Source organism: Podarcis cretensis, assembly GCF_951804945.1.
Source record: "Podarcis cretensis genome assembly, chromosome: 3".
Classification (NCBI taxonomy): Eukaryota; Metazoa; Chordata; class Lepidosauria; order Squamata; family Lacertidae; genus Podarcis; species Podarcis cretensis.
The window spans coordinates 103,475,799-103,749,275 of record NC_137172.1 but is presented as its reverse complement, the minus strand read 5'-3'; the positions used below and the strand labels follow the sequence as shown (position 1 = coordinate 103,749,275).

Below are 273,477 nucleotides of genomic sequence, written 5' to 3'. Positions count from 1 at the left end.
GGTTGAGATCAGGTGAGACCCAATGCATATCCGCCAACATTTCTCCGATGAAAATAGGGATGTCCTAAGGAAAAGTGAGGGACGCGGATGGCACTGTGGGTTAAACCACAGAGCCTAGGACTTGCCGATCAGAAGGTCAGCGGTTCGAATCCCCGCAACGGGGTGATCTCCCGTTGCTCAGTCCCTGCTCCTGCCAACCTAGCAGTTCAAAAGCACATCAGAGTGCAAATAGATAAATAGGTACTGCTCCTGCAGGAAGGTAAACGGCGTTTTCGTGCACTGCTCTGGTTCGCCAGAAGCAGCTTAGTCATGCTGGCCACATGACCTGGAAGCTGTATGCCGGCTCCCTCAGACAAGAAAGCGAGATGAGCGCCGCAACCCCAGAGTCGGCCACTACTGGACCTAAAGGTCAGCAGTCCCTTTACCTTTACCTTAGGAAAAGTGGGGCATTCTGGGTTCAAATCAGAAACCGGGGCGGCTTCTGTAAATCCGGGATGCTCCCTGCAAAATAGGGGCAAATACCACCTGTGCCTTGCTGAACAAGTTCAGTACAGTGGTACCTCGGGTTACAGACGCTTCAGGTTAGCAGACTCTGCTAGCCCAGAAATAGTACCTTGGGTTAAGAACTTTGCTTCAGGGTGAAAACAGAAATAGTGCGGCGGCGGCGTGGTGGCATCGGGAGGCCCCATTAGCTAAAGTGGTACCTCAGGTTAAGAACAGTTTCAGGTTAAGAACGGACCTCCAGAGCGAATTAAGTTCTTAACCCGAGGTACCACTGTATATCAATTCCACAGCACGTCTCCATATCTGGTCAGTGGTGAGAAGGACTGTTGCCAAGCCTAGGCTAATCCAGTGTGGTATAATGGTTAGAGTGCTGGGCTAGGACCTGGGAGACCAGGCTTCAGATCTCCACTCAGCCACGAAGCACACTGGGGGACCTTGGGCCAAACACTGTCTCCCAGCTTTACCTACCTCACAAGGTTCTTGTGAGGACAGCATGAGGAGAGGGAGAGCCAGATATGCTGCCTTGATTGGAGAAAAAGTGGTGGGATATAAAAATAAAAAATAGATAATGTTCCACCTATGAATAAGGACCTGTAGATTCTATGCAGTCTAACACTCTGTGAAAAAAAATTATGTGTGTGTGTGTTTTATGGATATGCTCATGAAACTGCCAAAATAGATTCCCAAATATAAGTTCCATCTTAGCCTTCTCCGATAAATCAGCTGATTAATGCCGATGAATAGACACATGCATCATCAAGCTGCATACCAATTAAAGCTTGCACCCCTATTATTATTATTTCCCCCTAGAGTCTGGACCATATAGCATAGGGTATATTTGCAGGCCTTGGGTGCAAATGCTTTAAAATAACTGGAACAGTCAATTAATCTTTCTTCCAAAGAAAAACATTGTTCTTTTTCTTTTCTTTGTTTCTGCTCGGCAGTCCATTTTTAAATTATGTTCCCAATTTCTTTGTATTCCTACTACCACCAGTAACTCTAAAAGGATTAGAGAATAATTGTATAATAATTGTACAATAAAATTATACAAGTTGGTGGAGGGAGAAAGTAGATGCAGAGAAGTTTTCCTCTCTCTCTCACAATAACAGAAGCTGGTATCATCAAATAAAGCTGACTGATGGGATATTCGGGACTGGCAAACAGAAATGATTCTTCACACAATACATCATTAAGCCAAGGAATACACTTATCACAATGGCCCCAAGCTTAGATGTGGCTAGACACATTCGTGGAGACTACTAGTTATATGCTGCTTCTCGGCCATCTTCTTTGGCGATCACTCATAGCCGAGTGAGATTGGCTTCCATGGATATGGTCTTAACAGTCTGTCCGCAATACTCTGGTTTCTCTTCAGATCGTATAAATCTTTCGCCCTTTTAACAGTCTGTCCGCAAGTGACAGTAGAGTAGGGTTACCAGACGTCCCTGGTTCCCAGGAACAGTCTCCGGATTTGCAAATCTGTCCCCGGACAAATTCCGTGCCCAGAATGTCCCCAGATTTGCAAATCTGTCCCTGGAAAATGTGGCAGCAGCAGCCTTGGCAGCCTGGAGCCAGCCTGGTAGTGCAGTTGGCTGTGGCTGGCTTCAGGAGCTGCTCGCTGCCTGCTGCTGTGGCGCAGGAAAAATGGCAGGTGCCACAGCAGCAGGCAGCGAGCAGCTCCTGAAGCCAGCCACAGCCAACTGCACTACCAGGCTGGCCCCTCCTGGGCTACAGCAGCCCTCCCGTGACTCCAGAGCGTCCCCTGATCTGTCAAAAGGAAGGGGGAAGGGGGAAGGAGATGGGGGAAGGCTTGGGAATCAAGGGCGGGTGGTGCGCGGTTGCCTAGTTTTCAAAAGAACTCTGCGCATTTATGTTTCGCAGGGTGCGAAAGAAGGGCTTTGCACCTCTATACAATATGCATGTGTGCTTGGGCCCAGGGTCTTTTGCCTCACCATCCCCACTACTGACTCCCTGTTGCTACTCAGCTTCAAAAAAAAAAAAGAAAAAGAAAAAAGAAAGGGTCGCCAGATTCACTGAAAAAAATCTGGTAACCATACCGTGGAGGCCAATTCCTGATCTGCACATCCTTCCGCAGTGGGGAAATCCAGGACAACTGTGTATGTGGCAAGGGGGTGGGAGGTTTGATGAGGAAAATAAGGTTTTGAGAACAGTCAGGCTGTTCTGTAACCACAAGGATATTTCTTATATTGAAAACGCATTGTACTATTAGATAAGGAAGTGTGTTCTTTCTTTCCCTATACGCCTTTGCCTTTGCTTGTTTGAGAGAACAATAGGGTAAAGGTAAAGGACCCCTGGACAGTTAAGTCCAGTCAAATTCCAGGCTGAGGGAGCTGGCGTTTGTCCACAGACAGCTTGAGGGAAGCCACAGTGCACAGAAACGCTGTTTACCTTCCCACCACAGCCACACCTATTTATCTACTTGCACTGGTGTGCTTTCGAACTGCTAGGTTGGCAGGAGCTGGGACAGAGCAACGGGAGCTCATTTCGTCATGGGGATTCGAACCGCCGACCTTCTGATCAGCAAGCCCAAGAGGCTCGGTGGTTTAGTCCACAGCGCCACCTGCATCCCTTTTTAGAACAGTAGTTTCTCTCTGTATGCTTGTAATGAAGGAGGCTCAGGTAGTTCTGAGACAAACACAATCCTATGGGGTATTTTCCCACAACAATCCACAACTATTGCTCATGTAATGCTACCCATTTTGGTGGCATGCAAGAGCATTCGAACTGTGTTGTCAGAGCAAACCAGATGTTCCTTTTCTCCTGTATCCTGAATTCAGTGGTTAGCCAGAAGCCCCTAAGAAACACAGAACTCCTGCTGGGTGGGCCAAGCATCACATCAGTTATTAGGAGCTATCTTGCCAACAACAGTAATTCTGGTAGCAAATGTTGACATAGTGGTAAATATTTCACTAGTGAACCTCCTGCAATTGGGGGACCAGAAGCAGAAGCCAGGCAAAAGTACAAAGAGTAGAGCCAACGTTTAAAAACCTCTTATTTATTTTTTTAATGAGCCATCTGAAGCCATTTGTACTCAGCTGAGAAAATATTTGTCAAGATCAGTCCCTGTTATTTGTTTTGTGTGCATATGACAATTCCTTTGTTCTGAAATGTTTCAGCAGAGGCTGAGAATTTTAAGCGTTATTTAAATCCTACCTGGTATTTTTATGTAATTATGCCTGGAAAAATATATATATATATATATATATATATATATATATATATATATATATTACTGATGGAACAAAGTTAGCATTTCTTCTAAAAGAGTGTGTAAATACAATGTACTCCTAAAATACCCCCCCCCCAAGTCTTGGGGATCACTTTCTAAAAGTATTCAAATTGGTTGTCTTTAACAAACAAACAAAGAAAGGAAGGAAGGAAAAAGTACCTAGATGTGTTTTAGTTATAAACACTGCAAAAATATATAGAATTGCATACAGCGTTTGCCATACTCAGAGCAGACTTATTCAAATTAATGGACATGTCTAACTTAGGTCCATTATTTTAATGTCCTACTATGAGATGAAATTAGTTGGGCACAATTCATAAGATGCCCAAGCAGTTCATAATTTATTGTTACAGGGAAATGCAAAATTAGAATTGAAAAAGAGAACAAACTAGGCGCAACCAAATGAGCCAACACAGTAATATGTCAGTGATCATTATAATACTGAAAGTAATTTAAAGAATAAGAAATAAGGAAATGATTAACTAACTCATCCATTCAGTACTTCTGCACTGCCATTGTACCTTCTAGGTCAATACTGTAGAGTGTTCCTGTTGTCTGGTTGAACATTTTCATGTTTAAATGTCTTACTGAACCCATTTCACCTTATCTAGTATTAGAAGAATACTAGTATGGATGAATTCAGACTCCTTATTTCAAGATTTTAAACAATGAGTGTGTGTAGATGCATTCAGCAAAGTCTACAATTGGCAGTAAACCCAACTGGGGCCAGTATAAAATCAGTGCCATGCATGGAAGTCTTGCTGGGAAAGAAAGCAAAACAATCTTTATCTGGGAGCTACATGTGTATGCTAAGGACAGAACTATCCCATGATGAAACATAATATGTTCTAGCCATAATTTCAGCCACAAAAGTTATAGTTAAGAATAGAGGTATAATTAGCATGTTGTGTTTGCAATGCCAAAGTTAATACTTTGTCAGTGTTTCCATTATAAGCACTAATTTGAGGCTCTGCAGATTTCTAACTTTGGTCCATTACTTTCAGTGAGTCTACTTTGAGTATAACATAGATGGAAATCCTCTTTCTCATAATGTGGATCCATTGTTTTAGGTCTCACCCTCTGGAGAAGCAGCAAATAAATTTGGTCACCATTATTATTATTATTATTATTATTATTATTATTATTATTATTTCTTCTATACTGCCCTATACCTGCAGGTCTCAGGGCAGAAACATATCAGAATATAAAACCACAGAATACATAATCAAAATAAAAACAACCCAATAACCCCCCAACACATTTTAAAAGGGCATTACCTATATGACTGCCCTTTATAAATAATAAAACTATTATTAAAGTGAACATCATATTTGCCTCCTGTATTTCTGTGAGTTTCCAGTGCAGCGCAATATGGGTTACTAATAAAATACCTTGCATCTCCCTCTCTCCCCCACCCCCCAAAAAAAGATTTCTTGAATATTTCCGAATTATCCTTGTAATCCAGGTCTTAGACTTTAGTTAAATGTTCTGGGCTAAGATCAGAAAGAGACAAAGAATTTTTAAATAATAAGATAAAGGTAAATCTATTTGTACTTAGGAGCTGCTTTTTGAAATATGATGCCAGTCTTTTATCCATGAGACTAAACAAATCTTATTAACAGGGACACGAAGATGTGAAGGTGTTACTCTGGTCAAAGAAAGGAGGCTCTGTTATTCCTTGGATTACATAAGACTGAACTTTAAGGAGAAAACAAATAATTTTGCATCCCAGTGTTGTTGCAAACATCCTTTCAGAACAAAGAGATGAAGTACAATCCACAAATCAGTCTTAGTGCGTCACGCATGTGTGAAGTCACGTGCGCAACACGCAATGCAGTTCCAGTGGCCGACTCCTCCAGAGCCCTCAGCCTCCTGTGTCACACACGCATTGTCACACATGTGTGTGACGTGTGAGAGGTTACACACACACACAAAATGTGCACCTCCTTGCCTACAACAGTGCTAGTCAGGTGTTTGTGTGGGAATGTTGAGGATAGTAGGAGAGCATATATTGATTAAATAGTATCCTTCCTCACTCATGCTAGTGAGCTAATAGCAGAGCACATTCCCAGAAGCAAGTTGATGGATTCATTGGAACCATATAAATTGAGTAATCCAGTCTGGCTTGTCCATATTGTATTGTTCCCGGTAAATTTCCCCTTTAGTAAGGTAAAGGGACCCCTGACCATTAGGTCCAGTCGTGGCCGACTCTGGGGTTGCGGCGCTCATCTCACTTTATTGGCCAAGGGAGCCTGCGTACAGCTTCCGGTTCATGTGGCCAGCATGACTATGCTGCTTCTGGCGAACCAGAGCAGTGCACGGAAACGCCATTTACCTTCCCGCCGGAGCGGTACCTATTTATCTACTTGCACTTTGATGTGCTTCCGAACTGCTAGGTTGGCAGGAGCAGGGACTGAGCAATGGGAGCTCAGCCCGTCGCGGGAATTCGAACCGCCGACCTTCTAATCGGCAAGTCCTAGGCTCTGTGGTTTAACCCACAACGCCACCCACATCCCAAATTTCCCCTTTAGTTTCCTCTTAAAAACAGTAACGACACGACAGTCTTCCTTTAGAAAGTAATGATAAGGTTTACTTACATTCAGTTCACAGTATGATCCTGAAGACAGGCTTTTGATTTTAGTTACAGCTGCAGAGAAAAGTGTGAGTTCATCCTCTTGTGACGGATGAGCCCATGTGCTGCTGGCTAAGAGCCAGCACACAGGAAAAGGCATCAAGATAGTCAAGAGAGTGAGAGAGTCAAGAGGAAGAGGAAGATGGCTGCGTGACTAGCCCCTTTATAGGGTCTGCCAGGGTCATGCCCATCTATCTAGTCACATGCAGGGGGAGGATGCTCCAGACCAGATTTGACAGGAAGTCCTCCTGGCTGGAGCAACATTCCCTTGCCTGTCCACTCTGGGCAAACAGGAAATGTTGTATTTGACTGCTTATGTGATGTCACATCGCACAGTTTAAGAGTAGCAAATGGAATTAGTCCCTGGCTAAGGGTGACCCCCCCCCCCCTTCATGGATCACTGCCCTGTCGTGGCGAAGGGTCTTGAATAACTCAGAGAAGCTATGAGCTATGCCATGCAGGGCCACCCAAGATGGACAGGTCATAGCTGAGAGTTTAGACTACAGCCGTACCTTGGGTTAAGTACTTAATTGGTTCCGGAGGTCCGTTCTGAACCTGAAACTGTTTTTAACCTGAAGCACCACTTTAGCTAATGGGGCCTCCCGCTGCCGCCGCACCGTCGGAGCACGATTTCTGTTCTCATCCTGAAGCAAAGTTCTTAACCTGAGGTACTATTTCTGGGTTAGCGGAGTCTGTAACCTGAAGCGTATGTACCCTGAAGCGTATGTAACCCAAGGTACCACTGTAAATGTGATCCACCTGGAGAAGGAACTGGCAAACCACTCCAGTATTTTGCCAGGAAAGCTCCAAGGACATAAAAAAAGGAGAAGTTTTGAGAAGAAAGTGAGAGTTTCCAAGGCATGCTTTGGTTCATGGGGTCATGGAGAGTCAAACATGATTAAGACGGCTAAACAACAAAAACAAAGGGTGACCTTCTGTTAGGGATGCTGTCATTTCATCCTGCATTGCAAATCCTCCACTGAGCACAGGATTTCATAGAATAGAGTTGGAAGAGACCCCAAGGGTCATTGAATCCAACCCACTCAAATGCAGGAATCTTTTGCCCAACGTGGGGCTCAGATCCATGACCCTGAGATCAAGAGTCACACACTCTACCAACTGTTGAACTAAACGACCTCCAGTGTCCGTTCCAACTCTTATGAACCTGTGATCATGCTTGCCATGGTGGCAGCCTAGGGCTTCATCAATAAAACTGATCATAATGATTCCTAGGATACCTTACAGAATCCAGTTAATGTGTTCCATGCATTGTTAGGATCGGTTGTGCATTTCATGGCAGAAAGAGAGTCACCGCAGGATGGCTGATGGAAACGTTGCCCTTCTGAAAGAACTATAAGCACTGCTGACAGAATTGCTATAAGTCATGTCTTAGCCAAACAAATCTGGTCGACAAATCCGTTCTCATAATCTGGTTTATCGCAAAGTGAAATTAGTCTCTCTTGTAACAGGCAAATCCCTGACCAATAATTTGAGCATCTCCTACTGAAAGGATATGCTTGCATTTAATCCAGTTGCTCAAAGTTTGTTTTTCAGTCGGAAGGCTCAAAAGTTCATGCATTATAAAAAGAAGGATGGACATTCCTCGCGCGGAGTGCAGTGGTTGTTATCCTGTGTTGCCATGATGTATTTACTGAGAAAATCTTTGCAAATAAGCCACAGCCCTCAACCCCTGAACCCTTCTAAACCAGCCAATTCCCATGGGGAGTTCAGGAGTTTTTATAGACAGATACTGTTTTCTCATGAGAATTTTGCTGGAGTTCATCGACTCAGAATTGAAATCAGAGGAGATTTATGAGGTTGTACTGCAACTATCATGTCTTTCTTTCCAATACGTGAAGAATGCATAGAATGAAGCATGTCTCAGCTATGGAATCAAGATGGAAAATAATAAGAGCTTGATTCGCAGAGGCTGCAGCCTCAAACACACTTCTAAGTTCCAGGGTGCTCAGTTTTTGTGCAAACAGATACTTTTTCCTCATTAGTCTGCAGAGAGACCTGGAAAAGAAAACAAATGTTAAGTAGGTAAGAAAAGCTGTTTAATGCATCAAATCTTCCCTTGTTTTCAGCAGCAGGAGGGGGTGGGAGGGAAGTAGTTTCCCTATCCCAACTACTGTTAATTCCCTTGGCTATTTCTCCGACATTCCCGTTTTACAGTTCAAGTTTAAATCTGGAACAGTGTTTGCTTTTTGAGAGACAGTTGGTGCTTTTCATGTCATGTATTTCAGCTGGAATTTGGCCCAAGCCAAATATCGTGGCTTGAGCGAGTGAGCGGCAGCGGAAGTGGTCTAAGGAGGAAGGGCTGCATCTGGAGACCTTCCAGCTTTCCAGTACAGTTATACACTTAAGATTAGGGCAATGGTCTAAACAAAAGAGAAAGGAAAAGAGTTCTCATCATCCGCTGATCTGATTTATTAATATAATCCTTGGCACAAAAATGGGAACTTGAAAAATAATCCCTCTTAACATTCTAAAACCAAATCCTAAAGCTTTTAACTGTCCTAAAATGGATGCCCCTTCCTTGACAATAGTTTTTTTTTTGGGGGGGGGGGCAACGGGGACGGATGCTTATCACCAGAAAACCTGCATCCAATTATTAGCTTTTTTTCAAGTTCTTGCCCGAACACAGGGACATTTAGAATGGCTGCCTATCTTCTCCAGGACTTCAGAACAGACTTTAATTCTAGTATTACACTGTAGAGCAGGTGTAGTTAAGCCTCAGACTGGGGGTTCAAACTGTCCATGCAAAGCATTTTTTTTCTTGCCCCCACCTCAGATTTTGGTGTCAGTGGCATTCTGTCTGTCTGTCTGTCTGTCTGTCTGTCTGTCTGTCTGTCTATCTATCTCAACAGTGCTGAGTCAGGAGAAGCCCAGTACTCTGATGGGGGTGCAAACCATTCTCTTCCCAGTAAATAGATCAATCATTTGATGAGTGGTGAGGGGGGGGGGATAAGTATTATAGTTACTAATATTGCACATTTGCACCCTGGGTTTGGGTCATCCACCGCAGGCTTTTTTTTATGCAGTTGTGGCATCAGAACAGGACTTTAGGACAGAACTCAGCAGAATGAAAAGGAAGCCCCGCCCCCCCCCACTTCAAGGCAGCAGTCCTGACCAATCACATCAGTTGGCCATCTTCAAGTGAAAGAATCTCTCTCTGTGTGTGGGAGAGAATGAAACGGGCAAGAAATTCCTACAGGCCACCCCAGTATCAGCAGAGTGGTGCGAGATTCCAGAGGTCTTGGCACTTAACCAGGCCTTGTGTTTCCTTCAGGTGGGGGGGGGGAGCAGGCGAAATAGGCACAGAGGAGACTGCAGTGTCTTTAAGATTTATGGCTCTATTTACACATATGTACACCTTGATGGATGCTGTACGCAGGTGGTGCTGTGGATTAAACCACAGAGCCTAGGACTTGCCGATCAGAAGGTTGGCGGTTCGAATCCCCATGATGGGGTGAGCTCCTATTGCTTGGTCCCTGCTCCTGCCAACCTAGCAGTTCAAAAGCACATCAAAGTGCAGGTAGATAAATAGGTACCACTCCAGTGGGAAGGTAAACGGCATTTCTGTGCTCTGCTCTGGTTTGCCAGAAGCAGCTTAGTCATGCTGGCCACATGACCCGGAAGCTGTATGCTGGCTCCCTTGGCCAATAAAGCGAGATGAGCGCCGCAACCCCAGAGTCGGTCACAACTGGACCTAATGGTCCTTTACCTTTACCTTTTCACCTTGATGGAGGGAGTGCAGAACTATATCCCATGAGTATAGTTCTCTTGTTACTTCTCCCATAGCTTCAGTCCAAAGTAAAAGCCAGCTGCATTCCCTAGTCTCTGTGTTTAAGTCTCTCCCAGGCAGCCCACTTGGATTTCTGCCCCCTCCATCCTTCTTGCTCCTTCCAAAAACCTCATGCAAAAGGACACTATTTTCCTGTGGTAACATCATGCCCCCTGTAACCCCAGCAACCTTCTCCTCCCAACTCTTTTGTCTCTGCCCACTACTCATGGCTGGCAGGGAAAGGACAATATTTGCATTGTCAATGTCTCTCAATGACCTGCTCTCTTCGTCTTTTAATGGCACCTCTATCAGCTGATCTCCTGAACAGGAAAACTGGTATTTTTACACTGCTTATTTCAACGTCAGTTAGCTCACCTTAATTGTCTAAACACTGATTAAACCTCAACACCCAGGAATCTGGGGGGGGGGGGGCAGGGCACCCAGAAACCCAGAGGAGTCGGGGCACCCACAAATCTGTAACAATACTATGCAGGGGCAGGGCGGATCCTGATATACCAAGAGCTTCATGGAACCTTAAAGACTAATGCATTTAAGTATTATGAGGTTGAGAAATGCATTTAAATTTATTCATTTAACAACTTTTAAAGTTGAAGAAAATAAATGTTTCTTAATGAAATTTAAAACATTAATTTAACATTTAAAAATCTTCAAGCGGTATACGTACAACAGATGAAAAAAGTTACCAAGGAAGTGTCAATAGATGCCGTGGATCATGCAGATGGAATTTGTAACCAATTTGAGTTCATGACAGAGGCAATATATGTATGTCTCTGTATTGTCTAGTCTAAATCCCCTATGGGATGAATTTCCAAAGAAATTACTAAGCCCTTTTCAGGACATTGTTGAGAGATTTTCCTGCTAACGGTCTTCGCGGAAACTCAAGCAGGCCTCAGTGAGATGAGATTATAATTCAAGATTTCCATATCCCCACCACTGAGAGACATTCATAAAACAAGATCTCTCGTCTCAGTGCAACAGGGTATCTGTAAAATATACTGTATTTAAAAATAAACAACTAGCTCCTGCTGACAGTTTGATGGTTTTTAAAAAACAGCCCTTTGATTTATTTACACAGAGATATATTCCGCAGCAGGCTGTCTGGGAACTTTTGTCTCCATTCTGGGCCTTGCGTCCATATTTGATACGTGTGGGTGAGATTTGGTTTTGAAGATCTCATTAGTAAATGGTACCTGAGGGAGGAATTTGCATGGGTCTTGGGGAAACGATTCCACTAGTGCTAATGACTATGTAGAGGTCAGATTGGTGTCTGTGGCATCAATTCCCTATCTACTGTTACTGACCTTGTCAACTTTCCCGCTACAGTACAGATCTTGCAGATCTGGGCTGCAACCGGGGAGGGGGGGCGGACATTGGCATATACCTCTCTGCTCTCAAACATTGTTAATTAAATTCGCCTGTGTCGAAATGCATTCTTTAACCTCCACCTTGTCCTAAAGTTTGACTCAAAGTTTCTTCTTCCCGAGGTGCCATATGCATGCCTTTGGGTATGGATTAATAACAGGATTAAAACAAATGTTCCAGCTATAATGGAATGGCAAAGCTAGTTACAGGAATACTGTATGCAGAAATGGCACAACTGACAAACAGCTTGAGAGGCAATACAAGGCAAGTGTTTACACAAAAATGGGAAAAAATAAGAGATATATACGAATTCATAATAGAGGTATGTTGTCTATGGAAGCATTTGATTGATCCTTGTCTAATGAAACACAAACGAAAGAAATCAAAAGGTACAAACTGTTGTAAGAATGTATTGGAAAAGAAAACAAAGGATAAGCTAATAATGTAAGGTACATTCAACATCAGAAAGAAAATACACATCGGGAAATGATAGGAAGTCCAACTACATTTTTAAAATTTATGTTAATAAATAGATAAGAAAATAAGAGATAGTAAAAATATAAAATAAGTTTAATGTCTGTAAACAAATGGAGTATTACTTGTACATGCTTTTTGTTTATACGGTTTATATTCTTGTCTAGTTAAGAAGATATACATTATGTTTGTTGTATAAGATTGTCAATAAAGTTCGAGCTAATAATAATAATAATAATAATAATAATAATAATAGGTTTAAAACGACAACAACAACTGCAACACCATTTTTAATTTGCATAGCTCTGCGAATACACTGTGGCAGAGCTTTCCAGACTTCTCAAGTTGGTGACACACTTTTTGAGCATGCATCATTTCGCATCACAGTAATTCAGTTTTACTAGCAAACCAGAGGTTAAACTAACCCCTCTCCAGCCCCCCTGGAAGGGCGCAGGGAGCGTTTGTGCAACACACCTACACAATGCTGCTGACACACTAACATGTTGCGACGCACAGTTTGGAAAGCTCTGCACTATGGTAACATTTGCATCAGGGTTCATCTGATCAGGAAGCCAAAACTTCAGCTGAATCATCTGCAAGGTCTCTAATGACACATCATGATTATCATGACTCTCACAGTAATACAGAGGTGGAACCAGACACCCAGGATGTCTTCCCAGTGCAACTCCTGACAGCTTACTTGCAGCAGTTTCACTTCCCAATAAAAGGTCTCCCATTTGGTGGTACAGTCTGAAGGACAGAGCAGAAATCCAGTGCCCCAATCAGCAGAAAGTTCCCCCAAATGCATCATGCTGGTTTACATCTTTTTAAAAAATAATTTTTCTTAGGTTAGGGCAAAGTTCTTAACCTGAAGCCCTATTTCTGGGTTAGCGGAGTCTGTAACCTGAAGCGTATGTAACCCGAGGTACCACTGTATGCGCATTATCTCTTTCTTTCAGGCTGTAGAGTCTTTTCTGCCTCTATCACAAAAACTACAGCTGCTGAATTGCTTCTTCCTACCCAGCCTTTCTTTAATGGGACGCAGGTGGCGCTGTGGGTTAAACCACAGAGCCTAGGACTTGCTGATCACAAGGTCAGTGGTTTGAATCCCCGCAACGGAGTGAGCTCCCGTTGCTCAGTCCCTGCTCCTGCCAACCTAGCAGTTCGGAAGCACGTCAAAGTGCAAGTAGATAAATAGGTACCGCTCCAGCGGGAAGGTAAACGGTGTTTCCGTGCGCTGCTCTGGTTTGCCAGAAGCGGCTTAGTCATGACCCGGAAGCTGTACGCCGGCTCCCTCGGCCAATAAAGCGAGATGAGCGCCGCAACCCGAGAGTCAGTCACGACTTTACCTAAAGATCGGGGTCCCTTTATATTTACCTTTGCCCAGCCTTTAAGACCTACCGCCTTAGTCGAGAGGGTGTAAAAATTCCTAGTGCTTGTTTGCACAAAACCCGATTAGGGTGGACTAATGGACTCTGCTTCAAGCAAAAGTGCTCACGCTCCAAATTGACTTTTAACAAAGAGAAATTAATCCCATGTGTGCATGTTTGAGCGAGCTCTGAAATCTGTAACAGTTCCTCATCTGCATTATGCAGAGAGAGAGAGTAACAGCTCCCCGTCTGCTTACAGCACAGACAAGTTGGTGTAGCCGGCTGTGCCTAATTATGCTGCTAATTGTGGTCACATAATGCATAAATACTTCCTGGATCTGCTGTGTGGCAGTCTACCGGGACAGAACTATATGGATTTCCCTTGTGCTGGCTCCTCCGTTTCCCACAACACATGTATTGTATAGTTTTCTGGTGCTTTGGATGCCACAGGTGCGATATTCTTCACCGTTGTTTGTGTGCCATGCCAGGGTCAAAGTTTATGTTATATCCACAGTTCAACAACACGGTGTTTGATCAGCTGCCTGGGCTCGAGGGAATTTGAATGGCTTCTTTGCTGTACCAAAGAGGTAGAACAAGGATAACACTTCTCATATTTTCCTTCCTAAATAGAGTGCACATTGAAATCTGGGCCATCTCTTACCTGGGCAATGCATCTGAACACCAGTTGCTTGAAATGGCAGGAGGGATAAGTATTTTGTTTTCAGGTTCTGCTTGTGCACTTCTCATGGGCCATTGATTGGCTGCTGTAAGAATAGGAGGCTGGATAGCCTTTTTCAGGCAGAAAAGAAAGCTGGCAACTCCAATCAGAATTCTGCAGCTATAGAAACATTTGACCATGTCCCTCACAAAAAATCTTGGGATCAGACTGCTCTGGACATAAGCAGCAGAGTAAGTGGTGATGTGAATACTGAATGTTTATAGTGAAACGAATAACACCCAAAGCAGCAACTTGGCATTTTAATTTTATTTATTTCATAAAGTTTATATACTAATGCTTGATTGTATTAAAAACCCCCACTCAAAATGGTTTACACATCTTCTTGGGCACTGCAAACAAGGAGAGAACTGCAATCTTTATTTCAGTTCAGTCAATTTCTGCAGCAGTTTTGAGTCTTTTTAAAAAAACTACACAGAAATGTGTATGAAATTTTGTGAACATTTCTCATAATGCACACCTAATATAGATTTTTGCAAGCTGCTTCCTGAAATATACATTGCTTTCACCAATAAGCACCCTCTGGTATGCCCCTGTCCCAAGTCTTGCCTCAGAAGAGCACATTTTGAAGCCCCTGAATCCATACAGGAAAAAGTAAGAGCAGTTCCAAAAGCCCAGCAAAACTAGGCTGGTACCCGTCTAAAATAATTGCCGTGCTTGTTGGTTACTGAGAATCTGCCTACTTCTTTTCTTTTTTTCAAAAACAGAAACCCACCCCCACCCCCTGCTCTCCTAAACAGAAAGACCCTTCCCTCAGGCTGCAAACAGTATCAGTACTGAACTGTCAAGAGGTGGATTGTGGAGCCAAATGAATAAATATGTAATCAAATGAGGTGTCAAACAGACAAGATAAGGAAATGAAGATAAGCAGTGTTTGTGTATGTCAGAGGGCACAGTAAGTGCACTTAATTCTTCTGCAAGCCATCTATTTTTAGGGATCTCATGTTACTTGAGCTCTTCTTTTCCAGCATAGTCCAACACTGAACCTAATACAGGCCGAAAGTCTTTCCATAAACAAACTATCCTAGATTTATCATCCAGGGACATTCTTCGAAGAATGGTTCCCGCTTTTCATACGCTTCCTGCTTTTGACCACAGTTCTCCCTGTTCCAAATATGCTCTTAGCTGCTGGAGGTGTCAACAGCCTTTGCCCTCCAGATGTTTTTGGTCTACAGCATCCTACCAGCCCAGTTGATAGTTGAAGTCCAAAAGTTCTGGAGGGCACCATGTTGGCAAAGGCTGCTCTGTGTGGAGAGTGAAACGTCCACTATCGACACCAGAGGCAACTGTGTCCTGCTGAACATAAACTTTGTGCAGACACAGCAATTTGCTTGAGCAGCTTTAAACACTTAATATCCCATTGGGCATGTCTGTCTCCACCTCTTTAACAATGAGGGACCTAAACATGGCTAATATTGGCTGGAACTTAACCTAAATGTCCCCAAAGGCAAGCAAGAATTAAACTTAGAATGGTACAATTTCTCTCTACAGAATGCACGATAACTGGCAATCTATAATCTGAGATCTGGAGGGTGTCCCAAAATATATGAATGATCAGGCACTAGCAGCAAAACACCACCAGCTTTTTCTATCAGTTCCGATAACTTCATATTCACCACGTGTGCACAGTAACTTAAAGGTTAGTCAGCTCACCTTATCATCTGTAGAGTTCAGCCAAGTGGCTAACTCTTACTGCAAAATCCAGTTTTTGGACCACTGAAAATGACCCCTTAGTCAAACTGCTTTTATTCTATTGTATAAATCTATTCTTTGCTTGCCTTTTAAGGTTCATATTGAGGCTTCATTCTGCATAGGCAAGATCACAAATCATTGTATTTTAATAATTTTATCCATATCTTGATTGCATGCTTGTACTTTTTGTGGGATTCAAGCTATATTTTATTCCTGAACCCTTATGCACTTTGTGAAAGCAAGCAATTCATCAGAAAAAAGTATAGGGGGGAAATGGGGAGGGATGGCTCCATGATACGAGAGAGCATGCAGGTAGTGTTAGTCCTTGTTCTCAAAGAGATTAAGCACAGCAGCTATTTAAAAAGGCAGTGGGAAATAGAACTCTTAAGTATTGAGGCCAGGACCAAGACATTTTTGCTGCCTGAGGTGAATAGCAATCCCATGTGCAGAAGCCAGGGAACTTTACATCAACATCGGCTGTGGGATTGTGTCCCCTAACACAGGCATGCCCAACTCTCAAGAGACTGTGATCTACTCCCAGTATATAAAAACTGGCATTGTCATGGGAGGGAGGAGCAGCATGTGTGTGGGGGGGGGTGTGTGTGGATTGCCCAGGTGAAATATACTCAGAGTCGCAAAGTGATTTCATGCTCTTTATTCAGCTCATAGTGGTGAGGAGGAATGAATGAAAGTCCCCTCAAGGTATCTGCTTTATATACATTATTTACACAATGGGCTGCACATGATTGGCTAATTCCGGAATTCTACTGTAAGCCAATCAGGTTGTGGATTCACTTCTATCTGGAGCATGATTGGGTAGTTCCTGCCAACCAATCATACTGCTGCATTGTTCTAGGACCAATCAGACTGCTGCATTCTGAATCCTATTGTTCTAGGACCAATCAGGCTGCTGCCTTTTGGATCCTATTGTTCTAGGGCCAATCAGACTGCTGCAGTTTGGATCCTATTCAACTCAGTACATAACACCCCTCCCCTCTAAGTTCCAGTCCTGCCCGGGAGGTCGCATTCATAGTCCTCGAGGTATGCCGGCGGCCTACGTGTGCGTTGCAGCCTGGGGTGTTCCCTGGTCCGGGGTTCAGGTTCTGGCTCGTGTTCCAAGGATGCTGGCTGTGATGGGGCTGTTTGGTCTGGCGCAACCGGCTCACTCAGTCGTGGTTCTGGTTCCAGTGTCCTTTCGGCCTCGCAGGTCCTCTCTGTATTTACTGATTCTGCCTCTCCTGCTGGCCCCTCGTGCTCTATGGGCCTCACTGCCCCTCTGTTCCCTTGGGACTCCTCTGCCCTTTCCTCCTCCTGGTTTTCTCCTGGGAATCATCGCCGTATCTGGTCGCAGTGGCGGCTCCAGCATTGCCCCCCATCCGTTAGCACCTCATACGACACGGGGCCAGTGACCCTGGTGACTGTGGCGGGTACCCATGCTGGGCCTGCCCCAAAATTCTTTGCGTACACTGGGTCCTGAGCCTCGAAGGTCCGGGGGTTCTTGCCTTCCCCCACCACTGCCTCATCCTGAGCTCTATCGGGGTGAAGGCGGTCCAATCTGATTGCAAGGCGCCGACCCATTAGTAGTTCAGCGGGGCTCCGGCCAGTCGTTGAACTGGGGGTGCTGTGCTGTGCTAGAAGGAATGTGGCAAGGCGGTACTCCCAATCCCCTTGTGTCATACGGCGAAGGGTGTCCTTGGTGGTCCGCACCATGCGTTCTGCTTGGCCATTGGTGGCAGGGTGGAATGGCGCCGAACGGATGTGGCGGATGGCGTTCTGCGTTGTGAAGGTTTGGAATTCTCCTGACGTAAATGCAGTCCCGTTGTCTGAGACAAGAGTGTCAGGGAGCCCGTGGGTTGCAAACAGCCTGCGTAGTACCCGGATGGCTGCGGACGTAGAAGTGGACGGTACCATTGCGACTTCCAGCCATTTGGTGTAGGAGTCCACCACTATGAAGAATGTTTTCCCCTGAAAGGGGCCAGCGAAGTCCACATGCAGGCGTGACCATGGTGCTCGGGCGGACTCCCAGGACTGGACTGGGGCCCTTGGGGGATCTGGGCGGGATTCTTGGCAGGCCTGGCAGTGTTTGACCCAGGCCTCTATCTCTCCGTTGATCCCTGGCCACCACACATAACTCCTGGCAAGGGCCTTCATTCTTACTACCCCTGGGTGTGTCTCGTGTAGGGCTGTGAGGACCCTTTTGCGGAGGGGCTGGGGAACAACGACCCTGCTTCCCCATAACAGGCACCCCTTGTGGGCCGACAGTTCATGTTTGCGGGTTGTGTAGCCGGCGAATTCTGGCCCGGGGCTGCTGCTGGGCCATCCCCTCCACACCCAGTCCAGGACCCGGGAGATGACCCTATCTTTCTTGGAATGGTGTGCAACTTCTTGTGCCTGAATGGGGCGGTCAGGAAGCAGCTCCAGGCTCATAACCTCTTGTGCAGGTGCTGGGTCGGGGCCTGTTTCCGGTAGTGGTAGCCTGCTGAGGGCGTCCGCATGGCCCATCGCCTTCCCCGGACGGTGAATCAGTGCATACTGGTAGCTGGCAAGGAAAATTGACCACCTGAGGACGCGAGGAGACAGCACTTGGGGGGTCTGCTTTTCAGGGGCAAACAAGCCAAGCAACGGCTTGTGGTCAGTCACCACGGTGAAGGGCCGCCCGTACAAGAAATCATGGAATTTTTTTACTCCCTTCACGATTGCCAGACCCTCCTTGTCGATTTGCGAGTAGTTCCGCTCGGTTGCGTTGAGTGTCTGGGAAAAGTATGCCACTGGTACCTCTCTTCCATCCGGGAGTTGGTGTCCCAGGACAGCACCAATTCCATAGGGCGAGGCGTCGCATGCTAGCACCACCGGCAGCCTCTCGTCGAAGTGTGCCAAGACCGAGTTTGAGACAAGCAAGTCCTTGGCTGCCTGGAATGCGGCCTCCTGGCGCTGGCCCCACACCCAAGGGGCCCGCTTGTCCAGGAGTCTGTGTAGGGGCTCCGCTACCGCTGCCTTGTGGGGAAGGAAGGAATGGTAAAAGTTCAATAGTCCCAAGAAGGCCTGAAGTTCAGTCTTGTTCTTGGGCGCTGGGGCATCACAAATGGCCCGTACCTTGTCCCCAGTCGGGTGGACCCCTTCTGCGTCCACCATAAATCCCAGAAAGTCCACCTGAGGCACTCCTAGTAGACATTTTTCCCGCTTCACCTTGAGACCCGCCGTCTGGAAACGGTGCAGAACGGTGCGGAGGCGGTCCTCAAACTCCTCTGGTGTGGGCCCGGCAATCAACACATCATCGAAGAAGGGGGTGACGCCAGGAATCCCTTTAAGTAGAGAGTCCATTAGATTCTGGAATATGCCTGGTGCCACGCTGATACCGAATTGCAGCCGCTTTACCCTGAATGCTCCTCTGTGCGTCACAATCGTCTGTGCCTCTGCTGTGGCCTCATCTACTGGCAGCTGTTGATATGCTTGGGCCAAGTCCAGCTTGCCAAAAATTTTCGACCCAGCCAGGGTGGCAAGAACATGGCTGACCACTGGCACTGGGTATGCATGGGCCGTAAGGGCCTTGTTTATGGTACATTTGTAGTCTGCGCAGATGCGGACCGAACCATTAGGCTTGACGGGTGTGACAATTGGGGTTTCCCAGGGGGCATTAGGCACCGGCTCCAGCACTCCTTGCTCCACAAGCCGGTCCAATTCCTCGTCTATACGGGGTTTCAGGGCAAACGGGACCCGGCGGGCCTTGAGCCTGACCGGTTGTACTGCGGGGTCAAGCTGTAGAGCAATGGGGGGGCCCGTATACTGTCCCAATTTCCCATCAAAAACCCCCGGAAATTCCTTGCATATGGCATCCACGTCCACTTGTAAGCTAGTGTGGTTCACCCCGGTGACGGCTAGCCCCAGTGGTCCAAACCATGCCAATCCCAGTAAGCTAATGTAGGGGCCCTTGACCACCAGCAATTCCAGTTGCCGCGTCCGCCCTCGGTATTGCACCCTGAAGGTCCCCACCCCCATTGTGGGGACCTTACGTTTCTGGAAGTCCCGGAGGGTGAATGGGGCCGGCCTGAGTTTGGGACCCCCAGTAGGACACAGTTTCCTTAAGGTCCTTGCCGAGATTATGGATAGAGTTGAACCCGTGTCAAGCTCCATGCGGCATGGGGCCCCCTCTATCTGTACGTCAACATAAATTTTCTCTACGTTGGGGTGGGGCAACTGGTATACCTGGAAGTCCGTGAGCTCAGTCGAGTTGCCTTGGTGCGTTGGGCCCCGGGACCTGGGGCTCTTGGATTGGTCATCTGATGCCTGGCGTCGGGTGGGCCGAGCCCGACACACCCGGGCGATGTGTCCCGATTTTCTGCACTGCCTGCACTCTGCGTTGCGGAAACGGCAGGTCCTCCTCTCGTGACTTTCTCCGCAGCTTGCGCAGTTCCCTCCTTCTCGTCGAGGCAGCTGTGGTATGTGGGCTGCTTGAGTGCGCTGCTGTACTCGGTGCACCTCCTCCCTGTTGGATCCTGAGTCGTCGGTGAGGTCTTCATGGTGGACCCTCGGTTGGGATGGCTGGCTCGGCCGTGCCTCTTGCGTTGACCTCTTGGCAGCTTCCGTTGCCAGGGCCTCCTCCAGAGCGACCTGGAACGTTAGGTCCTTCTTAGCGTAGAGGCGTCGTTGCAGCTTCTCATCCCTCAGGCCACCGACGAGGCGGTCACGAAGCATGTTCTCCAGCTCTGAGAAGTTGCAGAATCGGGCGGCTTGGCGGAGAGAGGTCACAAACCCAGTTATGGTTTCCCCAGGGGCTTGCTGCTTTGCGTAGAAGGCATTTCGACGAGCCACCACTGAGGGCTGCGGCGAAAAGTGCCCCTTCAGCTGTTCCATTATTGTTTTGTATGGAACAGTAGCGACATCTTCAGGCGCAAGGAGAGCCCGGGCAATTTCAAACGTCTCCTCTCCGCAGACGCTGAAGAATATTGCCCTCTTCTTGGCATCTTCTTCATCGGTGACCCCTTTGGCTTCTAGGAGGAAGGTGAAACGGGAGGCGTATGCTTCCCAGTCTCCAGATGCTGGGTTGAACGGCGAAAAGCTGCTGTTGGTTGCCATTCTGAGTTCCTTGTGTCCCGGAGCTGAAGCCTGGATACACGGTGCGAGGCAGCGATGCGGCAGGTGGCGGTGCTGCGGTGCTGTGTGTGGCAGTCAGCTCAGCGGGATCCCATCCTCGTCGCCAGTGAAATATACTCAGAGTCGCAAAGTGATTTCATGCTCTTTATTCAGCTCATAGTGGTGAGGAGGAATGAATGAAAGTCCCCTCAAGGTATTTGCTTTATATACATTATTTACACAATGGGCTGCACATGATTGGCTAATTCCGGAATTCTACTGTAAGCCAATCAGGTTGTGGATTCACTTCTATCTGGAGCATGATTGGGTAGTTCCTGCCAACCAATCATACTGCTGCATTGTTCTAGGACCAATCAGACTGCTGCATTCTGAATCCTATTGTTCTAGGACCAATCAGGCTGCTGCCTTTTGGATCCTATTGTTCTAGGGCCAATCAGACTGCTGCAGTTTGGATCCTATTCAACTCAGTACATAACACCAGAGTTATTGAGCTTCTTTGGGGGAGGATTGCGCAGTTTTTTAGCTCCCCCCTCCCCGTAACTTTTTGTACACAATAAGGATCCAACGATCTACCAGGATCAGCCGGGGATCTACCGGTAGATTGCGACCTACTGGTTGGACACCCCTGCCCTAATACAGCTGAGGGAGGCAGACTAGCTAAGGAAGGAAAAGGCAGGCCGCATGGCACACAGCCCTCACCATCAACACCACACTCTACCCAATGGTAGGGCCAGCCCTGCGGGGAACATTCAGTGGAATTCCCTAGTTCAAGGTGGGTATTTGTATACAGTATCTATACAGTGGTGCCTCGGGTTAAGAACTTAATTCGTTCTGGAGGTCCATTCTTAACCTGAAACTGTTCTTAACCTGAGGTACCACTTTAGCTAATAGGGCCTCCCACTGCCGCCGCACACTTTCTGTTCTCATCCTGAAGCAAAGTTCTTAACCCAAGGTACTATTTCTGGGTTAGCGGAGGCTGTAACCTGAAGGGTATGTAACCTGAAGAGTATGTAACCCGAGGTAGCATTGTCTATCTATGTGATCCAGGGTGACTGCATGCATTTCCTTCTCATTTGGATAAGCTGGTGATTTTTCATTTGTTAAAACCCTATCAACCAGAAGTAAATGTAATGTGTGTCAAGGCTATGGATGACCTGTACTTCTATGGCAACACTTATTCACCCAAATTTAATTTGTGGCATCATCTTCCTATGAGCCAAGTGATGAACCCTTCAGTATTCAAAGGTGGCCTTCGTCTCCCCAGCTTTTACCAGCATTCCTGGGCACCACCGCCTCCCAATGTTGGACCAATTAAGTATGTGTTCCCAATGTCATAATTTCCTACTACTTTCTCATGCAAAAAGAAAAAGAAAAGAAGAGGAAGAAGAAGAAGAGGAAGAGGAAGAGGAAGTAGAAGACCATAGTTTGTAGTTATGTTTCTGCTGTGTTGGTTGTGGAATTCAGAATTTATATTTGTATGTGTAGCTTACCACCAGATGGTGCTAAGAATAACAGCTCTGTGATATCTATACCTGAGGTCTCTTTTTCACTCCCACTCCGTTAAAATGCTTTAAAAAATACTTTCAAACCTAGACTTCCTGAAACGCGCTACTTCATTTCTCACCTCCTGCATCTATTTCTCTCTTCAAAGAGTACTCTCCTTAGGAGTTGTTACCCGAGAAATGTTTTTAACTGGCACAAATCTTTGTAGCTGTTTCTTCCACTGCTGCAGCACTCCCAACAAAAACGCAGCACTTGCCCCAATACTTATTTTTTAGCAGCTGTTTGGCACACCAGATGTCTGTTCCAACAGAGAATCTGGAAACAGTTTTCCATGACTGCATGAAATAAGGGGGGGCCGTCACAGATTCTCCATGGGACTAGGGTCCAATGGATTCAATCTCTAAATAGATAAGAGTGTTTTGAAGTACACCGTGCCACTTCTACAGGACAAGGTAGCTTCATCTGTTTGCTCCTAGCATGGTAAAGGTAAAGGTAAAGGTAAAGGTAAAGGTAAAGGTAAAGGTAAAGGTAAAGGTAAAGGTAAAGGTACCTCTGACCATTAGGTCCAGTTGTGGCAGACTCTGGGGTTGCGGCGCTCATCTCGCTTTATTGGCCGAGGGAGCCAGTGTGCAGCTTCCGGGTCATGTGGCCAGCATGACTAAGCCACTTCTGGTGAACCAGAGCAGCACACAGAAATGCGGTGTACCTTCCCGCCAGAGTGGTACCTATTTATCTACTTGCACTTTGAGGTGCTTTTGAACTGCTAGGTTGGCAGGAGCAGGGACCGAGCAACGGGAGCTCACTCCGCCACAGGGATTCAAACCACCGACCTTCTGATCAGCAAGTCCTAGGCTCTGTGGTTTAACCCACAGCGCCACCTGCGCCCCCCTAGCAAGGTAGTTTTGCCTTAAATATGCAACTGTCGAGGATTTCATAAACCTACAACTTATCACTCCAAATTAACAGATATTCCATTTTACAGTTTTGTGCTATTCAGGGGGAAATCACCATCAGTGGGATAGTAGGCCTGCCTACTTGGTGAGGCTCCACTCCCATGCTGGAATGATTCACGAGTAGGACCTCTGATAGGCACATGGTTGAGGGATGCTGCTTTTAGCTATTTTCAGATGTTGCTGGTCTACACTATCACCATCTCTCTCCATTGGCAGTGCCAGATTTACATATAAGGTAAAAAAGCTATAGCTTAGGGCCCCACTCTCTTGCCCCCCCCCAAAAAAATTATGAGTCTTTGAAAATTGTGTTTCTAAATGAACTTTTGTTATTGCCAAATGTCAATGTTTTTGCATTATTGTTTATTATGAATAAAAAAATCATTTTAAGTTAGAGCTTAATGATTATTTCACTATTAATATACTTCTTCTTAATTGTATTTCACTATTAATATTTGTTGTTGTTACAGATAGGTAGCCGTGTTGGTCTGCCATAGTCAAAATATTTGTTGTTGTTGTTGTTGTTTAATCGTTTAGTCATGTCCGACTCTTCGTGACCCCATGGACCAGAGCACGGCAGGCACTTCTGTCTTCCACTGCCTCCCGCAGTTTGGTCAAACTCATGCTGGTAGCTTCAAGAACACTATCCAACCATCTCGTCCTCTGTTGTCCCCTTCTCCTTGTGCCCTCCATCTTTCCCAACATCAGGGTCTTTTCCAGGGAGTCTTCTCTTCTCATGAGGTGGCCAAAGTATTGCAGCCTCAGCTTCAGGATCTGTCCTTCCAGTGAGCACTCAGGGTTGATTTCCTTCAGAATGGAGAGGTTTGATTTTCTTTCAGTCCATGGGACTCTCAAGAGTCTCCTCCAGCACCATAATTCAAAAGCCTACAATTCTTCTTCTTAATTGTATTTCAGTTCAACAATTACTTTGATAAAATACATATTTTGTTATGTGCAAATGGCTTTAGATACCTATTAGGTCCATAAATTACCATATAGCATATATTCAACACAAAAAATAGCGACACTTTGTTGTTGACAAAGGACCCTTCACCTTCACCTTGTTGACAAAGGGCCCCGTTACCTTCAGTAGCTTATGGCCTCATCAAACCTAAATCCAGCCCTGACCATTGGCCATGTCTGCTGCAACTGACAGAAGGTTGGGGGAAGCTGGGTTAAAGTATGAACAGCAAATAGGAAGAAAACCCTGAAGAGAACTCTGGGAACGCCCTTAGGAGGCATTAAAGCTCTTCCAACACTGAAAATGCACTTTTGGATAGCTGATGTTTATGAGATGTTTCAGTTCAGTTTCAGCAAACGTTTTTGACTCCACAGTGAAGGATGTGCATTTTGCCAGTTAAACCAATGCTTCCCACATTACATCTGCTTGTTTGGAGCAGCTCCAAAAAGAAGTGGAGTGTGACAACTGAGAGAGAAGAGAAACTGGAGGATGATCTCTCTTTCCAGCAGCAATCCCTGACGGGTTGCCTGCTGAGACATCAGGTTACTCACTGACATTGAAAACAGCTCAATTGATCTCCCTAGTTGAGCAGTGTTAAGAGCCAGGGTTTAAACATAGCTTCTTGGCATGCCTTCTCTGAAGGGCAAAAAGGCACCGAGGGGAATAAGGTTTTCATTCAGTCAAGTTTTCTTGGTCAGATAATGAACCAAAGAATTCAACTTTCCCCTTTAGGCTTTGCATTTTGTGGGCAACTCCTCCTTCTCCCTATCAAGGGCTGCATTTACTTTGGGGTTATCTGCAATAAGTCACATTTCGGCAGTAGGTAGGCCAGATCTGATGGTGGGTGGATCTAGGGACAAAAGTAGCATGGATTAATTCAGAATAAATAACACCCTGCTTTGGTTTTTTCCATGACTGTCTCGGATTAGATTTCCTAATCCTATGCACATCTGTTAAGAAGTAAACCATGGGGTTACTCTCAAAATTTATACAGTGGTACCTTGGGTTAAGAACGTAATTCGTTCTGGAGGTCCATTCTTAACCTGAAACTGTTCTTAACCTGAGGTGCCACTTTAGCTAATGGGGCCTCCTGCCGTCGCCACACAATTTATGTTCTCATCCTGAGGTAAAATTCTTAGCCCGAGGTACTACTTCTGGGTTAGCGGAGTCTGTAACCCGAGGTACCACTGTATATATATCAGTACAATTGACAAATACATATACCGTTTGGGAAGGGAAAGGAATTCCTTTCCAGTTTTAATGTGCCACATAGGCATATAAAAGAAGCCTGCCAGCTTGTTCTCAGACTGCAAGACGGATGGACTCCCCCCCCCCAAGTCACACAGCTGAGAAAAAGCAATTTATCATAAAAAAATACTGCCCCTTCTAATTGTTCTGATACTACATAGAACAAGTAAGAAAAAACATTAGAAAACCAAGAAAAATTGTTCCAGTCAGCAGATTAAATAAGTATTGGAGGATGCCTAAAATGAGGCAACCTAAACTCTAAAACAAACTCCACACCAAATGTTCTAGGAGACACTAAAGTTTTCTTTTACAGTGCAAGTTTTATATTGCATAGACAGTAGTAAGCTGAGGGCACGTATCTAGTTACAAAAAAACTTGGAAGACATGCCGAAAAATTATTGTCTGTGCAATTCTACGTATGCCTACTCAGAAGTAAACCCCACTGAGCTAAACGGGGCTTACTCCCATGTTTGCCGCTTTTAGTCTTACCGTAGTCAAAATAAATTTGTTTCAGAACACGTATTAAAGTTGCAAGATCTGCCACAGTCCTAACATGGGGCTGTTTTTAGACGTGACAATGAAAAGGAAAATAATCTGCCATTAAGTAACATTTGAAATGGAAGCAAACGACAATAGATTAAATGTATCAATTTGTTCACATCACTACTTTTAAGATTCAGGATTCGCAAGGGAAGAGGTATTGGGAATTAACAAAAAACCGTGCTGATGGAAGCTTAATTTACATCTTTATAACAGGGATTTTCTAGTCTTCCCTGATAAGTTATGTCCATTTGCAAGCCATAAAAGTGGTGCCAGATCTGTCCCAGAGCTGATTTAACGATGTGTGCACACATGGGAGTGGGAGATAACCAGCATCTTTTCTGGATTTATTTAATGCTGCACTAAACAAGCCTGAGTTCTCATGCATTTGTGTACAAGAGTACAAAAGGTCTTGTACTCACATGGAGCCCGCCATCCACACCCCAAATTCACATATATGTTGGGAGGAAAGAGAGCTAGGGCAGTCGGTGAGGCAGAAGACAATGCGGGAAGGAGACTGGTCCCTGTCACCAAAAATTAAAGGAAAAAAGAACTCTCCTGCAGATGTGTGCCAAGTATGAAATAGATTTAAAATGACTGAAGAAGAGCAGCATATTAATTTGACTCTATTTCTAAAGGATCCTCCCCACCCACCTAGTTATATGTAGGAAATATTAAGAGCATGGGTTCTGGCCCAATCGCCTTCTAAATCTGGCCTGTGGATGGTCCAGGAATCAGCCTGTTTTTACATGAGTAGAAAGTGTCCTTTTATTTAAAATGCATCTCTGGGTTATTTGTGGGGGTCTAGGAATTCGTCCCCCCCAAAAAATATATAGTCCGGCCCCCTACAAGGTCTGAGGGACAGTGGACCGGCCCCCTGCTGAAAATGTTTGCTGACCCGATTAAGAGCAACTCAGGCTGTGGTTGTAAGACACCGGTAGACCACTGTAGACTTAAGACATTGATGTTCTGCTGCACTTGGCAAAAATAAATAAATAAATAAAGACTAGGAAACATATTGGACCCACTATATTCATTTTACTGGATATGTAAGCCAAGGTGGGTGAAGGAGAGCCATATCAACATTCTTCAATCAACTAATCTAATATTTAGGAATAACTTATATAAATAGGTGATGAAAATCTAGTGCTCACCAAGGAGGAGGTGGGAAGGAACAGTGTGAAATAACCTCCATGGCCTTAGAATTTAAGAATGAATACCAGCCTCTCCTTCCTGAAAGAATTTGCTATTCTGGAAATGTTACTTAAATGCTTGTACGAATGCTATCTGGTGAACTATAACGTATTTAAGAAGATCAAACCTATCCATTCTGAAGGAAATCAGCCCTGAGTGCTCACTGGAAGGACAGATTCCTGAAGCTGAGGCTGCAATACTTTGGCCACCTCATGAGAAGACTCCCTGGGAAAGACCCTGATGTTGGGAAAGATGGAGGGCACAAGGAGAAGGGGACGACAGAGGATGAGATGGTTGGACAGTGTTCTTGAAGCTACAAACATGAGTTTGACCAAGCTGCGGGAGGCAGTGGAAGACAGGAGTGCCTGGCGTGCTCTGGTCCATGGGGTCACGAAGAGTCAGACACAACCAAACGACAACATAACATATTTTATGATAAGTGCCTTAACAGCTCCATATGTGCAAGTCAACTCGCATCCAGTTTGTAAAGCATTTGGAGCATATATTGTTTTATCCAGGTTGCCTGTTCCTTTTAGAAGGGAAAAAAACCCCAATCTTGCCAAAACTTAAGCCTTGGCAATCCAATGTTCTCTTAATAGGTTCTAATTAAATGGCAGCCCAGTGTCAAACTGGGTCAACATCCAAAGACAAGGCTTACTCTCCAATAACATTTCCCCACTTTTGCAGTTAAAGGAGCTTAATTTCAGAATGCTGACATAACAACTGCAAGATTTTTTGCAGGTGCTGCCACAATGCAAGTAGCAGCACTCCCATGGTGTGGGTGCATTGTGAAGGAATTGGAGTTCTTAAATAATAAAAATAAAAATAATGTGTGTGTCTATTATGTGAGGTGCATTAAAGCGAAGTGCCAAAATCAGACTGCTGCTTTGGAGAGCTTCGAATATCTTTGTAGCTGAATAGCACAGTACTTTCCCCTCCTTTTTTTGTAAAAGCCAACAATACAAAGCAGTGTTCTGGCGAAGTACTCTTCTAGAAATTTAATCCTGCCTTGCTTAATTTCCCCTGCAGTTTCACTTGGCTGTGTTGGCGGATATTGCTGTGTGTGGTTGACTTTTTGTACAAATAGCTTTCAAAGCTACTCAGGGGCTCTCTACAAAATGTTTCCTATGCTCTGGGGAGACAGGAATGCTACGTCCATTTCTGATGGAAGTAACTGTTTGAAGGGTGATGTTGTAGAAATGCAGGGGGTTGCCCAAAACAATTTTTTAAAAGACTTACTTTGAAGATGGGAAACACTTGCCTCAGAATATTGATGATTTTATACAATGAAATTTCCCCAGCATTTTATTCGCTCTCTCCCTGCTGCCCCAGGAACATTACATTGATGTATTCAAAGGAGCTTTCCATTCTGAACACAAAACCTTTCTGGGAGATTCATCTTTCTGACTTTGGTTCCTGCTCCAATAAGCAATGTTTCCTTTGCAAGTCAACTCATGCCTCTAGAGTGGTTCCCAATTAGCTAATTACTGAGGACCCCTTATTTTTCCAAAAACCAAGCCACAGACTCTCTACTTTTGGAAATTTTGATAACTCTATGGTAGTTACCTGTGCAAAGCAATTTTTTGAAGAAAATGTGGGGTGGCCCCTAAAAAGCAAAGGGTTTTTGGTATACCGAAAAACAGACCATGAAAGCTGTGGAATTACCACAAATTGCCTATCCCTAGGCAGTAGGAAAAACTTGTCTCCATTGCTTCACTACAATTGAATAATAAGAAAAGCAATTGTGTCCCCAACTTGTAAGTGTTCTGTATGTAGGCTTTTTATATGAGAGTATTCAAACATGCCATTCCTTGTTATCTGAGGTGGTGCACCTTAGGAAAACATTGCAGCATAACCGAGTTATGCTAACTGAGGGATCCTTCAGGGACATAGATGAAGGCATGGTCAGGGCTTGATAAAGTATTCATGAAGACTGAGTGGAAAACAGGAGAAATTTTGTAATGTTGGTAATAATAGTAGTAGTAAGGTAAACGTAAAGGGACCCCTGACCATTAGGTCCAGTCGCGACTGACTCTGGGGTTGTGGCGCTCACCTCGCTTTACTGGCCGAGGGAGCCGGCGTACAGCTTCCGGGTTATGTGGCCAGCATGACTAAGCCGCTTCTGGCGAACGAGAGCAGCGCACGGAAACGCCGTTTACTGAAGGAAAGTTTTGTTTCTGCGCATCACCCTAGAATGTTCAGTTCACCATGAGTTCATGAAAATATTGCATTCTGACTTGTTCTTAGTCTGACCTGTTCTTAGTGCTTGGTTGACCACATCTATGAATGAAAGCTGTATATTAATCACCGAGTAATTGTTTAAGTCTTGCCATATTAACCACTAGTTATAATTTAATAAGGAAGCTTTCACACATGTCCAATTCTGTGTTCCCTTTCCCACCCTTTAATCTATTGATGATTAATGTCTATAGGTAACCTTTGCTTTGTACTTGTGTTAACCAATCAGCAAGGAGCACATGTGTGGCAATGCTGTAATATTCAATAAAAGAGACTCCCCGAGATGTGCTCGGGAGATGCCTCCCATATGACACCCACCACTCGTCTGTCGTTTATTTCAACTCAACAGTTTACCATCCCACTGGAGCGGTACCTATTTATCTACTTGCACTTTGTGCTTTCGAACTGCTAGGTTGGCAGGAGCAGGAACTGAGCAACGGGAGCTCACTCCGTGGCGGGGATTTGAACCACCAACCTTCTGATCGGCAAGCCCTAGGCACTGTGGTTTAACACAGAGTGCCATCCACGTCCCTTTTAATAGTAGTAGTAATTTGTTATTATTACCGTATTTCTCGCTCTATAAGACGCACCAGACCATAAGACGCACCTAGTTTTTGGAGGAGGAAAACAGGGAAAAAAATATTCTGAATCTCAGAAGGCAGAACAACAAGAGGGATTGCTGCGCAGCGATCCCTCTTGCTGTTCTGGCTTCTGGGATAGCTGCACAGCCTGCATTCGCTCCATAAGACGCACACACATTTCCCCTTACTTTTTAGGAGGGAAAAAGTGAGTCTTATAGAGCAAAAAATACGGTAATTAGTCCTCCTGTGTGCAAATTCCATCCTAGGCTTAAAGCGATTAATTAGTTAAAAACAGTACTTATTTGGAGTGAGGCTGTGGCTTTCACTGTGCAATTAACAAAAGAAGTGAGTCCCTGGCAGGGGATGGTGCCGTGGACCCCCTGAGTGTGTTCTGCGGAATCTCGGGGGTCCCCAGATCCCTAAATGGGAACCACTGCTCTAGAGCAGTGTTTCCCAACCTTGGGCCTTCAGCTGTTTTTGAACTACAATTCCCATCATCCCTGACCACTGGTCTTGCTAGCTAGGGATGATGGGAGTTGTAGTCCAAAAACAGCTGGAGGCCCTAGGTTGGGAAACACTGCTCTAGAGCACCCAAACTCTGTTAAAGCCCCACTTTCTGAACCAGAATAAAACAATGTAAATCTTCACATTTTTCATTGTGGAATGTGTGCAATTGTGATAATGATGAACACTGTGCAGGCCAACACAGTTGATAAACGCCTCCAAAAAGAAAACACCCAAACCAAACCAAGTTGAGCCAATGTAGTGGCCATGAAGAAATTCTGAATACCTTGGAACATCACAGCCGTACCATGCAATATACATGTTTGTTAAAGGCTTAAAACGCACTTTAAAACCAAGCAACGCCTTGGAACTATTGAGACTGACTTTTCACATGACAGAATGGGCCAGACACAGCAATCATTTGCGATAGTTTGTTCCAGTTTCAATATTTACTTACGATCACACACATTCAAAATCAATAAAATAATCCTTCAAAGAAGTTTCTACTGGAATGTATGTTTAATTTAATCCTGGCATCAACTCTTTAAGTTTCCAGAATGTGAACAAACAGTATCTCTTCCATAAGCACAGATCATAACCCTTTCAATGAGAGAGATTTCACATTTAAACTGACAAGAGAAGCTGTCAGTTCATTTCCCAAAGAAATATTTATGTGAGCGGCAAGAAACATTTCTGTGAACTACATAATTAGACCAATTCAAAATAGAGACTTTCTACGAATGCAAAATCACCAAACCGCTCTTTGGTACTTGTCTCTTACCTCACTGCTTTTGCAATGCAGTTTGCAGTTTGAACTTATTACCAGCCAGCACATATAAATGTGCAATATTCGAAACCATTTACAGAGTGAAACTCTTTCCGAACAACTGAGACCAAACCAGAAACACCAATTAGCAAAATGAATATGGTGAACACAACTATTATCGAGTAATGCTGGCAGGGGGGAAAAATCATTTTCAAAGGAGCCTATTTTCATTGCACATTTACAATCCCCTTTCTAATTATGCCTTTGTGATACTCAAATGAATTTAAGCAAATTAGAACCAGGGGTCTCAGGCAAAGTGACTTTTGAAACTTTCACAGCCATTTTAAAAAAAATAGATGTGAAATACAAAAGTACTAAGATTTATCCAGTGGAATATCGAGAGCAGAACAGGCAACTAAGCCAATTGTACTCCAAGTTGCCAATAGCATCCATGCCTTTAAAACTCATCTGGCTCTACAAGAGTGTGGGACTTGTTTCCTCATGGTGTAACCCCAAACTAGTGAAAAGCATGAGGGTCAATCCACCATATGGATGGGGCTAATTATGTGCATCTTTCGTACCCAATCACTTTGCTCCTGGCTCAGTTAGTGTTGCCAACCTGATGGTCCCTTGATTCACACAAACCTCTGCAGAATGAGATCACACCGTGAGGAAGTGACTCCCGTATGTCTATGGCTACATGTGGAATGTGGCCTTGCTTACTCCTTCCCACAAATAAATGCTCCATCAAAATTTGGCGATTCAGTTCTAGTATTACTGTCAAGCAAGGCAAAGGGACAATCACATTGTCTGCCCTTAGTTTTGTTCTCTTACAAAGGCCCTCTTCAGATGTCAAAAGAGCCATTTAGTGTGAAAGTCTGAAGGGTGTGCATGTTCTCTGTTTTTGCAGAATTACAACCCTGTGGATGAAAACAATAAAGTTATATTTATTGACCCAATTTACATTAAAGGTTAGTGTAAGGTATTAAAACTCTGAAAGTTCAGAAACAATAGTAACAGGCAGTAGGTTGTCACACTGCTTTTAAAAAATTATAAGTCAATATCTACTTATGTTCTGAAATAGCAGCCAATGCCTCAAATTAATAGCAATTTTTAAATAAACAAATCATGAGGGAAGCTACAGCAACTTGCCAAAGATATTAAGTTTAAAATAAAGCTTCGCGAAGGAGATGATTTGTGTCCCAGATAATCTGGAATTTGTGAACAGTTAAAATGTTTCTGTTCAACTTCCAAAGAATTGTTCTGCCTCATTAAATTTAAGCAGCTTGTTTTAGTTGTAGAGTTGAACCCATAGGTTTCTGGGCTGTTTGATAGGCAAACCATTAACAAAAAAAGCTTTACAGTAAAACTGGAAGGCAATTCCGCAGGTCTAGGACACAGAGATTGACAGCATATCCTTTCTCAGAGGCTACAACCCCAACACATTGTTCTTCCATAGATTATTCCATTAACCAGCAAGTCTGCTCTAGTGACCAGAAGGCAGCATAATGAAGTAGATGAACATCTGAAATGAAGTATACTATACAATTTCAGGAGAACACACAAGAACAAGGTGTTTCTTACTCATCATAGCTGAAGCTAAATGCATTTAATATTTTAAAAATCTAAGACAAGCATTTTAGTTCATGTTGGGTCTTAAACAATTTCAAGGCCAACAGAAACTTCTTGTGAAAAAAACTCAGAAAGATAAAAATAGCCTCTAATCTTTTTCCATTTTGATAGCGGAATCTTGATTTTTTGTTTTGTTTTTACAAAATAATAGATACGAAATAGAATCCCTTCCCTTAGTTGATACAGAATAATTAGCCCCATGACAACAGGAAATATTTCCCCAATATATCACCAAATAGCAACAAGAACCACTGGTTCTTACAAAACACATTGGTGAGTGGATTAAATACTAATAGAATATGCATCTCTCCCTATTATTCTACAGTGCAAAACTGCATACTTCAAGTTCAAGTACACGCCAACTGTGAAAAGCTTTGGAAATACCCCAAAATTACAGTGTTAAATGATCAGGCTGTGAAATATTAGGTTAAATTTAAGATCAGTAGATTAAAAAGGCACATAGTCTACATTTTGGCAAGAACACATTGATGTTCCTTGTTACCATAAAATATACTCCAAGCTGCACAGCAGCATCAATCATGGCAAGGCACATTCATTTGGTTCCATATGGCTCAGGACCACTTCACACAAGTCAATGTTTTACCAACACTTGTTTCCCGACTGGTGTATTCACAGCAAAACATTCACAAGTAACACTATATGGATGCTCCTGATAAAAGCGATCGTTTTCTTTGTGGACAAAACACCCCGTGCGAAGTGGTCCTGGGGTAACAGGAAACTGGAATGTGCACTGCTGTTATGGCACACATATTATGACTTAAACTAATTGTGTAGCTGAAATGTACCAATATGCTCTTTGCGAATCTAGGTAGGTTACAACCAAGACAGCCTCAATTATCGACTTACTAGTTGAACATATTGTATATATAAAATCATTTATGCACCAACACGTGGTGTTTTAAATCAAGAACACAAGCCTTTTCGAGAATAAAATTAAACATGTTGCAAACAAAAACTAAGCCATCTACTAATATAATTAAATCATGCATATGTTAAAGTAATTTCCACATGAAGAGTTTTTACCCATATTTTTTCTTTAAAAATAGCTTTTCATGTTCTACCAACTGCTTTGTGAATTTGAGAAACTCAATTTAAAAAGGAAAAAAAAGGAAACAAATGTGTTGGGAGCTATTAGCTTTGGTTTTTAGTTTGTGATGCAGCTGTGATAATTTCCATAGTGAACTAAAGAACGTGGGTCAGGAATAAATATATAAACCTAAAGTAATATCAGTAAATACATTCAGAGGTCCACTTCAGCTGTTTATCTATAATCACATGTTCTATTAAATCATGTGCAGATAGATATCCATCCATAGAGGGAAAATGCATTATAATTCTGGCTCTCTGCTGCTTTTTCTGGGGGGAAAAATCAGGAGCATAATTACATATACATGTTCTCCACACTGACCATGGCAAATTTAGGTCACAATTCATCCAATGTTCCATTAATAAGGCTTTATTTACATTTTATAAATTCAGGAAAGAGTTTGATGAGATGTGCAAGAAAGGAGAATAACGTCACTGGTTGTAGGTGCAGAACCTTACGCTTTAACACTGACCCACAGACAGCCAAGCAAAGTTCCATAGAGCCATGTTTTCACGTAGAGTTTCCGTCCAGATTCTGTCAGCAGCATAGTAACAGTCAGCCCACTTAAAAACAGCAAAGATGGCAAAGTTTTCTTGAGACTTAGTTTGGAACGGACACATTTCCCAGGGAACTTGTTCCTTCTTTTAGAATCTTTTGCATCATAAAATTCTATTAGCAACCTAGGAGCAAAGAAAGGATTTTAAAAAAAGGTAACAGGCTTATCATAGTTTGGTGATGAACAAAAATGTCACACAAGTTATCATGTGCAAATAGTAATGGGCAGAGGTAGCTGTTGCACTGGCAAACTTCATTATGTGAATTGGACACTTTTTCCCTCCCAAGTGGGCAAAATAGACTCAAGTGAGGAGAACAGCCTGGCTTTGCCCAGGTAGGCTATGTAACAAATGGTCATGTAAATCCAGCCTGGAATAGCAAGCAAAGATAATTCACTATTCATCAGTTTAGGTAAAGGTAAAGGGACCCCTGACCATTAGGTCCAGTCGTGGCCGACTTTGGGGTTGCGGCGCTCATCTCGCTTTACTGGCCGAGGGAGCCAGCATACAGCTTCTGGGTCATGTGGCCAGCATGACTAGGCCGCTTCTGGTGAACCAGAGCAGCGCACGGAAACGCCGTTTACCTTCCTGCTGGAGCGGTACCTATTTATCTACTTGCACTTTGACGTGCTTTTGAACTGCTAGGTTGGCAGGAGCAGGGACTGAGTAACGGGAGCTCACCCCGTTGCGGGGATTCGAACCGCCGACCTTCTGATCAGCAAGCTCTAGGCTCTGTGGTTTAACCCACAGCACCACCCATGTCCCGATTCTTCAGTCCTAAAATGTATGCTCTAAAAACATTGTGCTTTGTAGTTTTTGGTGCTTAAGAATTTTATAGTCCGAAACACCCATGGAAATAAATGTAACCTGAGAGAAGGTGAGCCAACTCACAGCCACTGAGAAGCTTACTATATGAACCAAGATTTGAGGCTCTGCTTCCCATATCCAAATCCAACCCCTTGTCCACATTGGATATATTAACATCCACACATTTATAAAATATAAGCAAAAGGTCTGCAGGAAACATTTTAGACTGGATCCAAACTTTGTTCCCACCATCAGAAGTACCAGCTGAATGAAAGCAAAGTCTACTTTCCCTACTCCTCCCGTAGCATACAGCACCACCTCTTTCTTGTTCCGGAAGGTTCTCCAACCTTTCAGAAGAGCATAATAGGTGGGGCTAGAAGAAGAGAGAACAGGCAAAATATATCTCTACCTTCTCCATCAGCAGACCCTTTTGCTGAATCAGAAGCTTTTCCAGAAGGTGCCTTTCCAACAATGGAAGGCAAAATCTGGATCCAACCCTTCACTGATGGTATGCAATAACCAGTTAAGATTTTGTTGAGTTCTGTGGAACTTTCAAGCCATATTAATGCTGCTCCAGAAGCAGTGTCACATCACTGTATTTACTTACTTATCCTTGATTTCAAAACGTTCGTGAAGCCATCTTCTCATATACATCTGTTCTTCAGGAATATCTTTGAGTGCAATGCGATCAACATAAATATGGATTCTTGGACACTCCTTACAAAGGAAGTCTACAAAACCCAAAAGAGAATCATGAATACCCTTGTCCCATCATGAGCAACTCCACTGTTGTTCAGTAAAATTAAAGCCAAGTTCAGTAATTGTGCAGTGTTATTCGGCATTCTTTAAAAGAAACAGGCTTTTGAAAATTACTCCAAGGTCGGAACTTTGAGTAACAAGATCACAATTTGTTTTATAATATTTTTTTATTTTTTAAAAAAATTTTAGGTTGCTTTTCAAGTTTAGTAGAGCATAACACCACTGTTTCCATCCATGTTCAGAGACATTAATGTCTACTAAAACCTTAAATAATGTATGAAATGTATATATTTTTTCTTTTAAAATACTTTTCCAATCTAAAAAAGGGGGTAGGAGTGTTACTTTCATAAGTGCCACTGAAGTGGACACACACCGTATTTTTCGCTCTATAAGATGCACCAGACGACAAGAGGCACCTAGTTTTTGGAGGAGGAAAACAAGAAAAAAAATATTCTGAATCTCAGAAGCCAGAACAGCAAGAGGGATCGCTGCACAGTGAAAGCAGTGATCCCTCTTGCTGTTCTGGCTTCTGGTATAGCTGCGCAGCCTACATTCGCTCCATAAGACGCACACACATTTCCCCTTACTTTTTAGGAGGGAAAAAGTGAGTCTTATAGAGCAAAAAATACGGTACATTCATTCTCTCTCTCTCTCTTTCTTTCTTTGGCTGTTGCAGTCAAAATCACCACCTTCTTCTAAAACTTGCACAAATATATGAAACTGTTAGGAACAAAGAAGAGCACTTCTAGATCATGCCAAAGGCCCATCAAGTCCAATATTTTGTTCCCACAGTGGCCAACCAGATGCCTAATGGTTTACAGTTCAGTACAGAAGATGTGAAAATCAACACACACAAACTAAAAACCCAACTTCAGGTGCACATATGAAAGCTACTAAATCCATTTGATCTTGAGAATCACAGTATAAAGTAGTATTTAGGGTGGCAGGGAAGGGAGGAGAATCCCGAATAATTCCACAGGGTTAAAGTTCAGAGCCAGCAGGAATGAGATATGACTTGTAAGTCGCAATGAAATTCAGGAGTGCAAAAAATGGAACATGAGAACCATGGTATGTACAGTATCGTTGAGGGGATTCTGATACCAAGAGCACAAGGCACAGCTGAAAGGATTTTAAACCATGACCTTAGTTTTACTTTTATTGATGGTTTGTGTGTTTTGGATGTCCATTTATCACAAAATACCATTCTGCAGGAACAATATAAATAATAATTTGCATCCTTCTGATTTTATTTAGTATGTAACATGGAAGGAATGTGGACAGTGGGGACTTCTGCACTCCTTCCCTTTTTTTCTTTTATCTCGCACCCTTCAAAAAGAGTATTTGAGGTATGTGCCTCTCCATACTTCTGCCACACACTGGTAGGTCAGGAGCATCTATCATTACAAGAGTTGCAAATTGCCTTTGCCCTAGCTGAGGTTATTTTAGGGTCCTGGGCAGGTGCAAGCAATGCAAAGCAATCTCATTTAGCTCTTCGCCATCCAAGGGCGAATTTGCCCTGCAAATCCTTGAAATGCATTATATCTTGGGTTGCCGTTTCAACCGTGTCAGTGCTGTACTCAAGGGATAAAGCAAAAAGGAAGGCGCAACATAAGATCAAAACTGCCTCATGGCAGTCCTCCAGCTTTTCTTCCAAAGTGTGGAAACCACTGTGGGAGAAACTGCCACTCTCACTCCTGCATACTATGTTACCCTTAGCCTTAATACCATTCTAATTTTTCTTAAAAAACCAAATAGTCAATGCAGTTGCGAGAACGAAACTCTTGATTATATCCAGTTGACCAAGGAACTATTTTAATTGTACGCAGTTCATCTTAGCGAGACTAATTCATTTTTTTCCAAAAGACACAATGTCACTGTAACTACTTTGGCTTACCAGTGGATAAGAACAATTTATGGCATTCCTGTTTTTGCGGAGGAACAGCTGGATTCTATCATAAGAGCCACTAAAGGTTGCGTAGTCCCATGACCCTTAATTTCACATCGGCTCAACTCCCCAAAGGCTTATGTAATTAAGCTAAAAAAACCAAACCCCATTGCAACAATTCATTAAGTACAAATTACATCCAACTTCAGGAATATTGGCTTGAAATGCCAGCATTTGATGGGTTGCTTAATTCTTCCAAAGTTGCCAAAAGGCTATTCTTGGAAGGACGAATAAAACAAAACGCTCCCTCCGCAAGAAGCAACATAATTAAGAACCATACATTATCCCTCAAGCTTTTGATTAGGGACAACTTTCTTGCTGTGAATCAGAAACTGATTAGAATGTGTTAGGCAAATTCTCATGGGAACAAAAGCGCAACCAACTTGAAAGGAACTATTTCTAGGATGGCTTTCAGTCATAGGAAATAAAAGGAGTAGAAACTAAACATCAATGAGCATCTGTGTTTGCTTGCAGAAGTAACATAATCAAGAGAAACAGGAGGAAAAACTAAGATAATTTCAGATAGATTAAATGGCAAGAACACCAAAACCATTAGCACTACAATGTTTCTAGTACTGGTACTGAGGAATGGGAATGAATCGTAATGGCTGTGACACAGTGTTCTTCACCCATTATCTCCAAAGAAGGATAAAAAGAAAGCAAAGTACAAAACTATCCAAAAGGTTACAGGCTCAGAAACAAGTAGTAGTTTGAGCCTTGTCAAACGGGTTTATGTTTTGTGTAATACATTAAAAGACTAATACTAAAATATAAACTAGCTTAAATGCATTACGTTTTTTGAAACAGGAAAAATCCCGCCTAGGAGTACACACAAAATCACTGAAGTCAACCGTTTTGTTTTGACAAAAGAGGCGATATTCTTAAATATATTGGTAGTCCCTGCACCCGATTTCATCGCAGGCCAAGAGTTGACATGTAGGTTTTAAACCAAAACAGTGATTGAAGGGCTGTTTTCCACTAGTCAGATCTTGCAAGTATGCCAAAGGCAGAGTGCAATAGGAGAGAGGGATGATTTCGAAGTTTCTAGTATTTTGAGACAGAGAAGTGACCCAGGAGATAGGGACAGATATCCACAGTCCTTTAAAGAGGGCTTAATCTCCCAAGGTAGATGCTGCAATCACCCTGGCTATCATTGCCACATTGAAAGATGCTGCAAATCACCCCATGATCACTCACAATGAAAAAGGGGGTAAGGTTCAGATAAATCAGATTTGGGGAAACATTGGCCCTTCAAAGGTTCTTGTACTGGCCATGTTAGCTGATGGGAACTGCAATTTCAACAAGACCTGGAGGGCCAAAGTCCCCCAGGTATGAGGTAAATGGACCTGACATTACGTTCTAGTCAGGAATAATGGGATGGACATTAAGTACCAAAATTAACATCAGAACAGGGAGAGCGTGTGACTTCCCACCAGTCTCCTGAACAATAAGTATATTAAAAAATATTTTGGACCGTCCTTCATCCCCATGGATGAGAATAATCACAACAAAAGATTAAGTCAAAATCTTCATAAAACCCATTTTGAGACAGCTAAAAATTACGAGCAGAAACGCCTACATGAACTTAAAATACCTGGTCAGAGAACCTCAGAGGCCACGCACTTGCTGATTGCAGGAAATCTGTTGCTACCCAGTCTCTGCTAAAAAACCTCTCATGAAGATGATTCAGACACCTGGTAATCAGTTTTCCCCCAAGCACTGAATGATGGTGAACAGTCACAACCATCTCAAGTTTGCTTGCCCAAGAAGGGGATATTAGCAACTGGGCAGTAGTTGTCACAAACCTCAGGACTGTCTTCTTGAGGGCTTACACCACCGCCTCCTTTAAGGCAGCTGGCACAGAAGCATTTAACTTCTAGACCAACCCAATCAACCTCTTCTGGCTGGTTTTTAAAAACTATGATGGGCAAGAGTTGAGATACATCATTGGCCCAAACCTTCCACAAGTGCTTTGTTCACATCCCTGTATACTAGGCCCCGCCCACCTGTCAAATATGGCTTGTGGAGGGTTGGCCACAATTCGGTCCAACCTGCTGTCCAAAACAGACTCCCCATTCTTGCTTAAATTAATTCAACATCACCAACTCACCTGTCATGGATGGAGCCACTTTCCTTTGTCCTTTCTGGTCCACAGTACCTTCATATGCTACCGTAATGTCATAAACTGCATCTAAGTAGGTTCTCATCGAATCAATTGCAACATGAGTAGCCTTCACCCGTGGTGTCAGTACATGTTTTAATACAGCAAGTCCTAAGCAAGAGAAAAAGTATACTGAAAATGTATTAAAAGTGGCTTTTTCTCCTGGAGATCTGAAGCCTCCAGAGTATGATGATAGTGTGACATATTAACTCCTGTTTGTCTCTAGTCTGCAGGTCACATTAAATTAGGGGTCCAGTCTGCACGTAACATTAAGCCAAATCATGTGGGCACCCAAAGCCAATTTTGCAGCAGCTTTGCTCTTCTTCCAGTCATTGTGCTCTAGGACAGGGATGGCCAACTCCTAAGAGACAGCGATCTACTCACAAAATAAAAAACTGGCAGTGATCTACCCCTTTTGGGGAGGGGTTCAGGTCAAAGTGTTGTTGAGCTTTTTTTAGGGAATAAAGTTCTGTTTTTTTAGGGATTCAGGGAAAGGTTGCTGAGCTTTCTTAGGGGGAAAGTTGCTCACCAAAAGATCACTAAGGAAACAATCAGCATCACTGCAAAAGCTCTGTCTTCCGTTCTGGAGATTGTGCAACAATGGAGGATGGGGTGAGGGGGTGGGGCCCGATTCTATTTTACCACCACTGAAGAAAGGGAACCAGCGATCTACCGCGATGTACCAAAACCTCCCGGGGATCTACCAGTAGATCGCGATTGAACTGTTGGCCATCCCTGCTCTAGGACATGACATGGTTTGGCTTACTGCATCGTCTGAAGCTGGGCTCATGGTTTAGCCCTCCCAAGACAAACCACAAGCTGTAACCAAGATTTGCCCTACAGTTTAGAACTCATATTTGGTTTCAGAGAGCTCAACCACAAGTTCAGATCCAGACAATATTTTAAGACAAAAGGAGCAGCAAACAGGGGCAGGCCAAAAGGGGGGCAAAGTAACCACAATCTCTTTCTTGGAAGTTGCTCGTTCACACTAAATCATGGCTTGGATTCAAGTTATGTGTGAACAAGGCCGGTGTATTGAAAACTTTCTACTTCAAGGAACTGTTTGCCCGGGAACCCTAATACAATTTGCCACAGAATTGTTGGGCACTGCAGAGGATTCTGGGACATGTTCTAGGTTAGACACAGAGTCCATGGAGGGTGCGGCCAGGCCTGCTGGGCCTTAGCAACAGCATCCTAAGACGCACAGCGTCTTACTTATTCCACACACAAATGTATCCAACACTGTTCTGCATACCAAAGGTGGAAACATTGGTTGTGGCAAACAAGTCATTGTTTCATTGAAGCCCATCTGCCACCACTGATCTCATCAAGGATCACTAGCTAAGCACCAAAAGAACCCGCATAGAAAAACAAAATGAAAGCCACTGCTTAGATCAAATTTCAAGAGCAACTTAAGCAAACTGAATTCTAGGTGAAAGAATATCAAAGACTGTCAAGCACACATATCCATGGTACACCGTACTGCATAGATAAAAATGGTGACCTTAATATTCCCCTCACTAGAAAGCCATGGGAAAATAACAGTATTCCCAGCTTGCACAATATGTTCATGTATTCCTCAAGTCTTAAGAGGTCAGTATTTGAAGTCTGCCTTTTATAAGCTTTCAGCCTATGGGGAACACTAGATAAACTGTAGCCTGTAAGTTAGGGCTTCCTAATGTCAAGGTTTGCCCTAATCCTTACGCATAACTACTATCACGTCCAAAGAGGGCTGCTGTGGACATTGGCTATTCAACTGCTTCCATCAGTTTTCCGCAACCAGGTTCAATTGAGTAGCTCAAGGATAAACCCAGATGAGTCCTGATAGTTGGGTGGGCTTTACTGATATATCAGTTGGCTCATTTCATCCTAAATTAAATTACATGCCCTCAAAGATTTTGCCCTATTTGGTTAAGTTTTGCTTCCAAGCAAAACTATGGTTCATATGTTACTCTCAGATTATTTAAACCGTGTTAATATGCAGCAGAAATACGTAAAGCTCTAAATTCCTATTATGCATTTATAATAAAGAGATTTACTTTTGGTAAGTTGCAAGTTCTTGTACAAAAGGATCTTACAATGAATCTCACAATCACGTTCCTTTAAAAAATTATGAGGTGCCATCTTCATCGGAAAATGGAGTTCAAAGCAGAATACACAACATGTTTAGAACTATAGCACAATATTGAAACATAAAACAACATAATGCAACTGAGAGGAATAAATCCTGTTCAACAAGAGGAAAACGAAATAATGTGAACTAAAGCAAGACAAAAGTTCCTTAGTTAAAGAAGAGACAGCCTGATTTTATTTTTTGAAACATTAACTGGAATTCCAGTATCCTGCTGTTAACAAAATGCCACCATCCAAAATCAATATTAAAATGATAGGGAGGTCTCAGTCTTGCCCTTATTTTGTGTAAAAAATAATAATCTGACAACGTGACTGTGAGCATGATATATTAGGTTACAGCTCAGTGCTCCAATGATTCTACTACATACAAAACAACTGGAATAAAAGAGGGTTGCTTCAAATCCTCCATTTACAGAGTAGTTAAAAGACAGTTCATTTTCTACACCAACAGGAATGTGCTGCATCTCTTAACCAACTTTCCTGCAAACAATATTTCTCTTTTTCTCTTTTTACTGCTTCCACCAAACTGTATTCCTTCAACACTTGTTACAACCAAGGACAACACTGATGTCAGGTCCATCGCAGCCATTCCAGAAATGTTTACTTATTCAATACAAGACTATGCAAATATTTTGAAACCTAACACAGCTTTTTAGCATGTGAATTTTGTATCAAAAGTGCCACGGTGTTTGTGTTGCTGAGATGTTGTTCCAGCCCATGTGTGCCGGACGCAGTGTTATGACAGCAATTGTTTTTATTACCAAGCATTCAGTTCGGCTAATATTGCCCCAAGCTTTCGATAAAACATCCACAAAATAACACAAAAAAACCACACGTGAAAATGGCTAGGAAGGTGAATGGTCAGCATAACCAAGGAAAAATATGTACCTCACTTTGCAAAGAACAGGTTTGCAACTTTAGCACATACATATCTGAATCCCTTGTGGCCTTCCAGATGTATGATGCAAGAATGGGACTGCTGTTCTGGACATGCGTCGCAAAGTGCTAGTCAAATTACAAGCCTGATTTGGCAGTAAGCACTGACTACCATGAACATCTGCTTATTATTTTAGGAACCCATGTCCAATTGTTTGACAGGAATTCCCTTTCCTCTCCTGCCCCTGCAACCCCCCATGTCTGCTCTGAAGGGTGTTTGGTGGGTGGAAACAAGTAGATATCCCCCCCCCAAGCCTAAATACTGAGTCTTGCCATGTTGCTAAATAATACTTGTAAGGGACGCGAGTGGTGCTGTGGCCTAAACCACCGAGCTTCTTGGGCTTGCCGATCGGAAGGTCGGCGGTTCGAATCCCCGCGACGGGGTGAGCTCCCGTTGCTCTGTCCCAGCTCCTACCAACCTAGCAGTTTGAAAGCACACCAGTGCAAGTAGATAAATAGGTACTGCTGTTGCAGGAAGGTAAACGGCATTTCCGTGCGCTCTGGTTTCTGTCACCGTGTCCCATTGCGCCAGAAGCGGTTTAGTCATGCTGACCACATGACCCAGAAAGCTGTCTGTGAATTTTAACAGAGCTCTGTGCCTTCGTAATAACTGGCAAGATTACCAAACATGTTGTTGAGAACTAAGCATTTAATTTTTGGTGTTCTAAATGGAGGCTCTCAAAACATTCTGTTGTTTATTTGCTTCTGTTTGAATAAGTTTTACCTTGATATTCATATTTATCTCCTAATGTTATTTCGTCTGTGATGTAGCCTTGTGAACCACCAGATTTGCCTATGTATTAAAAATGGTTCTTTCCTACAAGGTGGATTCAAGGTGGCTCACATAAGAACACGTAATAGTAAAATATAAGAGAACAAATTCAAACAAGTGCCAGTCATTAAGGTAGTACATATCATTAAAACAAGGCTAGTGGAACCTGCAGCAAGAACTCAGATCCTGAACAGTGTGTTCAAGACGAAACAAAGCAGTAAAATGAGACACCCAAGGTATCCAGGTCGCAATGCAGTTGGCTTTAAAAAGTCAAATTAGCACCTTGATTTGAGCCCAGAAGCCAATTAGCATTCAATACAGGACAAAAAAATGGTTTAGCATGTTCTCAAAGCCTAAACCCAGCCAAAACGCTAGCAGCAGTAATTCTGTAGCAATTAAAAGTTTCTGAATGCTTTATTGTGTTTAGACTAGGAAAGGAAGTCCGATAACCAGCCACTGTTGCTCCAATTTCTTTCCACGTGAAAATAAATTCTAAGTGAAGAGCAATGAAGCTCTGTAGTACAAAGCTTGTACTGTTAGGCTGAATGTTACAACTGCAGAAAAATTAAAAAGATAAGAGAGCCTGGCCTCTTGCCTTGCCAACTAGATGGTGATCCCTGAAACCGATACATGATTATCAGACTTGCAGCTAAACCTTTATGTACTCAGAGTACAAAGACGTCAAGTAGCAGGTTTGTTGCTTGGAAAGTTGAACCTTGTTTTCTGAACTACCAAAGTGCATGAATTTGTTACAGGAAAACCTGGTCCAGTTTATATTCATCTGAGTTTACTTTTCATTAAATAAGTAACTAATAAGCGAAGCAAATAATAATATTAATATATCATAGAATCACAGAACTGGAAGCGATTCTAACCCTTTGCAATGCAGGAATCTCAACGAAAGCATCCAAGACTGTTAACAATATTCAGAAGCGAGAAAATATTCACTGTATTTAAGCTTCTAAAAAGGAGTGTGGTCACCCAAAAATGCCTAGCAAATTGCATTTTAAAATGTTTACTTGGGTGTAATTCAATGCTGTACTATGATAAATGTTTTGTCTGTGTAAGAATTTCAGCTTGCAAGGTAGAACAAATCTCCTCATGAGCAAATTTCAGGGGGTGCAGCGGGGGAAGCCCCATTCCACAAGGGGAAGTCCTTGCACAGGGCTTCTGCTAGAAGGTCCTGTTAGGTGAATCCTGCCCGTTGGATCAGTTGCCATTTTTAAAATACTGACTCAAATATATATATATGTGTGCACACGGACATGTGAGATATTCTTGGCAGAGCGTTCAGCCAATCAATGTTATACTGGAACAGAGCAGCTATACGTATATGCCTGTGTTCTGAGAGAGTCTCTCTGTCTGTGGTGGTTATAGTGTGAGGGATTGGTTTATGGCAGTTTGCTGAGAGAGTGTACATGCTGTTAATACTCTGTATCTGTACAGTGGTACGTCGGGTTACATACGCTTCAGGTTACAGACTCCGCTAACCCAGAAATAGTACCTCGGGTTAAGAACTTTGCTTCAGGATGAGAACAGAAATCGTGCGGCAGCAGTGCGAGGCCCCATTAGCTAAAGTGGTGCTTCAGGTTAAGAACAGTTTCAGGTTAAGAACAAACCTCCGGAACGAATTAAGTACGTAACCAGAGGTATCACTGTATATAGTAATCTATGTATTTATTATTGTTTACTACAATAAACACTAGTTGTAGCTTTCAAGGTGTTCTTTCCTTCATTGTCCAGAAGGACAGACAGTGTTCAGACTTCAATCGGCTTCCAATGACATTGCGTTCTCTGCAAAGCTCATGCCAGAGGAATCGCGTGGGCACAATATTTATTGCATGCAAGCACAGTTTGCTTGCAATGAATCTCTCAAAGGACATACTTGTGAAAAGTTTCCTTGTTTGACTATACTTTAAACATTAATGCTACCTGCAGTACCAATGAAAAGGAACAAACACTAAGACCACACATGTTATCTTTTATGTGTAGATTCAGCACCCACCTATGGTCAAGCCTCACTCTTTTTCAACTAATGTCCCTTTCTCTTTGGTGATCCTTAAACTGTAGGGCTGTGCCTACACAACAGTAAATGTTATCTGTTCAAAGTTCCCTGCTTCCCAAAATTCTTTGAAGTTTACCTTACCTGCCTTATCAGCATATGATTGACTATCTGCAATGGTTTTTGGTAGTTCTGGGTTGTACCGTGTTCCCTCTGGAAAAATCACAAGATACATCTGTGGAATTAAAAAATATTTATATGCACATTTTTTTTAAAAAGGAAGCATCACAACATGATCTCTAAGCTACAGTATGACAGCAAAGTATGTGTGTGCGCAATGGGGAGGGGAGAAGTGGATTGAATAAAACACAGAGGACATGTTTATAAAGATATGCAATAACAGTTGTTTTCAGTTAAGATGAGCAATCTTGATATTCAAGGAATCCGAATTTTCAAGGAAAAATTAAGCAGCAGAAGCAACAAAAATTGTGTGTAAGAACATACTAAATGGTTCAAGTCAGAGAAAGTAAACCAACACAGTTTAGTGAGCAAATCTCTCTCTCTTTATATCCTGTCCAGAGATCCCTAACCAGTTGCAACTGAATGTACTGCAACTTTAAATAATACAAAGACCAAGAAATACAAGATGCCTTCTCAACTAGAACAAATTAACCTAACAGCCCTGGCTAGCAAACCTTGTTTGGTGTGTGACAGCTATAGGTATTGGCAAGCAAAGAGAACATGCTATCTTTTGTATGACACTCAGCTGACAAGGAAGGAAGGAAGGAATACTGCTGATTTCTTTCTGATCCCAACATGCAAAAACTGATGCTTTGGTGGGTATGATGAACACTCGGTTACAAGGTTCCAGGTAAGCTGTAAGACTGAGCATCCACATGACATTCTATTGGGAGTTATGATAGCAATCACCTCCTTTTTTAGCCTATATGAAACTTCATATTAGCTGAGCAATAGAAGCATTATTTAATTTGCAAAAACAGCAACAACCACCAGTCCTAATTCAGAGAAAGTTGATACTACAGAAATAGGTTTTATATTCTGACACCAAGAGTTTTCTGGGAGGGTACAGTGCTATCTACTAACCACGTGGAAGACATCCATTCACAGAAAACGAAAGTGTGTAAGGCAAAGCGTGTTCGCCCTCATGGAGAGCACGTGTTGCAGTGGGGGCTGACAAGACACCTCACTGTTGCTGGGCAAAAGAGTTTGGCCATCTTTAAGCAGGGTCAGGCTGTTACTGGGGAGATTTATATGTTGCCATTTATTGACTGACAGCCCTGTTTGTTAAATACACTGCACGCAGTGACGAGCTTCCTCTTTCGCTGCGTGCTTCAGATCACCCGCCCTCCCTTCCCTAATGTTAGGCTGTTTGCTTGACCTTGCTATGCCTGTCATGGGGTTGTCTGCTTTGGGGCAGGGGCATGATAGGAATTTTGTCCATTTGGCTGATTGGCTGGTGCCATTTGGTTTTTGTCTACTGCGTAGCAAGTCATCACAACTTGTAAGGTTTCGGTTAGGCATTGGTTTGGGAATTGGTTGGTGGAGGGGTAAGGATTGGTGGTGCCTGCCCCTCCAAAATGCTGCCGCTGCAAGGGTTTTCCGTTAAAGGAACCCAGGGGTTCCCCATGCTTTTGTCCGAACCCCCTGGCAAGGGGCTAGGGCCACGCAAGAGCCCCTGGGAGCATTCTGGGGAGAGGTGAGGCATGGTTCCCAGTCCCGTCTCTCTCCCCAGGTGACTTACCCTTTCTGACTTCGCGGGGCATGCGAATGTCAGAGCTGTCCCCGTGCGGGGTCAGTTAGTCGCTACCAATGCCTAAGCAACCACTCACATTGCTGTATTTTTAATAAAGTTGTGGCCAAAATTATGCCAAAAACCTTAAACAAAAATCAAGTGTCGTTTTTTTTTCTTATTTGTGGTGTTTTGGAGACCTCGACGCGCAAACATAAGATTCCTCCATGCTGGAAGCCATTTTGGCATGCACATGGTGTATAAACCAACCAACCAACAGACAAACAAACGAACAAGCCAATCCAGCCACTCATCTGTTCAGCAGGGGGAAGAAAGGTGAGCCATGTATCTGGGGCAACATATGAGACAAGCATTCTTGTCACTTTCATTTTTATGGCATTATAAAACACACACACACATAGGAAATATATAATCTTACTGGAGTTCCAGCCTTTATCTGGGCTTGCAACTTGTTCCTCATTTTCCTTTCATTAAATTTGGCACTTCGTTTCACATAGACTCCTCCATGCTAGCAAAGAAAGAAAGAAAATATACTGATGACAATAGTTTATGAAACCAAGTACACAGATTTTCAATACTCTAAAAAACATGAAATTAGAAATGCCAATTTCTTAAAAAATAGATAGAAATAAGGTCCCTCTAAAAAGACCCGTTATTACACTTAACGCAAAACTCGTTTCACATTTGTGTCCATATGAACACAACAGCTTAAACTGCTACAGGTGAAAGTGTAGCAAGGATATTAAAGAGCTAAAATTCATTGGTGATATTCAGTGTCTCCTGAAGAAGAAGGAGTGCTCCAGAGAGAGAAAGCAGAGAAATCGGGAAAGTAATAGAAGAACTGGGACACTGACAGGGAGCTGAGGGATAAGCAGAGAGGCTGTGTTGCCATTTGCTAAGGTGAAGGACTATGGATAATTTACATACAGAAAATCCCAGGTTCAATCCCTGGAAGGTTCAGTTAAAAGGATCCATTACCAGGGAGGGAAATCCTGGAGGGCTGTTACCAGTCAAAATAGTTGATATTGGGCTAGATGGACAAATAAGTCTAGCATAAGTCAACTTGCTAAACTCCTCAGCTTTGCTTTGTCTAATGCTGCACCTGCACTTTAACAGTCATGGCTTGCCTCAAAGAATCCTGGGATGTGTAGTTTGTTAAGGGTGCTGAGAGTTGCTAGGAGACCCCGAGTCCCCTCACAGAGCTCCAATTCTCAGAGTGGCTTAATAGCCAATCCCTCTTCTCAGGGAATTATGGGAAATGTGGTTCTGTGAGGGGGAATGGGGGTTTCCTAGGAACTCTCAGCACCCTTAACAAGTTGCAACTCTCGGGATAAAGTACAGTGGTACCTTTACTTACGGACGTGATCCGTTCTGGGGTGCCGTTCACACCCCAAAAAGTCTGTAAGTGGAGCGCCGCTTCTGCATGTGACGCGATAGATCGCTCCTGCGCATGCACAAAGCGCACAGATCGCTCCTGTGCATAGTGGCAAACCCGGAAGTAAACACTTACGGGTATGCCGTGTTCGTAACCAGAAAAAAATGCAACGTGAACCTAACGCAACTAGAGGTATGACTGTAATACTACGTTAAATGTAGAGTGCAGATGGAGCGTAAATGGGAGCACACTTTCCAGTTGTGCTTCATGAACTACACCTAGGTTATATTCTTCTAAAAGCACAGCCAATTCTATATGGAGATTAATCAAACGTTCCAAGAAAAAGTCATTTAAGTATGGTATTTCCCCCTCCCCCAATGGAATACAAAGCAAATAATATCAGCTAGATCAGGGGTCGGCAAAGCTTTTGTGGCTTGGGCCGTTTCACGGTCCCACAGACACCACAATGGGCCAGAGTGTGCGCACTCATGCGCAAACGCTATTTCCGGCACTCCTTCTGGCACAGAGGAGGCGTACGCAGCTTCCCATTGGCTGCAGGAGCTTCCTGCAGCCAATGGGAAGCCGGCCAGTGTTGTGGAAGGCCAGTTTAGCGCGGCGCACGGGAGCCAACCGAGCAGGTGGCGGGGGTCCATGGGCCGGTTAAATAACCCCCATGGGCCGCTTGTGGCCCATGGACCTTAGGTTGCCGACCCGAGCTAGATGCATGCATAGTCACACTACAAAATGCTGTTGAACCAAGCAACCCACCTTTGAACACACCCACAGTTATGTTTCTAGACATGCTTACAATGAAATAAAACCAAAAAAGGGGGCACTATATTAAGCTAAAAGTATTTTAAACCAGTGGGCAGTAAGCAACTAAATAAATGCAAGAGTGTACAATAACTTATGAATGTGCAATGGGACTCCATTCGTACTCCACCTTCCATCCCCAGCCTGGGTTATCCTCTCTCAAATCTGCTCTGGAAGATTAGGGGAGGGAGAAAATCCAGAACAGATTTAGGGGTGAGGCATGGGGGGGGAGGAAATAAGGAGAAGCTGTTCTATTTGTGCAAAGCCCTATTTAGTGCTTAGTTGAATGCAACCCATTTTCAGAACTACAGATATATTGGCTAATTCTTGAACTGGTTCCCCAAGCGCAAAATGGAAAGGAGGGAGAAGGAAAGGGAAAGGCCGATGGCTTCAATTAATACCAGATGCATTGACTTAAAAGAAGCAGTTGTAATGAATTCATGAACACATCCATGCATAACAGTTAATTAATTAAATGTCCTATTGTGCCAAGTTAACAAAAAAAGAGTTACTGGTACATTTCAAGTATGGCATTAAAGGATTCTATTCCCCAGCCTGCTGGTACAGTACTCTGGCGCAACAGAGAACAAAACTGCTCTATCTTCTGCATGATAGCCCTTCAGGTATTTGAAGACAGCTATCACGACTCGCTGTGGTCTTCTCTAGTTTGAATATACTCAGTTCTTTCAATTGTGCCTCAAATAAATTGCAATTCTTATCCCTCAACATCTTGGTCACCATCCTCTAGAGATGCTGCAATTTGTCAATGTCTTCCTTAAAATTACAGCACCCAGAACTGGACATAGATGTGGCCTGAATAGTACGTAGTAGTTTTTCCCAACTTTGGGTTGCCAAATATTGTTGGACTTCAACTCCAATCATCACTGGTTCTGCTAGCTAGGAATGATGGGAGTTGCAGTCCAACAACATTTGGGGACCCAAGCTTGAGAAAGGCTGATGTAGAGAATACAAGAGGGATTGCCTCAGAATCAGGATTATAGCAGACCTCAGGTGTCACATACAAGTAATAAAATGATTATTACAGTCAATTAAGATGAAAAGCTGCTAATGTTTAATCACTTTATCGCTTTGTTCCCTAATTTCAACCTTGGCCAACTGCATTCATAGCATTCAGCAGCCCTTGTCTGCAAAACAAAGACAGCTGGCTCAGCATGCAATGCCTACTCAAGAGAAAAGCAACAGGCACACATACAATACTGGATTGTATCTGATTAAGTCAAACTCAGAGCAGACCCACTGAAATCAAAGGACTTAGGTTTATCACGTCCATTGATTTACTCTAAGTATGACTTTGCCAAACACAACCCTAACTTTTAATATAGGAAACTTATTATAAATGGGCTTGACCAGCTATAGGGTAAAGCATGTAATAACAAGAAGTAGAGGGTGGAAACAAAATAATTACAGGGAGCTATAACATATCTCACAAAGGAAAATGTTAAAACCATCACCTCTGATGAAGTTACTACATGTTTTCAAGTTCTAAATTCCACTGAAATCCCCAGGCCTTCCTTCCAAGGAAAAAGGTTTGCAACTGAGAGATCAGTTTTCTATAGAGTCAGGTGGATCAGGTGATATTTTTCTGCCACATTTTAAGCTATTACTTTTTATCTACATACATGTTCACTTCACGGCACTGTGTTGTGTATGTAGGACTTTTCTGGGAATCAACATTAAACTGAGAATCAACAGAGTGTTGGAATACATTTCCAAGAAGCTGATAAATACCTTATTAGCTTTTTCATAGTTATTCTCTAATGCTTTAAGAGTGTGTTTTGTGCTTGGGGAGGAAGCATACAGAAGTGTTTACTAGCGTGTTTCTGCTTTCTACATACTCAGATCCTACACACATATATTCCACAACAGGATGTTTATCAGAGGTAGGAAATATGCATTCCATCACAATTCTGTAATTAATTGTCACTGGAAAGTTTTAGTGGAGCGCGAGTGACATCACCAACACAGTATCAACAGGAAGAGAAGGAAGTGGTTTTTTGTTTTGTTCTTGTACCATTTGGCATGTCAGGGAGAATTAAAAAAAATAATAATAATACCTGCCAACTGACTCCATATACTTTGCATATCCTTATCAATAGAATTTCCCCTTAAATACCTTTAAGTGCCATAATTTGCAGATGTGATTTGCGACACTGAATGTTGGCCAAGGTGTCCACTGAATTCTCCTATTTGCAGCATGAAAAGCATCCACAACCATGATCTAAAGCTGCCTTTCTCAGCCTGTGGGTACCCAGATGTTGTTGAACTACAACTCCCATTACCCCTAGCTAGCAAGGCCAGAGCTCAGGGATGATGGGAGTTGTAGTCCAACAACATCTGGGGACCCACAGGTTGAGAACTACTGATCTAAAGGAAAACCCAGCTTTTTATCTCCTCATCATCCATGGGAATAAGACTGCTCGGCAGACTAGTATTTTTTGGAAGTTAACTGGGAAAACTGCGGATGAATGATCTTGAACAACTATGGGGAGTAAACAAAATACCTATCCTAAAATGACAGCAAGTAGAATTATTTACTGTGGTTGCACAAGAGAGGAGAAGAGCAGAGGGAGCTCCAGGAATGGGCATTTTCAGTCTGGTGATAGCCACAGGCAAGAAAACCAACAGCTGCTGGCTGTTTCCTGTGGGAAACTGAATTCTGGATTAAACAGGCCTTCGGCCTGATCCAGGAGGGCTCTTCTTGCGTTGCTAATTTGCTGCCACTTCCCTTCCAGAAAACAACAAGAGCATTATTCTGATGAAATAATCTGTTATCACACAGCTACAGACCAAGGAGGAGGACAATTTGGTCTCAGCCTGAGGATGAAAAATACATAGCCACAGGCTGTCCTGAAAACCACTTCCAGAGGTCATAAACACACCATACATTTAAAGCACATGAATTCCTCTAAAGCCGTGGTTCCCAACGTGGGGCACAGGCCCCACAGGGGGGCAGTTTGATTTTCAAGGGGGGCAATTTGAGAATGAGTTAGACCAAGTTAATGGCCTTTTAGCTTCCTCCACGTAAACAGGAGTTCACTCTTTGAATAATAAGAATTATATGTCACCGGGGGGGGGGGGGATCAGGATTTTAGAGATGCTTAAGTGAGGGGCATGGACAAGAAAAGGTGGGGAACCATATCCTTGGAGCTGTAGTTTGTTAAGGATGCTGGGAATTTTAGGTCTGTGAGGACCTAAAACTACAGTTCTCAGAATTTTTTGGGGAAAACCTATGAACGATTAAAGCAGTTCGAGGATTTGTGAGACTACTTAGTTTTTGGATTTTATTGCAAGATTTTAAAAAATCTGCAAATCGCTCAATTATCTCTGGAGTGAAACAGATAAATTGGACAGGACTGCAGCACCTGTATTGAGAAACAAGGGAAAAGAGGCAATGTAAAAACAATGCTGTCCTTATGCCAAAGGAAAACAACTTCACTGGTTCAACTCAAGGCCTGATTTGTACACCAGCAAGTAAATGACTGCAGTTCATGCCATATTGTTTACCATGAGGTGCCAAAGGTCCATTTTTCTCTCAGTGCACCTGCTAGATCAAATGCTGGCGCATACCAACTAACAACCATGTGGGAATGATTTGCAAAATCATTCACTGCAGCGCTTGTCATACAGAGGAGTCAATTTCCTTATGTCTGTGAGAAGTTTTTTGTTTTGTTTTTAAACTTATTGCTATGGAGAAAAATAGCCAATCTTATTTCTCAAGCTTTTCAACCCACACGGTGACACACTCAGTGAGCAGTCACATATTGTTTATGAACACGCAGGGTGAGATTTTACCACAGAAGCAACAGCCATGAAGAGCAACTGAAAGCTTCCTCCAGGGGGAACCTATTTTCCATGCACCAAACTTGTAGGTCTGAGTCAAACATTGTGGTTCTTAAGAGAAGGCAACCAAAAAAAGTATTCCATGGGGGGAACTGTAACATGTGTACGGTTACTTACCACCAGGGTGACCATATGAATAATTCCAGTTTAATGACCACATAGATCAGGCCGGATCCCTCCAGGAATCTACTCCCAACTTTTTGAGTGGTCTTCATACAGAAGCAGTAACATTTGAAGGGATTCTTATGGTGGCCATTTCATACATTGGATTTGGCAAAACACAACTCACCCTGATAATTAATATTTTCTATGGCAGCACAACCATGGAAGATCAGTCACTACCCGGTCTGAACTAGAGTTGCCATATTTTCCGATTGATTTGCCTAAGATCCAGAACAAAGTGCCACCTTTCGGAAATCCCCCCCCCTCCCCCAGACGTCAATTCCACATTTGAAATCCCGGTAATGTCCAGATGTATAGCAGCCCTAGTCTGAACGAATGACAAAGGGGAACCTACAAGAAACTAATGTATGAAAATTCTACCCCTCATCCCCACCTGGCAGCAGAAAGCAACTCCAGATTTACTCCAAATATAGAAGGGGTTCATTCATTTAAAGTGATTGTATAGAGTGGCGTTCGAAAAATGGAGGTATGTACTATGCAGCTTGTGTTTTTGCATCTGTGAACCAACATCTTGTGACTTTCGGGACACAAGATGTGAATTATGGGACCATATGCAGAGAAGTGGAAAACTGTCATTATAGCTCTTATCTCTCTCTGCTAAAAATATATGGCACGAGTTTAGATATGGAACCACACTCACCTAGTGAGAAACACTACCCCTTGTCTCCCAAAGATCTTCTGAATTTCAACTATTGTGTCTAATGGAACACAGCTCACTAGATCACCCTGATAGCCTACTAGGATAAAATCCATATGAAGCTCAACTAGAGGAGCAAAAAAGCAAAAAGGAAAGAGAATAAGAAAATATAAGAACATATCTAAATCAAGTCATTGACATAAAAGGGCTACTTGGTTTTTTTTTTTAATCAGAAACTTCACGGTGACAAAGACATAAAAGCCACAATTCAGTGAATTTTAGCATATGCAGACATCTATCAAATTATTCTTGCTTTCTTTGGAAACACAACCCAATTTTGCTAACATGTTATGAATAGGTGCAACAGCAAGGATATTATCCCATAAATAAACACAGTCCATGCACTGAGTCAAACCCAGGACTAAATGTGATTAAAGCTAGATTGAAATATGTAAGTAATTTAACTAAAGGATAAATGTTTCAAGTGCAATCCTATATATGGTTACTAAGAAGTCAACACCACTGAATTCAGTGGGACTCAATTCAGTACGTACGAAATTGTCTTAGGGTTCATCTTGGACCCACTTACCTGAGAACTCCATGTCACTTACTTCTAATAAATAAATAAATAAATGCCAGAATTGCACTGTTAATTGTGTAGGGCACAGACAGGTGGTTTTTGCATCTTAGCGGGTGTTGTCCCAAGTTCAGTGAGTTACTTTTAGTTTGCTTAACACCTGACTGGAGAGCCAAAGATACCCTCCTAACCCTACCAGATAAAATCTGCTAACTAGGAAGAGTTGAAGTTTCACTATTCTGTTTCAAATACAAAACAAAAACACATTATCAAGACAGAATCATTGCATGGACATGACTTCAAGCATGCCTTACAGTACTTGGGACTAAGTTTTACTGAAATAAATGGGATTTACTTCCAAGTAAACATGCCCAGGATTGAGGCATGTCAAAATTTAGCAGAAAGTACTAGTTATTTCATGTGACGTGGAGAAAGGATTAGAATTTACCTGAGAAAAATACCACCCGTATAAAGGAAGCCACTTTAACCCGTCTTTCAAAACATATCGAACATGTCCCAGAGCATTTTGCCTGACGGCCAACATATCTGCTATAATCCAGTCAACTGCAAAACAAACAAACAAAACTCAAACATTTATGTCCCTAGGCTAATGTCAAAATCCTTCCCAACATTATTTAATGCTTGTCTGGTGCTTATAAGCATGAAAGATGAACTGTGGTCAGTGGCAATGCAAGGCAAGTTCTTTCCACAATCATATTCCCCTATTACTCTTTAGTATTTTAGCACACGTTTCTTCATTTTTTAAACAAAGCTTGTACTGTTTGCATAATACCACTACATAACTTTTAATCTCCTGCCAACACAGAATAGATGCATATCTTGAAGGATCTGGTGAGAAACACTGACTCAACAGACAACGAACCAGAAACACACCTTCATGTTAAGTAGTGTGCCCTTAAAACCAGAATCAGAAGAACTAGAATTAATGGGACTTCTTGAAATCACCCCCCAGGGTTCCAGTATTTACCACATTTTTCCCGTGTATAATGCGCCCCCATGTATAAGACGACCCCTATTTTTGGGGACTCCAAATTTACAAAAGAGTTGAGAGTTGCTGAGCTTTTTTTTGGGGGGGGGGGTTGCTGAGAATCATTCAAACATTAATTTATAATTTTAAAAATTGTCTTATACACGGAAAAGTGGCGTAATATAATTTGCCAATCAGCCAAGTTCAAAACAGATATTAGACACTTGGCAAAAAATGAGCAGCACACAATTAAAACTGAACACTGCACGCAGATTTCCAGTGGAAATCACTTTTGCTCATGAAAGGCAGAAACACCCCCCCCCCCATTTTTCACCAATCCTACTGCATCCCTCTTGAGTGTTACAATACCTTCTTCCATTGGTTCCTCCCAAGCTTAGGGGTGGCATTTCAGTGGACTGCCATTAGCAGGACTGGAAAAAGCCAATGGGTGTCTTGCTTTGTGCAAGAGCCGCCATTGCATACAACTGTTTGTGTTGGTTCAAAAGCACTTCCAAATTCGAGGCACCTTGTTAGGAAGCATGTGGGGGCTGTTTTGCAAAGAAACAGCTTAAAAGACCCATTATCCTGCTCATCTATCAGGATCCTACCGTGTATTTCTGTTTATTTAATCTTAACATGCAATCCCAAGTATCTATATCTAGAGAATTTCATTCTCAGTGGTTATATTAACACTTTTTGTTTTTGCTTTTAATAATTATTTAATTAAAAAACTCTTTCAGGTAAGGAAATTGCATACAAACCTGTACACTGATGATTTGATATATATACCACATTCTCCTTATTTTTTGGCAGATCGCCATACAGAATTATCTAGGAAAGAAAAAAGGTACTTGGTTTAACAGCCTGAAGAACACCAACAAAAGCTAGGATCAAACTTTATTTTATTTAAACCCTTGAGAGAGAAGATTTAACAATTCCCACATTATGACAGGACTACCCTTTCCCTTTCTTTCACCTTGATGCCCCAAATTAATCGACCCATGACTTTACGGCCCTTTGTTTAGATGATGATGATGATGATGATGATGATTATTATTATTTTATTTTGTTAGTTGCTGCTTCGTTAACAGTGTGTTTATACACCACATTTCAATAAAAGAATGGAAATGGTTTATGGAATATTGACAGATGAATTGTAAACGTAAAAGAACATTGGCAGGATTATTGTAATAACCTACATTTTTATAAGGGTATATATTTAAAGTAGATTAATAAATGAGCAAATTAAGTTAATTTGGATATGAGGAAGATATTAAAAAATAAATTTAAGGAACCGCAGAAAGAGAGGGAAGGAAGTCAAGTTTTATTACGATAAAATCAACAGTGTTGTTAATCTTGAGTGATGTAAAAGTGGACAACTGAATAAAATGGTTATAGTAAAATATTGCAGGAACAAAAGACAAACAGAATGAACCGTGGAAGGAGAAGGAGGGAGGTTGTTGGATATTTAACAGTATGTAAAATGTTTATTTTGAGATGTATAATTGAAAATTTAATAAACATTATATATAGAGAGAGAGGGGGGGGGAGGGAGGGAGGGAGGGAGGAACAGCTATAAGCTGCACTGAGTCCACAGAATAGATCAGAATATAAATTCAAGAAATGATAAGGGACTTTATTATGTGCTTACTATCCATGGACTGTAAGTTGGTATTGCAAACACTAATGGAGCTGTAAAGCTCACATAGATGTCTCATTTGGCCGGGCACTTGCAAAAACCATTTGCTGTGGACAGAATGTTGGTTTTTCTACAGAGGAGACCTGTGTTTCTAAGTTTGCACTTGGCCATAAAGCTTAATGGGTAATGTTGGGGAGGGATAATAGTAAAGCACATACTTTGGATGCAAAAGGTCCCATGTTCGGACCCTGTCACCTCAAGTTAAAAGGACCGGATAGCAAGTGGTGTGAAGGATCTACACATCAACAAGGCTATGAGGCTAAATTGGGGAAACGCTCAAATACACTGTCCTGCAGTCCTTTGTGGAAGCGCTGCATAAGATAAATGAATCAGTCACTGCAGATGGTGACAGCAGTCACGAAATTAAAAGACGCCTGCTTCTTGGGAGAAAAGCAATGACAAACCTAGACAGCATCTTAAAAAGCAGAGACATCACCTTGCCGACAAAGGTCCATATAGTTAAAGCTATGGTTTTCCCAGTAGTAATGCATGGAAGTGAGAGCTGGACCATAAAGAAGGCTGATCGCCGAAGAATTGATACTTTTGAATTATGGTGCTGGAGGAGACTCTTGAGAGTCCCAAGGACTGCAAGAAGATCAAACCTATCCATTCTTAAGGATATCAGCCCTGAGTGCTCACTGGAAGGACAGATCGTGAAGCTGAGGCTCCAAGAAGAGATCCAATATTTAGAACCTCAAAGCCAAAGTGAGAGCATTTGGGTGAAAATTAATTGAGAGAAGAATAACAGTGACCTCATTGTGGGAGTTTACTATAGATCCCCAAGCCTAAACAGAGGACATAGATGATGCCTTCCTGGAACAGATGGCCAAGCATGCAAAAGGAAGGGAGACAGTAGTAATGGGGGACTTCAATTACCCAGATATTTGTTGGATGTCAAACTCAGCCAAGAGAATCATAGAATCATAGAGTTGGAAGAGACCACAAGGGCCATCGAGTCCAACCCCCTGCCAAGCAGGAAACACCATCGGAGCACTCCTGACATATGGTTGTCAAGCCTCTGCTTAAAGACCTCCAAAGAAGGAGACTCCACCACACTCCTTGGCAGCAAATTCCACTGTCGAACAGCTCTTACTGTCAGGAAGTTCTTCCTAATGTTTAGGTGGAATCTTCTTTCTTGTAGTTTGGATCCATTGCTCCGTGTCCGCTTCTCTGGAGCAGCAGAAAACAACCTTTCTTCCATTCTAACTTCCATCAAAAGCATAAGGTGAAACAGATTCCTCACTGGCCTTGCAGACAACTTCATTGTCCAGAAAGTGGGAGAAGCAACAAGAGGAACAGCCATTTTAGATCTGGTCCTAACCAATGTTGATGACCTGGTTAGTGGGGTAGAAGTGGAAGGATCATTAGGCGCAAGTGATCATGCACTTCTGAAGTTTACTATACAGCGGAAAGGAGCAGCCAAACATACTAGGACTCAATTTCTTGACTTTAAGAAAGCCGACTTCATAAAACTTAGAGAAGTGCTGGGTGAGATCCCATGGACAGTAATACTAAAAGGAAAGGGAGTTCATGATGGCTGGGAGTTTGTTAAGAGGGAGATAGTAAAAGCACAACTTCAGGCAATACCAATGAGAGGGAAACATGGAAGGTGCCTAAAGAAGCCAGGGTGGCTATCTAAAGAACTTTTAACTGAGTTAAGATTAAAAAAGGATGTGTACAAAAAATGGAAAAGGGGGGAAACCACCATAGAGGAATTCAAACAAATAGCCAGCACGTGTAGACACAAAGTCAGAAAAGCTAAAGCACACAATGAACTCAGGCTTGCTAGAGAGGTTAAAAGCAACAAAAAAGGCTTTTATCGGTATGTTCGTAGCAAAAGGAAGAACAAAGAAACAGTGGGGTCACTCAGAGGAGAAGATGGTGAAATGCAAACAGGGGACACAGAAAGGGCTGAACTCCTCAATGCCTTCTTTGCCTCAGTCTTCTCCGATAAAGAAAACAATGCCCGACCTGAAGAATTTGGAGCAAATGATTCAGCAGAGGAAACACAGCCCAGAATAACTAAGGAGATAGTACAAGAATACTTGGCTAGTTTAGATGTATTCAAGTCTCCAGGGCCAGATGAACTGCATCCAAGAGTATTAAAAGAACTGGTGATCTCAGAACCACTGGCAGTCATCTTTGAGAATTCCTGGAGAACAGGCGAAGTCCCGGCAGACTGGAGGAGGGCAAATGTTGTCCCTATTTTCAAAAAGGGGAAAAGAGAGGACCCAAATAATTACCGCCCAGTCAGTCTGACATCAATACCAGGGAAGATTCTGGAGCAGATCATTAAGCAAACAGTCTGTGAGCACCTAGAAAGGAATGCTGTGATCACCAATAGTCAGCATGGATTTCTGAAAAATAAGTCAAGTCAGACTAACCTGATCTCGTTTTTTGACAGAATTACAAGCCTGGTAGATGAAGGGAACGCAGTGGATGTAGCCTACCTTGATTTCAGCAAGGCATTTGACAAGGTGCCCCATGATATTCTTGTAAAGAAGCTGGTAAGATGCGGTCTTGACTATGCTACCACTCAGTGGATTTGTAACTGGCTGACTGACCGAACCCAAAGGGTGCTTATCAATGGTTCCTCTTCATCCTGGAAAAGAGTGACTAGTGGGGTGCCACAGGGTTCTGTCTTGGGCCCGGTCTAATACAACATCTTTATCAACGACTTGGATGATGGACTCAAGGGCATCCTGATCAAATTTGCAGATGACACCAAACTGGGAGGGGTGGCTAACACCCCAGAGGACAGGATCACACTTCAAAACGACCTTGACAGATTAGAGAACTGGGCCAAAACAAACAAGATGAATTTCAACAGGGAGAAATGTAAAGTATTGCACTTGGGCAAAAAAAAAAAGGAGAGGCACAAATACAAGATGGGTGACACCTGGCTTGAGAGCAGTACATGTGAAAAGGATCTAGGAGTCTTGGTTGACCACAAACTTGACATGAGCCAACAGTGTGACGCGGCAGCTAAAAAAGCCAATGCAATTCTGGGCTGCATCAATAAGAGTATAGCATCTAGATCAAGGGAAGTAATAGTGCCACTGTATTCTGCTGTGGTCAGACCTCACCTGGAGTACTGTGCCCAGTTCTGGGCACCACAGTTCAAGAAGGACACTGTCAAACTGGAACGTGTCCAGAGGAGGGCAACCAAAATGGTCAAAGGCCTGGAAACGATGCCTTATGAGGAACGGCTAAGGGAGCTGGGCATGTTTAGCCTGGAGAAGAGGAGGTTAAGGGGTGATATGATAGCCATGTTCAAATATATAAAAGGATGTCACATAGAGGAGGGAGAAAGGTTGTTTTCTGCTGCTCCAGAGAAGCGGACACGGAGCAATGGATCCATCTTTGAAATCCCTTTTAAAAGATGAAAACCCCTTTAGCACACTCTCCCAATCTTCCTGTGGAATTAGTAGCATACATGTATGCATATTTATGAAGCAAACACGATCCAAATATGTAAAATATATTTTTCTTAACACAACCTGATTGAGGTAAGGTACACAAGTGAGAGAGGGTTGGGTTTTTATTTTACTATCAGCATAAAGATAGAAGTGGCAGGGGAGGAAACAGGAAAACATTAGCTCATGAATGAAGAGAAAGTGATGAAAGTACTTTAAGCACAAAACTGAAAAGGTTAACAGGATGCAGAAGTCTTTGACCTCTGGATGACGAGTTTAGTCAAGCATACTCAATGAAAGGACCATCTAACATCAGTTTGGTACCCTTAGTTTGAAACATCTGCTTGCTGGCAACAGTGCTGAAATGAACAGTTGATCTTGAAAACATTTGCCTAAATACAACTGGCCAACTACAAACTTCCTTGGAACTGGCTTCCAAACTGGCATGTCCAAAGTTCAAGATACTGCCATCCCATTTAGCATTCATCTCAAAAGATTTTTGTTTGCTTGTTTGTTTAAACGTATTGTATTATTATTATTTTTTTATGTATTTCTTAAATTAATATACTGCCCTTCATCCGAAGATCACAGGGCGATTTACAAAAACACAAAAATATATAAAATAATAAAAATAAAAAAACAGAAACAATATCCCTGGGCCCCAGCCCAATTTAAGATTTAATTAGATGTTAGATTTAATTAGATGTTTAATTAGCCAAAGACCTGGGGGAAGAGGAATGTTTTTCCCTGGCGTCTAAAGATATATAATGAAAGTGCCAGGCGAGCTTCCACAAGCCGGGAAACACTGCAGAAAAGGCCCATTCTCATGTTACACTTTGGGCCTCTTGTGGAGACACACAAGTAAAGGGCCTCAGGTGATGATTGCAGGGTCCTTGTCGGTTTATATGGGGAGAGGTGATCCTTGAGGTTCGGCCCTCAGATGTTTCGGCAGCCAAAAAAAGTTATCACTTCCAGATCTCCAACGAAACTACATGCACTTGCCCTAAAGATACCCTGCCAAATCTCTCATTTTTAAAAGCCAAGGTTGACAACCGCCAAGGTTGGCAGGATTTAATCTTGGAAGGCTCAGACTCTGCTGGGGTGGAAGAGTCTGCTCCTCCCCTTTAACCCTAGAGAGGTGGAGGTCTTGCTGGAAAAAGGCAAAGCTTGCCAATACAGATACTGTTTGTTCACCTGGTCACCTACCAACGTGGGTAAACAGTGGCCTTTGCAAAAGAGCACCAGCAATCCTCATTCAACTGCCCTCTCTCTGTGCTGAGAATAGAGCCCAGCCCAGGCATGGAGGTGGAAAGGAAGAGCTGACTGTTGCTCCTTGCTACCTCTGCTCATTTCTCACCTGCTTGCTTGCCAGCCTCTCTAGGTTGTGCAACCTGGAACTGGGTTCTACAGGCAGAAATTCCTCCCTGCTCTACCACCCACAGAGAGCGGAGAGCAAGTCGAGGCAGGGCTGTTCCTTACAGCTACCTCTCTTCCTCGATCACTCACCCTCCGAGTGATGTACTAGCCAGAAAGGAACGGCAGAAGTGCACCGTCGCAATGGGACAGCAGCAAAGGCTGGGTGCATCAGACTGAACGTGCCACTCAAAGGGGTATGGCAGATAAGCTATGGTGGAGAGGCAGACACTGCTAGGAGCAGCCACCGCCTCTGGTAGATCACCTCTTTCTGGGAACCACAGTTACAAGGAAGACTAGACCAACTGTGCCACCTTTGTTATTTATATGCCGCCCATCTGACTTCCAACAAAAAAAACACCAAACATTAAAAGCTTCCCTATACCCCTTCAGATGCAGTCTGAAAGTCAGATACAGTGGTACCTCGGGTTAAGTACTTAATTCGTCCTGGAGGTCCGTTCTTAACCTGAAACTGTTCTTAACCTGAAGCACCACTTTAGCTAATGGGGCCTCCTGCTGCCACCGTGCAATTTCTGTTCTCGTCCTGAAGCAAAGTTCTTAACCCGAGGTACTATTTATGGGTTAGCGGAGTCTGTAACCTGAAGCGTATGTAACCCGAGGTACCACTGTAGTTGTTTATTTCCTTGACATCTGGTGGGAAGGCGTTCCACAGGTCAAATGTGACTACCAATCAGGGTCCCTCTCCCCGCACCCTCCCCGAAGGAAACTGCTGGCTCCCCAGTGCAAATTAGGCTTGCTGTGCACAACCTTAACTGTGCTGTACTCAGTGGCGTAGCGTAGGGGGTGCAGGGGGGGCCGGCCGCACCAGGTGCAACATCTGGGGGTTAGGGTTAGGGGGCGCAAATCCACGGGTTAGGGGGTGCAAATTACTTGCCTTGCCCCGGGTGCTGACAACCCACACTACGCCACTGGCTGTACTCAACCTAGGTGTTATCAGCATCGAGGAAGTAGGCAGAGCCCCAGCGCTGACAGGGAAGGATCGCTCCCACCTGCGAGGCCACCCAGAGCCTGGGAAGGTGAGCAAACCGAGGGGGCAACCCCTTCTCTGCTGGGAAGAGGGAGAGAGAGAGAGAGAGAGAGAGCGCAGAGAGGAAGGCGCAGCCCCTGCCTCCGCTCGCCCACCTGTGGCCAAGTTGCCCGAGTCCCTCTTCGGCTTGGCATCCAGAGACGCGACATGGTGGAGAGGTAGGGGGAGAAAGGTGACGTGGGGGTGGGTTCCTATCTCCCCAGCCCCCCCTAAGGAGGCGTGGCGCCTCCGCCAGCCCCCCCCCCCGCCCCCAGCAGCAGCAGCCGCCCTGACCTGCACGCCGGTGTAGTTCTCGAAGAAGAAGAGCACCATGCTCTGGTAGAGGGTGTACAGCCGGTCATCCACCTCGTGGTAGACGCGCGCGGGGAGCAGCGTGGAGAGCAGGCGCCAGGCGCCCCAGGCCAGCACGTAGGTGGGCGCGGTGCCCATCATCAGGGCGGTGGGCAGCACGTAGCGCATGGAGTAGGTGTGCAGAACCAGCGACAGCAGCATCTTTCCGGCCAGAGTTGGGCTGACTTTCAAAAAGGGAGGGAGGGAGAAAGAAAGAAAGAAGAAGAAATGAAGATCCGGCTCCTGGGCTTCGCGACGCCGCTAGCACATGAAGGAGGAGGAGGAGGAGGAGGAGGCGCCTCTTCTCACGAGGAGGAGGAAGAGGAGGGCTCCGCAGCTCGGCCGCATGGCCCGCGGCTGGCCCAGGCAGGAAGCAGGGTGGGAGGGCGCAGCGGAGAAGCAAGGAGCAGCCGGCACCGGCAGCTCCTCCTCCGGCTCGGGAAGCGCACGCGGAGCCCTCACCTGCCCGCCCGCCCCGTGCCTCTTGGCCGCGCACCGAGGAGCAGGAGGAGGAGGAGGAGAAGAAGGGCGCCGGCGACGAGGCAGCTCCGCCTCCGCTTCGCCGGAGACTTCCGGGGGTTGGCCAAGGCTTGCTCCGCCCGCCTGCCCGGAGGAGGCGAGCCTCTCCCCGCCTCGTGCCCGGGAGGGAGAAGGCGCGCGTAAAGGCGCCCTTAGGGCTTAGCTCATTATCTTTTTAAATTGCTCCTCCTCTCAATGTTTTGCAGATTCCAAACGCCGCATTAATTCGTTAGTCTTTTTATGCTGTTAAGCGCGCCGGAATTACTTATAAGCTAAACAAGCTATAGCTTAGGGCCCCACTCTCTTGGGGGCCCCAAACTTTTTAAAAGAAAAAACAAAACTGGATGTACCAATTTCCAAAATATAAGATAGAAAACAAATAAAGGAAAACCTACATACAGCAACAGTGTTTTGTGTTGTGTAGGCTCCTAGGATGTAAGCAATGGGCTCCACCTGCTCCCTAAAATATCACTGGTTTGCTCATTTCTATATATAGGGTGGCACTGTTTGAAAGCACATCAAAGTGCAAGTAGATAAATAGGTACCGCTCCGGCGGAAAGGTAAACGGTGTTTCCGTGCGCTGCTCTGGTTCGCCAGAAGCAGCTTAGTCATGCTGGCCACATGACCTGGAAGCTGTACACCGGCTCCCTCGGCCAATAAAGCGAGATGAGCGCCGCAACCCCAGAGTCGGCCACGACTGGACCTAATGGTCAGGGGTCCCTTTACCGTTACCTTTATATATAGGGTGCCTACATTCTGCATGGACTGGTTGCATGGCAACATGTGCAAATGGCTTTAGATACTTATTAGGTTAATAAATTACTATATAGCATATATTCAACACAAAAACAGCGACGATTTGTTGTTGACAAAGGACAGCTGGACATATAAAGGGCCCCATTACCTTCAGTAGCTTAGGCCTCATCAAACCTAAATCCAGCCCTTTGTTTAGATGATGATGATGATGATTTTATTTTGTTAGTTGCTGCTTCGTTAACAGTGCGTTTATACACCACATTTCAATAAAAGAATGGAAATGGTTTATGGAATATTGACAGATGAATTGTAAACGTAAAAGAACATTGGCAGGATTATTGTAATAACCTACATTTTTATAAGGATATATATTTAAAGTAGATTAATAAATGAGCAAATTAAGTTAATTTGGATATGCGGAAGATATTGAAAAATAAATTTAAGGAACCGCAGAAAGAGAGGGAAGGAAGTCAAGTTTTATTAAGATAAAATCAACAGTGTCGTTAATCTTGAGTGAGGTAAAAGTGGACAACTGAATAAAATGGTTATAGTAAAATATTGCAGGAACAAAAGACAAACAGAATGAACCGTGGAAGGAGAAGGAGGGAGGTTGTTGGATATTTAACAGTATGTAAAATGTTTATTTTGAGATGTATAATTGAAAATTTAATAAACATTATATATAGAGAGAGAGAGAGAGAGGGAGGAACAGCTATAAGCTGCACTGAGTCCACAGAATAGATCAGGATATAAATTCAAGAAATGATAAGGGACTTTATTATGTGCTTACTATCCATGGACTGTAAGTTGGTATTGCAAACACTAATGGTGCTGTAAAGCTCACATAGATGTCTCATTTGGCCGGGCACTTGCAAAAACCATTTGCTGTGGACAGAATGTTGGTTTTTCTACAGAGGAGACCTGTGTTTCTAAGTTTGCACTTGGCCATAAAGCTTAATGGGTAATGTTGGGGAGGGATAATAGTAAAGCACATACTTTGGATGCAAAAGGTCCCATGTTCGGACCCTGTCACCTCAAGTTAAAAGGACCGGATAGCAAGTGGTGTGAAGGATCTACACATCAACAAGGCTATGAGGCTAAATTGGGGAAACGCTCAAATACACTGTCCTGCAGTCCTTTGTGGAAGCGCTGCATAAGATAAATCAATCAGTCATGCAAGAGAAAAATTCAGGAAATGTCCTGACAAGGACACTGCTGACAGAGTTGCTTGGATTGTAGTAGTTGTGATAGTCTCAGTTGTGTAGACCAGGGATGGGGTTGGCATTCAAAATCTCACTGGCCAATGCTGAGGATGATGGGAGATGTAGCCCATCAGTATTTGGGACACTACGGGTCACTCATCCCTCGTGTAGACTGAAGCTTCTAGAAGCAATTGTACCACGGTGCCACTTTTTGCCTTGCTATCATAGACCAGCGTGGCATTTCTCTCTCATGATTTCCTTACCTTTTATTTTCCCTCATAAGAGCTCAAGATAAATTAGAATACCAACTGTAAGTATCCCCCCCCCCCCAAGTCATGCAAGGTAGGAGAGAGATTTGCACATGGTGATCCAAGGTATCTATACTGGAGATCCATAACTTGGCAAGAGTTTGAACTTAGGTTTCATTTTCTGGCAGGTTTAAAAAGGTAAAGGTAAAGGGACCCCTGACCATTAGGTCCAGTCATGACTGACTCTGGGGTTGCGGCGCTCATCTCGCTTTATTGGCCGAGGGAGCAGGTGTACAGCTTCCGGGTCATGTGGCCAGCATGACTAAGCTGCTTCTGGCGAACCAGAGCAGCGCACAGAAACGCCGTTTACCTTCCCACCGGAGCGGTACCTATTTATCTACTTGCACTTCGTGCTTTCAAACTGCTAGGTTGGCAGGAGCAGGGACCGAGCAACAGGAGTTCACCCCGTCGCGGGGATTCGAACTGCCGACCGTCTGATCAGCAAGTCCTAGGCTCTGTGGTTTAACCCACAGCGTTTACAGTGCCATTAACAAGCCGAGAGAGAGGCAGAAACTCAACAGATAAAGCATTCTGCTTTGCCTCCTTTCCACTCCAGCAACTGTATTCTGGCATATAGGGTTGCTTTTTAAAAAAAATTATTATCCAACATTCATTGCTGGACCAAGCATGGGAAGCTGCTCTGGGAATGCACTCTGTTTATGGTGTAATGTTTAGAAGCACATACTGTACTTTAGGCTACTGTATAGAGATGGTAACAAAAAGGAACAATTCTACTATGCCCCAGCACTTTTTGTCCTTCTTTGTCTCAAAAGAGCAAGCCTGTATTCAAAATGCTATGCTCCTATAAAAGGGACTGACTCAAGGTTCAGCACATGTGGCTGTTTTCTTACCTCTTGCCAGGGACACAGGTGCATCAGGAAGTTTTTAAATATTTGATGTTTTATTATGTTTTTGTATGGTGGTTCGAATCCCTGCGGCGGGGTGCGCTCCCGTCGTTTGGTCCCAGCGCCTGCCAACCTAGCAGTTCGAAAGCACCCCCGGGTGCAAGTAGATAAATAGGGACCGCTTACTAGCGGGAAGGTAAACGGCGTTTCCGTGTGCGGCTCTGGCTCGCCAGAGCAGCGATGTCGCGCTGGCCACGTGACCCGGAAGTGTCTCCGGACAGCGCTGGCCCCTGGCCTCTTGAGTGAGATGGGCGCACCAACCCCAGAGTCTGGCAAGACTGGCCCGTACGGGCAGGGGTACCTTTACCTTTACCTTTATTCTTCTGGAAGCCACCCAGAGTGGCTGGGGAAACCCAGCCAGATGGGCGGGGTATAAATAATAAAATTATTGTTGTTGTTACTGTTATTATATTGTTCCAAGTTGTGGGAAAATCTAAAATACCAGACTACCATGAAGACCAGAAAATGTGATTTCAGGTGTGGAATTCGGAGGAAAATTGGAAGCATCTGTTCATGTTTGAAATGGATGCCAGGAGCTCCATCATTTCCTGCAAGAACCAGTGGGCATGAGCGCAAGAGCGCAAGAGCACTCTCCCCTCCCATGGTTTCCAGCAACTGGTACAGTGGTACCTCAGGTTACATACGCTTCAGGTTACACACTCTGCTAACCCAGAAATAGTACCTCAGGTTAAGAACTTTGCTTCAGGATGAGAACGGCAGCAGCGGGAGGCCCCATTAGCTAAAGTGGTGCTTCAGGTTAAGAACAGTTTCAGGTTAAGTACGGACCTCTGGAACAAATTAAGTACTTAACCTGAGGTAATAATAATAATAATAATAATAATAATAATAATAATAAATTTTATTTATATCCCGCCCTCCCCAGCCGAAGCCAGGCTCAGGGCGGCTAACAACAATAAAACAGTACAACATTCTAAAATCATTTCATTATAAAAGTAATTCCTGAGGTACCACTGTATTCGGAAGCATTTCTGTCTCCATCTGTGCAGGCAGAGCAGAGACACCAGGGCTAGCAGCCATTGACCTTTTTTTGTAGTTTTCTTTTATGGATTGTTTTTTACTGAAGTTGGGACTGCCATAGATATTATTTCATGCCACCTCTTAACATTTCTGGTGTCATTACTTCACTCACGTGGCTACCAGTCATCAGCATGTAGTGTAAAGCTTGGAAATTAAAATAAAATCAGTAACAAACCAGCCTACTGAATTCTACCCAAAGAGGGGAGCTCAGACAAAAAAAAATGTTGGAGAAGTGCCATCTGAGGAGCTCTATGAAAGAGGATCACCTCTGAAGAACAAATATTTGCATACCAAAAAAAAGAAAAAAAAGAAAAGAAAAAGAAAAACAGTTTTGTGGATCATGGAAAACATTTTTGGGGTGACTCCACTTTATCTGTTGAATAGCAGTAATGAGAAGTTTACACTTCTCTGGCTTGCCCAAAGAAAATACAGCATTGTAGAAAAGATACAGCATCAAATATGCTTTTTTACCTGTATATTCTGAGGAATTTTCCATGGATGGTGATTTAGGGAATGCTGTTTGCTGGGATAGAACCCCGTACGTTTGCTGGATGATTCCCATCAATATTCAACTATCAATATTTAAACAATCTTCAGGAAAAGTTGCAGGGGGGATGAGAGCATAAAATTGCAATTTATTCTGGTGTCATAAAGGAAATAGGTGAAGTTCAATTTATGGCTCAAAGGCCTTGTCTAAACTGTTTTAAGAATCTCTTTCAACCTCTACCCATTCACGTTCAGATGAAAACAGCAGAAAACAGAAAAATACTTTAAAATATCACTGTGGTATAATCTAATAAGAAATAGATTCATCATATGCTGATGACTAGTCAACCAACAAATGTAATTTCTTTTAAGCAAACAGTAACAGTATTAATTTAGGCTATTATATATTTGCACATCTGTCAACTTTATTTACATTTACTTTCCAGCTGGAGAGTCACAGTTTCTGAAAACCTTTATATGAACTAGCTGAACATTTAATATTTATTGAATCTTTGCCACTATAAATTTCTTTTCTCCCACTCCAATAATATTTTGGAACTGAAATCACTAATTCTTTCACAAAGTGTAAAATACAGTTTGTACTGATTGCTTACTTGCTACCCCAGGGACATCGTGCATCAAGCATTCTGCTAGCTTCATAATTTTACTACTCCTGCAAAACATGCAGTGTATTTTCTGACACCCGTTCAGAAAACATTTCCCCTGCAACCACACTTTACTCAAGACCATCATCCCAATTTTCAGAGACATTTGTTTCATCTCCGATATCTTTTTTTAATTATAACTTTTTTTATTCAAAATTAAAACAAAACATATTATCTAGAAACATATCATTCTTATTCCCCCCCCATTTTTCCTTCCTCCCCCTCCCTCCCCCCACAGAACCCCCCCCCCTGACTTCCTTCAGTTCCAGTCTTTGATTTCTCTAAAAATGTTGTTTTCTGCATGTTACACAGTTGTATAGATCCTCAAACTATTTAGCTGATTATTATCAATAAAAAGTTTGTGAATGTTTATTCAAAACCAGCCAAGGAGTCCAGTTCACTTTGTTGCATCTTCAAATACTTTGTAAAGGGTTCCCATTCATCTTTAAAGCCACAGTTATCCTTGTCCCGTAGCTTGTATGTCAGTTTTGCCAGTTCTGCATAGTCCATCAATTTTTCTTGCCATGATTCTTTAGTTGGGGTTTCTTCAGCCTTCCATCCTTGTGCTATTAAAACTCTCACGGCAGTTGTCACATACATGAAGATGTTTTTTCAGCTTTTTTGGCAGATCATCTCCGATATCTTAATGGTTTCCCCACTGAGTTAAGAGGCTACTGTCCAATAGCTCATAACCAAGTGTGTGCTCTGCCCGTTAATAAAAACATAGAAACAGTGGTTGGATAAAAACAACAGTGGTTGGATAAATACACCAAACCAGGGGGAGTTATCAGATTTTAAGAGGAAAAGGAACCCTCAAACATTTTAGACAGACTTTAGGCATAGTTTTACACCATTTGTAAGCAGTTTACTGATTTTTGTTTTATGTTGTAAGTTGATTTTTTTTCTTTTAAAATACAGCAGGATATAAGTACTGTATTTTTCGCTCCATAGGGCGCACCGGACCATAGGGCGCACCTAGTTTTTAGGGGGGGAAATAAAGGAATTTTTATTTATTTCTTTAGCTGGCCGAAGCCCGGGGTGCGCAGCACTGTGCTCCCCAGGCTTCAGGCTGCAGGCTGCTATCAGCAAGCCTTCGGAGCACGGCGGGAAATCCTGCCGTGCTCCGAAGCCTTGCGGATAGCTTCCTGAAGCCTGGAGAGCGAGAGGAGTTCGTGCACACCAACCCCTCTCGCTCTCCAGGCTTCAGCAAAAGCCTGCATTCGCTCCATAGGACGCACACACATTTCCCCTTCATTTTTGGAGGGGGAAAAGTGCGTCCTATAGAGTGAAAAATATGGTAGATTAAAAAGCAGCAGCAGCAGCAGCAGCAGCAGCAACAGCAACAACAACAACAACAACAACAACAACAAAATTTATTTATATCCCGCCCTCCCCAGCTGAAGCCGGGCTCAGGGCGGCTAACAGCAATCAAAATAATCCAACGATTTTAAAAACATTTCATTATAAAAATTAATTAAAATCAAATTTATGGCAACCAATAATCAAAATTCTGTGCAGATTGCCAGAGGAGGGGGGTCAGGCTGCGCCCTGACCAAAGGCCTGGTGGAACAGCTCTGTTTTGCAGGCCATGCGGAAAGATGTCAAGTCCCGCAGGGCCCTGGTCTCTTGTGACAGAGCGTTCCACCAGATTGGAGCCGCGGCCGAAAAGGCCCTGGCTCTAGTTGAGGCCAGCCCAACCTCTCTGTGGCCTGGGATCTTCAAGGTGTTTTTATTTGCAGACCGTAAGTTCCTCTGTGGGACATACCAGGAGAGGCGGTCCCGTAGGTACAAGGGTCCTAGGCCGTATAGGACAATGAAGTCTACATGCATTATTCAGATGTGAGCATCTCACACCTGTACGGCACACATTCACAAATTGTGCCAGACCTACTGATGCTTTGTTTTGACCTCCCAAAGTCATGATGTCAGATTCAGCCTGAGTTGGATCTGCCTGTCATTCTCCTCTAATAAAGAGCATGCTCACAGCAGTGGGGGGCATGGGGCAGAGCCCCTAGGGTCCCAGGCCAGCTACTATTAGTGCCAAAAACAGCTGCTTTGGAATGGCTAGCTTCTAAAGCATGCCATAGGTAAAGGTAAAGGTACCCCTGCCTGTACGGGCCAGTCTTGACAGACTCTGGGGTTGTGCGCCCATCTCACTTAAGAGGCCAGGGGCCAGCGCTGTCCGGAGACACTTCCGGGTCACGTGGCCAGCGTGACATCGCTGCTCTGGCAAGCCAGAGCCGCACACGGAAACGCCGTTTACCTTCCCGCTGGTAAGCGGTCCCTATTTATCTACTTGCACCCGGAGGTGCTTTCGAACTGCTAGGTTGGCAGGCGCTGGGACCGAGCAGCGGGAGCGCACCCCGCCGCAGGGATTCGAACCGCCGACCTTTCGATCGGCAAGCCCTAGGCGCTGAGGCTTTAACCCACAGCGCCACCTGCGTCCCTCCAAAAGCATGCCATACTGCTCAGCTATTTGTGATCCTTAGGGTAGCTGTGCTCTTTTCAGTTTATCACGGTTTAAAAATTACCGAGTTAGGGTAACCTGCCTTGAGTCATCAATGCCAACTTGGTTTTATTTTATTTTTAGGACACATATTTGCTATTTGGATATGTTTTCTCAGGGCTGAATTAAGGTTATTTAGGCAAGCAATGTGAGCCAAGATGTGGGTGGGAAGTTGAAAAACTATGATTTCTGGCGTTACTGCATGTAATACTTTACATTGTTGTAAGGTCTTAAAAGAGACTGGTAAATGTCACATTAGAATAAGTATGCTGCTCAACACTGAAATACACAGAGGCAAATTAGAGCAACTTCTATATGTTCCTTTTTTTAAAAAAAATGATTGAATAAAATTTAATACAGTCTCCGCAAAAAACCCAAGATTATGTAAAATGATGCGAAACACTCAATGCTATGTTTATTATTTTTGTGCGTGGAGACTATTTGTTCCCACTAATATGTTTCTATACTAATTGGACATCTTCTAGACTTAATTGGGCACCCTCTAGGAAAAAAAGACCACTAACAAATTTCAAAAATAATATAATATTTAAATGTGTGTAATAATAGGTCTGCATGATATTGAGATATGACACCAGTTCATAATTTCCGCTAACATTAAAAGCATCTAGACTTAGTGTTACATAGAGTACAGGGTTTAGAGAATTTTAAAATATTAATCAGTATGGAAATGTTTTTAAATAAATAAATCCTTAAAACAGACCCATTGAATTCAACTGAACTTATGTTACTTGCAACTAAGTGTGATTAAGTCTGGATCCAGCTTGTTATTAATATGTAAGTTGCAACTTCTTTTGCTTTTACAATAAGCCACATTTTAAGTTTTACTGAGACTTCTCTTTCTCCATCTTTCAGGTCCATTCCCACATCTGGCTGTTTGCCAGCTTCTTTTTGCTATTTGTAGTTTCCCATTTTGATCCAAATAATTATATATGTCTGAATAATCCTTTTGCTATTATAGGACAACTGCCAAATCATGCCATTTCTTCAGCAAAGCCAGCATTAAGGGTTTAATACGTTGCTTTTAATAGCATGTTTGCTCATCCTTGAATTTGAAAGCTTCAGCAAACAGTTAGATTGATCTTAAGCTTGATCGGCAATTCAGCTCTCATGCAGCCGCAAGCCACCTTTTACCAGAATATTGGTACCGGTACTTCATTCCAATGTACCAATGGACAATAAACCATTTGTCCAAGATTAGATAAATGGTTTAATATATATTTGCTTCATACTTGGGTCAAAATGCAGTGCTAAAAATGGACGAAGTGGTAATAAGTTATATTTAAATTAGCACCAGTTCGCAGGAGGCTTTAAAATTATTACACCGTATTTTTCGCCCTATAGGACGCACTTTTTCCCCTCCAAAAATGAAGGGGAAATGTGTGTGCATCCTATGGGGCAAATGCAGGCTTCAGGAAGCTATCCGCAAGCCTGGGGAGTTCCCGCAGGGCTCCCTAGGCTGCAGATAGCAGCCTGTTCTGGGGGCTGCACCTGGGGGGGGGGAGGAAATATATATTTTTTCTTTATTCCCCCCACAAAAAAACCTAAGTGCGCCCTATGGGCCGGTGTGCCCTCTGGGGCGAAAAATAGGGTAATTTTGCCTCCTTGGTTTCCCCTTCTAAAAATGGTCCATTTTAGAACCAGTTACCTGTCAAATCCCTGGCCAGCTTCACTTTGATTCACTTTTACTGAGCTGCGTTTTCAAGCTATGCCCTCTGTTGTCCTAGATGGATGATATAACAGGGGGTTACCGTATGAAGACTATGACAGGGAACAATATCATTACTAATCTTTCTTGGCCATGTGAATCTTGGAGAAGTCTAGTTAGGAGGGTTGCTGATAATTTTGTATCAGATCCTTAGCCCTCCAACATCTCAACTTTGACAAAGAAAAATGCTGTATTTCCAAATTTGGACTTTGTTTACATTACAGAACCAGAATTGGACAGAGTATGGTTCAGGTTGTATTTACCTAACAGCCAGTGTGGTGTAGTGTTTAGAGTATTTTACTAGGCCCTGGGAGACATGGGTGTTATGTACTGAAGTTCTCACCCTGGGCCAGCAGGGCGATACTGTAGGTAGTTTTCACTCAGGTCCACATATGCAAATAAGGGATTGAAAGTGACGTTCAGTGATTGGATAGTTACAGAAAATGGTTACTGTTGCGTTCTAGTGGAGCTCTATATAAGCAGGCTGGCTGAATCCTTCAGTTCTGTTCTGGCCTGTGAATAAACAAGAGCTGTTTGAAGAATCGCTGTGTTGTCTGATATGTTCACCCACAACTTAACAATGAGTTTGAATCCCCTCTTGGCCATGAAGCTCACTGATTGAATTAGGCCCAATCACTGCCTCTCAGGTTAACCTACCTCACAGGATCGTTCTGGGGTTTAAATAAAAGAGGGGAAACCATGGACACGACCTTGATATCTTTGGAGACAAGGTGGGATAGGAACTGAACTGAACGTTGCCTTCTTCACCTCCCAGATTATTTCACAGATGCAAGGCACAGAACGTCTCCAGCAGCTATATTATGTGTGACGACAAAGCATGGCATTTGCAGATGCTTCTTCATTAAACCATTCAGAGTAATTTTCCAAGCCACTGACATAGAACAAGTTGCAGTGACTGTGATGGAGTCCTGGCTGAGTCGGCCTAAACAAAGACTGAACCAAAAGTAATTTTATTTACAAAGCATGGGGTGGGGTGGGGAAGCAAACAAGTGCATACAGGTGAACAAGGAATGAAAACCAGGAGATACAAGTCTTTTTACATTTCTCTTGATGCATAGGGCTGCACCAAAAGGGGAGCATGAGAAGCATGACATACCCACAGTTGAAAAAGCTGGACTGCTTTTGACATGGACCTTAAGGCAAAGAAGCTTCTGAGGAATGTTCAGTTGGTATCACTGCTTTTTCTTTTCATTGAAAAGGTTGTTGTAAACAAAATCTGCCCTTCTTCCCTTATAGGGTATCCAAGAGCCCATATAGAGTCCTTAAGTGGGTTCCCTATCGGTAGGAGAAAATAACAGAGGCCAACCAGAGAATATTGAGAAGCAAAGCAGCTAGTAAGCCTGATTTTTATTAAAGCTGTTACAACAGGGTGCTCCCCTCACACGCAGGAGGACGGAGGACCCAGAACAAAGGCGTGCCTGCTCATTTTAAATTCCCTGCCCTGGAGCTCAAAACCACCCCTCCATACATCATACATATATCACAGAAGGGGTGACCACCCCCCACAAACATCATACCTGCATCACAGAAAAGGTGGTCTAAAACATAAATTTGAATGTTGTTGTTTTTCCTGTCTGCCAGGTTATCTGATAATGCCTTATCTGATTGCCTTTCCCGGTAGTCTGCCCATTCCTTTGAGATGGTGATTACCCAATTCCTGAGACAATGGGAAGGTTCTCTCACCCCCTCCCTCCTTGCAGAGAAAACATTTGGTCAGTTGGGGAGTCAAAATGGTTGCAGGATGGTCTTCCGTGCTGCTCCAGACATGTGGTCCACATATCTATGTACGTGCTTGGTTGGTACATTTATGAACATATATAAGACCTTAAATTTTTTATTACAAGGTCCATCAGCATTGGCGGTGTGTTTGGAAATCTGGAGTTCTTGTCACACTCTGGTCTATTCCCAGTTCCCCATCATTCAATCCCACACTACCCCTATTATGAGATGAAAATGGGAATCTGTGGGCTATTTCAGTCTTGTGTATCTGTTTCCTGCTTGTCTCCACTGCTCGCTTTCTGCCAGCCACCTCTAGCACCTCTGTAGCTGCTGTTGCTCTTGCAGCGACATTCATTTAAGCACTGTCAGGGATGGCTTATCAGAGGAAGTTGGACTTACGCCACGTCCGATTATTTGTTTAGCCTTGCACTGTCTACTTTGACTGGCAGCAGATGTCCAGGGTCAAAGTCACATCCACACCATATATGCAAAGCACTCTTGCACCGCTTGGCCAGCCACAGAGAATCCTGCGAACTGTAGTTTGTTAAGGGTGCTGAGAGTTGCTGAGACCCCTAAGCACCCTTAACAAAGTACAGTTTCTAGGATGCTCTGGGGGAAGCCATGACTGCGGAAGTGGTTTAAGAGTGCTTTAAATGTATGGGGCCTCAGCATGAGACCTCAGCCAAAGGGTTTTCACAACACCTGCTGGAGGTGAAGCTGGGAACGTCTGAATGCAAAACATGGGCCATGTTTATAACACATGGCAATACAATGACTCAACATGCATTTCTGAATGCTAACAAAACCTGAAAAACCTGCCCAAAGTTCCTTAACCCAGTTTTACATCTGTTGCAGCTTTTTTCTTAATGTCTCAGCCAGCAGGGTGTGCTAGAACTTAGGCAGCTGCTAGTTTTTTATCAATCAGGCATTTTGACTGCACCTATGGAGTCTATTTTCAGGGCCAACTACTGTACAGAAAACGTAAATAATATTGTACAGCCCATCTTTCCTACCTGAGTTATTTATTGCTAAAATCAGGCTGATCCCACCAGGAAGGGCATTCTAAAGAGAAGATCTTTAGTGGTCTAGATGGTTTGTTTTAATTCTTAAAGAACATCAACTGCATTCCATATTCCTATGGCTGAAATCCCTAAATGAAAGGTTAGAAAGTAACATTATTCTTCAACCAAGCTGAAGACAAATAATTGGGTTAGACAGTTTAGTATGAATGATGACTTGAACAGCGCTAACTCAGTGTACTTGACCTCCTTCAATGGATTTTGTAGAGGCTGTTATCAAGTTCGTTAACCATGTTTTTGTAACTCTCCAAATATATATATATATTTGAGCAGTGGTGCTCTAGTATAATTCCCCAGGGTTCTTGAAGAAAGGAAGTGGAGAATGTTCTTTTCAAAAGCATGAAGTGGGAAAATGTTAAGAACTATTTATAGCACTTAGGCTGTGGAGATCCCAGACATTATCTGCCTATTTATAGCGGTTATTTTGGTTAAAAAGATGTAGCCAAAATCATTTATGTGCTTTTATCAGTCACTTACAAGTGATAACCTTCCAGAAGATATTAAGATAGCCATGTGGAAACTACAAGAACAAAAAAGCCCTTATAAAATACTCACTTAGCTTGACTAAAAGCTGTTAATACAGCACACACAAAGAACCAGCTCCAAGATTCTGGAGTCTGTGTACGGTATAAGACCCAACTTGAGATACAGCTGATTCCTCGGATTCCAGCAACTTGAAAAAGGGATGGCAGGATAACAGGGAACGGATGTGCTCCTATCAGTTCAATATGTTAAAGGAGGAGTGTGGAAGTTGCTTTTCTGTGTACTTCACCCACAGCGCCTTTTAAATGAATCCTTCTTGTGCATGGAACCATCTTTTTAGGACCTTGGTCAATGACCAGGTTGGAAAGATCTGCATGATTGGACCTACCCATGTGAGGCCAGATATAGTGTACAGTGGTACCTCAGGTTACAGACGCTTCAGGTTACAGACTCCACTAACCCAGAAATAGTACCTCAGGTTAAGAACTTTGCTTCAGGATGAGAACAGAAATTGCGCGGCTGGCGGTGCAGCAGCAGCGGGAGGCCCCATTAGCTAAAGTGGTACCTCAGGTTAAGAACAGTTTCAGGTTAAGAACGGACCTCCAGAATGAATTAAGTTCTTAACCAGAGGTACCACTGTATCTCAATACCACATAAAAGCAGATCCCACTGCTGCTGTAACGTCTGAAGTGCTTGAAGTCCAAGGCTAGGACTCAGGGGAACCAGGATCAAATTCCTATTCATTCTTGAAGTTTGCACCCAAGGTTATTCTTGGGTTGGGTCCTTTCTCTCAATCTGACCTATGTGACCAGGTTGCCATGAGGGTACAACGGCAGTAAGAGAACACTGCTTTGAGCTCCTTAGAGGAAAGGCAGGGTGTAAAATACAATTGATTAGGACACTTCATAAACATGGTGTAACCACCATTCATAGACGACTGGCAGATTTCCAGCACCATCGTTTTCCCATTTCTCTCATTTGTAATTCTATAGAGGAGTGTAGCATTTGCACTACTTCTAACAAACAGTATATGGAAAGTACTTATTGTATTTACGCAAAGCGCATGGAAATAGCACGGTCTACACATTCAACCTCCAATGGGTTTTTACCTCTGCTGTCATTAATTTTCTGTAAGGGACCATAAACACAGCTAATGCCTCTTGCATTTTTTGGCGAAGTACCACTGGTAGTACTTCGGCATGTTTACAAATTTATCTTCAGCACCAGGTGAGGGCTTTCATGTGTGAATACACTATCACAGATCTAACACCACCGCCACCATTTTCATATCACCTGAAGTGTTTTCAGGACTCAGTTCACACACTCAGTTACTGTTCATCGAGTGACGCACCCACATCAGTGTTCAAAACTCCCATTGTTCTGGGCGCATTTTACGACAGGGAATTCCATTAGCGCGAGCAGTTTCTGAGCTCCGGGCGCAATACTGCGCCTAAGATTTCAGATTAAAATGGCAGAGTGGAAGGAAAGGAGGACTTTTTTCTGCCTCCTCATTTCCAGCTACTCTCTGAAGACTGGAGAAGAGACTGTCTTAAGAATATTAGGGGGGTGAGCAGAGGAAGGACTAGACCATGTGAAAAATGAACATAATATTTTAGCTGCAGTTCATTTTCAGCTTTGTATTATTGTTATAAAAAAAGTGCACCTAGACATTCCGTTGTTGCGCTCATAGCCTCGGTTGAAGGTGCCATTTAGCTCCTAGTTTTCATATATCAGTGAATGGGAAAGTGCCCTTGGCTTACTATTCTGGACTATGTATGACCAACGTAGAAAAATATCACGAGTGCTATTTCCCTGAGTATGGGTGGCATTTGTTTCTGTGGAAGGGACCTGTGTAAACAAACGTTATATCAGGGGGAACTCTAAAGAGCTTTTTTCCTTCGGAAGGTCCAATTGTCTTGCTTTCTGTCATTGTGATACTTTTTACACTGGATATCAAAATATCTGAAACATCATTAAAAAAGAAAGAGTGTAAATAAGATATGGAATTTACTGGGAACAAAACAACATCGTTGCTTCCCAGACTCTGATTTTCCTTGTAATTGGGTGTGTGTTGCCTGGGCAATGTCAGAGAAAATATAAATCCTCTGCCATAAAAGCAGCAGCATTTTGCCCTCCAGCTCTGCAACTGACAATCTTTGTGTACAATTAAAACGAGCTGTTGTAAGACAAGGAGGGGGAAGCCTGTCTATAAGGGTGGACTTGCACAGCCAGTATGGAGGTATCTCACCAAAGCATAAGCTCTGTGCAGTGATGAGTGAGTTTATTCCAAGACCTACTAGTTGCTGGTCTGACACACCTTCTTCTGTTCTCTGTGCTCTAGAGAAACACTAGGCTCTAAACTAGTGATCCTCAGTAGGACCCATTTTTAATGGGTATGACTGCATGTTCAGGTTCAACATCAGGAGCTGGCATCATTGGCATAGCTGTCAACTTGCAGATTTGAAAATAAGGGACCAGCAGCCTTGAAAATAAGGGACCAGCAGCCAAAATAAGGGACCTGCAGTCTCACCTGTTCCAGGCATTCCAGTCTTCCTGTCCTCCTGCAGTCTGGTCAAACTCATGCTGGTAGCTTTGAGAACACTGTCCAACCAACTTTGTAACCAGAGGTTCAACTGAATAGAATCTGAATCACATGCACTACAAGGCCTATGCAGCCACAACTTAAGATGCCTCCCCGGCCTGGCTTTGCAATGCAAAGTTTGCAGCAGCACGTACAACAAAATGGCGCCCAGCATTCAAAACCCCCCTCAGCTTGCATTAACTAGCCACACAAACGGCATGCAAGCTCTACCCCCAGTCTTTCTTAGACTTCTTATTGGGTGAGCAACACAGTCAAGCAACACAGTTGGAGCCTCCCTCCTCCCTGGCCGACAGGGAGGGAGGGAGAGGAGCTGCTTCCTTTGAAATTTAAGGGACATCATTTAAGGGACATTTAAGGGACATCCATCAATAAGGGACAGCAGCGGGACATGGCGCTAGAATAAGGGACTGTCCTTTCAAATAACGGACACTTGACAGCTATGATCATTGGACACCTGACAAGGTTTCCCCCTTTAAACTAGTAAAAGCTTTGCAACTAAGAATGTGAACAAGGAAACTCATGGTTTTATTCCTATTTGTCATGAGTCTACTGTGGGGGTTTTTGAAAGTCCAAATTTCCTCACATTTAGCCTTCCCTCTGTAATGTGCAGGATACTGAAATTTACAAGGCTGCTGTACGGATTACTGAGATAGTACCTGCTCTTTTAAATGCTTGAAATGTGCTGGATAAGCACATTATAAATTGCAACGATTGGGAATTTTAAATAGCTATGCAATAAGGGAATTCTTAATTATTTCATTATATTGAATGGGCCTTTCACTTTTCAACACTGTTATGTGGAAACTGATTTAGGTTCATACGGCTATAGATGTCTCAGAGGTAGCCAGGAAAATCTGAGCAACATTCTAATGTAAACGGCTTATCCCAGCAAGGCTCATTCACAGCAACAAAATTATGCAGAAAACAGAAAGTAATGAGCTCATTTTGTGATGAGTCAATTGAGGAATTTTTGATGTTTACATACTTTCAAAATATGATATCATTCATGCCACTGCGTGATACAGGACACAGGATATTTATATCTAAATATCAAACGCACCCCAGCTGAAATGGATTACAAACAGAGAGGAAATGGCCTGGACAAAGGTGGGAGAACTTCCTTGATATGAATATCAAGTTTAAGCTCCTACTGACACAGGACTGCCTGGTCACAGGATGGAAAGTGATGCACGTGTACACGCAATGTGTTTTCTTTAATGAATAAAGGCTATAAAAGTCATATCCTGGACCACTGTTTTTCCCATATTGCCTGAAAGCTTTTCATGCTATTTTCTAATCTGGAGCTGGGGAGTTTTTTTGGTGTTTTTTTTTAAAGTTTCCCCTGTCATAATGATTTCAGCAACTACTTATACAGCTCAGATACTGCTCTGCCCCTCTTGATTTGCCTAGGGTGCCACATTAACTGTTCCAGCGCATTGCAGAGGCTTGCAGCGTGGTGGCTAAAGCAGAGAGCGATCAGGCAGCACATCTGTTTATGCTTTCCAGACTTTATCTTCATAAGCATTTCCGGATTCATTTTAAATTTAAGCTACATGGGCATAGGAAATCACTATAAAGACAAATCAATTCCATAAGGAGCAGTCCCTGTATACATACATGTGAGTGTGGATGGAAGACATCTCATTCCAATAATTTATCCCAAGGCATCTGCAGACAGGTATATAGAAGAATACTGTTCCCTACAGAACAAGGTGAGACCATGCCAGAATCGTTGCAGAATGCACCTGGAAACTCACCTCCAGTTCAGATGTTTTGCTTGTAAAAATGCTTAGCCATTCACTGGGTGCCGGTATTATTCCTGACGCCAAATATAATAGTAATATTATTTTGGAATCCCCAAATAACACAGCAAAAGGCCAATAGCAGCAGTCTCAAGTAATCTTTTTACTGTAGAAACCGTCGCTTCAAAGGTTTGGCCAGAACGCGACAAGAAAAAGGGAGCATACATACCTAAACAAATCTGTGCCCCAGGGAAGAGGCTGTAGATTCCTCCTACTTTAGTAAAAGAGTCATTTACTAGCTTGTTATCCATGATATGTGCTGTCTGGGGGCCTCCATAACGGAAAAACCCTGCGCCACAAATGAGATGACAGCTCCACCCAATTATTAGTTTCAGCCTTGCCATCAAACATCCCCAGGCAAGCTCATTACCATTATTACTAGCTGCTGTGGATGGAAGGAAGTTATTCTTTATGATGAAAAGGACCTCAGTACAATGTATGGATTGAGGCATTTAGAACACTGTCTTCGCAGAACAGTTGTTTCAGTTCAGGAAGCCCGATTAGGTGGAAGGTTAAGTATTAATACCTTCTGCTTCTTGTGATATTTTATGGAAAACAGTTATGGGGAATTAAAAGGTCAGGAAACAGTGCCATTTATTTAAGAAACAATAAAATAATCCCTTCTGCAGAGAAGTAGCATTTCCTCTTATGTCTGACATCCTACATATGCTTGTTAGGAGATACCTATATAGAAGTTTATTTCAGGAGAGTCCCAATTTATACTTTATATTTGACTTTCTTCTGTACTGTTTTATTCTGGATGGCTTTATTTGATATTTTAATGTAGCTTTCTTTGAGCTTTGTTTCCTTAAAATATAAAGCAGTATAGAAATGAGATATAATGAAGTATAATCAGCCGTACCAACAGGCTAAAAAATTGCTTCTATCCGTGGGCTGTTAGGCTGTTGAACGAAAAATAACATAGTGAAATTGACTTGCTAGGTGGTGTGTTGTTTGATAAGAAGTTGAGTGTTGGGGGCGGGGGGAGGGAGGCTTGTTTAATTTCATTGTACACAGGTTCTTATTCTTATGAAATAAATAATAATAATTGCTTTGAACAGAAAGAATGAGTTTTATTTTTGGTATCAAGATTATGTTGCAAAGCCATATTTTAGTGCATTTCTTATATATCCTATTGAACTTCATGAACCCAAATAGTAGTATAATGTCGAGAAAATGGAAATAGGTACTTGGAAATAATGGTATTCTTAAGGAAAGGTGAGTGATGGAAGTTTCCTTCTCCTGGCCATGTAGGCAGACTCCAAATGTGAACTGTAAAAAGAGAAGCTTTCCCTTCCCCAGAAACTGAAAGCTGTAAACTGAAAGCTGTAAATGAACCCAAAGGGTGCTCATCAATGGTTTCTCTTCATCCTGGAGAAGAGTGACTAGTGGGGTGCCACAGGGTTCTGTCTTGGGCCCGGTCTTATTCAACATCTTTATCAACGACTTGGATGATGGACTCAAGGGCATCTTGATCAAATTTGCAGATGACACCAAACTGGGAGGGGTGGCTAACACCCCAGAGGACAGGATCACTCTTCAAAACGACCTTGACAGATTAGAGAACTGGGCCAAAACAAACAAGATGAATTTTAACAGGGAGAAATGTAAAGTATTGCACTTGGGCAAAAAAAATGAGAGGCACAAATACAAGATGGGTGACACCTGGCTTGAGAGCAGTACATGTGAAAAGGATCTAGGAGTCTTGGTTGACCACAAACTTGACATGAGCCAACAGTGTGACGCGGCAGCTAAAAAAGCCAATGCAATTCTGGGCTGCATCAATAGGAGTATAGCATCTAGATCAAGGGAAGTAATAGTGCCACTGTATTCTGCTCTGGTCAGACCTCACCTGGAGTACTGTGTCCAGTTCTGGGCACCACAGTTCAAGAAGGACACTGACAAACTGGAAAAAAGATAGAGGGGAAGGGGATCAAGCTGATTCCAAGCCAAAGGCCAGGTGGAACAACTCTGTCTTACAGGCCCTGCGGAAAGAAATCAGATCCTGCAGGGCCCTGGTCTCATGAGACAGAGCGTTCCACCAGGCCAGAGCCAGAGTTGAAAAGGCCCTGGCTCTGGTTGAGGCTAATCTGACTTCCTTAGGGCCCGGGACCTCTAGGTTATTGCTATTTATGGACCTTAAGGTCCTCCGTGGGGCATACCGGTCCCGTAGGTACAAGGGTCCTAGGCTGTAAAGGGCTTTAAAGGTCAAAACCAGCACCTTAAACCTGACCCTGTACTCCACCAGGAGCCAGTGCAGCTGGAAAAGCACTGGGTGAATATGCTCCGATAGCAGAAACCCTGTGAGGAGCCTCACTGCAGCATTCTGCACCCGCTGGAGTTTCTGGGACAGCTTCAAGGGCAGCCCCGCATAGAGCGAATTACAGTAGTCAAGCCTGGAGGTGATCGTCGCATGGATTACTGTGGCCAGGTCGAGGCGGGAAAGGTAAGGGACCAACTGCTTGATCCTACACTAGGTCCTACACTGTACTGCAGGGATGGGAAACCTGTGGTTCTTGAGAGGTTATTGGACGCCAACTCCCACCATCCCAGCAAGCATTAAACTGATAAGAACAGATACTACACTTAGCCAAAACACCCATCTCAGCCAGCATGGCCCATAATGATGGATGAGAGTTGTAGCCAAAGAACATTCCTTAATATTGCTTTCCACTGTAGTGCCCCCCCTCCCAGTGAAGCGCAGAAGAGGGTGACAAGATTATGCATTCCAGATTAATGTTTCCACAAATTTCTCCATCTACAGGAGAGAACCAAGAACCTTTTCATATACTGCATTTTTAAGGACGCGAAAGTGTGAATGCAACAAACCAGTATTTTTAAAAACGCACGAGTTACACAGATGCAGTAAATACGGAGTTAAGATTGGCTAAAGCACCTTGTATGCTTGGCAGCAAACCTGGTTTCTTGCTGTGCGATGTGTGAAATGGGCCAAGTATTCCCTGCAGGAGGAGATTTTTATTTGTAAGGATCTCTGAGTATCTTTGCAAATATATACAGTGGTACCTTGGGTTACAGATGTTTCAGGTTGCAAACGTTTCAGGTTACAGACTCCACTAACCCAGAAACAGTACCTCAGGTTAAGAACTTTGCTTTAGGATGAGAACAGAAATCACACGGCGGCTGCACAGCAGGCCCCATTAGCTAAAGTGGTACCTCGGGTTAAGAACAGTTTCAGGTTAAGAACGGACCTCCAGAACAAATTAAGTTCTTAACCCGAGGTACCACTGCATATATATTAGAAGAGCTCTTCACTCATGTGCCAACAGTGTAAACTCTGGTGACTCCCAATTTGTCAAATGTTCCTGCATTTGGCTAAAATCAGAGCTGTTTAACAAAGAAGCTGCATGCATAAAACCTGACAGAGCTATCGAGTGAGTAGAAAATGTCTTTTTAAAGCAAAGACGACCAGTCTCCGTCATTTAAATACGTTTGTTGTAAATATCTTTATTATTCTCCCACTGTAAAGTCTGTTACATATGCACCTAATAAAAATGAACATTTGTCCCAGGAGGTTGCACTGTACATGACTTGAAATTTCATTTCAAGACAACTTATGAGAAAATCAATTTGGTATGTTGGGTTACATAAATTAGTGATGACAGGTTTTTGTGCATAAAACATTTATGAGAGGGCTAGGAGATCATGATACACAAACTTTTAAGAATAATTTTTGATATCATATTCTGCTCTTTACTGGGAACCATGTGTTCACATGCCACTTTTTATTTATTTCTATTTCAGTCCATGATATATTGCTGTCTTGGCAGCAAGTTTCCTAATAAAGGGGTTCATATGCTTGTCTGTAAAAGGTGGTTCCTCGTTTGCAGAGAGTCTTCTATTGCCATTTGTATGAAAGGAGCAAATAAAATTTTATATGCATAAAGAGCAAAAATATTGGCAAAGTTAGAAATTCATCTACCCTGTCTTCATGTTTTATAGGTTTTGATTTCATAAACAAAAGTATCTATTTGCAGCCCACTGTAGCGTTTGTGACGCTAACATGGTTGTGAAACCATATTCCTGTTTGGCTTTACATCTGTGTGATGCTCATTCACATATCTTTGGACAGACTGAGTGTAGGGCTTAGATGTCCTTTGCCACTTCAACGTTGAAGGTTCTTGCATTTTTTTTTTTTAAAGTAAGCATGTTTCATTACATTTATGAAGTGGGAAGTATTTATTGCTCGATTTGCTAGATGAAGTCCAAAGATTCTGGTGTTGTTTACATACTCTGAAATTTGTAGTTTTCAGGCAGACAGATCTTGTTCTGTGTGACTGAATCTGTGGGGATGGGAAATGAAGGATATTATTTAGAGCAGACCAACAGATTTGCATAGAAGCAGACACTAAACTGGGAGATCTATTTGCACACCGAATAGGAGAATCACCTTTCAGCCTGGATGTTGAACCTACCTGGCCTAGTAGGTTCAAGACTGAGCTAAAAGGAGATCCTGCATTCAGATAACTGTAGGATTCCTCAGTCTGAATATTCTTTTATACACACTGAGAAGAAAGTGGAACAGTGTAAGGCCCACTCATAATTTCCATGCACATAAATGCGTAGGGATAGGCAGGCTCAGTAATGCAGCTAGACTAGTAAGTTAAAGGTAAAGGTACCCCTGACCGGTAGGTACAGTCGCAGACGACTCTGGGGTTGCGCGCTCATCTCACTCTATAGGCCAAGGGAGCTGGCGTTTGTCCAAAGACAGCTTCCGGGTCATGTGGCCAGCATGACTAAGCCGCTTCTGGCGAACCGGAGCAGCACACGGAAATGGCGTTTACCTTCCCACCAGAGTGGTACCTATTTATCACTTGCACTTTGATGTGCTTTCGAACTGCTAGGTGGGCAGGAGCTGGGACCAAACAACGGGAGTTCAACCCATCGCGGGGATTCGAACCACGAACCTTCTGATCGGCAAGCCCTAGGCTCTGTGGTTTAGACCACAGCGCCACCCGCGTCCCAACTAGACTGGTAGGCAGTTCAAATAGCAGCAGTTGGGTCACACAGTCAGTTTTTCCTAAGTGCCAGCAGGCATGGCTTCTTCATTGCCACACACACATGTGTGATCAGATGGGGAAATGTCATTGTGGGCTGAAGTGTTATGTGGATATAGTTAGAGGAATTTTTATGCACAAAGAAAATGGAAGGTGTTTGACTATGGATATTGAAATAAGAAAAGCAATATCTATGCACTGTCAAGTTCACACATTCACATTTCCCTTAAATTATGGAGGACTTGTGTGTGATTGATGAGCAGGGATCATCATTTCTTGTGCACAGGAAGAACTAGTTTTGTGAGACAGCTCTATGTGTGTATTGTATACTGGCATGTTAACATGGGAGTGGATGATGTGCAGATTTGCTTACGTTTAAGTGCACGCACAGCTATGGTTTTATGTTAAAAAGTAATAATCAGATCACTTACCTAGAATCCATTTTTCGGATAAACACTGTATGTCCATATTATTTCTAACCCTGTATTCTCCAATGCAGATTTTAGCCTGACGGGGAGTTTTGCACACTTTCCCCCCACAAAGCTGTACCAGCTCACATAGTTTCTTATAGGGTGGTTGACTAGCAGGAGATATGAACATTGCAGGATGATTTGAAAAGAGTTTCTGGTGAACTTCTCTATTTGGAAGGTAGCGCTGAAATCTGCAGATCTGTTTGAAGAGAAAAAAGGAACTATTCTGATGCACTCTTTAGAAATTGAATTTTGCGCATAACAGCTCACGTGCACATGAAGTCTACCAATGCAGAGTCTTAGAGTTAAAGCTAACCGAGATATAAGTGTGATAGTTATATACCAAAGTCTCATACCTAAGACTAGAAGAGATCCATAGGACATTGATAGAGGGCTCTATAATTTTTAGAAAACAAAGTCAGGACAACATTGATATTAATCAACCCATTTTTTAAAAAAATATTTTACACACAGCGATATTTATTTAAATGAACCAAAATGCCCTCTTTTTAAAATAAATAAATAAATAAATAAATAAATAAATAAGTACAATATGTGTTTGCTCAGGAGTATATTCCCCTGCACTTGATGAATTTTACCCCCAGGTAAGATAGGAATGTCGCTGTACAGAACATTCCTAAGTGAAACGGAAGCTGGAGAGTTAAGCAGCGAATGATCTACCACTTTCCCAAAAACCTGCTTTAGGCTGGTTAGTTAAGGGATCCAGTCTAGGGAAGTGCTGGGGGAGGAGGGTGGGCTTTGGATAAACTGAATCCCAGGCCAAAAGATTTAGTGTGGCATGAAAGGTGAATTCTGTTAGCAATTTGTGATAAAATAGATACCTTACACAAGACTTGAAGATAAATCTTTACTTGTCAGGTTGGCAACAGTTGAGCAACAAGTATTCTTCATTCGACTTCCGGGTTAGCGCCTCCGGCAATGGCGGAATTCCTCTGATCGGGAGGAACTTGCTCCGTGGAATTCAGGGGCTGGCCGCCACGGCGAAGGCGGAGACCCACTAAAAATCGCAGGTGGGAGAAGCCTGTGAACGTGGGATTCGGCTGGCACCTTTTGCGCCTCCCCTACTCGCGGGGAGACCCGGTTTCGGGGATCCGGAGCAATGTGGGGTGAGCGGCGCGGTGCTTCAAATTGACTGCTTCTTTCACGGAGTGAAGCCGCATTGCTGTTGCCGGAGAGCGCTGACTTTTTCCTGTGGACAATTTGATTCTAAACAACTACCCGTGAGTAGAACAGAAAATTGGATTTTTAAACGTCTTAATTTGGCACCGAAACGGGGAGGTTTCAAACAGGAAGTCTACCTTCCCCTTTTGTAAATAGATTGAAGCAAAGAATTTGCAAGCTAAAGTCTTGGAAAGTCCTATGTAAAGGATTAAACTTCCATCGGCTAAAATCATTAAACCCCCCCTTGGAGGCAGGAGAAGAGGGGGGTAATTTTGGATCGTGTAAGCCTGCAGGAGAGAGTGAAGAAAGTTGGATCACCACCGCTCTGAACCTGGAAATGGACTGCTAGTAAGACTGACATTTTTGGGAAAGTTCATTGATTGTGACAGTTAGTTAAATAAGAGAAATACATTGTTTTCATTGTCTCCTTCTGCGTTTAAAAAGGAATAAAAGTAGCTGAAAATTGAAACTAATTTTAATGCTTGAACTGTGCTTAAAAGGATTGATACAAACAGAAATTGTTTCCCTCTAGAGGGAGCCTTTGAAATTGTTACAAGAGTTGGGCTGGTGGAATCTCCAGCTACAAGAGAAAACCGTGAGATTGACCTTGGATTGCTTGAGAATGTTGGCAGAAGAAGCCTTAGTGATTGCACTATGCAAGATAAGTGAGTCATTGGAACAGCTCCACAAGAAGATGGATGTGATGAATATTAAAATTGATATTTTGGGACAAAAAGCGACTAATTTGGGACAAAAAGTGAACATCTACACAGAAACTATTCAGGAACTGATACAGGAATCTACTTTGACATGCCAAATGGTGGAGAAAGCAAGGGAGAAAGTTGTGGTTGTTGAACCTAAAGTAATACAAGTGGAGAGGGAGAGAGCCCCAGCCTTACAGAGGCAATTTGATGATTACAAGTTGTTGCCCTCTATGATTGAATTCAGAGAAAGTCCTGCTTGGACTGGAGAAGGAAAGTTGGATAGATCACCTCATGCAGGGATTTACTGACCTTTGAGATCTGGACCTGGGTCAGGAGGAAATTGGAGTTGTGGGGACCTGCAGATTTGGAGGGACTTTGAAACACGCCCTGAAATATATTTTGGATTTTAGTTTTAACCACGGAGATGTGGATGACATGTCGAGAAGGAATAAAAACATTGTTAAGTTGGAGCTCCCCCGAGACCTACTCTTCAGCATCAAAGAAAGGAAATTAAGAACAAGATCAGTGGAAGACAAAGTAAAGTGTATGTATAAATACGAAGAAGACTTGCAGAAGGGACCTGAAAAGAGTTAAGAGCCTCAGACAGAAGATCACCAGGTTGATGGACTATATGGAATTGACGGAAATGACTTGCAGAATCCGAGACCAGGGAGAAGAGACGGTGGAAGAAGATTGGAAAAAGTTTAAAGTTTATTTATAGAAATAGGGTAAAATTAATGAGTGTTAGAAAAATGTTGGAATGAAATTATATGGCCTTAGTAGAAGTGTTATAAGGAGTTAAGCATAAATAAGTATTATAGTATTAATGGAAAATAAGGTTAAAATAAGTTATTTATATGACAGAAAATAGTGAAAGATGGAAAGGATTTGCTGGAACAATTAATAGAAGTGGAATACAAAAAGGGAGGTGAGAGGAAGTCGATGAAACAAGGAAATGAAAGATAAGGCATTGAAATGGTATGATGTATGTTTTTAAATTGTTTTTGTTATATATTGTATTGTATTGTTTTTTCTTTCGTTTTTTTCTTCTTTTTTCTCCTTTTCTTTTTCTTCTTGTTTGTAAGGTTTAAAAGTAATAAATATTATTTAAAAACAAAACAAAACAAGTATTCTTCATTCATATATATATATATATGAATGAATACAATGTGTTTCTCTCCCTTGAACCCAAGAGAGGGTTTAGTCCTTTTTGTTTTCAAAACTCCACAACTGTGTGCAAGTTATTAATCCACAGCTTGCCTCTCCTCACAAACCTCCAGGCAGTGTCGAAGTCGCCACACTCCCAGGTTCTGAGTCAAAGAATCAACCAAGAGAATAACCAACTGCCAACTTCTTCCCCAATACCATTTATTCTTTGTGAAATACATTTGCAATGCAAATACAACACAAATGCTAACAATTTCCTTAGGTGGATGGAGCTAATGTGTTAGTCAGGGGTCAGCAAACTTTTTCAGCAGGGGGCCGGTCCACTGTCCCTCAGACCTTGTGGGGGGCCAGACTATATTTTGAAAAAGAGGCAGAGAACCATGCATAATGCCCTGAGATACTATACTGGGAATACTTGTTAGTATATAAACCATGGTTAGTACCAGTGCACGTATTATAGTGAGCTACAGGCTGGGAAGGGAGTTGGAATTCATACCAGAGAGAGGATACAGAGAAGGCACATGAGTCTGATCTTGAAGCTGTGGTTAAGATATTGATAGAGTGATGTATGCACTAAATCTATTCCACCCTTTCAGGCATCAGCCATGCTGGCTTGGCCTAATGAGAGTTATGGCCTAATGAGCATCCCAAAACTTCTGGAGGGCACCAAGTTGCCAAAGGGAGGTCTCTACAACGACTTTAACAAAAGTGAAAAATGTTTATTCGTGAAAATACAAAGTGACTTGGTTAAACGGTTAACGGGGTAGCCCTCCAGATGTTGTGATGGTTGGTGGCTGCTGGTGGTGTTGGGAGCTGAAGTTCAAAAACAACTGGAGAGTCATAGTTTTCCAACCCCGAGTTAAACCCGTAAGTTAACATGGACAACGTACACACTCTTTAAAATGTTAGAACCCCCTCAGGATAAATACAATTTATACACTTTTCAATTATTCGAAATAGCATTTCTCTGCCTTTAGAGACATTTAGGCTAATCAACAAAATCCAAGAGAAATAAAACAATCTGCAAGACACATTAATCTAGCTTTGCTTTATCTAAAATTAATAATCAAACTAGATTGTGCTAAAATTGTCCCATCGCTTTTGCGGCGCTAAAGCTTCCAACCTGAAGCTGATTAGAAGTGACAAGCTCTGTTTATGTTAAAAGCCAGCAAGAGCCAGAGTTTGTTAGAAAGAACACACACACAATGTAACTTGCTTTGTAATCCTGCTGTTTTACACATTTTGGAGGACATGATTTAAAGGGCCTGCTGTATTCCGGCTTGTTCAACATTGTTCCTGAAAGCTTTTATTTGTTGTGGTCGTAACAAAAAGTCACTTTGTTTTCACAGTGGTTCCAGTGGTACTGGCAATGTACTCGAGTAGACAAGGAAATTGAACAAGGAAAAAGAAATGGCTTCTATTTTATGTTTCACAATAAAGATGTAAAATCAGGAAATGCCAGAGAGGAAAAGTTCTAAACCATGATGTCAAGGGCTGTTGTACATTTAAATACTTACATGCTGCACAGCTGGAATGGCTAGTGCTGAGATTATGAACAGAGCCTATGGAGCAAGTTGTCCATTTGAAACTGGAATTGGCAATCAGATTCTTTGAAAGAGACACGGCACTTCAGTTTCTACAGAAATTGTTCACATTTAAAAGCAATCCAAATGTATGCTTCCTTGCTCCATTAAATCAATGGAGCAGCAATCAAGTACCGTATTTTTCGCTCTGTAAGACACACTTTCCCCCTCCTAAAAAGTAAGGGGAAATGTGTGTGCGTCTTATGGAGCGAATGAAGGCTGCGCAGCTATCCCAGAAGCCAGAACAGCAAGAGGGATTGGTGCGCACAGATCCCTCTTGCTCTTCTGGCTTTAGGGATAGCCACGCAAAGCCTCTTGAGCGAAGAGGGAGCACTCCTCCCTCTTTGCTCAGGAAGCTTTGCGTTGCTTTCTTGTTTCTTGTTTCCCTCCTCTAAAAACTAGGTGCGTCTTATGGTCGGGTGCGTCTTATAGAGCGAAAAATACAGCAATATATATATATGAGTTTAGGTTAGTGTTTTAAACTACTTCCATTCTTCTAGCTGTGAGAACTCTCACACACATGTTAATGAATACCTGTAGGTCAGGGCATGAGGTTCCCTTTCCCATATTGCACCTACTATGAACACCTGAAAAGGTGACATCAACAAGAGTAGGTTTGCTAGGGCTGCCATATTTAAAAAATTGAAAATCCAGACAGAAAAGTCTAGTTTCCTGTGAGGTGCCCTCCACCCACGTTCAAAAAAGCACATGCAAAATTAAATGCCCATGGGAGTTACTAGTCCACTTGCCCATACATACCTAAGTTTATAATTTTGAAAACAACCACCACCACCACCAACCCTCTTTCAACTTGTAGCATCCCTGTCTGGTGGTCATTCCAATGTGACCAGGGAAGTGACTTGTGAAATAGTATCATTTTCAGTATCATACCCACGGACTGAAAATCAGGCCAACTTTTTGTTTGTATGATATTCTATGTATGATACCCAAAATTATTATTGTGCATGTTTTACATGCATGATGAAGGCCATCACAAATTACAAGAAAGACAGAAAGAAAGATGGGACACTTCAGAGGCCTTCTCTGTGAGTTGCTTGCTGGACACTTTGACGTTTCCAATGCCCCATCAAGCTATGTGATTTTTGCCAGTCTACCCTCCTCCTGCAACACTAACTCCAGAGTAGTGTTTCAGCCAGAACTTGCTGGGGTGGATGTAGGCAAAAATACTTAATCCTGGCAAAATGGAGGCTCAGGGGTGAGTGCTTCCCAGTTCCCTGGATAGGGTTGCGCTCTCCCCAAAGAAGCAAATGCGTAATGTGAGGGTGTATCTGGATTTAGCTCGGTTACTCCTTGGTGAGAAGGAGTGTCGTTTACCAACTTGGGTTGGTAAGACGTTCCCAAATGAGTCCAATACAAAAAGGCCCACCACTGTGTGTGTGTATAAAATTTTCATTAAATTTTCTGTTTTACAATTTAGAGTATTCATTTTAACAACCTTAAAGTATCACTGACTCCCCCTCTTCTCTTTCCATGGTTCATTTTGCATTGCATAAATCCCTGCATATTTTATATAAACTAAACCATTCAGTATTCCATCAAAACTTATTTACACTGTAGAATTTATCTTAATGCTGCCCACGTTTTCGAATGTACACAATTTCCCCCCCATATATTCAACAAACATTTTCCTATATTCTTTAAACAAATGTTCTTCTTGGTCTCTTATTCTATAAGTTATATCTGCAAGCTGCACGTATACCCTCAGTTTAAGTTGCCATTCTTCTTTGGTTGGGACCTCACTCATTTTCCATTCTGGGGCTAACAAAACACAGGCCGCCATAGTGGCATACATAAATAACCTTTTTTGACACCTGGGAATTTCCATCTGAGTTATCACCAATAAAAAGGACTCTGTTTTTTTTGTTTTTGGAAAGGTGCTTTTAAACATTTTTTTCAGTTCATTATAAATTAGTTCCCAATACTCTTTTACCCTTTTAAATGTTCTTTCAAAAAGGCCCGCCACTCTCTTGCACATCCAGATAATATTAAGCAACTCACATATTACAGTTCTAGAATGTAAAGCTGTGAGATTACTTCAGCATCCATTATAACACTTAATAAAGTCTTGAGTCATGGTGTATACAAGCTAAATTCACAAATAAAAAATTAAGGGAAGACAAGAGTGCTGTTCCACCATTTTTCCATTACCAGTCGAAAACTAATGTGCTATATTAAGTATATTTCCTCCTTAGTTATTGCCTCTCTTTGTTTGTATCATTCAAGTATGTTCCATGCCCTAGAAAAAAGGGGAGGGAGAACAAACTAGAGCATGGACAATTTAACTAAAATGTGCCTTTCCACTGTATGTTGCAAGATAAGCCTTAATACTCACACACTGATAAGAAAATTTAATTTCAATAAATGTCTGAAATACAACCTTCCAGTGGGAATGCTTTGCGAAAGTGTTTGGCAGATGAATCTATTGTCTGGCAAATTTTCAATTTCATATTGAAAATGTCTGAATCACTACCAGAAGGAAGTACGTGTGCCTATATTCCAGATGAAAGTGATTTTCTAAAAGCTATATATGAATTCAGAATTCGTATGGCGATTGTGAGGGAGCTTCTCTCTAATGAAGAAACCCTCTTTTTTTGGTCTTTTCAGTGTTGCCTTTGCCTTACGGCACAACATTTGTATGTTTGTTTATTACTGTGGTGCACTGAAACTGAAAGAGCTTTTATTCCAACAGTTATCAGAGAGATTGTTGAAAGCGAAAGCCTGGCAAACATGCTCCCCAAAGATTTCTTTCCCAAAGTTCATCATAAATGGAATACTACATTAAGAGCTGCGCTTTGTTTTATTAACCAAAAATACTCATTATGCTAGACCTTCTGTTCTATCTAAAACAAACTACAATTATTAAAAGCACAGTCCGGGTACATTCTTTATTCTTTAATTTTAGCCGAGATGCCATCAAGACGCGTAACAGTACCTCGTAGTGTGCCAAACATTTTCTTTTTATTTCAGGCATCATTTGTGCTGCAAATGTTAGAATAAGTGATGGGAAGGGAACACCATCCTCTTGGGAATCTACAAATAACTTTTTAAAAACCTCCATACCCCACTTTTTCATGCTTTAGGATGGTCTTAGCCACCATAGGTTCACCTTCCTTAAGTTTTCAGATTCAAAGCTAAAGGCTGAAGTCATTCAGCTACTTCTCTGAATAAAGATGTTCTTGCTAAAACTACATCTACAGTGACATGCAACGAATGAGAACAGGTCTTTCAATACTGGAGGCTGTTGGGAAACAATGGCATCAAGGTCAACATGAATAAACATGAGTTTTGGCAAAGGATTAAGAACCAGCTTCAAACTTCGAGTTCGACGTCTAGTTTAAAGCCAATCCTTGCATTCTTTGCAATTCCACCTCCCCCCGCAAAAAAACCTTGAAAACCTGTAGAATCCTGGCATTTATTAAAACAGAAAGGACTAGCAGAAATCCATACAACATGGTGCTTACAGTGCTGAATTATTTCAGCTGGCAGCTCTTAGAAGACAGATTTACAAATCCACGCTTAATTTCCTTCCTTAAAAAACTGCACTGAACTTTAAAAGCAAATCAGGAGAGAATGTGATTACGCTCAACAACAGATGACTCAACTAGCACCTGAGAATTTTTTGTTAGTCCTGCGGACGGATTGCTGAACTTCCTGTTTCAATAAAATACCAAACAAGTTCAGTTTCCTTTACAAATAAGCTATTACATCAATAATTTTCAGTTTTTGTCTGCCTTCCAACATTTTCTTTGGCAAATGTAGAAACACTCTAATTAAAGAGCCCAGAAAAACAAGCATCATTCATCACAGACGTAGCAAACATCTGAAAGAACACTGCACTGGTGAATTCTCTTATTGAATTTGAAGAGAAAATGACTTTTGCCATATGGAAGGTCTAGAATAGGTGTAGCCAACATGGCGCCCTGCAGATGTTGTGAACTTTAACTCCTATCATCCCTGAGCATTAGTCATGATGGCTGACAGCATCCCACAACATCTGAAGGCAATGGCATAGGCTACCTCTGCTTTAAGTAGGCAGAGATGCTCCCAGAACACTTTATAAAGGTAAACCGTTTATTATACAGCACCAGAAACGCGATACACCGACTTACAGAACTGAGTAGGCCATATACTGGTCTTTGCCCCAAGAGGCATCTTTCATCACATGTTGACAAAAGCCTCTAACACCCTGTTGATAGGAAGCTCTTAGAGGCAGCAGGGGTCTCCATCAACAGACTGGGGTGTCTTGCCAAAGGCAAGGTGGTTCAGAAGTGATATAAAATACACAAGCGAGTGAGAAGATTGAAGATTGAAGCAGGCCCTCAAGAAGCAGCAAAGCGACTCCCCCAGGTAGCCTCAGTTTGCACAGCCCTGCGGCCGATCAGTCCGTGTGCGAGCTTCAAAGAAACTCTGCCTAAACCGTCCGATTTTATAGATAGCCAGTGTGGCTTCCAAGACTGGCGACGTGCAGATCATCCCAATGCCCCACTTTCTCAAAACAATGTCCAACATCAAAGAAGGTACCTAGCATTATCCTCCAAAACTGATTAAGGCAGCTGTGTGTGGGGCTTCGCCTCCTCCCAACATTCTCAGGACATTAAAGCGTGTTCTCACACCATCAAAAATTTTCACAAGACCAAGGGAGGGGGAAGGAACAGAGACAGGAAGGGTAACCATGTCAGATCACTAGCTCCTTGATACATTTTTGTCTTCTGGATGCATTTCCCATACACGGGGATGGAGGTGATTTTCGTTTGATTCCTTCTCCCTCTGCACCACTACTTCAGAGGGTTTGATGGCCCTTTGGGAAAGCATTAGTGGCAGGTGGAGGGTAGATTGGCAAAAATCACAGCCTTCCCTGTTCCACTGATGGAAGCGTCCACTCAATGAAATAAGCTTGCATCAGCAGTAGGATACCATGGGACACAAACCGATGTAAATCACAGCAGGTGGGAAACAATAGACAGAGGGGAAGGAAGGAAAGGAAAGGGGGTGCATGGGGGAAACAAACAACATACTGAGAGGATGAGTGGAAGAGTCCAAAGGGAAGAGAGTGAGTGATCTATAGTCAGTCATTTTAACCAGAACACTGCATTTACTAAACTGGGCAGGGGGAGGGTAGAGTATATTAAAAAATAACATTGCAATCATGGTGTATGAACAAATTGTCACTTTCCTTTCAGGTTTAAGTGGCGGTTGGGGGCACATTCTTTTAAAAGCAAAGCTATAGGGAATGCAATTGCAACCGCTACTGCTACAAAACCACCAGCTCATTCACATGTTGCACTCATTTCTACAAATGTTCAAGTGTTGTGTGAAAGAGTGCATACTTGTTGATTTGTACAGTTCAACTATTGTTGAATGTAACACGCGAACACTCCTAATAGGTGATCTAGTACAATGCAAGGTCTTTGAATCCCTTTCAGGGATAAGGCGAGATGGGTGGTTTTAGGGATCACAAGCTTTTTCTTTCTCAGGAGCAGCTTTCTCACACACTTCCCTACAATCAATAGATGAAAGAAGAAGATATCAAGCCCAGCAATCTAACTTTTTTTGGAAAGATGACACCTGAAAACATAAAGCAAGGAAGCATGTGCAAATATCTTTGTTTTGAATTATACAATCTATCACATTCAGGAACCAAAACACTGCTGGTTTAAATATGTGTTTTTCTGAAGTCAAATGATAACACAGCAGGGGAAAATAAAATAAAATAATTGGCTATAAAAGCAATCGCCCTACACGTATTTATTAAGAAGCAAGTCCCACTGTAGGAACACTGATATGTGTCTGTAGCACTGGAGCCTTCAAGCACTTGAATTTGAGTGAATGTTACACTGTTTGAGCTAGTTCGGGTTGCCATATGTCCTCTTTTTGTAGGACATGTTCTCTTTTTCATGGGTGTGTAGAATGAGAGTCGTCCTAGAGATCCATAGCTAAAAGTAGAAGCTGGCAAATGTGTCCTCCATTTTGCTTTTCAAAATATGGCAACCCTAGTATAAAAGGTAAAGGTAAAGGTACCCCTGCCCGTACGGGCCAGTCTTGACAGACTCTAGGGTTGTGCGCTCATCCCACTCTATAGGCCGGGAGCCAGCGCTGTCCGCAGACACTTCCGGGTCACGTGGCCAGCGTGACAAGCTGCATCTGGCGAGCCAGCGCAGCACACGGAACGCCGTTTACCTTCCCACTGGTAAGCGGTCCCTATTTATCTACTTGCACCCGGGGGTGCTTTCGAACTGCTAGGTTGGCAGGCGCTGGGACCGAACGATGGGAGCGCACCCCGCCGTGGGGATTCGAACCACCGACCATGCAATCGGCAAGTCCTAGGCGCTGAGGTTTTACCCACAGCGCCACCCGCGTCCCTCCTAACCCTAGTATAGGCAGAGATAATTTTGACTGGGGGTTCCCTTCTTGGCCCCCACACATGTTGACAGAGTGCGCACAAGCCTGCTCTGCCCCTGTTCCACCCCATCCATTCCACCCTCTTCCAGGTCCAAAAGGACCCACACATCGGTGGCCATGCGTCAATTGATGCACGCAAAAAGATTGCCCCCTATACTGTTTTTATCAAATCCAATTTACTGTTTCAAGCACAAATGGCTTGCCCATTCATTTGAATGGACTGGGCTGATCCACATCTCCACATGCCCCACAATGCAGAGGAGATATGTGCTGAACACACCCAAGAGCTGCTCCCTGGTTTATTAGGCAAAGCCCCTGCCAGGCACAGGAATCCTGCCCATGTTAATAAACATGCCAAACAGAAAGATAAATCTGCTTCCTGCAAAGTCGGGAGCCGTGAAAAGGCAAGCAAATGAAAATGAGTGGTCTTCATACTAGCTAACTATGGGTGAGATGCATGGGAGGAAGTGGGGGAGGGAAAATATCAGTTCAGAATACAAAATTTGTCATCGCCTGAAACTGATAGGTAGCAGGCTTTAGGGCTAACAAGAGGAATACACTTGAGACCTTATATGAGCAGCCTTAGAAATGCAATTCTTTGTATTTTAATTTGTTGTAAGCTGCCCTGGGACCTCAGGGTATAGGGCAGGCTCAATAAATTAAATTAATGATAATAATAACTGCATATAGATGGGGCTATATAATCTTTGGGAAGAAATAAAGAGAGCTGTTATTGGTTTGTGCGTATGTCTCTTCACATAGGACATTAGAACATCGTTGGGCAGGAGGAGGCACCAAATTCATTATCACTATTGCATTGTTTATCGCCAGTGAGTGAGAAGAGGCATTTGTTGAATGTTCTTCCTGTTTTGGGCTGGAAAACATCTCAGTGCCCCTTGCAGATACAACAGGAATAATTAATTGCCACAGAATAACCCCCTTCATGTGTAGAACAAGGAGTGCAAGTTAGCTTTGCGTCTAGAATTTTAACATATAAGTTTCTGGGGGGAAATTCTCTAGAGACTCACAGCTGAAATTCTGTCCGTTCAAAACTTGTGAGTGTCCAACAGATATGCGAACATTTATAGCATGAGGCAGATTTCTAGTCTAAATATTCAGCAGTCCTCCCTTCCATATAAAACAGGACTAACATCTTAAGGGGGGGAAATCAATTTTGTCCGCATAATATTCAAAGCAGATTTATGATCATTTTTATTGCTAGATATACTACTCTAAATGAATGATAAGGAAGAGCCAATAAAGATTCCTAAACAGCTGCCTAACACTAACGAACCATGGTTTTTCTCTTGTAAGATTTAATACAACTATAAATAGTAAGCTCTGAAGGTCTGTTTCTCCAGCTGTTTATCTAAAGCAGCAGTAAATTGTGGAATATAGGCTATTAAAAGAACCAAGGAATCAGGATTCGACCCAAAAGATAAACACTCATCTTCACACATTTTGTATCAGAAGCTTTAACACATACTGCTTTGACATTTGAAGATAATGCCAAGTGTAAAATTTAAAAAAATCAAAGTAAAGAAGGGTCATTTCTCAAACAGACTGATGCGTAAAGTTACACAAACAGTGAAGTGCAGTTGATTTAACTACAGCACTATTATATTCCAAATACAAGCAAAGGCTGCAATCCTAAACACACTTTCAGGTGGATGTCTTTGGAATCGAACCTAATCTACGAAAGACTTTTACAACTATATGTGAGTTTAGAGAAATTAATGGAGATTCAAAGGCTACTAGCTGCTGTGTTGGAGGGAGTAAGTCTCTGGACACTAGTTGCTGGGGAACCGAAAATGGGGAGGGCGTTGTTTGTGCTCAAGGCCTGCTTTCAGGCTGGCTTCCACCACCTTCTGCTTGGACACTATGAGAACAACAACATGCTGGACTAGATGGGCCTTTGGTGTGATGCAGGAGTGTTCTGGATAGCTCAGTTGGTTAGAGCGTGGTGCTGATAATGCCAAGGCTGCAGGTTCGATCCCCATATGGGGCAGCTACATATTCCTGCATTGCAGGGGCTTTGAGCAGATGATCCTCAAGAGTCCCTTCCAACTGTACAATTCTATTCTTCTTATGTTTTTAACTTGCATTGGTTCAAAATACTTCTACCCCATGAGATGGGCCAAAAATTCAGATCTCACACAATTCAAAGCTTGGGATGTAACCCACTGTCAAGTGAAGAAGAATTCATGCTTACACATGCATATATACTATCAACTTTTTTCTGGCTACTTGCCAGTAAAGAGTTCTCTATTATTATGTGCTCATCAGGGTGAGCTGGAGAGATGAGCTCAAACATGCTTCTTTGCCAATGACTGCAATACTAAGTGGTGACCCACATGTGTAAAACAGCCATTGAAGAACAAAACAATTCAAGACAGGATTTGCCTATTATCCGACACCTCCTCAAAGACAACGGGCTGGTATCAGGCTCGTCTTCGGCAAAACTGAAACAGTACGTTTCCGAGCACAATTCAAAGTGTTGGTGCTGACCTTTAAAGCCCTAAACGGCCTCAGTCCAGTATACCTGAAGGAGTGTCTCCACCCCCATAGTTCTACCCGGACACTGAGGTCCAGCACCGAGGGCCTTCTGGCAGTTCCCTCACTGTGAGAAGCCAAGTTACAGGGAACCAGGCAGAGGGCCTTCTCGGTAGTGGCGCCCGCCCTGTGGAACGACCTCCCACCAGATGTCAAAGAGAACAACAACTACCAGACTTTTAGAAGACACCTGAAGGCAGGCCTCTTTAGGGAAGCTTTTAATGTTTGATGTATCACAGTATTTTAATATTTTTTTGGAAGCTGCCCAGAGTGGCTGGGGAAGCCCAGCCAGATGGGCAGGGTATAAATTATTATTATTATTATATTATGAATTGCTCTTTGCATTCACCGAAGGGACTTAGATGCAGAGTAGGCTGCTGCTGGAGGAAGGAGGGGAAAGATGATTTTCTGCAGATTCCCCCTTCTTCCTGCAACATCGTTGGAGGAGTGTTCCCAGCTACCCCACTCCTTGCTTTTGGAAGTTTTCTAAGAAGCTGCTGCTGGAGAAGGACTGTGAGCAAGATCAAGGGACAGGTGTTTCTAGGACCAAGACAAAACCAAGGTGTCAAGCTCCCTTGTTATTTTTCTGTTGCCAGGAGGTATAATGTCGTCAATGCAATCTTGTTATAGTTATAGTACTGAAATGTTGTTTTGGGATGTTATATTTGCTGTTATGTTGCAGTTTCAGCAAGTCATTATGAAATGGTTCTTGCGGTGGTTGATCTTGAGATGTGTTCTTTGCTTCTTTGTTGCAAGCCGCTTTGAGCATGATGTTTTTTGTGGAAAGAAAAAAAAAATGATGCTGATGCAACCCCACCCCTCATCACTTTCCGTACTGTTCTGGAGGGTCATTCAACCCTTCAGAGCAGGTTATTGGGAGGTAGTGGGCGCTGCAGGTTGAAGGAGTTTGGAGTTTGTCTAACTTAGTGCTTCTTCTTTTCTCAATAGCTCAACATCCCAGATATGAAACCTGACTATCCCCCCCCCCCTTTTTAAATGGACCTCATCTTTTAATACGTTAACTAGCCATGACTTACAAGGTTTAAGTTTTCTGAATTCAATGCACACACCAATAATTAATATTTATATTCCCCATATTGATTTCACTAAAGCTTACTTTCCAAAAAAACATAAAACCTGAAATGAGATAGAAATGAGTCTACTTTTGGGCTGGCTGAGAAACTTTTTTTTTTTTTTTTTTTTTGCTTACTGTTCCAATATATACCAAGAACTCATGCCAATTACCCCTTCCATCACTATTTTGGGCTTCTAGAATTAAAACAATAACAATATTTCAAACAGACAAAGAAGGAGCAATGGCTTAGCCAACAAAAGACCCATCTCAGAATTAGCTGCATTTGCCGTGGGTCGAATACCATGACATTTCCTGCTGTGGCCTCTTTGGTACTTTCCAGCTTCCCTGCGGTGTTCACCCAAACTGTCCCTGCTAAATATAATGGGTTGGATCCTGGCCAAGCCTTCTTCCTCAGCTGAAGAAGAGTGATACTCGAAATGCACTGGGATTTATCACATATCATTCCTTATTTGTTCAGATATTTTATACTTGAAAATATTAAAAGATGAACCCTGCACCTATGGCGTTTCCCACACCTTTACTTTTTATGAATGGTGGTGCAGCCCTTCGGCTTGATTCAGTGCTGCGCATGTACTTTAGAATATCCATGCTTTGGGCCACCTGTACAATGTCATGAACAAAAAACCCTCCCTCTTTCCCCCCATGTTCAGCTTCTGGAATTCCCCCTCCCAGTTCTGAAAATCTGACTTTTTAAAAGCTAAATGGAATAGCATTCCCCAGGTACAAAGGGCCCAGAATGCTGATATTGTGGCTGACTCTGACCTGTATAGATTGCTCTAGCCTAGGGCTGGCTAACCCTTTCTGGAGGCTAAGGCATACCCTCCAACATTTCTCTGGTGAAAATAGAGATGTCCTCTCCAACATTTGTCCAACAAAAGTAGGGATGTCCTACCACACACTCCAACACTTCTCTGATGAAAGTAGGAGAAGAAGAGTTTGGATTTGATATCCCACTTTATCACTAACCGAAGGAGTCTCAGAACAGCCAACATTCTCCTTTCCCTTCCTCCCCCACAACAAACACTCTGTGAGGTGAGTGGGGCTGAGAGACTTCAAAGAAGTGTGACTGGCCCAAGGTCACCCTGCAGCTGCATGTGGAGGAGCGGAGACGCAAACCTGGTTCACCAGATTACGAGTCTACCGCTCTTAACCACTATATCACACTGGGATGTTCTAAGGAAAAGAGGGACATTCTGGGATCAAATCAGAAACTGGGACGGCTTCTGTAAATCCGGGACTATTCCTGGAAAATAGGGTCACTTGGAGGGTCTGCTGAAGGTCACACTGACTTGTGGCCGACCCTCTAGACAAAGTGTCGAAGTAGTTGTGGTGAGAACCGCAGTTCACAAGGCTTAATAAGCTTCTCACATATTAATTGACCATAAAAGTTATGGTCTGCATCCAAGAGAAATGGTACTAATTCACATTTACACTCCTCGTGACTTTCTGTACATACATAAAAACTGGAATGAGGTCAGAACGGTTTGGGAAATGTTTCTGTAACTTTCCATTCCGATAAACAAAGAGAGCTCAGGCCAACAGCCATTGCCCTTTCTATCATTCTTTCTTCTAATATAAAAAATTATTTGAAACAGACCAAAACAGAGAGTGAGAGCGCGCAAAGCCTTTGCCAGGAGTCCTATACCCATCACAGAAACAGCTGCATTCACACTGGGTCAAATACCATGACATTCCCCGCTGTTGCCTGTTTGGTACATTCCAGCTACCCTGTGGTGTTCACCCAAACCGTTCCTGCTAAATAATATTGTTTATTGTTACCATATTGTGATTTTAATAGAATTGTGCACAGACAACAGAATTAATAGCTGAGAGTTTAGATTTGAGCTACAAGACTTAACTCTTGGGGGTTCAAAGTACTACACATGTTCGCACATGCATGTACACGAGGCCAGCAATAATTCAGACCTCAGAAAAATAAAATTGGTAGTTTATGGACTAATGGAATTTTCTTTACTCATCAATGAAATAGTTATCTATTGTGCTGGTGCATCGTGGCTCAGTTGGGCACGAGCCCAGAAATAGTGATGATGATGATGATGATGATGATGATAAGAATAAGAATAATAAATTTATTATTTATACCCCACCCAACAGAATATTAAAAACATGATAAAACACCAAGCATTAAAAACTGCCTGAACAGGGCTGCCTTCAGATGTCTTCTAAAAGTGAGATAGCTGTTTATTTCCTTGACATCTGATGGGCAGGTGTTCCACAGGCAGGCACCACTACTGAGAAGCCCTCTGCCTGGTTCCCTGTAACCTCACATATCGCAGTGAGGGAACTGCCAGAAGGCCCTCAGAGCTGGACCTCAGTGTCTGGCTGAATGATGGGGGTGGAGACGCTCCTTCAGGTATACTGGACTGAGGCCGTTTAGGGCTTTAAAGGTCAGCACCAACACTTTGAATTGTGCTCGGAAACGTACTGGGAGCCAATGTAGGTCTTTCAGGACCAGTGTTATATGATCTTGGCAGCTACTCCCAGTCACCAGTCTAGCCACTGCATTCTGGATTAGTTGCAGTTTCTTGGTCACCTTCAAAGGTAGCCCCATGTAGAGCACATGATGATGATGATGATGATGATGATGATTTTATTATTTATACCCTGCTCATCTGGATGGGTTTCCCCAGCCACTCTGGGCGGCTTACAGCATATATAAAAACCTAGTAAAATATCAAACATTAAATGAACTGATCCCAATGAGACCACATGGCTCTCCTAGATCAATTCAATATGGCTACACTGACAGGCAGTAGCCCTCTGGGGATTTAGGGAGGAGCTTTTTGTTTACTCTACCCAGAGCCAGGGACTGAACCTGGGACATTAGGATAAAATGTGGAAACTTCATATAGCAGGGCAAGCAGAAGGGCAAATAAATTGATGCTGAAAACTAAAATGGGTTTGTGATTCGAGGACCCATCCCCCGCTTGGGAATAATAAAGATACGTGGACACAGTATATTAGGTTAATGGGCTAGAAAAAGGCCACAACTTTATTGATTACAGCATGTGAGAGGTTTTGGCTTAGGCATTGGACAACAGCAAATTTTGACTCCACCCACTCGGAGAGGGGTGAGTCTGATGAGGGTTAACCACCAGTAGGGGGAGCCTGTTGATGCAAATACAACTATAAGCTCTCCCCTGATGTCACTGGAGGTCGTGCCATGGCCCCCAGCTACACAGGGCATCGGACAGGATCCACGACCGCCGGATTCCTTTAATGGAATACCCATAAGTGAAGGGGTAGGCGATGGCCACACCCTGCCCTTCCATACAGCAACAACACATTCCAATGCCTAACCGCCAAATACCGAGAAAGTTGTGACGATTGCTACAAGGTAGGCAAGAAAACCAAGAGGCTGGTGCCAATTTGCCAATTGGGAAAAAACTCCTACCAGGCTCCCTGGGCAACCAAGGCGACCAACCATAGGCCCATAGCAAGCTCAAGCGAGAAGCTACGCACTAAAGAGAGTGGTGGGTGGGTGACTCAAAGAAATCCGGCAGCGCAATGGAGGGGAGAGCTGGCGCAGCCGCATTTGAGCAGCTAAACCATGCCCCCGAGCTGCCACCCGATTGGTGCCATTCCGGGGGGCGTGGCGCGACGATGGCAGGGCAGGGGCCGGAACGCCCCCTGCGCAGCACGGGAATCGGTTCCCGTTCACAAAACTGTATTTTGTTTTGAGGATGCCCATTCTGGTTAACCCACTTTGGTTTTGACCTTATTCTATGGAATTGTTTCTTTATTTCCTACCCTTCACCCTAAGTTTCCAAGGTGGGTTAAAACACACACACACACACACACACACACACACACACTTTTTTAAAAAAGAAAAGGTTTTAAACAACTTACAATCAGTGGCTGATTGAATACGACCCCAGGGAAACCTTGTGAATGGCTGTGTTGGGAAGGGGTCGCCTGAAAAGCTCCATTGCACATATGAGCACTACAGGCAGTATTTTGGATTTCAGGCGCTGTGAAGGAAAACTGTTATGCATTAGGGTGTGGGCCAGAGTGGATAAAACAAGCTCCTGAGTATTAACAGAGCTACCTGGGAAAACACACAAAGCAGGCTCTGCCCCGAGATGCTTACAATCTAAAATTCAACATGAAGGAAACAGAGGGAGGAAATGGTCAGTTTGGTTTCATCAGAACTGAATAAGGTCAATACAAATGCGGCACGTTTAGTACATCAGAACATTTTGTTGGTACTTATACTTTAGAGCCAGGCTAGAAAATACCAGAGCTCAGCTGATAAGAATTAGGCCGGGGGCGGTATTCACTTGTTGTGATGAGAAGTTTAGTTTTTAGGAACTCTGTTCACTATTTGTACGTCCATATCAGAACTCTCTACAAACATACTGCTTGCATTTATAAAGGGGTTAACATACAACTGCTTTTTCTGTTAGGGAAACAGATGTCAGGAACTAATTATTTTGCTGTTGCCACAAATGTCCTTTGCTCTAAAACCATTGTTTATTCCTCTTACCCAATTTCTCACTTCCTTTTTATTTTCTCTGACATCAGTTTTTAATGAGTCGTGTGACTCCAGAGTTGAGGTAACATGTATTTATACCGATTGATTCATGAATGCCAGCTTGAAACGGGAGGCTTCCTAAGCGGCGGAGATGGAGGTGTTTGGAAATCAAAACAACTTTAAAAGGCAAATACTTTGAAAGGACTTTAAAATCCATCATTAAACATGCCTGTACAAAACAATGCATGTTTTCTCTCTCTTGAAACCTGTTTAAGAGGTAGCGTGCATGAAGGCAAAGTACTGTAGAATAATTCTATTTTGGTTCAGATCAGCCCGAGCCTTGCTCCCAAAAAGTGAGGCTAGCACTGCAGCCTAAATGGCCTGTTGTTGTTGTTTAGTCTTTTAGTCGTGTCTGACTCTTCGTGACCCCATGGACCAGAGCATGCCAGGCACTTCTGTCTTCCACTGCCTCCCGCAATCTGGTCAGACTCATGTTTGTAGCTTCGAGAACACTGTCCAACCATCTCATCCTCTGTCGTCCCCTTCTCCTTGTGCCCTCAATCTTTCCCAACATCAGGGTCTTTTGCAGGGAGTCTTCTCTTCTCATGAGGTGGCCAAAGTATTGGAGCCTCAGCTTCACAATCTGTCCTTCCAGTGAGCACTCAGGGCTGATTTCCTTAAGAATGGAGAGGTTTGATCTTCTTGCAGTCCATGGGACTCTCAAGAGTCTCCTCCAGCAGCATAATTCAAAAGCATCAATTCTTTGGTGTTCAGCCTTCTTTATGGTCCAGCTCTCACTTCCATACATCACTACTGGGAAAACCATGGCTTTAACTATACGGACCTTTGTTGGCAAGGTGATGTCTCTGCTTTTTAAGATGCTGTCTAGGTTTGCCATCGCCTTTCTCCCAAGGAGCAGGCGTCTTTTAATTTCGTGACTGCTGTCAACCATCTGCAGTGATCATGGAGCCCAAGAAAGTAAATGACCTAAATACAGTTATATACCACATAATGTAGAAATGAGGCCTATTCAAAAGTAAAATTATGTGCCAGGGCTGGCCAGAGACCTTTGGGCACTTGAGGCAAGATGCACTACTGATGCTCCCCCACCCCGCCTACAGAATCAGGCCCACCCCCTGGTGGGGTTGGAGAAGCATGCCACCCAAGGCAGGCTGCCTCGTTGGCGCACTGGTCATGCCAAGGCAGCAAGCAGAGCTTAGGGACTGCAGGGAAGACCACGTGGCACACCTTTCTAGCCACTTTCCACCCCTCTGAATTTGCCTCCTGAGGCAGCTGCCTCGTTCTGCTTCATGGTAGCGCCGGCCCTGCTATGTGTTATGAAAAGTAGTGGAAAGCGTTTCATGTGCAATGGATAGTCTTGGGGAAGCCTCTGTATACAGTGGTACCTCAGGTTAAGTACTTTATTCGTTCCGGAGGTCCGTTCTTAACCAGAAACTGTTCTTAACCTGAAGCACCACTTTAGCTAATGGGGCCTCCTGCTGCCGCCGGAGCATGATTTCTGAAGCAAAGTTCTTAACCTGAAGCACTATTTCTGGGTTAGCGGAGTCTGTAACCTGAAGCTTATGTAACCTGAAGCGTATGTAACCCGAGGTACCACTGTATTTGCAAGCCCTTGGATCACACCTAATGCATAAACTACCAGACTGGGGAGAAACGCAAAAATATAATGCTCAGCTTCGACAGCAACTGAAAATGATCTTAACCTTAACAAAATAAAACCTGTAATAGTTCTATATTTGCAAGAATGGTTAAGTCCAGTCAAAGCTTTTCAGGCCGAGGGAGCCGGTGTTTGTCCGCAGACAGCTTTCTGGGTCACATGGCCAGCATGACTAAACCGCTTTTGGCGCAACGGTACACCGTGACGGAAACCAGAGTGCACGGTAACACCGTTTGCCTTCCCGCTGCAGCGGTACGTATTTATCTTCTTGCACTGGCATGCTTTTGAACTGCTAGGTTCGCAGGAGCTGGGACTGAGCAATGGGAGCTCACCCTTGATGGCCCTTGTGGTCTCTTCCAACTCTGTGATTCTATGATTCTGTCACAGGGATTCAAACCGCTGACCTTCTGATCGGCAAGCCCAAGAGGCTCAGTGGTTTAGACTACAGTGCCACCCACGTTCCTTTTAACAGAGTCGTATCTATCTATATCTATATCATCTATCTATCTATCTATCTATCTATCATCTATCTATCTATCTATCTATCTATCTATCTATCATCTATCAATCTATTTATCTATCGATCTACCTACCTACCTACCTACCTACCTACCTACCTATCTGCCATGCCTATTTTCCAAAGCCATCCCACACCCCACCAACCAGCTTGGAATGTGCCATTCTGACTGAAAAGAGAGGTGTCTGAGCACATGCATCTAAACCTATGAAGTTTGTGTGGCTGAAATGTGGCGTCTTATACAAAGGTAGGAGCCACAGCCATTCTTCTGGCCACACCCACCACTGGCATGCGGCCCCTGGAAGGTTTCCTATGAGGGAACATGACCCTTGGGTTAAAAAAGGCTTCCCACCCCTGCTCTGTATAATGTTGGCCAAATGATTTTTAGATTTAACATTCTTAAAATTTATTTTGAATACAGAGCGCTTTGTTTTCTCATTCAAGTACATTCCTCCATCTGTTCTAAATCTAAACTAAGGACCAAAACCTTTCGGTTGGGTAAGTTTTGTTTTAAACCAGAAATAAATTTGGGACGATTGGCGGAAGCATAAAAAGTGTTGCTTTGAATTTTCATTCTTTTTCGGTTTCATGTATTTTGACCCATTTTACATATTGCAATAAATATTTAGGTTTGTTAGTCCAGTTCTGAATCTTATTTTTATTAGACTTGTAAGTCACTTGTTACATCGAGTGGCTTACAACGTATCTAAAAACAGGAACGCATTATAATAGTTTCATATAGATACATAAGCAATACATTTTTTTTAAAAAAATACAAATAACCTGCATCCAAACAACTGCAAGAAGCTTAATGCTACAAAACTTCTTTCTCCCTATGTTTTAAATTGCAATCCCATACACATTTACCTTGGAGTAAGCCCCATGTAACACAGTGTGCCTTACTTCCTACTAGACATTCATAAAGTTGTGCCACTAAGTCTAAATGGCTAAAATATATGCGGACAATCAGCGTTAATTAATCACCAGTTAATTAACAGCATTTGGAACAGGAATTATTTTTCCAGTCCAGTATTTATTGATGTTTTTACTGATCTTATTGTAATTCTGTACATTGTATTCTGCACTGCTAGGAATATTTAAACAAATAAATACTAATATGGAGTACTCAGAGGTGTGCAGGAGATTAAAGAAAACAGGGGAAGTCTACAACAAGGCAAACCTCCTGTTTCTCTAGCAATTGACTAACTGTTCTGAGATTTCCTTATGAGGTGAAGGGATTGAAACTAGCAGGGGTTAAAGGTCAGGTGCACCACTTGGAAATATCCAGAATCAGTGAGTCCTTTTAGGTGAAGAAAGTATTTTGGGAGGGAAAGTCCATGGGACTTATTTAGCAAGATAATGTTGGAGACATTCAAGGATGAGACAGATTTGCTTTAGCCTGTCTGAACAAATGCTGTAGTTTAGAAGAACGGAGCAGTAAACCTCAGGATTACAGCATTTTAACTCTCTTGAGTAGATGGAAACAGACCCTAGTAAAGCCATGCAAAAGTGATACTAGAATCAAACAAATACTGTAATAAGAATTCCTGACTACCCAACACCAGCGCACAATGCAAGAAGTCAGGACCATTAAATTATGCAAATTTTATTAATTATATAACTATTTTTTAAAAAAGAAGAAACAGCTGAGAAACACAATAATAAAATTCAATGGTTATTAAAAGATAGAAGGGAGTAGAACATTAACAGATTTACACAGGTAAACCACATTTTCAGTTGCCTTGAAATAAGATAAAAGATAATAAGATAAAACAGCATATGTAAAAGGTAAAGGTAAAGGTACCCCTGCCCGTACGGGCCAGTCTTGACAGACTCTGGGGTTGTGCGCCCATCTCACTCAAGAGGCCAGGGGCCAGCGCTGTCCGCAGACACTTCCGGGTCACGTGGCCAGCGTGACATCGCTGCTCTGGCGAGCCAGAGCCGCACACGGAAACGCCGTTTACCTTCCCGCTGGTAAGCGGTCCCTATTTATCTACTTGCACCCGGAGGTGCTTTCGAACTGCTAGGTTGGCAGGCGCTGGGACCGAGCGTATGTACCAAGTGATAAATTACAAGGAATGTTCTCAGAAGAGAGAATAACAAGAGCCTATTACTGATAAGCAAAACTTTCAGTTGCCGAAACATGTTTCAACCATACAATATTCTTCAATGCCACTTACTGAAAAGCAATTTAACTGCCTCAGAGAATTTGTGTATAATGATATAGGTATCTTGTTAAAGTTGCAGGTTTTGATGTGAAATAGAAACAAGCAATTGCTTTGGTCTTGTCACACTTGTAGGAAAATGAGGTGCAAAGGGATATAAAGTGGTACCTTGGGTTACATATGCTTAAAGTTACATATGCTTCAGGTTACAGACTCCGCTAACCGAAAAATAGTACCTCGGGTTAAGAACTTTGCTTCAGGATGAGAACAGAAATCATGCTCCGGCGGCACGGCGGCAGCAAGAGGCCCCATTAGCTAAAGTGGTACCTCAGGTTAAGAACAGTTTCAGGTTAATAATGGACCTCCAGAACGAATTAAGTGCTTAACCCGAGGTACCACTGTACAGCTAAAACAGAGTGAGATGGGAAAGAGACAGAATTCAACAAGGACTGATAGACCATGGGCAACATGGCAGAAAGGGAGAACCTGCGGCCTTCCAGATGTTGGCTGGCCAGCTGGGGCTGATGAGAGTTGAAGTCCACAAACATCTGGATTCTGCATCCCTGCTATAGCAATAATGCTAATGCAGTTTAAAGAACAAGACAATGCTGCTAGGAACTTCGGGCACTATTTTAACCACTGTGAAAAAAGCAGCGCCCTCAACAGATGCCATCTCACCAAGATGTCTCCTGAGTTCTTGCATCGCTTCTCTTTTGAAGAGTGGGGCTTTGTGTACACTCTGCTGCTGCTTTGTGCATTCTCTTGGGCATCTTTGTACGTTTCTGTCAAGTAGCTCAAAGGATATTTGAGAACTTGGCTCTCTTGGCGCAAGGGCAAAATGCCATCTCACCCGGAGGAAAGGAATAATTCAACATTGACAACAAAAATGGCTTGGCGTTCTGGAGAAAACACAGCACAATTTCTTTTTAATCCACAGTCAATTGACCTAAGCGTTTCTAAAAGTGTTTCAGCTGCTACACCAACTACAGCCATCCTGAACAGTGACAGCTTGGCCACAGTGTCCCAAGCACTGGTAACTTCAAGCCCAGATTGTTGAAATGATCTGTATGTGGAGCTGCCATTAAAGGTAAAGGGTAAAGGGACCCCTGACCATTAGGTCCAGTTGTGGCCGACTCTAGGGTTGCGGCGCTTATCTCGCTTTATTGGCCGAGGGAGCCTGTGTACAGCATCCGGGTCATGTGGCCAGCATGACTAAGCCGCTTCTGGCGAACCAGAGCAGCGCACGGAAACGCCGTTTACCTTCCCGCCAGAGTGGTACCTATTTATCTACTTACATTTGACATGCTTTTGAACTGCTAGGTTGGCAGGAGCAGGGACCGAGCAACGGGAGCTCACCCTGTCGCGGGGATTCGAACCACCAACCTTCTGATCGGCAAGTCCTAGGCTCTGTGGTTTAACCCACAGCGCCACCCGTGTCCCAGAGCTGCCATTAAGGCCGGTTCAAACCTGCAGCTGGAGCAGAATACAGCAGCTTGGTTGCTGAGTGGATTGACTTACTGTGAGAAGGTAACTCCCGTAATAAATATGGAACAGCTGATTGGTTCAAAATTGGGAAAGGAGTACGACAAGGCTGTATATTGTCTCCCTGCTTATTTAACTTATATGCAGAATTCATCATGCGAAAGGCTGGGCTGGATGAATCCCAAGCCGGAATTAAGATCGCCGGAAGAAATATCAACAACCTCAGATATGCAGATGACACAACCTTGATGGCAGAAAGTGAGGAGGAATTAAAGAACCTTTTAATGAGGGTGAAAGAGGAGAGCGCAAAATATGGTCTGAAGCTCAACATCAAAAAAACAAAGATCATGGCCACTGGTCCCATCACCTCCTGGCAAATAGAAGGGGAAGAAATGGAGGCAGTGAGAGATTTTACTTTCTTGGGCTCCATTATCACTGCAGATGGTGACAGCAGTCATGAAATTAAAAGACGCCTGCTCCTTGGGAGAAAAGCCATGACAAACCTAGACAGCATCTTACAAAGCAGAGACATCACCTTGCCAACAAAGGTCCATATAGTTAAAGCTATGGTTTTCCCAGTAGTGATGTATGGAGGTGAGAGTTGGACCATAAAGAAGGCTAATCACCAAAGAATTGATGCTTTTGAATTATGGTGCTGGAGGAGACTCTTGAGAGTCCCATGAACTGCAAGAAGATCAAACCTCTCCATTCTGAAGGAAATCAGCCCTGAGTGCTCACTGGAAGGACAGATCCTGAAGCTGAGGCTCCAGTATTTTGCCACCTCATGAGAAGAGAAGACTCCCTAGAAAAGACCCTGATGTTGGGAAAATGGAGGGCACAAGGAGAAGGGGACGACAGAGGACGAGATGGTTGGATAGTGTTCTCGAAGCTACAAACATGAGTCTGACCAAACTGCGGGAGGCAGTGGAAGACAGGAGTGCCTGGCGTCCTCTGGTCCATGGGGTCACGAAGAGTCGGACATGACTAAACAACAACAACAACAAAGAATTCCAAAGTCCCAAATATAAAATAAGTGTTCATAAATTTACAAGGCAAACACATACATAAGTATATATGCCACGTGTCTAAAATAGAACAGGAGAACAATCCTGACGTCATTTTGACTTTCCCAGTGACCTCAAATATTTCTCTGCAAGGAGGAAGGAAATGGGTAAATCTCTCCATTGTCTTTTGCTTACCTGTCTTAAGGGCGTACTTGTGGGGGTGAATAGGGTGTGCCTGTGACCTGGATTCAGGAATTAAAGTATTTACCATCACAAAAGAATGGCTGGGCTGTCTCGTTAATGTAACCAGTGACCATTATCAGGTATCCTGGCAGAAAGAATTTCTGCTGTAGACAGCTTCTTTCTGTGGTGTATGTGTGATGTTTTGGGGTGGCCTCTGGCTACAGGGTGGGCAACTTCAGAAGTCTATATAAGGGCTTGCGCACCATTGTTGGGGGTCCCTTCTGCCTCCTGTGTGTGGCAGTGAGCACCCTGTTGCAACAGTTAATAAAGATCAGGCTTACTAGCTGCCTGGCTTCTCCATATTCTCTGGTTGGCCTCTGTTATTTTCTCCTTCCGATAGGGAACCTACTTAAGGACTCTATACGGGCTCTTGGATTCCCCATAAGGGAAACGGTGCAGTTTTTCTTACAACAAAGGAACTGCACGGACTGCCAATTTCATACCAAGTCAAGCTGAAAGGTTTGTTGCTAGTTTACAAATCCCTAAAACAACTTGGGACCTGGTTACCTGAGAGGGTGCCTCCTGTCATACAGACCTGCCTGTTCACTGAGATTCTTAGATGAAGCCCCCTTGGTGGTTCTTCAACCAAGGATCTATCTGACAACCACCTTGGAAGAGGCCAGCACCTTCCAAATGGAACACGGGTTACGAACGTGCATCCCGCAGGATCATGTTCGCAACCCGAGCGTCCACTGTACTTTAAATCTCTTTCTTCACAACTGGCACTTAACGACCACTAACCTTGGTACCGAGTTTTATTTTTTTATTTAGAAAAGGATTTATCATACCCCTTTGGAATTCCTGAATATAAAGCAGCATAGAAGTGTTTTAAAGAAACAAATAAATGGGAAGGGTATTGCAACCTAAATTCTACTGGAATGAAAGCTCACTCAAAATCAATGGGACGGATTACAAGGAGGTACGCTGAGGATCTGCATCTAAGCCAGCCTGCCAAGTTTTATACTACTTTCCAAATGTTTATGCTTTCTGTGTTGGAACCAAAGATCTCACAGAAGTGCCCGTCAAACAGAGGCTATGCAGCTGGAAGTAAAAAGATAATAGCAGTGGGATCCAGGCATCTCTTTTAAAAGAGCTAAGTAATATACTGTGTGGATTTTTTTAAAAGGGAGAAAAAAAGACTGCCTACGGAAGGGGAAATTAGTGTTTCCCAGGAAAGAAAATGCCTGAAGCACATCTGGCAAACTATATCTTTAACCCCTTTTACAAGGTGAGTTATGTTGAATGAGTGAACACCCTTTAACTTTTTTTTTTTAATGGGAAAGATCTAATTTGTACTTTAAATATACTGAGACAGTATTTGCTATTTTATGTCTAAAAGCATATAATCAATCAAAAACAAGCAGGAAATCACAGTACAAAAAAATGACTGTTCCATCTGAAGAACATGCTGAACACGAAGATGACAAGATTATGTCTGAAACACACACACACACACACACACACACACACACGATTAAATATGAAGCAAATTAAAGAACTCAAACTCAAAAGACTTTGTTTTGGTGCTCATCATAGGCTATGAGCCAGGAAGAGAGACAGAGGGCTGGGAAGGACCAACAAACCAAACCAAAACAAAAATGGTTCATTGTGTAATTACTTGATTTATATTTCACTCTATCTGTGGCTTCACGGGGACACGGGTGGCACTGTGGTCTAAACCACTGAGCCTAGGGCTTGCCGATCGAAAGGTTGGCAGTTTGAATCCCCGCGACGGGGTGAGCTCCTGTTGCTCGGTCCCTGCTCCTGCCAACCTAGCAGTTTGAAAGCACGTCAAAGTGCAAGGAGATACATAGGTACCACTCCGGTAGGAAGGTAAACAGTGTTTCCGGGCGCTGCTCTGGTTTCGCCAGAAGCGGCTTAGTCATGCTGGCCACATGACCTGGAAAAACTGTCTGCGGACAAACATCGGCTCCCTCGGCCAGTAAAGCAAGATGAGCGCCGCAACCCCAGAGTCGTTCGCGACTGGACTTAACTGTCAGGGGTCCTTTACCTTTTTATCTGTGGCTTCAGAGTAGCTAACTGTGGTGCTCCTACCCCTTGTCCCCCATCTTAATGTTAATAGTTCCATCCCTGAAAGGCAAACAATCTAAGAAAAGGCTTTGATTCTTCTTACTTTACTTATTTTAAGATGTTTAAATATCCTGCCTTTCTGTCTAACAGACCTCTGAGGCAGCTTCTCCTCTACCCACTGCAAAGAGAATGTACATTTTAAAAGAAGGAAAAGGTAATAGTGACTAGATTCTATCCCGTTTCTCTTTAAATGTTCTGTAGGAACCATGCATAAACCCCTCTCTAGGATTGGAGAGGACCACCACCACCACCACAACAACAGTGTACCAAAAATCTGACAACTAACAGTGACGTTCCGATGCTTCCACACTCCAATGGAAAATACTGTTCTGTACAATTCAAACAATTCAAATAAAGGACTCTACTAGAATGGCAAGGGACGCGGGTGGCGCTGTGGGTAAAAGCCTCAGCGCCTAGGGCTTGCCGATCGAAAGGTCGGCGGTTCGAATCCCCGCGGTGGGGTGCGCTCCCGCTGCTCGGTCCCAGCGCCTGCCAACCTAGCAGTTCGAAAGCACCCCTGGGTGCAAGTAGATAAATAGGGACCGCTTACCAGCGGGAAGGTAAACGGCGTTTCCGTGTGCGGCTCTGGCTCACCAGAGCAGCGATGTCACGCTGGCCACGTGACCCGGAAGTGTCTCCGGACAGCGCTGGCCCCTGGCCTCTTAAGTGAGATGGGCGCAGAACCCCAGAGTCTGTCAAGACTGGCCCGTACGGGCAGGGGTACCTTTACCTTTACCTTTACTAGAATGGCAAAATCTGATAACATTATTAATTTGGTTAGAAAAGAAGGCAAGGGTAGACCGAATCACTGGGAGAGAGAAGAATTGTGGAAGGGGAGGATTGAATATTCCAGATGCGGAATGATGTTACGAGAAAGGCACTCTCAGGGACAACAAATTGGTTCAAAAAAGACCCATAGACAAATTTACAGTATGAAATATATTGTGGATGTCCAAAAAGAGTAGAAAAATGGAATAGTGGACAAAGTTTTATAGGTAATGTCTGTATAACAATATATGGGAAATGCCAGGCTTATTTAGCACGTGGTACATCACCAATTACATCAGTAATAAAGGATGAAAGATTCAGTCTTGTTGGATATTTGATTTGGGGAATTAATGGAAAGAGAATGGTATTCACAACTATGAAGTCTGGAAAAGACATGTGGACGAGCAAAAGAGAAATTGTTAGTAATGCTTCCCTTATTTCAGAATGCTGAAGGTAGGAGTTCAGAGCAGAGATGTTTGAAAAGTTGATTAGAAAATGTCTAATAAACCAGACTGGCAGTTGGTATTTGGTGAGCCAACATGACAGTGATGTGGGATTGAGGACTGGAGTGATAGTTCTGTGATATTATGGCAGTGGAAAAAGCTGTACTGTAGCTTTTGAATAAGTGTGATTGTGTGTGTGTTTTTGTGTGTGTGTGTCAACTGGAGTCAAACAGTTCCCAAGACTAGCACAGATCTATTGCAAAAGAGCTGCAGAACAAAATCCTGGATGAACTTTGGAATTTTTTATTCAGCACTGGTGCCAACTTCATAATAGCAACAAATTTTAGATAAAATTAAGTTAAAATAGCTGAACAATAGCATGGAGGAGTAAAAAGGCAATAGGATTAAGGCAATGACAAATGTGGTTTTTGCAAAGACAGTAAGGGGGATTTTCCTCCATATATATAGTGGAGATGTCAGGAGGCAAGATGTTACTGGAAGATGGTGTGGTCAGTGCTAAATGAAAGGCTTAAAACAAGATTGATTAGTAAACCATTACTACATCCTTTGAACTGTGTGGAGAAAGAAGATTAAAGAACAGCTGGCCGCAGGTATTTTAGAAAACTTTTTGCAGAGTTAGTATATTGGCATAGCAGAACTTGCTGGGGCCTTTCCTTTACCAATAATTGCTTTCACAAGTTAAAATTTTAACTGTGCTACTCATCAAGCACAGCACTATGTATGGGGTTTATAAAGAATAAGCAGCAAAGTATCAAGAGAAAGATAGACAGGATTGCAGGTCTGATTGTGCTTTTGGCCCCAAAGCTCTCCAGCTCCAGCCCAGCCATACCACAAAATGTGCTAGCTATGTAGGTATGCCACAGGTTGGCCACACATGCCCCAGACTCAGTAGATCTTGGGCACTTGCTAAATAAATTCCATTTATCTTTCCTTGCACCAACTAAAATGCAACAAAATAGTAGGCAAGCTTAGGAGTTCTCCAGGCTGGATGTTGAGCGAAACCGCAGAGGTGGTAGTGAAGGCACGATGGTTATGCAATTGCTCTGGCATGTATAGAAACCAGAATTATGCCCATGTTATATTAAGATCATGATGTGGGTCTATCAGTGGCGTACCAGTTTGGGAGCTTAAGTCATATGTGACTCAGAAAATCCAAAATAGCCACATGGCTGAGGGAAGGATCCATCCAAGACCATGGAGAATATGGCCAAGAATCTCCCCATGGGCCTCACTGTTCTTACCCTAATGACATCCTGTGGTAAAAATTGCATGATACATTCCTGGACATTATGGGAGATTCCAACCATTTCCCCCTCCCTGACACTGATGAGAAAAGGGGCATTCTGTGGACACCAGGAGGAGGAAGCCAAAGTGTAATTGGGCTGACACATCCACAAAACATATTCTTCACCACAAACTTCAAGACGCTTGGCCAAGCAAAACATGACCATGCTCAATAAAGAATGTTCACCTACTCGAGAGGACCTCTTATTGGGAGAATAATAATTTTAGGATTCCCACAGGATGGGGTAATTTTTACAGGGCGTGTTTAGACAAGCTTGCATCCAGCACAGAAGAACACATGGGAAGTTACTGCAAACTTCCCTTGGCATCTCTCACTGTTTTGCCAGCTTGTCGGAATATGTAGATGCCTATGGATCCGCCTCAGAAAGCTGCCTTATGTCAGGTCCAGTCCAGTATTGCCTGATCCGACTTGCAGCAGATCTCAGGCACACCTCTCTCCTATCGTTGGCTGCGAGGTCCTCTTTTACATGGCATTTCTGGGGAATGAACCAGGGATCTTGCACGGGGGTTGGCAAAGTTTTTGTAGCTTGGGCCGGTTCACGGTCCCGCAGACGCTGCGGTGGACCGGAGTGTGTGTGCACACACATGCACAAACGCTATTTCCGGCGCTCCTTCTGGCACGGAGGAGATGTGATTAGCTTCCCATTGGCTGCAGGAGCTTCCCACAGCCAATGGGAAGCCGGCCAGCGTCATAGAAGGCGGTCCCCGCTCTACTCCGCACAGGTTTAGCGCAGTGCACGGGAGCCAACCGAGCGGGCGGTGGGGATCCATGGGCCGGTTAAATGACCCCCATGGGCCGCTTGTGGCCCATGGGCCTTAGGTTGCCCACCCCTGATCTTGCACATGCAACACCTTTGCTTCTCCATGAAGCTATGGTCCCACCTTCACTTGTTAAAGCAGTATCAGGTCCAAACGGCATGTGATACTTATCATGCAGTTTGCCCTTGGATGATTGCTTTTTCTTTCACAAATGTGCTCCAGAGAACCCTCTAGAGCAGTTTTTTTTTTGGGGAGCGCGGGAGGAAAGATGAAGGGAAACAGGAAATCCCATTGCTCAAGCAGACTTCTGTTGTGTAAGCAGACAGACATCACTGGATGCCCTCTACACTCTTTGCCTGCTCTTTCTTTTATTTCTTGCGCTTCTTTAAATACACTGTAATTATAATTTGTGTGAAATTCTCTTGCATTTGACTCTGGAAACTTCTAATGAGTACTGGCTAATTCACCATGACTACCTCAGATAGGAATTCCCAGGCCTGTGCAGGTCTACTCAAAAGTAACGCTCACTGGATTTGATTGGCTTACGTTCAAGCAAGTATACAAATGGTTGTTTCCCCTGGTACAGCAGACTTAGGGAGCAACATAAACCAAAGATTCGCTGGAATGGTGTTAGGATCCAATAGATCTGTGGCTCAGCTGCCAATACCTGGTGCAGCCAGGCTCTGCTGGCATAAGTCCCACACCCTGGCTCAGCCAGAGAGATACACCTCTCTCTAAGCTGAGACTGGTGAATTTAATACTGGTGTAAGCCCTGGGGGAGGGACACAGGTGGCTCTGTGGGTTAAGCAATAGAGCCTAGGGCTTGCTGATCAGAAGGTCAGCGGTTCGAATCCCCGCGACAGGGTGAGCTCCCGTTGCTCAGTCCCAGCTCCTGCCAACCTAGCAGTTCAAAAGCACATCAAAGTGCAAGTAGATACATAGGTACCGCTCCGACGGGAAGGTAAACGGTGTTTCCGTGCACTGCTCTAGTTCGCCAGAAGCTGCTTAGTCATGCTGGCCACATGACCCGGAAGCTGTATGCCTGCTCCCTCGGCCAGTAAAGCAAGATGAACGCCGCAACCCCAGAGTCGGTCATGACTGGACCTAATGGTCAGGGGTCCCTTTACCTTTAAGCCCGGGGGGTGGGGAAGGATGCTCTGGAAGATGGGTGGAAGTGAGGCTGGGCAGGGGTGGTGAAGTACATATGCTGGATCCTAACTTCATTCAGTTCAGTCACATGACCTGGTAACTCAGAGGTTACCCAGAGGTCTATGCTTGCAAAAAACGGTGGTGCATGCCAACCTTTTAAAGACTCCCCCCCACCCTGGTCAGGCTTAGGTGAGCTCAGGAGGTAGTAGCCCTGCTTCTGAACAGATAAATTATGCCATTTTAATTTAAGGCAGCAGAAGTTCTGCCGGCTTCCTATACTTAGGACACTAATACTGGTATGTGAGTGAAAGTAATTCCTTTCTGATTTTAGTATGCCACACACACACACTTTTATAAATGGGAGAAACTTACCTATTTGCTCTCAACAGACAGCTGGGAGAAAAATAAACTCCTATTCCCCAAGCCATGCAGCCAGGAAAAATGTAAATAAATAATAACATAAAAATACAATAAATTTATTTTTATCAAACAAAATAGTGCTCCTTCCAATTGTCCTGAGACTACACAGAAAGAGGGAAGGGAAACTTAAGAAGTGGGGGGATGGGACAAGAACCATAAGCAGCTTCAGGTGGTGCCAGGGGTTGCATTAAAGTGACGTTGGGGGTCAGATGGGATGCAACTTGGCCACTTGTGCTTTAGTACAAGTGAGGGAGTGGAAAGAAGCATAGCTGGCATGCAGAACATCTGGGTCATTTGAGGATACATTGACAGGTATCTGAAAAACACGGTATTCTAGGACTGAAATGAGATGTAAGTATAGATAACATGTGCTTCCTAAGCAAACTTCTGGTTTGAAGTTGGAAGTGTGGGGAACATATCATCATTTAGGTAAGGAAGCAGCGAAAAGATCATGGGTTTCATGTATTCCCTTATCCTTCATATGCACTCATTTCTTGTTTCACAGAAACCACAGGGCGCCAGGCTGCCCAAATTGGGACAAACTACAGTGTGACCAAGCTACAGTTTGCATCCAAACTGGGAATACACTTGAAATCATGGGTGCTGATTGTAGCTTGTGCACACCATAGTTTGCTGGATTTGGATGTCACGGCAAACTATGGTTTGCACTCGCCCGAAAAGAAATTAATAGAATGCAGTGGGAGGTGGGAGCATATTAGCACAAAGTTTATTCATGATGGCTGACCAGAGCCAACACATATTCAATGTCTTGCTTCTATGGTCCCAAACCAATTTCCAGCATTCTGTATTGCCTAAGAGATAATCCGAGGTTTCTTACTACTCTGGGCTAAATATTCACTCAAGTGTTTCCAGCAGTATCGAAGTCTGTTTTTGTTTGGAAATAAGATTTCCATTTGCACAAAATGCTAAGCAAACCATACAATGTTGACTTTAAGATTAAACTCAAAAGGGACTTTTCGCATCTCCCCAGCAGGAAGCAAAGGAATGCCTGTGACTGTGTTTGTAAATTTTAAAGTATTAAAAGTAACAGATACAGCCTCAGTTTTTTAAAAAAACAAGCTCACAACACAGAGATTTTCAGAGAGAATGAGACATCCTGGAGACCCTCGATAGGGGAGGTGCTTAGGAAATTCATGAGTCTCCTTTAGCTGATCCATTTTTGCCCCTGGAGAGGCTTCCTGCAGGACGCTAAATGCATAAAACAGCATGCTCTAAACAGTCATGCTGCCTCACTACGCAACCCTAACCAGGAAGATAACGGATATACAAGAAAGAGGAATGTTACTAGCTGCACATGTTTGAGTCCTCTTCTCAATCTAGCTGAAGGAAAAGACACTGAATAATTTGGAACAGCAGATGATTATATCCTTTTCAAAAAGAAAAACGCAGAATCTGAAAATGGACCACAGAGCCAGCAGCAGCTGAGACAGATCTGCCTGACAACTTTTTAACCAAGCTTGGGACTCAACAAGAAACTGGGACTCAACTCCCACCCCCCACCCCCGCCAGATTCGCACATGTCAGTGGGGCACTGACTGCTGGAAGACGCTATCTAGATAACCTTCGCTCTTTAACAGCGTTTGATCTTCTGATTTATAAAGGAGAAAATGTGGCGGCATGTTTGCTTTATTCTGAGCTGCAATCTCGCTCTCGTTCTGGGATTCAACTCCTTTAGGAAAAACATAGAGACCCTGGGCAAAAAGCAGTACCAAGTCCAGCATGGCTTGTGCAGCTACACTTTCCTATTGCCTGAAACAGAAAATTGCCGTTCTTCTTCTTCTACCTCCTATGTTTCCAATGCAGTGCAGAGGGATGCACCTTTAGATTATGATGATTCCGTACAAAGGCTCCAACTTCTTGAAAACATCCTGGAGAACAACACACAGTGGCTAATGAAGGTAAAAAAACCCCTGTATTATTTCTATCCTACATGCGGCTTCTTGCAGCAGCACAATTTGCTGATTTGTTGTTTTCCCTTTTGACGAGTGAGTACATTGAGTTGTGGAACATTTCATTCACTTGCTCTTGACAAACAACTTGGTCGAAAACATTTAGTACGACTGCATGCTATTTACAGCCATGTGAAAAATCCAGCGTGAGGAATTTTGTTTCCTGAACTAGAGCAACGGGCTAACTGATTTATTTGTTCTAAAATGTTGCACCATGTTTTTCAGGGAGGAAAAAAAAAAAGCTTTCAAACCTGTATGCTATGAACAGCTAGAAACAGCTTCTTTGTTTCTATCCATATTATATTTTCAGAATGACATGCGGCGGGTGCAAGCTCACATGCACGCAACTGTCAGATATGCAGGGTTTCATATGTGGAATTTACTTCCAGTTAAATTTGCTTAGCACTGCAGGCAATAGTTAGCATTATTAAGGTCTGATTCACACCATGAAACATAGCAGGAAGCCCAATTTTACACTGTATGTACCCATAGCTTAGCGTATAATGTGCAAGGAGGGATCATTCTTGTGTAGAGGCTGTGAAGAATCAAAGTTAATTGTGGCTTCCTACAGTGTGCAAAATGAGATATGCTTGAGTCCCAAAGATTTGAATGGGACTTTGGCAACGGTATTCTTGAACAACAGCTCTGTGGACTGGCGCAGAATGTATCTGTGAATATTATTTTAATCATTTTGAATGTCTTAAGTTACTGACTTTGATAAACGGATTCAATTTTGTGTGTGAAATAACGTTAATTTGGGTGGCGTCTGGATTAACTATTGTTTTGTTCTAAAAGTCTCTGTGTAATTCCTGCACCACTAGACTATGATGGATTAATATGTGATAATTGGTTAGTTACAAACAAATGGACTTGTGAACAAGCATCCTACATTGAAAAAGCTAACAAAATCACTTTCTAGACTATCGAACAGTTTATCTAGACTGTATGACAGTTCAATCTATTCATGTTTACTCTGAAGTTGAGATTTACTTCAAAGTAAGTGTGCAAAGGATGGCATCGTAGACAAACTGAATAGATAGTGCAGCTTAACTGCATGATATCCTTGCAAAGTCACATGATACAAGACATGTCTTCTGAGGATGAAATACATGCGCTGAAAACCTAAGCCTGCTGATTCAGAGGTAAGGTCCCATTAAGTTCAGTTAGATTAATTCTCTAGGGTTCTTGCTAAGGACTGAAGCTTTAAAGGATCTCATTTAATATCTCAGTATATTCATTAGAGAAGGCTGCAAATACTTAGAGTACAGCATCACAAAAAATTAAAATCAATATAGGCCCTGTTTGAAGCTTTTAATCAAACATGTATTATGAGCTGTTATTGCAGACTAATGTGTCCCACACCTTCCTATGATAAGAAGCAGATAAGATTATAAAGTAACACTGAAGTTATGTGAGAGAATTTAAAACTGCATTTAATAATCTAAAATATGCTTTAGGGAAGGTTGTTTAAATAGCTGTGTATCTAGCAGAACGATCCTAGGTATGTCCTTTCAAAAATATGTCTGTTCTATTGAGTTAAATGAGACCTTACTTCCCGATAGATGGGCTACAATCTTATACAGATTATTTTAGAGCAAATCCCATTGAACATCATGAGCGTTACTTCTGAGTAGGCATTGGTAAGATTGAACTTCAAGCTGCAAAATGTTTACCATAAATGTCATGCCACCATTCATATAGACAGGTAGGTAGGTAGACGGATAGAAAATGGGTTTCAGAACCCAACTTTATGTCCATTGTTTTTATATTTACTTAAATAACAACACTGAATTACAAAAAAGTTTACTTTCCACACCCCCACCCTTTTACTTTAAGTAAAAAACTAAAATAACTAGGAGAGTCAGGATCAATTGCAAGACTGCCACAACACATTTCTCAGGTCAGCAATTTTATTTATTGCTTTTTCCTATAAATCTCTGGGAATTTCTTTATGACAAGCACATTCAGCAAAGTCATTAAAACCAGGTACTTACTTTTGGAGGTCAGTCAATCCATTTAAAAAAACAAATAAACATTCTATTTCTACATTTTATCAACTGACAATGCAATTGTGCAGAAGTAAGGTCCATTGGGTTAAAGAAACCCTAACTTTCTATTGGATGACATTGGTTTTGTGTTTGGCTTGTCATTCCTTTACATAGGGCACTTAGGCTATCTTACCCTCATTATCCTCAAGCAACTTAGGTCCCAAACTGTTTTCCTAATGAAACCTAGTAAATAAGAATAACATGAAGAAAAATCCATAAGGATCATTCCAATTCATTATTTATAAACTCTTTTATTTATGCTAAGGCAAATTAATGTACATAACACATGGATGCCCTCGAATGCCACTTTGTAACCATTTCAACCGGTTCTGGAAAATCTGACAAATTTAATTTTCCCTTTTTCCTTTAGTGAGCCTTTGTAAACCCTAGGAACTACTTATTTTTGAAGGGTGCTTGAAATAACACTGCCAGCATATGCACAAAATCTTTGTTTCAAATGCATTCTACATCCTCACACAGTATCACATTTCCCACCTTCAATCAGTCATCAAAAGGAAATGTTATCTTTCTGAATGGACACCAAACTGTCTGAATGGAAGAGAGTGGAAATCACTGTGGATGCCTCACAATCACAATAGGAAGCTGGAAGGTGTCAGAGTTGCTGTGCATTCCGGAAACTAACAGAAAACCAAGGCCAGTGTTTCAGACGTTCCTAGAAAACCACAACCACCATGGAAGGGCTTGCAGTTAAAATGAGATTACTATTATTAGCACACCACCTTATCTTCCAATATCTTTTAAAACCCCTTTTCTAAAAATCCCAATTTGTCTGACGTCTGAGCAAAACTAATATCTGGCATACCAAAAGAACAGGCTAATTTAATACGATATGTTCCAGCAAATCACAGTTCAAGAGGAAGTAGAATCCTATAATGCATATAAGATTCTGCACCACAATAGTCTTTTGAAGTCTGCCACTACCCCGGAATTTTCTATTTTTATTTAAGTCTTCCCAGTATTGCAGGAGAAAAACAAAGCCTGCTTGAGTTCGTTATAGGCTAAACAATCTATTACATTCCCTTGTAATCAATTTCTAAAATACTTGATAATATAATGTTGTTTCCAAGAAACAACTATTGCTATTGTTAGTCTACAGTTGCAGTATGTTCAAGATATGGAAAAATGAGGCTTTTACCCTGGTGTGGTTTGCAAACAGGTACAGCCATTAATTTGATTCACAGCTGCTTCACAGCAATAGCCTAACATATCAGACGAAGGGGTTGACAGATCTGATGGTCGTGTAGTTACATTATTACAGCTAGGAATGTTGACAAATGAGATGCGCTGCCCTCTCAAGAGAGGCATGAAATAGTTAAAGGTTATCTGTGATGGAGAATAAACTAACTTTCCGCTAGCTGTTCTGAAAGGACCGTGCAAACCAACTGTGGAGATGCCCACAAAATAATGGCTCAAGAAATCTTTGCACACTCTCTCACACAAACTTTATTCCATGTACATAAGCTTACATATATACACTCAAACTGGCCAAATGCTGGCAAATATGCCTCTACTTCCCCAAACCCTACACCAGTGGTGTCCAAACATTTTTCAAAGAGGGCCAGATTTGATGAAGTGAAGGGCCATGAGGGCCGACCAAAGGGCTGACTAAAGTTGTTAACTCCAGTGTTGTTGAGCTTTTTAAGGATTGTTGTTGAGGGTTTTTTTTTAGGGTTTAAGTTGTTAAGGTTTTTGTTTTTTAGGATTTTACCCCAGGAAATTAACTGCCACAGGGGCCGGATTGAACCAACCAACAGGCTGAATTAGGCCCCCGAAACGGACTTTGGACATGCCTTCCCTAACTGACACTTAGCTGTGCAGATTCACATTCTCTTCTGTAGGCCTGTTTCCCTCCTCATTCATGTCTGTTATACAGAGGAACCTTTGCCCCTCGCCCGGGCTCTTGCCATTTCCTCTCCCTAACATCTCAGCATAACGTGTATTACAATAATATTGCTTTCCATGCCGTTATTATATCCTCTGCTGAACATCATTGATAGGGAGCATGTAATTAAAAGCCACGGGATGCATTTGTAGTATTCAAGGGAGGTGTTGGTGTTGCTAGGGAACCTGTTTATTTATCGGCATGGAAGGCACAGCAGCTGCTTGGCAGTTAGTGCAGGGCCTTGTAATCAAAGGAGTGCGCAGGATGAGACTGGCATAATGGTTGCTGATGATGCAAAGGTAAATGAAGGGTCTGTATGGGCTGCCTTGCTGGAAATGCTCTCCTCTGTAGTTTTGACGGGAGAGAAGCATTTGGGAGATGTCTCACAGGGAGAGCAACCTAGCCTATTCACAACCTTGGTTTCATATTCCACAAAGTATCTCTCCTACCCTGAGTGGTGAAAGTGGCTTTCTGAAGGAGGGCTAGCAATGGATCAATTAAATACCACTTACATCTTATCAGGCAATAGTTAGCACATTTCGCATGAACAGTGCCATGCTTGGCTAGCCCCACCTCCAGACATGCTGGCTTGCCTTAACTATCTCTGCATTCAGTGGACCAGGAACCCAATCGTGTGGAAGCCTGCAAGCTTTCTTGCTGCAGACTTTCATGCCAAATGCGCAGACAGCAGGGGACAGGACAAGCCAGCATGCTTGATGTCAGGAGTGGGACTAGCTGGCATAGCCCTGATCACAATTTGATCAGTGAGCGGGGAATAGAGAATTCAGCTATTTGCAGAGACTGTTGTCTTCTGTAAGATTTCAGAAGCCAGGTCCCCCCGGAAGCTTTAAAATGCACCCCACCTGTCCATAGCAAATGCAAACGCCGTAGCAAATGCAATTGACCTGTGCCAGCTTTTGTTTATAACCATTCTGGCATCTAGGACAAAGTGCCTTTAAGCATGAATAGAGTTCCTTCCACTCCAAGATCTTGTTCTCTGGAGGCCTTAGGTATTACAACACCCTACGGAACCTGTGTCAAATACTTAAAGGATTTACTACTCCCTTCCCATCGAAGAGCCTTTATGCTCGCGAGATTAAATGCTTTCCCTTCTGCAGCAACTAAAGGCAGATTCTCACACACTCCATATCAAGCCCGTTTGTGTGCCTGCAACCAAGAAGTATACCAGATTCAATGGAAGACATTCTCTTAGATTGCCCTTTACATAGCAGACCTTGCCAACTGATGCTGAGTAAAATGTTGGACCTCTGGCCCACAACCCAGAGGAGAAATCAAATGAGGTTTCTCCTGGCAGATCGGGACAAAGATACCACTGCTCTAGTAGCTTCCTTTTTAGCCACAATTTTGCCTGAAAGGGTTCCCAACGAACCATCCCTTCGGGAAATAGACCCTATACCCCTTGACAGCTTCAACCTTGTCCTTTAATTATCCCAGTGATCTGAAACGTTTTATATTGTGATGCCAATAAAGGTACTTGACTAGAGTTCCTTCCGCCTAAAGGAAGTTTAAGAAAAGAAAAATCTAAGGACAATATTCATTTTTGCCCCTGTCTGAAAGGTGGCTTGGGATGTGATGGACAGGCAGTTGTTTGACTAATGCATATGAAGCTCTGGTTCTGCATTGAGACAGCTGGTTCATCTGCATGACTTCTGGGAGATCAACACAGCTGTATGCAAGGTCACCAAATGCACACTGCCACACAGCCCAGGTCATCTCCTTGGTTCTTTTACAGGTGACGCTGTGTGCAGCCACACAGCATGCATTTGGGATGCAAAGCACAGGGTATAGGAGTGCCCTACACAAATGCGCAATCATCATTCCCCAGCTACCTGGCAGTCTAGACCAGGACCACTATGCTGAATCTCTAACGGGCTCGTCTCCTGGTGTTCCTGAATGCCAAAGGCCTTGTTCCTGTTTAGAGATGCTCGCTAAACAGTTGAGAAAATGGACAGCAACAAGCTCACTTGAGAAAGCTGGCAGGCTGGTTATGTCCACTCTTAAATCAGGGAGCATGACCTATGACTCCTGCAGATCTCCAGAAGACGTTCATTCACTCACACACTTGTACTAATGCTGTCAGGTGACATCAAAATGCAGTAATAAGCAAGGCTGCTACCAGAGGCACCAGCTTGCAAGGGCGATGGGAGGGGGGTGATGTCACACACATGGTGTCTGGATGCTGGGAGGCGCTAGGGACAGAACCAAACCTGGTGGCCACGCAGCTTCAACACCCATTGGCTCATCCTCCACCTCCTCTTGGTGCCATCACTAGCAGGAGACTGCTTCAACCCAAGGAGCTGCCACTGGAGCTGTGCCACAATTGGCTCTGTACTTTTGGGGCATGGGGGGCCCTACTCCTGAAATATAGACAAACCCAAAAGGACTCAGCCCCCAGGAGCTGATGCCCCTGGCTGCACACTCATTCTTGGCTACATGGAATATCTGGAAATAATGCTCGGAGTAACAGGCAGCCAGCTGGGGAGGAACTTCAGTTCAGTGGTAGAGTAGATGCTTCACTGTCTCACATTTAATCACTGGCACTTCCCAGTAAAGAATCTCAGATCACAGGGCTGGGAAAGACCATGGAGAGGGCACTGCTAGTTAAACCAGACATAGTGAGCTAGATAGACAATTGCTCTGACTCAGTTATCAGGCACGTTCATCTGCGTTCAGCATTTGATTTGCTTCCCTGCCATACTTTGAACAGTTCTGTTCAAAAGCACAGAACTGAGAACAAGCACAACTTCCGGCAAACTTTTCATTCCCCTGTTCCTTTGCACATGGAAGGTGAGCTTATTTATTACAATTATTGATGGAACTGCCATTCAGACAGATGGATCAATGACAACATCTCACTCAGTTGCGCTCCACGAAGGAGCTCCTGTGACAAAACCTAAAATGACTGGACCAAAGTTCAACACACCCTATTTTAGATCACAAAATAGACCTCTGGGCTTGTCCAGCTTTGTGGGAAAACATTCTTTTTTTCAAAAAGTATTTTAGTTAAGTTGTGCAAGAGCTTCTAGTTAAAACGGCTGCATACAAAAATTCCAAACAACTGATGTGTACAGCAGAAGGCCCTTTTTATAAAAAGCAGTTTTAGCCTGGAATATATTATTATTATTATTATTATTTTACTTTAAGCTCTTTGTATAATGTCCATTGGCCAGTTTGCTTCCTGAGTGGAATAGGCTCACTTAACCGGGCAAACTTTAGATGCTTTGAAAAAACTGATGTAAATAAATCACTGACCTTTTCAAATCCTTTAATAGTCTAATGGAGAAAATACATACCACACTATACAGCTATTACACTGTTACAGTACAGCTGTTAATATCATTTTTAGTGTTAACATAATTTTGAGATCTTTGAGATGTGAGGAGACCCCACAGGCCAATCCGTCGTGCGTTAAGCTCCACACTACCATAAAATTTATTAGCTATGAGACAAAATAGTTCCAGTGGTTTTTATTTCAAATCATTGTTTGGTGTACAAGAATGAGAGATAGCATAACAGAATTCAACAGCAGGTAGAAGTGACCTGTTTCAAGTAGCACCATAGAGGCAGGAGAAATAGATGAAGGCAGGAATTGGTGTACAAATAATTTGGTGAGATTTGGAATTATTCTAGTGGGTGGAGGCTTCCTTCAGGGAGCAAAATTTATTTCTATTTATGTACTGTTTTCAAGTTATTACTATCTTTTATATATATATTTTTTTCTTAAAATGACTTTCCTTCCTCTCTTTCCATGGTTCATTTTGCATATCTTAAATCCCTGCATCTTTTACATAAACTAAACCATTCAGTATTCCATTATTACATCCATCAAAATTTATTTACACTGCTGAATTTATCTTAAGGTTGCCAACATTTTCAAGTGTACACAATCCCCCCCCCATATATTCAATACACATTTTCCAATCTTCTCTAAATGTATGTTCTTCTTGTTTCTATATGTTAAGTCTGCAAGCTGCACATATTCCGTCAGCTCAAGTTGCCATTCTTCTTTAGTTGGGACCTCACTCGTTTTCCATTTTTGGACTAACAAAACATGGGCCGCTGTAGTGGCATACATAAATAATCGTTTTTGACACCTGGGAATTTCATTCTGGATTATCTCCAACAGAAATGATTCTGGTTGTTGTTTTTTTAAGGTACTTTTAAACACTTTTTTCAATTCATTATGGATTATTTCCCAATACTCTTTTACGCCTTTACAGGTCCACCACATATGAAAGAACGTCCCCCTACCTCTTTGCATCTCCAGCACTTATCTGATTCAGTCTTATATATCTTAGCAAGCCTAACTTAGCAAGTTATTACTATCCATTTATTATTTCTATCCCATCTTTCTGTCAAGGAGCTCAAGGCGGCATACATGAGTCTCCTGCTTCCCATTTCATCCTTATAAAGAGCTCTGTGAAGTAGATTAGGCTGAGTGATGGTGACTGAACAAAGTCACCCAGAGAGCCTCATGACTCAGTGGAGATTTCAACCCTGGTTTCCCAGGTCCTAGTCCAATACACCCAAATGTCATCTGGATGCTGTGTCAGACAGCAAGATGTCAGCAACGCTGCTTCCCCCTGTCTACCAATAATCCTCCACGGTGATGCAAAACCATTAGTGATTATTTTTATTCAATCTTCCTTTGAGCTGGTCTCCAGCCCACACTTAAAGAAAGTACTGTTGTCTCTAGCTGACAGTACCACCAAATGCCACCAACCACATATAGTTTTCAATAGCACGAAAATGTTCAGCTTTGATTCATGCCATCACAAGTTGTGTGGATGGCGATTTTGACCTTAGAAACCTCTCTTTACCTATACAAAGAGGGTATCTAGGTGATTCATTACACAATATATGAGTCTCTGAGCTTCACAGCAAGGTACAAATTCTTAAGATATGGGCGTATAAAAACTTAGCAAAATCTGGTAGAAGATGACCAAGCGAAGAAGAGGTAAAAAAATTCCAGAACAGATACATAATGCATAAGAAAGCCTGTGGAAAACATTTGCTCTCTTAAAAAATACTTCAGTTCATTGGCACATATCCCTTGTTTTGAGAGTTTCTTGACTATACCTAGTTTCTGTTGAATTGGCCACACAACCAGAGATTTTGAGAAGCAAATGGTCCAATGCAACAAGCATCTACAGAGCAAATAAGGCTCTAGGAGGAAGCACCAAGGTTATGCCAGTGCGTGACTTGGGCTATTTCCCCCACATTGCCAAGGATGCTTCACTGTCTGACATCGTGCAAATGTGTCATATAGAATTGGACAGAGAAAATGCATGGGGGTGGTATCAAAGATGACCCGGATTTGGATAATCAGAACATACTGAGGGAGCTTGGTGGTGGGGATCTTACTCCCATGGCATCCTAACATTCTTACACTAATTAGTAACCTTCCTACCTAACTGTAAATAAACTTTAAACTGGACAATATTGTTATTTTGGGGTTTCAATAAGTTGATAATGCATGGTGTTAAAGATGGCCTTAAGTACTTTGTTGTGACTCCATATGATCATATAGTACAAGACAATGTGTACAAAGTCTGATTTTATTGTACAGGGTGATTCATAATGAAGCATACAGTTTCCATTTACTATAAATGGAAACTGCATACTTCATTATGAATTACCCTGTATTACATATCTAACATATATTAATTTTATATATTCTGCTTGGCCTGTGTGGCTTCAGATGCCATTGGAAATGACTGGGTGGAGGCTTTGAAGCTTGCATTTATTAGGGAAGGAAGTATATTTTTCAACAGCCAGATCCACTTATTCCCTTATTAGATTGAATCCTATCAGACCTCTGCCCCATTTCTTTTTAAATTATTTATTGCCTAGAAACTGTAGATTTTGGACTGACTTGTTTCTTGAAGTTACAGCAGGTTAGCCAGATGGAAAAGTTTCCAAGAAAAAAAAGAAACAAAGAAACGGCAGGGTGGGGGGTAGAACATCACTTGTCTAAGTCAACTTCTAAGTAATAATCATTTTAGCTCCAAGTGAGGTGTACTTTCTGCAAGACTTGAATGCAACAAGTAGGTTCTCATGACATATTGAATTTATACTCTTACGATATGTGCTTGGACAGAATAGATTACTATTCTAAAGTAAGCTATTATCAATTCTGTTCTTAAATTTGATTATCGGGCAGAATAAATCCAAGAAGCTGGGAACATATAGGACTGGTTCGCACCGAACTGTCTCTGCCTTTGCAAGTTGCTCCAATCTTCTCTAGAAAAATGTTTCTTATTCAATAGCAGATGTGCATTCACAGTAGAAAACACTGCAGATATTTGAGAAACGTTTGTCCACCTGTTGTGTAACAACCTCTGTGAATATTTAAGAAAGGTCAATATGAACTTTTGGAAGAATAGTTTGGTAGCTTCTGAAAAGCTGTGCTCAGGGGGCAGCAGGCAGAAAGAGATTTATATTCTTTCAAAGCGTGTTATTTTGAGAGCAATTTCCTTCAAGTGCAATACTGTTTAAGTTGGGTCTGATGCTTGGCTACCAGCAAATAGGTACCCTTAGGAAGCTAAAACACAAGCAGCATGCTTGGGAAATCAAAGCAGTCCCTTTATTGCTGTGTAAAAACAGGCACAAAAGCCAAACCAACTAAGCTGCTTTCCACAAAAACAGGCAGCAGCAGAATGCGAGGCATTTCACAGTCAGGGGCTGGAGGCATATAAAATTATCTCTGAAGGCAATTTATATCCTGTGATGCATAAATAGAAGGGGGCTCAACTCGCCAATTAGGCATTGTGGCTTGGATACAAAGATTCCTGTGCATGAGCAGAAAGGATTTCTGCACAACTCACATTCTTTACTAAACCTTCTCCCTAATTTTCTCCTATATGCACCCACAAAACCACCCCAGAAGTTCTTTTGTATCCCAAAAAGGATACAAAAAAACTTTCTTAAATTTTACGAGGAATTATATAAAAAAGGAAAAGAAGACCCAACTCAAATAGATAGGTATCTGGAGAACTGTAAAGGAAAGGCCATAACGGAAGAAGAAAAATCTCAATTAAACAGACCTATAAGGATAGAGGAGATCCAGAATGCGATAAAAAAAATGAAATTAGGGAAAGCACCGGGACCGGATGGTCTATCGGCAAAATACTATAAAGTTCTGGGGGATGAGTTGGCAACAACGCTTTGTGAGACCATGAATAATATACTAAGAGGAGGAAAGATACCTGAGTCCTGGAGAGAGGCTTTTATAACGTTAATTCCAAAACCGGACACAGACAAATTGAACATTAAGAACTATAGGCCAATATCTTTATTAAATAACGATTACAAAATATATGCAGATATCATGGCAAACAGATTGAAAAAATGTTTAATAAATTTAATCCATAAGGACCAGGCGGGTTTCCTCCCAAATAGGTTCATGAAAGATAATTTGAGACACATTATAAACATAATTGAACATTTGGAGATTAATAACGATATACCTGCGGCACTGATTTTCATAGACGCCAAAAAGGCGTTCGATAATGTCTCTTGGTTATTTCTAATAAAATCTCTGGAGGTGGCAGGGATAGAAGGTGAATTCTTGAAAGGAATACAGGCAATATATTCAACCCAATTCGCCAAATTGGTAATAAATAACAATCTTACTAACACATTTAAAATCGAGAAGGGTACAAGACAGGGGTGCCCCCTCTCCCCGCTATTATTTATTATAGTATTAGAAGTATTGGCGAATAAAATAAGATCGAAACGAGAGATACAAGGAATTAAAATAGGAATGAAGGAATTTAAATTAAGAGCTTACGCGGATGACCTAATGTTATCTTTGGAAGAACTGCAAGGTAGTTTGGACAAGGCGCTGGAGATCTTAGAAGAATATGGTAAACTATCCGGTTTTAAACTGAACAAATTAAAAACTAAAATGTTGACAAAAAACCTGGGTGCTGAGGAAAGAGAAGAACTGGAGAGAAAACATGGGATAAAGGAGGTTAAAAAAATAAAGTATTTAGGAATATGGCTTACACCAAAAAATATAAATTTAATTGAAGATAATTATACGATAACATGGAAAGAAATCAAAAAAGATTTGGAGGTCTGGAATAGAGTTAACCTCTCGTGGATGGGCAGGATGGAGACAATAAAAATGAATGTTCTTCCAAGAATGCTGTTCTTGTTTCAAAATATACCGGTAATCAGAGGGTCAAAATTATTCAAAGATTGGCAGAAAACTCTTTCACGATTTATTTGGCAGGGAAGGAGGCCAAGGATTAGATTTAAATTACTTACGGATCGAAAGGAGAGAGGGGGACTTGCAGTCCCTAACTTAAAACTATACTACGAGGCTGCCTGCCTGCCTATGCTGGGTTAAAGATTGGATAACCTTGGAAAATACTGACTTATTGGACCTTGAAGGGGCAGACAATAGGTTCGGATGGCATGCCTACTTATGGGCAAATAAAGAGAAGGCTCATAAAGGTTTCTCAAATCACATCATTAGGGGTCCACTATATGAAGTTTGGGAAAAAAATAAAAAATTGCTAGAATGGAGAACACCCTGGTGGCTGTCCCCAATAAATATCCTAACTATTAAAAAAATAAATATGGAGGAGCAGAAATTAACATATGAAGATCTATTGATAAGATCGGAAGACAGCTGGAAACTAAAGCCATATGAGGAGCTGAAGGGAAAGTTGACAAGCTGGTTACAGTACCATCAAATCAATGCAATTTGGTTAAAAGATAAAAAAACTGGAATGAATGAAAAGAAATCCAAATTTCAAATTGAAATAATAGAAAGTAAATCTAAATTATTATCTAAAATGTACAATTTATTATTGGAATGGGACACAAAAGATGAAGAAATTAAGGAAGTTATGGTTAAATGGGCAATAGATCTGGGGCATAATATAGAGTATGAAAAATGGTCAAAATTGTGGAACGAAGGAATAAAATTCACGGCGAGTGTTGCAATCAGAGAAAATCTAGAGAAGATGATATATAGATGGTATATTACGCCAGAGAAGTTAAGTAGGATGTATAAGACTGGAAACAAGGCCTGCTGGAAATGCAAAATAAAAGAGGGCAATTTCATACACATGTGATGGACATGTGAAGAAATAAAAAAAATTTGGGACACGATATATAATGAATTAAAAAAAATATTTAGATATACATTCCCTAAAAAGCCAGAGGCCTTCTTATTAGGTATCATTGGAAAGGAAATTAAGAAAGAAGACAGAGTTTTATTTCAATATTCAACAGCAGCGGCCAGAATGTTAATTGCCCAAAATTGGAAAAATAGAAATATACCAACGGTGAGGGAATGGCAATCGAAACTTTATAACTTCGTCGAATTAGCTAAAATGACACAGAGAATTAGAAACCAAAAGAATACAAAGTTAAATAACGATTGGATTAAATTTATGACATATATTGAAGGTAACTATAGTAACCTACCAGATATAGCAGGCTTGTTATGAAACTTTCGATGTATAGATAGATCAATTAACCAACACCAGCTGTAAAAATGAAACTCTTAAAATTAAGAACCCGAATTCAGGAGGGAGGAAGTCAGCTAGTATGGGTTATGTATTAGTTCATTTTTATTTTTATTTCTTTGGTGCTTTTTTTCCTGTTACTTAATTTAATAAGTATTGGATTTAATGTAATTCTTTCTTTTTTCTGTCTTAGTTGTTGTTGTAAATGGTTTTGTTTTTTTCGTTGTGTGTGCATGATAAATGAAAGTTAATAAAAAGAATTAAAAAAACAAACAAAAAAACACCCCAGAAGTTCTAATGTTGAACGTGATGCGAAATGGGGATCTGCAGCTGAGGAATGTGACCTTCCCACGTGCATAAGAAAATGCTTTTTGCTGTTCTTTCTACATTACACATGATGGAGAGCAGCAAATGATCACAGCTTCCTAATAATAATAATAATAATAATAATAATAATAATACCTTGCCTGTCTGACTGGGTTGCCCCAGCCACTCTGGTTGGCTTCCGACATATATTAAACATAATAAAACATTGCACATTCAAAAGCTTCCCTATACAGGGCTGCCTTCAGATGTCTTCTAAAGATGATAGAATTACTCATCCCCTTGACATCAGATGGGAAGCTGTTCCGCTGAACTGGTCAGTAACCTTACAGTCTATGTGTGAGTTTCCCCTTTATTCTGTTTTACATTGAGCATAGCGAACCTTAAGCTCTGCTCAGGTGGAATCTCTCAATGCTTCTTAATGGTGAAACTGAGCTGAATGAAATAAATTTTACATGGAAAAATAAACCAGTGACATAGCCATGATGATGGTTGACAAAGTCTATTAGGGAATTGAAAATTCAACAGCTTTCTGACTTGTTGCACGTACTATGTGCCCGCCATTTTCTTAATACCAGTGCTGTCCTGTCCCTGTCCCTTTAAAGTTCAGTATTATTGGAATTTCAGTTGTCCTGAAGAGGCTGGGGATGGTGTGTGGTGTCTCTCCGCCACTCGCCATGAACATTTCTCGGGTACTCTGCAGCCGCCCTTGGCACCACATGCTTCCTGATCTGAAAAAGGCCTATGAGACAAGTTTACCTCATAACGAGCTTTTAATTGAGGCCCAGGAACCTGGGAAAGCCAGAGAGTACGGATCACTGGTGAGGTTATTTGGAGAATGAGAAGAAGGATGCTCCTAAACATCCCTTAAAGCTAGAGGTAAAGGTACCCCTCCCCTTCATGGATCACTGCCTTGCCGTGGCGAAGGGGCTTGAATAACTCAGAGAAGCTATGAGCTATGCCGTGCAGGGCCGCCCAAGATGGACAGGTCATAGTGGAGAGTTTTGACCAAACATGATCCACCTGGAGCAGGAACCGGCAAGCCACTCCAGTATCCCTGCCAAGAAAACTCCATGGACAAAGACAACAGGCATATAAAAGTTATGACGCTGGAAGATGAGCCCCTCAGGTCGGAAGGCGTCCAACATGCTACTGAGGAAGAGCAGAGGACAAGTACAAGTAGATCCAGAGCTGATGAAGCGGCTGGGCCAAAGCCGAAAGGACGCTCAGTTGCGGATATGCCTGGAAGCGAAAGGAAAATCCAATGCTGTAAAGAAAAATATTGCATAGGAACCTGGAATGTAAGAACCATGAACCTTGGTAAGTTGGATGTGGTCAAAGATGAGATGGCAAGAATAAATATTGACATCCTGGACATCAGTGAACTAAAATGGACGGGAATGGGCGAATTCAGTTCGGATGACCATCATATCTACTACTGTGGGCAAGAATCCCGTAAAAGAAATGGAGTGGCCCTCATAGTCAACAAAAGAGTGGTGAAAGCTATACTGGGATGCAATCTCAAAAATGATAGAATGATCTTGATACGAATCCAAGGCAGACCTTTTAACATCACAGTAATCCAAGTTTATGCACCAACTACTGGTGCTGAAGAAACTGAAATTGACCAGTTCTGTGAAGACTTACAACACCTTCTAGAAATGACACCAAAGAAGGATGTTCTTCTCATTATAGGGGATTGGAATGCTAAAGTAGGGAGTCAAGAGATAAAAGGAACAACTGGCAAGTTTGGCCTTGGAGTTCAAAATGAAGCAGGGCAAAGTTCTGCCAAGAGAACAAGCTGGTCATCACAAACACTCTTTTCCAACAACACAAGAGATGACTCTACACATGGACATCACCAGATGGGCAGCATCAAAATCAGATTGATTATATTCTCTGCAGCCAAAGATGGAGAAGCTCTATACAGTCAGCAAAAACAAGACCTGGAGCTGACTGTGGCTCAGATCATCAGCTTCTTATAGCAAAATTCAAGCTTAAACTGAAGAAAGTAGGAAAAACCACTAGGCCGGTAAGATACAATCTAAGTCAAATCCCTTATGAATACACAGTGGAAGTGAGGAACAGGTTTAAGGATTTAGATTTGGTGGACAGAGTGCCTGAAGAACTATGGGTGGAGGCTCGTAACATTATACAGGAGGCAGCAACTAAAACCATCCCAATGAAAAGGAAATGCAAGAAAGCAAAGTGGCTGTTCAACGAGGCCTTACAAATAGCGGGGGAGAGAAGACAAGCAAAATGCGAGGGAGATAGTAAAAGATACAGGAAATTGAATGCAGATTTCCAAAAAAAAGCAAGGAGAGACAAGAAGGCCTTCTTAAACGAGCAATGCAAAGAAATAGAGGAAAACAATAGAATGGGAAGAACCAGAGATCTGTTCAAGAAAATTGGAGATATGAAAGGAACATTTCGTACAAAGATTATCATAATAAAAGACAAAAGTGGAAAGGACCTAACAGAAGCAGAAGACATCAAGAAGAGGTGGCAAGAATACACAGAGGAATTATACCAGAAAGAAATAGATGTCTCGTACACTCCAGGTAGTGTGGTTGCTGACCTTGAGCCAGACATCCTGGAGAGTGAAGTCAAATGGGCCTTAGAAAGCACTGCAAATAACAAGGCCAGTGGAAGTGATGGTATTCCAGATGAACTATTTAAAATTTTAAACGATGATGCTGTCAAGGTGCTACACTCAATATGCCAGCAAATTTGGAAAACTCAGCAGTGGCCAGAGGATTGGAGAAGATCAGTCTACATCCCAATCCCAAAGAAGGGCAGTGCCAAAGAATGCTCCAACTACCACACAATTGCACTCATTTCACACGCTAGCAAGGTTATGCTTAAAATTCTACAAGGCAGGCTTAAGCAGTATGTGGACCGAGAACTCCCAGAAGTGCAAGCTGAATTTCGAAGGGGCAGAGGAACCAGAGACCAAACTGCAAACATGTGCTGGATTATGGAGAAAGCTAGAGAGTTCCAGAAAGACATCTACTTCTGCTTCATTGACTATGCAAAAGCCTTTGACTGTGTCGACCACAGCAAACTATGGCAGGTTCTTAAAGAAATGGGAGTGCCTGATCACCTCATCTGTCTCCTGAGAAATCTCTATGTGGGACAAGAAGCTACAATTTGAACTGGATATGGAACAACTGATTGGTTCAAAATTGGGAAAGGAATACAGCAAGGCTGTATATTGTCTCCCTGGTTATTTAACTTATATGCAGAATTCATCATGCGAAAGGCTGGACTGGATGAATCCCAAGCCGGAATTAAGATCGCCGGAAGAAATATCAACAACCTCAGATATGCAGATGACACAACCTTGATGGCAGAAAGTGAGGAGGAATTAAAAAACCTTTTAATGAGGGTGAAAGAGGAGAGCGCAAAATATGGTCTGAAGCTCAACATCAAAAAAACGAAGATCATGGCCACTGGTCCCATCACCTCCTAGCAAATAGAAGGGGAAGAAATGGAGGCAGTGAGAGATTTTACTTTCTTGGGCTCCATGATCACTGCAGATGGTGACAGTAGTCACAAAATTAAAAGACGCCTGCTCCTTGGGAGAAAGGCGATGGCAAACCTAGACAGCATCTTAAAAAGCAGAGACATCACCTTGCCAACAAAGGTCCGTATAGTTTAAGCTATGGTTTTCCCAGTAGTGATGTATGGAAGTGAGAGCTGGACCATCAAGAAGGCTGATCGCCGAAGAATTGATGCTTTTGAATTATGGTGTTGGAGGAGACTCTTGAGAGTCCCATGGACTGCAAGAAGATCAAACCTCTCCATTCTGAAGGAAATCAGCCCTGAGTGCTCACTGGAAGGACAAATCGTGAAGCTGAGGCTCCAATACTTTGGCCACCTCATGAGAAGAGAAGACTCCCTAGAAAAGACCCTGATGTTGGGAAAGATGGAGGGCACAAGGAGAAGGGGACGACAGAGGACGAGATGGTTGGACAGTGTTCTCGAAGCTACAAACATGAGCCTGACCAAACTGCGGGAGGCGGTGGAAGACAGTAGTGCCTGGCGTGCTCTGGTCCATGGGGTCACGAAGAGTCGGACACGACGTTTAGTCCCCTGACCCCAGGTACCCCTGACCGTTAGGTCCAGTCTCGGACGACTCTGGGGTTGCATGCTCATCTTGCTCTATAAGCCGAGGGAGCCGGCATTTGTCCGCAGACAGTTTTTCCGGGTCATGTGGCCAGCATGACTAAGCCGCTTCTGGCAAACCAGAGCAGTGCACGGATACACCATTTACCTTCCCACCAGAGCAGTACCTATTTATCTACTTGAACTTGACATGCTTTCAAACTGCTAGGTGGGCAGGAGCTGGGACTGAGCAAAGGATGCTTACCCAGTCGCGGGGATTCAAACTGCCGACCTTCTGATCGGCAAGCCCTAGGCTCTGTGGTTTAGACCATAGCACCACCCACGTGCCTTAAACATCCCTTAGGCACCTCAAAAGTAACACAGGCACAACAGAAAGCTTACATACCTCCCTGGAGAATTGCACTGACATTTTTCTCTCACTGTTGCTAATTTTCAAATACGTTCTCCCTCCCGCATTAACTGATGGAGATATGTCAAAAAAAGGAGGATAATATTTTTTGGCACAACGCTAATACCCAAACTGGTTCAGTTATATGAGTAATTTAAGAAAAAGCAAATGCTGTAAAAAGTACAGTGTTCATTCCAACAGCAGGAAAAAGTGAAACATATACCAAGCTACTCTTTGATTCGAGGAAAACTATTATGGATTATGGCATATTAGTATCCAAACCAAGGAATTCATCCTATATTCAGGCGTTAGCAGACTCCAGCTAGCTCCCAGGATTTTCTTACTAGGCATTCCATTAAGCGCTTGTGTAACCACAGTGAAATGGATGCTTGAAAACAGGAGCTGCTAAACTTCGTGGGCATGTTTGCAAACTGGAGAAGCCGTTGTGGGCACAACATACGGAAATGTGATATGCTGTGTCTGGCATATTGCCTGTTAGGAACTGCCTAATTCTCACACATGTTTTGTTCCAAAGGCAGAACCTTAAAGAAATATTGCAAATGTTTGGAATGCTGTGAAATGATTAAAAAGTCATGATTTTTCACACAGATACTGTACCATACCCTGTTCTGCATCTAATGTTCTCGAAAGTCTCCAGTAATTGTTGTTAATTCTCCTTATTGATGATTTTATCGTTTTATTTTTATATTTTTGCACACAGTCTTGAGGTTTTTGTTTAACATTCAAGCGGTGTATAAATTTTATGAAATAACTAAATAAAGTAAGAAACAAACCCTGGAAAATAAATTTAAATGAACAAAACTGCAGAGCCAGCAGTTAAAGCAACTGATAAAATAATGTAAAATAACAATAAATAAATAAATAAAAAATCAACAATAAACCCATGATAGGATGGACTTTGACTGGTGCATCAAAGATGGCAGACAAAACACACAGCAAACTTGCTGACAGTGAAGATTCCACAGTCTGGGTCTAACCACAGACCACCTGTTTGACCTCTGAAGGTACGGAGTGTAGTCAGAGAAAGGCCTTTGGTGAAGATGAGGAATGTTTGTTCAACTTCAAAAGTAAATCTCTTCTGTCCAGTGGGGCTTATTCCCTACTTAAGCGTCCCCAGGAATTTTTCATACTGAGTAGTGACGTCTACTATGCAGAGAGAAAGTGTATGTATGGGTAGATCCACAATTTCATAATGCATACAAGTATTGCCAAAACAAACTCTAAGGTCAATGGGTGCTTTCAAGAACCAATAAATAGCAAGTCCAAATTACACTTTTCTAGCCTTCGGAATCACAGAATACCATCGCAAAGAAGAATTTTCGAATAACCAATCAAACATAGTTGAGACATATGGCTTCAAAGACGGTAGCTTTCCTTTCAATTTAGCACACAAATGGTTTTCATTAAGACGATCCCCTCTTTAGCGTTTTGGTTTCCATCTTTGTTTACTGTTGTAAGACTTATCACTTAAACTTTCTGGAAGGTATATGTCTGTGCTTATATACATGCCACACACATGTGGTTGTTGCCCTGAGCATTTCCAATCTATCCCAATGTCTGTCTAGCTAGTTTTCATTTAGTTACTTTCACCTTTTTCGTTTGTTGACAGGAAAAGGAGATAAGAGAGGCAAGCTTAGCTGGAGGTCTGGACTGAGAGAGACGCTCTCAGCAGGCTGTATATAAAATTAATACTGTAGGCTTCTCAAGCATTCCCATCTGCATTCTCAAGAGGATTGTTTTTTCTTGACAAACAACAGAGGTCTACAGGGACTTCCTGCCCGAACTATAAAGGGCAGCAAACCAGTTTTAAATTGACTCTTTTCCAGCCTGGAGTTATGTACTTGTTAGGCTGCAAATTTCACAAGACTAAATTCTTGTTACTGGGAATCTATCTATCTATGTCAATATATCCACGTATCTATCTAACACTAAGAGGACAGAAAACAAGAGACAGAAAATAAATAACAGGCTCTTGTGGGGAAAAAATGTGAATTGTGAAAGTATAATTCTTTTAGTTTTAGGCTTTGCAGAAGAGAATCGAAAGGATTACAGGCAAGCTGATAGAGGGTGACATTTGCTTCAGGGGGAAAGGGAAGCCCTTAATGAAATCCACAAGCCTGGCTTCCAGTGGTTTTAGGAAAACCATGCCCTTCCCCAGCCGTCTAAAGCCAGTATCTAAAGAGGGTATCATAAACGATTTGTGGGCTGGGGACTCTTGTCAATAAAGCACTGGCATTAAATGACTTTAAAACGTTATATGAAATGAAAACACAGTTAAGCAGCAAGCTAAGAACCATATTTTTCTGTTCACGTGAAATAATAAATGGCAGCTGAATCCCCCCTTCACATTGCATGGGGACGTGGCCAAAGATAGTTGCTGAAACATGGTGTCCTCTTTCAAAGTCAACAAGCTACTGAAGCAAGAACCTCTGTGTTTAAGATGAATTCACCCTATGAACTTCAAACAGAATTCAGAAGGTTGAAGAATATACTTGTTGAAGCAGCTGGTAGATCAGACTGGATGTATATGATAACAGCGAGCAAATGCTGGAATCCCCACTGCAGTGACGCATAAAGCGAGGCCATTGAGCATGGCAGGCCCTCTCGGCCAACTCCTTTTAAACTAGACTTTTGCTATAAATGCAAGGCTTCGTTTTGAAATAAATCACATCACCATGCTATGACTCTATACGTAGGAAGCCCTTTGATTTTCAGTGGGACTCATCCTGAGCACTCTTCTCACATTACCTTAGAAATCCTGCACTTTCCCACACCACCTTCAAGTATGCGCTCTGCCTGTGAGCTATGGCCCCTTCTGAAAATCAAGTTATTCCATGTATCTCCTGCACAGTATCTCTCTGGGATTTGCAGACTTTAAAAAACCCAACACCGAGACAAGACCAACGATTATCCGAAAGGATAGATTACAAATTAGTGACTGCGCATTGCCCTTTGCCAAGAATATATAATCTGCCAAGGCCCTTCTGACTGAAGACTTGACAAGTTGGAGATGGCTGGTGGTGAGAAGATATCATTTGTTTTCTGATAAAGTGAAGACATGGAAAAATTTCCAGGTCACATGCACACCACATATTTGGGCTTTCCCAAAAGAATCTTGGGAACTGTGGTTTGTTAAGGGTAATGGGAACTGTAGCTCTGTGAGGCGTAGACGACAGTTCTCATGTTTTCTTAGGGGAAACCATGTGCTATAAATATAAGGGGCGGATGTGACTTCACTCTCACAGCAGGCCCTACCACATAAAGTTGTTGCAAAGAGAAAAAAGGAGTGGAACCATGTTCTCTGGGCTCTTTTGAGATAGGAATATAGAGATATAATTAACACACCTGTTCTTTTTTACAGCACTTCGTAAGCAATTTTAGAACACCACTTGAAATGGCCAAATATCCTATTTTTCCCTCAGAAAAATCTCTAGATTAGTTTTATTGTTTTCTAACTCCCACAGCATGATCAACATGCTATGAAGAAAAGACCATTGAAAGAGGATGATGGCATACTATTAATGTTTCACAGAAGGTTCAACCAATAAAAAATTGGGAGTCCACATAGTTTGAACTACACAGTTTTACAGGGGAATAATCTGGAAAAAAATGATGAACTCCTCATTAACTTTATAATACCCTAGAATACTGGACTAACAACATTACAGAATGGTAAACTAACAAGTTGCACATATAAAAACCCCACACAATTATGATAATGCATACTATTGTACAAAAATCCTGCCTCCTAGACTGAAGAAGGCTTCTAAAAAGTTCACTCCGGTTAATCAATTGTGAACACTTTCAGAATAATAAATTGTCACCACCATGTTGTGTTTTTTAAAATAATGTTGCTGGCTAATTGCAATTAAAAAAGAAAAAAGAAATGTGAATGCTATTAAGTCTCATAGTAATTTTAATAGGGGTGTTATTTTTTTTAAGATATGCCCCTAAAGAAGGGCTGTGCTTTTTGTATTTCAATAAACCTTTTTACATCTTTAACATTCTGCTTTGCATTAGAAAACAGAGGCCAGTAGTTAAATGCTGTGGGCACATTAATTGTGCTTTTTTGGCGACCAAAGTAAGAAACGAAACCTTAAGTGACCTTAACTCACCTATGTAGTTCTACCTTCCCTTACTATTATTTGTTTATCCAAGTCTCATGTATTTAATATGTCTGCTCTGGTTTTATACGACCTGTAAATTGTGGGGTGGGGTGGGAAGCCTCTAATTGAACCAAGCATATTACTGTGGCATGCTGTTCCTGTACAACTCATACTAACCTATAGCAAATTCATAGATTTTTCTAAGACTACATGTACGTTCCTCCACATTATGCAAAATTGTTCTGGTATGTGGTTTCTCAGGACTGAATTTGAGACATGCACCATGAAATTAGTCTGGGACAATAAGGTTACTGAGTGATTAGTACATGGGTATTGTAGTTTTGACCTTTCTGGAATATACTTTGTCAAAGCTATACTTTTCTGGTCCCATCTGGTGATATTAAAACTCAGTAAACCTGGGATAAGATTGCAGGTGGCAGTGAACCCAGCTACTCCACTTCGTAATTTTGTTCCAGGTTTGTCTGTTTATTTGTTTACTTAGCCTCTCAGATCCATCTTTTTGGTGTTGGGTCACTCCAGAGTTGATTCCATGAAACACCAAAAAGTACTTCTCATGAACAAGCCTTCACTGAAATACAGCTTCAGAATGACAGCGTGGTACAGCAGTTAGACTACAATGCTGGATAAGGATTGAGGAAACCCTCATCAGTGAAGCTCACCAGGTGACCTGTCACCATCTCTCAGCCTGACTTGCCTACAGGGTTTTGTGAGGATAAAAAGGGGGAGAAGCACCAAAAGCCACATACAGCAAATAAACTTTGCCTAGGAACCAAAGAACTACTCGAAGTTTCTGCATGCCCAAGGGAGCTTGTGTTCCCACCCCAAAAAACTGGAAGCTTTTAAAACTCACAAGACTTTCAAGAGCAGTTGATATAGGCTCAGAATCCAGGGATGAAGGGAGCAAATGACTTTTGGCAGCATTTTCTCCTCTCCACTGCCATGTCCCACCCCTCAGTGGGGTTAATATTTGTACTTCTCACCTCTACTGTAATGATTAGGGTGCTGCAGTAGGACCAAGGAGATCAGGGTTCAAATGCAAGCTCTGTTGCAACTTTGGACTACTCATTGTGAAAGTCTGGAAGCTAACACGGTAGCTGGAGGTGGAGGGAGAAGGCTATGGAATGGGACAAAAAGGATTTCCAGGAAAAGAAACAGTCTCTGCCTATGATCCATCCCATTGTCATTTACCCTAGACCATGGGTAGGCAAACTAAGGCCCGGGGGCTGGATCCGGCCTAATCGCTTTCTAAATGTGGTCTGTGGATGGTCAGGGAATCAGAGTGTTTTTACACGAGTAGAATATGTCCTTTTATTTAAACTGCATCTCTGGGTTATTTGTGGGGCATAGGAATTCGTTCATTTCCCCCCCAAAATATAGTCCGGCCCCCCACAAGGTCTGAGGGACAGTGGACCAGCCCCCTGCTGAAAAAGTTTGCTGACCCCTGCCCTAGACCTTACATTCACACAATTCTCTTCTGCTGTTAATCCACAGAAGGGACATGTTAGAGTGCATCAAGGAGGCAGAATCAAGCCCCCACTTTTTAAAGGCTGACCTCCAAGACAACCTGGAACCAAATACCCTCAGGCTTGGGTACCTAAAGCAGTTCCTTCAATACTTGTTCTCAGTCTGGGATCTGAGGAAATGGGCAACTAGTTTCACACGAGGGAGTGGGTTTTCAAACAGCAGCTTTCCCCCTCAAGCCGTTGGGCATCATGAAGGAGTGTATGAGGATCTGCTGTTTAAAGAAAAGTCAAGAATTCCAATGCACATTCCCAGGACCTTCTAAATTCCAGCCTAATTATCTCCAAGTAACTCAGTATTTTCAGGCTTAAATTTTTATGACTGTTCCAGTGAGATGCCTCCCACCAGCCGTCTGCATCATGTACTTCAGCATTCACTTTTCTGTAAATGGTGGCACTTAGTTGGCAAAAATGAAGAGTTGCGCATACAACAATCATTGCTGCCAAGAACACAAAATGCATATATATGGAAAACTTAGTCCTCATAAATGCGAGGTTTTAGTTATTCCTCATCAATGTGGAATTATAAATCACATGGATGAGCAACTAAAATGTCTCAAGAAAAGCACAACCCATTTGTTAGTCTGGTGCCTGACTTGTTCTTTGAAACAGACGTAAACAAGAAGGTTCAAGGAGAGTCTTCATTTCAGACAGGAACTGGCAAATCCATTCTTATTTTAAAAATGATTAATAATGTACTTCCAACTGGTGTTCAAGGAATGGTATGTGCTCAATCTAAACTGTATGTTTCCTTTTATTTCCTTGCAACTGTAAGCAGTCCAGTCCTCATTCCCCTGAAAGTGTCGAGATAATGTCTTTTGAGAGAAGGTGAGTGGCATATAATTCTCTAAAGACATCATCTCAACACTTTCAGGGGAATGGGGACTGGACTGCTTACAGTTGCAAGGAAATAAAAGGAAACATGCAGTTTAGACTGAGTACATACAGTTTTGATTGAACAACCATAAAGTACGCAAGTCCACGCCATCTATTTCCCTCAGGTTAGGCAAGGCCTAGAAAAATAGCTGGCGAATCTTTTGAATTGGGGATGAACTCCCTCAGTCACTGTCACCTCTCCCAGTTCACCTGGAAGTAACAAAGTACAACAGACTCATCCTTCTTGAGTCTACAAGGCAACTTCCACAGGCCAATAAATTACCATTAAGCAAAACTGGGGTGGTGAACAATTGGTAAACTTTGTACAAACAGTAAATGACAAAATGCAGGGTCTTCAGATGGAAAGTTGTAACTAGCTGTCTATATTAAGCCCAGATATCAGCTACGATATCTGGGTTTCAGAGAAGAAAAAGTGATTATATATGATCTTCTGGAATCCAGGGAAATGAATTTAGCACTAAAAAGGACTTATTAGAATGGGCTGCGTGCTTAAGAGTAAGTCCCAAGAACCAATTTAATCAAAATAAAAGGCATACAATTCAGAGATTTATAGCAAAAAAACTTCTACTGTACATCATTGCCACATACCCTGGCATTAGAATAAGACAATACATAAAGAACAGTTTCCTATTTAGAGAAGCTCAAAGGAGATAATGGCAACATGGGAAGGAAGAGAGAAGAAAAGGTCATGGCCCACAAATATTGTCAGGAGATACAATTAAGCATAATATTTCCCATTAGGAATGAGACTTTACTGAATAACTAGCTTGAGCTGGGAATTGAATGGTGAGAGATGAAAGTGCTTCTAGCTGCTGAGAACTTGGCCGGGGGCAGGAGAGACCTTAAAACATCTCTCAGAAATCATAAAATGGTGTTTGTGTTTGTGTGGGGATCAGTTTTCAGAGACTTTCAGGTCTAAGCAAAGTCACTGTACTTGCTAATCCATAATACAAAAAAGGATTTTTATTTCTTTTTAATAAAAAGCTTAATTAAAGCCTTGGACTATGGGGTTGGCGAGATCTGCTAAACAGTTATTATGCCGACGTGCCCGGAGAGCCTTTCAAAACAGTTGTTATTTTGGCATCCCTAGAAGGAAGACGTCGTTTCTCACCCTTGCTTTTTATGTTTTGTTTGTCTAAAAGTTGAGCAACAATGTGCAAACAGCATTGTTACAGCATACCAGACTTCTTGTCTAATCCCTAACAATGAAAGTGTAAGATGCTCTTAAACATTTGAACTCTTGGTTCAGGAAGGTGACTAAACTCCTAAGCCTTTGTCTAAGCTGCTCTGATATCTAAATAAAATTCCCACTGTTGCTAACACCAGCACAGGGCCACCAGAGGTGACAATGGGTGGAAGCAGCCATATATCAAAAGTCAGTTAAACTTCTCAAAGTGTGTGAGCAATGCACTCTTTCCAGTGACACACAGGTGACTATATACATGTACATTTGCAACTCTATCCCCACACTGAGCACCAGCACCCTAACCCTAACCCTTCTGTTGAGATATTGAATTTCTGGAGACCAAAGAATTCTGGAAAGCTCTAGTTCAGGCTGATGCATAAGCACATAAAAAAAAAATATCAAAGAGAAAGGCACCCCAGCGAATCGAAAGTCCAACATTTTCTCAGTAAGGGGCTGTTGTGACAAAATAGTGGTGTTTACCAGGCAGAGATACGGGAGCATAGAGACAGATGGGAAGTGTAACAAATTTCTCCCTTTCTCACTCGACGCCAGCTTCTTGCTGAGAACTCTGGGTGGGTAGTGACTAGTTTTCACTGGATGATTACTGTGAAGGTGTAGTGGATTAGAATACCTGGCTAGTTAACTGCTGACAAGTCCCAGGGCCATATGAAATGCTCCTTTCATATCCCCCCTGTCTCTACATTGACTACAGGCAGTTACTATTAGCAGGGCCAGTCGAATATATTTTGCTGCTTGAGACAAAGACAAAATGGTGGCCCACTTTCTACATATAGGACTCAACTGGACTGGTAGCTGCACATTACCTCATCACTGGTAACAAGGCAGCATCCACCTAAAACAACAGGCTGTCAATGGGTGTGCAAGGGGGCCTTGGAAACAGTGCGGGCCTGCAGTTGTTTTGCACCCACCAGCACTGGCTGCCTGAGTGGACTGGCTCCCCATTCCTAATGGCAGAGCTGGCTCAAGCATCTCCAGATGCTGATCTCTGGTTTGTAAGAGGCTTCCCCATTTTGTTTTGCTTGTTAAACTCTTCTGCCCCCACTCCCACGAAACGGAGGGGAAACATCTGTAATTTAAGAAATGCTTAGCAATCTCTCCAGAATCATGTTTATAAATAAACAAAAGAGCACATGAACATAAAACGTTCTTCTTCTTCCGACATGCAGCTCGAAAGCTACATTCAGGATAACATGAAAAAAGAAATGGTGGAGATCCAGCAGAATGCAGTGCAGAACCAGACGGCGGTCATGATTGAAATAGGCACAAATCTGCTAAATCAAACCGCTGAACAGACCCGCAAATTAACAGATGTTGAAGCACATGTAAGTACCAGTCGTTCAAGCTGAAGCTAACTATGAACTCAAAGGACTCGTGTGCCCTATATTGTATGCTTTAAGTCAGGCTGGGCAATATTTGGTTTCCAACATTGTGATGTATCACAATGTCTGAACTAAGGATAGAACTATGTAGAGACATTGGCTGGCTTCACGTTTTTTTCTAACATTATGATTTTTGCAAGGCAAACAAACTTCATGATTCACGATATATTGCCAGGTCAAAAATTATGAAACCGATATCACGATATGAATTTCAAACCAGTTTGGGACGATGTTATCGCCCAGCCCTACTAATCAGTCAATTAAAACTTACACTAGTAGACTGCACAGTATAAATCATAGCTCCAACGCTTGACAGCACCACAAAAAACCTGATCTTAGTCACAAATCTTTGTGGATCTTTGTGTTTTTCACATAATAACAAAGCAAGCAACCAATCATAGAACACATTTCAGGACACAGGGGAGACCTACGAATTGTTGAGGGGATCTCTTATATAAATTATGAGAATCCATAAGGATCTATGGTTCTGTGAGGGGAAACTGGTCTCCTTGCAGCTCCCAGCACCTAGAATTCTTTACGGGAAGCTATGACTGTTTAACATGGTATGATACTGCAGATGGAGGCTTGCTGTTTACATAGCACTCTAATTTGCAAAGTGTTTCAAGAAGGTTAATGTTATTCCTATTCACCAGCACAGTGGGACATGGTGGCGCTGTGGGTTAAACCACAGAGCCTAAGACTTGCCAATCAGAAGGTCGGCGGTTAGAATCCCCGTGACGGGGGGAGCTCCCATTGTTCGGTCCCAGCTCCTGCCAACCTAGCAGTTTGAAAGCACGTCAAAGTGCAAGTAGATAAATAGGTACCGCTCCGGTGGGAAGGTAAACGGCGTTTCTGTGTGCTGCTCTGGTTTGCTAGAAGTGGCTTAGTCATGCTGGCCACATGACCCGGAAGCTCTATGCCGGCTCCCTCGGCCAATAAAGCGAGATGAGCACCGCAACCCCAGAGTCAGTCACGACTGGACCTAATGGTCAGGGGTCCCTTTACCTTTTACCTTTATGACTGTTTAACATGGTATGATACTGCTTTAAAAGTATACTGCAGATGGAGGTTTGCTGTTTACATAGCACTCTAATTTGCAAAGTGTTTCAAGAAGGTTACTGTTATTCCTATTCACCAGCACAGTGGTCAAACTATTGTTTGAAACTGAGAAGTTCTGATCCGAACTAGCATCAAAATTCAGAGCTGAGTCCAATTTGCAACACTCAGGCTGCAAAAACTTGGAGTGACCTAAGTTATGCACCCCTTATGCTAGGCATAGTCTGCAATGGAACTTGGATAAGCCTGAGCATTTCAATGGTTATAATTTAGTTGCAGGATAAATCAAAAGATTGAACTGAGTGGGAGAAAGGTTAGGGAGTAACAGGAAGCTACAAAGAAAAATAAATTGTCACATTTTTTTCAAGTTGTTGTTCAAGTCCCAAATCAATTGTGGGGAACAGAGACATTCCCATACTCAGATTGGAACAACAACAAAAATTGCTCTTCATTTTAGATTTCAAGTCATCCAAAAATATGGTTATTATGGAGTAACCGCAAACTATTATATTCACAGAAAAAACAATATGGATGTTTTGAAATAATAAATTCATTTCAGAACTCCTTACATTCTTAGAATAAGCTAAGTAAGCTTTTTGAGTGGAGCTTGTGTATAGTTACAGTTATTTTCCAGACTTTTAAACTAAAGTGAATGGTGGTTGGGGAGGAAAACCTAGCGTTAGCACATAGCGATTGGTTAGTATAAAAACCAAAAGCATTCTATACAGTACTGAAAACAAGGTGACAAAATTTCATATTGATGGTGTGGGGTTGTATTTTCAAAAGCTCTTCCAACGTAGTAGTTCACCATATGTGGTAAACTAAGTACACCAGGGAAAGGGTTCTGCTACATGATGACTCTCAGATCACTACCATATTTGCACTGTAATGTTGCTTCCTATAAAGACGGAAACACTTAAATCTCTACTTCAGAACAATACTAAATCATCTCCGCTTTATTCCATTTTTCATGTCCAAAGTGGTCCAAGGTCAAAAGTGTGAGTAGCAGAGTCAATGAAACATTTGTTTGATTGCTTCCGAAAAGTCATGTGGATCAGTTTCAAACCATGTGTAATGTCATACTACTGCAAACTTATATGTCTGAAGAATGCTTTTATAGTCAGCATTAGCTTAGAAGCTGAATATTTGTGCTGGTGACTGGGTTTGTACTGGGTTTAATTAACAATGTAAGGGGATTAAATAAAGAACTACTCTTTCAAAGACGCTAGTTCTGGCCACAGTGATCCACGCTCTGGTTATCTCCCAAATGGGTTACTACAATGTGTTATTTGTGGAGCTGCTCTTGAAGACAGTTCTCAGAAGCTTCAGGAGCCTCAGAATAGACTGCTGGAATATTGACTAGTGCGGCCTAATTTACCCATATCACAGCAGTTTTAACAGAACTGGCTGTCAGTTTATTTCGGGGCCCAACTGAAGGAGTTGGTTCCTACTTTAAAATTCAAAATGGTATGGGGCCCAAATTTCAGGAGTGTATGTGTGTGTTTCATTTCAACCTGTTGCTGCTCTTTAAGATCTTCTACAGAAGCCCTTCCTATGTTCCTCTTTCACCAGAGGGACAAATATTATTACTAAGGAAGAGGGTTTCCTTGGCAGTGTACCCTCAGTGATGGAATGTCCCCGCAAGAAGATCACTGGCACCAACATGGCTTAATTTAGGTACCAGGCAAAATCATTTTGATTTTTTGAGGCATTTTAATAGACTTTAGTGAATTAATTGTGCAAGTTCTGGTACATTTTGAAGTTTCATCTTCTATTTTCTTAATATTTTGTGTTGTCTGTTGCCTTGGAACTTGATATGATAAAGGGCAGTGTGTGTGTGTGTGTGTGTGTGTGTGTGTAATATCTTCTAATTAATGAATGAATTCCTCTGCAACAATTTGGAAATACCCTTAAGTGTGAAAACATGTCCTCAATGACCATTCAATATGAAGGATGTGAGTAATAAATTCCTCCTGCCAACTGAAGCCAAATTCTGATGAATTAAAAGAGTTATTTTAAAACACAATGAGGAGCATGCAGCAGAATGGAATGCTAAGCAACAGTCCATGTGACAATTTTGCTGCCTCATTCTTAAAAACAGATGTTGTTCTTGAGACTTCAAGAATAAGCAGCGGATATCATACTAACCTGGAACCATGGAATGATTAATCAAGAAAGAAAAACAAACCCTATCTGCAGGTACACCCACAGTGACCTAGAAGTGACTCCAGTCAGCGTGGCAACTTAGAAAATCACCACCACATCCACAAAATGGCTGTCACATCCAGGAGGCTACAACTGTGGGTGCCCTTGGTCATTCATAAAACTGGGAACAGCTCAGGTCACGACACACAAGACTGATACGGCCCACATATATTGCAACTTGTCTTCTGCAAACATAGACATAAGTAAATGTCACTTACATTTTATCAAACCTTCAAGAGGTTTTAGCTTTCCTTTCATTCAGGTAAATAGTGATGATAGTCTAGGTATTTTAGGACGGGATTAATTTGAAAATTATTCTGAATTATCTCAAATATGATCCAAAATTGCATTTCTCAAAATGTAGGTACTGAATCAGACAACAAGGCTTGAGCTTCAGCTTCAGGCGCATTCAATTTCAACTATCAAACTAGAAAGGCAGATTTCAGACCAGACCAGCGAGATAGGAAAACTGCAAGAAAAAAACAGGTAATAACTCTTCCTATCTGGTAATGTATTATTGTTCTCAAATGCGCTTTATTCCCAGCAGGGAAATCTATAATGAGATGACGAATTGAAATAACCTCAGGATATTTCAAATGAGCATCAAGTCTTTTGTAACAATGAACAGAAATGGAGATGACTTTTTTAACACCAGGAAATATTATTTGTATGCATGGAATTTGAAATGTGCCAGAAGTTATGGGGCCACATTCTTCATTCCCAAGACCATGTGTGCAATATATAGAATTCAACTGACATGCACATAGGTCCTGTTGAAGAAATGAAAATAACCATCATTTAAAATCTAAGTTCTTTCCTGCTTGCAAAATAACCATCATTTAAAATCTAAGTTCTCTCCTGCTTGCAAAAGCTCTGTAGCTTTTAGTCTTCACCCTCACTAAAGTCCCCACTTTTCCTCCTACTTACAGATAAGCAGAGACTACAAATAACAAAAACTGATATGTGATTTGGAAAAGGAGAATACCGGTAGCTCCGCAGATTAGTCATTTCAGCAATACTGTAAAGATGGCCTTCATCAATCTTGTGCCATCAATATATTTTGGACCACAAGCCCCATCACCCCTAGCTTTCCACTGTTGTGCTGGCTGAAGTGATGGGAGTTGCAGTCTAAAAAAAAATGCAGGGGGGCCAGGTGGGTAATGGGAGCTGTAAGAGAATAAGCAGCAATCAATGGATGCCAACTTACATGTGTAATTCCTTTGAACTTGAGGAATGACTATCAGGTCTTGAGCTCATTAAAGGCATCCCATTGCCTTGAGAGCCTCAAGGTCCATAAATAGCAACACCCTAGTGGTCCCGGGCCCTAAGGAAGTTAGATTAGCTTCAATCAGAGCCAGGGCTTTTTCAGCTGTGGCTCCGACCTGGTAGAACGCTCTGTCTCATGAGACCAGGGCCCTGCAGGATCTGATTTCTTTCCGCAGGGCCTGTAAGACAGAGTTCCTCCTGGCCTTTGGCTTGGAGCCAATTTGATTCCCTCCCCCTCTTTTCTTTTCCTTTCTCCTCCTGCGATGAGGCTACATATTAATATTTTAATGTTTCAATATTTTAATGTTGTATTTTAATTTTGTTTTTAAGTCGTATTCATTCAACTTGTTTTTATTATTGCTTGTTAGCCGCCCTGAGCCCGGCCTTGGCTGGGGAGGGCGGGGTATAAATAAAATAATAATAATAATAATAATAATAATAATTTCCCACTCAGAAGGCAGCACTATTTATTTATTTAGCAAAAGGTGCCAAGTTGTGTCTCACCCACTTGATCATACCAAGGAATATAATGAGAATGAGTTCCTGCCTATCAGATGACAAAACAATCCATCTCTTGTCTGTGTGTCTTTCGCTAGAGCCATATTCTAAACCTACCTGGTGTGACAAGATGGTGGATTTGAAATATCCTTTATTTACCATTTCCCCCACCAAAAGGGGGAAACTCACCCTTCATTCCTAATGAGAAAGCTTATTTGATTGCCAGGCAAAATCTGGCTGTCCAGCTGCGCTGGATGCCGCAAAAATGTTACTGTGATTTTCAAACCACCAAAGAGATAAGTATTTGATTCCACTCTTGGCTTCCTTTTGTATTAATTGAGAGCCAGACATGATCCCTGCTTGCATCCATTCTCAGTATACAACATCAAAGGGCTTGGAGGCTCTTTTTGTTTACCCAGAACATTTTGAATGACAGCTGGCCAACAGAACTGTTAACATTTCTTGCTGAGCTGGGATCACGTTAGGCTAGCTGGAGAAAAGAGGGGGAACTGTGAACTTTGCTTACTGCATAAGCCTCATGCGTGATCTGCAGTTGGCTAGTCTCACATGGAAGAGAAATCAACCTTGCTGTTCTCCAAACTGGATTGTAATCTGCTACCGACACAATTTTTCAATGGTAAATGCATAATCAGCCCATCTGTCCGGCTTAACAGTCCTCACAGGGAAAAGCTGATGTGTCAACAGCTATATTACAGAGAAAGGGGAATTGTTTTCTGAAATGAAGATGAAATATGTTTGGAATCATAGGGTTGCCATCCTGTGCTTCTAACAGTACAATGTGGGGTTGAATGTAAAATGAGCCAAGCTGTATGATTCAGCTGAAGTCCTATGCTGAAAGGACTTTTCATTTCTAGTAAACATGAGTGCTGAAGGGAAAGGGCATGTTTTCATATTTGTCTTCACTCCCTTGCTATATTTGTGCATGCTCCTGCAAGGTTTGTTTTATGCAAACAAGATACTTTACTCAAGGGGAGCAAAGAAAATATGGGTTCACTATTACAATGTGATTTATTGCGGCAAGTGCAGGGATAGCACTTGAACACACTTGTCCTTCGCTACATGCAGAAAAAGCAGCAAATATTGCTAGAACAAGTATACTATGGGACCTGAGTTGTGAAAGATTTTCTCGGCATACACAGGAGAAGTGTAAAATGAAATCTGGTCTGCTGATCCAACACAGCTTCTAATGCACGCGATCGATGCTGAACAGCAGTTATTTGAATATGGTGTCTTCAGGGCAGGACATATACAGCAGGACTGCTTGATTTATGCATATACAGCAAAACCAAACATGGCATTGATTGCGGAATTCAGCATTGTGAGAATCTCAAATTTCATTCCCCCTGCCCAGTTCTAAAACCGTGTAGCGTCAACGTTCTGAAGATGCATTTGAAAGCAAGTTTGCAACGGCGGCTGGAATCTCAGCTGCCAGAGGGGCAGTTGAATCAGATTTGCTAGGCCTTGGCTTTAGTGGCCTGCACAGATCCCGATTCTCTTTTACAGTATGCTGCCAGAATCGGAGTAAATAATGCAAAAGAGTGAAAGTTGCAGAATTAAGCAAAATTAAAAGCTGCAGAATTGACCAAAATAAAAGGCTATTGTGTATATTGTACTGAATTCACATCATGCATTCATGTTGTAGAATTTAGATCATCAGAGCAAAGGAATATGTGTTTCTTCTAACACAGGGTTGCCCAAACTTAGGTTTCCAGCTGTTTGTGCACCACAATTCCCATCATCTCCAGCCATTGATCCTACTAGCTAGGGATGAAGGGAGTTGTAGTCCAAAACCAGCTGGATAGCCAAGTTTGGGAAACCCTGTTCTGAAACATGGCACTGTGGGTCTCCTCCCACCGCAAAACCCACTACAGTGGTACCTCGGGTTACATACGCTTCAGGTTACAGACTCCGCTAACCCAGAAATAGTGCTTCAGGTTAAGAACTTTGCTTCAGGATGAGAACAGAAATCGTGCTCCAGTGGCACGGCGGCAGCAGGAGGCCCCATTAGCTAAAGTGGTGCTTCAGGTTAAGAACAGTTTCAGGTTAAGAAGGGACCTCCGGAACAAATTAAGTACTTAACCTGAGGTACCACTGTACTATTTGTAAGGAACAGATCAGGGAATTAGATACTACGTTCAAATAACCATGGTATAAGCTTGCAAAAGACTTTACTTTTTGTTCAGCATTAGGAGCTGGGGAACAGGAGAGGCACTCGGGTGTCTCACCAGACTTTGTATGGCAAGTAACTTCTGACCAGAACCTACAGTGGAAACTTGTGGTTCCTTAGCTGGCTCAGTTTTGTCCCCCCCCCCTCACTTTAGCCACGTAAAAGTGCTAAACCAATAACAGTGTTTTCTTCCCCCTCTTTTTTTTTTTAGCTTTCTGGAAAAAAAAGTTATTGATATAGAAGACAAGCATACGTCCCAGTTACAGTCGATTAGAGATGAGAAAGATAAGCTCCAGTCACTCGTGTCCAGACAGAACTCCACAATAGAAGAACTAGAAAAACAGCTGGCCACGGCCACAGCCAACAACTCGTTCCTGCAAAAACAGCAACACGATCTGAGGGAGACTGTGCAGAGCCTGTTCTCTATGATTTCTACACCAAACCGTAAGTGGAGTAGAAGACGCTAATTGCTGCAGTGAGAAACAATTTCCTTTTTGGTGAGCCTTCCCCCACCTCTGCAATGACCCTCAGATTATTTCCAAGTGTAAAGTATAATTATAACAGGTATGCGTAGGCTTACGCCAGTTTGTTGCCTATCCATGTGGGTAAGAAAGAAAGGAATGATGAGGGCCAAAGATACTCTGAGCCTGGCACCAGCGTGAGATCTGGTTAGCCCACTTCCCTGTGTGTGTGTCGAACCTCATACCATAGTAATTCTGAGAATGACAAGCCTGCGGGTCACCCACAAGGCCAAAGCCTCTGGCACCATGACAGTGTGACCACAGAGGACTAACTTCTGCCAAAGACAATTCTGGTTGCTCTCTAGTATCTGAATTAAATTAACCCTTTGAGGCACCAGAGGCTGTCTTTTCCAGCTTGTGTGACACCAGCAATGAGGAGGACCCAGCTAACGCCAACTAAAGCCCTTCACAGTCCCCGTTCTGTGATTCTAGGGGGTTTCTCTGAGGTTGATTAGGTTTAGCTCCCATGCTTTACACAAAATCTCCCAAGCCGTATGCAAAGAATTGAAAGTAACACGTTTAAAATGTGACAGGGATGCTACTTGCTGTTAATTGTGAACGGCCTCAGAACTTGAGAAGATATGAACAAACTTTTACTCCATCATTAATTACCATGATTCTATATATTCAGTGCTATTTTTCTAGAAAAAGAGGTGCCAGAACTCATTCTTCTTCTCTTAGAATGGCAATGGTGCCCCCTGAGAGGTGCCAGAATTGAGTTCCAGCTGAAAAAAGCGGCAAGCAAACTCATTCCCCAAGTGTGGAGTTTATTTAATGTAGCCAAAACAGTACCATCCACACACATGAAGACAGTATTGGCATGCTTGATGAACTGCATACAGTGGTGCACCGCAAGACAAACGCCTCGCAAGACGGAAAACCCGCTAGACGAAAGGGTTTTCCGTTTTGGAGGCGCTTCGCAAAACAAATTTCCCTATGGGCTTGCTTCGCAAGACGAAATGTCTTGCGAGTTCCTGCGGGCTTTTTCCCCTCCCCCCCCATTTTCCTAAGCCCTAAGCCGCTTATCAGCTGATCCGCTAAAAGCCGCTAAACCGCTAATAGCGCTAATCCGCTAAGCTGTCAATGGGCTTGCTTCGCAAGACGAAAAAACCGCTATACGAAGAGCCTCACGGAACGGATTAATTTCGTCTTGCGAGGCACCACTGTATTTTGCAGAAGCACAAAAAAGAAGAAGAAAAATGGAATCACAGCAGCCCAATGGGGACTGAGCATACTGACTGGTTGTTGGAAGAAGGAAGAAAACTGGGATGGGGGACGATGACTGAAATAAGGCATGGCTAGCTGAACTGCACATATTTTATTGCAGGTCCATTTCTATTTACAAATACCGTATTTTTTGCTCTATAAGACACACTTTTTCCCTCCTAAAAAGTAAGGGGAAATGTGTGTGCGTCTTATGGAGCGAATGCAGCTATCCCAGAAGCCAGAACAGCAAGAGGGATTGCTGCTTTCACTGCGCAGCGATCCCTCTTGCTGTTCTGGCTTCGGAGATCCAGAATATTTTTTTTCTTGTTTTCCTCCTCCAAAAACTAGGTGCGTCTTGTGGCCTGGTGCATCTTATAGAGCGAAAAATCCGGTAATTATAAATATAGTTACGCAAACATAATAAACACAGAACCAATTCAGAATGTTTTCTTCTTCTTCTTTAAGCAAAACCACCATGCCCTATACAGGACAATACAGTCCTCAAAGACCTAAAGATAGCCTGTTAAGCATATTTCCAAAACTCTGCGTGTTTCTGCTGATGTTATCTCCTAAGTTAGTGCACAAACAAGTAAACAAGCTGTGTTAGCCTCAGCACCGATGTGGGGAAAAAATAAAATCCTGAAAACTTGCCAGTGTTGGGGGGGGGGCGCTTCTAAAAGTGTCAACTATCAGAGGAGTGTGGAAAAACAATTAAAAATCTGGAAGCAACCTTGTACTTTAAGGAAACCAAATTTATGAAGCAGATCTAAAAGGTAAACAATCTGAAAGGCTTCAAACAAATGAGGCAGAGGAGAGAATAGTACATAGCTAAAGTCAGCTCTGTAGAAGTTTTCTTAGAGGTTTTTCAAATGCAATGGCCATTTGAATGCATTTATATTATATGCTTAATATGTGTACTTGCTTTTCAGCATCCAATAATGCTTTGGAAACTGGAGGAGAACACATCAGTTTCAAGGACTGTGCTGAAGCATTCAAAGCAGGACTGACAACCAGTGGTGTCTACACATTAACAGTGCCAAACACAGGAGATGCGAAAAAGGTAAAACATTCTCTTGATTAAATTTAGGCCGCACCAGATCCTCCTTCAATATTTTTTCCCCAATATCACTGTGTCAGTTTTAAGTACTTTTAAACTCACCATGAAACTCCGCTTTCCAATTTAGAAAAGGAAAATGCAACAACAGCAGTACAGTCTTATGAAAGAGTGCTAAGAATGCTTTCCGTGTCCATCCTTATGTAGTCTGGAGACTGTCCAGTTGCAAACTTTGTTGGCCACTATGATGTATAGTTGTCCCCATCTAATTGTTCTTCAGTAGCTAGATTGATGGCCCCACCCCTTCTGCAAATTCACAATACAACCACATTCATACACTGAAGGAGGCCAAGAAGCTGAGGAACAAACAAATTAAGAAAACATGGGAAGGGGAAATACTCCCTCAATAGCTTTATGCAGCTCACCATTTCATAGTGAAACAAGAGTCTCGACAGGAGTGCCAGACATGTCAGCCGGAGAATCCCCCAGAGCATTCAGGAATCTGTCAGATACCAGCAATCTTCAAAAGTAGACTAACTCACTGGGTCCCACATACTTGAAGATTTAGCCCAAACCTCACCAGAGAGTGGTCTGTCTGAGGGACTTCTGGCAGTACCCTCACTGCGAAAAGTGAAGTCACAGGGAACCAGGCAGAGGGCCTTCTCGGTAGTGGTGCCCACCCTGTGGAACACCTTCCCATCAGATTTCAAGGAGATAACTATACAACTTTTAGAAGACATCCAAAGGCATCAAACATAACGTTTGATGTTTTATTTTATTTTTTTATATATCTGTTGGAAGCTGCTTAGCGTGGCTGGGGCAACTGAGTCAGATGGTCAGGGTACAAATAATAAAATGATGATGGTGACAATGGATTCATAGTGAACACACACACAATCAACAGAGTATTTCCATTCTGCTCTGTGGCAAAGACCAGGTTGAGGGTATGACCAGTTACATGTTTTGCACCACTGATGTATTGAAAAAGCCGCATAGCTATCATGGAGGCCATGAAGTCCTGATATGACCCATCTGAAGCAGTTTTGACATGGATATAGATGCCTCCCCCCACCCTCAACAACACTGTGAAAGGGTTCTCCAACCCCAACGCTGAACCTACCTCTGCCAGCTTGGTCAGGGAGATTGTAGAGCAGTTGGGTGGACAGTACACTAGAAACATCTGGTCCACATTGGCTCTCACTGTGTCAAACATAAACCACTTTTAGCACTGTAGTTTCAATATTCTGCACTTGGATATCTGCTCAGTTTTGTAAGTGACTTCAATAGCCTTCTCAGTATCTTACACGTCAGTCAACAGGCTTGTGGTGGAACATGTCAGCTCTACATATTTCAAGTAATCGTCAGGTTTCTGCATACCACTGTTTTACTATGTTTCTGTAAAGAGCTCTTTTTTAAAAAAGCAAAACAAAACACCCACCCAAAATCAGGGTCATTGTTAGGCCAGTAATTAGGCAGTATGATTGATGATGCTATTTTTATTCCCAGACCTGCTACATAGAATACAATGATTATAGTGTTTAGACTTCATCATACTGACTCTTATTTGCAGAAGAAGTTTAATGGATTATCACAGCCTTAGGAGTGCAATCCATCAAACACTATTATTGCACTGCCTTCATTCATTTCAGTGCAGTTTACATGGAGCCACCTATAGCACCCCTTGGAAATTGAAGTTTTGCAGAAGCAGTCCTGGTGGGTATCACTGCATATGGAAGCTGCAGAATTGCTACCATTACATCAATAGAGAAAATATGGGTGACATTTTTGTAGGCTGGGATAGATGTCCAAATTATTATCTCAAACTGCCATTTATTTCAGAGGTTATTGATGTTATTTTACTTTGTGAGCGGTGACACAGAATTGCCTTTCATTTGTTAGACTCTGGCTGTTTGTGTTTTGATCTTTTTCCTCTCGGCGTTTATTCTGTTTTGATCTTTTTCCTCTTGATGCTGACTCTAAATTCTCAAGAGACTTATAAACACTGCTGCACAATGTATTTTACTGGGCTTGTTTTCCCCCCGCAAGCTTTCATTGGAAAGCACAGTGTAAAACTGACATGCTAAAAACTGACAAGGCAAAAAACCACTGTACTGTTGTTAGAAGTGATCTCATTTCTTCTCTATCTTAAGAAACAATAATCATTTAAGGGCCATATTATATTTACCTACTACATGCAACTGAAAAATAGCTTGAGGCAGGTTAGTGGGACCCCAAAGAAATATCACACTATCATGCCACACCACAAACAGCAGAAGTTTCAAAAACTCTTTGCTTGGTGCCAGGGAGGGCTGCTGTTTGAAAAGCACATAGCCAAAATCTCATTGAGCACGTGGTTGTTTAGAGTCTAACTTTGGCCTCCCGTTTCATAGAAATTCTATACATTCTGTTGCCAAAATGTTCTTTGTGCACTTCAATGATTTTGTGAATCCTATGGTTGTTTACTCTTTCAGTGCAACACCCATTTGGAAAACTCTTGCCCTTTTAAATACTAAATTATGCCTTTTAGTAGCCGAAACGTTCAAACCAATTCCGTTGAGGAAACTGAAGGGCCATAGTAAATAACCTCCTGAACTAGAATTAGTCATGCATTTTTGAAGGGGATGCATTCCATCTACCACGATCTACCTAATCCAATCCTTAATTATATGGGCTTCTGTCCATTAATAATGCTCCTTAGTTTTCAGCATTATGTAGGTCTCCCCCAGAGCAACAAAGAAAGGCTTTCAAAAACAAAACAAAAACAGAAGTGTTTTGGAAACCAAAATTGGCAGCAAAATACAGGATCTGATGGAAGGAGACTTTAGCTAACATTTTAACCATTTCAGGAATATGGTTTCCTTACAACACAATCTGCAGCCCTCCAGATGCCAACTCCCATCAGCCTCAGCCAACAAAGCTAATGGACAGGTAGGATAGGAATTGTAGTGCAGCAACAAGTTTCCTTTGCCTATCTGTTGGAGAGGCCTCTGTGAATTCATGAATCTCTAGGTTTCATGAAACCTCCGCATCAAACTAGATCAGGCATAGGCAAACTCGGCCCTCCAGATGTTTTGGGACTGCAACTCCCATCATCCCTAGCTAACAGGACCAGCGGTCTGGGATGATGGGAATTGTAGTCCCAAAACATCTGGAGGGCCAAGTTTGCCTATGCCTGGACTAGATGGTTAGCACAGGCAGTTTTAAGGGCAATAATGGAGACCAATAAGGAAAATAATGGCGGCAAGTTGTTGTTCTTTAGTCGTTTAGTCATGTCCGACTCTTCGTGACCCATGGACCACAGCACGTCAGGCACTCCTGTCTTCCACTGCCTCCCGCAGTTTGGTCAAACTCATGCTGGTAGCTTCAAGAACACTATCCAACCATCTCGTCCTCTGTCATCCCCTTCTCCTTGTGCCCTCAATCTTTCCCAACATCAGGGTCTTTTCCAGGGAGTCGTCTCTTCTCATGAGGTGGCCAAAGTATTGCAGCCTTAGCTTCAGGATCTGTCCTTCCAGTGAGCACTCAGGGCTGATTTCCTTCAGAATGGAGAGGTTTGATCTTCTTGCAGTCCATGGGACTCTCAAGAGTCTCCTCCAGCACCATAATTCAAAAGCATCAATTCTTTGGCGATCAGCTTTCTTTATGGTCCAGCTCTCACTTCCATACATCACTACTGGTTGCTTTCTACTTGCCAGTAATGGCGGCAAGTAGAAAGCAACAATTCCCCTTCAACTTTCAAATGAACGATTGATACGACAGGGACAGTTTATTTGTGTACAACTAATGCAGGAGCACTTTGGACTTGTCCCCTGCATGCTCAGGGCAGTTTTTCTCCCTCCACAGCATCCTTGAGTTCATACTTGTTATCTATCTTGCTGGATTAAGGTAACAACGTTTGCATAGCAAGCAGCTCATTTTAGTTATAGAAGTTCACCAGGGACTCTCAGCCTAGCCTACCTCACAGGGTGGTTGTGAGGATTAAAGGATGAGGGGGAAGAACCATGTATGCGCCACCTTGAGCTCTTTGGAATAAAAGTTGGAGTAAAAGCTATTAATACAACAACAACAACAAAAATGCTATGGAAATGAGTGAGTAAGTGTCTTCCTATTCCCTCCTCCCATTTACAGTAATGCTTCTTTTGCCAGAATTTCTATCAGATAGAATGAATCAAATGAAATGTGAGTAATTTCAATGTTTGTATGTACTGACAGACATACTGTGATATGGAGACCAGCGGAGGAGGTTGGACGATTATTCAGCGACGCTCAGACGGCAAAGTTGACTTTGACCGGACGTGGGCGGAGTACAAAGCGGTAAGGCAGAACTGCCATAATCTTGAACAATTTAACTTCTGAATAGCTTTGATTATAACTGAGGTCACCCACACAATTGGAGGTTATAAGATCTTTCATAGCTCTGGACCTAAGTTCCTTTTAACCAGAGAAGGCAGGAGGATGAAACTAGGGTCTCCTACAGGCAAACCATAGGCCCAGTAGCTAAGCTCTGGATGTTTAACATGAATTATAAAACTTAGATCTATGTAATAAGGCGTTTTCTTCGGGTGAAACTAGAGCAATCTTACCTGCCTTATGTTACTGCATGAGAGGCATCTGTGTTTTAAAAAGGAATTTTTAGCCCACACATTGGCTATTAACACGGTGATGTTTAATTTATGGTGGTTTTTTTTTTAAAAAAATATTAATGGATATTTCCACTGGCATTTTGCCCCACAGTTAGCAAGAACAAAGTTCCATTTTGTTTCCAGACTCCTAAGTTTACGTTTGTTGAAATCTACTTCTCAAAAAAATAGAAAGACCCAGAAATTTTGGCATTGCGAAGTGTTTTATGTGATGACAGATTGACAACCGTAACATTTTATTTTTTGGGATGGCGTGACCTGCTGACTTCAGAGTCAAACAAAACTAATACAGTTAAAATGTCCAATTTGGATTACAGGGATTTGGGAATCCTTCTGGGGAGTACTGGCTGGGCAATGAGTTAGTTTCCCAACTAACCAATCAGAAGCAGTATGTTCTTAGAATACAGTTGAAGGACTGGGAAGCAAATGAGGCATATTCCTTATATGAACATTTCTATCTTGCAAACGAAGAACTAAAATACAGGTAAGTCAACACTGAAAAGAGCTAGACCATTGCTCGTCTATAAACCTAATTGCTACTTTGTTTTTTTAATGTTATAACCATTTGACAAGGAACCAATATATTGACTTGAAAGATAATGGGAAATAGTGAAATGCAATATGCAGCAGAATCCTATACACATGGCCTTTCCGATGGAAGCCCTGTTGAGTTCAACAGAAATTACTCCCCAGTATGCATGTATAGGATCGCAACCCTAAGCTCCTTTTTATTGATTTGAAGATAGAAGCATGCCTATTCCCCATGGGTGGAAAATCACCTGCCGAGAGGGCATTTTGAGTGGAGAAATGGGCAGGAGGAAGCGTCAAGCAATTCCTCCACTTAAACTCAAAGCCTTCCCAGTTTGGGAAAAAGATACACCTTGTTCGGGCATCAGTCACTGAGTACAGATCACCATAGGATCTTTTCCATTGCCTTACTAGCTCTGACAGTTAATGAAGAATTCATGGTAATTTATTGTACATACGTACCATTCTATAATATTTGCTGCACCTCAAAAGGGATGTTTTAGAGTTGGAAAAGGATCAGGAATGGGGAACCAAGATGATCAAGGTGCTATGAGGAAAGGTTACAACATTTGGGCCTTTTTGTTTTAAGAAAAAAAGGAAGAGTAAAAGGGGACATAATAGATTATGAAGTGTGGAGAAATTGGATAGCAAGAGGTTTTCCCTCTTATGAAACTAGAACCTGAGGTCATCCAATGGAGCTGAATAGTGGAAGAGCAAGGACAGACAAAAGAAAGTATAGTTAAATAATGGAGTTTGCATCCATCATATGTAGTGATGACCACCAACATGGATGGCTTTAAAAATGAATAATAATAATAATAATAATAATAATAATAATAATTTATATGCCTCCTATGTGATTGGGTTTCCCCAGCCACTCTGGGCGGCTTACAACACATATAAAAACACAACAAAACATAAAGCATGAAAAAACAAAATATCCTATATGAGCAACAAACAAACCAATAAATTAAAAGAAACTAAAAACAACAGTAACAATAAACAGTTTACAGTTATGCCCAAATTAAAGTCACTGCCAACCCCAACTAAACATTTAACCAACACCAACCCAACAAAAACAAAACAGAGGAAGCAAAATTAGAACCGTTTAAAACATATTATCCAGTTGCCCCAACCCAAGAGCTGTTCCAGCAACAAATTTGTGGTGTAAGACTATGAGTGGCTACTAGATCTGATGTCTATGTCCTCTGAATGCCAGTTGCTGGGCAGCACAATTGTGAAGAGTGCCGTTGCGCTCATGTCTTTGCATGTAGGCTTCCCAAGGGCATCTGACTGGGCACCCTGGGAACAGGGTACTGGGCTGGACAGACTAGAGTCTGCAGGGCTCTGCTTATATTAAAAAACGAAGTACAAAGAAAGATTTACTAGCAAGGACATTAGTTTTTACTTAGGTACAGCCCACTTAAGCATTCTGTGGGTCACAGCAATATCCTAAAGAAAGCTTTTGTTTCTTCTTCATAAGGAAGCAAAATATCATTCTGACTCCAACGTAAATATTTCCTCATCTGAAAATAGTACAGCAGGGGTTTTTTTTTAAAATCAAGGCAATATAATCTTTATAAAGGTAACTTTTGCAAAATGGGTCATTGCCCTTGTCCATTTACATTATTAAAAAGCAATTTCTACAGAACAAGATAGCTGTCTGCAAATATAGGTCCTTTTGAAATGCAACCAAGTTTTTGAGCCACAAAACGTAGTGTTTGAAAACATGTTTCACTTACGAAACATAGATTATTTTGATAGGCAACCTGACGGTGAAGCTATATAGCAACACTACTTGAAAGCAGTTTCTGCTTATCATTTTGAAAACTTTGAAATGCAAAGCAGCTGAGAAAAAGCCAAAATAAACACTGATATAGATTAAATAAAATGGCAGCTGCTGAGGGAATCAAACATAAACTAGCAATGACAGTCTCCCCTAGCCATCCACTGAACATGATCCATGCACAGATATAGCCTGAAAAAGGCTGCATGTACCACCAAGAGTTACATGTCTAGTGATTTCAGCTGTGCACACTTTCCCCAAAAGAAAATATGTAAATCTCGACTGGGAGATGGAGAGACTTGATCCAGACCTCACTGACTGCTGTTGTTCAAGCATCAGTCATTATATGTTGTGCATAGATATTCTAAAGCTCGGTGTATTGTACCTATAAGCCATGATGATACAGGAAGCATTTGGTAGATCTGGCTTTGTCAGACATTAAATGTTTTCAAATGCACAGGTGGAATGGTTGCCAGAAAATGGCTTCAGATGTATGTCATCTGAATGCTCAGCGCTGAATCTGAGGCGATGTTCCCACGCTATATATCTGTAGCCATTTGCTGGCTTGCACTCAACTCACAGACGTTTTCAAATGACAAGCAGGAAAATGTCAAAGGCCTTCACTTCATCAGGGCAATGAGACTGAATTATCAAACTTTGGATACATCCCCTTCAGGTTCTCTGTACTGCTCCTGAGACAGATCAGACTCCTTTCTGAATAACGTCTTAAATGTTTATAAATGCTAGCATAAAAAATAGACATATTTCAACTCTGTTATATAGCAATTGGCTTGAACAGTCTCTTTCTTTCAGAATCTTAAGAGAAGCAGTGGGGGGCTGAGAACTTTTGAAAAATAAGACCCCTTCTTGCAGGAATATAAATTGTAAGCTTTCTAATTCCAACTTGGACCTGCAAGGAAGAATACTTTCTGTGCCAAAACACCAGAGCACTAGTGTTATATCCCAGCTGAAGAACTGTATGAGTTTTAACAGGTCAAGCAATTCCATCAATGTGAATTTGCATACAAAAATTATATTTTGAAGAGGAAAAAACACTTTCTTTGGCTTTAGATCGGGAGCAGAGAACCTGTGGTCCTTCCGGAAGACTCTGGGTGTAATTCCCTTCAGTCACAGTTAATATCTATTCAAACCTCTTTGTTGTTTTTGCTAATCTAGTACAACAGTTCAGGAGCAAACAAGGCTATTTCTCTTCCAGAACAACACATTTTGTTGACAAGAAGTTCCTGGCATACTGTGTGCAAAAGACACATAGTAGATCATTAACTGGAGAACAGAACAGGATACTTCTTGGAAAACGCTTCCTTTCCAGCACAGACTTCACCATCACAATTGCTTCAGCATGTATTCGTTTGTTTCCCATTTTGCTTTTCTACAGGATCCACCTTAAAGGAGTTACGGGGACGGCAGGGAAAATAAGCAGCATAAGCCAACCAGGAAATGGTTTTAGCACAAAGGATGCAGACAATGACAAATGCATCTGCAAATGCTCACAAATGCTAACAGGAGGTAAGAGTAGCATTTTCTGCTCACTTCCTATTTTCAGACTCTTCCTATTTCTGCTGGCGCTGAATCGAGCCATAAAAGTAGATTTTGCCATGGTATCTGGGCAAAACCATGAAAAGTCCGAAATGTTGCAATTTGATGGCTTCCACATTTTTCCATTTTGATGCTCACTTTTGAATAAATAGCACATAACCGATTAACCAAAAAGTGGACACATTCAGTTGCTAGGGCTGTGCTCAACAGAACAGCAGTAAGTTCTGGTTTTGCATCGCAGCAGCAAAATACCTGGGACACTGCGATACAACCACTAGGACTTTATGACTGCAAGGGTGCAATCTGCAATGTAGCTTGTCCAAGTCAGATATGCAGACAGACAGAGGAAGTGAAGAAAATATGGGAATGGCGAACAGTCAAATTATCAACTTCCTTCCTTCCTTTTGAACCGATGTAATGTCACAATAATAGTATGACAGTGTTAACTGACGAAACCTGAGTACAAAGTACTGTGACCTATAGCTAAATTGGACCTTGGGATGCAACATAGAATTAGATAATGGCTGCATTTGGACTAAATGCTCAACCACGGTTTATCATTACAAGACTACACCTAGTCTCACCGGGCTCACATGCTCCCCTTCCCATCTTCTCTTTCTGCAAGGAGGAGATTCAAAAAAAAGGTACAGTTTCCATTTTAGGTGTCATTTGAACACTAAATTGTGGTTAATCTTAACTACAGTTAGCAAAAACCAGACAGCCTAATAAACTATGGCTTGGCTTGTTTCCACTAACCATAGTTAATACTGCCCAAAGTTTGTGCAGTCTTGCCCGATATGGACCGGCTGCAGTTAATAGTACTAATAAAAAACCTCTTCCTTGTGGCTACGGGGAAGAGAGCAGAGTGCATTAGCTCAGGGGAGGCTAGGCTAGTTCTTCTAACTCTATAGTTTAGCGTTTCGTTCCAGCGTGCTTGGTGCAGCTGCAGTTAACTCTATGCAGGCACTTACTGGGCTCCAAGCGTTTTTGAACTCCTGGATCCCTCCCGATACCTCCAGTATCAGAGGCAAATACCGTATTTTTCGCTCTATAGGACGCACCGGACAAAAGGACACACCTTGTTTTATAGGGGGGAGAACAAGAAAAAAAATTCTTCCCCTCTCTGCCCAGTGCCCCTTCAGCGAAGTGGCAGGAGGTGCTGCGCAGAGAGGGGGAGAATTCCCCCCCCCCTGTTTTCCCCCTCTAAAACAAGGTGCTGTTCAAGGTGCATTCAGTCACCTTCAGGTGGCTACCTTGGAAGCCTGGAGAGCGAGAGGGGTCGGTGCGCACCGACCCCTCTCGCTCTCCAGGCTTCAGGTTCCTTTCGACCTGCTCTTTGGGGCTGCTGAGGGGAAGCCCACCTCCAGCCCCAAAGAGCAGGTCGGGGAGCAGCGGAAAGGCGCACAGCGGAGAGGCTGCTGCCATAGCCGCACGCCACCTCTCCAGCCGGGAGAGGGTCGCGGGGCTATGGCAATACCCCCACCTCCCACAAAAGCCCACAGGAGCCGCACACCCTTTAAGGAGCATGCGGCTCCTGTGGGCTTTTCTACGAGGAGGGAGAAGGGACTGACTGGCCGCGTCCATCCCTTGTCCCTCCTGAGGAAAAGCCCGCAAGAGCCGCGCGGAGCTTGTGTGCGGCTTTTGGGAGCTTTTCCTGCCTGCCTTCCCCCTGCATTCGCTCCATAGGACGCACACACATTTCCCCTTCATTTTTGGAGGGGGAAAAGTGCGTCCTATAGAGCAAAAAATACGGTACAGTGGTGCCTTGCAAGACGAAAAGAATCCGTTCCGCGATTCTCTTCGTCCAGCGGTTTTTTCGTCTTGCGAAGCAAGCCCATTGACGGCTTAGCGGATTAGCGCTATTAGCGTCTTAGCGTCTTTTAGCGGCTTATCAGCTTAGCGGATCAGCTGATAAGCGGCTTAGCGGCTTAGAAAAAGGGGGGGAAAGGGGGGGGGGAGTCGGAAAAACTCGCAAGACATTTCGTCTTGCGAAGCAAGCCCATAGAGAAATTCGTTTTGCAAAGCGCCTCCAAAACGGAAAACCCTTTCATCTAGCGGGTTTTTCGTCTTGCGAGGCGTTCGTCTTGCGGGGCACCACTGTACTTCTGAATGCCATTTGCTGGGGCATAACAGTAGGAAAGCTCATATCCTGCTTGTGGGATTCCCATAGGCAAGTGGTTGGCCACTGTGGGAAACAGGATATTGAGCTGGATAGGCCTTTGGTCTGATCCAGCAGAGCTGTTCTTATGTTCCTACCACAGGAACTTCACTCTGTAAACACTGCAGCAACTGCTATTACGCATAGTAATAACAATTAGAAATAACTGTGCAGGCCCAGCAAAAGTAACTAGCGCCACTAGAACAGCTCATTTTTTAAACTCACAATTTTTAGATATATCTAGGAACTATAAAACCTAGAGAATGGCAACAGAGGGGATTCTGTTGCCCAGAAGCGGATAAAATTTGCAGGCACGGCATCCTCCTCTGAAGGGATGAATACTTTCCACATAAGAAAATGATAGCTGCTGTGGTTTTCTTGCAAAAGAAAGCTTCAGGTTCTGGGGTGCCTGAAATAATTCCCTATGGTTTGGGATCAAGGCGCCCCTAGAGAAGAAACCTGCTAATAGGTCCAGGGATTTTTGTGTTTGTGGGTCTTTTAAAGTTGACTGAGCAGAGAATTAAAAGGGGGCGATCAAATTTGATCCAGTGTGTAGAAGCACTTGATCCAGCACAAGGATCTCAGGATGAGTGCCAAGAGGGCTACATCATGTTGAACTTGTGCACTAAGATATATGTCTTTGATATAAAGCAGTTCCTGTTCAGCTTACTTAGAATGAGAGTAGCTAGAACACCAGGTGTCAGGTGTATACGTGTATATAACATATACACATATACATATATTCTAGTATGTTGTGTACGTGTGATTATTTTAAGATTTATAAAAAATCTGAGAATCTGTATAAACAACTTGAAAGCAATGCATCTATTATTATTTTTTCACACTCCCTTTCATTTATATATTTTTAAACAGGATGGTGGTTTGATGCATGCGGTCCTTCCAATCTGAATGGCCTGTACTATCCATTGCGACAGAACACAAACAAATTTAAAGGAATTAAATGGTACTACTGGAAAGGCGCAGGCTACTCTCTCAAGGCCACAACTATGATGATCCGACCAGCAGATTTCTAAAAACATTTGCTCTTTGTATGAAGTGCCTATTGAAATAACTTCAAAATACTATATTTGACAAATATTTTAAGACCACAGATGCAGCTTAACTGGTTTTTTTCCGCCTGGATAACATGCACATATATCCTTCGGGAATCAGCTTGTTTTCAACAGCCACTGAATTTCATCGCAATTAAATGTCAAGCAAGAAGAGGTATCTGATGCAATAATGATTTGGCAAAAGAGAACAATAAAAGGACTCCCAACCAGCTTAAGGTGTTTGTGCATAACTGGAACTGTGAAATACATCTAGATCATAAACAGAAATTACTTAAGCTTTCAAAGTGATTCTTTATGCCCTTTTACTGAACTTTAATGACTACCTTAAAACAAGGGACACTTATTTGGTCATCTTTATAGTATTCCTATTCCTATCTCATGCCATGGTTGTAATTATGTACATAAGCACATTGTTTTGTAATTACTTTCTGTAGTCTGATTCTTACCATTTGTAATCACATATTTGGTAGCCCATACTAGTATATTTAATAAGGATTTGTAAAAAAATATTTCTATGCTTTACATCCAGTACCAAGTATATAATAATAGACAACTATTTCCCCCTTTTAATATATCAGATATTTCCATCAGTATTTTAAAAGTCAGAATAGCCCTGCAACACATATTGTGTGGTTAAATATATTTTGTAGGAAAATTGCACTTTTCTTCTTTCCTAGTTCCTTTATGTTTAAATAACACCCAGTAGTTGGGACATTTCTCGGTATTTTGGATGCATTTAAACAACAGCAAACTGTTTCTGCTTTCTCTGAGAATTAAGTACAGATTAGAGCAGGAGTATTGGGACCAGCTTCCCGGGTGAAAGTTGACATTCTGATAACAGATGATTGACAGGAGGGTTGCCCCCACCCACCTGTCAAATGCCTTTTCACAACATTTCCACTTAGGAATCACACCATAAGGGATGTTGTCAGCCCCATGTCTGGTGAATGGGGCAGTTTCATTAGAAATTTTACATGACTTGAAAGTTTGAATTTTCCCGTACTAACAGGCCTTTGTCAAGAGAAGGTAAAGGGGAATAATTTTTTTTGACACCATTTGATTGGATATATTGTGAGCACACTTCTGTTGTTGATCCATATTCCAAGATAAAAAATTGACTTATTTCTGAATAAGTTAAAAAGTAAATCATGTATTACTTACTGGGGCGGCAGGGAAATCCACAGAGAGTTCATATGGTTCTTCAGATATCCAGTGGCCATATTCAAGAGACCACAACACCTACAAAAATATCAAACTATATTTAGTTGTATTCAGAAACTGAAGAGTAGTCTCTATGAATACATAAATAAAATAAATCAGAAGTTGAGCAGGCAGCACTATACTGGGTTCTACTCCCCATGTCAGATTCTGGGAAGCTATGAATTATACATATAGACGTATCATGGCAAAGAAAACATGGCGCTATAAATTAAACTGTTTCTCAGAAGTGATATACTACTGTGCATTAAGACAAGAGGAAAACTTAAAAGTCAAGGAAAAACACTGGAAAAACACTAAGGAAAAGCTCAATGAAGGTTAAGGGTTTCCAAGTCTGTAGATATGGGTCGGACCCACAGTATTATTTCAGGTGTTTGGGATTTGGGGCATTTTTTCCTTTTCTTTCCTCCCTCTTTAAACAGATGTCCATGCTGCATCACAGACGCCTTTTGAGGTGCCCTCAGTTTGAGAAGCAACTTTGCTGCATTACAAGTCAATCAGCTGTTCAAGAAGCACAACCTCAATGCTCTTTTGAAAATGGAAAGCAACTGCCCATGTCTTCGGATCCTGGCCATTGAGCCCAAGCTCTACTTATTTCTTTTCTGGCACACTGTTCATTCATGATCTCAGGGTGGGCTACAGCATAAGGGGTTAAAACAACACCTTCACTATCAAACAGATAAAACACCACACTTAAAGTAGTCATAAAAAGGTAAAGGTAAAGGACCCTTGACAGTTAAGTCCAGTCACGAACGACTCTGGGGTTGCAGCGCTCATCTCGCTTTACTGGCCGAGGGAGCTGACGTTTGTCCACAGACAGTTTTTCCGGGTCATGTGGCCAGCATGACTAAGCCGTTTCTCGCGAAACCAGAGCAGCGCACGGAAATGGCATTTACCTTCCCGCCAGAGCAGTACCTACTTATCTACTTGCGCTGGTGTGCTTTCGAACTGCTAGGTTGGCAGGAGCAGGGAATGAGCAACGGGAGCTCACCCCGTCGCGGGGATTTGGACCACCGACCTTCCAATTGGCAAGCCCAAGGCTCTGTGATTTACACTACAGCGTCACCCGTAGTCATAGGCAACTCCAAACTTTCTTAAAACTAAGCTACAACTGTGGAATTGAACTCCATCAAACTAAGGCAAAGGCTTGAGGTAAACAAGATTGGTGCCAATTGTACTTCAGCAAGTGAGGTACCTCCGCAAAGAGGACCGCTGCAAGAGAATACCAATGTTGATGTTAAAAAACGAGTCTTGTGGCACTTAGAGGGCAACAAAAGAAGCACAGCATAGCTTTTCATGCACTACAGTCATAAGATGCTGTCTTATTATGGCACTGGATGATCATGAAAGCTAAAGGTGCCACACAACCCCTTGTTGCTTTTGCTGCTGACTAAGGCTGCAGTGCTATACCCACTTACTTGGGAGCAAGCCCCATTGAAATCAGTAGGATTTACTTCACAGTAGACATGGTTACGATTGGGCTGTAACATGGTTGATGTAGGATTGAGCTGGAAAACAATGTAGCATAGAAACCAAGCTTGCTTGGCTGTTTTGAACAGATCTGATGAAAAATTCAAATATGTCTTATATCAGCTTGCAACTATGCCACTACTTAGTGGCATACATTGCAACTATGCCACTAGTCCCATGAGACAGAGAAGTAGAGAAGAATAGTGACTTTTATCTGTGCAGCATTAACTGCGAGTAAAAATCTACTTTCTTGCTACAGACCCAAGCATCTACCAAATTTGTGTTCCTTAGATGTGAGTGGCTCCCCTTGATAGCATGTTTGTGGTTCAGCAGCCTATAACTGTGGAAAAGACCTGGTGGAAGTCAGAAAACCTCCTTTGTGTATGGCTTTTTTGGCCCTAAAAATTCACCCCCTTGTAGCTGGTGATCTTTGGATACAAGTATATTTACCAAGTTTATTGCTTCTTTTATTTAGCAATCTGGTTAGAAAAGGTTTCGGATGCAAAGCACAGTTGTTGATTTATTTCGGCAATCTGCAGCAATTCAAAACTGTCTCAAGTTATGAAAATTTAATAAAACTTAAGTTTTTAAAAAATATGTATTCTCGGCTCCCACACTACATAGGACACACGTGCAAGGATATGAACAAATAGTTTAGGCTTCCTTGTACCAACTGGCCATCCTTCCTCAGCTGTAACTTGACTGTAATTACAGTAGCTAACTCCACTGGCAATTTCTGTCTCTCGGTGCTATGCAAAATTAGATAATGTGTGAAACAATAAAACAGACAGCAAAAATCAAAGCCATTCATTGTTAGATCAGTGGTCAGTCAGCAGCTGGGGTGTTCATAACAATGATTTAACATGCCCATACCCGGAAGGGCCATTACAAAGAGAGCTGAACAAAAGATCAAAACAAGTGCAGTAGAAAACGGTTCAATGACTTTTTCCACAGGAACAATATGACATCCTCTGTTATGTGTGTCACTTCCGCCACTAGCTTCTATTTAAGAAAAAGACTGGGATGTGTTCTGTCACAAATTTTCACCAATAAAAGATTTAATGCAATTATTGTCTGGTAAGTGAGGGAAGAACATTGCTAACAGCATCCGGTGACTTGCCAAATCTTTGCCAACTCATGGTAATCCTTCTTAAATCAACAAAGGGGTTGCGGCTCAGAAGCATTAATGGTTGAATGAAGGCCTCTCAATTGTCTCTGAAAGCTCTTGGAGTAATAATGGACTGTTTCAAACAAAGCAATAAACCATGTTTTAGTGCTAGGCAAAATGCCTGAGTGAATCTTCTGCTTTCTGCACACCCATCTTGTTTTCCTGAGTGGATAGGGTGACTTTGCTAACATTCAAAGTGACTTTCTCTGCATATAAACCAAAGACCTTGGGTTAGTCTCAAACTCTTGTCCATTTCAAAATATGCTAACTTTAAACCATGGGTTATGAAGCAGGCTTGTTTAATTAAGCCAGCATTTGTGATAAACTACAATCCCCGGTTCACACACAACAAGCAGAAATAAGGAGAAAGTGAAATTAAATACTGGCTCCATCACCAAATTCTTGGAGCTTTTCCCAGGCTTAAACCCCCCCCCCTTCTTTTCTTTTTTTCCCTGTTCCTGGACCTCAAGGGCTCTTCCAGTTTGTCCTACTCAAATACCAGATTATTTTATCTGAGAAGTTTGCAATGCACAGTACACATGACACACAAGTTATCCAGGTCACTTTGAATGTTGCTAATGGAAAGACCATCACTGAGAAAAGAAGATACTTGTGAAATATAACATTTCAAGAGATTCCGGTATGGCTAACGTAACACCAAATAGGGGAAAACAGAAAGCAAACATTAGACAATGCAGTTCAAATCTTCAAAAAACAAGTTGTGTAAAAGTTTTAGTTTAAAAGTCCTTATTAATGTACAAGTGCAGGCCATACCTATATTGGTTGTATTTACAGGCCTGATTCAGAAACATCTAGCCAGATATCATTTATTTCAACATGGTTTCAGAAAATATGATCCATCTGGCACAGAAATCCCCTGGCATTAAATAACTTCCTGTTTCTGCAGCTGTGTTTGATTCCTTCCCAATCCTGGGACAGTGGGGCTTCAGTTGCCTTTTGCTTATAATCTATTTTTCTTAAAATAACTATGTAGAGTTTGAATACTAGTTTACCATACTTTTGAATGCCTGTGTTTTATCCCATTAGATTTTAAAATAATGTAGAAAATATATGTAAACCCCTCACTGTTATTTCTGGAGTTTATTTGTAGGCTGATTTAATGCTGAAAGCAACTCCTATACAGTGAATTGAAAATCTAGATTGAGGTGGGGAATCTTTTGGCCTAGCAGGCCAGATCCCAATCTGTCCCAACCTTGTGGGCCAACTTTGACGAGTGAGCAGGATGACCCACCTGTCAATTACCTCATGCCATTATGATGCCAGAGGATTGACACCCATCCATCTGACAAAATCCCTTGTGCAGCACTTTCCAAGTGCCCAACAGTCAGTAGTATTGCAGTTCCCAAGAGCCTTTGCCAGCCTTATGTCTTCCTGTGCCAAGCATAGGGCTAGCAAAGCTGATTTCTGCAGGGATCAGCTGCACAATCGAGTTCCCCAAGGGGAACTTGGTCATGCAAGTTGACTCCTCAGGCTTTAATGTCAACTTCATTCCTGCTTTCTGGAAAGACCAGCTGCATGGTCGAGTTCCCCATAGAGAAGTTAACTGCATAGCTGATCCAGCCTGCTCCGCACCTGACATCACATGTGCTGGGTCAAATTTGGAGGTTCCCCACCCCTCTCTAGATGAATTAAGCATATTCTCATGGTTTAATACAGGCTTCCTCAAACGTGGCCCTCCAGATGTTTTGAGACTACAATTCCCACCATCCCTGACCACTGGTCCTGCTAGCTAGGGATCATGGGAGTTGTAGGCCAAAAACATCTGGAGGGCCGAGGAAGCCTGGTTTAACATGTATGTTCAGTTCAATGTTCACCAAACCATCATCAGATGTTCACCAAAAGTTGTAGTACTGGATAGCATCCAGAAAATGGCAAGCAGAAATCTGTTTGTACAATGGAGCTTTCTCACCTCCCTTTCCCCCTTGTAAAGTCAGTCCTGAGGGTTGGAGGAATGATATGATATGATGCATGATATTGATACGCGACAAAGAGCTGCAGCTGTGTGTGTGTGTGTGTGTGTGTAAATTAGAGGCCTCGCCCCTTTTACTCACACAAGGGGCTCCTCCCCAATGTAATAATCTAGCAACAGTCATCCATCACCATATGGGTGGATTCAGTTATTGCTTTAGTTCTGTTTCCTGATTACTTACTAACAACAGAAAACAAACATCCATCCTAAAATTAATTTCCCTTTGGTTTGGGGTGCAGAGTGGCCTGAATCCTTCAGTCTCTGCTGTGTTCCCAATACCCACCCACCCCCAACTTCATGCCTGCAGTTTGGGTTTGCTTTGGGGGAAACGAAACTCTCAATGGGAACATTGTACATTAACAGAATGCAAAAGAAATGTGGAAATAACAGTGCTTAAGTTCAGAAGTTTGTACTGATTGCCCTATGTATGATTGTTGCAAAACCTGAAGCTATCCTGATCATCAGCACACCTGAAACATTTCACGTAATGGAGGATTATGTGTTCATTTAGAAGTAGCTAAAAATATCAAATAGTTAAGGAAAGAGAAGAAACAGTGAATGGATGGTCAGCCATATTACTTACCCATTCGTAACATAGAATCCAACAGCCGCGAGCAATTCCCATCAATATCTTTAAAGTACGACGGGGGCTCCCTGCAATCACATGGCTTGTATTGTCACGCACTTCATCTGAAAACAGAAAGCCTCCCAACTTCTTCACCACCTGAACAACCACATTCTGCTTCCTTCAAAGAGAGATGGAGAGAAGTCCATAATACAAGTTATTATGGCTACATAGAATATTTTTGAAATTGTGGATTTTTTAAAATTGCTAAATGCATATCATTACATATCCATAAGCACTGAAAAAACATCAGCACAAATATGCTGGTCTTGACTTAGGCTGCAACTTTAAGGACAAGTAAGATTTGGGGGCTGCTGCATAAACATACAGAAGGTTGCACCGCCAGTCATGCTTCTTCACTGACATATGTTTCTCCATATAGGCAATGATTTTTAGGGTTTACATACACAAACTCACAGATATATCCCTAAGAAGCAAAGTATTTCAGAAACCACCACTAGACAGAATGGAAAGTGCAAGTTTGTCAGATGCTCTTTGCTAAGTACGTGGAGAAGTCTTGCTGCGCATCTGCATATTATGGCAGCTGCCCTCAACATCTGGTTTATTTGTAGCATCCCTTAGAAAATAGCATGTGTTCTATAGTACCTGTTGCACAAAAGTAACTAAAATAGATTTGTTATGGTGTGTTTTTTAAAAAATTAGAGAACTACAGCAAACTTCAGAGCCCAAAGACCAAAAGTTAGACTCCGTGTATACTTAAATTTCAACTTTCTAATCACATGTTATATTTTCTAGCGGTAGCTTTGCTAGTTATAGCTTGGTGTGCTCAACTCTATACATGGTATCCAGCTAAACAATTCCACTAGCAGAAGCATTTCTGGTTGCATAACACAACTCCACCCCTTCCCCAGACGCCTTGTGAATCTGTTCTGGAGGATCCAGGGAAGAAGTAGTTCTCTGGTGCTTCTGCTAGCAAAACTGTTTAGTTGAATGCTGCCCTGTTATGCCTACCGTAGTCAACCAAACCTTGCCATTTAAGTTACATAGCCCTGTAATTTGTTGTTTAGTCGTTTAATCGTGTCCGACTCTTCGTGACCCCATGGACCAGAGCACGCCAGGCACTCCTGTCTTCCACAACCTCCCACAGCTTGGTCAAACTCATGTTAGTAGTTTCAAGAAGACTGTCCAACCATCTCGTCCTCTGTCGTCCCCTTCTCCTTGTGCCCTCAATCTTTCCCAGCATCAGGGTCTTTTCCAGGGAGTCTTCTCTTCTCATGAGGTGGCCAAAGTATTGGAGCCTCAGCTTCAGGATCTGTCCTTCCAGTGAGCACTCAGGGCTGATTTCCTTCAGAATGGATAGGTTTGACCTGCTTGCAGTCCATGGGACTCTCAAGAATCTCCTCCAGCTCCATAATTCAAAAGCACCAATTCTTCGGCGATCAGCCTTCTTTATGGTCCAGATCTCCCTTCCATACATCACTACTGGGAAAACCATGGCTTTAACTATATGGACCTTTGTTTGCAAGGTGATGTCTCTGTAATACTAGTTCTATAATGCTGCCATTATGATCCGATGAAGAGTAACTATGCGAAGGACAGCAAGGCCAAGTGCATTAGCTCTGCCCCCTTCCATCACCGTCCCAGTCACCTTCAACCTATAGAGGATGGCTGTGTGAAGAGGGGAGCTTCCTGTATTTGCAAAGGTTTGAAAACGTTCTTCCCCCCATTTGGGAACCCTCATTTCTTTCAGCATTCCAAAAGAGGTGTGGAGCTTCCACAGATACCAGAAGCTCCCCTCTTCACAAAATCATCATCCATAAGTTGAGTGTGACAGGACAATGATGGAAGGTAAGAGGAACTAGCGTTCCACTGACCCGCCTCACATGTTTACACTTCACTGGCTTGTAGTACCTGCCTGGGTCTACAAACCAAGATATACGCAGGCAGGGATGTCATCAAAATATCTAGTACTTACTCAGACGGCATGCTTGTCATGACCAATGTTCTTGATGGCTACAGGGTTAAGGAAGGAAAGAAGGAAGAGCATGTCAAACAAGTATGAGACATTTCCACCCAGAGTTGTAGTTATCAACCTTCCACTGAAGACATAAAGATGTAAATCATATGAAGATTAAAGTTTCCCCTTACTGGTTATATAGTACCATATATGGAGGTTATGCCGGAAGTATCCAGTAAAAGCAAGATTTTATTTTTGTTTCTGTTCACATAGCCTCTGTTGGGAAGAAAGGTTGAGTGCTGGCCCATGCTCAAGCAAGTCTTTTCTAATCAAATCTGTGGCCATTTGGTGTCAACATAGCATCATACACACAGTAGAGGGAATTCATCCCCCACTTCACTGCTCTTATACACTGAAAGGACACAGGACGGGGTTGTGGGATCAAGCTGGCTAGCTTCACACTCCTGCTGCCAATGCACATGCTTGGGCACACCCTGTCAAGCTCTGAGTTTGGTGGTCATTCTGCGGCTATTCTGTATGCATAGCACTTATTCACATGTGGGGAATTCCTGAATGGTCCTGAATTTCCTGCTTTGTTGGTCAGCAGGGGTCACGGCCACAGCATGCACTGATGGAGAGAGAGCAGTGCTAGCCACACTCTCTCTCGTGCATACAGCATGTAATGAGGCTTGTGTGAATACCCCCAATATGCAAATACTATGTACAGTATGTTACAAGAAGAAGAGGATTCTTGGTTATTCATTTTGATGGCCTGGATTCTTTAATACGGGGGGGGGGGGGGATGTAGCTTTAGACATGAAGTCCGCTGAGCCTGAACTTGCCTCTATCTCTCGTTAAACTGTAAATGCACTGTTATGGACTTGCCTCCACTGCCTACAGAGGTGATGCAACCATTAAATAATTTGAACATCCTTGATTAATCATATTAAGTTCTGTTGTGCTCTAATCTGCAAGACACACCAAGTGATTTTATTATTTCAGAAAACATGTCATTTAGATAAGTGAATAGATTGAAGCATTGGACAGATAAATTCAATTACACACACACACATTCTCTCTCTCTTTCCCCTACTGAAGTATATTAAAGAACACATTAGCAAATCCACAACAAATTATTGGTACAGTACTAAGCAAAAGAGAGCCACTTTGTTAATAGGAGATGCACACACAGGCAAGCCCCACACCCTCTCTGAACCACATCAAAGACTTTGGAAAAGTACTTTGATTCCTGTGTTTGTACATGGAACTGAGCAACACTGAAAAGAACACTTTAAGCTGCCAACTACTCAAAAATTGGCAGCCATTTAATAATTTGTTTGTACCCACTGACTATAAGTGGGACCTGTAATCAAATGGCAGTGTGAAGTCTTCCTCCTCAGTGCACAAGTCTGTTGGACATACCCTTTAACATGACACTTTGTTCCAATTTCCTTCCACCTAGTTCTCCATCATTCCTCTCCCCACAAAGTCAGTGGCAACTAAGCATGCTGACTGGGTGGCTTTTTAATATTCTTCCCCCCGCCCCCGATTACTGATATCTCCCTCTTGTGCGACATAAGTGACATTCACTCTTGAACTTTGAAAATATAGGAAATATTTATATAGGAATATATATGACATATACAGTATATCATAATATATAATGCATCTATCTATCTATCTATCTATCTATCTACCTACCTACCTACCTACCTATCTACCTATCTATCTAGGTGGCGCTGTGGTCTAAACCACTGAGCCTCTTGGGCTTGCTGATCAGAAGGTCGGCGGTTTGAATCCCTCTGACGGGGTGAGCTCCTGTTGCTTGGTCCCAGCTCCTGCCAACCTAGCAGTTCGAAAGCAAATAGATAAATGGGTACTGCTCTGGTGGGAAGGTAAACGATGTTTCCGTGTGCTGCTCTGGTTTTGCCAGAAGCAGCTTAGTCATGCTGGCCACATGACCCAGAAAAACTGTCTGCGGACAAACGCCGGCTCCTTCAGCCAGTAAAGCAAGATGAGCACTGCAACCCCAGAGTCGTCTGCGACTGGACTTAACGGTCAGGGGTCCTTTACCTACCTACCTTCCTACCTATCTATCTAGATAAAATAATAGAATAGAATTGTAGAGTTGGAAAATTATACATTGATACCCTTCAAAATGAAATGTTTCCAAGGCAGCTTAAAATATAGACTATAATAAAGCCATTAAAAGGAACATAATAAAATACATCAAGGCAGAATGCTTTTCTAACCAAATTTAAGAGCCATTAAGCATCAATCTCCACAATAACAAAGTCAAGGAGTTGAGAGCCAAAATGGGGCCACCACAGAGAAAAGAGGGAGGTATTGCCCTGCTTGAGGGAACCATGAAATATAATGATATATATTTCCTAAATTAGGAGGCAACACTCCCCCCAGCCCCCCAACAAGAAACAGCCTTATGAGGATAAGTATGTGCCGTGCCATAGCTATGAAATGTTGAGTTTCAACTGAAAAAGAAACTCAGAAAAACAAAGTCGGGGGCAGAGCAGAATCTACGTTCTGTTTGGAAGGAATGGCTTTCTGGAACTCTGAACAGGAACACTTCCGTAGGAATACACGGAAACATTTTGCTGCATGCCCCACTGATCAGGCTTAATCATAAAAAGCCTTGCTGTTGATTCCCTGATTTAGTACCCCTTGCCCCTCATGCTAAAACTCACTGTGGAGAGGGCAGGGAAGACAGGAACAATACTGGCATCTCTCTTCCCTGCCCCCCCAGGAAGGCAAATATAATGGGTGATTTAAGAATGCTACACATGGAAGGAAGTCTTTCTCCAGAGCTGTATCCCTATAATGCACTTCCTATATGCCTATTTCCATGCATACTGTATGTGTTCCTTGATATTCTGACCAGGCACACTCACCTTTTTGAGTCTCCCGGTACTCATTAATTTCTCACTAGGCTCATTCACTTGGTCACACAAAAATTCACATGAACCATCTTTAACTTCATCCATGGACAAATTGTCACCACCTAGAAACCAAGGTCATTCAAAACAGCAGTAAATAATCTGGAAAAAGGAATAAGATTAGATGCAGCACTGTACATAAAAAAACCACAATTTTTGTAGAATCGACATTTTTCAAAATGTGACTGATGCGACTCTTTCAAGCTGTGTAGAATTAAATGCCATGCTATTACAAACTTTCCGTTTGCACCAGCCTTTCAAAGACCCCCCTCCCATGCTGTTCTGGGAGTTCTCCCACCCCCCAAGTCAATTTCAAGGGGTGAAGGGGTGTACAGAGGAGGGAAGAGCTTCCATTGACAGGGCTCCTTAGGTGAATCCCACCCTGGACCTCCCTCCAAACATATGGGGTTTCCCAATATTATGTAAATTATTTTCATCTTACAGTCTACTATTTTCAGCACAAAATATTTGAAACAAATAGGTTAACCCATTGCTGTTGGTTAAAATGTGGCAAGTTTAATAATGTCATTAATGAAAATTATATTTCAATATAATTTAGATTGTTTACAGTACAATCTTATTTCTGTCTCCTCAGAAGTAAGCCCCTTTGAGTTCATATGGACTTACTCCCAGGTGAGTGTGAACAGGACTGCAGCCTTAATATTGTCTTTTACTTTGCTATATAGACATTATATATACCATATTTGGTATATACAGTATTCATTTAGTACAAACACACTTTCATAAAGCAATTGCGAACTTTTCCATATTATTTTTTCCTGTATAGGTAAAGGTAAAGGGACCCCTGACCATTAGGTCCAGTCGTGGCCGACTCTGGGGTTGTGGCGCTCATCTCGCTTTATTGGCCGAGGGAGCCAGCATACAGCTTCCGGGTCATGTGGCCAGCAAGACTAAGCTGCTTCTGGTGAACGAGAACAACGCATGGAAACGCCATTTACCTTCCCGCCAAACTCTACTTGCACTTTGATGTGCTGTTGAACTGCTAGGTTGGCAGGAGCAGGGACTGAGCAACGGGAGCTCACCCCGTCATGGGGATTCGAACCGCCGACCTTCTGATCGGCAAGTCCTAGGCTCTGTGGTTTAACCCACAGCACCACCCGCATTCCTATATATTTTCCTGTATATTCACCCACAATTCAAGTGTTCAACAATGCAAATGGTATATTTAAGAAAAGCTGATATTCAAGACCTGTCATCTTTTAATACCAGCGATGATACTAGATAAAAATGAAATATGAACTTCGACTGTATGCATTTCTCTCTTGGCAAAAAAGTAAATTTCAGAGCTACTGATATTAAATCTGTGTTTGCATCAATTAGGATAAAGTACAGACTGATGCCACTGAAGTCTCCTTCAAGATGTTCTAGTCCCTAAACAAAGTTACTTTGTCAATTTTTTTGAGCCAGATTGTGGGTACAAAACCTTATTTTGCTAGATTTTTTTTTACCATACACATTCATGCTTCCTAAGAGGCAAGACCCTTTTAGAGTAAGCTCCAGATCCATATACTGTGTTCCTCCTGTATTCTTTGGATTCTAGCCATAGTATTTATTGCCTAGATATCAAGTTTAACTTTTAGCCTTGCCGATTATGAATGTACATGCATTCAGTTGCCCACTAATTCAGGAAACTGTATCATTTGAGGTGAAATGTTTACGACTTTGTAATCAGCAGTTATAGAAACTCCCTGAACATACATTAATGCATTTTCAGGAGTCTACAAATACATCACCGGGGCCTACTGTAAACTTAACTTGAACACCCAGCAGAGAACGTTTCTAGTTAGCATACTTTACTGGAGAAGTCTTAAGTTTTTAAAAGAGTCTTGTAATACAGGGTGGTAGAAAATATCTCTTTCAAAATGGAATGAGGCTGGGTCTTATGCAGAACATGGTCAAGTCCTGGGTTGCATGAAGAGAATTGCCAGAAGCACCCATTTCCAGTTGCTTCTCCCCAAAAAATGTTCAGGAACCAAGGCTTTTGGGGGGCTTTGTAGAGCAGGAAGAGAGAAAGCCAAGTTTTACTAATAGAAACTCACTTTGCACTTCATTCTTGAAATAGCAACTTCCATGTGCAACCCCCATGAATGTTTTTATTACCGCTCACCTTGTGAGTTTGAAACAAGGACAGAATGGGAAGTTAACCCTAAATACGAGAGATTTAGATCATCTCGAATATTGGTCTTCAGGCCTGATCCAAGGTGGGTCACAGCAGAAGCACTATCACCATTCAAATATATGGTAAACTATTAAGAAATAGGTCCCCAAATGCATGTTTAGGTTAAAGGTGGATCCTGAGTCTGAAATGGTTGAAAATTCACAAATTAGAAGTTCTAGGACATAAGTGAGGCAGGGTAGGGTTCACTGGATAGTGGAAATAGCAGCACTTATCAACAGCATTTGATAGCAGTAGTATGGCACTTGGTATGGATTTATTACTTATTTTTTGAACAATATCCTTAGTTTGCTGCTACATAACAACAGTCTTGTTGCACCTTAAAAATGAAGAAATTATGGCATATGCTTTTGTGGGCTCGAGACTATTTTTATATCTGACTGACATTTCTATATTTTCACAAGACTGAAAGATTTCTACCCTATACTTGCATATGTTTAAGGGGACTCAGCCTGCAAAAGCTTATGCCATATTATATTTCCTCATCTTCAAGGTGCCAAAGTCAATGGTAACCCCAAAGAGAACCATCAGACAGAGATCCAAATAGCTGCAGATGCATATATGATTAACAACCTTTCTACAGTTCCCTGAGCTGCTTGAAAAAGCTAAGAAACTCCCCTTCTGCATATACAGTGGTGCCCCGCAAGACGAATGCCTCGCAAGACGGAAAACTCGCTAGCCGAAAGAGTTTTCCGTTTTGGAGGTGCTTCGCAAAACGAATTTCCTATGGGCTTGCTTCGCAAAACGAAAATGTCTTGCGAGTTCCTGCGAGTCGTCCCCCCCCTTTCCTAAGCCGCTTATCCGCTAAGCCGTCAATGGGCTTGCTTCGCAAGACGAAAAAACCGCTAGACGAAGAGAATCGCGGAACGGATTCTTTTCGTCTTGCGAGGCACCACTGTAAGCGATATCTGATTAAGTGTAAAATGCAGCAGCAAAGTGATGGAGCCATGGTGAATCTATGAAAGTGTCTGGTTATATGCAGAGGGCTCTGGTTTATTAAGCTATGCATGCCTCAGTTAAATACCCACGAGGAGGGGCTGTGGGACAAACCCCTCCCATACAACCTGGAGCTTGTGGTTTTACTTAAGTAGTATGGGATGAAAATGCTGCACCGTAGCTCCAATGCTAATAGATTATCATTAGGAAAGGCCTGTACATACATTTGTGAACCAACTCTAAGAAATACTGGATGCGTTTCATTGTATGGTCAAATGATCAAATGTTTATTTAGCATGTTTATTTAACTTGAATTTAGCAAATAAAGCTGTAACTTTGAAAGTTGTTGTGTATTATATTTGCAATTGGCATCCATTCATTGTTCTACCGCACATCACTGCTGAAAAATTTGCATTCAGTTTAGACATTAAGAGGAAGGCATGGTTGGTATTTTCTCCATGCAATGATCAAATTATTCACTCCAAATGTGAGATTTGAATTCTGGCTGATCGTTGACTTCAGAAATCAACACAATGAGGTTTACTTAGAATACATGTAAAGCAATCTCTCATTATAGCCTGAGCAAGTTTTCTCAGAAGTAAATTCCACTAGCGCCAGTGAAGTATACTTCTTAAACTGGCAATCCCATATAAACATACTTGGGAGCAAGACCCACTGAACTGAACAACACTTGTAATAAATAGAAGACGCTGACTTTTTTAAAAAAAGCTTGTTCTTTACTAGAATAAATGAATTATTTTACATTTAGTACATTCTTAAATCACTATCTACATCACAGAAACTGAGAGACAAAAGCAACAGATAAACCTGCTTTGAGAATCAAGTAATTTTTGCTGAAAATCTGAAAATGTATTCATTACATATGCCACATTTTTAATAATCATATACATAATTTAATTTAATCTGTAATAATTCTGTTCAGGGGTTCTTTTTAAAAATTTAATTCACAAAACACATGTAACTGCATATGATTCATTTTCACCAGTTTACCCCCACTTTCACTTGACTAAACAAGACTTCCCATACACAAGAGTGTATGTGGACTATACATTGTATTTTGCTTGAAATTATTGAAGTATGCAAGCCCTAAACATTAAATCCTATTTAACATAAAACACATGACCACGAAACAACTTCCACTCACCCAAGCATCAAGGCCTTAAAATCTCAGTAATTCAAAGAATGTGATTCTTACAATAATATAATATACAGTAAATAATATACTTAGGAAGTCAAATGCTGAAGATTCCCCATGATGTATCTATCTTTTAAAAAATGGTACCTGCCAAATTTGGTACAGTAATTCGGATTTCTACCATTCAAGAACTCTTGGTAGCATTAGATTTTATAAGAAATTGATTCCACTTTGAAAAACACATTTTCATGTAGACAGCAAAACCTCACGAAACCTGCAGAAAGCTCCAGGGGCACAATACTGATGCATCCAAATCCCACCCCCTATTTTGTTGGAGGGTCCACAGGATCAGGCCCTATTTCTGTGCCAGAGCTGGACTACCGGGGCTGGTGGAGTGAATTTTGTAACAATGAGGTTACAAAAACATTTATGGAGTACTATCAAAAAGCCTCTTATTCTCACTCCATTTGTTTTCCAAATCTAGGCCTCTAAAAAGTATTTTCTGTTGCCGTTTCCCCCACTCAAAATATTGATACCATGTATACGGAAGTCTTCTTCCACCAATATGTGTTCTCAACAACAACAACAAATCTCTCTCAATCTACACTTCAGAATGAAGATTCTCAAATGCTTTTAAGTAGCTTACAGGGTTTTACCTCTGGATGTTCATTCTTTGAAGCAACTTACCAGTTATGGGAAAGCATCTATTTATATTGGGTGTGGAATTTTTTTTCTGAATGCTGGGCTTTGGAAGACAGTCTGGGGTCTCTTCAGTGTCTCCTTTTGTCCTTTTTGACGTGCACTTTAAAGTTTCACTTTCTTTACTCCAAGGGAGTACAGACAGCATGCAGTCACTACTTGTAGTATTCTCATTAATCTCAGCCACCCTTTTCCTCTTTTTGCTCCCTACTGCAGTGGTTTTACTTGACCCTTGCAACACTGGCTCAGGACTCTGAGATTTCTGCAGGCATTGAAAAGGAAGGCTAACTCTACTTTTATGCTTATTACCGTTAGAAGGTGAAAAATAATCTTCAAAAGAAGTATCTTGGTCTTTAGCACACTTAAAGGGTGTGAGCACTGATTTCAAGAAGTCATTCTGAGAATCACTCTCACGTATTACCGAGGTATTCAATCCAATACTTGATCTCCTCCTTGGTTTCCTTGGCTTTCTGCCAGTGGAAGAACATTCAGTTGTTACCAGAGAAAGACTTTGATTAACTGAAGGTAGCTCACTTTCTGAATTTATGTGATAGTTGCTGCTACTTTCAGCAAATTCCAAGTGGTCCAGTTTTTCCGAAGACAGTCTGTACTCATTGTTTGTCTGGAAAAGGTGACTTCCAGTCTTAGCTGTAAAGCAATCCTTCATTTCACTGTGTTTCTCTGCAGAGGACATTTCAGCTTTCGCCATTGTGGGAAGCAAGCCATCTTCCAAGCAAAATGTATTTCTTAAATGTTTGCCACTAGATTCTTTCAGAGTTGTGTGTTTGGAGTCACCTGCGTAAACTGGAGAACTGCCTAACACTTCTCTGGCTCCTTCAACTTCAGGCACACATTTGCTAGATTCCTTTTTCAGGTTCTTGCTTTTAGAATTTCCCAACAAGTTAGTGAAACTTGAGTTTAAATGGTCACTGCTCTCTCCTACAAGCAGAAAGCAATTAACATTGCATTAAAAGCAGAAAACAACCAGCATCTTAAAGACGATTCAAAGAAATCAGCACAACACTATTCAGTTATTTTTGAAAGAGGCTTTAATCCCCACTGATTTCAGCTGATGGTTGGGTGGACAAGGTTTGGTGAATATGGCCTTGCGAGCAAAATTGCACCCTCTGGCAACAGTAACTTGTGTCTGGTTAATTCCTGTGATTACTTTGTATCACAAATTACTTTGAAGCTTTGAACAAGGCAAGAGACTTAAAAAGTCATACTTTTATGCTTACAATTAGAAATACTAGAGCATCAAGAAACTTAGCATTTCCCCCTCATAACTGAGAAAAGTCTATTTCAACAGCTCTCTTCAGTAAAACTTCCCACACAGTCCTTAACCTTTGTATGACTACAGCATCATACACACCATGTCCACTGATGCAAGCCTGGAAAGAGGCCACATAGGAGCTGGCGGAAATGACTGGCTGAATCCGAGACCAGGGAGAAGAGTCGGTAGAAGAAGATTGGAAGAAATTTAAAGACTATCTACAGATATATTGTAAAATTAAGGAATGTTAGAAGGATGCTGGAATGAAGCTATGTGGTTTTAGCAGTAATATTATAAAGGAATTTAAAGATGGATTATTAACAGGTGAGAATGTATAATATATTAAGATAAATTATTAAGATAAAAGCAAAAATGGAAAGGATTTGCTGAAATAACTAATTGAACTAGAATACAAAAAAGGGAGGTGTGAGAGAAGGTCAGGGAAACAAGTAAATGAAAGTCAAGATTTGGAAAGGTTGATTTGTTTTTAATGGTTCTTACTTTTTTGTATTTTGTATTTCATGTTTTTTTTCTTTTCTTTTTTATTCTTGTAACTTTTTTGAAACTTTAATAAATATTAATTTTTTTTTAAAAAAAGGAAAGAGGCCACATAGCCAATTTAATCTCATATGCATCGTTAAAACATCTTATTTACAATATACTATCTAACATGAGACAATATTTTATATTTATGTTTTAATTTTTACACATGAATACTAGAAGTCCCCCCTCCTTTTACCTGATGACAAAGCGCAATCTGAACTGGTAGAAACAAGAATTGATTCATGCATTGCTGGATTAGAACTAGAGTCAGATCCCTGAGACATCTGTGAAGCTAAAAGTGCAAATAATTAGCTAAATAATTCATAGATTCAATTTTTGTATTTCAATACATGTTAAGGTACAGAACAAATAGATTTATTAAATACTAATGTGTTAATACAAACACCATACTACTATAGAGTGCTATATTTACAAGCCTTTTAGAAATTCAAATTAGTTTTAAATATTTTAGATGTGTTAAGTGTTCAGTATTTAATAGTCATAAAGCTACTGAGAGACTTGTCTGTCTTCAATGAAGGATTGTTAACAGCTTAGAGGAGTTCTTAAATCTAGATCTGACAGGCAGAATATTCCCCACTTCTACTGGTTTCTGTTTTTGATATTGCAGAGAAGGAGAAAACATGAAAAGAAAAAAGTCTATTTATGATTAAAATAAATATAAATGTGCTAGTTTAGAACAAAAAAGTAACATGTTTTTGGGTCTAGGAAAACTTTCACATCCCATCATAACACTTACTCTAAAGCTTAATGCAATTTTTCTCATACTTATTTATATTAAGAGCAAAGTATATATTATATTATATTAAGAGCAAAGTAAACAAGGCTTCAATATGTATGGGTTTAGAGAACATACACATGAATAAGCTGCAAAACTTAAGACATCAAACTCAGGTGTTTTACACAAAATAACAAAATATATCAGTATGTTTCCAGCACTATAGTCTGGTTCAGGGGCAAAATACTGGCAAAATGGTGACAATGCCCAGAAAACATCAGCAGTAAAAAAGTAAAATAATTTTTGGCCTTTCACAAATCACAAGAAACATAGAATCATACCAGTAGGGGAAAGATTTTCTCTTTTCTCCTTCATTTCTTTTATTCTTTTCTCCATTGCTCTGCACTGATACTTTATTTTACTTGCTGGGCTGTAGACTAATGAACCATCATCTTTAAATAACAAAACCGGTGCATCTGTTTCTAAAAGGAAAATTATAAGGCGGATTCAATATTCAATGGCAATATTCAACGTAACATTTTGAAAAGCTAATTTTATACAATTTTATAGCTACAGGTTTTGAGCGAGTTTCCAAAAACTTTCCAAACGTATCTAAACAAGTGGGAAACACAACTAGAATGCTGCAGTTTATCTTCACCTCCTCACAGTATCACTCTGGTTCATGGTTCTAGCCAATCAGCTATAGCCATAGGACACAACATTCATCCAATTCAATATTTAATTCAGTTTATTGTGGCCAAGAGATTAAACTTGAAACATGACAGATTCAGTCAGTTGATAAAAGAACCAAACACATGCAATACAACAGAGGCAGTCAATGTGGTGTTGTCTACAAGTTATTGGACTCCAATTCCTACAATCCCTCACTATTGGCCATGCTGGCTGAAACTGATGGAGTCCAAGAACGTAGGGAGGTGTTCACATTAGCTACTACTGCATTACAACAGGCTTCCTCAAACTTGGCCCTCCAGATGTTTTGAGACTACAATTCCCATCATCCCTGACCACTGGTCCTGCTAGCTAGGGATGATGGGAGTTGTAGGCCAAAAACACCTGGGGGGCCGAGTTTGAGGAAGCCTGCACTACAATATAGGGATATGAGGTGGGATAAGCAACACATGCTAACCCAACAATGGAAATTAAGATCAGGCTGGTATTTCACCAGCTATTTCCTGGTCCTATCTACTTCTGCCAATACTTTTGTCACTGCTAAAGAAACTACAGTGGTACCTCGGGTTAAGTACTTAATTCGTTCCGGAGGTCTGTACTTAACCTGAAACTGTTCTTAACCTGAAGCACCACTTTAGCTAGTGGGGCCTCCTGCTGCTGCTGCGCTGCCGGAGCACGATTTCTGTTCTCATCCTGAAGCAAAGTTCTTAACCTGAAGCACTATTTCTGGGTTAGCAGAGTCTGAAACCTGAAGCATATGTAACCCGAGGTACCACTGTATGGGAATTTTATCTGCTAATAAATATTTTACTTAAAACTTACTGATCAATCAGGCAGAGCCCAAAAGGGGGGGGAGAGGGAGAAATGCACATGGAAACTAGATGCCGGATGCAGATTTCCCTATTATGTGTAGCTAACTTTGGCATTTGTGCTGCAGCTAATCCATGCAAGGAAAACTATTTCTATATATAGATTGCTGCTGCTAGATGAAGGCCTACACCAGACTTTTTAAAAAGGCACTAATTCTGGAGAAACCTTAACAGAAAATATTATTCCGAACTTAAGTTGTCTGATTTATAATATCCTACAGAATTCCACAGTATGGAAAGGCTGAGTGTCTAACATGGGTAGTGGTGAGGAAGGTTGGCTATCTGGGTCTCATTACCCTTGTAGAAAAACTTTGGAGTGCCTGTCAAAAACTGCTCCCTTTCTTGCTCAGAGTTGGTTCTGAATGTGGGTGAAGCACATATACTTTATTGTAGCTTACTGATTCCAGGAAATAACAGTAATAATAGTAATAATTTAGGAACTTCCGGGTTGGCGCCATCGCCGAATGGCGGACTCCCTCCGAGCTCCGGAGGGAGCCTGCTCGGCAGGGGTTGGGTTCTACCGCGTCGGCGTCGCGGGGACCCTCAAAAACCATGGGCGCTAAAACCCATGGGCATGGTGACTCGGCGGGCACCGTTTGCGCCCCCCGACCCGCGAAGGAGCCTTTTTAAAGGCTACGGAGCGGGTGCCAGGGGGGGTGTGGTGCTATGAGTCCTCCGCTTCCCCTGCCGAGCGAAGCCGCATGCCATTTGGCGGAGAGCGCTGACTTCTTCCATTGAAAATTCAGATTAAAAAGAATAACCCGTGAGTAATTGGAAACTGGACTTAAAAAGGGGAAAAAATTTAAATTCGGAGCGAGCGGGGGAGGTGCAAAGAGGAAGTCCGTCTCCCCCCTGTCGTAGAGGATTTAAAGCAAAGGATTTAACAACTAAGATCGAGTGCTACCTTGGTTTGATAAAGTTACTAATTTCACAATGGAAAATTATAAGACTGGGCTGGAGGAGAAAAGTAGAACGTGAGCTAAAATGCAACCCCCCCCCCCCCGGGAACCGGGAGCGATCTGCGAGAGCGCCGGGAGAGGAGAAACAGAGGCTTTGACAGCTGTCAAAGGAGCTGTCAAAGCTGAAGAATAAAAAGAGAATTTTGTTATGAGGACTTTGCCGGTTACATTTGTTACAAATTAGATATAAATTGTTTAAAACAAGGAATAACAAGTTACTTTGACTGTTGGGTGCGATCTGGAAGGAAACTGAGTTACTATAATCCCTCTAGAGGGGCTGTGGGACACTACAAGTATTGTTGGCATGGAATTTGAATTGGACTTTTTATCTCCTGGGAAACTGCAGAAATGGAACACTATTTTGTCTACAGAGGTCTCTACACTAAAGGAGACAATAGATTTATCTATTGAAGAATGGAAGGGACTTGACGTAAAGTTTTGTTCCTGAATAACAAAGCCTCTGTAGGGGATTTAGAAGCTTTTGGAATTGGAACATTTTTGCAGGAGAGCAGGAAAAGAAACTAGAGGAAAGTGAGGAGAGAGAATAATAAGAACAACATGAACAACAAGAATTGGATAAAGTTGGAAGTGGGAACATTTGGGACATCCAGATTTGAAAGGTTTAAAGAAACAAAATTGGAGTTTTACTCTTAAATACAGAGATCTGGATGGAAAAAATGGACCTTTTTGAGATAGAGTTTTTCTGAGATTGGACGCTCGAAACTAAAGATGATTAAAAAGACGGCAAAGACTATTAAAAAGACGGCAAAGTGGACTTGTGAAGGATTTCGGCCTAGATGTGGGATCTCCAGGATGACAACAGGCATTGATGGACATTGGGGAACGCAACCGGGAAAGGGGGGAGGGAAATTTGGAATCCAAAGGATGTTAAATTATATTTTATTCTATTTTCTATTTTCTTTTATTTTAATCTGTTCTGCATATTAAAGAGGGGAACTCGTGGAAGGGAGCGGGGTCGATTTTAGGGGATGGAAAAACATTTTTAACATTGGGTTAATTATAATAAGTTTAAAATTTGGGGTAAGAACTTGTTGAATCTATTTGAAGGAATTGGAATACAAGAGGGGGGTGGGGTGGGGAAGTCCTGGAAAGATGCCAATGGAAATAAGGTTATAAAATGGATGTTTTATTTCTTTTCTTTTTTCTGTTATATTTGAAAATGTTCAATAAATATTATTAAAAAAATATATATATAATAATAATAGTAATAATTTATTTCCACCCCTCCCATCTGGTTAGGTTTCCCCAGCCACTCTTGGAGGCTCCCAACAGAATATTAAAAACACAATAAAACATCAAACATAAAAACTTCCCTTAACAGGGCTGCCTTTAGATGTCTTCTAAGTCAGATAGTCAGATAGTTGTTTATTTCCTTGACATCTGATGGGAGGACGTTCCACAGGGCAGCACCACTACTAAAAAGGCCCTCTGCCTTGTTCCCTGTAACCTCACTTCTCGCAGGGAGAGAACCACCGGAAGGCCTTCAGATATGGACCTCAGTGTCTGGGCTAAACAACGGGGTTGGAGACGCTCCTTCAGTTATACTGGGCTGAGGCCATTTAGGGCTTTAAAGGTCAGCACCAAGACTTTGAATTGTGCTCGGAAATGTACTGGGAGTTAATGTACGTCTTTCAGGACCGGTGTTATATGTTCTCGGCGGCCACTCCCAGTCATCAGTCTACCTGCCACATTCTGGATTAGTTGTAGTTTCCAGATCACCTTCAAAGGTAGCCCCATGTAGAGCGCATTGCAGTAGTCCAAGCAGAAGATAACAAGAGCATGCACCACTCTGGCGAGACAGTCTGTGGGCAGGTAGGGTCTCAGCCTGTGTACCAGATGGAGCTGGTAGACAGCTGCCCTGGACACAGAAATATATCCAGCCAAAGAGGAGTGCAGAGGAGGCTGGCCCAGAACAAAGACTAGAACTATGTATGACAGCTGAGCACGCCTGAGTTTCTCCTTTCTAACCAGAGACTGCAGAGTGGGAAATCAAAGGATTCAGAGCACACTGACCCCAAACTGGCCATTGGGGAGGATTGAGAAAGTTATAGAGAAACAAGTTTGTGGAAAATTTAGTTGCTCCTGTTCCTCTTTCCTCCACAAATGATCAATTAGTAGGGAAAGACAAGAAAGAGGAACAAAATAATGAAGGAAGACGTTTGCCTTCTCCCTTCTCATGGTTTATCTGACCCTACAAATTTCACACGGGCCTCCACTTCTTGATATTAGTTTCAATTACAATCGAAAAACCATTCCATAAGACCATCCTCAAGTTTTTTAAAATCCCAGTATTTCTTTTCAGTGCATTAGAACAGGTTTTATACTTGCCTGTTGCTGCTTTTTGCATAGCTAACTCTTTAGTCAGAACATCGATCCTTTTTTGCAGTCTCCTGTCATTTTCCGGAGCTCTTCTAACAATGTCTTTGGGCTGCATGCATTTGTGCTATGAAACAACAACAACAAAATATTTAAAGCGTTCATAAATCTAAGAAATAATACTTCTTTCACATTTCTCACAGGACATGGGAAGATAGAAATACTGTATATAAGGTATAATATATTTCCACCAAGCCACAGCACAGCCGCCAAAACATTCCTACCCATATCTAGCAGTCTTGTCAGCATGTGTGCACTGGTTTCCTCCTATAAGTATGCAATTTCAAAACTGCAGGAACGCTGCATGAGTAGCTTTTTTTATTTTGTTTTAAGGAGATACTCTCTTGGAAATCTACATAAAGCCTGCTGAGTAAGATAAACTGAAACACTCCAAAGGGTGGGTTTTGCACATCCCATACTGACCTATAATAATAATAATAATAATAATAATAATAATAATAAAAATAAAAAAAACAGGCTACAGACATTTTGGCTTCATATGAGAAGTTGAGTGACCCACCATAAATTTATGGAAGCAAAAGGAAGGTTGAGGGGGGCAGCTGATAACTGCAATGTTAATAACAAACATTACCAGATAATTTTCTCAGGGTGCAAGGCTAGAATGTTAGTAAACACTACTACCTGAACCGCAGGTCACTTATAGGTAAGTTGGACTTTGGAACACCTGTGCTAAATTTTAAGCATTCAACCCACTGATAACTTTCAGAGGACCAAAGATTAATTAGGATCAATTTGAAATAAAAATTAAAGGTTACATTCAAGACCATTAGGAAGCTATATACACACCTTTTTAAAAAAATGAGGTAACCCTTCATTAGTATTTATTGCAGGATACAGTGACTCATCAACATGTGCTCCAGCTTCTCGGCATCTGAGCAAAAAAAACCAAAAATGAATTCATATATATCTTTAGTGTAAAATTTGGTTGCAAAGCCAGAGCTGGCCACAACCCCTAGAGCAGGCATAGGCAAACTCCGGCCCTCCAGATGTTTGGGACTACAATTCCCATTATGCCTAGCTAACAGGACCAGTGGTCAGGGATGATGGGAGTTGTAGTCCCAAACATCTGAAGGGCCGGAGTTTGCACCTGCCTGCCCTAGAGGGAATCTTGCTCAAAAGGGTAGGGCTCGAACCTCAGAAGGTGATGGATTCTCCTTTACTGGAGTTTTCTAAATAGAGGTTAAGATGCCCATCTGTCAGGGATTATTTAGCTGTCATTCCTGCATTGAACTAGATGACCCTTTGGATCTCTTCCAACTCTACAATTCTATAGTCTACTTCTCATCTGTTCCTTCCATCATATCTAAAATCTCTTAGAGTTGTATTTTTTTTCTAGAAAGCTCAGATCACCATATGAACTACTCACTTGCTTGTAAAAGGGATGTTTAATATGCTACAATTTCTATTTATATTCACTAGAATGAAGATAGAGCACAAAGCTGTAAATAAACTAGTAATTTAGGCACTGGATAGGAAGGACAGGGGTCACATTCCTTAGTTTTGCTGGCACCCAGAGTTCAAGACAAAGCCCTTCTGGCAAGGCTTAAATGTCAGTCACTCTGTTTTATGTTCAAAATGAGCATCCTTGGTCTCTCCTACTCTTTTGAAACCACAAGCACTGGAATTTCAATGAGAGAACATACACTATTTCTAATACTTACACTTTTATCAGTCATTTCTTCAGTCCTGAAAACTCAGGAACATAAAATTGCCCAGCTAACCTCTTGCTAACATGCATGGCTGTAGCTTCCCTATCTGTGAGCATGCCAAAAAGTTTCAATCCTTTATGTCATGCCTAATCTAGTCAAACCAACCAAGACAAATTTGAAAATCCACACACAGCAGGCAGTAACAGAAAGCAAAACAAAATATTTGCAATGTGGTCTAACAGATAAGTTTCTTCCCAGCCACTATGCCTTTATCTACAGCCTTTCCTAGGAATCCATAGATCTGTTACAGAAGCTTCAGAGATTATGGACTTTTTATATATAAATTACAAGCTATGATCTGTGCAAGTGCAAAAAAGCTAATTTTCACATGAAAGTATTTTCAGTGTAAGCATTTCATTATGGATCAAATGGTCTTGACAAGTATTTTCTAAGAACACACAGGGTCAATATTTCTCACCCAAAGCAGGTATAAATTTTCAGTATCTAAGAGTTTATCACCTGGATTTTGTGTGATGAATGATGTGAACACTTCACAGAGCATCTGAACTGCCAGTTTTCTAATAATGGGCTTAAACTGTTACTATGTTACACTGCAGCACTACTGTCCAATCTGCACTCCAAAAAATTAGGGTTTTTCTAAAGCCTATTTAGAAAATATTTAGAAAGAACTGTCCTCCATTGCCAAACTTTACTCATCATATGATCACGCTACCAACAAACTCATTTTCCGAGTGTCTATCCTTCTTTAGACACTATAGGTGAAACTGCACTAAAGGGGGTGGTGTCAAGATGCTTGGAAAAATTCTAAGCTTTGTATACATACAAGGAATATTTTAGTGGGAGAGATCTCAAAGTAGCTCAATGAAGACAGAACATGTTGAATAACTTCTTTTGGGGAAGATCTGGGCTGGATCTCTGAATACGAGCACTTCACAACTGTAATATTTTGTTGCGGGCCCTTCCAGGTTCAAGGCAAAACGTCCTGCCTCCTAAGACAGACCAGCAGCTATCACTGCCACCCCTAGGGCATCAACCTCTTCCTGATTTCGCTGCTGTGGCTTTCCAATACCATCTGATGTTGGATCTTTCTATAGTGAAATGGCCTTGCCGAATGCCTGTGCTGCTTTACCACAGAAGCAAGTACCGTAATGTTTAGAGTTGAGCAATACTAAACTCTTAGTTTATTATTGTTAAACATTAAGCATCCACAAGAATTCAGCATTGCACTAAGGCTATCATTCCATCACAGCAAGCATTTAGGCTTGCCAGGGGAAACAATACTCCTTCTCTTCCCCTTGTACACTGTGCTGGGAGTTCCCCTGAATCCCCACTCAAGCCAATTTTGGAGGGAGGAGAGGGAAAAGCCCCATTATGAAAGTCAAAGTTCTTGCATACGACTTCTGCCGACAGGGCTTATTAGTTGAATCCCACCCAGTTTTTGTATTGCCGCAGCAAAACAGAAATGAAAGGGGCTACTGGGAGGGCTGATCCTGAAGGGATCTAAACTGCAGGTTACTGCTGGGTTGTTCTCAAATAACATCAGTTCTCCAAGGCAACAGTGTTTCAATTAACGTTCTAATATTTTCATGTTTCAATTATGTCAGAACCTGTTATGAACTTCCCAGAAAACTTTTGTTGATTAATCAATAAACTTTATAAATAAACAAGCTCATCCACTGCCCTGGGAGAACTGAGAGCACATCTTCAACTACGCCGCAGAACACTCTGCAACAGGGGTGTTCCACAACAAAGAAGTTAACACAGAAAAGTGTTCCCCTTCAGGTAGGAAGTTTGAAAATACCTGATTTGCAATCTCTTGATATAAAATTCAGATTACAAAACTATGAGATAACAGCAAAAAAAAATTAAGTAGCTGAACAATGCACTTCTAGTGACACCTAGTGATCTTACAGTTGTAAAGCATACACATTATAAATATACCCCAGACATCTGGTATATTTTACTAATGAAGCTGAAAATGTATACAGTCATGAAAACATTTGACAGATTGCATTGGTGCACCACAAAATTAAATTTTAATACTCAGCTGATCTAAGCAAATACTACAGACAGCTAATTTTGACATTCCTTGTTTTTTCTTGTTCTTTTCCCAAAACTCAATACACCTGAAGCATTAATGAAGAATTCTTCATTAATGTCACAGCCAACAAAGCTTTTGCTATCACACATAAATTTTGAAACATAAAAATAATTGAAGCAAGATCAGCTATCAAAGCCAACAGCCTGCACAGATAAAGAGCAAGATAACCCACTTAAGAATTGGGTAATTTGAATACAGTTGTTTGCAGAACACCAAATAAGAAATCATTATACTTTACTTTTTTTTTAATCCTTTTGACATATCCTGTGCCCATGTCAGGCTTATGTCTCTAAAGATTACAAAAATGAAATCCTTATTTTATGCGCATGCGCACACACAGACACACACACTTGTAGTTTACATTGAATTTCACTGTACCATTTATCTTCTTCTTAAACATTTTGTTTAAGAAAAAATACTTGATACCTACATATATACTCCTGTCATGGGACGATTCAGTCATCTAGCCCAGTATTGTCTACTACTCTGATTGGTAGTAGCTCTCCAAGGTCTTCCCCAGCTGTGGTATCCAAGATGCTGTTAACTGGCAATGCTAAGGATTGAACTTGGGACCTTCTGCAAGTGACACACATGTACTAAGATTTAGATTTAGAACCTCAAAGCCAAAGTGAGAGCATTTGGGTCAAAATTAAGGGAGAGAATAATAATAGTGACTTCATTGTGGGAGTTTACTATAGATCCCCAAGCCAAACGGAGGACATAGATGATGCCTTCCTGGAACAGATGGCCAAGCATGCAAAAGGAAGGGAGATAGTAGTAATGGGGAACTTCAATTACCCAGATATTTGTTGGATGTCAAGCTCAGCCAAGAGCATAAGGTCAAACAGATTCCTCACTGGCCTTGCAGACAACTTCATTGTCCAGAAAGTGGGAGAAGCAACAAGAGGAACAGCCATTTTAGATCTGGTCCTAACCAATGTTGATGACCTGGTTAGTGGGGTAGAAGTGGAAGGATCATTAGGCGCGAGTGATCATGCTCTTCTGAAGTTTACTATACAGCGGAAAGGAGCAGCCAAGCATACTAGGACTCAATTTCTTGACGTTAGGAAAGCCGACTTCATAAAACTTAGGGAAGTGCTGGGTGAGATCCCATGGACAGTAATACTAAAAGGAAAGGGAGTTCATGATGGCTGGGAGTTTGTTAAGAGGGAGATAGTAAAAGCACAACTTCAGGCAATACCAAGGAGACGGAAACATGGAAGGTGCCTAAAGAAGCCAGGGTGGCTATCTAAAGAACTTTTAACTGAGTTAAGATTAAAAAAGGATGTGGAAAAGGGGGGAAACCACCAAAGAGGAATTCAAACAAATAGCCAGCATGTGTAGACACAAAGTCAGAAAAGCTAAAGCACAGAATGAACTCAGGCTTGCTAGAGAGGTTAAAAGCAACAAAAAAGGCTTTTATGGGTATGTTTGTAGCAAAAGGAAGAACAAAGAAACAGTGGGGTCACTCAGAGGAGAAGATGGTGAAATGCAAACAGGGGACACAGAAAGGGCTGAACTCCTCAATGCCTTCTTTGCCTCAGTCTTCTCTGATAAAGAAAACAATGCCCGACCTGAAGAATTTGGAGCAAATGATTCAGTAGAGGAAACACAGCCCAGAATAACTAAGGAGATAGTACAAGAATCCTTGGCTAGTCTAGATGTATTCAAGTCTCCAGGGCCAGATGAACTGCATCCAAGAGTATTAAAAGAACTGGCAGATGTGATCTCAGAACCACTGGCAGTCATCTTTGAGAATTCCTGGAGAACAGGCGAAGTCCCGGCAGACTGGAGGAGGGCAAATGCTGTCCCTATTTTCAAAAAGGGGGAAAGAGAGGACCCAAATAATTACCGCCCAATCAGTCTGACATCAATACCAGGGAAGATTCTGGAGCAGATCATTAAGCAAACAGTCTGTGAACACCTAGAAAGGAATGCTGTGATCACCAATAGTCAGCATGGATTTCTGAAAAATAAGTCATGTCAGACTAACCTGATCTCGTTTTTTTGACAGAATTACAAGCCTGGTAGATGAAGGGAACGCAGTGGATGTAGCCTACCTTGATTTCAGCAAGACATTTGACAAGGTGCCCCATGATATTCTTGTAAAGAAGCTGGTAAAATGCAGTCTTGACTATGCTACCACTCAGTGGATTTGTAACTGGCTGACTGACCGAACCCAAAGGGTGCTCATCAATGGTTCCTCTTCATCCTGGAGAAGAGTGACTAGTGGGGTGCCACAGTATTCTGCTCTGGTCAGACCTCACCTGGAGTACTGTGTCCAGTTCTGGGCACCACAGTTCAAGAAGGACACTGACAAACTGGAATGTGTCCAGAGGAGGGCAACCAAAATGGTCAAAGGCCTGGAAACGATGCCTTATGAGGAACGGCTAAGGGAGCTGGGCATGTTTAGCCTGGAGAAGAGGAGGCTAAGGGGTGATATGATAGCCATGTTCAAATATATAAAAGGATGTCACATAGAGGAGGGAGAAAGGTTGTTTTCTGCTGCTCCAGAGAAGCGGACACGGAGCAATGGATCCAAACTACAAGAAAGAAGATTCCACCTAAACATTAGGAAGAACTTCCTGACAGTAAGAGTTGTTCGACAGTGGAATTTGCTGCCAAGGAGTGTGGTGGAGTCTCCTTCTTTGGAGATCTTTAAGCAGAGGCTTGACAACCATATGTCAGGAGTGCTCTGATGGTGTTTCCTGCTTGGCAGGGGGTTGGACTCGATGGCCCTTGTGGTCTCTTCCAACTCTATGATTCTATGCTACTTCTGAGCTATGAGTTCTCCCCAATGTGTGCCTCCTTTGAGAGGCTCAGCCTTGGATCTTGCATAATTGTCGCCAGCATTTGTTGCTTGCAACCATTTTATGCAACTACATACACCCACACTGATGCTATTAGCATTCTGCTTTCAGTATTTCCCCTTCATACCCTGGAGATTGGCCAGTTGCCTCTGAAACAAAAGGTTCATTGTTTGGAGGTGTTCCTGTACCCATCTCTGTTACTTGTGCTACAGCAGTCTCAATGGGTAGGGCTGCCTTTTTTCAGCTATAGCTGATATGCCAACTTTGGCTTTTCCAGGACAGGGATTGCCAGGCCATGGTGATTCATGCATTGGTAACCTCAAGACTTGGTTGTATTCAACTAATTTTTACTCAAGGCAGACTGTTGGTGGGCACAAACTACCAGCAGCCCATAACTCCCTTCCTTAAAAGCTCGCACTGGCTGCCAATATATTACTGGACTAAGTTCAAGGTTAACTGTATTAATTTACAAGCCCATTAACAACTCGGATCCAGGATACCTTAAAAACCACCTGATTTCTTATATCCCTGCCAGATCACTGAGGTCTTCAAGGGAGTCACTGTTTGTGGTCATCCATGTCTCCAACATATTCCTTGCAGCCACTAGGAGTCACAGCAGTGCGGGCCCAACTCTGAGAAACTCGCTCTCAGCTGAGATCAGGTATACCTTGCAGCCTGCTGAACTTCAGGCACTTGAAGACCTTTGTATTCTGTTGACATTTTAAGTGTGTTGTATTATACTTAACTAGGAAATTTATGGTTTTTTTAACCCATTTTTTTGTTTGCTTTAAATGCCACATTATATGGCTGAATAACTGTTTTACTGATTGTTCTTCAAATTGCTTTCATCTATGGTGAAAAGCAGTCTACAGATACTGGCAGTACTTACTTTTCAACCCAAAGCACTGATACTAGTTTAATCCCAGCCTTCTGAGCTCTATTCCATGTGGAGGAGAGTCCTTCTTTAAAGATTACGTGAGTCACTTGCTTGTTGAAAGTCTTAGAAACCTATAGAACATAAGAACATAAAGTATCTCCCTATAAGTTGTACTGAAAAGCAACACACCACTTTACTAGGTAAGCAAATAATGTGCAGCTTTTAAAAATGTGTCAATTATTAACATATTTGATTTAGGCAGAAAAACAACCTGATTAATTTTAAAGTGCTTTGCTATACACCTTGGCCACAGTCCAACACAAAGGGGAATGTGGTTAAATTCATTGATATTCTTAGGTAGCAACAATTGTTACAATGTGTAACCAATTCCGCTTTCTTCAAAAAAGAATAACTTACTTTTGCTCCCATATCAATAAGTTGTTGAGTAAAACTCTTAGAGTAGTTTTCTGTTCTGCTGGATGACCATACTTCAACATAGGCTACAACACCTATAAAGGAATAAAAAAAGAGAAAGATCTAAATAGTTGTTGTTTAGTCGTGTCCGAGTCTTCATGACCTCATGGACCAGAGCACGCCAGGCACTCCTGTCTAAATAGTAGGAAATGTTGAATAATCTTTGGATTACCACTTTTAGGGTGCAGTGTCTCAATTATTTCCATAGTATTACATCAGTTAATTCCTGCTTTACATCATATGCATATAGTTGTTCTTACTTGCTGCCTTGTGGGACATCCTTGAGAGAAGAAAGGACTAAGGAGTAAACCCAACGCAAATCCAGAGGAGTGCCTAATACGGTTGCATGGCATCTTGTATGCCTCCTTCTGGCAACCCCCATTGCCAAGCTGCCGCCAAATGCATTGCTCTGCTTTCCTTTTAACCACATCAGTGAGGCCAATGGGGGGCGTGTCTTGTCATCTGGGCAGCCCAGGACACTGCAATTAGGCCTTTGACTGGTTATATAAGTGCCTTTTAAACTGGGGTGTGTGTGTGTGTGCATAGTTTGTTACTATGTCATGCATTTTTTGGGGGGTGTTTTTAGCTTGTTTTTCAGATACGTACTGGGCTGTATAGAAATTTAATAAATCACCACCACCACCATTAAGAAAGTATCAACATTGTACAAAAAGGAAGGTATACAGTGGACGCTCGGGTTGCAAACGTGATCCGTGTGGGAGGCACGTCCGCAACCCGCAGCGCTGTGCCTGCGCACATGTGGGTTGCGATTTGGCGCTTCTGCACATAGCCCGATTTAGCACTTCTGTGCATGCGTGAGCGCTGTAACCCGGAAGTAACCCATTCCAGTACTTCCGAGTTTCAGTGTGTCCGTAACCTGAAAACACACAACCTGAAGCGTCTGTAACCAGAGGTATGACTGTATTCAGTACTGTTTAAAATGGGGATTTATTATTTTTAAGCCCTTAAGAAACTGGGTACACAGCATGCGGTCTGTTACATTATACAGTCAGCCATGGAAAACGAGCGGCGGGGGGGGGGGGCTGAGGGGAGAGGGGCTCGTGACCTTGATCTGGAGGCTCCCGCCCCACAAAACCCATAAATTTCTAGTGAGCCCCCAAGGGTTACTTTCACGCACATGCCTTAGGAAAAAGCGGGTGGGCGAGTGCGAGGGGGAGAGAAAAGGCTGCAACCCCCGCGCGTCTGCCTCAGCTTTGGCCCAGCTTTCGCCCCAAGCTGGAAAAAGTCCTCTGCCTGAGGGCGCCCCCCACCTCCCCGTCGCCAGTCCAAGCCGACCAAAAGGGGCAGACCCCGCTCTCCTTTGCCCGCACATGTGGGGAAAGGGCTCCAGAGGCTCCCCCATCCCCACGGGGACGCCTGACAAGAGGCCGCCTCTCCGCTGGGCCGCTACCTGTCAAGACAGGCCGGGCACAACGCGGCGGGCCGTCGGTGAACTCCATGAAGAAGGCAGAAGCCGGGGCCGTTCAAAAGAAACCGCCGTCGGCTGCAGGGGCATGCGCACTGAGCATGCCTTGCTCTCGTCCCTGTCTTCCGGTCCCCTCCTTCCCTCCCTCCCTCTCTTCCGGTCCCGCTCTTGCTTCAGGAAAACCATAGAGAAAGGTGGGCGTGGGCTTTCCCACTATGAGCGTCATAAAGTACGGGGAAAGTTCTAAAGCGGGGTATCGCCCCCCTCCCCCGCCCCGCTCCCCGCCTTCTTCCTGCTACTATCGTTCAGGGAGCTGAAAAGCAATGGAAATCAGGGAGCTCTTACAAAAGCTTAGTTCACGTTTTGGAGACGCTCCCACCATGGGGGGGGTGTATTTGGTTTGTTTTGGGGGTTGCTTTTTCCTCCCCGGTTTTGAGCTGCAGGAAAAGCCAGACGTTTGTGCGTGCCTGTGCGTGTGTTTTAATAGGCAGTGCCGTATAAGCTAAACAAGGTATAGCTTAGGGCCCCACTCTCTTGGGGGCCCGAAATTTTTTTAAAGGAAAAATAAACTGGATGTAAGGGTTAAACCACAGAGCCTAGGACTTGCCGATCAGAAGGTCGGTGGTTCGAATCCCCATGACCGAGTGAGCTCCCGTTGCTTGGTCCCTGCTCCTGCCAACCTAGCAGTTCGAAAGCACGTCAAAGTGCAAGTAAATAAACAGGTACCGCTCCGGCGGGAAGTTAATGGAGTTTCCGTGCGCTGCTCTGGTTTGCCAGAAGCGGCTTAGTCCTGCTGGCCACATGACCCGGAAGCTGTACGCTGGCTCCTTTGGCCAATAAAGTAAGATGAGCACCGCAACCCCAGAGTCGGTCACTACTGGATCCAATGGTCAGGGGTCCCTTTACCTTTTAAAACTGGATGTACATTTCCAAAATATAAGATAAAACAAATAGAATAAAACCTACATACAGCAACAGTGTTTTGTGTTGTGAACCTTTTCAGCAGGGGGCTGGTCCACTGTCCCTCGGACCTTGTGGGGGGCCAGACTATATTTTTTTTTTGTGGGGGGGGGGGGGATGAATGGATTCCTATGCCCCACAAATAACCCAGCGATGCATTTTACAGAAAAGCACACATTTTACTCATGTAAAAACACCAGGCAGGCCCCACAAATAACCCAGAGATGCATTTTAAATAAAAGGGCACATTCTACTCATGTAAAAACATACTGATTCCTGGACCATCTGCTGGTCCGATTTAGAAGGCGATTGGGCCGGATCTGGGCCCCAGGCCTTAGTTTGCCTACCCATGATGTAAGTAATGGGCCCCACCTGCTAGCCTGCTCCCTAAAATATCACATATAAAGGGCTCCATTACCTTCAGTAGCTTAGGGCCTCATCAAACCTAAATCTGGCCCTGGTTTTAGTAGAAATTGGGCAGCCTGAGTTCTCTGCATACAGTGCTTGGGTGTCGTGTCTCTTAGGTTGCCACCTTGGGCACAAGTTTCCCAGTGTTGTTCTTGCCTCATACATTTTCTAATTAAGACTAAGGTGTGACTGTAAGATTTAAAATTAAATGCATCGTCACTTTTTTATGTATCATGAGTTGTGCTGGTGCGTAGCGGGGACAGACTTTGGGAATATAACACCCTGAGCGAAGACAAAATTTGGCACCCTTGCCCAAAAATATTTCTTATTTTCACAGTAATTCTTTTTGGTACTGTTGCTTTTTAATGGATCTTCTCAGTAGGTACCTGTATAAATATTATTATTGTTTTGGACCCCCTCAGCTCCTTGCCCTGTACATGGGAACCACCTGCATCACCCTAAATCTGGTGCTGTGTGCCCAAGTCCCTTCTGATTCCTGGATCCAGCAAGGATTTAATTCCTGAAATAGCTAGGCTAGGTTATCGGTGAGGCAATGGCCTACATGAGTCATTAACAGAAAGGAAGTAGCTTTGTGCCAGAAGACAAATGGGTGGCCTCTTTCCTTCAATTGGCTGGTAGTTAGGAAGACAAAAGCCAGAGTTGAATTGTGGGTGGTGGTGTGGTCCAAACCACTGAGCCTCTTGGGCTTGCCGATTGGAAGGTCGGCAGTTCGAACCCCTGCAATGCAGTGAACTGTTGCTCTGTCCTAGCTCCTGCCAAGCTAGCAGTTCAAAAACACGCCAGTGCAAGTAGATAAATAAACAAACAGTGTTTCCATGCGCTCTGATTTCCATCACAGTGTTCTGTTGTGCCAGAAGTGGTTTAGTCATGCTGCCCACATGACCCAGAAAGCTGTCTGTGGACAAACGCCAGCTCCCTCACCCTGAAAGCGAGATGAGCGCTGCAACCCCAGAGTCGCCTTTGACTGGACTTAACGGTCCAGGGGTCCTTTACCTTTAGTGAGATAGAAGCAGGTGGCAGGTGGAAATCTGTGCTGGAATCCAAGGCTATGGCTGTCAGAGAAGCAAGACCTTGCGGTGTTGACTCTGAGCTCCTCCATCGTAGGCTCAGATTGTGTGTGTGTGTGTGAATAAGCCATATATCCTACAGATACCACAGTCTCCGCTGTCCCTCATTCTGAGGAAAACAAACCCTGGGTTAAGTGCCTGGAATCCCTGGAGCTCTCAAACCTGGGAGTGATGCTGAGAACCAGTATAGAACTACATGGGCTAATGATTCAACTTGATATAAGGCAGTGTCCTATGTTCCTACAGATAAGATGGTGCTGGAAATACCAATGCTATTTTGTTCAAATGAGCTTATGGATACAAGAAACGATCATACTGAGTCATTGGCCCACCTAGTTCGGTGTTGTATTTTTTAAAATTAGCTGGCAACATCTCTTCCAAGGTCTTGCGTCAGGTGCCTTTCCTTCCTTTCCTTCTTAAAATGTGATGCGGGTGCCTTGGTGTCAGGACACACTGAGGCTGCCATATTATAAGCTTAACAGATGTCCCTGTTTCCCGGGGAAAGTCCCCAGATTTACAAATCAGTCCCCTGACAAAATCCATCTCCATCAACCAAAGTTGAAAAGTGCCTCCGGATTCATTGAAAAGAATCCGGTAACCTTACCATATTAGGCAAATGATAAACCCAGCAGGTGTTGAAGGAGGTTGTGCGTGCCCAAAGGTAGCTTTCATAACCATAGCTGTCAACTTACAGATTTGAAAATAAGGGATCAGCAGCCTCGAAAATAAGGGATCAGCAGCCAAAATATGGGATTTCCTCCCCCCCCCCTTGCCATGTGCACATGCTCCAGACAGACCTTTTCCCCGGCAAGGGTGAGTGGGCTGTTGATGACGTATCCATCCGATTCCGAGCACAGGTATGTTCAACTTCTGAGCCCCTCCGAGCCAAAGGCAGAAAGCCAGCAGCCAAACAAAGCCTCAAGCGGTGGTTCCCACAGCGCAGCAACCCGGCAAAGGGGGTGCAGCAAGGAAAACCACCGTCACCTCTCCGCTGGGAAGCGCTGAGCAAAGGCAAGTCCCCAGGCAACAGAGCCGATTTGATCGGCACAAGGCATGCAAGCTCCACCCCCCAGTCATTCTTAGACTCCTTATTGGGTGAGCAATGCAGCCAAGCAACACAGTTGGAGCCTCCTCCTCCCTGGCCAGCAGGGAGGGAGGGAGAGGAGCTGCTTCCTTTGAAACCCAGGAAATTTACGGGATATCATCAATCTGGGACAGCAGCGGGACACGGCGCTGGGATAAGGGAGTTTCCTGCCAAATAAGGGACGGTTGACAGCTATGTTCATAACATCTAACAACACTGGCACAACATCATGTTAGCCCAGTATATCTGTTAATATCCTATTCTAAGCTCTCGGAATAAGTGGTAGAATCACACACTGGAATGTTAGACAATGCTGGAAACTCTGAAAATGCACAATTCAGCAGATTCACATTTGGTTTAGGCAAAGTGAAAGAAATGGCAGATACAAGAGGCATATTTATGCAAGCTGAGTACCATGTTGCGGCAAGAGTAATTTCTAGTGATTTTAAAACAAGGTTTGGCACAGTAGATGGCACTATAGTGCAAGAATTGCAAGTGCTTTTTAAAATTCTCCTGCAAAAGCATCTAGCATCCGTTCCTGAAGATATTTTATTTATCCATCTAATTTTAATGCAAGTATGTAATGCTCATATGGGGACTGCCAATAATGTAGTATCCCAACTGTTGCTTTATAGTTCCTCTTGTGAATGTTATCAATAAACGGGATAGTGTAAAGTCACTTACAAAATAGAAAAATCAAGTGGGAAATGGACATTTGTCTCTTCCATCTTGTAGGATCGAGAAGGTTTTCTTCCGAAAGAATATAATGTCTGCCTACAACGTGTGGTCAAAAAGATGTTGCATAAACCTGTCATGTGCGTGTGTACCTCTAATGATCCCAAGTGTTGACTGGCAACACAGCTTATGAATTGTGTGGCTCACCCTAAAGAGTTCATAAATAGCTTAGTTCTCAGGCAGTCTCGAGGGCTGGGTACCCTTGCATCAACCATACCAATTGCAACATTTGACCCCAGCTCTAAATGGCAATGAGTAAGTATCATCAATATTTTAAATGAGCACATGGCAATCTTTTTAAAATGTAAAGGACCATACTTGTGCTATGAGACTTTTTATGGCAATGGTTCCAGAAAAAAAACAGGACACACGGTATTTATGCCTCTTCTGATTCAGTGCCTTCAATTTTATTCACTCTTGGTGTCCTGTAATTTAACAAATCGCCCCTTGTGGATTTGACTCAGCAGCGGGTTTATTTTCGAGTACTTGGGGATGTTGATAATAAGATAATGTCATCGCCTCACCACCACTAGGTCACACTGTAAAAATACACCTCTTTGGCATAGCATTTCCCTAAGAGTCAAAATGACAGGGGAGAGAATGACAGGGGAGAGATACCATTTTGAAGGGAAGAACTCTAATGCTAACCTCCCAGAAATGAATCCCATAATAAGAGTGAGAGCAGGGCTAAATTCCATACAAAGTATGAGTCATCCTTGCTTGTCGCTGGACTGGAAATTTATCTAAATTGCTTCCCATACTGATCTTGATAGTCTGTGTTCTGGCCTCTGGTAAAAGTGTTCCACTGTGAAATAACTGCAATGTACTTGGTGCAATAGAAATGGGTTATATGACAGTCAAGTGCTGAGCTACTTTCCTTTAAGTCAGTAATAGATATTTTGGGCAATAGAATTTTGCATGGGAAATAGTAATTCCTTTCTTATTAAGAAATGAATTTATTGCATTTATATCTCATCGGTTGCCCCACAAGAAGCCGTAGAAATAACGTTTTCCAAAAATAATTCTGGTGGGTATGTGTTATCCTGCACTTTGATCAAACACTGGTCAAACACTTTGCACTTTGATCAAACACATATTTTTTTAAAAAAAACATTGCGAAAATGCTTTTTTTAAAAAAATTGTTTTGAAAACTGTATTGAATTTGCCATAGCTCACCATAGCCATCTAGTGTCAGATTTGTAGAATGCACTTTACAATACACTTAGAATGTTTTATTTGCAGCTGTATAGCTGTGTCCCCAGTCTTGAAATTATCAATCATTGGCTGTCTTATTTTCTAAAGAATACTCAGGAAGGGGTGGTGGGGTAACAACATCATACTGTAGCATAGAACAACGAGCATAATAGGATGTGTTAGAATCCCACATACTTTGAGTGAGTTAAATATAAGAGTGGTATTATAATAAAATGAGTTTTAAAATATTCACTGCTTTTTTGAAACATACACACAAAACCTGCCATAGAATTAATTAAGGGGATGTGTGTGTGTGTGTGTGTGTTCATATCATGACTGTTTAGCCATGGACCAAATACCCTCTGGGTGGAAAATGAGTATCATATTCCTGATTTATAAGAAAGGGGTTAAGAATGCTCTACAAAACCATAGGCCAATTAGCTTGTTAGACATCTCAAAGCTATACGCATGGTATCCCTTTCAAAAATTATCAGACTGGTTGCAAAGTACAGTGGTACCTTGGGTTACGTACACTTCAGGTTACAGACTCTGCTAACCCAGAAATAGTGCTTCAGGTTAAGAACTTTGCTTCAGGATGAGAACAGAAATTGTGCTCCGGCGGCGCGGCACCAGCAGGAGGCCCCATTAGCTAAAGTGGTGCTTCAGGTTAAGAACAGTTTCAGGTTAAGAACGGACCTCTGGAACAAATTAAGTACTTAACCCAAGGTACCACTGTAACAAGTGGGGTTCAGAGGATGACACAGTACCATTGATCAGTGTTTTGCTCTGAACCATAGTATAAGAAAATATACTAAGAACATTCAGAACAATCTTTATGCTGCGTTAAAATATAGACCGTGGGGGAAATTTCAAATTGCCAACATCAACTGCAGACTTATGAGGGTCAGAGTAGGCTTAAATGGTGGTATGACTGACACTTTTAAAATGTTGCTAGGAGTAAAGCAAGTTTGCATTCCGGCTCCCACTCTTTTTAACCTTTCTATTAATGACTTGGTGCCATATTTAGCCAACACAAGCTCCTCCACTCCAGTAATAAGGAATAGGAAAATCTAAGTCTTGATGGATGCAGATGATTTAGTGCTCCTCTCTCTTTCCCAATTGGGCCTCAAAAACCTCTTGGAGGTTTTCAGCACATACTGTTAACAGGAAAGCCTATCTATAAATTACTCTAAAATGAAGATTGTGATTTGTGGCAGACACAGTCCTAGGTATAAATGGTGCTTGGATCAGCAGGCTATTAAACAAATTTGCTTATTTAGATACCTGGGTATCCTCTTTCATGAAACCATCTCTTGAAAGTATCATAGAATCATAGCCTCATAGAATTGAAGATATGGAGACAGTGGAAGTCAAAGCACAGAAAACCAAAGGGACATTGATGAAGTTCTATGACAATAAGAAAGGGAAGTTGATTGAACCTGCCCCAAATATATTTGGTAGCAAAGTGCTTACTAAAATGCTCTGTATGGTGTTGAAATCTGAGGCTTTGATTCAAACTCCATTAAAGTTTTGGAAACTGCAGAATATTTTGTTTCAGAAGCTGTACTCTCTACAATCAGGAATATCAGCAGCTGTTCTTTGTACTGAATCCAGGTGGCCAACAATTAAGACAAGAGCAGACTGCGTGATTCAAATGGATATGACCCTCTTGCACAACAAATTCAACGTCCTACCCACCACCACCACCAAGAAAAAGAAATTGATTTCCCCCCAGAAAGGAAAGTAATGAGTTAACAATGGCTTGTCATGATATTGTAATAACCTCTCTGCAAAAAATAAAAATAAAAATCAGAATGTCCCATAATAACTTATAACCTTCCTGCTGTTTGTGACATTAAATCAAGACGAATGCTCAATGAACAGTTTGTCTGGAAGTAACCCAGGTCTTAATTTGATGAAGTTGTGGATGCAAAGGAGTTTGAGCTGAGCTCCGTCTACCACAGGGTTTTCCAGCTTTCTCCTTTCTTCCGTGGCACTGTAATCCTGCTGAGGTCTGGGGAACCTTCTAGGATGGAGTGTGATGTGATAATACTAGGAAGTATAGCTGGAGAGGGGCATTGGTGGAAGTTAGGGTCATATTTACATGTCTAGAAGCATCTTCTGATCGTGCAAGATGTTAACGGTACCCCATTCTGTTAAATTTTTATTTGCTGATGTTTAATTTTACTGTTTACTATTCTAATGGATGATTGAATCTTGATATAAGTTGTTTATTTTAAAGTTGTTGTCACTTTTTATACAGGATCTGATTGTTACTATTAATATTTTACTATTATTTTTATGTGTGTTGGGAGCCACTCAGAGTGGCTGGGGCAACCCAGCCAGATGGGTGCGGTATAAAATAATAATAATAATAATAATAATAATAATAATAATAATAATAATAATGGGGTTTGTCAGTTTTCAGTACCAGGACATGCAGGTTCATACTATAGTGGTTTTTTTTCTCCAGTCACATCAACTTCTAAACATCTGACATTATGAAAAAGGGCCTCTGAATCAGAAGGATTAACTAGGGCTGCACTGTGAAAAGGACTTAACCCCCCCTTTCTGTTTCCAAATTCAAAGCAATACATATAAGAAAAGCAAATCAATATTTTTTAGTTACTGAAAGAAAGAAAAAGGGACTGTCATGTGTTGCAAAGACAAATTCTCCAGAGGATGTTGCTGGGAAAGCAAATAGTCCTTCCACTCCTTTTGCTCAATCCAACCTTTCTTACATAACCTTCTGATCTAGACCAAGTTTAGAAAGTCACCTAGAAACTTAAAAGGAAACACAGCTAGCAATTTTTCCCAATCATTTTCTATAGACGCGTTGCTTTTGCCCTTTCCTCCCCAGGAAGTAGGTTATCTGGCCAACAGAGATAAATACCTTATTTAGTAAATTCAGGGGTAACCAAAATGAGTCATACATAAAGACTGATGGTTTTTATTTCTGAATATAAAAAGGAATAACAAATGGGCAAAGATATAAACTTCACATGAAGATATAAACTAATGTCTTCATGTAAACAAGAGTTATGCTGGGATGAAAATCTGAAGATTTTAAGCCTGCTTTCTCAGACCTTATATTTTGCCCCTTTTAGTATGTTGTGAGCTTGTTTTATTTTAGACCTTTGTTTGTTAAAGATTAGGTATCTTTTTTCTCCCAAGTCTATCTCAAGTTCACAATAAATCTGCATTTCTTAAAAAAAGAAAAACCCCCCGCACAATTTATTCCATGACCCCAAATTTGTTCACTCAAATGTTTGTAAACTGTTCATCATTAATAAGTTCAGTAACATAATGCTATGTGTTAGTGATCTGCAGTGATGATGTAGGAAAAGAGAAATTTGCAAAACTCTTTTTTAATATTTAGAATGTATTGCAGGTCAATAAGCATGAGACCTGAAAACGCCAAATTCTATGTGACTAAGCAAGCTGTACACTAGTCAGTGACTTAATCAAAGGCTTTGGGATATTACTGAGCTATAGCTCCCATCATCCCTGAGCAGCATGGCCAACATTTCTCCGATGAAAATTGGGACATCCTAAAGAAAAGTGGGACATTCGGGGATGCAATCAGAAACTGGGAGGGCTTCTGTAAAACCGGGACTGTCCCTGGAAAATAGGGACACTTGGAGGGTCTGGAGTTGCAGTCCAGTTTTACACAAAGCTCAGGAGTGCTAGAGACTAGGTCCTGAAGCAGTTGAGATAGATTTCTAGATGGTTTTTTTTAAAACCATGCCTAATGTGTCTTAGAGTTCTAAGTAAAGTGGTTTGGTCACCATCCTTTGTGTAAAGGCTTTTTCTTATGCCCCCACCCCTTCTACATAGTTGTGTTGTTGTTGTCGTTTAGTTGTGTCCAACTCTTCATGACCCCATGGACCAGAGCACTCCTGTCTTCCACTGCCTCCCGCAGTTTGTCAAACTCATGCTGGTAGCTTCGAGAACACTATCCAACCATCTCATCCTCTGCCGTCCCCTTCTCTTTGTGCCCTCCATCTTTCCCAACATCAGGGTCTTTTCCAGGGAGTCTTCTCTTCTCATGAGGTGGCCAAAGTATTGGAGTCTCAGCTTCAGGATCTGTCCTTCCAGTGAGCACTCATTCTACATAGTAATCAAGGCTAACCAAGTTCTTTGTTCAGCTGGGGCAGAAAATTCCATAAATGCCTCTCCATGGGAGTAAAAATACAACTTCAAAAAATAACAAACAAATTCATGACACCCCAAATCGGGAGCCTGAGACAGCAACCCTACTGAAGTCCTTCCCCTTCCAACTAGCTAATTAAGCTAAGATATTTCCCAAGCTGCATCTGTGTTAAATTTGCTTTTAAGATGTGTTTATTTTTTTATCATGCCTTTCTTAAAAGCAGCTACTATTGTCCCACTTCCAAAGAAAACGGCAATTACCTGCCTGAATGACTACAGACCTATTGCATTAACATCTGTAGTGATGAAATGCTTTGAAAGACTGGTCCTTCAACACCTTAGAACCTGCTTTCCAGCGAACTTTGATAATCATCAGTTTGCCTATAGAAGAAATAGGTCCACAGATGATGAATGAAAAGATAACAACAGGGCAACTGACTTTTGGGTTTGGTGGGTGTGCATCAGTAAACGAGGGGAATTAAGACTAGGAGAGCTGAGTGGGGAGGGGGGGTGCTCGTGTAATCTCAAGTTGCACAAGTGAAAATAAAGTATTTCAATTTCAATATTTCAATTGTTTGCCACCCCAGGGTCCTTTGGAAGGAAGGGCAGGTTATACATTTAATAATAAATACATAATAAAATAGGCTTAGAAACCTTGAAAATCACAGCTTCCAACAGGTCCCGAAATCTACACAGAAAGAAGTCCTTCAGTGAAGAAGTCATCCCTGCTTCATAAAACCTCTGGATGCTCACCTACCCATATAGTCCATGAATAGACATTTGAAGCAGAGAAATATCTACAAAACAGCACCTTCAGCATGATAAATATAACTGCGGATTGAATAGTTTTGTGAAAAATGGCATTGGATGCAAATGGCAGGTTCTCTTTTCATATGGGCTGCTGCCAGGTTACGGCTTTATGTCTCCAAGGCTATTGTTGGTATGAAGAAAGCTAAGTTAATTTGTTTAGCATGGTAAATGTGCTTGAGAAAATAACCGGAATTCAGGCTTCTGTTTCGTAAGTTATATTTTCTTCATTTTGTGTGTGTGTGTGTGTGTGTGTGTGTGCGCGCGCATACACACACACACTCAGCCCTCACTGTAGGTTTCTTTCAGTGTGGGGGGCTGTTACATTTCTATTTGACATTTCGTCTTAGTTTGAGATTAGTGGTTTGGCTTTTTTTTTGGTGGCAAGGTAGGATGGAAAATACTTTATTTCACCTGGGTGAAAGACCCAGTTTGGCACCCCTCACGCGCATTTGCGTACACACACACACAAGCTGGGAGCATCAATGGCGCCCCTCTAGAGGCTTCAAAAACCCATTGGGATGTCTCCCTTCTGTCTCTGAGGACACTGAAAAATAGCTTCTCAATGTAAACCATGAACTTAAGCACCTATCCAGAAAGATTAGTATTTTCTGCCATGTGTGTATGAACTTGTGTGCATGTGATCCTCTGTTCTCCTGTTCCAGCCATGCCATGCTTCTCCCCACCTGCACCCCAGTGACCAGGTTTTCCTCCCCCTCTTTCAATCTACACTCATGGATTTCAATGCTAAAAGAGTTAAGGAATGATTCCGATAACCATGTAGCCATATGACATTATTTGTTGACGTTCACAATGCATTATTATAACGTGACACCGGAGAAGGGCTGCAGAGCAACCCTCTACCAGAAACCAGGTGGAAACAAAGCTAAAAATGAAACCGAAGAGGACTTTCCGAGTCTTGACATTTTAGAATGGTATTTCGAATATCGTTCTAATAATGTTTAAAAGGTGAGTGTCAATCCAGCCCAAGTCCATTCAGGCATTCTGTTTGCATATAAAACCTACGCGAGAGCAGGTAGGTTTCATAGGTTTTCTATGCAAGCGTGCGAACTGCCCCTCGCCCACGCCATCCCTGGCAGCCTCTGATTTGTGAAGGTTTCCTGCACAATTGAGGTTCTAAATCGGAGAGTCTCCACAGGAGAAGAGGCTCCCTGGCTTCAGACCTTTGTCCTCCACTAGCCAGAATGTTCCATGATGGGGTGGTGGAGTGTTTAGCATGTTTATTCCCACTCTCCCTATTTGTGTTGTGTACGTTTTGCATATGAGCAGAGGGCCCAAACGGGCTCAGTTGCTCAACGTTTTGCCATTAAGATTACAGGGCTCCTTGGAGGGTCTCTCTCCATATTTCCTCCCCTGCAGATATTTTGTACATGTGTCACAGAAGTACCTTGGGGTTACCCTGAGTGAAGTGATAAATATTTTGGAGACACCGTTGAGGGAATCTTTCAAGGAGTTGGAGATGGCCTTTATAAGTGGTCCATGTTTCACAAGCATATGGTAAGGTTGGTGGTACAATAGCTTTGTAAACAAACATTTTGGTTTCTCTGCGAATGTCCCAGTCCTCAAACACTGCACTTCAATTGGGAAAAAGCTGCACTCACAGAGCTCAGGCGATGCTGGATTTCGGCATTACCTTACCGGAGAGTATGCGCACTGAATTCAGTGAAACATCCTTCTGGGTGTCAGACATGCATAAGCTTGCAGGGTAAAAAGTTTGTCTGCAAACGTACTCCTCTGAAAGCCCAATTATTCCAGTCTTTACAAAGAGCATTTTATTTATGTAATACTGAGATTAAAAGAGCACTTTGCTTCTGTTTTTGACTTTGTAGAGACCCCGAACTGAATGAAAGGTCTTATGCAGAGTTGGGTTTATTATTATTTAAATTATGTACATTTTTTATTCGCCATCTGCCTCCTCTGTCTTCTTTGACTTACTACTTTTATTAATTTTTGCTAAAATGAATGATTGCAGAAGTTTTTCTTCTTTTGATCACAGCTTACCAAGGCATTTCTTCTTCAGATCACAGGAGAAGCCAATCCCACCCCCCACCCCAAACCTCACAAATGGAATCCTTTTTTAACACAAGGATAAAACAAATACACACACAAAACATCTTTCTCAACACAGAGAGCAAAAAGGGGGTGTCTAGTCTTTCATGAACGTAACTGTCTTTCTATTTAAGACTTTTAAATACAGGAAAAGCGGGTGAATGCTTTAGTAAACAAAGCAAACCTAATGCTGAGCTGATGTGTAAAAGACATAGAATCATAGAACTGTAGAGATGGGTGGGACCACAAGGATCATCCAGTGCAACCACTTGCAATGCAGGAATTTTTTGCTCAACATGCGGCTTGAACCCATCACCCTGAGATTAAGAAACTCAGGCTCTGGATCCAGAGTACGTCCACACCATTTTTTTATTTTTGGCACACTGATAATCATTCAAGGAGGTGGTGCATTCTTGACCACCAATGTGATATAGTGGCTTGATTTCTGGATTTAGACCAGGAGCTGTGTCCATGACAATATACACCCTTAAAATTCATTGGGTAGCCCTGGCTTGGATTGTCAGCCAAACTACTGTGCCGAGTTGTTTGTGAAGATAAAATGGAACAACCTAGCATATGCCGCCCTCCTTAAAAGGAGGATAGGATAGAAATGAGTGGTAAGTACAATCAGTCACCCATTGTTCCATTGTCAAGATGTCTTTTGTAAACGTTTTTACTTCATTAAGGAGTCCCAGCCTCCTTGCAATTGGTCTGTACTGAAATCTTGTGTTGTCCTCTTTTTAAGACATTATCCCATTCATCCTCCTTCAAGAGAAGAAGCCTATTGAATGTTTCATTTGCTCGACTCTTTCTGTGCAACCATTCCCCACAATTATTATTTTTTTGGATCAAATCTTTGTCTAATTTTCTCACTGTGGCTCCTTTACTATGTGAACTGTGTTGCAAATCTTTCTCAAGATGTTCTCCCAACCCTGTTCCTTCAAAGCACACATTTCAGTGCATTTCAGTGCGCAGGTGGCGCAGTGGTCTAAACCACTCAGCTTCTTGGACTTGCCAATCGGAAAGTCGGTGGTTTGAATCCCCACAACAGAGTGAGTTCCCGTTGCTCTGTCCCAGCTTCTGCCAACCTAGCAGTTTGAAAGAATGCCAGTGCAAGTAGATAAATAGGTACCACTGCGGCGGGAAGGTAAACAGCATTTCTGTGCTTTCTGGTTTCCGTCATGGTGTTCTGTTGCGCCAGAAGCGGTTTAGTCATGCTGGCCACATGACCTGGGAAGCTGTCTGTGTACAAATGCCGGCTCCCTCGTCCTGAACAGCGAGATGAGCTCCGAACCCCGTAGTCGCCTTTGACTGGACTTAACCATCCAGGAGTCCTTTACCTTTACCTCTTTACTTGTTTCTGGTGGATATGTGCACATTCAGCTCAGAAGGTGGTGGGCTCTGCTTCACTGGAGGTTTTCAAACCGAGGTTGGATGATAATCTGACAGGGATTCTTTAGTTGTGATTCCTGCATAGCAGGGAATTCGACCAGATGATCCTTGGGATGTCTTTCAACTCCCTTCCAGCTCTACAATATTATGATGCTATAACATTAATTTAAAGGTTGGAAGTCTAAACAGGCATACAGTTTTAGGAGGGAAATCAGATGAATGGGTAAAATACATTTAAAAAAATATATGTATATATACCCCATCTTTCTTTTAAAATAAACTCATTATGATCTGTCGTGGGATTGGGCCCAGAGAAACCAAAGGGGAATAAAATGTAAAAGGAGCACTGTTCCAAATTCATTCTCAGCACAAAATACAGTGATGATTCATATCGATGTGTCAGCATGCTGCTTTTTAAGGCTGCAGTCTCTGCTGGAGGAGACGTAGATCCAGGTTCCAGTAGAGGAAGATATTAACTCCACATCCAGGGTCCAGTGAGCAGAGGCAGGGCAGCTTAGTGAACAGGAGGCAGGGGTAACAAAAAATCAGGTTCTAAGGTGGCTGGCAAGGTTCTGGAAATGTGGACCAAGAGGAGTTTAGATCTCAGGAAATCCAAAGCAGTGGTTAGCACCACAAAGAGGTCTTGACTTTTGCTAGGAGCCAGGCAAACTAGCAAACCCTGAATGAGCCTTAGGTAGGGGTTTGGCTTTATTCAGGCTGTGGACTCTGAATGAGGTTTCTACCTTTAAATTGTTCCGCCTTGATTTACAGTGGGAGCATTTGACATTGTTGATACAGTATGGGGACAACTGCCATGTGGTGGAAGTTTCATAAATTGGAGTTTGAGGATGGCTGTGCTAACTTCTCAGGCTGAAGGGGAACTAGCCTCATGGTTCTTTTCAGTGATGGAGCTTATGAGGAGCTAAGGCTTTTCCCAAAATGAAACGTTCTAGAGCTTGACTAGAGAGTTGTAGTCTTATTCCAAAGAGGGACTGGTCCGGGTTCATGATGCTTTTTCTGCACCACATGCAGAAGGCAATGACAAGGCACGTTGTTTTCAAAGAGGAAGCAGAGTTCCTTCCACAGCTGTCCCTCACAAAAACAGTTTCTCCAAAACCAAGCCTTTTTTTCAGCTGGAACTCACCGAAACTTAGTTTTGGCATCTCTCAGGTGGGCGCCATTGCCATTCTAAGAGAATGAGGGAGGTGTTCATGGTTTTTTCTAGAATAATAGCACTGTCCAGAACACAATACAGTCGTACTTTGGTTTTTGAATAGCTTAGTTCTCGAATGTTTTGGCTCCCGAACGCTGCAAACCCAGAAGTGAATGTTCTGGTTTGCGAACTGTTTTTGGAAGCTGAACATCTGACGGGGCTTCCGCGGCTTCCGATTGGCTGCAGGAGCTTCCTGCAGCCAATCAGAAGCCACACTTTGGTTTCTGAAGTCGAACAGACTTCTGGAATGGATTTCGTTCGGCTTTCAAGGTACAACTGTATGTCGGAAACAGAGCAAAAGTTGCTGCCCAAATTCAGCTCCAATCTGCCCAGGTGAGGCAGCATTGTTGCAAAATATTAGTTCTAGGATTTCAATGAAAGAGACTGTTTCCGCACCGAGCATTAATTGTGGAATAGGCACAGTATGTTGATTCACTTGTTCTGGAGTGTCTGCATGATATAGTAATAAAAAGCTGCTCCATGGATATTTTCCCTGTACTGCTTCATTCCCCCCCCCACCAAAAACCCCCCTCAGAAAAACTACTTTTTTAGTACAATTGAACAGCTGCACAATTTCCCTGGGTGTTGATGATCCACTGCATAGCTATTCAATAGCTTTCCTGGCTTGGGTATTGCATGTATAGATTGCTTTAAGCATTTTTTAAATCTACGGTTTGTCTCCTCCCAAGGAGTCTATAGCAGCTGAGATGTGCGCTCCAAACAGAAGAAAAGAGGGTTACTTATGCAAGATAAATAAATAAAATTTACTGTTGCTAGGTAATCTAAGAGGCTGGCCAACATAACGCCGTAAAATACATCAGATGCCATATGGAGTTGTTGATTAGGGTTCTACCTCTGAGGTTTATTTCAGGGAAGTCAATGCATCATTAAAGAAATAATTTTTCACCCAGTGCCTAGACAGTAAGCACGAGGAACAATCTTCCTGCAAGATTGTGGCTTGAAACAGCAGAACAGAGCACCTCTACACAAGTAGCTGTGCTCTCAGGCAGCGGCGTAGCGTGGGTTGTCAGCACCCGGGGCAAGGCAAGTAATTTGCGCCCCCTAACCCGGGGCAAGGCAAGTAATTTGTGCCCCTAACCCCTAACCTGCCACCGCTGCCAGCTTCTTCTTGCTGCTGTCTGGGCTGGGGTATTTACGGTAAGGTAGCCACGGTGGCGGCGGCTGGTCCGTGTCCGGTGATCTGAGGCGAGTTGCCGCTGGTGCTGCCGCCCAAACGACGCCGCTTGCCCGGAGGAGGAGGGCAGAGAGGCGAGGAAAATGCAACATGGCCCAGCAGCTGCAGCGGCGGCGGGGCTGTGAGGAGGGGCTGCCTGGCGCGCCCTCCGCGGCCCTGATGCCTTCAGCCCGGACGCGCGCACAGCTCGTCGGTTCCGCGAGACATGGGGCTCTGCTACAGCCTGCGCCTGAGGCTCTTCGGCGACTCCGGAGGCGGCAAGCGCGCCCCCCCCAGATGTTGCGCCTGGTGCGGCCGGCCCCCCTGCACCCCCCACGCTACGCCACTGCTCTCAGGTAAGTATTTAAGTTGCCACTTGGATTAGCAGGCTGGTGTTCACACTCAAAAGTCATGATAAAGAATAAATGCTACCAGCCTTCAAGCATCAGGCTAGTTTAGCAATGAGGAAGCACCGCTCCCGGCATAGACATCCAGTCTGTTGTTTGCGTTGCTTGACTCTCAGTTATTCTCGGAAATGCGTGTGTTTGTGTGTGTGTGTGTGTGTGTGTGTGTGTGTTTACTGCAAATGTACAAGCAGCAGCACAGCAAAGGGGCAAATAAGAGAAGATAGGGACTAATAAGAATAGACTCAAAGTTAGTAAGCAGCAGAGCAACAGAGATTTCTTCAAACGAAGCTGTAAAATACTATGAAGAATTGTTCCCTAAGGATCCTGATTCCCTTTGGATAGAGTATTCCTAAGTTAAGATGCTTTATTTTGACCCTGGCAGATGCAGCATGATTTAGAACTTGATTTCTCTACAAAATAATACAAAAATGAGTGGAAAAATAATGTAAAACCTATACTAGTTATTTCCAGTGGTTGGCAGCCAACACCCACCCAACCTGAAGGAGCGTTTCCACTCCCATCGTTCAGCCCAGACACTGAGGTCCACCTCCAAGGGCCTTCTGGTGGTTCCCTCCCTGCAAGAAGTGAGGTTACAGGGAACCAGGCAGAGGGCCTTCTCGGTGGTGGCGCATGCCCTGTGGAACACCCTCCCACCAGACATCTGAAGGCAAGACATCTGAAGGGAAGTTTTTAATGTTTGACTTTTTATTATGTTTTTATATGTGCTAGAATTTGCCCAAGGTGGCCGGGGAAACCCAGCCAGATGGGCGGGGTATAAATATATTGTTATTATTATCAAATAATTATTATTTTATGGATGGAATTCAAGGATCTGTGAAACTAGTATGACGAGCTCATGGTGCTTTACAAATTTTTTTCTCAAGAAGCCCCAACCATAACCCAAACTTTTTTTGAAGCTAAGCAGGTGTTTGTGGTTGTGTATACTGTTCAAACGGGCAAGTGGAAGTCAAAAATTCCTGAAGGATAGCACAATCCCACTTCATGGGAACTAAGCAGATCTTTGACTTCCATCGTATGTGTTCTCATCCTCCCTTGCCTACCTCGCCATCACACAAAGGCCAAAGTCTTTCAGTTCTTTTTCAAGCAAAAATTCATGTTCATGTAACATCATGTTCCAAAATGTGACAGCTAATGCCCAGAATTAGAATCCTTATTCGATAAAATCAGGTAAGATAAAAGGCCCAACTTTCTTTAAAGCAAGGAAATCCTATTATGGGTGCAAATGTTAGAGTTCTTTTCATTAATCAGCGTTTGAATCAAACTATGGAGTGCCTTTAGTAATGGTCAAACAGAGAGTAATACAGGCAGAATAAATTTGTGTCTTCTTTTTATCTGCTGTCTTGTTCCATCCATGGGGTTCATCCTTCCAATTTAATTTAGCATCACAGAACATCTCCCTGAAGTTCAGAATTTGAAATTACTTCAAAGAAACCTTCTTCGTCAGTATAACCATTTTGGGCTTATTTTGTAACGGGAGAGGAAAAAAATCTATCCATACTATTTGATCTAATTTTAAAGAAGCTGCATAAAACAGAAAGTTAAGGGCATAATATCGGAGACCAAGGCCACTTAACTAGGCTTCTAAGGGCACGTAAAATATCTGCAGATTTCCTGTGCAGGATATATCTGGGCGTGGAAAAAGAGGGTCAAAATGCTTCCAACAATATAAAGTGATTGTAGCATTATCATTTATAAACTTTTAAAATGCCTCAGATTGCGCAAGGGGACATTTTAGGTGAAATCTAGAAAACGTTATGTTCTTCTAGAATGGAAACTCTTTCAACTAATACTAATCAATTCTTTTTTTCCCCCTAAATTTTTTTATTCATTTTCTTTTTCATTCATTACATACATCTCATATTCATAACATTTACTATGCATTCCTCCCTCCCTCCCCTTTTGGGCTTCCCCCAACTTCCGCTTCTGGTTTGTTTCTTCTTTCACCCACTTTGCTATCTCCTAAAAGAAAAAGCTACTACTAAGATATTTATACCGTAACATCAAACTTAAAAACATACAAATAACAATGAATACTAATTCTTAACTCCGCTTTTCTCACAAACTGGCTCAAAAATAAAGAATTCACCACAATGAAAGTAAAATCTTTATGCTCTATGTAAATCCTCTCTGGCTTGCTTTTGCAGTCTTCTGCAGGCATTCCATGAACCTTTCTTGTGTGCTTCTTCTTTCAGTGATGGTGTGGAATAACAGGACTTCCAGCAACTTTGTGGATGGTTTTGGGTTATAGAACAGTTCCTTTTGCTTTATGAGCTCCAAAGTTTGCTTTATAGAATGGTCAAAACTTTGCAGGGGGATGTAGCGCACTCCGGGGTCAACGTTTCACTTTTTGCACCGGATGGTCAAAAGTTCAATGTAGGAACCTGGCAATTAAAGAAGAAGAGAAACTTAACCAGGAGCCCACGGATTGGCTAAAAGATTGGGACTGGAAGTGAAAATGTTGCATATAAGTCAAACAGAAGGGTAGTTGACAGAGTTCAGGAAGAGCTACAAGAGACAAAAAGGGCAAAAAGACTTTAAGAAAGTGTTAGAGAGCATGGTTGGGTCACTGTAGTAAAAGGGAGCAAGGAAAAAGCAGCAAAGAACCCAGAAGATTTTAAATCAAATCAAAATCAAATGAATAAGTAATTGAGCATTGGCCTGGTGAGGGAAGCATTTGAGAGCAAGTATAACTGCATGCATTTATCTGTGTTTATTTGCTCTTATGGGTGAATACATTAGGGGGTAGCCAACTAAATGCTAATCATAATAAACCCATTCAAATTAATAGAACCAGATTAGCCATATCTATTAATGTGAATGGGTCCACTCTGCGTAGGACTAACATTGGTTACCACTCTCAAACTGTAAGATTATTCTTCTGAAATATTTTTCTTAAAAGCTGTTTGTTTAATTCGTCGGCTTATTAAAACGCTAAGTAAAAGCATGGTTTGGGGAGAAGCTGGTAGGAAGTCTTGTTCATCACCCTACGCCTAACTGCCATACCACAGTACCCAGTATAAGGAGTAGATTGATAGTGACACCTGTGGTGTAGGTGTTAAATAAGCTGGTTTGCTTGCCTCACTTCTCTTTCACAGAGAAGACTACACTCATGCCATCCCAGATGTTGCCATTCTTGTGTTTATCGAAAGGTTTCTGGAAGCAGCTACCCACAGGGCACCTGTAAGTCAAGATGGGGGCATACAGAATGCAAATTGCACTTGAGAGACCACAAGTTGCAGGATCTCCAATGGAAACCAATACTCTGCATGCTATTTGCGTGACCAGGCTGCAACAGCCCCAGCCCCCAGGGATCCTAAGGAAGGAATAAAGACTCTGACAATGTGTTATGGAATTACAATTAGGTCACAACTTTATTAAACTTCCGAATGTAGGAAGACCTTGGCTTAGGCCTTGGGCGTGTATCCCTCCCAGCCCTCCAGCCGGGGGGGGGGGGGAACTGGGGCTCATCAGGCTAAATGGGATATGGGGGTGCACTGCGAGACGTATGTGTACGCAGGCAGCCAAGCCCATACCCCTGCACGCAGGGTAGTTCACTGACAACTTTTCAGTGTATGGCCAGTGACACCCATTATACAATGGTACCTCGGGTTAAGTACTTAATTCGTTCTGGAGGTCTGTTCTTAACCTGAAACTGTTCTTAACCTGAAGCACCACTTTAGCTAATGGGGCCTCCTGCTGCCACTGTGCCACCGCTGCACGATTTCTGTTCTCATCCTGAAGCAAAGTTCTTAACCTGAAGCACTATTTCTGGCTTAGCGGAGTCTGTAACCTGAAGCATATGTAACCCGAGGTACCACTGTATAACCCTTTTTAAGAGGGGACCCCCCCCCCCCCATTATAGGGAAGAAAAGACTAAAGGATTCCACCCAAGGTCATAAACTGCCAAATTTGTGATGAATTGCAATGGCAAGACAAAACCTGCCAATGCAGGAAAAATTTTTTCCGGTCCTTCAACAGCAACCAGTCAAAGACCGTAGTAGCGCCCGCTAAACAGGAAGAAAAAGTTAACCTGCAAACAAGAAAACATTAAACTAAGGGAGGGGAGGGTGGGTGAATCTCCAGAGCCGACTGCCTGGCTACTGTCGCCTCCACCCCCTATGTAAATGGGACTGGCCCCACCTCCCAGCAAGAAACTTGACTACTGAGGCTGGGCGTGAACTCCAGGCCAGCCCCTGTTTGCCAGTAAGTTCCCTGGGAACTGTAGCACCGTGCGCGATCCCGCAAAGGGCACCCACAATGTAAAGTGTGAGTGCTCATTCTGTTAGAGGTTCTGCGGTACAGTCTGGCCCCCAGTAAGTAGACTAAGGTCTGGGGCTATCGCCTGCCTCAAGGTAGGTCTTTGATCACTCAAGGTTGGGAGTTGGGATTTGTTTTGAGTGTCCAAACACTGCAACAAACCTCTCAAGGCTTTGTTGTCGTTCATCTGGAATGCTCTAAGAATGCTGACCTCTTTCAGAGCAAACAGAATGGTGATCGCTCACCTTTCATTGTTTGCACAGATTGGAGCCAGTTCGTAATGCAACTCACACAGTGCCCTTCATGTTGCACAGCGCTTCCAATTTTGCCTTTCCAAGTCTGAGTGCTTACATTTTGAAAACGTCGTACTAGAAGCCTGCTAATATAGCTTTCCACAGGAGGTGACCAAAACAGGTCAGCCCACTTTCCCACTCTCTTAGAAGGATGGTGGTAATCCAGCTGGTTATGCGCAATCCTATGACAGCCTAAAAGGAAGGAGTACTTGAACGGGTAATTGAGCATGGCCACAAAGCAAGTTGTCAGCTGCGCTCAGCAGGGGACCCCTTAGCTTGCTTTTATGCTATTTTTCACTCAACTGTCTCCAGGATGCTTTGCCTCACTCCAATCAACACTGATGCATTGCGCAAATTAATTTCTAGGTGTCAGTTGCAGTCATCTTCCATACCTTGAAATGGAAGAATAATACATATGGGTTGCAAAATGTGATGAATGAATAGATGACAGGTTCAGTTGTTGGTACAGGGAACCTGGATTCTTTCCACTGAAGGAATTGAAATAATTTCTCATGAGGTAGCTAGGAAGGAACACTGAAACTTAAGGCTGCTTCAGGTACGCATGCTCCTCACCCGATGGCTGCCATATCAAGCATTAAACACTACGAGTGCAGTGACCACACAGATAAACACAAGTGGTACATTTGATATGATTACCACATATTATTTTTGGTGTGTTATTCTTAATAAATGGATTTATGTTTTGGAGGGGTTTTTTTGCTCCAAAGTCGCCCCAACTAAAAAACCAGGAGGCATGTTTAGTGATTTTGGTTTTGAAGCTCCACAGGGTCTTCTCGTCTTATGGGTTAATTCCAGCTTTTGTACTGAAGGATCAATTTCATTGGCTAGTCCGTAAGAGACAGTTTTGTCCTCATTTAGCCGTTCATTCTAGTCCCTATTTAGGGGACAAGTGATTATGCTACCTTTGCAGGGTTAGGATACCGCGGCCGTTTAAAGAGTCACTGGGCAGGCGAGACCTTTAATACTTGTAAAGCTAAAGGCTATGTTTTTGGTAAACAGTTGGGACAAGTTATTGCCGAGTTCCTTTTACGGCTTTTTGCCTTTCTTTTATGCATGCCTGTGTTGGGTTAACAAGTTTTGGATGACTTTTATAGTAGATATGGGGTCATGTGGGTTTGTTAATTATCAGTAGTTTTTCTATTCTGATTTAAGGGGATGCAGAGAGAAGTGTTTCTTATTACTAATTTTAGCATTGGTATTTCTATATTAATATAGAATAGCTCGGAGTGAGTCAGGAGGTTAATTTGGGCTGTTGAAATTATTCTGGTTAAATGCTATAACGCGATTTATGGTGGCTGCATTCTTGGGGTTTACTCAACCAGGTTCCCCCTCCTTCCCCCATGTACCCCCTCCAAACACCTCAAAATTAGCTGTGTGTGTGTGTGTGTGTGTGTGTGTGGCTTCCCCAGAAGAGCACATGGGAGGAGGAGGAGAAGGGGGATTATTCCATCTGAAACAACAAAATGTGTGCTCTTGCTTGCAGTCACTATCTCTCTGACTAACCTTGGATTGTTTCCTATGTTCATCTGCATTTTTTTTTTTTTGGGGGGGGGGGCATAGTGCAGTGGTTGAGTATCTGCTTCCCATGCAGAATGTCCCAGGTGAAATCCCTGGCATCTCCAGGAAGGGCTGGGAGAGACCTCACCTGAAACTCTGGAGAGCTGCTGAAAATGTACAGGGCAGTCCAACCAAATGGACTGCAACAGTACTTCGACATAGAACCTGCAGGCTGCATCCTGCCTTGTTGTGCACATGCTCGACATAGAACCTGCAGGCTGCATCCTGCCTTGTTGTGCACATGCATGGGGGCAGGGGGTGGGGGCGGAATAAAGCCAAAAGCCCTCATGCTGCCTTTCCAAAGCTCGGTAAATGAGGCACTGAGCTTTCAGAAGGCAGTGCGAAGTTCTGGCAGATTCCTAGAGCCCTCCCTTCTGCTTCCCAAAGCTGGGAAAGCAGAAATTAGGTTTTATGAAGGAGGAGGGAGAACTCTAGGACCCTGCCAGAGCCCGCAGGCCTCCTTCCCAAAGCCCAGAGCCTCACTTACCTGGCTTTGGGAAGGCAACATGAGGGCTGTTGTGGGGGTGGGGGGCTCAAATGTTCCCGAAGGTCACCAGAAAAGGCCTTGAGGGCTGCACGTTGGACAATACCAATTTGATATACGTAAGGCAACCTCTTATGTCTCTCATGTGTTCCTGCTGTTGTCAGGATAAAACGAGGGGTGTATTTGTGTGTGTGTGTGTGTGTGTGTGTGTGTAAACATGTGCGTTGCCTAGAGCTCAGCAGAAAGGAAGGTTATAGGTGAAGTAAATAATTAATCCTAATGTGCAACAATAAAAAAAAACCAAAAGACGAAGATCATGGCCACTGGGCCCATCACCTCCTGGCAAATAGAAGGGGAAGAAATGGAGGCAGTGAGAGATTTTACTTTCTTGTGCTCCATGGTCACTGCAGATGGTGACAGCAGCCACGAAATTAAAAGACGCCTGCTCCTTGGAAGAAAAGCAATGACAAACCTAGACAGCATCTTAAAAAGCAGAGACATCACCTTGCCAACAAAAGTCCGTATAGTTAAAGCCATGGTTTTCCCAGTAGTGATGTATGGAAGTGAGAGCTGGACCATAAAGAAGGCTGATCGCCGAAGAATTGATGCTTTTGAATTATGGTGTTGGAGGAGACTCTTGAGAGTCCTATAGACTGCAAGAAGATCAAACCTATCCATTCTGAAGGAAATCAGCCCTGAGTGCTCACTGGAAGGACAGATCCTGAAGCTGAGGCTCCAGTACTTTGGCCACCTCATGAGAAGAGAAGACTCCCTGGAGAAGACCCTGATGTTGGGAAAGATGGAGGGTACAAGGATAAGGGGACAACAAAGAATGAGATGGTTGGACAGTGTACGAACATGAGTTTGACCAAACTGTGGGAGGCAGTGGAAGGCAGGCGTGCCTGGCGTGCTCTGGTCCATAGAGTCACGAAGAGTCGGACATGACTAAACGACTAAACAACAACAACAACAACAATGTGCAGCCAAATGAAAGACAGATTCCTTTGTTTAGAGTTAGCTGGTTTGAAATGCTGCAATCCTGCTACGAAAGACGCAGCTTCTTGAAAGCACATATATGTTAGAACACAAAGGTATCTCCTCCCGGCAGATATATTTAATAAGAAGCGTATTCTGGAATAAAAACAAAAAACAAGAACAGAGAGAGCCTATAGCTTTTCTGTTTTAGTCCTGACTGGGTGCTTTGATGATACAAATTATAACAGAAGACAAATGTTGATAAAATGGAAGGCATTTAGAGAACTGTGATGAAAGTGATTAAGGACTGGGGGGAAAGATTAGGAAATAGAGATCCATAGTTTAATAGCAACTGTGTGTGAGAGAGAAACCATCTATATTGGCCTGCTGAAGCACTGCAATAATACCAAGAAAAGGAAGCAAGAGGCCATTGGCCTGGCAGGTCGGGTCTTCCTGTTATAAACCTGCTGGGATTGACAAGGCATGACTCTCACCTGAATCTCATTTAACTCTTTGGGGGGGGGAATTAGCATCAGACGTCCTGTGCATGGAAGCTGCCAAATCAATTAACCAACTAGGATTACTCTTAATAGCACCAGTTTTCCTATAACTCTATATTGCTGGATAGTTCTGATGAACTGCAGAAGCATTTTTAGTTTGCTTTCTGTTGCCACCCTGGAACTTTTCTTTATTAGTGCCACTTTGTTTTGTACGATTCCTTGCAAATGAAGGAAAACAACTTTTCTCCTTGTATATGTTGATAATATGTTTTTGGTTACTGAGAACAACCAAGAGTGTACAGAAATAAGACTGGGTGCAGGCCTGGCCAGGACATAGGCGTGACACACCTGTGACAAAGGCGACCTGTGTGCTTGCTTGATTAACAGCTGTTGGGAACTTCAAGGTCCCTGTTCTCCCTTCTTATGGTCTTATGGTCTTTTTATGTGTGATTTTTGTGGTTCATGCTGTGGCCACAGACGTGATATGTGATTTGACAGTGAGTTTGGGGTAGCCCAATGCAAAAATCCTGAGCATCCATGTGGATCCGTGCTTTGTAACCACGTTGTTGCGCTATTGTGGCCCCACGAAACAGTGGACACGGAGCAATGGTTCCAAACTACAAGAAAAAAGATTCCACCTAAACATTAGGAAGAACTTCCTGACAGTAAGAGCTGTTCGACAGTGGAATTTGCTGCCAAGGAGTGTGGTGGAGTCTCCTTCTTTGGAGGTCTTTAAGCAGAGGCTTGACAACCATATGTCAGGAGTGCTCTGATGGTGTTTCCTGCTTGGCAGGGGGTTGGACTCGATGGCCGCCCTTGTGGTCTCTTCCAACTCTATGATTCTATGATTCTATGTGTGTGTTTTTTGGTTCAGGCTGTGGGCAGGCCATCGACCTGGGCAGGCTGGGTCTTCTTGTTATATACCTGCTGGGATTGACAAGGCATATGACCCTCACCTAAAGAGTAAATTCAGTGGTGGGCATAATTAGCAATTATAGGAGATTGGAAAAAGAAAAAAATTATAGGTGAGATCTGAAAAGTTCCCTAATATAGAAACATTTTGGGTTATTCAATATTCTCCCAGTAAACTGTGGAAGTTCCATTAATCGGAACAATTAAATCCATGGTGGATTAAGTTACCAGAAAATATACTAAGGAGGATAATCTTGCTTTTCCAAAGGGATGTGTCAAATCACCCAACACATGGCCATTTCCTGAGATATATTTCCATGTAGCCTATTAAGAATACAGGATGCTAAGCAAAGTCATTGGTAGAGTTCACCCTGCTCAAAGCAAAAAACTTTTTACACAAATGCCAAGATGTTAGATTGTAAATATATCTGATTTATCTCAGACTTCTGTAGCCACAGGCTCTCTCTTGTTGGCATGTGGCATGCTTTGGATAATTCCTCGGTGTGTTCACCTCTCTTTGCCGTAGGGTGAAGCCATTAACTGCTGGCGAAGGAATGAATGGATGATGTGTGGCACACAGTGATAACCACCTTCTCCCAAGAAGCAGGCGTCTTTTAATTTTGTGGCTGCTGACAGCATCTGCAGTGATCATGGAGCCCAAGAAAGTAAAATCTCTCACTGCCTCCATTTCTTCCCCTTCTGTTTGCCAGGTGATGGGACCAGTGGTCATGATCTTCGTTTTTTTGATGTTGAGCTTCAAACCATATTTTGCGCTCTCCTCTTTCACCCTCATTAAAAGGTTCTTTAATTCCTCCTCAATTCCTGCCATCAATGTTGTGTCATCTGCATATCTGAGGTTGTTGATATTTCTTCCAGCAATCTTAATTCCGGCTAGGGATTCATCCAGCCCAGCCTTTTGAATGATGAATTCTGTATATAAGTTAAATAAGCAGGGGACCAGATGGTTTGACTTCAAGATATTATAGATCTCTGAAAGAATGGTTAATGCAACCATTGAAGGAAGTCTGCAATGAAATATTGGAAGGGAAAAAGGCACCAGAGTCATGGAAGGAAGCTTTCATTACACTTATACCGAAAACAGAGACTGAAAAGACACAGTTTAAGAATTACCACCCCATATCGTTGCTTAATGTGGATTACAATTTTTTTGCAGATATTTTGGCTAAAAGATTAAAAAAGGTGTTAGTAGAAGAAATTCATAAAGACCAAGCGGGCTTTCTCCCGGGCAGACACTTGTCTGACAACACGAGGAATATAATTAATATTCTAGAAAAATTACAAGTGAATATTGTATTACCAAGGCAGTTTTGATATTTGTGGATGCAGAGAAAGCCTTTGACAACATTTCTTGGAGTTTTATGAAGAAGAATCTACAGGGGATGGGGGTAGGTTAAGGTTTTGAAAATGGTATAGGTGCAATTTACTCAGAACAAAAGGCAAAATTAATTGTGAACAATGTAGTGACAGAAGAGTTTAAGATTGAGAAAGGGACACGACAAGGGTGCCCAATTTCTCCATTGCTCTTTATATCGGTCCTTGAGGTTTTGTTAAATATGATTAGAAAGGACCAAGAGGTTAAAAGTATACAAGTGGAAGCTAAACAGTACAAACTGAAAGCATTTGCTGATGACTTAGTATTGACTTTACAGGAGCCAGAATCTAGTACTAAAAGGGTATTGGAACTGATTCAAGATTTTGGACAGGTAGCAGGTTTTAAGCTGAACAAGATGAAAACTAAGGTTTTAGAGAAAAATTTAACTGTGAACGAGAGAGAGAAGTTTCAGGAGGAGACAGGACTAACATTGGTTAAGAAAGTGAAATATTTAGGGGTTAATATGACTGCCAATCCAAAAATGTTGGATTGAAGTGAAAAAGGATTTAGAAATATGGACAAATTTGAAGTTATCATTGTTAGGCCGAATTGCTGTGATAAAAATGAATGTGCTACCAAGGATGTTGTTTTTGTTTCAAACATTGCAAATTTTGGATAAGATGGATTGTTTCAAGAAGTGGCAGAAAGATATTTCCAGATTTGTTGGCAGGGCAAGAAGCCTCGAATAAAATTTAAGATATTAACTGATGCTAAAGAAAGAGGTGGATTTGCCCTGCCAGACCTTAAACTATATTATGAATCAGCTGCTTTTTGCTGGCTGAGAGAATGGCTGCTTCTTGAAAACACTGACGTGTTGGATCTAGAAGGTTTCAATAATGCTTTCGGCTGGCATGCTTATTTGTGGTATGATAAGGTAAAAGCACACAAAGCTTTTAAAAATCATATTGTTAGAAAAGCATTGTTTAATGTTTGGATAAGATATAAGGATTTGTTAGAAAAGAAAACCCCAAGATGGTTGTCATCAATGGAAGCGAAGGCACAGAAAAAACTCAATATGGAGGCCAAATAGCCGAAATATTGGGAAATTTTGGAACAAGATGGAGACAGAATAAAATTGCAGAGTTTTGAAAAATTGAAAAATAAAACAAGTTGGCTTCCAGGTGGAAAAATCAAAATTGGAAACAGAATTGTTAGATTCAAAAATTAAGAATTTGTCAAGAACGTATAACTTGCTGTTGAAATGGATCACTCAGGATGAAATGGTGAAATCAGCTATGATTAAATGGGCACAAGATGTTGGACATAACATAATGATGGCTGACTGAGAACAGTTATGGACCACAGGTATGAAATTTATGGCATGTAATGCCCTAAGAGAAAACTTAATGAAAATGATTTATAGGTGGTACATGACACAAGTCAAGTTTGCAAAAATTTATCATTTGCCCGATAATAAATGTTGGAAATGTAATGAGATTGAAGGTACATTTTTTCACCTTTGGTGGACATGCCCAAGGATTAAGACATTCTGGGAGATGATTTATAATGAAATGAAAATGGTATTCAAATATACCTTCCTGAAGAAACCAGAGGCCTTTCTCCTGGGCATGGTCGGCCAATTGGTGCCAAAGAAGGATAGAACATTTTTCATGTATGCAACAATAGCAGCAAGAATACTCATCGCGAAGTATCGGAAGACACAAGATTTACCCACTCGGGAAGAATGGCAGATGAAGTTGATGGACTATATGGAACTGGCGGAAATGACTGGCAGAATTCGAGAATAGGGAGAAGAGTCGGTGGAAGAAGACTGGAAAAAGTTTAAAGATTATTTACAGAAATACTGTAAAATTAATGAATGCTAGAAAAATGTTGGAATGAAGTTATATGGCTTTAGTAGAAATGTTATAAGGAATTAAGTATAAATAGATTAATAGAGTATTAAAGGAAAAAATAAGGTTAGAATGTGTTCAGATAATTATAGGATTGAAAATAGAGGAAGATGGAAAGGAATTGCTGAAACAATTAACAGAAGTGGAATACAAAAAGGGAGGTGTGAGGAGGTCGCGGAAGTGAGTGAGTGGAAGACAGGATACTGAAATTATTTGATGTGTTTTAAATGGTTTTTGTTTTGTTTTGTTGGTTTGATGGGTTGGTGTTGTGTAGTGTTTTTGTATTGTATTGTATTGTTCTTTTTTTGTAGTGTTTGAATTGTTGGAAAAGTAATAAATATTATTTAAAATATATATATATAAGTTAAATAAGCAGGGAGACAATATGCAGCCTTGTCGTACTCCTTTCCCAATTTTGAACCAATCAGTTGTTCCATATCCCGTTCTTTCTTGTCCCACATAGAGATTTCTCAGGAGACAGATGAGGTGATCAGGCACTCCCGTTTCTTTAAGAACTTGCCATAGTTTGCTGTGGTCGACACAGTCAAAGGCTTTTGTGTAGTCAATGAAGTAGAAGTAGATGTCTTTCTGGAACTCTCTAGCTTTCTCCAACTTCCCCAAAGAATCCTGAGAACTTTAGTTTCCCCCTGCACAGAGCTGGTTTCCAGTTAACAAACTACACGTCCCATGATTCTTTGAGGGGAGTTGTGTGTTTTAAGTGTGTTGGATGTGCTTTAAATGCCTGGTGTGGTTTGGCGAAGTAAATCAGCAAAATAGCATCCCCTGACTGTCCGAAATGAAACGTTACCTGTTTAAAAAATGAAATCAAGTCATGGCAAGTTGGCCGTTATAGGCCTGGTTCATCATGTCAAGTCGAGAGTGGATTTCATGCTCTTTATTTAGCTCATAGTGGTGAGGAGAAATGAAAGTTCCCCCAAAGTATCTGCTTTATATACATTATTTACACAATGGGCTGCACGTGATTGGTTAATTCCGGAATTCTCCTGTAGGCCAATCAGGTTGCAGATTCACTTCCATCCGGATATGGATTGGGTGGCTCCTGCAGACTAATCATACTGCTGCATTGTTCTAGGACCAATCAGACTGCTGCATTCTGAATCCTATTGTTCTAGGACCAATCAGACCGCTGCATTCTGAATCCTTTTCAACTCAGTACATAACAGGTTAAAATGGAGGAAAGGGTGGTCAAGGGCTAAGGGCTTTTAAAAGTGTGACATTTTTAATGGATGGCCCTGGACTGAGAAAATCATGTACATTACTCACACAGAGTAGGCTGTGCATGTTTCTGAGCACGAAGCCCCGCATCCATCACCGACAAGACATTGGTACAGGCATCAATGTCTGAGGCAAGCCAAAGACACGTTTCAGTTTCCTAACTGTAGTCAAGTTCTTAAAGATAGGTGGACTTCTTTTCCAGCCTTGCTTTATCTTCTCCTTTTCCCTTTCTCCTTGGCCTCTTTTTAAACACAGTTTGTTTTCCTTTCCTATGTACAGTGGTACCTCGGGTTAAGTACTTAATTTGTTCTGGAGGTCTGTTCTTAACCTGAAACTGTTCTTAACCTGAAGCACCACTTTAGCTAATGGGGCCTCCCACTGATGCCATGCCACCGCACGATTTCTGTTCTCATCCTGAAGCAAAGTTCTTAACCCGAGGTACTATTTCTGGGCTAGCAGAGTCTGTAATCTGAAGCGTATGTAACCTGAAGCGTCTGTAACCCGAGGTACCACTGTACATGAGTGACTGTAATGGTCCTTAGGCGGCAATCCAATATCTACTTACCTGGGGGTAAGCCCCACTGAACTCAGTGAGACTTACTTCTGAGAAAACATGCACATTTACTTGCAATTTTAACCATGTCTGCTCAGAAGCAAGCCCCATTGAAATCTGAACCATGTCTGCTTAAGAAGTAATCCCCATTGAATTGAGGTTGGATTTCCACATGTCATGGATGCTTTAATTGAGATTCCTGTATAGCAGGGGGTTGGACTAGATGACCCTTGGATCCCTTCCAACGCTAGGATTCTATGATTCTACTCCCAGGAAAGTAGGGACTGGGGTTGCAGCCTCAGTGCCTTTTTGGGAGACCTTTCAGAATTCCCATAAAAAAGCTTTATATTTATGTGGAGTGAATAATACATGAATCCATTCCTTTCTGCATGTGATATTGTGCTCTGTATAATGCCATTCATTAATCTATATGGCACGAAGAGTAGGAGCAGGTCGATATGGTTAAAGATAATTAACAATTGATTAGCACCTGGGAGCCAAACAAACTGGCACATTTTCCCCCCCAGTGACCCGAGGTGGTGAAAAAAATAGATGAAAGTGAGAATCTTCCTTGAACTTCCAACAATGCTGCCCTTGACTATTATTGAGATAATTTCTCTATTAATGTTGACATGGATCTGCTTAAGCATCAGCAAGAGGATAGTTTCCATTCCCCCCTGAATATTTTAATTCGATTTTACTGCATTCGTGGCAATGAGGCCTCCCTACAGACTCCACATGTGTGTGAAATGGGGAGGGTAGTGCCATGAACAGAGCAGTCAGGGGGAGAAAAGGCCTCCTTCTGGCACCCTAGTTGTGAGGAGTTTTTCAAAACCCCTGGAATTTGGGTGCCCCAAGCATTTTTCATTTTCACTTTTTCTTTCTTTAGGTTTACAATATAAAAACACAAAATTACAGAATATAGTAACCAACAAACACATACACACAGTTAATAATAATAATAATAATAATAATAATAATAATTTTATTATTTATACCCCACCCATCTGGCTGGGTTTCCCCAGCCACTCTGGGCAGCTTGCAACAAAATATTAAAATACAATAGCTTCCCTAAATGCCAAGGAGAATAGAAGGTCATCGATCAGAAGGTCGGCGGTTTGAATTCCCGTGACAGGGTGAGCTCCCGTTGCTCTGTCCCAGCTCCTGCCAACCTAGCAGTTTGAAAGCATGCCAGTGCAAGTAGATAAACAGGTACCACTGCAGCGGAAAGGTAAATGGTATTTCTGTGTGCTCTGGTTTCCGTCACAGTGTCCCGATGTGCCAGAAGCGGTTTAGTCATGCTGGCCACACAACCCAGAAAGCTGTCTGTGGACAAACGCTCTTGACCTGAAAGCGAGACGAGCGTCACAACCCCATAGTCGCCTTTGACTGGACTTAACCATCCAGGGATGATTTACCTTTAGAGTGTTTACTTATCCAAAGGCTTGGGAGTAGAGGAATGGTTTTGCCTTGTGCTTAAAGATAGGTAATGAAGGTGCCAGGCGAGCCTCTCTGGGGAGATAATTTCACAAATGGGTGGGGGGCCATTGCAGAAAAGGCCTGCTCTCATGTTGCCACCCTCCAGACCTCTTGCGGAGAAGACACACACAGAAGGGCATCAGATGATGTTTGCAGGGTCTGGGTCAGAGAAAGAGGCGGTCTTTGAGGTATTGTGGTCCTGAGCCATTTAATTTTATCATTGCTTTCATATCTACTCAGTGTTTGCTTTCGAAAAACCGATCAGTGTTGCTATATTTGCTTGGGGGCAAGTGGGAATGAAGTACAGTGGTACCTGTTACATACGCTTCAGGTTACATACGCTTCAGGTTACAGACTCCACTAACCCAGAAATAGTGCTTCAGGTTAAGAATTTTGCTTCAGGTTGAGAACAGAAATCGTGCTCTGGCGGCGGCGGGAGGCCCCATTAGCTAAAGTGATGCTTCAGGTTAAGAACAGTTTCAGGTTAAGTACAAACCTCCGGAGCGAATTAAGTACTTAACCCGAGGTACCACTGTGATGGGGTTCTTCCATACCACACAGCAGCATTCAATTCCTGACTCGCGTCTCTTAATGAGAGTTTTGAACAGGTTGATTTTCACATGCCGTTGAATGCACCAGCCGGCGTTGTGGCCGCAGGCTTCCCATGTACTTCTTTAAAATTGTTGGAGAGGCACATACTTTCACCAACAGGCCGCTACTAGGGTCAGATAGAAGCAACTGCTTGATTAAAAATGTATCTCTTTTGAGAAGGCAAGTGCTAGCACAGGTCCTAGCAGATACCTCTCTTTTTTCTTTCTCTTTTTTTCTGCAATGCTTGAGTACGGGATTTGAAAATTTAATTTTTCTCATTAATTCTCCCTTGAGCACCAGCAGTGTGTCCGCGACTTACAAACATTAGTCAGCATCAATAGTAGAATATATATGTGGATATTCCTTGCGTGTAAATAATTTCCCCCCAGTTCTACCTTTCCCACCAAAGAAGCCTGAGAATCCCAAAGAATCTGCCAAGATCCCCTTCAAGTGCCCTTTCAGAGGCGTTTTAAAATGGGCTAGAACGACACCTTCCCAAGAATCATTTCGCCAGCAATTCCACCCCTTTTTACAGAAATGTTATGTAGCTTGCTGTAAATTTAATAAAAATTTGGTATGCAGTGGTACCTCGGGTTACAGACGCTTCAGGTTACAGACTCCGCTAACCCGGAAGTAGTACCTCAGGTTAAGAACTTTGCTTCAGGATGAGAACAGAAATTGGACGGTGGCGGTGCAGTGGCAGCAGCGGGAGGCCCCATTAACTAAAGCGGTGCTTCAGGTTAAGAACAGTTTCAGGTTAAGAATGGACCTCCGGAATGAATTAAGTTCTTAACCTGAGGTACCACTGTAGATTTTTTTTTAAAAAAAGTTTGTTTTAGAATATTGTGTAACCTAAGTTGCATCTCGTTGCTGATGATCTGACAGAGCAAGTTTTTGAGTCCTCCTGACCTAAGAGATGAGTGCTAATGTTAAATGTTTAGATTGCACCCCTGTACATTGATGTGTGGAGACCTCCTCTGTAGATTTAGCTCTTAGGACATCCAGATTAGTATTTGGAATTTTCCAGTGGGTCTAGTTGTTTCAAGGTGGCCTGCCCCTTGCCCTACCTATAAGGGATGTGGATGACCCAACTTCCTTGCCCCCATGGCTTGACCAATAGAAGCAGATTACGAAGGGCCTTTCCCCCAGGGTGCGGGGTCCACTGAGCGTTTGCTTTGGGGAGAGAAAGAGGACAAGAGGGCTATCAGTGACTACTAACCATGATGGCTGTGCCCTGCCCCCACAGCTGGAGGCAGGTGGAAATCACGGGGCGGGGGAGAGTGCTCTTGTTTTCAGTCTGGGCCCAGTATACCTCAAGGAGCATCTCCATCCCCATCATTCTTCCTGTACACGGAGGTCCAGCGCCGAGGGCCTTCTTGCGGTTCTCTCACTGCGAGAAGTGAGGTTACAGGAAACCAGGCAGAGGGCCTTCTCAGTGGTGGCACCTTCCCCTCAGATGTCAAGGAAATAAACAACTATCTGACTTTTAGAAGACATCTGAAGGGAAGTTTTTAATGTTTGATGTTTTATCGTGTTTTTAATATTCTGTTGGGAGCTGCCCAGAGTGGCTGGGGAAACCCAGCCAGATGGGCGGGGTATAAATCATCATCATCATCATCATCATTATCATCATCATGTTCTGCCTGCTGGTTTCCCCCAGGCATCTGGCTGATGACTGTGAAAACAGGATGCTGGAGGGGGGCTGCTAGGGGCTCATTGGAAGATGGTCTACAATACCATCTCTCCGGCTCACACGAGGTAATTAAGAGGCTGATATGAGAGTATGCAGCCTCCCTTGTTATCCCAAGGGAATGGGGAACACTGTCTCGCCTGCGGTTGCCATAAATCACCCCCGAGTTCGAAAGAAGGGGGTGAAGGCACAAGGCGCACAGCACTCGTGTGGGACGGCTCTCCTGGACGCTGTTTCTGATCGTGTGGCCTGGTTGCAGCAGCTCAAAATAAACAATTAGAGAGAAGCAAATGCACATATTTCGAGTGAAGAACGGGAGTTAAGACTACTAATTGAAGTGACCTCTGTGAAGTGGAGTGACGGGTTGGATTCAACAGGAAATAAATCTAGAAGAAGACACATCAAAGGGTTGGTATGTTGGAACAGGACCGAATGGGGGAGAACTTTTCTTTTTTTATCTTATGTGATTACCTAACAATCCCCCCCCCCCCCCGGAAGAATCGTTGCAATTACTGATTATAAGTGGGAGGATTAAGAACTGTGTGGAAATGAATTACTAATCAAAGACATGGCTTGTGGAATATTTGGAAAGGAATGAAAGGCCTTTGGAATGACGCAGTTATAAAAAGAGACTTGTTAGGAAGCAGGCCTGGTGGCAGGATTTACGATCGAGGGGGAGAAGACCATGGCTTTGTTATTATATCGGACTGTGAGTTTGACCTGGCAGAACCCCCTAAGAAGTTCGAGGAGAGAGTGACAGGCCTGCGAGGATTAAAGGGCAGACTTGAAGAATGTTTGGTACGGAAGTGCTGAAATGGCGTCTGTCTGTTTGAATATGGCTCTTGGAGGAATGGAAAATCCACACAGGATATAACAACGTTTGTTTTTAACCCGCTTGTGGAGACTATCAGAGGTCACAAAGAAAGGAATATATGATAACAACAAGAAGATGAGGAAAACAATAAAGAGAAGACTAGACAGAAATGTGAATACTATTTGGACAGAACTGTGAATATTAAAGCAGCAGCAAGAGAGATGTTTGGATCCCTTTCTGAGCTCGAAGCATGGGTACCCCCAACAAAAATTTTAAAAAATTGGCTTTTTAATTTGGAATTAATGTGATTTGATTGGTTTGTTAATAAAAATTATATTAAAAAAAGAAAAAGAAAACAGGATGCTGGACAAGGTGGGATGTTGGCTGGATCCAGCAGGCTATTATGTTCTTAAGCCTGTCCCTTTATAACAAATTTCTATTAAATTATATAAATTTCTTATTAAAAATGCAACTTCCAGTGGAAAGGGATTAGGACCACAGTCACTTTTTAAATGACATAAAATCGGTATTATATTCTTCTGAGGCATTAACAGAGAGACTTGCTATACCGTTATCATGGTTTTCTGTTTTACAGCTCCTCATAATACCTATATTAATTCATAAATGGCATTTTGCAAATAACGTATAACCCAGTCCTTTTCTAATTCTCAAAAATTGCTTCTTTAATACGTGCAAGCATTCATAGGATAGCACAACAACAAGAATTCAATACAAAATATTAATTCCATTCCAGAGTATTTAAGCATGGCAGTCTCTTACTATGAATTCTTCAGTTTCTGCACTGAGTTCTCATAGACTCTGATTTTAGCGTCATCAGAACCAACAGGAACATTGCTGTTTACCCAGTAAGCTCACAACTGAAGCCAGGTCTCAAATTCACTTTGTTTCATTATGTTCTGCCACCATGTTCCATAAACTGAGACCCCCCCCCCCCTTCTGAAGCCTTTAGAATTGATCCAGCTTTGCTTCTACTGACATCAAGCACTGAACTGATTCAGCTTTTTGCTGAAGTCTTTGGGTTTTGTTTATCAAGTTGAATCATCACTTTCGACAATCTTCCCCGCTTCCTCTTGTGCGGAGTCCCATTGAAATCACCAAATAATCATATGCACATGAATAACTGTTTTCAGGATGTATTCCATAAATCTTACTATCATTTACAATCTTTAGCAATTACTGATGGCCTTTAAGGCAGTACAAGGCTGAAAAAGTCTCCAAGGATCATGAATAATGGCTCTGCATTAGTTTGATGTATTCAATAAAGATAACTGCCAGCACGGAGAAGCCAATTTGGCACTGGTCCAAATGTAGATTCTATAATAGTTCACAAGCCTTGAGGGACAGGCCTGTACCTGCAGGATTAACCTACCAGATGCACACATTTCCAAATTTACTTTTTGACACTTCAAATGTTTTGGCTTGAGGCACCCAATGAAATCAATCGTTTTGCCACATAGGCCTCTTGTAGGACTGAAACTTTGATTCGTATAGGAAGAAGCAAGATGCCATTTTGCTTCGCAGCACTGTTAGAGGACAATAGCATTGATATTCAGGAGATTCAGTATAACTTTCCTAATCCACATAAACAAATTGAATTGATGAGTAGGGTTTTTTTTTTAAAAAAATCAATTATTAAATGAAACCCTTGTGTTGCAAGACACCTCACTCCTTCCTGCCACATTACTCCATCATGTCTGTTAGCATATATAAATATAGGCGACTCCCCACTTACAGGGGGGGGGGGTTTACATTCTGACACCCTGCGTGTAAGTGAAAATCACGTAAGTGGGGCCTTCTGGTGGTTCCCTCACTGTGAGAAGTGAGGCTACAGGGAACCAGGCAGAGGGCCTTCTCGGTAGTGGCACTCGTCCTGTGGAACACCCTCCCATCAGATGTCAAGGAAATAAAGAACTATCTGACTTTTAGAAGACATCTGAAGGCAGCCCTGTTTAGGGAAGTTTTTAATGTTCAATATTTTATCACTTTATTATTAATAATAATATTCTGTTGGGAGCTGCCTAGAGTGGCTGAGGAAACCCAGTCTGATGGGCGGGGTATAAGTAATAAATTATTATTATTATTATTATTATTATTATTATTATTATTATTATTAAACACCCTTTAAATGCGTTCTCTGTCATGCTCTCTCCAAAAGAATACTCTCCAAAAGTAACAAGTTCAGCAATTTTAGCAACTGAATGTTCTGCATTGCAAGATGTGAATTATGGGCAAGTTAGTGGAAGATTTTGTGTGAATGAACGCTCAAAGAAAACACGTATAAATCTTGTGAATATCTTTGAATATATATATATATATACTGAAAATCATTGAAGTTTCATTCCTTTTGTTCTTTAAATTCAAGTTAATTTTTGGATGAAAAGGAGATTTTATCCTTTTTGTGCCTCCTATTTAATAGAATAACAGTAAAAAAGATAGCTTATACTAGCTAACTCATTCTTATGCATTTAGCTCTGTCATATTTTGGTGACATAGTTAATAATAGTAATAATAATAGTAATAATAATAATAGTAATAATAATTTATTATTTATACCCCGCCCATCTGGCTGGGTTTCCTCAGCCACTCTGGGCGGCTTCCAACAAAACACTAAAATACAATAACCTATTAAACCTTAAAAGCTTCCCTAAACAGGGCTGCCTTCAAATGTCTTCTAAAAGTTTGGTAGTTATTTTTCTCTTTGACATCTGGTAGGAGGGCGTTCCACAGGGCGGGTGCCACTACTGAGAAGGCCCTCTGCCTGGTTCCCTGTAACTTCACTTCTCGCCGCGAGGGAACCGCCAGAAGGCCCTGGGTGCTGGACCTCAGTGTCCGGGCAGAACGATGGAGGTGGAGACGCTCCTTCAGGTATACTGGACCAAGGCCGTTTAGGGCTTTAAAGGTCAGCACTAACACTGGTGGGGAAGGAACAAATAGGGGACTAGCTCCTTGCATGGGGGAGCGTTTGCCCCCTGCTGCCCCTCTGGTGCCACCCATGCCTCCAAGCCTTGCTGTTTCTCACTCCCAAAAAATTGCTCTCTGAAGCCACTACCTAAAAGGAGAGGGTGACTTTGGCCCTCAGATTGTTCATATCTATCTATGTATGTGTATCTATGGGAAGCATGTATTTCATTTTGTAGTCAGTAATATACATCAATTTTACTTTAAAAAAATACATTGTGGGTAATGAAACTGTTTTTCAACCAAGCATTTTTACATGTGGACACAACAGATTTTTGATTCATGATCTCATTAGTGGCTAACAGCAAAATGCGGTGGAAGAATTTGCAATTACAGTAATTGTGGATTTAAGACTTCCTTCAGAGTACCAAAGTATGTTCAATTACCTTTATTTATGGCTACAATGTGCATAAATCAGAGACAAGACACTATACAAAAACCAAAGTATTTGACAATATTACTGATTTGCCTCACTGGTTCCTTGACCACAAAAAGTATACTTCTGGAAGACTATATTCACTTCAGTCAAAAACTGAATTTGTAGACTGTCATCGGCTCATAAAAACTACAAAACTGGGTGGGGAAGATCTGAAATTTGAATCCATCATGTTGGAAAGGTCCGGCATGAGTCTGACATGCATGGTCTTGAAGATGTCTCCTATTGCTGGCCATTTTTTCATACCTTAAAAGTGCAAATAGTGAAATATAACGTCAGAGCGAGCACTTACGGAACAGGATTTCACAAGGCAGGTAATGCAACTTGTGCACAGGAAACGTGGATTGTAAGATCTGAGAAAGTGCCATGGAGTTAGATTCAGACTTAGTTATGCTAGAAGTTGTTGACATCTGTCCGCCTTAAGAGACAATGGAGGTGAAGTCAAACCACTGCTTTAGTAGCACTATAAGTGACCTTGCCGAGGCACAAATCTGAGCAGTGTGTATGGGGTTCCTGGGCTGACCAGACAACAGCTGCCCCTTCTCAGCCTTGCTCATGTGGTCCAAAGGAAAGCAGAGCAACACATTTGGCACCAGCTTGGCTGCAGGAGTTGCCGGAAGGAGGCGTACAAAACGTACAAGACTGAGCTTCTTTCTTCTTCCCTCCCCTCAGGGCAAGATGCTCAACCCATTATATAAGGCATGTGGTTCTTTCTAGAAATTTACTGCCTATGCCCTCCACTTATTGCTGTCTCGTTTGCAGAACATCTGAGGGAGGAGTCATGTTCCTTATGTAAACCATTTTCTTGCCTTCATATTAAAAGGGGAAAACAACAACAAATGACGGGAAGTTTGAGATAGCCATTGCAGGCGGTTGGCACTGCAGGACGCAAGCTGCAGCTGGATGGGAAACGGGGAACTCTGCCAAGAGCAAGTGGCAAGGGAGACCAGCAGCGAGGAATGGTGTGTGGAAGGAAAGAGACTTTCTGCTTGCACATTTGACTGGTTGACTTGCCTAGAAAATAACTACAGATCTTGTAACCCTCGAGGACACATTGCGGCGATATCATGCATAACAAATGTAGTTGACAAAACGCAGTGCCTCAGAAGCTTGAGCCTTGCAACTTCCTCGTCCCTCTGTAGTCTTTCTCTTGATTTGTAAACATTTTTCCCTGCTTCCTCGGTCGTCTGCGCCGCATTTCCTGTCGCTCATTAACAGCTAAGCGGCATCATCTGAAAATCCGGTGAGATTGTTCTGAAGAGAGTTGGTTGCATTGTATTTCTTGATTAAGCACGGTAATTTTTCAGACCAACAGCTTTGTCATCTGCACGCCATTTTGCAGGTGACAGATGTGAGGTATAAAAGTTATTGGTGGTTCCCATGCGGAGGGACGCATCATAGCATTCCTTTTATTTGCTGTGATACTACAAGCATGAGTTTGCCCTGTATTGCACCTGATTCATTCGGTTTAGCTCAGGTTTATGGAAGCAGGTGTGTGTTCTTTAAATATTTAATCTTCCTAAAACCTTAAGAGCCAGAGTGTGCCGGGAAGTCATTTGCTTTCAATCCTGCACTAATGCCCCTTTGGCAAAAGACTAGAACTGAATAGATCCATAGTTAGAAAAGGCATTTAATATTATAATGCAAGGGTTAGAATATATCCGAAGGTACGCTACAACTTTGATTTAACTTTTATTAAAGTTAATCATATGGCAATGAAAAAGACCAGCTGTACAGGCCAGCGATGAGCAGGAGGTATCTCTGTGGGTGATTTGCAGTAGATCCACAAGGAATTATGACTCCAAAGTTGTTTAAGAAATAGTGATGGGCTCGCTTTGAATGATGAGCCTGCTTAATCTGTACTTTCCAAAACAAGATGCAAACTGAAACATCCTTCAAACTTTGAACTTCTCTCAGTTTTGTGATGCAATTCTCCAGTGAAGAAATGCATACAAAAATGTGTACGTGAGGAGGAAATGTATACCAGAATGCATATATTAGTGAAAATGTGCTACATTTGGGCTAATTGCTTGCAGAAGTATGTAGATCAGGCAAAATTGCATGCAAATAAATGTCCAGTTGAGAGAAATTCACACTAAAATGCTGATTTTTTTTCATATGGATCGCAATGTGGGGATCCAGGGGTGCCAACTTGAATAAAATATGGGTGGGGAAGCAAGTAAGCCCCACCCCACATAATTGATCACATGATATGAGGCATGCACACCATTTGAATGGCAATGCCCATCAGTTTGGGGGGGCAGCCCCCTCAAATATTTTAGGGAGGGGGCTGAAGGGACCTTAGCCCCTAGGAGTTCCCCAATATAGAGAACTGAAAATAACATTGGGAAGATGAGTAACAGATAAACCAAAATGGATGGATTTGTTCAATGCTATTAGTGATGGCAACAACAAAATGACTTCCCTTGCCCTAAATGATACAGCTGGAATGGCAAAAGCTTGTGATACCTTGGAGGGCTGTGAGCACCATTCAGTTCTGGTACTCCAAACAGATTCCTGGGCTCAGAATTCTTCTGTAAATGTCATTTCTTTTGCTCCACGCTTTGGTAGATCTCATGGTTCTAGTAAAAAACCCCTAAAATCATCTGTGTGACAGAGCAGCTGATTCTCAAGAGAGAAGGATGTGGGGCATTGTGAATGAGGAAGAACTGACATATGGATCTATCACCAGTGTGGAGATGGTGCAATAGCTGCCCCTGTGACTTCCCTGTCTGTCACACAGCTTTCAAAATCACAGAGGGCCCTGTAAAAACACAAAGGTGAGCAGTCCTCTTTTGGTATGATGCTGTCACAAGTCATCCCATGCTGTTCAATAAAAGCTGGGGCTATTTCCACAGGACTCTCTGCTCTTTTTGTGGACTAGCTCTGCTTCAAGCCCCTGGGGCACCGTGTGGCTTGCTTAGCTTCTAAGGTTGCCCACCACCTTGCTTTTAGGCTGATTAATATTAACTAAGTGATAGCATTAAATATATTGTGCTCCTATTTAATTGTAAAATTTGCTTCCATCCAGAATTAGACATGCAATTAATGCAAAGACATGGTTCTATCTATTATGTTGATGCAAATTCTGCACTTTTTAAAAAAATAAAGAATAAAAAATAAATCGTCAAATTATGCATTATTCTTGCCGCTGCAGGTCAGACTTAGAGCAGAATATTAAGCAAGGACCACATTAGCTGAATACAAACTCCCTGAAAAGAATTGCAAGGAGGCCAGTCTCACCAGAAAATGTCCTTTATTATAAACAAAGAGCTATGTTATCCCAGGGCGTCTTGCTTCAAGCCATGTTTCAAGAGTTACTCTGGCCTATAGTCCAAATCATTGTAGCCTATTTATTTTTTCTGAATTTGAAATTAGCAGATTTATTCTAGGACCATAAGCAAACTGCCTTATTCCTGCTCAGACTCTTTTCCCATTACTAGTCAGGGCTGCCTGCTCTGACTTGCCAGTAGCTCTTTTGGATCCTTAACAACTTTGCTTCCTGATATGGTCTTACCCTCCTCATTTTATCCTGACAACAATTATGTGAGATAGGCTAGGCTGAAAGATAGTGACTGGCCCAAGGTCATCCAGTCAACTTTATGGCTGAGTAGGGATTTGAATCTAGGTCTCCCAAGTCCTAGTTACTCTAAAGGTAAAGGCACCCCTGACCTTAAGGTTCAGTTACGGATGACTCTGGGGTTGCGCGTTCATCTCGCTCTATAGGCCGAGGGAGCCGGTGTTTGTCCGCAGACAGCTTCCGAGTCATGTGGCCAACATGACTAAGCTGCTTCTGGCGAACCAGAGCAGCACATGGAAACTCCATTTACCTTCCCGCTGGAGCAGTACCTATTTATCTACTTGCACTTTGATGTGCTTTCGAAATGCTAGGTTGGCAGGAGCTGGGACCGAACAACGGGAGCTCACCCCGTCGCGGGGATTTGAACTGCCGACCTTCCGATCGGCAAGCCCTAGGCTCAGTGGTTTAGACCACAGCGCCACCCGTGTCCCATTTGCACAATTCTGGCAGATTTGGACCCAGAACCCTATAATTTCAGGTATGTGTAAGGATGGAGCCAGTAAAAAAAGCAATTGATTTTCCTAAGGTGTGCTGCTTGAAACTACCACGAACAAACAAACAAACAAACAGCTGAAGGAAACATAAGAAGAGCCTCCTGGATCAAGCCAATGGCCCTTCTAGTCCAGTACAGTGGTACCTCAGGTTAAGTACTTAATTCGTTCCGGAGGTCTGTTCTTAACCTGAAACTGTTCTTAACCTGAAGCACCACTTTAGCTAATGGGGCCTCCTGCTGCCGCCATGCCGCCAGAGCACAATTTCTGTTCTCATCCTGAAGCAAAGTTCTTAACCTGAAGCACTATTTCTGGGTTAACTTAGTCTGTAACCTGAAGCGTATGTAACCTGTATCCTGTTCTCATCATGGCTCCCAGATCCCTGGGGGAAACGCTCACGCACAAGAGCTCTCCCCCCTTTTGTGGTTTCCAGCAACTGGTACCGCTATTGATTCCTAAGTATAACTGCCTCTGACCACGAAGGCAAGAGCATAGCTTACACGATTAGTAGCTCACCACCACAAGCACAATAGTTTTGCCTCTTACTTTTGAAGAAAACTGCCCCAAACAAAACAGAAACCAAAGCAAACCTCCCTGAAACAGCTAGCCCCTTTTCCTTCCAAGCGGCTGTTTGGCATCCCTGCTTGAACAAGCTCTTGGGCAGCAATTTGTGCGCTGCGAACGGGCTCTCCCTAATCCCGTCTGTTTGCTGCTGATTCGGATCGGTGAGTTCAGCCAAGGCTCACTCCTGGTGCAAGGGATTTACTTTGCGGTTGCCCTCGAGCCTTTGCTCCAGTGGAGAAGGCAGGACTGGGCTCCGAATATTGCACTGGCTGCAAGTTTTCCAGCTTACATGTTAATGAGGTTCAGATCAAGAAGCTGTTGTAGGCAACATTCTTCTTTGGGAAATGCTAATGCTGCAAAGATTTATGCTGTGAGCAAGCCACGGGTTGATTCATGGTACATATAGGAACAACTTCTAAGTCTTTACAGGAGCATGGCTTTTACATCAACGTTAAGCAAATGATTCTTCGTAATGTAGTACGCCAGGTTTCTGAACTTGGAAAAGCAAAGGTTCTGGACTTATTTCTGTTAAAAAATTGATTGCACTGCATATTTTGCAGTGGTAGTATACAGGAGACCTGGCCAAATGCCTGCTTGAGCATAATGATTATCTGCTCACTTACTGTAAATTCTCCCTATAATTTCAACTCTGGTCAGTATTTTTCCAGTTCTCGCCTCAGCACACTAAATTGTGGAATGTTACTTCTATACCTCCATTGAATTCCCACTGAGTATTTTTTGTGTCGCTGAACTTTGAAAACCCACGCTATTTCCCTTACCTGCTCTTTGTCTACACATTTATTTTTTGGGGAAAAGTTACATTACTCTCATTTGTAAAACAAAAAACCAAACAAAAATAATGAATTGCATATCTGGCTGCTAGGACTGCCTGTCACCCCCACCCCCAAAGTATTTGCATATCTGGCTGCTAGAGTTGCCTGTCACACACCCTTTAGCAATATTGCAGCCATGGATGAAGATACAGCCACCATTTCCCTTGTTTTCCCTTGTCAGGCCAACTCTACAGTTCTCTGTTTCAGCAGCTGGGAAAGAAGTGTGGGCAGTAGAATTAGCAGTGGAATGCATGCCCTCCAGAATTTGACAGATCAAAACAGTGACAGGCTTGTCTGTGCGTTTGCAGGTAAGCCTAGACCAGGGACAGGGAAACCTTCGCCCCACCTGATGCTGTTGAAACACAACTCCCATCATTCCTGACTATTGGCCACATTGGCTGAAGTTGGTGGGTGTTAGAATCACATTGCCCAGTCCTTGGCTAGACAGATGGAGTCATTATTCCAGTGGCATGGCAGACATGCGCAACCCAGACTCTGACTTGTCACAAGCAGGAACTAGGACATTCATGGAAGCATTTGTTTCTTGGCATCCCACTGACTAAAGGCAAGTACATCTCTCTCACACACTGTGTTGCATATACAGTTGTACCTTGGAAGTCCAAAGCCTTGTGACTCGAACGTTTTGGCTCCCGAACACCGCAAACCCAGAAGTGAGTGTTCTGGTTTGCGAACGTTCTTTGGAACCCGAACGTCCGACATGGGTTCCGTGGCTTCCAGTTGGCCACAGGAGCTTCCTGCAGGCAATTGGAAGCTGCGCCTTGGTTTCCAAACATTTTGGAACTTGAATGGATTTCTGGAACGGATTCTGTTCGACTTCTGAGGTATGACTGTATATATATTTGAAGGGGATTGGTCCCACTTTATAACCAGTCAATTAATCAGGACTGGAAGGCTGTAACTGTTACCAGAAAAATAGAGAAAATCCTTTCTCTATACATCTGTTGTGTACTACTTATCCCCAGCATGTACATGAAAATAAGTGTATACTTATGCCAGGTACCTTCACTCTAACCTGTTAAAACAAGGAAGACCTGAGATTCCCCATGGAACAATGTATTCTTGACACTTTGCATTGTGGGAAATCCTCCATGATTGCCCTAGTCTGAACTCATGTAAGCAGATAGCCATCAGGGGAAGTTCCTGAATTTGCCATTGTTTGCTCAGATGCTCTGCAGAGGATGCCTGCTGGCCATCCTAATTGTCTTCATCAAATGCAGTCTTCAGGAATGTCACCCCTTAACCTGCCAGAGCCACTGTAACCCCACCTTATGTGTGATGTATTTCTGACATTTGCAAAAGGGGATGCCCTTCTTCATTGTTGTTGTTTAGCTGTTTAGTTGTTTAGTTGTGTCCGACTCTTTGTGACCCCATAGACCAGAGCACGCCAGGCACTCCTGTCTTCCACTGCCTCCCACAGTTTGGTCAAAACTGTGTTCGTAGCTTCGAGAACACTGTCCAACCACCTCGTCCTCTGTCGTCCCCTTCTCCTTGTGCCCTCCATCTTTCTCAACATCAGGGTCTTTTCCAGGGAGTCTTCTCTTCTCATGAGGTGGCCAATGTATTGGAGTCTCAGCTTCAGGCTCCGTCCTTCCAGTGAGCACCCAGGGCTGATTTCCTTAAGAATGGATAGGTTTGATCTTCTTGCAGTCCATGGGACTCTCAAGAGTCTCCTCCAGCACCATAATTCAAAAGCATTGATTCTTCGGCAATCAGCCTTCTTTATGGTCCAGTTCTCACTTCCATACATCACTCTCACTTCCATACATCCCTTCTTTGTGCCGAAAGGCAAACCTTTAAAAAGGGTGTTTTTTCTTGGTTCTGGGTCCTTCACCTCCTGACGAAAAGGAGGGGGTACTCTGTTGCAACAGATAATGAAAGATCAGCTTTGCTTTCACTGGATTTCTGCCTCAGCTCATTAATCTCTGACCAGTAACAAACTTGGGGAGTTGGGCCATCAAAAGGCACACACCCCTATTTTCTGGTAACATAACCCAGAAGATTTTTATGGAGAGACATGAGTCCTGTCACTCCCAAAATCTCTTCCCCACACCTCAGATACCATGTGTGATGGCTTGGGATTTGGACTCGGACACTGAACCTGAGGAATCCCAGCCTGCACAGGAGTCCCTGCCTCCAGAACCAGCTGAGCCGGGGCTGGGGCTTGAGCCTGAAGGGTCCTCACCTGTGCCGGATCCTCAGGAGCAGACACCAGCTGAATCTGCTCTGGCTCCTGAGGTGATGGAGGACCCATTGCCTGCAGGTGCTCCACTCTCAGCCCCGTCAGGGGAAGGTGAGGTTGCCTCTGGGTCCGGTAACCCTCCAGCCTCTCCTGAGCTGCAGAGGCTCAGGGCAGAGAGGTGGAGGGAACTAAGTTCCCACAGGAGGAGTGCTCGCCTCCAGGCCAGGAGAGGCGGGTCACCTATGGACCGGGGCCGCCCTATGCCTCAGGGCAGATAAAAGCCAGCCAGCCCCAGTTCCAGGTTGCGGGAGCAACACTGTTGGTAGCCTGTTCCTGCCTGCACCCTGTCCTGCTCCTCTGTCAGAGTTCCTGACCTCACCCGACTCCCTGCCTTGGACCCCGCCTCAGCTTTGACGGACAGCCTCCATCATATATATATATATATATATATATATATATATATATATATACACACACACACACCGCACCCTCGACCTCGGACTGGACTCAGACCTCGCTGCACGGTTAACCCTCGGGACCAGCAGACCATGCCTCATGGCACATATCTCTTGCTTGTCTTGTGCTCTGACTATTGCAATAAAAAACTATTTAAAACCACTATAGCTTATATCCATATGCAAGCTCAAAGGAGCCCCCCCCCCATCTTCCAAAAGAGTGTTTGCTTATCTTGTGCTAATAGCATTGCTACAACTATTACCAGCTTTTAAAGGCAGGTAGAACTTGATTATTTTCTTAAGACAGTGTCCCAGATTGTTCACAGCATAACCTTGAGGCTGCCGACTGGCAGCTGAAGGAGAAGCTGAGGCTGCAGCCTCTTTTTATGGATGGCCACAGAGCTGTTAAAACAGACAGGAGAGTTATCCCTGTTATGATCTGGCAACCCCTTAGGCTGTCGCCGCAGTGCTGGCAACGTGACATTGTGCTGGAGTGCAACAGTAAACACATTAATTGCATTAATTAAAAAGGCATTAGGAATGAAACACTAAATATTCAACTGAAGAAATTCCAATGAATTGATTAGCACAATACTGAATAATGGATTAATTAAATTTAACAACATCTGCTTCATTATTTTGGGTCTTTTTCATGAAATACCTCTTTCCAAATTTCAGTGCAATTCCCTGCTTTTTATTCTGTACCAAAGGCAGTGTGGAAAACGTCAGTGTATTCCACAACATTTCAAGAAAGTAAAAATTTGTGTATGCATGTCTCCTTGTAGGTATGTCTGTGAAACCTGGAGAATATATATACAGGTGTTTTAAAGATCCATGTACATGCATTTCTTTCTTTCTTTCTTTCTTTCTTTCTTTCTTTCTTTCTTTCTTTCTTTCTTTCTTTCTTTCTAATGTGTTTGCTGTAGGAAATATCAGAGTAAGGTGTGGAGCTGGCTTTATTTCTCATCAGAAATCACCAGAGATCATCAGAATTCAAGGTTTTAACCCAGGGTTTACCAAACTTGAGTCTTCAGCTGTTTTTGGACTATAGTTGCCACAATCCCTGACCGCTGACCCTGCTAGCTATGAATTATGGGAGTAGTCCAAAAAGAAAAGAAAAAACCCAACAACTGGACACCTAAGTTTGGGAAACCCTGTTTTTACCAAAGATGTGTTCAGGTAAGATATATATCTCATCAGGAATTGGTTGGCATGATTATTCCTACAAACAGAGCTTTCCCTGTGTATGTGTGTGTGTGTGTGTGTGTGTGTGTACAGGGCCATGGGCAAACCATGTTGTGTAAGCCCCCTCACACACACCATGTGCCTCCTGGTGTAGACAGGGTTTTACCTTTTGTGTTTTAGCTCAATGCTGCTCTTCCCACTACTTCAGGGCCCTAATCCAGCCCCTGTGGCAGTTTATTTCCTGGGGTAAAATCCCCCCCCAAAAAACCCTCAACAACTTCAATCCTAAAAAAAGTTCAACAAGTTTGGGGTAAAATCATAAAAAAGATCAACAACTTTGGGTGGCCATTTGGTCGGCCCTCACGGCCCTTCACTTCATCAAATCTGGCCCTCTTTGAGAAAAGTTTGGAAACCACTGCTGGGAGGTTTCAACTTCACACTGCATCCTATAGAACAATCCATCAAATGTGTGAATTTTTAACCTACATCTTTAATCCTGGCTCTTAGATCAAGGGACAAAAGTGCTCACTCATTGCGATCTCACCTAAATAGAGCCGTTATTCGTGCCTCTTAACACTTTGTTTTGGTTTTAAGTGGTAGTTATACAGAACCGTCCCTGAGATTAACTAACACAACACATTTTGACTTCTGAACAGCTATCCAGTTCTGTAAGTTGCATAGGCTCACTGGCTGCCTCTTCCACCAAACTCCATCCATTCCCCACCGCTCCCCCACCAACGCAGCATCACCAGTTGCCTTTTGAAAGCAGGCACCCTGCAACAGGGCCCTGCCCTCTTCCCACACCTGCCTTGCTTTGAGCTGCACAAGAGCTTCTGGGCGAATGCCTGGGTGCTGCCCAGCTGCTGGTTCACATTTGGGAACTGGTCCCAAGACAGTGGGGCTGTTGGACATGGCAGCTGTTGGTGTTACGTTAAGGTGTGGGCGCCTCCAAAGCCTGAGACCTGGGGAAGTCTCTCCACTTCCCTTCCCTACATGGAATAGTCTATAAAAGTGTACTGCAGCAACAGTTTAGGAGGAAGATATTTTCCTTCCTAGAAAGGTTGACTTGAACCTCCTGTGACTGCATTGTTCTCACGACTCATCTAGTATTGGATGTGGGTGGTGGTGTGGTCTAAACCACTGAGCCTAGGGCTTGCCAATTGGAAGGTCGGCGGTTTGAATCCCTGCAACGGGGTGAGCTCCCATTGTTCGGTCCCAGGTCCTGCCCACCTAGCAGTTCGAAAGCATGTCAAAGTGCAAGTAGATAAATAGGTACCGCTCCGGCAGGAAGGTAAATGGCGTTTCCATGTGCTGCTCTGGTTTCACCAGAAGTGGCTTAGTCATGCTGGCCACATGACCTGGAAAAGTGTCTGCGGACAAACGTCCGTGTTATGTAGTGAAGTTTCACCCTGGGCCAGCAGGGGGATACTGTATATAGTTTTCACTCAGGTCTGTAGATAGTTTTCACTCAGGTCCACGTCAGTTATTTTAGGCGGGAACTCTGGGCTGTTGTTGCTACAATGTTGACAGCCGGCTGCCTATAAAAGCAGGCCGGCTGAGCTGTTTGCAGTCAGTTCTATTCCAGCTTACAAAATAAAGAGCTACTTGGAGAAATCGCTGTGTCGTCTGCTATGTCAACCCACAACTTAACAGTCCGCTCCCTTGGCCAGTAAAGCGAGATAAGCGCCGCAACCCCAGAATTGTTCACGACAGGACTTAACTGTCAGGGGTCCTTTACCTTTTTAATCTAGTATTACTGGATCTAAAATATTAAAATTGAGACAGTGTGGTCCAGTGTCTTGAGTGCTGGAGTAGGCCTGGACACGCAGGTTCAAATCCCCACTCAGCCATGTAGCTCACTAGACATCTTCAGACCAGATGCACTCTAATCTAATTTACTTCATAGGGTTATTGTGGGATTAAATGGGGTCTGGAGAAGAACCACATTTGCTGCCCTGTGTTCCTTGGAGGAAGAATGGGAAATAATTGTAAAAAAAATTAAAAAAAAATCTTATAAAAATATAAAATATGCTACCTACTTGAGGGTGATTGTGTGTTTCTAGGAGAGCTTAAAGCAAAATGATGGTAAGCAAAGTGTTTCTAGGAGAGCTTAAAGCAAAATGTTGGTAAGCAACAATTTCTCAGATATCCTAGCATTCAGCAAAGAACTTATTAAGCATGGTTTTCTGTGCAACTGTTGCAAACGGCCGCAGGCATGTCCTTGATCTTGATTAAATGCATGTTTCTGTATTTTATAAGAGTGTTCCATTTTACTTGCAACACAGGACAGGTTTTCCCCCCATGTGCAGCCCAGTATTTTTTTGGCACGATCTAACAGAGCAAGTCTCTTGAGCACTCGATATGCATAATGTTTGCTGCATATTAAGATTGGCTTATAGCCAGGGGCCAGGGGCTTGCCCTCCACATCTCAGCACACTTCCTGACAAAGTGAGCTGTGGTCTGCATCATGTGAGAACAATTTATCTGGTATATATTTTTATTTCTTTATGGATTCATAAGCTGCACTTTCATTAAAAAAACCAACAAGTTGGAATACAACATATAAAAATAAAACCAAACCAACCGAGATCTCCATAAAATGTATTTAGAAACATCAATACATATTGATTGATTTCTAAAGAAAAGTCACATTCCAAAGGCCTGTGCCAACCAAAAAAGCCTCCAGGATATGCCTGAATGAATAGAGGGAATTCAATTAGGGTCTCTGGGCAGGAGCAAAGATGGAAGGTTTCCAGGGACGAGGCAGGGTACAGATCCTAGAGGTAGAATTTTGGCTTTCCTGCCACAATACGTCTCAAAAGATTGTTCGTTTAAAATTCTTGCATTTTTATCATTTTATTTTTATGTATTTATTAAATTTCTATACCACACTTCATCCAAAGATCACAGAGCTGTTTACAATATAAAAACACAAAAACACATACCATATTAACTGTAATGAATGTATGGGGGTTGCTCGTGCGTAAGTTGCTACCATGCCTGGCTAGTTTGCCTGGTTAAACCTTTCCTGACTGGACAGCCTTCACTTCATGGCTGTTCAGTCACTAGCAGAATCCGTCAGTGGGCGTTTCTTAAACTTCTTCCAGCACAAAAGCTCTTTGACACCAAGTCTACGCCTACTTTCCCTGTGCGGAAGTCTTCTGCGCAGGGTGGGTGTGGGCAGAGGAGGACCAGTGCTCTCCCCGCTGGTCTCCAGCGAAGAGTCCTGGAGACCCCTCTCCGATTCCCCCCGACCGCCCCCCTTTATCCCTGGTGTTACGCTGATTTCCTTCCCCAGCCGAAGAGTTCCCTCTCTCCCTGCTTGCCCCTTCTCCGGCATCGCTTGGGAGCTCTGCCTCCACTCCTGGCTCCGATGTCAGTTCCCTGACATTAACAAATGAAAACAGTTTTAAAGGCCTTAGATTGTTTAATTAGCCAAAGACCTGGACGAAGAGGAATGTTTTTGCCTAGCGCCTAAAGATATGTAAGTAATGAAAGTGCCAGGCAAGCTTCCCTGGGGAGAGCATTCCACAATCAGGCAGCCACTGCAGAAAAGGCCCTTTCTTCCATTTTCAAGTAGATATAGTCCTTACCAAGGAAGAGTGGCAGATAAAATTAATGGACTATGCCGAAATGGCAAAACCTATGGGAAGAATTAGAAACCAGGAAGAAGTAACCTTTAATAAAGAATGGGGAAAGTATATAATTTATTTGAAAAATTATTTTAAGCAACTAAATTCAATAGCAGAATTGGTGTAAATATTGTGGTTAAAAAATTGAAATAAGGAAAAGTTAAGGATTTATCAAAAATTTTAATTATTAAGGAGACGCAGGGGGGAAATCTATAACATAAGGATCGACAAATGGCAGGGGAGGGAAGTCCAAGGGGATATGTGTATTGTATTTCTTTTTTATTTGATGCTTATAAAATTGGAAAAATTCAGGGAAAGAAAAGGCCCTTTGTTGTGTTGCCACTCTCTGGACCTCTTGCAGAGGAAGCACACAAAGAAGGACCTCAGATCATAAGTCTGGGTCAGTTCATCTGGGGAAAGGTATTGCAGTCCTCAGCTGCTTAAGGTTTTAGAAGTCAAAACTAGCACTTTGAGCTTGGCATGGAAACTAATTGGCAGCCAGTGCAGTCAGGCCAGAATTGGTGTAAGATGCTCAAACCATCTTGCTCCAGCTGAAGTTTCCAAAATGTCTTCAGAGGCAGACTGTACAGTGCTAGTAAATGCATTGGACATGTACCTAGTTTGCACCCCAAATGTGGGCTAAGCTTTTAATATCTGATGTTTCATTGTGTTCTTTTATATTATGTATTATGTTTTGTATTATGTTCTATTGGAAGCTGCCCAGAGTGGCTGGGAAAACCCAGTCAGATGGGCAGTGTACAAGTAATAAAATATTATTATTATTATTATTATTATTATTAGTCAGAACCATGGCTGGCACAGCTTTAAAATGAAGCCCTGTTATTTCAGATTTTCTAAATAATTATTTTGCTGGAAGTTCAGCCTTTGAGTTTCTCACAGTGGGCCACTAACAATGGTTTTGTAACAAAATAAAAAAATTCCTTCCAGTAGCACCTTAAAGACCAACTAGGTTAGTACTTGGTATGAGCTTTCGTGTGCATGCACACTTCTTCAGATACACTGAAACAGAAGTCACCAGACCCTTCTATATGGTTTTGGAGTGGCACAAAATAGTGTGCCATGAATATTAATGTGGGGGGGGGGGAAGCATACTGAAACATTATACTGAAGCCCCACCCTCTTGCTTTATTTTTGAGGAGACAGAATAGATAGCTCTTCTGTGTCTGTGTGTTTATTTAATTTTGTCACACAGTGTTTGTTCCTTGTTTACTCAGAAGTAAATCCCACTGCGTTTAATTGGACAACGTAGGATTAATTTGCCTCAGACATTTCACAAAAGTGCAAAGATGTGGAAGACTGTGAATGACTCTTACTTCCTCTTTTTGCACTTCCTGTATCATGATTGAAATGGGAATGTGTGTACAGTGGTACCTCAGGTTAAGTACTTAATTCATTCCGGAGGTCCGTTCTTAACCTGAAACTGTTCTTGAACCTAAGGTACCACTTTAGCTAATGGGGCCTCCTGCTGCTGCTGCACCGCTGGAGCACGATTTCTGTTCTCATCCTGAAGCAAAGTTCTTAACCTGAAGCACTATTTCTGGGTTAGCAGAGTCTGTAACCTGAAGCGTATGTAACCTGAAGCGTATGTAACCCGAGGTACCACTGTATTTTATTTGTGCATGAGTTCTAGATGCAAAAGCAACTTGGGCAGATGAGAAACACATGAAATTTCCTGTTTAGACATTTCGTACAGAAAGTACAAAAAGAAGATGTTACAGTGCGACCTTAAACACACAAGGGGGCAGGGGTGGAGAAGTTTCATTTGCATTTCAGTGAAAAACATCCTAATTTCCACATCTCAAAACAGCATGGAAACAAAAACACCTGTCTTTTGCAATGGGCCCTTCTCTGCATTTTGCGATGCAGTTCTCTAACCAAACAACATAAACCAAAATGCATAAGGGAAAGATGTGCAAAAGAACATACATGTCAGTGTGAATACCAAACACAAAATGCATTTCATATGGGGAATTTGCCCGGGAAAATGTGCATATTAGTCAAAACTGCTTCAAAATATGTCTGTTAGGAGAAATTCACACTAAAGTGCTAATAACATTTCATGAGGATTTTTAAAAATTGCCTAGGAAATGTGAAGAACTGAAATTAAGACTACAAATATGAGAAATGTAGAGAACCATAACAGACAAATTTGACCCTCTCTGAAAGGTAGTAAGTCTTAGAGCACAGAGGAACTCTGGTTCTGGAAAACATGCTTAGGATTCCATTTTAAATCACTTGAACTTCCACCCCCTCCCTCCCTCCACACCATGATTACTTCACAATCCAAGATTACTCTGCATTCGTAGGTATGGCAAAGGTCTCTCAATCCACTTTCCCCGTCTTATTTTATTATGCTTTTTATATATATTGTGTTTATTCCAGTTTTTACCTGCACCTCGGTAGTTCAGGAAGGCTAATATATCAAAAGCGATATTCCATAAAAGTAAATTTAAAGAAATAATGTTTAAAATGAAGAAAATGATGTGTATGGAAACTGGAATGACCCACCCCATGGCCCCGAAGAGCCAGTTGGACACAGTTACTCTTCTGTATGATAGCCTGTGAATGAGCATATTATTTGTGGCTTGGTGATTCAACTTGATATAACAAATCCTTGGTAGATGAATAGTGAATGAACATATTATTTGCAGCTTGGGGATTCAACTTGATATAACAAATCTGACATGGTTGCCCCAGCCACTCTGAGCGGCTTGTAAGATATATAAAAACATAATAAAACATTAAACATTAAAAAAACTTCCCTATGCAGAGCTGCTTTCAGATGTCTTCTAATGGTTGTATAGTTACTTATCACCTTGGCTCGGGAGTCACATAATTCTGTAAACTCCAACATTTCTCCAATGAAAATAGGGACATCCTAAGGAAAAGTGGACGCGGGTGGCGCTGTGGGTAAAACCTCAGCGCCTAGGACTTGCCGATCATCAGGTCAGCGGTTCGAATCCCCACGGCGGGGTGCGCTCCTGTTGCTCGGTCCCAGCGCCTGCCAACCTAGCAGTTCGAAAGCACACCTGGGTGCAAGTAGATAAATAGGGATCGCTTACTAGCGGGAAGGTAAACGGTGTTTCTGTGTGCTGCGCTGGCTCGCCAGAGCAGCGATGTCACGCTGGCCACGTGACCCGGAAGTGTCTGCGGACAGCGCTGGCTCCCGGCCTCTAGAGTGAGATGAGCGCACAACCCTAGAGTCTGGCAAGACTGGCCCGTACGGGCAGGGGTACCTTTACCTTTGCCTTTAAGGAAAAGTGAGACATTCCAGGATCAAATCAGAAATTGGGTCGACTTTTGTAAATCTGGAACTGTCCCTGGATAACAGGGACACTCGAAGGGTCTGTTGTATGCCTTGTTATTATGGCTTTCAAATAAAATGTATCAGTGCAGACCTTTAAGATAGATTTAACAATTGCGTATGGAGTTTGTATTCGGCAGCTGATTTAATTAAAAACAGAAAACAAGGAAGCCAGCACTGAGGATTTATATCGGCAATATTTACCTCATTCAAGTTAAAGCTAAGTAAATGTCATAGGTACTAAAAAAGAAAAAAAAGCCAGGTGATTCAGTCAGGGATTGTGTGTAACTATACAGGTGTACAGGTGTGTAATTGCTCAGAATTGTTTGCTTGCCTTATTTCCTTGCCAAGGAAAATAGCCCTTAGGAATGGGCTGGCGGTATGGCTGCCTTAATAAAGGAGCCACTTGTCACATATGACAGGCCATGCCAAGAGCCAGATAATAGGCACTTCACCAGCATCATCAATCATATGTGAAGTTATCTTTGACCTGTCATTCCTTCAGTGAAACGATGGTTTGAGTCCTATCATCTGTGGAGAGCTGGGCTCCTATTTATAGAAATGAGGGAGATACTAATAGACATTTTTCATGCTTAAGAGAACATCTACTTGCTGCTTGCTGGCCATTTGGTGCCAATACACTCAGAAACCAACCCATTTCTGATAAGATTAATCCCAACAAAGCCACCAATTAAACCAGGTATTTGTCAAAATGTTTTATGGGGGTAGCGGTTCATTATTCCTGCTGTTCCCTGTACTATAGGGAACATTAGTTTTCCGAACAAGTCATTTTGAAAGTACTCTTTGTGATAGGACTAAGACATTATAGATTGCCTCCAGTGACATTGGTAGTTGCCTGCTTTCAGTTTAGAAATTGCATCCTTTAGCCTCATATCTGATTCATAGAATTCCCGGCTCAGGCAGAAGTTATGCATAATACGTCCACCTTAACAGCTAGGAGCAGTCTCTTTAAACAGGCCCCATTTGAAGTTGCTTATTGATTGAATACTTACTTATAGCCATATAAAACCTGACAATGGCAACCCTTTTGTCTTTCTGTCATTTGGGCCCTTAGAGGAAGCAGCCACTCTCTATTATATCTTGTGAAATGTTTAAGCTGTTTTCGAGAGAATGGCGGGGAGGAATTGGGGAGCCGTGTTTATTTATGCTTTCAACTTTCACCACCCTGATAATGTTCCATGGGTCATTGAGCTTAGTTATGCTTTAGGTGACCAAGGAAAATGAACGAGGGTCACAGGACATTGGCTTCACTCTCAAAGCTACTGGTTTGAACAATATTTTGTTTAAAAGAGAATTTTTTATTACTATTACTAGAATGCTGACTGTTTCTTTTCTGCTTCTTCGTGTCGTCTCCTACATTTGGCAAGGACAGTTTAGCTCTTGGGCTTGCCGAGAGGAAGGTTGGCAGTTCAAATCCCCTTGACAGGGTGCACTCCCATTGCTCTGTCCCAGTTTCTGCCAACCTAGCAATTCAAAAGCACACCAGTGCAAGTAGATAAATAGGTACCGCTGTGGTGGGAAGGTAAATGGCATTTCCGTGTGCTCTGGTTTCCGTCACGGTGTTTCGTTGCCCCAGAAGCGGTTTAGTCATGCTGGCCACATGACCCGGAAAGCTGTCTGTAGACAAACGCCAGCTCCCTCGACCTGAAAAGCAAGATGAACGTCGCAACCCCATAGTCGCCTTTGACTGGACTTAACAGTCCAGCGTACCTTTACCTTTACCTTTACCTTTTTACCTGCTGGAGATGTACCTCTTTACCCTGGCCTCTGACAATGAACCCACCACTTATATTGAATTTATACTGTTCTGTTCCACCTGGAATGGCTTTACTTGATTTGTAACTGGGCCAGTTTTAGTTCTTTTCACATTTGTATATACTATTGCCACACACCAGGACCCTTTGATGAAGGGCAGGTAAGAAATATAAACAAATACATACATGGTTTCATGCATGATGAGGGCGACTTGACACTGAAAGCAAGAAGCCATATCAGACATATATATGCTGTCATCATGGTATAAAAGCTACATGAGAACATCGCCCACATGTGTGATGACATTGCTCTAGCCTTATATTAGGATATTTTTTATTATTAAAAAACACTTTTGGAACACAGTACCAGGAGCTGCTTTCACAGTCTCTATTAAAATGTATATATTTATTCCTGTTTCAGCTTGGTTATATCTTAGTCATTGAGGTTTTCAGTGTAGCTTTTTCATGTTTAACTTGTGACCAGAGGAAAGGTGGCTTTAAAAAAAAATCAGCTGTATTTGATAGCCTTTAATAAGGTCATTTCTAATGGCACTAGCTTAGTTTTTAATAAGAACCGAAAGCAAAAGTTGACACCTTATAGATGTCAGTATGACAGGGTGTTATATTTTTCTGCTCCTTGCCATTTTGTCAGCAGCTGGACATGCTGTGATCACAGGTGCCAAGAGTTAAGATGATATTTCTGTGTCCATGCATAGCGACAAACACAGGGCTCTTTGGGTTCCCTTTTCAAGAGGGATCGGTTCCAAATCCCCAGACATCTCACTTATTCAAGTCAAATGTGATTAGAGATATGAGAAAAGTATAGTGAAATCCATTTTTGTGTGTGCCAGACCATTCCATTTTATCCAGCAATAGATTTGTATATATCTGAAATACCTTAATGTACTTGATGAGATAATGCAAATGAGGTGTTTCCATTTAAAATGACAACAGACAAACATATACAGGAATTTAACTGTGATCACTGGGTCTATGTCTTCATAAATACTCAGAACCAGTGCTTTTTTCCCTTAAAAAATGCTTAGGGGTACTCTGATTTCCCTACTCATATTGAAATACTGCCCCTCAATGAAGCCAAACTTAGATTCACAAAATGTTTAGGGGTATGTGTACCCCTGCGTACACCCAGAAAAAAAGCATTGCTCAGAACCATAGGCGTAGCCAGAATTTTTGTTGTGGGGGGCAGAACCTCAGTTAGCTATGTATTTTTATTGATTTTTACTGATTGAGGGGAGCAGCTGCCCCTCCCTTCCTCCCCTTGACTATGCCCATGCCCTGAACCTAACCACGTTTATTCAGAAGCACATGCCACTGATTTCGACATAATTTGGGTCCAAGTACATTTAGCATTGAGCTTCAATCTGATTCTGATGTCATATTTCTGGAGTCGAAGCATTGCTTCGACCCTCGGTCATCTAAGATGTCTTTCAATTTTCCGTTCTTTTTCACGTTAGTTTATGTGATGTTTTATCTTTCTGTGTAATGGCAGGAACCCAGCACCCCCTGCTTTCCTATGAAGACACTACTTTCCCTTCCAATTGTTGGGTTGACTTCACCTGCTGCCTTAACGCATGCCAATGAGTTGTAAGTCAAGCTCCAGAGTTCAACAAGTCGGAAACCTTTCAATAAAAGTGGTAAATGGCGCTTCTTGCTTCCCGCTTCCGCTGTTCTTGTTGTGATGTCTTATTTTGGAAAACACATCAAGCTGTAGAGTCACAACAGCAATGCTATATTGAGTGTGTCCTCTTGGAACTGTCGGGAGTTCCAACTCTGCTCCACATCATCAGGTTCCATTTTATCCCACAAATGCTCACCCAGCCAGGTCTTAAAAACAACTTTACTGCTTGCTACAGTAGCAGGTGCAAAGGTTATTTCAGCCATGATATTGGACAGTTTTGTCCTGCATCTATAATTCAGAATTTGCAGAATTCTGAAGCTGCCCCCCTCTCTCCTTTGCAGCATCCACACAGCATCCTTTTCATCCAAATGAAATCATACACACCCTCCTACTAAATTCAGGTTTTCCTACTCCTTACATAATCCAGTGTAGATGGATTGAAGCACATGATGTGAGTTCTTTTGCTTTTTTTGGTTTTGTTAAACACTTTCATTTTGTTTCCATCAGCCCAAAGCAAAGGATGTAGCCTGTCTTGTTTCCAACTGTGTTGTTGCTGAAGGCACATTTCTAATATTTTTATTTTTAAAACAGCTCTTTTGCACAGAACTGCTGTCGCACTAAACATCTGTATTACAAATAAAATCTGCCCTTGCAGGTACAGGAGGTGGGGAAGAAAAGGGAAGGGAAAGGAAGTAAGGGTTTTTCAAGAGAGCAACACCAAATCCTTATCTGGCTTGGAGCAATACAAACACACACACAAAAAATCATTTTTGACTGTTCTTTTAAGCAAATCTGGTATATAAAATCTCACTGTATTTATTTTTTTTAAAATACCTGCATGCATGCCCACAATGGACCTTAGATTTCCTGGCTTGGAGCAGTGCACACCTTTTGCAAATTTGGTAGTGCAAAAAGCTTGTACTCAAAAAAAGAAAAAGAAAAAAGTGCTTTTTTGTTAGAAAAAGGTGTAAGTACTTGTATCTTGAAACTTTTGATTTTATGTTTATGCTTACCATTTGCTTTTAAAACTTATTTATTCAAAGCCAACCAAACAACTTGATGTGATGGAGTAGCATACAAATGCTGCAAATAAACTAAATTTGTGGGTGCCTTGCTGATCTTTTAGTGAAGCTAACAGCAGCTTAGCAACTGTTTTGTATCCATGCTACATCACTACTATTAGTTAATATTTATTAGCAATAGGGGCAGACTTGGCAACTTTGCTGCATAAAATTAATTCTGAGTTGAAGAGCGGTCCAAAACTATTTCATTTGATTTTAAAGCATTAGGAGATTATTTGTAAAGGGCAAATTCTATTGCTCTGTGTTGGGTGTAGTGAAGGGTTAACCTTCTGTGCCTCGAGCCTGAGAGGAGGCACTTACAAGGGAAGTACAGTGGTGCCCCGCAAGACGAACGCCTCGCAAGACGGAAAACCCGCTAGACGAAAGGGTTTTCCGTTTTGGAGGCGCTTCGCTAAACGAATTTCTCTATGGGGTTGCTTCGCAAGACGAAAAAATCTTGTGAGTTCCCGCGGGTTTTTTTCGCTCCCCCCCCCTTTCCTAAGGTGCTAAGCCGCTTATCAGCTGTTCCGCTGATAAGCCGCCTCTCAGCTGATCGCTAAAAGCCGCTAGACCGCTAATAGCGCTAATCCGCTAAGCCGTCAATGGGCTTGCTTCGCAAAACGAAAAAACCGCTAGACGAAGAGAATCGCGGAACGGATTAATTTCGTCTTGTGAGGCACCACTGTAAGCCAGGACATGACGAAAGCAGCTTGGAATGCTGTGAGCTGAGTGGGAACCGAAAGCAGTTTGTTGCATCAAGCAGAGAGAGAAGATGCAGCTTGACTCAGATGGAAGTTGGAGTTTGTAAATACAGTGGTGCCCCGCAAGACGAACGCCTTGCAAGACGGAAAACCAGCTAGACGAAAGGGCTTTCCGTTTTGGAGGCGCTTCGCAAAACGAATTTCCCTATGGGCTTGCTTCGCAAGACGAAAATGTCTTGCGAGTTCCTGCGGGTTTTTCCCCCCTTCCCCCCCCTTTTCCTAAGCCCTAAGCCGCTTATCAGCTGATCCGCTAAAAGCCGCTAAACCGCTAATAGCGCTAATCCGCTAAACTGTCAATGTGCTGGCTTCGCAAGATGAAAAAACCGCTATACGAAGAGCCTCACGGAACAGATTAATTTCGTCTTGCAAGGCACCACTGTACGCTATTTTTGTGCCAGTAAAGAGATATTAGGACAGAAGAAACGTTTGGGACTCATTTACTGCTCTTTCAAACACACGACCGCTGTGCAACTTTGCTAACTGCTAATTGCTTTACGACCTGCAGAGGCTCCCGGGGAAGTGTGGCTGGGCGCCGAACAATAAAGCAATAAAACAATCAAGACTCTGATTTCTGAGAGTTTTGTATATTAGGCTGCAATCCTTTAGAGCTTATCTGGGAGTAAGTTTCATTGCACTCAGTAGGGCTTATTTTTGAGTAAGCATGTATAGGATTGCCTTTTATAGCCCTCACATAAGTCACCCATTATCATTTGCCTATACACAAAACTATTCAGTCAAAAGCTTGATTCTTCCAGTTCCAATTTTAAAAACATATGTTTTCATATCTAACTACACCCTTTTTTGTTTTTTGCTTCTGAGCGCTTAGCTACCACTTCAGAAGGTTGCGATATATAATGCTTCATAATGTAATTTTAATCATGTGTAGTTTTCTCTGTATAACTAATTTCTAAAGCAATTATATTTGGCTCGAAACATTTGACCCCCATAATGCTCAAATTGCTATTTCCCACGTATACTTCTCCAATACATTTTTTCAGGCCCCCTTCTGTTCCTCCTAAAGATGTACTGGACAGATTAATGCATGTGCAGGAATCAAAAGCGTCAAATTTGTTATCTAAGGCTGTAAAAGCCATTAGATTTCTGTCAATCTTTCGCCTCCTTTCCCCTAGAGCTCTTTCAGAGGTGTCATCATGGATTCCCTCCCCCCCCCTCCGCCAAAACAAAACAAAACAAAGGAAAACACAAGTGAGACCATGTTCTTCCTGTGCCATAAGTCATAGCTGGAAATCAGAATTCTGGTTTTAAATAGACATTTGCATGATACATTTTACTTCTGCTTTCCTTTTAATTCAACACACAGAGGTCTATATTGTCAGTTTTTTTTTAAAAAAAAAATTATTAAAGATTTTCTTAGTTTACAAAAGTAAGTGCATTGTCTCTTTTTCAGCTTGTGTTCTCCAGAGATCAATTACATTTGTTGTGAGACATTAGTGTTATAGCAGTATATGGTTGGAGAAAAAAAGGGAGGAGAGGGGGGTGGGGTGGTAAAACTTATATTCTTTCACTTAGTGTATGTGTGGGGTTTTGTGTCAGCATCAGCTGGGTAGGTTCCCTTTATCTTTGCTTGCTATATTTCCTTGGTAGTGGGTGGCGGCATAGTTGATTATCTTTAATTTTTTTTTTTGTGGGGGTATTCTTCGGTCAAGTTAGCTATATTGATTCGTATGTTGTTGGTAGATTCTTGTTTTCTTGTTGGGCTGTGTATGTGATGAAGGGGAGCCATACCAGAGTGAAGGCATCCTCTTCTATTAGTTTTAAGCAGGGGTGGAGAATCTATCAATTTCAGTTTCAGTCTTTCCACTGATAAGTTCAATTCTCTCCATTTCCATATCAGTTTGTCATTATATTTTTAAGTCCTCATGAAAACCCAGCAGTGTTTTAGGGCAAATATCGGGGCAAATTTATCCCAATGCAGCCGTACCTTGGTTTTCAAACAGCTTAGTTCTTGAATGTTTTGGCTCCCAAACGCCGCAAACCCAGAAGTGACTGTTCGGTTTGAGCACTATTTTTGGAAGCCAAACGTCCGACGGGGCTTCCGCTGCTTCCCATTGGCTGCAGGAGCCGTGCTTTGGTTTTGGAAGGTATGACTGTATACATATTTTTGTAGGCAATCTTGCGTAATATGCACAAAACCATTTCCCCTTCTATAATGCATTTTGTATGCTATTTCACTAATGCATACACTTTTTGTTTATGTTTGACCCTATTATATGCATTTCTGTATGCATTACTTGGCTGGAAAACAACACTGCACAGTTCTGAGAAGTGTGATTTTTGAGGGATGGCCGTGTTTTGGTTTGTGTATTGTTTCGGAAAGTGTGAATTAGGTAGGTTTGACTATAAATGCAAACTGAATCAACTTTCTCCCCCATCTCTACTAGTAAGCAATGCCATGAAGGTCTGGCAAGCTTTGAAAAAGTGTCATTGGAACAAATGGAACCAGAAGAAGAGTTTGGATTTGATATCCCGCTTTATCACTACCCTAGGGAGTCTCAAAGCGGCTAACATTCTCCTTTCCCTTCCTCCCCCACAACAAACACTCTGTGAGGTGAGTGAGGCTGAGAGACTTCAGAGAAGTGTGACTAGCCCAAGGTCACCCAGCAGCTGCATGTGGAGGAGCGGAGACGCGAACCCGGTTCATCAGATTACAAGTCTACCACTCTTAACCACTACACGACACTGGCTCTTGCCAGTACCTTAAGTAAAATACTTAAGGTAGTATTCTGAAATCATTTTCAGAAATATTCATAAATAAAGGAACAAGCATATTCCCTAATAGCTGAAAATTTATAGGAGAAGTGTACCTATAACCATAGTCAGCAATTTGCTTCATAATTATATCTGCATTTTATTAGGGTGTTTTTTTTTTTAGAAATTGGTTATTACAGTGGTACCTCAGGTTAAGTACTTAATTCGTTCCGGAGGTCTGTAGTTAACTTGAAACTGTTCTTAACCTGAAGCATCACTTTAGCTAATGGGGCCTCGTGCTGCTGCCGTGCTGCTGGAGCCCGATTTCTGTTCTCATCCTGAAGCAAAGTTCTTAACCTGAAGCACTATTTCTGGGTTAGCGGAGTCTGTAACCTGAAGCGTATGTAACCTGAGGTACCACTGTATATATATCTGGCTACTACATTGGGGTGGATGAGGGATGCAGCTTGCTGTAGTCTCTCATCCAAATTGTATTGCAGATCAGGTCTACACCTGCTTAGCTTCAGTGATGTGGCAATTATTGCTGATGCCAGATCATTCCCTGCACTGAGCCATATTTTATTAGTTGCGCAATTCATTCTTTTTCACATTTTGGTCATGGTTAGAAGAACCAGTCAAGGAAGATCATCCCCACTGTACTAGGCATTCAGTGAATATATAACTATATATATGCTCTTAGCATTTCCAACAAATATTCCTTACTTGAGCTCTGTCATCAAAGGGATTCTTTCGCTAAATAAAGCCTGCAGGCATCTATATTATAAATGTTTAAATATAGCACGAAGGCACTTGGATATAGCTGGAAGATGCATAGCCCACATAACTCATCAAACCCATCTCAATTAGGCAGGCTCCCATGGTAAGGATTTAGACAATTTATCTAGTTGGTTCCCCATGGAAATAGCCCAAGCTGAAACTGTAAGAGGAGACGCACACGGTTAGTCTTTGCTATTTAAGTCCTAGCACTTTTAGCGAACTTTTCTTACAGATAGAAGATATGTAGATCTGATGATCCCTGCAGGACAAAGGGTCAAGAAAATATAATGCCAAGGGAAGCTGCTGTCAGTCATATAGAATGTAAGCTATCATTTTGTGAACTTCTTTGCACTGAAGCTCACTTCAACTCAGATGTTCACTCTTGGTTGGCAGTAAATGCCCTGCGTTTGTACCTGCCCATCGAGTCTGAGAAATAGAGCTGAATTCTAAGACTACCTGAATTCTAAGCCTAGCCAACCTTGGAGGCTGTTAGGCTCCTTGAGGACATTGTGCACTGGACTCTATCTAATTAATCTGGGTTCCTAATGGGTTCCAAATTAAGTCCAAATAAAAATTTGCAACAACAAATTACAATGGAATCTGACAGGTATCTACTCATATGCAAGCCCTTCTGAGTTTCATGGCACTTATTCCAAGGTACCTGTATGTGTGTGCATAGGACTGTGACTTTTTAAATGTGGCCTTCTATCGATTATTGGTTATCTAAAGTCTGAGGATAGTTAATGTGGCCAAATTCACTAATCTGAGAAGAGTAAGACAAAAGGCTGATGAAAAGATAACAAGTAGAGAAATGGAGTCTGATTATTTTATATTGGAATGATAGAATATAATATAAGATCGATTTAATTCACATTTGCTATTCGGGAATGTATTGCAGTATCTGTTCAAACTGAATACTACAATTATTATTAGAACATCTCTTTCTAATTTCATTTTAAGAATGTTGTAATATATTGCAAGTGTTTTATAACTAAGATGATTTATTTATACTTTAACGTGTGAGCGATTTTTACTTTGATATCCTTTTGTATATGATTCATACATGCTCTAATCTTTTAACTGTTAATATAATACTTGTAATACTGTCTAGCTATCTAAAATAAAAAGAATATTGCAACTTTAATCTTTTTATAATTTAAAATGTTTTTTTTAATAATTGTGGTGTTTTCAAAGGTTGTTGTGGACTACCATATTGTGAGCCCAGTTGATTTGATAGCATGGATGCACAGTGTATATAAGGAAACATAACATACAGTTTTTCTGATAATGAAAACACACCTCAGCACTTAACCAAAATGACTCAGCCTCTACCACCCTAATTTTTGCCTCAGTCAACCATGTGGACAGACAATTTGGTGTGGTATGAGTCCCATTTTCTCTTATGCAGAATGGAGAAAGTTTGCTCCAAAAAGGAGACAGGGGAGCAACTAGTTTTGCACAATCAGCAGACCTTCTGCGAAATATATCACATGGGACCATATCATTTACAATGCTTGCCGTTGATGTGCAGTTTTATGGAAACAGCTTTATGAGAACTGTTAAAAAGTAGCTTATAAATGTTTTAAATATTAATAAAATAATGTCAAGCTGCACACATGGATAAAATGTTTGAATGCTTCCTCCACATGGAAACTTCTCAGACATACAAAACTAGCATGTTAGAAAAAGGTTTCTAGGCTTCTAAGAGGCCTTCAAAATACAGAGAAGCTTCAGACATTTGGTTTCTTCACTTCTGACCTATGGTGCTATAGTCCATCAATGGATAAGAATGTTAGAGGAGCTCCTTGTGGATTAGAATAAAGACCTACCATAGTTTTGCATTCTGCTCATGCAATGGCCTTTAAATCCTACCAAGCTGACCCTGTGGGGATACTGGTAGTGGCTGGTATTCCACTATGTTTTACGAGAACAGTGGTGCAGCGTGGGTTGCCAGAGCCCAGGGCTGCACAGAGGTGTGTGTGAGAGGGATGGAAACCAATGGAATATGCATGTGCATTCAACTGCCTAACAGCATCTGTGTCATCCAGGAGATCGCAGCTGCAGAGATAAGAAAAGAAGAGTCATTCTGTTGTCTAGAGAGGTCATTTCCTGGTTGGTATGGAGTAGCTGTTTTCAATAGAGCCCAGCGACGGAAGTGCACAGCTGTACTGAGGCAGCACCAGATGTTTAAATTTTGCACCCTCTAACAATTTTGTGCCCTGGGCAACCCCTCCTGTGCCCAACCCACACTACGCCACTGATTAAGAGTAGACATATTGGAATTAACGAACATTTAGTTAGTTTCCTTAATTTCAGTTGGTCTATTCTAAGCAAAACTTAGTTGAATACCACCCACGGTGTTTTCTCAAAAAGAATTCAGTAACCATGATCACGGATTAATTGAATCCACCTCCACAATGTCTGTACCACTTAAAGTTTTGCTAGGAGCATTACCTATTATTTTTTGTGATACTATATACCCATTAGCACTAATTCCAAAGGTCAACTTCCATTCGATCAGTTATGCAAACTCTTCAGTGGTTTTGAGATGCAGTCTAGTTTCTACCGGCAACTGGGTAATTTCCTCAAACCACAATATGAGTGACTGTCATCGGGATGACTTTTGCATTGAACATCATATGAGTGCACCTGTCCATATGAACCACTTGCTGACAACCCTTTGTTCATCCAATAATCCATTCATTCTTCCATCAGCAAAGGCTCTAAAATAACCCCTTTTGAGACACACTTTTAAGACCATCAATTTTCTTATACACAGCACTGAGCAACATTTACTCATCATCGAGTGAGTAACTGCGCATTTGTTTTATTGTGGTAATTTTCAAGGCATGCAGCGCACAGTGAAGCAGAATAAATATATCCTTCAGTGCTTGATATGACTCTTCTTTCTGTCAGTTTAAAAAGTGCAAGCCATGTAAAACAGGTGTCTCTTTACTGCTTTTGGTTTATTTGACATTCCCCATTTTCATGTTGCAATGATATAATGATGAGCAATCAAGAGCAGATCAAGAGAAAAGTGGGAAAACTGAACAAAGATATGAGATCTCATGGGCAGATCCAAACCGTACATTTAAAGCACATCCAATGTACATTTAAGTACAGGTGTTCCTTGGATCCTGAACACCTTGGTGTTTTGGCTCCCGAACACCGCAAACCCGGACGTGAGTGTTCTGGTTTGCGAACGTTCTTTGGAACCCGAACATCTGATGGGGCTTCCGCGGCTTCCGATTGGCTACAGGAGCTACCTGCAGCCAATCAGAAGCTGCACTTTGGTTTCCAAACATTTTGGAAGTCAAATCAACTTCTGGAACAGATTCCGTTCGACTTCCAAGGTACGACTGTACATGGTTTCCCCCAATGGATCCTGAAAACTGTAATTTGTTAAGGATATTAGTTGTGGTGGTTCTGGGAGGGGCAAACTAGAGTGCTCAAGTTAACTACAACCCCTTCTCAGAGTCTTGCTCAAGTTTTTAGAAGCCACAAATGACAAACTGTTTGTTTCACACAGTACTTCTGTTATTTGTTAAACTGGAGTAATCAAAACAAAACAAAAACTCATATCTGAAAGAATATCATATAAATGAAAGAAGCAAATTTACTTTTCATTGTTCCAGAGGACAGGATCCAAATAAACTCCATTGGAGACCTGTCCTGCTGTCACCACCACCTCACCTACCCTGTGATTTCTGGCAAGATCTCACAAGATCTTTTGTGCATTGTGAGACCCCGTGAAATGAGATCTTGCTGGAAAGGTGCTGAAGTTGGTGCAAAAAAGGACACACTAAAATAAATAGGATCTTCTTCTTCTTCTTCTTCTTCTTCTTCTTCTTCTTCTTCTTCTTCTTCTTCTTCTCCTTCTCCTTCTCCTTCTCCTTCTTCTCCTTCTTCCTTTTTTTGCAATGTAAATGGCAGATAAGGATCTCCGATGCAGCAGGAGGCAAATTGTTTAAAATTGCTAAGCTGCTGTACTATGGTTTTGATACAGATCAAGCCACATATGCTAGCAATTTGTGAAAAATAAACCTCTGCACTCAGGGCAGAATTACGCAGTTACAGTCACAACTAGTTTGACCTGAAGCCTCCAGGCAGATTGTAAGAAAGCCTGCAGGCAGTGATCTCTTGTGTTTTTGTACTGTGTTTTATATTGGATAGTTCCTTGGACTGTGTAAGAAGCTCAGACTTTTAAGCTGAGTCACACATTTTCAACATTCATTCTATGCAGTGGACAACACACCCACACCCACACACACCACTTTCACTGTCAGAAACTTTCCATTTCATATATGTGGTTTCAAACGCAAGGTTCTCCCCCCTGAAACATCTCTCCAATTAAACATCACTAACCTGCATCTCGTGGGCAAAAGTGTTATTTTTAATTTACATAGTTGTACAAACATATCTGCTTGAATCACCATGTGATGGAGGAGAGCTTCTATTAGTCTCACCAGTACAATACATTAGTATATGAGTTAAAATGCATGCAATTAATACACAATAAAGTAAGCACATGGTGATAGAATTTACAAATGAAAAATTTGGAAT

General features: G+C 42.3%; 3 protein-coding genes and 2 long non-coding RNA genes across 5 annotated transcripts; 3 read left to right on the top strand and 2 right to left on the bottom strand.

The window, feature by feature from the left end:
* Nucleotides 1–31,138: 31,138 nt before the first annotated feature.
* Nucleotides 31,139–64,863, bottom strand: AGPAT5 (1-acylglycerol-3-phosphate O-acyltransferase 5). The gene is made up of 9 exons (XM_079970035.1): nucleotides 64,787–64,863; nucleotides 64,268–64,509; nucleotides 57,180–57,249; nucleotides 55,879–55,994; nucleotides 48,403–48,492; nucleotides 46,358–46,448; nucleotides 40,320–40,481; nucleotides 36,113–36,236; nucleotides 31,139–34,824 (listed from the first exon to the last, which is right to left on the bottom strand). The coding sequence occupies exons 2-9, from the start codon at nucleotides 64,484–64,486 to the stop codon at nucleotides 34,599–34,601; spliced, it is 1,098 nt and encodes a 365-aa protein (XP_079826161.1). The 5' UTR covers nucleotides 64,487–64,509; nucleotides 64,787–64,863; the 3' UTR covers nucleotides 31,139–34,598.
* Nucleotides 64,864–85,586: 20,723 nt separating this feature from the next.
* Nucleotides 85,587–205,336, bottom strand: MCPH1 (microcephalin 1). The gene is made up of 14 exons (XM_079969799.1): nucleotides 205,185–205,336; nucleotides 203,717–203,808; nucleotides 203,312–203,430; nucleotides 196,628–196,712; nucleotides 195,773–195,887; nucleotides 191,247–191,387; nucleotides 190,366–190,461; nucleotides 188,342–189,292; nucleotides 183,321–183,430; nucleotides 180,433–180,470; nucleotides 178,455–178,617; nucleotides 173,187–173,264; nucleotides 87,588–87,825; nucleotides 85,587–86,442 (listed from the first exon to the last, which is right to left on the bottom strand). Exons 1-14 carry the CDS (start codon nucleotides 205,231–205,233, stop codon nucleotides 86,384–86,386), a joined length of 2,334 nt encoding a protein of 777 aa, XP_079825925.1. The 5' UTR covers nucleotides 205,234–205,336; the 3' UTR covers nucleotides 85,587–86,383.
* Nucleotides 105,362–116,376, top strand: LOC307212763. The gene is made up of 3 exons (XR_013837190.1): nucleotides 105,362–105,689; nucleotides 115,452–115,525; nucleotides 116,208–116,376. It is a non-coding gene; the product is annotated as an uncharacterized lncRNA (long non-coding RNA).
* Nucleotides 122,038–173,171, top strand: ANGPT2 (angiopoietin 2). The gene is made up of 9 exons (XM_079969932.1): nucleotides 122,038–122,790; nucleotides 150,077–150,232; nucleotides 153,915–154,036; nucleotides 157,714–157,946; nucleotides 160,159–160,289; nucleotides 164,496–164,597; nucleotides 165,241–165,407; nucleotides 168,634–168,764; nucleotides 171,826–173,171. Exons 1-9 carry the CDS (start codon nucleotides 122,500–122,502, stop codon nucleotides 171,984–171,986), a joined length of 1,494 nt encoding a protein of 497 aa, XP_079826058.1. The 5' UTR covers nucleotides 122,038–122,499; the 3' UTR covers nucleotides 171,987–173,171.
* LOC307212728 lies at nucleotides 173,276–175,780 on the top strand. The gene is made up of 2 exons (XR_013837149.1): nucleotides 173,276–175,136; nucleotides 175,221–175,780. It is a non-coding gene; the product is annotated as an uncharacterized lncRNA (long non-coding RNA).
* Nucleotides 205,337–273,477: the final 68,141 nt, after the last annotated feature.

Bases quoted from the DNA above. Each gene is read 5' to 3' on its own strand.
- AGPAT5 (XM_079970035.1), bottom strand. From the start codon at position 64,486: ATGCTGCTGTCGCTGGTTCTGCACACCTACTCCATGCGCTACGTGCTG. The intron at 46,449-48,402 runs GTAAGATTATAT...TTAATTCCACAG, and splicing joins AGATAAAGGCTGGAACTCCA to ATGTATCTTGTGATTTTTCC. The intron at 34,825-36,112 runs GTAAGTAAATAC...CTTTGCTCCTAG, and splicing joins CGTTTTGAAATCAAGGATAA to GTTGCTAATAGAATTTTATG.
- ANGPT2 (XM_079969932.1), top strand. From the start codon at position 122,500: ATGTGGCGGCATGTTTGCTTTATTCTGAGCTGCAATCTCGCTCTCGTT. The intron at 122,791-150,076 runs GTAAAAAAACCC...TCCGACATGCAG, and splicing joins ACACACAGTGGCTAATGAAG to CTCGAAAGCTACATTCAGGA. The intron at 160,290-164,495 runs GTAAAACATTCT...ATGTACTGACAG, and splicing joins ACACAGGAGATGCGAAAAAG to ACATACTGTGATATGGAGAC.
- MCPH1 (XM_079969799.1), bottom strand. From the start codon at position 205,233: ATGGAGTTCACCGACGGCCCGCCGCGTTGTGCCCGGCCTGTCTTGACA. The intron at 173,265-178,454 runs GTAAGTAATATG...ATATTTTTGTAG, and splicing joins GGATTCTATGTTACGAATGG to GTGTTGTGGTCTCTTGAATA. The intron at 87,826-173,186 runs GTAAGTAATACA...CTCTTCAAACAG, and splicing joins TGGATTTCCCTGCCGCCCCA to ATCTGCAGATTTCAGCGCTA.